Below are 288,358 nucleotides of genomic sequence, written 5' to 3'. Positions count from 1 at the left end.
TTCAGCCACCTAAGAACTCGTGTTAAGAGTGGAAGCAAGTCTTCCTCGATTCCGAGGGACTGCCTATGATGTACTGTTGTAAACTGTACTGTACTGACCCTCTCCTCCTCTTCCCATTATCAATACCCCTGGCCCTGCCCACGTCAGGAACAGTACATCATGCACCAGCACAGGACCTCGAGCGTGACTGCTGAGGCAGGGGCGACAATGGCAGTGCTATGGTTGGGGGTTCTGGAGAAGATGGGGGTGCTAAGGACCCATCTTCAAAGTTGGAAGAAACTAGTTCCTCCCGATGATCAGATGCTGTCACCAGTGCTGGTAGGGTACCTTGGGGTGCAGTGCCAAATCCCACGACCATCGATTGCCGCATAGCATTGGCATTGGCGGTCTGGGTGTTCTCCCTCACCGCGGCAATCAGCTCCACCATGTCCTCCGATTGGCGGGCTGCTAAAGCTGCGATGTTTTCGGACAACCCAGCAATGGACTGGAGGACCTCTCAAATCAAGTTGATGCTCATCCTGGACAGTCCCACCATATCCAGGCTCGCATCTGCCTATCGCGCAGCGTTGCCACTTTGGCGGATCAGCCGCCATAGATTCACCATCGGGGTTGGTGTGCACCGCTGCATTCCACTTCATCCCGCTTCCTCGGGAAAGTTGGATACCGACGGGGAACCGGTGACCGTTGGTAGAAAGGACCCTTCAACTCCCGCCATCCCTCCCTCCTACACCACCACATTTACAACACTTTGAGGAGTGGTCTCCTCCAGCTCCTGCAGCACCATCCCCTCCATCTCTTCCCCCATCTCTTCATTTGTTCTCCCCTGCAATTACTCCTCTCTGGGAGGGGCAGGCGGCTCCACCTGTGCAACTGTAAAAACATAACATTAACGGTTGGCGGCAGGGAAGGGGAGGGGTCAGAGGTAACATCAGAGTAATTCACTTTGCCCAGGCTTATGTGGAGAACAAACATTTTTTTACCGAGAATCTTTATATGAAACTATCATAAGCAAAGTATAGAGAAAGTACATGACATAACAAAACTTGAGTCCCAAACAGTTTGCTTTCCAAGTGGCAGGGTGTGATCAACCTATAAATCATGTCACAACTAACAACATGTCTTGCTCCCAGCATTACATTACATTCTACATTATATTGCCATAAGATTGAATTACATGACTGCAGTACAGTCCTGGGATTATGCAGAATTACCCTCCAGGAGAAATGGTTCGGCACCAGCACACGTGTGGGTGCGATCATACACTCCCGTCAAGGCTGCAGCACATTCCTCGAGGTCCATCAGAGGAATAGTCTTCAACGGACCACTGCCCGTTTTGCGGAGCTCTGCCCTATTGCCGGCTAATTTTTTCTGCAAAGGGGACAAAAAATGTGTGAACTAATTTGACAGCTGCTAATACAGAACACACACATACATACATATACAATATATAGGTACGCATCCCCAGTTAACCGTCCCACAGTCTTCATCAACGAGTGCATAATTTAAGTTTTGTTAGCACGCAAATGTTGCATGATGAACACAATGACATCGATGATGGGAAATAAAAATGACACCAAGCTTTACAACATAATAAAACGTGGCACTACTTAGGAGTAAATCGTCAATCCACGATAAAAGTTAGTACTTACTCTCGCAGAACCAACTATGTCATTCCACCGTTTGCGGCACTGGTTCGGTCCCCGCATCACGAGCGCGAAAGAGGACACTGCCTCAGCGATCTCTCGCCATAACCATAAACGGTGACGGTTTCCCTCGCCCACCCCGTGTTAACTGTTTCCAACGGGCCTCACTTCCTCCACCAATGATTTCTGGGCTACCTCCGAGAAACAAGTGGCCCTTTTCCTCCCACCTAATGCCCTCTCCACATTCCTGGCTTGATTTTTCATTTTGTTGATATATATATTTGAATTTAATTTATTATTTATTTATTATTATTATTACTGTTATTTTTTAAGATTTTAAGATCTATTATTATTATAATTATTACTAGTTATATTATTAATTATATTATTTTATATTATGATATAATTGTAAATATACTGAATATAATCAATGTACTCCTCAAAACACCTCACAAATCCTCTCACAGCTCCTCTCTCACTGACCTCAACCAACCTCTGCAGCTTCATGATGTCCAGTGCTATCCTACTCTTCTCTGCGCATGTGCAGGGTCACATGGGAGAATGACCGCGCATGCGCAGAGAAGATTTTCCGGACGTTTTCTGCAATGGTTCTGCATCCCTTACTAAAGGTAAGGAGATCGCTGACTTTTCTCGCGTTTTCGCCGTCCGCTCCAGTCCGCTATTGCTAGGCTTCACCACCGCCGACATCGAGGACCCGAAAACCGCGGGAGCGCACACCAGCGGTATTCCAGCGGTTAATAAGGCGCAACTGCCGGAATACCACTAAGGATCTGGCACCAGCGATCGGAGGGGAAATTCTAGCCCTATTATGTACCCAAAACATGGACTGTCTGTTTTCTCTACAGATGCTGACTGACCTGTGTTTTTCCTACTTTTCCTATTGTTGTTTTAGATTTCCAGCATTTGCAATATTTTACTTTTTACTGGTAAAGTGTTAGGCTGGATTGATGAGTGGCTAGAAGGTAAACAGCAAAGGATGGGCACAGGTAGATGTGAGGGAGCCAACAGGTTTGCAGCAGAGTCCTACAAGGGTCACTATTGATCAAAATTTTTATGAATGATATAGAGGATGTAATACAATGCCAAGTTTGTGGTTGACATAAAATTGGGTGCTGTGACTAATAGTGCTAACCAATGTGTAAAGTCTGAATGGATCTATACAGATCTAGGTTAATGGGCAGAAAGATGGCAAATGCAATTCGACAGAGAGAAGTATAAAGTTATGACATTTGGTAGAAGAAATAAGCTGTGGCTTAGTTGATAGCACCCTCACCTCTGAATCAGAAGGTTGTGAGTTTGAATCCCACTCCAGAGACTTGAGCACATAGGCTGACACTCTAGTACAGTACCGAGGGAGTGCTGCACTTCGAAGTGCCATCTTTTGGATGAGACATTAAACCGACACCCCATTGGTTCTCTCAGGTGGACGTAAAAGATCTCATGACACTATTTTGAAGAAGAGCAGGGGAGTTCTCCCCGGTGTCCTGGCCAATATTTATCCCTCAATCAACATCACTAAAACAGGTCATTATCACATTGCTGTTTGTTGGAGCTTGCTGTGTGCAAATTGGCTGCCACGTTTCCTACATTACAACATGACTACACTTCAGAAAGTACTTCATTAGCTGTAAAGTGCTTTGGGATGTCCGATGGTCGTGCAAGGAGCTATATAAATGCAAGTCTTTATTTAAGAATGTGGATTACATGTGTTAAATAATAACATGCTTGAGGTAACAAGGCAGCAAACTGTTCTGAGGGTTTTGGTGTGGAAAGTTTGTTAAAACTGTCAGTGTTGACAGGAGGTGAAGAAATCAAATAAAATATTGTGTTGTATAGCTTAGGTTGTCACGTATAAATCTAAGGAGATGATGTTAAATATTTAGCTGCCCTTGGTGGAACCACATCTGGATTTTCCGGTCCTCTTCGCCCGTTTTTCGCCCCGGTGCGGCGTGAAAGGTGGCGGTGAGGTCTCCAGTGCCCCGCCGCGATCCTCTGGTAGGGTTTTGCGGCGGCACTGAGCAGCACCGCCAGGAAGAGCTGCGCCCGGTGTGCAACGCCCCTGGTTGTGACACTAGTGCAAGTTTTGGGCTCCTGCCCGACCCGTCCACCTGGAAGTGCGGCCGCAATGACCGTCTGGGAAATCAGAGTGGTCCAGCCATGTCGGTGGTGGAGACAAGAGGAAGGTAATGGACTACAAAAGTAAGTGTGAGTGGTTCTTCTTTTAATTTTTTTGCGATTTGTGTTGTGGTGGCAATGTTTTGGGAATGTGTTTTAGTTTTTTTTAAAGTCCCCCCCCCCTCCCCCAGCCCCCCACCCAGGCCTCTCTCAGAGCACTCCTAAACCAGTACTTTAGTTTGTGAGTTTCCCATCCTTGCGCCAAGAGAGGTGTACAATGCATCCCTTAGCGCTCCGCCCCCTGACGCAGGGCCCAGATGCCCAAACTTAAGTACCAAGCCGTTGACTATTTCCGGCTGGTAACTTTCTCACCCTGCCACCGTTTATGCCCTGAAAACAGAAAAGCCTAAAAGCCAGCCCATGGAGTACTGTGCTCAGTTGTAGATGAGTTATGAGGAAATATTATCCCTCCTTGGATTTTATTTTCTGCAGAAGAGGAAGATCAGACCAAACATAATAAAGGTCTGTAAGATGTTTACAGGAATGGAGAATTTGAATCAAGGAATGTTTTTCTATAAGGTGCAGGTTGCAAGAACTAACAGACATGGTTTAAAGTTATGTGTGTCAAGGCAAAGAGAAAGGTTAGGCAACATTCTATGAGTAAATGGGTTTTAGGCGAACAGAAAACCATGGTAAGTTTAAAAAAGGTGTGGACAAATTCCCGCCAGTAAAGGGGATATGGGGCTATTAGTTCTGGAATTATATTGTGAAGCCTGATGTGCAGTTTGGAAGGGAAAACTAAATGGTTTTTTCTTGCCCAAAACTTCACAATTTTACTATGTATGTTTACTAATACATAGAAATTATAAGAGAACCAGGTCATTCGGCCCAACCAGTCCAATGTTGGTGTTTACCCTCCATGTGAGCAAACAGTTCTAATCGCATTTACCCACTCTGTTCACATATCCTTTCAATAGCTTTTCCTTTATCAACCTATCCAATCTAACCTTGAATGTCAACATAGTTTCTGCTTCAACCACTAACCTGGAAGTGAATTCCATACTCACAACTCTCTGTGTAAAGAAGTTTCTCCTGCTCTCAGAATTATAGAATTGTACAGCACAGGCGGAGACCATTCAGCCCATCGTGGCAGTGCCAGATGTTTGACAAAGCTATCCAATTAATCCCACTCCCTGCAATTTTTTCCTTTTCAAGTATATATCCAATTCCTTTTTGAAAGTTATTATTGAATTTGATTCAGGCAATGAATTCCAGATCATAACAACTTGTTGCATAAAAATAATTCTCCTCATCTTACCGTTGGTTCATTTGCCCTCTGTTCTAAATCTCTTTCATTTAATCTTGTATCTACCCTCATTCTAGACCCTCATCTGCAGAAAGCAGTCTGTTCTATCTACCCTATCCCATCCTCTCAAATTTTTAACACTTCTATTATATTAGCCCGTAATCTTCGTTTTTCTAACAAGAGACACAATTTCCAAGTCTTTTTCGAATTTGTATTGCTCATACCAGGCACCATCCTCATGAATCAATGGTGTACCCTCTCTAAAACTTCAATATACTTCCTATAGTGTGGATCCCAATACTGCACACAGTACTCTAACCGGGGTCTTATTAAGGTTCATCATTACTTCTTAGTTTTTATATTCTGTTCTATATTAACCATAGGCACTGCGTTTAATGTCCCCCCAAATCCCTTTGCTCTTCCACAGCACTGATCCTACTTCCATTCAGAGTAGAATTACTGTTATTATTTTTTTTACCAAAATGTAGCTCGTCACACTTACTGACGGTAATTTGAAGTGATATCACAGAAATGGCACTGTAACTGCAATAATGCTGTAAGCTACAGTACTGAAGAAGGAAATCAGAGTTCCCCATTGTTAGTACCCCCTCAAAACGCAACTGTGAAAAGCAGTAGTAGTGTGTTGCAGTTTCTGTTTCAGTTATAAAGAAATACATCGAGCTGAGATAAATATATATGTGTTTGAGACGCAATAACTTAAATAAGAAATAAGAGCATTTTATGAACAGGAAAAGCCCATTAGACCCCCAAAACACTTGCCTTTTTGATAAATGTACCTCATCCAATCATCATTTCCCCTTTTGAGAGTTGCTCCTCATTTCAAAACATCGTAAAAAATACCTCTTTGAAACGAATACCCAACACAAGGTTTTAGAATCACATTTATGTTTTCTCAATGTGCAGATTTCTGAGTTGATTCAGGCTCAGTATATGACAGATGAAGCTTGTGGGGCCTGAGATTCGCGGCCCTTGTGGAACATTCACAGCACAGCTCTGCTGGGAGTGCGACAGGAGGGCTGGGACCCAGATACACTTGTGGTGGCAGGTTGGTGAGCAACACTCAGAGCAACGGTTTGAAGACCCATGAGCAAGTAGAATCACAGTGAAGTATAAAATAGCAGGAATACATTTTACCCATATAGTTTTCTCTTTATTTTTTTCTGCATTTTAAAAAATTTGTCCTCGTAGCCCGATCAGCGGCAGATTGATTATTGCTGTAAATGTTTTTTAATCTCTCTCATTTTTCAGTGAAAGTTGGAGAAACCTATGTGAGTGGGGCAATGCCATAATTTACAATAGAAGTGATATAAATATATAGGCTGTATTGTTTTAATAGAGGGTTTTTACTGTTGCTATGACTCCTGAGTTAGTGCCACCAACATAACCTTTTGTCTTCCCTTGCTGTTCAATCAAATAAAGCAAAGACAATTTCAAGAGTTATCACCACAGTGGAGTTGCAGTCCAGGGCAGGAAGATCAGCTAGCAAGACCTCATGTGCCATACTTCTACCAAATACAAGGACGTATGGTAGGCCTGGTATATGCAGTATTCAGCTGCTTTAGTTATTTATAACCATGTTTAAAGCAATACAAATTGCTATTGTTATGTCTTGGAAGCAGGATAATAATTGTCCCAGATTTGTCTCTCCACATCTTTCTCACAATTCTTACCACTGTTCTATTATAAGAACTAAATAAAGTACTCCAAACTCGAGCATGAAGTATTAGGTGGTCATAATTTTTCAGTGTCTCTAATGCAGCCCAGACTTATGGATCCATGCTCCACCATTGGTCATTGTGTTCCTTTCTCTCTTTACGTAGAATCATAGGATGATACAGCACAGAAGGAGGCCATTCGGCCCATCGTTCCTGTGCCAGCTCTTTGAGAAAGCTATATTTAACCACACTTCCCTGCCCTTTCCCTATAGCCCAGAAAATTTTTCCCATCCAAGTATTTATCCAATTTCTTTTTGAAAGTTATTGTTGACTCTGCTTCCACCGCCCTCTCAGGCAATACATTCCGGATCTTAAAAGCTCGCTGCATAAGTTTTATTTTCTCATGTCGCCTCTGGTACTTTTGCCAATGACCTTAAATATGTGTCCTCTGGTTACAGGCCCTACTGCTTTTGGAAACAGTTTCTTCTTATTTACTCTATCAACACCCTTCATGATTTAAATTATTTCAAGTCTAAATACTGCTTTAAAATGTGAATATATTATGATAATAAGCTTATCACCCAAAGAACAAAATAATAGGCTCTGGGATTGCAATTATTTTCTGATGACAGTGTACCTATACCAGTTATATAGAACAAAACACTGGCCTTTGATTCCTCCCAAATTGTAGATGGCACTGATCATAGAATAGAATCAGAGAAATTTACGGCACAGAAGGAGGCCATTCAGCCCATTATGTCTGTGCCGGCCGAAAAAGAGCTATTCAGCCTAATCCCACTTTCCAACTCTTGGTCCGTAGCCTTATAGGTTCAAGTGCATATCCAAGTTCTTTTTAAATGTGATAAGGGTTTCTGCCTCTACCATCCTTTCAGGCAGTGAGTTCCAGACCTCCACCACTCTCTGGGTGAAAAAAGTTCTCCTCAACTCTCCTTTAATCCTTCTACCAATTACTTTAAATCTATTCCCCCTGGTTATTGACCGCTCTGCTAAAGGAAATAAAAGAAACATCAGTTTTCTGATGTAAAAGAAGATAAATCATTCATATGTTTTTCAACCCAAGCTCAGAAAGGGTAGCAATTTTCTGTCTTGATAGGTACTTCTCATCTCTTACCTCGCTCTAATGTCTTGATGCTTCTATTATCAGTGCTCCTCTGAATTTTGCTCTCCTGTTCCTCTTACATTCCAGATATGCCTTCTTCCATGCTCTGCCTCCTCCTGCATCCTCATGCTGTTGAAATCATTGCAATTTATCTTAGTCCAATGCATTCTTTCTCAGTATCTCGAAGCTGTGAAACTCTTTACCTCACTCAGTCTTTCATTCCTCCTAAAAGCATTTAAAAGCCAAGCTTATCATCATCTAACCATTACTTTGTAATTTATCTTGTTTTCTTTCCTACTCTTTTAAATTTTGGTGATATCTTTTGATGATATCCTTTGGTGATCGCCTTCGGTGATAGCCTTCGGTGATATCCTTTGGTGATATCCTTTGGTGATAGCCTTGACCCCTCATCTAGATTTCTCAATTTAAAAAAATAAGGAATCAAGAAAGAAGTAGAGACTAAAGGAAATGTAAACTAGAAGAAACTAATACCACGTAATCGAATGGCAACCCCAAATTGTTGGTGATTACGAGGTTCTATTTTTGATAGACAATAATGCAAAGTTTTGACAAACTAAAGCAGTCTCGCAAAGCAGGATTGCAAATTGGATAGACAATGATAAAATATTGCTGGCAGTACATTTATTTTGGCAGTACACCATGTACTTTTCATTGCTGCTGCTAAGTGCCAGATTGAAATGCTTAACTTTTAAGCAAGTAAAATTCTGCCACTTTTTAACAGCAGAAATATAAAGATCACAAGTCAGAAATCCAACCTTTAATATTTTCTGAAGCGAGGAGAGTGTGACTGTTTTAGCTTATTGACATGTAGAAGTATATTAAATCACAGAAAGCTGACCCACTTTTTTATCTTGAAGTTCCAATTCTGCATGCCAGAAGCACCATATGGCTGACAAATGTAGTCTAATATTTTGGCGCCCCTTACTGGATTAATCTGTGTATTGCAGGCTGGCATGGTATTTTATATGTTTTCAGCATTCTGGTGACTAAATAAAGTTCAAAGAACATAAGCATTTAAGAATAAGTAAAGGTAATTAAATCTAGGAATAATCCATTTTAGATACAATTAGCAGAAGAATTCCTCACACCAAAGCTTTACCTGTTTGTTTGTATGTTTGTTACGCCGTCTCCCCTGGGTCTGTTGTTGTGATATGCACATTCTGTTGAATTACAAGAAATTATGATGTAGACAAAAGTGTAATTCGGAAGTGTAGACACTAGAAGGAAGATTTTTTCACTTTTCTACAGGGTTGTCGCATAGCTTATGGATACTATAAAGATGCTTTTTAAAACAGGTTGCACGAGTCAAAGTCAACAGGAAGTGCAATGTGTTAATGGAGGCTAACTGTACATGAAATCAGTATGGCTAGTTCATAATCTTAGCCCGTGTCTCATCAATATGTGATCCCTATGATTTACTTTCATAATGACTTTTAATATTAGAAGTGAATTTTGCAAATGTTTCTGTTTTACTTTAATGTTTACTGCCAGAGTCCAGATGGCCATGCCTATGGGAATAATAAGATGCTTGGGTGAGTTTCAAAACAACCGCAAGACTTTCAGAACGTATGTGGAGCAGCTAGAAATGTTTTCACCACAAATAGTATAATTGAAGTCCCCGATGATGAAAACCATAACTGAGTGGTGTTGGAAAGAAAACGGGCTATTTTTTTAACTGAAGTAGGGACCGAGTTGTATGAAATCCTGAAAAATGTGCTTGTGCCTGTCAAGCCAAAGGACACGTCACTTAATCAGAGAATAGCACTACAGTCCTCAGCCCCTGAAAATTGCTGAAAGTTATTGTTTCAGAATACGAGGTCAATTTATTGATGAAAATATCAGTGAGTACATTGTAGCATTAAAAAAGCTATCTATTCACTGTTATTTCGGAAACTTTCAGGACCGAGCATTGCATGACTGTTTTGTAGGATGAAAAATGAAGTGATCAGAATAAAGTTATTGACAACCCCTAACTTGACTTTTGATTTAGCTTGTCAGACTGCTATGTCGATGAATATGGCCAACCAATATTCCCGAGAATTTCGTACCATTTCCAGTCGTTAGACAACCGAGGTGAATTGCCTGCAGGTTAATAGTAAAAGGCAGTTGGGCCCCATGGTAACTGGCCATGGTAACAATACATTGAAGTCATGCTAGTGGTGTCTGGGACAACACATTGCTCAAAGTTGTCCATATGTAAAGACAGAGTGATTCTTCTGCAGGAAAACTGGGCATCTTGCGAAGGCATGCCGACTGAAGAGTAAACCACCTTTCAAGGCTACAAGTAGAAATCCCCAGAGACTATGTAGCATGGAAGAAAAGCAACAGAATGAAGAGATACACATCATCAGGAGCACGAGGATATCTAACAGCGATTCAAAAAGTATTATCATACAAGTAGATGTTGCAGGAAACAAGATACCCCTGAAAATCGACATTGGTGCATCCGTGAGCGTAGTGCTGGAATTGCTATATCTTGACAAATTGCGTGATTTCCCATTGGAGAAATCCAAGATAAAGCTGCAAGGCTACTCAGGAGAGAACATTCCTGAAATACAAGGAAAGGTAACTTCGATGGTATGAGATGTGAATTGGCTAGTATAGACTGGCGAATGATATTTAAAGGGTTGACGGTGGATCGGCAATGGCAAATATTTAAAGATCACATGGATGAACTTCAACAATTGTACATCCCTGTCTGGAGTAAAAATAAAATGAGGAAGGTGGCTCAACCGTGGCTAACAAGGGAAATTAAGGATAGTGTTAAGTCCAAGGAAGAGGCATATAAATTGCCCAGGAAAAGCAGCAAACCTGAGGACTGGGAAAAATTTACAATTCAGCAGAGGAGGACAAAGGATTTAATTAGGAGGGGGAAAATAGAGTATGAAAGGAAGCTTGCTGGGAACATAAAAACTAACTGAAAAAGCTTCTATTGAAGAGAAAAAGATTAGTGAAGACAAACGTAGGTCCCTAGCAGTCAGATTCAGGTGAATTTATAATGGGGAACAAAGAAATGGCAGACCAGTTGAACAAATACTTTCATTCTGTCTTCACTAAGGGAGACACAAATAACCATCCGGAAATACTAGGGGACAGTGAGAAGGAGGAATTGAAGGAAATCTTTATTAGGCGGGAAATTGTGTTACGGAAATTGATGGGATTGAAGACCAATAAATTCCCAGGGCCTGATAGTCTGCATCCCAGAGTACTTAAAGAAGTGGCCCTAGAAATAGTGGATGCATTGGTGATCATTTTCCAACAGTTTATTGACTGTGGATCAGTTCCTATGGACTGGAGGGTAGCTAATATAACACCACTTTTTAAAAAAGGAGGGAGAGAGTAAATGGGCATTTATGGACCGGTTGGCCTGACATCAATAGTGGGGAAAATGTTGGAATCAATTATTAAAGGTGAAATAGCAGCGCATTTGGAAAGCAGTGACAGGATCGGTCCAAGTCAGCATGGATTATGAAAGGGAAATCATGCTTGACAAATCTTCTGGAATTTTTTGAGGATGTAACTAGTAGAGTGGAAAAGGGAGAACCAGTGGATGTAGTGTATTTGGACTTTCAAAAGGCTTTTGACAAGGTCCCACACAAGAGATTGGTGTGCAAAATTAAAGCACATGGTATTGGGGGTAATGTACTGACGTGGATAGAGAACTAGTTGGCAGACAGGAGGCAGAGAGTTGGGATAAACGGATCCTTTTCAGAATGGCAGGCAGTGCCGCAGGGCTCAGTGCTGGGACCCCAGCTATTTACAATATGCATTAATGATTTAGATGAAGGAATTGAGTGTAACATCTCCAAGTTTGCAGATGACACTAAACTGGGTGGTGGTGTGAGCTATAAGAAGGACACTAAGAGGCTGCAGGGTGACTTGGACAGGTTAGGTGAGTGGGCAAATGCATGGCAGATGCAGTATAATGTGGATAAAGAGATTATCCACTTTGAGGGCAAAAACACGAAGGCAGAATATTATCTGAATGGCGGCAGATTAGGAAAAGGGGAGATGCAACGAGACTTGGGTGTCGTGGTACATCAGTCATTGAAAGTTGGCATGCAGGTACAGCAGGCGGTGAAGAAGGCAAATGGCATGTTGGCCTTCATAGCTAGGGGATTTGAGTATAGGAGCAGGGAGGTCTTACTGCAGTTGTACAGGGCCTTGGTGAGGCCTCACCTGGAATATTGTGTTCAGTTTTGATCTCCTAATCTGAGGAAGGACGTTCTTGCTATTGAGGGAGTGCAGCGAAGGTTCACCAGACTGATTCCCGGGATGGCAGGACTGACATATGAGGAGAGACTGGATCGACTGGGCCTGTATTCACTGGAGCTTAGAAGGATGAGAGGGAATCTCATAGAAACATATAAAATTCTGACAGGACTGAACAGGTTAAATGCAGGAAAAATGTTCCTGATGTTGGGGATGTCCAGAACCAGGGGACACAGTCTAAGGATAAGGGGTAGGCCATTTAGGACTGAGATGAGGAGAAACTTCTTCACTCAGAGAGTTGTTAACCTCTGGAATTCCCTACCGCAGAGAGTTGTTGATGCCAGTTCATTAGATATATTCAAGAGGGAGTTAGATATGGCCCTTACGGCTAAAGGGATCAAGGGATATGGAGAGAAATCAGGAAAGGGGTACTGAGGTGAATGGTCAGCGATGATCTTATTGAATGGTGGTGCCGGCTCAAAGGGCCGAATGGCCTACTCCTGCACCTATTTTCTATGTTTCTGTGTTTCTGTGTTTCTATGATCAATTACAGAGCTTGCTTCTCTTAGTAATGGCAGGAGACAAGCCTGCCTTATTAGGAAGAACTTGGTTGGGTTCACTGAAGCTGGAGTGGAGTGAGATTTTTCGTGTTGAAACGAGATTTGCATCGAAGGATGATGCCATCAAGAACTATCCGAAGGTGTTCTACAAAACAGGCAGTCCGATCAAAGCTTCAAGGCGAGTATACAGAAGGATGCTAGACCAGTTTTGTGCAAGCCATGTCCCGTATCATAGGCACTCAAGGAGAAAGTTGAGCAAGAACTCAAAAGACTAGAGACTGAGAACATTATCTCTAAGCTAGGTCTATGTAATTGGGCTACACCCATTGTTGTTGTACCTAAGTCCGATGGTAAGGTAAGGTTGTGTTGTGATTATAAAGTAACCGTAAACCAGGTTCTAGAGGGTAATCTCCCCAATACATTGTTAAATGTAGAAGGTTTGTTCACAACACTGACAGGTGGTCAGATCTTCTCAAAGTTAGACCTTACAAATGCCTACTTACAACTGTAGCCAGATGAGGAGTCCAAATCATGCATGACTATAAATACTCATCTAGGCCTATATCAATTTAATCGGCTACCATTTGGAGTGTCTTCCACCCCCGCCATCTTTGAAGGGGCAATGAACCAGATTTTGCAAGGTATTGAAGGGTAGTATGTTATTTAGATGACATACTAATTTCAGCACTAAACAGGCAAATCCATAATAACATATTGAATGAAGTCCTCGAATGGCTAGAGAAGCACAGAGTTCGAGTGACTGCTCACAAGTGTGAATTATTTCAAAAATTGTTGAGTACTTAGGGCACAGAGTAGACAAATATGGTTTACATCCAACCAAGAGAAAGCTGGATGCAATCAGAAAAGCACCCACTCCCAAGAATGTCACTGAACTTTGATCATTTTTGGGTCTTTTGAACTACTTTGGGAAGTTCCTACCAAATTTGGCTACAGTGTTACATCCACTGAATGAGCTGTTGAAAAAACAGGTCCAGTGGAAGTGGTCAGAAGAATGTGACGCAGCATTAAAGGAGTGTAAAAGCCAATTGTTAGAGACCACCATGTTAGTTCACTGTGACATATCTAAGGAGATCAAGCTAGCATGTGACACCTCTCGGTATGGAGTTGGGGCAGCGATCTCTCATGTATTACACAATGGGGAGGAGAGACCAATTGCTTTTGCTTTACGCACTCTCAGTGCCAGTGGGCGTAATTGTATGCAAATCGAAAGGGAAGCGTTGACATTAATTTTTGGGGTCAAGAAGTTCCACAAATTCTTGTATGGTTGTAGGTTTACCATTATTACGGACCATAAGCACCTGATAGCAATCCTCCATCCAATATCCCCAGTTCCAACATTAGCTGCAGCCCGAATGGGCTTTGATTTTGTCATATACATATGATATTGAATACTGATGATCAGTTGATTCTAGTAATGCTGATGCTATGTCTAGATTTCCTTCCCCATCACAAAGTGTTCTATTTTTCATACATTGAGGAACTGCCAGTCACAGCTGAAGAGTTTGGTAAAGTAACCAAACTTGACACAGTTATGTCAAAGGTATATGATTATATTGCAAATGGATGGCCAAACCAGGTAACAGAGAAAGATATTCATCCATTCTTCATTCGTAGGAATGCATTATCAGTCGATAAAGATTGTTATCATGTGGTGTGCAAGAGTGGTTATAACAAATAAATTCATGTCCAAATTATTAGATCTTCATGACCAGCACCTGGGAATGTGATCGACCAAGAGTTTTGCACACAGTTACTTATGGTGGCCAGGTCTAAATGAAGATATGGAGTACATTGTTAGTCAGTGTACTACATGTCAATCAGTAAGCAAGCAATTACCACCAGTATCATTACAGCCATGGAAATGGCCTCCCATGGTGTGGCAAAGGCTACATATTGATTTTGCTGAGGTAGAAGGACAACAATTGTTCATTGTGATTGATAGCCATTCAAAGTGGGTTGAGGTGTTCCCAATGTGGAAAATAACAACAAGTAAAATATTAGACATTTTGCGAAGATTATTTTTTTCATATGGCCTCACAGAAGAAATTGTGAATAATAATGGACCACAATTTTGTTCAGAAGAATTTGTACAGTTCACAAGCAAAAACGGTGTGAAACATACCAAGGTTCCACCTTACCATCCTACTTCAAATGGTGCAGCAGAACACAATGTACAAATTGTAAAACATCCCCTCATCAAACAGATGTTAGATCCAAATCCAAAGAAATGACAGTTGTCTAATTTTCTAATTACGTATCCTAATACTCCTCATACAACTACTGGTAGAACACCAGCAGAGTTGTTTCTCATACGACAGCCATGAACCAGGTTCTCGTTGTTAAAACCAAACTTGGCACAGTCCGTAGAAGAGAAGCAATTAAGACAGAAAGAGAATCATGAGAGAGGTAGAGGAAAAGAGAGAAGTGTGAAATTAAGTCAGAAGGTGAGAGTGAAGAACCATCACCATAAATGGTTAAAGTGGTTACTAGGAAGAGTGGTGAAGATATGTGGTCCTCGCAATATTTGGTCAAGATGTTTGATCATGGACAGGTTAGGTTTGTTCACATTGATCATATCTTACCTACAGATGTGGAAGGAGTTGAAGGTTGGAATGATTCGATTATTTCTGACTCATCAGATAGTTTATTACAAGTACAGTGCCAGTAGCATATCCTACATCAAATGTACTAGAATCAAATCGAAGAGAAAGTCAGAATTTAAGTCTGAGTCCGAGTCAGACAGACAAACAGTTTAAAGTTGTAAAGAGTTCAAATGTAAATCAAGAGCATCCCTTGGAAGAAAATTTTCCTCAGGTTCAGCCTAGAATGAGTCTAAGTTTGACACCATATTTGGGAAGTTCTTTTCAAGAGCGAAGGTATCCTCTTCGAAACAGAAAACAAGTGGTTAAGCATGATTTGTAAATATGGCAAAATAAGTCCATATCCTGTGTTATGTATAACCATGCAAGTTATGTATGATGATTGTTTGTTATAATTACTTCTTCATTAAGGAGGGAGAAGTGTAATATATATAGCTCCACCCAGTGGACTACGGTGATAATGCAGTCATTGCTGTTTAGAACAATAAAGAGGGAACAGATTCCTGAAGTTATCAGCCATCTCAGAGTGTGTATGTTTGTGAGGTTGTGTGGAAGATATCACAGTCGCCTCTTTCGGTAAATTCAACTCTTTGTCGTTTTTTTTGAAGTGGACTGGAAGTCAGTCATAATGGGGGTGGAAGTGGAGCGGTAAGTGCTCTGGAGAGGCAGAAGTGGAGGAAGGACGGAGTCTCCACCGCTGTCAGTCAGCAGCGGAGCGGAGATGACATCATGATGCGTGTGCATCACCACGCTGTCCCATTCACTTAAAGGGCAGAGCCTTCGGCATTTTGAAACTTCGGTTGGCAGATCAGCCGAACCCAGGGGCATAATTGTCGGCCCAACCTAGCAGTCGGCTGACAAAAGAAACCATGGCGGCCATGGCAGTGCGCCCTCCCCTGGAAGGGCTGACGCACTGCCATGGCTCACAGACTGAAAGCAAGGTACACTGACAGAAAAAGCTCACGGGGGCACCGTGTGGCGGGTTAAAGAATTTCGTGGGAGGTGTGATGGAGGTGCGGGAGATTGGCGGTGTGCCTTGTCTGAGATCCCATGGTCACTCTGAGAGTGGGGCCAGCAGCTTTCGGGAGGAAGGCATGGTCAGGGAGGTGGAGGTGGGTGATGCTGTGGTACCCAGTGGCCTGTAGCAACACCACAGGGGAGGGGAAGTCCAGGGGCCAGCTCCCCAGAGGGAGAGTGCGAGCCCGAGTGATATTCAGCAGCACTCTGATGATGAGGCCGAATTATGGATTGTTGCAAGACAACTATTGCACCACGAACTGCTGGGTGCACTGGCAAGGGTGCCCGAGAGTCTCGGTGCACTAGTTGTAAGGACGGAGGAGACCCCCTCAAGGTTTTTACCTGCCTCTCAGCAGCCCACCGAGCCCATCCTTGGTAGAGACCAACAGATGTCAGATGCAACAAGTGACCATGGGATCTCAGACATGGTGGCACGTGCTAAGGCTGACGTTGCAGTAACCATTGAGCACCAGGTCGAAGCTGTTGGAGACCTGCATAATGTAATGTCGTCAGTGCGCGGTGGCATCAATCAGCTTTGTGGTGTGCTGCGGTCGCAGTCTGTGTTAATGCAGAGGCAAATTGATGCCATGGATGCACTGACTCCTGCCATCGTGTTTGGGGCTCCATCAGTTCAACAGGGACCTAACATTGCTGAAGCAGGGCAGCAATCTGTGCTCACCTAGATAGCTCCAATGGTCTTTCCAGTGCACTCCCGCGGTGACTCCAGAGCGAGTGTGCTGGAAGGGCTGAAAATGAGATTGCAACCCAGAAATGCTATATCCCAGCCTTCCATCAGGCATTGTGCAGGGCCTTGGTAGACCTGAGCCTCTGCCCACTCCTTACAAGGTCTATGGCATGGAAGGGAGCAGACTCGAGGATGGGGCTTCCAACATTGGAAGCTCCTCCATTCTTGCTTCCCAGACAGCAGTTACATTAATGATGGTGGTATCAGGCTTAACAGGCCACAAAATGGCAGTTGTGGGTCCCACTTGGAGGTTTAGATGAGATCTTGATCTAGACCCACAAAGAAAAGAAGCTAAGGAGAACTAACATCGATTAAAATAGATCAAAGAAAAGAGGCGAGATTTAAATGCTGCCCCCCTTACAAAATGTAGGGCCCAATAACCCCTTTTTAGACATGGCACCGTATGTTGCAGTATGTGACTTCTTCAGTGGGTGTGTGCCTGGGATGTGATCCGAGTGTTTCTGACACCCACTATTGGGATTTAAAATATACAACTTCCCCTAACCCTGGAAGGTCCACTGCGGTCAGCAGCAAAGGTTGCTAGTGGTATAATCTGACACACTGAGATGTGCCACTCATAGTTGGCATCATAATATTTTATTCTATGTTAGTTTTCCTTGATCTCTCCATGGCACTCGATACAGCCGACCACTCTATGCTTATCAACCATCTCTCCTCTGTATGCGATCTCCATGGCATTGCTACTGCTTAGCTCCACTCTTACCTTTCCCATTGCAGCCAGCACATCAAAAATGGGTGGGAAAGCAAATTGTGAGGAGGACACAAAAAATCTGCAAAGGGATATAGACAGGCTAAATGAGTGGGCACAAATTTAGCAGATGGAGTATAATGTGGAAAATTGTGAGGTTATCCACTTTGGCAGAAATAATAGGAAAGCAAATTATAATTTAAATGAAGAAAAGTTGCAAAGTGCTGCAGTACAGAGAGACCTGGGGGTCCTTGTGCATGAAACACAAAAAGTTAGTATACAGGTACAGCAAGTAATCAGGAATGTAAATGGAATGTTGGTCTTTATTGCAGAGAAGGCCTGCTACAACTGCACAGGGTATTGGTGAGACCACACCTGGAGTACTGCTTCCAGTTTTGGTCTCTGTATTTAAGAAAGGATATAATTGCATTGGAGGCTGTTCAGAGAAGGTTCACTAGATTGATTCCGGAGATGAGGAGTTTGAATTATGAGGATAGGTTGAGTAGGTTGGGCCTATACACATTGGAGTGCAGAAGAATGAGAAGTGATCTTATTGAAACATATAAATAATGAGGGGGCTCAACAAGGTGGATGCAGAGAGGAAATTTCCACTCATAGGGGAAACTAAAACTACTCTTAGAATAAGGGGCCGCCCATTTAAAATCACTATCACTAATGAAGTAGTAATAGATAAAATAATGGGATTAAAGGCAGACAAGTCCCCTGGACGTGATGGCTTACATCCTAGGGTCATAAGAGAAGTGGCTGCAGAGATAGTGGATGCATTAGTTGTAATCTACCAAAATTCCCTGGATTCTCAGGCAGTCCCAGCAGATTGGAAAACCACAAATGTAAAGCCCCTATTTAAAAAAAGAGGCATACAAAAAGCAGGAAACTATAGACCAGGTAGCCTAACATCTGTCGTTGGGAAAATGCTGGAGTTCATTATTAAGGAAGCAGTAGCGGGACATTTGGAAAAGCATAATTCAATCAAGCAGAGTCAGCATGGTTTTATGAAAGGAAAATCATTTTTGACAAATTTGTTGGAGTTCTTTGAGGATGTAACGAGCAGGGTGGATAAGGGGGAACCAGTGGATGTGGTGTATTTGGATTTCCAGAAGGCATTTGATAAGGTGCCACATTAAAGGTTACTGCACAAGATAAAAGCTCACGTGGTTGGGGGTACTACATTAGCATGGATAGAGGATTGGCTAACTAACAGAAAACAGAGAGTCAGGATAAATGGGTCATTTTCTGGTTGGCAAACAGTGACTAGTGGGGTGCCGCAAGGATCGGTGCTGGGGCCTCAACTATTTACAATTTATATTAATGATTTGGATGAAGGGACAGAGTGTAATATAGCCAAGTTTGCTGATGATACAAAGATGGGTGGGAAAGCAAATTGTGAGGAGGACACAAAAAATATGCAAAGGGCTTATGGGCTCAATATGCCACATTGGTGATTTTTGGCACAGTTGAAGAGGTACGTCTGATTTTTTAGTGGCCCAAAGGCGCCAAAAAAAAAGCCAAGTTTCGCCGGAATTAACTTTGAATTTGGAGCAGCGCAGATTGGCCTTAAGCTTTTGTGGGTGGAGCTTAAGGCCTGTGCCAAAAACTGATTGCTAGGGTAACAAGGGACGCTCAGAAGGGCTGAGTTTCGAAACTGAAAAAGGGCTGAGGCTGGGCTGGAAACTGAAGCCACTGCTTTCCCGGGCCAAAAGGACCCCGCACCGGCCCACACCTATCCCAGGCCAAAAGAACCCTGCTCCGGCCCACACGTATCCCGGGCCAAAAGGACCACGCACCGACCCACACCTATCCCAGACCGAAAGGACCCTGCACCGGCCCACACCTATCCCGGGCCAAAAGGACCCTGCACCGACCCACACCTATCCCAGGCCAGAAGGATCCTGCTCTGGCCCACACCTATCCCGGGCCAAAAGGAGCCTGCACCGACCCACACCTATCCCAGGCCAAAAGGACCCTGCTCCGGCCCACACGTATCCCAGGCCGAAAGGACCCCACACCGGCCCATACCTATCCCGGGCCGAAAGGACCCTGCACCGGCCCGCCCGTGTATTATCTGACTTATCGTAAGCAACCCACAGGATTTGTAACACATAAACATCTCTTTCTTTCCCCCCCCACCCCTCCTTCTTTTCTCTCCTCCTCTTCTGGAGGCTCTGGCTCGCTTAGTATGAATGCACGGACATCATCCATTCTCCAGTGCCTTGACCAGGTGAGATAGTTAATCTCAGCCAAAGAGGTAATGCAGACCAGTGTGGGGTCCTTTCGGCCTGGGGTGGCAGTGGGCCGGTGCGGGGTCCTTTTGGCCCGGGATGCCAACGGGCCGGCGGCTGTCAGGAGCAGCGTCGATGAGGTGCGTGGAGAGGCCTATAAAAGGCACAGCAGGGAGTCCGGGGCCCAGCGTCAGTGGCAGTCGGGAGCAGCTACAGGGAGAAGGCAAAGAAGAAGTAGAAAGAAACAGAAAGGTGACATCACAGCCAAGGGGGTAAGTGATTGGCTGGTGATAGGTGAGTAGTTTTTCTTTTTTCTCTTTTATAACAGTGAGTAAATTTTAACATTGTTGTTGCTTATCTAAGGGTTAAGTCATGGCAGGAGAGCTCAGTCATGTGATATGCTCCTCCTGTACCATGTGGGAACTCAGGGACTACTCCAGTGTTCCTGACGACTACGTGTGCGGGAAGTGTATCCGCCTCCAGCTCCTGACGGACCGCGTTGCGGAGTTGGAGCTGAGGGTGGATTCACTCTGGAGCATCCACGATGCTGAGAATGACGTGAGTAGCACGTGTAGTGAGTTGGTCGTATCGCAGGTAAAAGGTCCCCAGCCAGATAGGGAATGGAAGACCAACAGGAAGAGCAGTGCAAGGAAGGTAGTGCAGGGGTCCCCTGTGGTCATCCCCCTGCAAAACAGATACACTGCTTTAAGTACTGTTGAGGGGGATGACTCATCAGTGGAGGGCAGCAGCAGCCAAGTTCATGGCACCGTGGCTGGCTCTGTTGCACAGGAGGGCAGGAAAAAGAGTGGGAGAGCGATAGTGATACGGGATTCAATTGTAAGGGGAATAGATAGGCGTTTCTGCGGCCGCAACCGAGACTTCAGGATGGTATGTTGCATCCCTGGTGCAAGGATCAAGGATGTCTCAGAGCGGGTGCAGGACATTCTAAAAAAGGAGGGAGAACAGCCAGTTGTCATGGTGCACATTGGTACCAACGACATAGGTAAAAAAAGGGATGAGGTCCTACGAAACAAATTTAAGGAGCTCGGAGCTAAATTAAAAAGTAGGACCTCAAAAGTAGTAATCTCGGGATTGCTACCAGTGCCACGTGCTAGTCAGAGTAGGAATCGCAGGATAGCGCAGATGAATACGTGGCTTGAGCAGTGGTGCAGCAGGGAGGGATTCAAATTCCTGGGGCATTGGAACCGGTTCTGGGAGAGCTGGGACCAGTACAAACCGGACGGTCTGCACCTGGGCAGGACCGGAACCAATTACCTAGGGGGAGTGTTTGCTAGTGCTGTTGGGGAGGAGTTAAACTAATATGGCAGGGGGATGGGAACCTATGCAGGGAGACAGAGGGAAACAAAAAGGAGACAAAAGCAAAAGACAGAAAGGAGATGAGGAAAAGTGGAGGGCAGAGAAACCCAAGGCAAAGAACAAAAAGGGCCACTGTACAGCAAAATTCTAAAAGGACAAAAGGTGTTAAAAAACCAAGCCTGAAGGCTTTGTGTCTTAATGCAAGGAGTATCCGTAATAAGGTGGATGAATTAACTGTGCAAATAGATGTTAACAAATATGATGTGATTGGGATTACAGTGACGTGGCTCCAGGTTGATCAGGGCTGGGAACTCAACATCCAGGGGTATTCAACATTCAGGAAGGAGAGAATAAAAGGAAAAGGAGGTGGGGTAGCATTGCTGGTTAAAGAGGAGATTAATGCAATAGTTAGGAAGGACATTAGCTTGGATGATGTGGAATCTATATGGGTAGAGCTGCAGAACACCAAAGGGCAAAAAACATTAGTGGAAGTTGTGTACAGACCTCCAAACAGTAGTAGTGATGTTGAGGAGGGCATCAAACAGGAAATTGGGGGTTCATGCAATAAGGGTGCAGCAGTTATAATGGGTGACTATAATATGCACATAGATTGGGCTAACCAAACTGGAAGCAATACGGTGGAGGAGGATTTCCTGGAGTGCATAAGGGATGGTTTTCTAGACCAATATGTCAAGGAACCAACTAGGGGGGAGGCCATCTTAGACTGGGTGTTGTGTAATGAGAGAGGATTAATTAGCAATCTCGTTGTGCGAGGCCCCTTGGGGAAGAGTGACCATAATATGGTGGAATTCTGCATTAGGATGGAGAATGAAACAGTTAATTCAGAGACCATGGTCCAGAACGTAAAGAAGGGTAACTTTGAAGGTATGAGGCGTGAATTGGCTAGGATAGATTGGCGAATGATACTTAAGGGGTTGACAGTGGATGGGCAATGGCAGACATTTAGAGACCGCATGGATGAACTACAACAATTGTACATTCCTGTCTGGCATAAATATAAAAAAAGGAAGGTGGCTCAACCGTGGCTATCAAGGGAAATCAGGGATAGTATTAAAGCCAAGGAAGTGGCATACAAATTGGCCAGAAATAGCAGCGAACCCAGGGATTGGGAGAAATTTAGAACTCAGCAGAGGAGGACAAAGGGTTTGATTAGGGCAGGGAAAATGGAGTACGAGAAGAAGCTTGCAGGGAAAATTAAGACGGATTGCAAAAGTTTCTGTAGATATGTAAAGAGAAATAGGTTAGTAAAGACAAACGTAGGTCCCCTGCAGTCAGAATCAGGGGAAGTCATAACGGGGAACAAAGAAATGGCGGACCAATTGAACAAGTACTTTGGTTCGGTATTCACTAAGGAGGACACAAACAACCTTCCGGATATAAAAGGGGTCAGAGGGTCTAGTAAGGAAGAGGAACTGAGGGAAATCCTTATTAGTCGTGAAATTGTGTTGGGGAAATTGATGAGATTGAAGGCCGATAAATCCCCAGGGCCTGATGGACTGCATCCCAGAGTACTTAAGGAGGTGGCCTTGGAAATAGCGGATGCATTGACAGTCATTTTCCAACATTCCATTGACTCTGGATCAGTTCCTATCGAGTGGAAGGTAGCCAATGTAACCCCACTTTTTAAAAAAGGAGGGAGAGAGAAAACAGGGAATTATTGACCGGTCAGCCTGACATCGGTAGTGGGTAAAATGATGGAATCAATTATTAAGGATGTCATAGCAGCGCATTTGGAAAGAGGTGACATGATAGGTTCAAGTCAGCATGGATTTGTGAAAGGGAAGTCATGCTTGACAAATCTTCTGGAATTTTTTTAGGATGTTTCCAGTAGAGTGGACAAGGTAGAACCAGTTGATGTGGTATATTTATACTTTCAGAAGGCTTTTGACAAGGTCCCACACAAGAGATTAATGTGCAAAGTTAAAGCACATGGGATTGGGGGTAGTGTGATGACATGGATTGAGAACTGGTTGTCAGACAGGAAGCAAAGAGTAGGAGTAAATGGGTACTTTTCAGAATGGCAGGCAGTGACTAGTGGGGTACCGCAAGGTTCTGTGTTGGGGCCCCAGCTGTTTACATTGTACATTAATGATTTAGATGAGGGGATTAAATGTAGTATCTCCAAATTTGCGGATGACACTAAGTTGGGTGGCAGTGTGAGCTGCGAGGAGGATGCTATGAGGCTGCAGAGTGACTTGGATAGGTTAGGTGAGTGGGCAAATGCATGGCAGATGAAGTATAATGTCGATAAATGTGATGTTATCCACTTTGGTGGTAAAAACAGAGAGACAGACTATTATCTGAATGGTGACAGATTAGGAAAAGTGGAGGTGCAACGAGACCTTGGTGTCATGGTACATCAGTCATTGAAGGTTGGCATGCAGGTACAGCAGGCGGTTAAGAAAGCAAATAGCATGTTGGCCTTCATAGCGAGGGGATTTGAGTACAGGGGCAGGGAGGTGTTGCTACAGTTGTACAGGGCCTTGGTGAGGCCACACCTGGAGTATTGTGTACAGTTTTGGTCTCCTAACCTGAGGAAGGATATTCTTGCTATTGAGGGAGTGCAGCGAAGGTTCACCAGACTGATTCCCGGGATGGCGGGACTGACGTATCAAGAAAGATTGGATCAACTGGGCTTGTATTCACTGGAGTTCAGAAGAATGAGAGGGGACCTCATAGAAACGTTTAAAATTCTGATGGGTTTAGACAGGTTAGATGCAGGAAGAATGTTCCCAATGTTGGGGAAGTCCAGAACCAGGGGTCACAGTCTAAGGATAAGGGGTAAGCCATTTAGGACCGAGTTGAGGAGAAACCTCTTCACCCAGAGAGTGGTGAACCTGTGGAATTCTCTACCACAGAAAGTTGTTGAGGCCAATTCACTAAATATATTCAAAAAGGAGTTAGATGAAGTCCTTACTACTTGGGGGATCAAGGGGTATGGCGCGAAAGCAGGAATGGGGTACTGAAGTTGCATGTTCAGCCATGAACTCATTGAATGGCAGTGCAGGCTAGAAGGGCCGAATGGCCTACTCCTGCACCTATTTTCTATGTCTATGTCTATATGCACCTATTCCCGGCCGAAATTACCCACCCACCCCCCGCCCCCCCACCCGCCACATACCTGCCCTGTCTTCAGCTCTGCTGAACAATGGCGTCTTCTCTCTGCCAGGTTTCACTTCTCTGCTGCGATTTCATTAAGTGTAGGGAAGGTTTATAATAAGCATGCTGTGCAACATTTTGGAAAAAAATCGTTCTTGGCCAAACTCGCTTAAATGGCCGGAAGTGGCGCACAGGGCAGGTTCCTATTTAAAAAAGAAGGCAGACAAAAAGCAGGAAACTATAGACCAGTTAGCCTAACATCTGTGATTGGAAAAACGTTGGAGTCCATTATTAAAGAAGCAGTCGCAAATCATTTGGAAAAGCAAAATTCGGTCAGGCAGATTCAGCATGGATTTATGAAGGGAAAGTCATGTTTGACAAATTTGCTGGAGTTCTTTGAGGATGTAACAAACAGGGTGGATAAAGGGGAACCAGTGGATGTGGTGTATTTGGACTTCCAGAGTGCATTTGACAAGGTGCCACATTAAAGGTTACTGCACAAGATAAAAGTTCACGGGGTTGGGGGTAATATGTTAGCATGGATAGAGGATTGGCAAACTAACATAGAACAGAGAGTCAGGATAAATGGTTCATTCTCTGTTTGGCAACCAGTAACTAGTGGGGTGCCACAGGGATCAGTGCTGGGACCCCACTATTTGCAATCTATATAAACGACTTGGAAGAAGGGACTGAGTGTAACGTAGCCAATTTTGCTGACGATACAAAGATGGGAGGGAAAGCAATATGTGAGGAGGACACAAAACATCTGCAAAAGGACATAGACAGGCCAAGAGAGTAGGCAAAAACTTGGCAGATGGAGTATAATGTTGGAAAGTGTGAGGTCATGCACTTTTGCAGAAAAAAATCAAAGAGCAAGTTATTATTTAAATGGAGAAAGATTGCAAAGTGCCACAGTACAGCGGGACCTGGGGGTACTTGTGCATGAAACACAAAAGGATAGTATGCAGGTACAGCAAGTGATCAGGAAGGCCGATAGTATCTTGGCCTTTATTGCAAAGGGGATGGAATATCAAAGCGGGGAAGTCTTGCTACAGCTATATAGGATATTGGTGAGGCCACACCTGGAATACTGCATGCAGTTTTGGTTTCCATATTTACAAAAGGATGTACTTGCTTTGGAGGCAGTTCAGAGAAGGTTCACTAGGTTGATTGTGGGGATGAGGGAATTGACTTATGAGGAAAGCTTGAGTAAGTTGGGTCTCTACACATTGGAAATCAGAAGAATGAGAGGTGATCTTATCGAAATGTATAAGATTATGAGGGGTTTGACAAGGTGGATGCAGAGAGGATGTTTCCACTGATGGGGGAGACTAGAACTAGAGGGCATGCTCTTAGAATAAGGGGCTGCCCATTTAAAACTGAGATGAGGAAACATTTCTTCTCTCAGAGGGTTGTAAATCTGTGGAATTCATTGCTCAGAGAGCTGTGGAACCTGGCTTATTGAATAAATTTAAGACAGAAATAGACAGTTTCTCAAACGATAAGGGGATAAGGGGTTATGGGGAGCGGGCGGAGAAGTGGAAACATTGAAACATAGAAAATAGGTGCAGTAGTAGGCCATTCGGCTCTTTGAGCCTGCACCACCATTCAATAAGATCATGGCTGATCATTCCCTCAGTACCCCTTTCCTGCTTTCTCTCCATACCCTTGAACCCCCTAGCCATAAGGGCCACATCTAACTCCCTCTTAAATATATCCAATGAACTGGCATCAACAACTCTCTACAGGTTAACAACTCTCTGAGTGAAAAAGTTTCTCCTCATCTCAGTCCTAAATGGCCTACCCCTTATCCTAAGACTGTGTCCCCTGGTTCTGGATTTGCCCAACAACGGGAATATTCTTCCCGCATCTAACTTGTCCAGTCCCGTCAGAATCTTATATGTTTCTATGAGATCCCCTCTCATCCTTCTAAACTCCAGTGTATAAAGGCCCAGTTGATACAGTCTCTCCTCATATGTCAGTCCTGCCATCCCGGAATCAGTCTGGTGAACCTTCGCTGCACTCCCTCAATAGCAAGAACGTCCTTCCTCAGATTAGGAGACCAAAACTGAACACAATATTCCAGGTGAGGCCTCAACAAGGCCCTGTACAACTGCAGTAAGACCTCCCTGCTCCCATACTCAAATCCCCTAGCTATGAAGGCCAACATACCATTTGCCTTCTTCACCGCCTGCTGTACCTGCATGCCAACTTTTAATGACTGATGAACCATGACACCCAAGTCTCATTGCACCTCCGCTTTTCCTAATCTGCCGCCATTCAGATAATATTCTGCCTTCGTGTTTTTTGCCCCCAAAGTGCATAACCTCACATTTATCCACATTATACTACATCTGCCATCCATTTGCCCCCTCACCCAACCTGTCCAAATCACCCTGCAGCCTCTTAGCATCCTCCCAGTTTAGTGTCATCTGCAAACTTGGAGATATTACACTCAAATCCTTCGTCTAAATCATTAATGTATATTGTAAAGAGCTGGAGTCCCAGCACTGAGCCCTGCGGCACTCCACTAGTCACTGTTTGCCATTCTGAAAAGGACCCATTTATCCCGACTCTCTGCTTCCTATCTGCCAACCAGTTCTCTATCCACGTCAGTACAGAGAAACATAGAAACATAGAAACATAGAAAATAGGTGCAGGAGTAGGCTATTCGGCCGTTAGAGTCTGCAACACCATTCAATAAGATCATGGCTAATCATTCCCCTCAGTACCCCTTTCCTGCTTTCTCTACATATCCCTTGATCCCCTTAGCCGTAAGGACCATATCTAATTCTCTCTTGAATGTTTCCAATGAACTGGCATCAACAACTCTCTGCGGCAGAGAATTCCACATATTAACAACTCTTAGAGTGAAGAAGTTTCTCCTCATCTCAGTCCTAAATGGCCTACCCCTTATCCTAAGACTATGTCCCCTGGTTCTGGACTTCCCCCAACATCGGGAACATTCTTCCCGCATCTAACCTGTCCAGTCCTGTCAGCATCTTATACGTTTCTACGAGATCCCCTCTCATCCTTCTAAACTCCAGTGAATAAAGGCGCAGTTGATCCAGTCTCTCCTCTTATGACAGTCCAGCCATCCTTGGAATCAGTCTGGTGAACCTTCGCTGCACTCCCTCAATAGCAAGAACGTCCTTCCTCAGATTAGGAGACCAAAACTGAACACAATATTCCAGGTGAGGCCTACTAAGGCCCTGTCCATCACCCCCAATACCATGTGTTTTGATTTTGCATACCAATGTCTTCTGTGGGCCCTTGTCAAAAGCCTTTTGAAAGTCCAAATACACCACATCCATTGGTTCTCCCTTGTTCACTCTACTAGTTACATCTTCAATAAATTCCAGAAGATTTGTCAAGCAAGAGTTCCCTTTCATAAATCCATGATGAATTAGACCGATCCTGTCACTGCTTTCCAGATGTGCTGCTATTTCATCCTTAATAATTTATTCCAACATTTTCCCCACTACTGATGTCAGGCTGATTGGTCTATAATTACCCATTTTCTCTCTCCCTCATTTTTTAAAAAGTGGGGTTACATTAGCTACCCTCCAGTCCATAGGAACTGATCCAGATTAGATAGACTGTTGGAAAATGATCACCAATGCATCCACTATTTGTAGGGCCACTTCCTTAAGTATTCTGGGATGAGGACTATCAGGCCCCAGGGATTTATCGGCCTTCAATCCCATCATTTTCCCTCACACAATTTCCTGGCTAATCAGGATATCCTTCAGTTCCTCCTTCTCACAAGACCCTCGGTCCTCTAGTCTTCCTTTGTGAAGATAGGAGCGTCGAGAGAGGTGGGAGTCGGTGAGAGGCAGCGGCCTATAAAGGCTCAGCAGCCGGGCAGTCCGGGGAGCGTCGAGAGAGGGCGGGAGTCGGCGAGAGGCAGCGGCCTATAAAGGCTCAGCAGTCGGGCAGTCCGGGGAACGTCGAGAGGCGGGAGTCGGCGAGAGGCAGCGGCCTATAAAGGCTCAGCAGTCGGGCAGTCCGGGGAGCGTCGAGAGGCGGGAGTCGGCGAGAGGCAGCGGCCTATAAAGGCTCAGCAGTCGGGCAGTCCAGGGAACGTCGAGAGAGGGCGGGAGTCGGCGAGAGGCAGCGGCCTATAAAGGCTCAGCAGTCGGGCAGTCCAGGGAACGTCGAGAGAGGGCGGGAGTCGGCGAGAGGCAGCGGCCTATAAAGGCTCAGCAGTCGGGCAGTCCGGGGAACGTCGACAGAGGCGGAAGTCGGTGAGAGGCAGCGGCCTATAAAGGCTCAGCAGCCGGGCAGTCCAGGGAACGTTGAGAGAGGCGGGAGTCGGCGAGAGGCAGCGGCCTATAAAGGCCCAGCAGTCGGGCAGTCCGGGGAGCGTCGAGAGAGGCGGGAGTCGGCGAGAGAGGCAGCGGCCTATAAAGGCTCAGCAGTCGGGCAGTCCGGGGAGCGTCGAGAGAGGCGGGAGTCGGCGAGAGAGGCGGGGCTTATACAGCTCCAGCTGGGAGAGAAAGCAAAAAAGAAATCAAAAGGTGACGTCACAGCCAAGGGGGTAAGCGATTGGCTGGTGATTGGTGAGTAGCTTTTCTTTTTCTTTCTTTTATATATCAGTCAGCAATTTTTAACATTGTTGTTGCCAATTTAAGTGTATCTAAGGGTTAAGTCATGGCAGGGGAGCTCGGTCACGTGATATGCTCCTCCTGCACCATGTGGGAACTCGGGGACACTTCCGGTGTCCCTGACGACTACGTGTGCGGGAAGTGTATCCGCCTCCAGCTCCTGACGGACCGCGTTGTGGAAACAGGAGCTGAGGGTGGATTCACTATGGAGCATCCACAATGCTGAGAATGATGTGAGTAGCATGTGTAGTGAGTTGGTCTTACCGCAGGAGAAGGGTCCACAGCCAGCGAGGGAATGGAAGACCAGCAGGAAGAGTAGTGCAAGGAAGGTAGTGCAGGGGTCCCCTGTGGTCATCCCCCTGCAAAACAGATACACTGCTTTGAGTACTGTTGAGGGGGATGACTCAGGGGAGGGCAGCAGCAGCCAAGATCATGGCACCGTGGCTGACTCTGCTGCACAGGAGGGCAGGAAAAAGAGTGGGAGAGCGATAGTGATAGGGGATTCAATTGTCAAGGGAATAGATAGGCGTTTCTGTGGCCGCAACCGAGACTCCAGGATGGTATGTTGCCTCCCTGGTGCAAGGGTCAAGGATATCTCGGAGCGGGTGCAGGACATTCTAAAAAAGGAGGGAGAGCAGCCAGTTGTCGTGGTGCACATTGGTACCAACGACATAGGTAAAAAAAGGGATGAGGTCCTACGAAACGAATTTAAGGAGCTCGGAGCTAAATTAAAACGTAGGACCTCAAAAGTAGTAATCTCGGGATTGCTACCAGTGCCACGTGCTAGTCAGAGTAGGAATCGCAGGATAGCGCAGATGAATACGTGGCTTGAACAGTGGTGCAGCAGGGAGGGATTCAAATTACTGGGGCATTGGAACCGGTTCTGGGGGAGGTGGGACCAGTACAAACCGGACGGTCTGCACCTGGGCAGGACCGGAACCAATGTCCTAGGGGGAGTGTTTGCTAGTGCTGTTGGGGAGGAGTTAAACTCATATGGCAGGGGGATGGGAACCTATGCAGGGAGACAGAGGGAAACAAAAAGGAGACAAAAGCAAAAGACAGAAAGGAGATGAGGAAAAGTGGAGGGCAGAGAAACCCAAAGCAAAGAACAAAAAGGGCCACTGTACAGCAAAATTCTAAAAGGACAAAGGGTGTTAAAAAAACAAGACTGAAGGCTTTGTGTCTTAATGCAAGGAGTATCCGTAATAAGGTGGATGAATTAACTGTGCAAATAGATGTTAACAAATATGATGTGATTGGGATTACAGAGACATGGCTCCAGGATGATCAGGGCTGGGAACTAAACATCCAGGGGTATTCAACATTGAGGAAGGATAGAATAAAAGGAAAAGGAGGTGGGGTAGCACTGCTGGTTAAAGAGGAGATTAATGCAATAGTTAGGAAGGACATTAGCTTGGATGATGCGGAATCTATATGGGTAGAGCTGCAGAACACCAAAGGGCAAAAAACATTAGTGGGAGTTGTGTACAGACCTCCAAACAGTAGTAGTGATGTTGTTGGGCATCAAATAGGAAATTAGGGGTGCATGCAATAAAGGTGCAGCAGTTATAATGGGTGACTTTAATATGCACATAGTTTGGGCTAACCAAACTGGAAGCAATACGGTGGAGGAGGATTTCCTGGAGTGCATAAGGGATGGTTTTCGAGACCAATATGTCGAGGAACCAACTAGGGGGGAGGCCATCTTAGACTGGGTGTTGTGTAATGAGAGAGGATTAATTAGCAATCTCATTGTGCGACGCCCCTTGGGGAAGAGTGACCATAATATGGTGGAATTCTGCATTAGGATGGAGAATGAAACAGTTAATTCAGAGACCATGGTCCAGAACGTAAAGAAGGGTAACTTTGAAGGTATGAGGCGTGAATTGGCGAGGATAGATTGGCGAATGATACTTAAGGGGTTGACTGTGGATGGGCAATGGCAGACATTTGGAGACCGCATGGATGAACTACAACAATTGTACATCCCTGTCTGGCGTAAAAATAAAAAAGGGAAGGTGGCTTAACCGTGGCTATCAAGGGAAATCAGGGCTACGATTAAAGCCGAGGAAGTGGCATACAAATTGGCCAGAAATAGCAGCGAACCCGGGGACTGGGAGAAATTTAGAACTCAGCAGAGGAGGATAAAGGGTTTGATTAGGGCAAGGAAAATGGAGTACGAGAAGAAGCTTGCAGGGATCATTAAGACGGATTGCAAAAGATTCTATAGATATGTAAAGAGAAAAAGGTTAGTAAAGACAAACATAGGTCCCCTGCAGTCAGAATCAGGGGAAGTCATAGAAATGGCAGACCAATTGAACAAGTACTTTGGTTCAGTATTCACTAAGGAGGACACAAGCAACCTTCCGGATATAAAAGGGGTCAGAGGGTCTATTAAGGAGGAGGAACTGAGGGAAATCCTTATTAGCTGGGAAATTATGTTGGGGAAATTGATGGGATTGAAGGCCGATAAATCCCCAGGGCCTGATGGACTGCATCCCAGAGTACTTCAGGAGGTGGCATTGGAAATAACGGATGCATTGACAGTCATTTTCCAACATTCCATTGACTCCGGATCAGTTCCTATCGAGTGGAGGGTACCAATGTAACCCCACTTTTTAAAAAAGGAGGGAGAGAGAAAACAGGGAATTATAGACCGGTCAGCCTGACCTCAGTAGTGGGTAAAATGATGGAATCAATTATTAAGGATGTCATAGCAGCGCATTTGGAAAGAGGTGACATGATAGGTCCAAGTCAGCATGGATTTGTGAAAGGGAAATCATGCTTGACAAATCTTCTGGAATTTTTTGAGGATGTTTCCAGTAGAGTGGACAAGGGAGAACCAGTTGATGTGGTATATTTGGACTTTCAAAAGGCTTTCGACAAGGACCCACATGAGGAGAAACCTCTTCACCCAGAGTGTGGTTAACCTGTGGAATTCTCTACCACAGAAAGTTGTTGAGGCCAATTCACTAAATATATTCAAAAAGGAGTTAGATGAAGTCCTTACTACTAGGGGGATCAAGGGGTATGGTGAGAAAGCAGGAATGGGGTACTGAAGTTGCATGTTCAGCCATGAACTCATTGAATGGCGGTGCAGGATAGAAGGGCCAAATGGACTACTCCTGCACCTATTTTCTATGTTTGTATGTTTCTAAAGTACTTGTTCAATTGGTCTGCCATTTCTTTGTTCCCCATTATAAATTCACCTGAAGCAGACTGCAAGTGACCTACGTTTGCCTTTACTAATCTTTTTCTCTTCACATATCTATAAAAGCTTTTGCAGTCAGTTTTTATGTTCACGGCAAGCTTCCTCTTGTACTCTATTTTCGCCCTCTTAATTAAACCTTTTGTCCTCCTCTGCTGAATTTTAAATTTCTCCCAGTCCTCAGGTTTGCTGCTTTTTCTGGCCAATTTATATGCCTCTTCCTTGGATTTAACACTATCCTTAATTTCCCTTGTTAGCCATGGTTGAGCCACCTTCTCCGTTTTATTTTTAAACCAGACAGGGATATACAATTGTTGAAGTTCATCCATGTGATCTTTAAATGTTTGCCATTGCCTATCCACTGTCAACCCTTTAAGTATCATTTGCCAGTCAATTCTGGCCAATTCACGTCTCATACCATCGAAGTTACCTTTCCTTAAGTTCAGGACCCTAGTTTCTGAATTAACTGTGTCACTCTCCATCTTAATAAAGAATTCTACCATATTATGGTCACTCTTCCCCAAGGGGCCTCACACAACAAGATTGCTAATTAGTCCTTTCTCATTACACATCACCCAGTCTCGGTTGGCCAGCTCTCTAGTTGGTTCCTCGACATATTGGTCTAGAAAACCATCCCTAATACACTCCAGGAAATCCTCCTCTATCGTATTCCTATCAGTTTGGTTAGCCCAATCGATATGTAGATTAAAGTCGCCCATGATAACTGCTGTACCTTTATTGCACGCATCCCTTATTTCTTGTTTGATGCTGTCCCCAACCCCACTATTACTGTTTGGTGGTCTGTACACAACTCCCACTAGCGTTTTCTGCCCTTTGGTATTCTGCAGTTCCACCCATCAATTTCCTTCCTTACTATTGCATTAATTTCCTCTTTAACCAGCAATGCCACCCTGCCTCCTTTTTCTTTCTGTCTATCCTTCCTCAATGTTGAATACCCCTGGATGTTGAGTTCCCAGCCTTGGTCACCCTGGAGCCATGTCTCGTGTGATGCCAATTACATCATAACCGTTAACTGCTATCTGCGCAGTTAATTTGTCCACCTTATTCTGAATACTCCTCGCATTGAGGCAGAGAGCCTTCAGGCTTGTCTTTCTAAAACACGTTCCCCATCAGAATTTAGCTGTAATGTGGCCCTTTTTGCTTTTTGCCTTTGGTTTCTCTGCCCTCCACTTTTACTCTTCTTCTTTCTATCTTTTGCTTCTGCCCCCATTCTACTTCCCTCTGTCTCCCTGCATAGATTCCCATCTCCCTGCCATATTAGTTTAACTCCTCCCCAACAGCACTAGCAAACACTCCCCCTAGGACATTGGTTCCGGTCCTGCCCAGGTGCAGACCGTCCGGTTTGTACTGGTCCCACCTCCCCTAGAACCGGTCCTGCTATCACTACAGGATATTGGTGAGGCCACACCTGGAGTACTGCATACAGTTTTGCTCTCCCTATTTAAGGAAGGATGTACTTGCATTGGGGGTTGATTCCGGAGATGAGGGGGTTGACTTATGAGATTAGGTTGAGTAGGTTGGGCCTATACACATTGGAGTGCAGAATAATGAGAGGTGATCTTATTGAAACTTGTAAGATAATGAGAGGGCTCGACAAGGCGGATGCAGAGAGGATATTTCCACTCATAGGAGCATTAAAACTGGGGGACATAGGCTTAGAGTAAGGGGCTGCACATTTAAAATTGAAATGAGGAGAAATTTCTTCTCTCAGAGGGTTGTAAATCTGTGGCGTTCTCTGCCCCAGAGAGCTATGGAGGCTGAGTCATTGAATAAATTTAAAGCGGAGATAGACAGATTTTTGAGCGATAGGGAGTAAAGAGTTATGGGGAGTGGGCAGGGAAGTAGAGCTGAGTCTATGATCAGATCAGCCATGATCTTATTAAATGGCAGAACAGGCTCGAGGGGTAAATGGCCTACTCCTGCTCCTATTTCTTTTGTTTATTATGTTTCTTATCTCCCGTAATTGTTCTTCATCCTTCTCTCATACGCTCACATTAAGTGTGTCCCAAAACTCCATCCTTGGCCTCCTTCTTATCTTTGTCTGCATGCAGCCCCTTAGCAACACCATTTGCAGGCATGGGCTCAGCTTTACATGCATACTAATGACATCCAGCTTTACTGCTTTGCTTCTCTGTCACAACTCCTGACTCACTTTCCGCCTCTGTGCTATCTGACTTGCCAACATCAAGTCTTAGATGAGCATGAATTTTCTTCATATCAATGTTTTCAAGACAAAAGCATTATGCTCAGTTGTCAGCTAAACATTCACACTTTCACACTCATCCCTCTCTCCAGTATCTTCCTCAGACTGAGCGCAACAGTAAGCAACCTCAACGTCCTGTTTGATTCAGAACTGAGCTTCCAGCTCCACAAACTTGCCACCACCGAGGCAACAGGGGATAATGAAGTGTTTGAAAAGTTATTCAATCAATAATAACAAATTAAATGAAAATTGTTTTATAATTCAATAAATTTGTGTTAACCACTCTACTGCATTATTTGGTGAAATAGAATGAATATATAACATTAAAAGAGATAATGCACATTTGTACAATGTAATTAAGTTGAAAGATATCATTGTTGGGAAATGAATGACTATCAGCTTTGATCAGCCAGTAATACTATCAAACACTCTCAGATCAGGCATTTCATGGATTTAAAGCCAAATGAAGATCCCTCTACACTGCATGCAGAACATTCTTTTACCCTACCGCAGAAAACCATTTCTATTGCACCAGTGTGAATTTCTCCATTTGCCATACTGACAATCTTTGTGATCTGAGAGACTATTAAATTATCATCTTTTAGTGTTACTTGGGACAGTTTTGTGTAACAGACCCTCACTTACTAGGAAGTGGCTTAACACTGCCACATCCTAAGACCCTTACAATCAACAGGAATAGGAGACTTTTATTTCTTCCATAGATCTGGCAGGTGTCACAAGTTTGGAGTAAGTCACTCATTTTCCTTTAAAACTATGACCTATTTTAAGTCAGCCCCAGATTTTTAAATAGATTTATAATCTGTGTAACAATTGCTGATTGTAAATGTTTTTAACATTTCCCATGTCAGCCTGACTGGGTTCAAACCCAGATGCCGGAGGTAGAAAACCAGAAAGCTAACTTACTTTGGCAGCTATTCATTTGAAATGATTACATTTACGATAAGCTAAATAGTGTACTTTTGCTATAGTTTACCTTAATAAGCATTAAATTTAACAGTTTTCTATATTGTGATATTCCTCTAATATTCAGCATGTTTACAAGCAATAGGCACGATGTGTCCTAGTTTTACTTGGCTGATCTGATTGATGGTTCAGTAGTGCAACTCCTGTGTAAACACAGTAATAGTGCACTGGAGGGACTTGTAGCAAGATTAGGGAAATATGTGAAGGCTAGTATTTGAAGGGTGTCTCCCAGATGGCATCAATCACCTCAGTTTGATAGATTTTCTGCACCACAAGAACAGCCAACCAACTCTCGCAATACAGGTCCTTAGGCGATACCTAGAATATTTGAAAGAAAGGCATGTTTACACATCCGGGAAAGGTGTGAGAAAAGAATAGATTCATTTCTGGTCACTTTTGAGTTCCTTATTAAAAGAGAATGCACAATTATGTTGTATTTGTTGCTAATTAGAGCAACAAATTAGAGATTAGAGTCATACAGGAAAGGGTGTGGTGATTTATTCAATCCAAAGGTTAATGTTTGCACGGTCATGTAAGGTCAAAGAAGTTTGATTCGTTGTGATGTTGTAAGGTGGTTATTGGGTTGAAAGATTTTTCATCTATTGTCTCGATGAGTCTCGTCGCCGAGAGCATGCAGAAATCATGCGCAGGCAGCGGAAAGAGCATGCGGCAAACCAGTCCCACCCACCCCTTCCCTCAACGACTATCTATCCCACCTGTGACAGAGACTGTGGTTCTCGTATTGGACTGTACAACCACATAAGAACTCATGTTAAGTGTCATGTATGTAGACCATGTATACTAACTGTATAGTCACATAAGGTGTGCCATCAGAGGGCACTGCAGTGGGAGACCTGAGGGTCACCTCATCATAGACAGTCCCTCGGAATTGAGGAAGACTTGCTTCCACTCCCAAAGTGAGTTCTTTGATAGCTAAACAGTTTGATGCGAGAGCCACAGACCCTGTTACAAGTGGGACAGACATTTGTCCAGGAAGGGGTCAGTGGGACTGGTTTGCCCCACGCTCCTTTCACTGCTTGCGCTTGGCCTCTTCATGCCCTTTGCGTTGGGACTCGAAGAGCTCGACGCCCTCCCAGATGTACTTTCTCCACCTCGGGCGGTCTTCAGCTAAAGTCTCCCAGGTGTCAGTGGTGATGTCGCACTTTACCAGGGAGGCTTTGAGGCTGACCTCTTTTGGCTCGTTTACCATGAAGGAGCTCCGCATAAAGCATTTGCTTAGAGAGTCTCGTATCTGGTATGCGAACTATGTGGCCTGCCCAGCGAAACTGATCAAGTGTGGTCAGTGCTTCAAAACTGGGGATGTTAGCCTGGTCGAGGACACTAATGTTGATGCGCCTGTCCTCCCAGAGGATTTGCAGGATCTTGCGGAGACATCGTTGGTGATATATCTCCAGTGACTTGAGGTGCCTTCTGTACATCATCCATGTCTCAGATCCATACAGGAGGGTGGGTATTACTACAGCCCTGTAGACCATAATCTTGGTGGTAGATTTGAGGGTCTGTCTTCAAACACTCTTTTCCTCAGACGGCCGAAGGCTGCACTGGTGCACTGGAGCCGATGTTGAATCTCCACATCAATGTCTGCCTTTGTTGATAAGAGACTCCTGAGATATGCGAAATGGTCCACGTTGTCCAGGGCCATGCCGTTGCTCTTGATGATTGGAGGGCAGTGCTGAGTGGAGGACCTTTGTCTTACGGATGTTAAGCATAAGGCGCATGCTTTCATATGCCTCAGTGAATACATTGACTATATCCTGGAGTTCAGCCTCTGAATGTGCACAGACACAGGCATCTTCCGCATACCGTTAAGTGACATGTATGTAGACCATGTATACTAACTGTACAGTCACATAAGGTGTGCCACCAGAGGGCACTGCAGTGGGAGACCTGAGGGTCACCTGCATAGGTGTGCAGGGCCCAGTATAAAAGGCTGCCCACCATGCTTGTGCCTCAACTCTGGGGTTACAATAAATGGGACTAAGGTCACAACAGCTCAAGTACAATACTGGACCTCGTGGAGTCATTCATAAGAGTATTAAAGACATAACATTAAGAGCGGAAGCAAGTCTTCCTCGATTCCGAAGGACTGCCTATGATTTTCAACTATTTGAAGGTGGGGGAGAAGAAGGTGTAGCAATGCGTCAAAGGTAAACTGTGTTAAACAGATGAGAACACCTTATTAATAAGTTGAGTTCTGATTTGACTATTTGAAATGAGCCTGTGGCATAAACTTTGAGCACAGGAATAACTTTCACAGCTACAGGCAGAGCTGTCTGGGCAATTGATTTTGGCCGCAGGTCTTCACACAGTACTTGTTACAGCCCTTCTATTGCCCCTTTCATGAAGCGCATTCCTATTCACAGAGAGCTCCTCATGAAGGTTTTCATAGGATGCTCATGCTGCAGTGCGCATGTCCTGTAAATTCTTTGGTGGGGAGAGGGGTGTGTATCTAGTAGGGAAATGCCTCCACAAATGCTGCCATCCTGCACTACTCCTTTGCCTGCAGCTCCATTAAAATTGCGAGCAGGGTAGTGCCCATAGGGATCCTGATATTGAGGACCTCAAAACTTTCCCAGTGGTCTCAATGGCCCTCAGGATATCTGGGACAAGTCTAGGACAATCCAGGTACAAGGCATACAAAAATTAAACCCTTTAGAAACTCTTCTGTAACTCCAACAATCTGTTTTGAAAGTTTCTTCAGGTTGCAGGTTCTAACATAGAGTACTACTGCCAGTATTAGCTGATAGTGGCCACAGATACACCTCATTTCTAACTTACCCATGTTGCAGTGCGCAACAACAATGCCAGTCCACCTCATTTTAATAAAAGCTGATAAGCTCCCAGAAACCTTAGAAGAGCTAAGAGTTAGGGCACGAAACTCATCAGAAATGAATGCCACAGCAGAATTCACCTTCCAAGCTGCTGGTATGCTCATTTTAAGCAGCAGCCTTGTCAAAATGCTGAGTAGATTTGGAGCTAATGTTTTTGAAACACATTTACCATAAATGGTTAAAATCTTGTCCACAGGGACTTAGGACACCCTCCATGGTGTATCAGAGGAACGGGACAGGGGAGGCATTTCTGATCTTTTTTTCCCAGAAGTGTTTTTGCTCATATTTTACTTGTGGGCCAGGTGTTCCTCTATTAACTTATTACCAGCAGCATTGACATATCCACTGTATGCGAACATATTTTGGCTCTGAGATTTTGTGGGGGTTCTACTGATTGTTCATGCCATTTCACTGGGAGTCCTGCCTGTATCCTATTGGAGTTGCAGTGGGACTCTGGTAGAAACCCCACTATATTTCAAGGCCATTGAATTTTGAATTAATTATGGATCAATTACACACAGCAACTGATTTATGTGACTTGGTTTTTCAGTGCTAAAATGGTGATAAATATTCACGAATCGAAATTCCGTTTCGTTGCCACCAGAGAGGGGCGGCTAATGGGCAGCAAAGTCCTACCGTTGGTGGTAAGCGGTGCCCATGCCTCCGGAGAACTTTAGTTGGGTCTTTGGTAGAGGTGCCAAGAGGTAACACTGCGTCCTCTAATGCCACCCACGTGGTGACATCATCCAGCGTGCAACGCCCCCTTGGCGCCGCTGTCGTGATATTTAGTCTCAATGACGGTCTTCCCGGCAGGCGTTCTTACAGCCTGAAAAAAGCGATGAGTACATAGCGGATCTCGGGCAGAATCGCCCAGAGAGCAAGGTAAGTTTCATTTATTTATTTACTTCTGCATTTGTTTCATTAGTTGTAACAGTGGGAAAGTTTGTATGTGGGTCGGAGAAGTTTTAGTTTTGTTTTTGCTTCCCGCTTTTTCACCTAGCATGTCGGCAGCCTCCCATTGCGAAATTCAGTCGGCTTCCTGCGCTCCCACCCGAGGATGAGTGTGCAACACCACTTTTAACACTGATCTCTCATCTTTGGGCATAAAAGCTCAATTTGGCAGTTGGAGCTTGCACCTAACGCTCGACGGTAAAATCAGCACTCAGGCGGTGACACCGCCTCAAAAACGGCGATACTGAATTTCGATCCCTGATAATTACTGCTTGTGACATTAACATACAAAAGCTTAATATGTTCGTATTGACATTCCTCTGTGCTATGTGAATGAGGCATTACACTTTTATTTTAAATAGGTTAAAATGCTGGCCAGATACTGTCATAATGGCATTTGTCTCCTAATATCACATACAGTAATTTCTAGACATAATTTCACATGATGATTCACTTTATTATTATGCAGTCACAACAGTGGAAATTGGTTTTGCATTATGGGTTGCCCATGTGGTAACATCCATCATGATTTTTGCAGAAGGATTTCAATTCCCTACATGGACATAAGAGAAGATGCTGATTCTTTAAACTCAACAACTGTTTCCATTTCATCCACAAGGCAGAAAACCTGTGCCAGAAACAAATGTTCCCTTGACAACCATATTACCATCAGTGAAGAGGAGACCAAAGTTAAAAACGTTCTGTAGACTTGCAGCTATGATAACTGTAGATCCAGTGATTTCTTCACTGCTTTCACATAAAGCCATGAGATTAGTGAATGCTAATACATCATCTTAATTGATCGTAAATCTGCTTCCGCTACATTTACAAAGCTCTAAAATGCTTTTTTTTAAAATTTCGGTTTGAGAGACTCACAGACTAGTATTTATATAATGCTTTTCATGACCACCGGACGTTCCAAAGTGCTTTACAGAAAATGAGGTACTATTTGAAGTGTAGTCACTGTTATAATGGGGAAATGTTTGGATCCATAGCATTCCTGTTTTATTCATCCATCTATGCCTGTTGGGTAAATCGTGTATTTGGGGACTGCTGATGTGTACACTCCATATTACCATTGTTATTCTCTCTGGAAACAGTTTGGAGTTCTCAAACAGTATACAGTGATAAATACAGCTTGCCAGGAGTGCCTGTGACCATAACAGAAGGCACTGGAGACCATCAGCAGATCAGGCAACATTCATCGAGAAAACATAAGTTAGTTGATGTTTTAGAACATGAGATAAGAACGTAAGAATTAGGAGCAGGATTGGCCATACGGCCCTTCGAGCCTGCTCTGCCATTCAATAAGATCATGGCTGATCTTCGACCTCAACTCCATTTTCCCACCCAATCTCCAAAACCTCGATTCCCCATGAGTCAAAAACCTATCTATCTCAGCCTTGGATCTTGCAGCTTCCCTCTGTGCCTCTCTTGGCATCTTTCGAAAGGCCCTCCCGAGGCACTCATCGCTGCCCCATAGCTAGCAACAACCCAAATTGCCCTATCTTATTCTCTCCCCACTCTAAGTGCCTTCTGCGAGCTAATCTCGCCCACCTCCTCCCTGTCCCTCCCTGCTCTACCCCTCTGGACTATGACAGTAAATTAGGTATCATTGTCCCTCTCCGCATTTCACATCAAAATGTACATTCACTTTTAAATAACAGCCTTGCTATCCATGACCTTATTGTTGACGATCAAATTGACATCATGGTATTGACAGAGACATGGTTGAGGGGTGGTGACACATTTCTGCTTAATGAAACTTCCCTACCTGACTATACTTTCTGTCATATATCCAGACATGTTTACTGCTTGTACTATTATACGTGATGTGCCACCAGAGGGAACTACTATGGGAAACTTGTACACCAGCTGTATGGTCACGAAGGTATGCCACCAAAGGACACTGCAGTGGGAGACTTGTAGGTTACCTGTACAGGTGTGCCAGGCCTAGTACAAAAGGCAGGCCACCATGTGTGATCTTCATTCTGGAGTTATATTAAATGGACTAAAGTCACAACAGTTCAAGTGCAATACATTACCTCATGGAGTCATTATCAGAGCATCTAAAGACATAACAATTGGCGATGAGATTACGGACTTTCACTCAAAAATGGCTAACCTTGGTACGTTGCAACAGTTCGCCAATGGTGATGATTGGGACACCTTTGCGGAGAGGCTCGACCATTTCTTCACAGCAAACGACCTGGCAGGCAATAATCTGGCCACACTGGCTGATAAGCGCAGAGCTATCCTGCTAACCAGTTGTGGGCCCACCAGCTATGGCCTCGTCAGGGACTTGCTGGCACCAGCGAAGACAACGACCAAGATGTACGAGGAGCTTGTAACGCTGATCCAAGAACAACTCAAGCCCAAGGGGGGCATCCTCACAGCCAGACACCGAAGGCCAGGAAATCGCAAAATATGCTGCAGACCTCAGGAGCTGGCGGCACCGTGTGATTTCGGTGAACACCTCACCGAAGCGCTGCAGGATATCTTTGTCATCGGATTCGGCCATGAGGACCTTCTTCATTGGCTACTATCTGCGGATACCACAGTCACACTGTAGAAGGCCATCTCCATGAGCCAGGCATTCATGACCTCGACCTGCGGCTCTAGGCGGATGACTCATCCTCAGGACTCAAACCCGGCAAGTACTGTACACAGACTGGCGCCTTTTAGAGGCTGGACTGTAGAACGTGAATCTTCTCGGGGGAGAGAGAACAGACCCCTGAGTCCCTTAACTCTGAGTCCGCCGAGGGGGGGCTAATCGGTTAGCATCATGCTGGCATTGCGGAGGGAATCACAGGGCTCACCAGTGCCATTTTAAGGACTATGTGTGTAAAGGCTGCAGCACAAAGAGCCACCGCCAGCGAATGTGTAAAATAAATATGACTCACTGTGTTGATGAAGAGCCTGCAGAGGGCCACGAATTCAGCGGGGATTATGAATCGATAGTCAGAGAGGCAGCTCAGCCTCATGATGAGGTGTAGGGTATGTTTACCTGCACCACAGAATGTTCCGCGTTGAGGATGGAAGTTGAGATAAACAGTGTTCCAGTCTTCATGAAAGTGGATACGGAGGCGAACCAGTCAGTAATGAATCAAGAAGCCTTTAAGAGGCTATGGTACAATCAAGCTGAACGACCCAAGTTGGTTGCGGTTCAGGCAAAGCTGCGCACCTACACCAATGAACTTATCCCAGTCGTTGATAGTGCGGATGTAAAGGTACTCCATGATCGCGCGGTGCACAAATTACCACTGTGGATTGTTGCAGGTGATGGACCAAGGACCAACGCTACTCGGAAGATCCATTGGAGCTGGGAAGATTTCCTCCATCGATCGACATCCCCCATGCTCAGAGGCAAAGCAAGCCCCCACCTGAGGTTGAATCCGGCACCAGAGAGCGGACCAGCACAGCACCCGAGGCACAGACTGCTCAGCACGACTGCATGCAGATGATCCAGCTGAGACGACCTGAATGCACCTTCCAGGCTCCGTTGGCAGGACACCGGAGGTAGAAAATCGGATCCAAAGGCGACTTTCCAGCTTCGGTGGCTGAAGCCGGAGGGAAGAGGTTCACAGCAGTCGACATCATGGATGGAAGAAAGGTGGCGCCTAAACCACGAGGTGAAGTGCTGAAGAAAAAGATGGTGGCGGCCAGATCACGAGGTGCAGCGCTGATGGAGCAACACGTGGCACCAACAAAGAAGATGGTTGGGGTAAAGAAAGCAAGGCTCGCTTAAAGGAGGCCAGCAACCCACCACACTTAAAGGGACAGTTCCACATTCTCAATCAATGTAATAGCAACTGTGTGTTAAATGGAAAGCTTGTAACTGATGATCAGAGTTTCATACATGTAATAAGCAAAGAAAAGTCATGCGATTGCGATCAGAGCTACAGTTTATCTACAATGAGTAATGAAACGTTGTGCGATGTAGGATTTCAACTGTATTCAGATAATGTAGTGGGCAAACATCCAGCGGGCGATCCAATGCTGTAGCCTGCGTCCCTGGGACCAGAGTGATGCACCACGGAGTGTGGCCACAAGCAGCTAATATAGACAAGCTGCAGAGCAAGCGATCTCATAGAACATAAGAACATAAGAATTAGGAACAGGAGTAGGCCATTTAGCCACTCGAGCCTGCTCCGCCATTCAACAAGATCATGGCTGATCTGGCCGTGGACTCAGCTCCACTTACCCGCCCGCTCCCCATAACCCTTAATTCCCTTAATGGTTAAAAATCTATCTATCTGTGATTTGAATACATTCAATGAGCTAGCCTCAACTGCTTCCCTGGGCAGAGAATTCCACAGATTCACAACCCTCTGGGAGAAGAAATTCCTTCTCAACTCGGTTTTAAATTGGCTCCCCCGTATTTTGAGGCTATGCCCCCTAATTCTAGTCTCCCTGACCAGTGGAAACAACCTCTCTGCCTCTATCTTGTCTATCCCTTTCATTATTTTAAATGTTTCTATAAGATCACCCCTCATCCTTCTGAACTCCAACGAGTAAAGACCAAGTCTACTCAATCTGTCATCATAAGGTAACCCCCTCATCTCCGGAATCAGCCTAGTGAATCATCTCTGTACCCCCTCCAAAGCTAGTATATCCTTCCTTAAGTAAGGTGACCAAAACTGCACGCAGTACTCCAGGTGCGGCCTCACCAATACCCTATACAGTTGCAGCATGACCTCTCTGCTTTTGTACTCCATCCCTCTCGCAATGAAGGCCAACATTCCATTCGCCTTCCTGATTACCTGCTGCACCTGCAAACTAACCTTTTGGGATTCATGCACAAGGAAGTTCCGCGCGGAGGGGTTTCCTGTACGGGCTGCTCCTGCACACTCTCAACTTTGCCATCCTCGCCTGCCGTCCGGACACGCCATGGCGTACCATCCTGCCGTCCGGAGGAGGCGGGGGTCCCCGATGGAGGGCACTCTACGCAGGGGTCCTCCCACTATTCATCGGGGACTTGGCCTGGAGGGTGGTGCATGGAGCAGTGCCGTGCAATAAATTTTTAAGCCGGTTCACGGACTCCCAGGCAATTTCTGCGGTCTGGAAGAGTCCGTGTTCCATGTTTTTATGGAATGCACAAGGTTGCAGCCCCTGTTTTATTATTTGAAGGGGCTGCTCCTGAAATTCTGGCTGCACTTCAGTCCCACTCTCCTGATCTTTGGGTACCCTGTGCGGAGGGGAGCGGGTAGGTCCGAAGGCCTCCTCGTAGGACTGCTCCTGGGCACGGCCAAGGGTGCCATCAGCCGATCCAGGCAGCGGGCGGTCGAGGGGGTCGTTCAACCTGACTGCCTGCCTCTCTTCCGCTCTTACATCCGGTCCAGGGTGTCCTTAGAGATGGAGCACGCGGTGTCCACCGGTACGCTCGCGGCCTTCCGCGAGAGGTGGGCACCGGAGGGACTGGAGTGCATCATCACGCCCGGCAACCAAATTTTAATTTGATTTTACGTTTTAAAGTTTAATTTGTTTTAATTGCCGGTGCTTTTAGTGTCCCCCTTCCCTTTTATAGGGGGCACTGGGGGAAAAATTTGATTTTAGTGCCCAAAAAAAAACCCCCAAAAAAAGAAAAACACAAAAAAGGAAAAAAAATGGGCCTTGTAAATATCTGGTGTGTCATCCTGGTCGGGTGGCACCATTTAATGTTTATGTGTTACAGGTAAACTCTAAAAGAGTTTCATGCACAAGGACCACAGGTCCCTCGGCATCACAGCATGTTGTAATTTCTCCCCATTCAAATAATATTCCCTTTTACTGTTTTCTTTTCCAAAGTGGATGACCTCATATTTTCCACAATGTATTCCATCTGCCAAACCTTAGCCCATTCGCTTAACCAATCTAAATCTCTTTGCAGCCTCTCTGTGTCCTCTACACAACCCGCTTTCCCACTAATCTTTGTGTCATCTGCAAATTTTGTTACACTACACTCTGTCCCCTCTTCCAGGTCATCTATGTATATTTCCCTCAGGAGGGCAATGGCACCGGTATCGATACCCTGCCCCTGATCGGCTCCACCTCTCAGGCACCCGATGGCACCAACCGCCACGAGCCTGAAAGAACAAATTGTGCTAAGGCGCAGCCCCAGACCCTATCGCCACCAAGGCAACACCCGGGAACGAAGGGTCACCTGCAACGGTTCTCCCAAATGGGACCGAGACCAGCCAGGATCCCAAACCAAATAATGCCCAGGCAAGCGAATCAGCAGCTCCCTACGCACTGCTAGATGACTGCTCCTCAGGAAGCAGCAGCGACCCGAGGCATAAGGAAAGGACAGAGAGGTCACAGGCATCTGTGAACCTGCCCGACGCTAGGAGCAACGGCAAAGGCCCCGAGAGCAGGCAATTTGAACCAACCGGGTTCCCACTGCCAGCACTGGGCACTGCGCCACCACCAGACTACCTGGACACCATCCAGCAGTTCGGGAACTAGTTTGTCCTCACGCACCGGTGCTGACACCACACTGATTCTAAGTATATTCCAAGCATGTACCTCACCAGTCAAATGTACTTGCCTCACAACTGTACCACAAATATAATGATGTAAATGCAGATTTTTTTTCTGAATATGAATGTAATGAGCCACCAGCATAATCTATATGTGGGGGAGGGGGGGGTGGTGGTGAGAGAATGGAGTGGTCAGGCACTCACAAACAGAAACCATCAACACCTCTACTGCCAACGAAACACCACCTACTCATTCAAGATGGAAATTATCCTCCAAGGGTCAACCAGACAGAACTAAGCCCAGAGCACAGTCAATGTATGAAGGCAATTTGCAGTAAGGACTTGGGGGAGAGTGATGTCATGTATCCAGACATGTTTACTGCTTGTACTATTATATATGATGTGCAACCAGAGGACACTACAATGGGAAACTTGTACACCAGCTATATGGTCACGAAGGTGTGTCACCAGAGGGCACTGCAGTGGGAGACTTGTAGGTTACCTGTACATGTGTGCCAGACCTGGTATAAAAGGCAGGCCACCATGTGTGATCTTCACTCTGGAGTTATATTAAATGGACGAAAGTCACTACAGTTCAAGTGCAGTACATTGCCTCGTGGAGACATTATCAAAGCATCTAAAGACATAATACTTTCCATCATATTTCATGTCCAAATTGCTGTGGTGGTGGTGTAGCCCTTATAATTAATCCACACCGTGGTCTGTCTCCCTACTCCTCCGCAACTTCTCCTCCTTTGAGCATCTGAACTTGTTCCACCCCTCAGATCTCTCTTTTAAAATCTTTTTATCTGTACCCAAATATCACTCCAATTTTCTCAGTGCGATATCTTCTCTGTTTTCCTCCCTCTGCAACAAGTGACTTCTCATCCTCTGTGATTTCAACGTCCATCTCAACTCATCTTGCTTCATCTCTCCTGAGTTCACTGCCCTGCTTTCCTCCCTTAATCTCTCTCTTCATATCAACACCCCCACCCATGTACACGGATGTTGTGTATCTGTAAAGCGTGCAATCCAGTATTCCGCCACCAGGGAGTGCATCCCTTGAAGTCCCAAGGAATCCCAGCATCCCTTGGGAGCGCTGTATATAAGCTGGCCCCTAAGGCTGTTCCTCACTCTGGAGTATCTTAATAAAGACTGAAGTCACTGTACTTTAACCTCCCTGTGTGCAGTTTCATCTGTGTTAGGAACACAATAACTGGTGACGAGTATACGAATCCAACGCAAAGATGCAGCAAACTGTGGGCATCCTGGAGAAGTTCTCGGAGGGTGAGGACTGGGAAGCCTATGTCAAACGGCTAGACCAGTACTTTGTAGCCAACGAGCTGGACGGAGAAGGAAGCGCTGCAAAAAGGAGAACGGTCCGCCTCATGGTCTGCGGGGCACCGACCTACAGCTTCATGAAGAATCTTCTGGCTCCGGTGAAACCCACAGATAAGTCGCATGAGGAGCTGTGAATACTGGTTCAGGAGCATCTTAACCCGAGGGAGAGCGTGCTGATGGCGAGGTATCGGTTCTACACGTGCCAGCGATCTGAAGGTCGGGAAGTGGTGAGCTATGTTGCCAAGCTAAGGTGACTTGAAGGACAATGTGAGTCTGATAGCTACCTGGAGCAAATGCTCAGAGACTTTTTTGTATTGGCCATTGGCCGCGAGACCATCCTATAAAAACTTTTGACTATAGAGACACCAGCCCTCAGTAAGGCCATTGCGATACCACAGGCATTTATGTCCACCAGTGATAACCCCAAACAAATCTCCCAGCACACAAGTGATAGCAATGTGCATAAATTAACTGGAACTGTGTTTGCGAGCAGAAATGTACAGGTCAGAAACCATGAGTCTGCAACTGCCAGCAGGCCTCAGGTGACCCAGATGACTCAGAGTCCCCAACAAAGGATGAATGCAAGGCAATTCACACCTTGTTGGTGTTGTGGAGGCTTCCATTCAGCCTATTCATGCCGCTTCAAAGGATATGTTTGTAAGAGCTGTGGAACAATGGGGCACCTCCAACGAGCTTGCAGACGAGCTACAAGCTCTGCAAAATCTGCTAACCACTACATGGCAGAGGAAGATCGGTCCATGGTGGATCAAAGCAATTTCGAGCCTCAGAGAGTGGAGGCAGTTGCTGAAGTATACAGGGTGCACACATTTTTGATGAAATGTCCACCTATAATGCTAAATGTCAAATTGAATGGCTTACCCGTAGCCATGGACCTGGACACTGGCACCAGCCAATCCAACATGAGTAAAAAGATGTTTGAGAGACTGTGGTGCAACAAAACACTCAGACAAGCCCTGAGCCCTATCCACACGAAACTGAGAATGTACACCAAAGAGCTTATCACTGTCCTGGGCAGCACAATGGTCAAGGTCACCTGCGAAGGCACGGTGCATGAACTGCCACTCTGGATTATCGCGGGCAATGACCCCACACTGCTTGGAAGGAGCTGGCTGGGCAAAATCCGAGGTACTGGGATGACATCCGAATGCTATCACATGTCGATGAGGCCTCATGTTCCCAGGTTCTGAACAAATTTCCTTCCCTTTTTGAGCCAGGCATTGGAAACTTTTCCAGGGTGAAGGTGCGGATCCACTTGGCCCCAGAGGCACGACCCTTCACCACAAGGCGCGAGCGCTACCTCACATAATGAGGGAGAGAGTGAAAATCGAGCTGGACAGGCTGCAACGCGAGGACATCATCTCCCCAGTGGAATTCAGCGAGGTGCCAGCCCGATTGTTCCAGTACTCAAAGTGATGGCACGGTCAGGATTTGCAGCAATTTTAAAGTAACTATTAATCGTTTCTCGCTACAGGACCAATACCCGCTACCGAAGGCAGATGATCTATTTGCAATGCTGGCAGGAGGCAAGGTGTTCACCAAGCTCGACCTGACTTCGGCCTACATGATGCAGGAGCTGGAGGAGTATTCGAAGGGCCTCACCTGCATCAATACGCACAAGGGACTGTTCATCTACAACAGATGCCCGTTTGGAATTTGGTCGGCTGCAGCGATCTTCCAGAGAAACATGGAGAGCCTACTCAAGTCGGTACCACGCACGTTGGTTTTTCAGGACGACATATTGGTCATGGGTCGGGACACCGTCGAGCACCTACAAAATCTGGAGGTGGTCCTCCAGCGACTGGATCGCGTAGGTCTGCGGCTGAAGAGGTCGAAATGCGTCTTCATGGCAACAGAAGTGGAGTTTTTGGGGAGAAAGATTGTGGCAGATGGCGTTCGGCCCACAGATGCCAAGACAGAGGCTATCAGGAATGCGCCCAGGCCACAGAACGTCACGGAGCTGCGGTCGTTCCTGGGGCTCCGCAACTATTTTGGTAACTTCCTACCAGGATTAAGCACCCTTTTAGAGCCCCTACAGGTGTTATTGCATAAAGGTGAGAACTGGGTATGGGGAAAAAACCAAGTAATTGCTTCTGAGAAAGCCAGAAACATCTTATGCTCCAACAAGCTGCTTGTATTGTATAACCCATGTAAAAGACTTGTGCTAGCATGTGATGCGTCGTCGTACTGAGTCGGGTGTGTATTACAACAAGCTACCGTTGCGGGGAAGTTGCAACCTGTTGCCTATGCCTCCAGGAGCTTGTCTAAGGCTGAGAGGGCCTACAGGATGATTGAGAAAGAGGCATTAGCGTGTGTGTTTGGGGTAAAGAAAATGCATCAGTACCTGTTTGGGCTGGAAACCGATCACAAGCCCCTCATATCCCTGTTCGTTGAAAACAAGGGGATAAATACTAATGCCTCAGCCCGCATACAAAGGTGGGCACTCACGCTATCAGCGTATAACTAGACCATCCGCCACAGGCCAGGCACCGAGAACTGTGTGGATGTTCTCAGTCGGCTACCATTGCCCACCACGGGGGTGGAAATGGCGCAGTCTGAAAACTTGTTGATGGTGACGCAGCCCGCAGACTTGTTCATCGTCATGGAAGCATTTGAAAATGATAAATCACCTATCATGGCCCACCAGATTAGGACTTGGACCAGCCAAGATCCTCTGCTGTCCCTAGTAAAAAACTATGTACTGCATGGGAGCTGGGCCAGCATCCCCATTGAAATGCAAGAGCCAATCAAGCCATTCCAGCGGCGAAAGGACGAGCTGTCCATTCAGGCAGACTGCCTGTTGTGGGATAACCGCGTAGTGCTACCCAAAAAGGGCAGGGAGATGTTCATCTCGGATCTCCACAGCACACACCCGGGTATAGTAATGATGAAAGCGATAGCCAGATCCCACGTGTTATGGCCCGGCATCGACTCTGACTTTGAGTCCTGTGTACGGCAATGCAGCGTGTGTGCTCAGTTGAGCAACATGCCCAGAGAGGCACCACTAAGTTTGTGGTCCTGGCCCTCCAGACCATGGTCGAGGATCCATGTCGACTATGCGGGCCCGTTTCTCGGTAAAATGTTCCTGGTGGTGTTGGATGCTTTTTCAAAATGGATTGAACGTGAAATAATGTCGGGAAGCACCGCCATCGCCACCATTGAAAGCCTGAGGGCCATGTTTGCCACCCACGGCCTGCCTGACATACTGGTCAGTGACAACAGGCCATGTTTCACCAGTGCTGAATTTAAAGAATTCATGACCCGCAATGGGATCAAACATGTCACCTCGGCCGTGTTTAAACCAGCCTCCAATGGACAGGCAGAGTAGACAGTACAAACAATCAAACAGAGCCTTAAACGAGTCACAGAAGGCTCACTCCAAACCCGCCTGTCCCGAGTACTGCTCAGCTACCGCACAAGACCCCACTCGCTCACAGGGGTGCCCCCGGCTGAGCTACTCATGAAAAGGACACTTAAAACCAGACTCTCGCTGGTTCACCCCAATCTGCAGGCGGCAGCAACAAAATATAAACGATGGTCGCGCCATTGTGTCACGGGAAATTGATCTGAATGACCCTTGTGTATGTGCTAAACTATGGACATGGTCCCAAGTGGATCGCGGGCACAGTGATAGCTAAAGAAGGGAGTAGGGTGTTTGTAGTCAAACTAGACAATGGACAAATTTGCAGAAAGCACCTGGACCAAACGAGGCTGCGGTTCACAGATTGCCCTGAACAACCCACAGCAGACACCACCTTTTTCGAGCTTACAACACACACCCAAAGGATGAACGACACCACCCCGGACCAGGAAATCGAACCCATCAAGCTCAACAACCCAGCAAGGCCAGGCTCACCCAGCAGCCCTACAGGGCCAACAACACGCCAGCCCAGCGAGGGCACAGCCAACACACCAGAACAGACATTTGTACCGAGGCGGTCCACCAATGCATCCATTATCTCTGCAACCACTTCTTTTAGAACCCTAGGATGTAGGCCATCAGGTCCAAGGGATTTGTCGGCTTTTAGTCCATTAGTTTCTCAAGTACTTTTTCTCTACTGATATTAATTACATTAAGTCCCTCACCTTTATTTAGCCCCTTGGTTCGAGGCCTATTTTTGGTATGCTTTTTGTGTCTTCTACTGTGAAGACACATACAAAATATTTGTTTAACGTCTCTACTATTTCCATATTCCCCATTATAATTTCACGTGTCTCAGCCTGTAAGGGACCAACATTTACTTTCGTTACTCTCTTTTCTTTTAGATACCTGTAGAAGCTCCTACAATCTGTTTTTATATGTCTTGCTAATTTACTCTCGTATTCTATTTTCTCCCTTTTTATCAATTTTTTGGCCAACCTTTGCTGGTTTCTAAAGCTCTCCCAATCCTCAGGCTGACTACTATTCTTCATAACATTATAAGCCTCTTCTTTTAATCTAATACTATCCTTAGCTTCGTTAGTTAGCCATGGATGGATCACCTTTCTTGTGGAGTGTTTATGTCTTAATTTCTTAATGGAATGTATATTCATTGAGAATTTTGGAATATTTATTTAAATGTTTGCCACTGCTTATCTACCATCATTTAGATATAAACCATTCCTCATGACAGGAAGATATTACAGATCAATAGCATTTAAGAATGAACAGAGTAAGAGAAAGGGGGAAGAGAAACACGCACACACATACGCAAGGTGGGAATCAGGAAATGTTTAAATGGCAGATGTGATATGCCCAGTACATAAATGGAGGCATTATGAGAGAGATCAAATAAATAAAAAACATACACGAGACACTAACACCATGAGATGATAAAGGGGGTTAGATAAGTAGAATGGGAAGTATGAAAAATTGACACAGGAGTAAGGTCTGGAGTAAGGAGTAAGGGCAAAGTCTCCCGAATAACAATGATGGATGCACCCCATTTTGGACAGGCAATCCTTCCCACCTTATTTTTCTCCATGTGCCGCCCCATGGCAATCTTTTACACCCAACTGCGATAAGAATAAAATCTACTCTATTATGTCAGGATTTTCTATTATAATCAATGACTCTCGGTCCCACTTTTCTTTCTTATACTCCTTGTCAAATGCACTGCTTTATATCTGCTGCAGGAAGCAAGTACTGAACATTTACAATGACTGAGTACAGTCTGTGCTGGCCTGAATAACTACCATTGTAAATAAATTGCTCTTATCAGGAGTGTAAATGCCTTGGTGGCCTATTTCTTATCTAGGACAATTTGCTCTTCATTTGCCCTTAGTTGTTGCAGCGATTTCACTTGATGGCCTGATCTGTAGTGACTGTTACCTGCATCCAATCCACTTGTATCTGAACATTAGTCATTTAAAATACATTTCATAAGTCTCCTTTATTTTCCAGGACAGCTGTCAGCACATCTACTCTGCCTGTAGGATGCAGAATATGATCAGTAGCATCAGCTTTGCGTATTAAAAAAAGGGCACCCTTTGGCCATGAATAAATCTGTTAAAGCTTCTGATGCAAATCCATCTTGCATGAAGTTAAGCTTTAATTCTGTGAACTATTGTATACCTGGTAGGTACAGTTTACATACAATTTTCAATAACCATCTGGTAAACCCTGCTGAGACAAATGATCAATCCTGCAGCAAGTAGCTCATCTCCTCCTGACTCCCCCTACAAGTCACAAGTCAGGAGTGTGTTGCATCTACTTACAAATAACTGGTATTTGAATTATAAATTGTCAGACTATTTCAAATATAAGATTAGAGCTGACATTTCTTAGTAATTTCATGATATAAAACATTCAGCTGATTGATAAAACAGTGATACATTAAACATTTTGTCCCTAGCACAACACCATCACACCTCAGACTGCATGCCACATTTGAAAATGGGACACATTGCTTTGCATCTGGCATGTGTCACACTTCTACCTAGATGACTCAAACATCACATTCTGTATATCAGAACCTATGTCTTTGATCATGCCTTTGGTCACCACACACGATCTTCCTCTCCTCAATGCGTGGTGCCCAGTTAAGTGATTTGAATGATTTTATTAAATAAAAACTGTTTTAAAAATGCAAGTTGTTATTTACTGCAGCATGGGGTTTCCCTCAATTGTTCTGTTTTTTTTCAATACAATTCCTCTGAAATCAGCGTAACCGGCGCAAATGTTTACGGATTTTTAAGCACGACTTGTGTTCAGTGCAAATTCGCGTTTCTGCAATCTTTTGCGCTAGTTTTAAAAACATCGCTTTAGAAACAGGTCCCGTCCACAAAATTGGCCACGCCCCCAGGATGAATTAATCACCATTGGATGTTTCTGCTAATTGTGGTCGCTTGCAGCCCTTCAAGGAGGCTCAAAAAGATTATGCTGGAACCTTTGGGCGCAAGGAAACTAAAAGGAACGTTTTAGAAGGTTTTGAATTATTTATTTTTTTAATTTACTAAGGACCTCACTAATGTATCCCAATCTAACAAGAGAATAGTTCTGTAGTTTTTTTTAGTCATTTTCAGTCATTTAAAATCAGGTTACTCACAGCTGGTGGACAGCCAGGAGTGCATTGGAACAGTCAAGTCTAGAGGTAACAAAGGCATGGATGAGGGCTTCAGCAGCGGATGAGCTGAGGGAAGGGCAGAGACGGGTGATGTCATAGAGGTGGAAATAGGCGGTCTTAGTTATGCTGCGGATATGTGGTCAAAAGCTAATTTCAGGGTCAAATATGACACCAAGGTTGCGAACAGTGTGGTTCAGGCTCAGACAGAAGTTGGGGAGAGGGATGGAGTCAGTGGCTAGGGAACAGAGTTTGTGACGGCGACCAAAAACAATGGCTTCGGTCTTCCCAATATTCAATTGGAGAACATTTCTGCTCATACAGAACTGAATGTCGGATAAGCAGGCTGACAATTTAGAGACCGTGGAGGAGTCAAGAGAAGTGGTGGTGAGGTGGAGCTGGGTGTCATCAGGATACATGTGGAAATTGATGCTGTGTTTTCAGATGATGCTGCCAAGGGGCAACATAAGAACATAAGAACATAAAAACATAAGAAATAGGAGCAGGAGTAGGCCATAACTCCTCTCGAGCCTGCTCCACCATTCCATAAGATTATGGCTGATCTGATCATGGACTCAGCTCCATTTCCTTGCCTGCTCCACAAAACCCCTTATCCCCTTATCATTTAAGAAACTTTCTTTTTATTTCTTAATTATATTATTTAATGTCCCAGCTTCCACAGCCCTCTGAGGCAGTCAATTCCACAGATTCACAGCCCTCTGAGAGAAGAAATTTCTCCTCTTCTCAGTTCTAAATGGGCGGCCCCTTATTCTAAGATTATGCCCTCTAGTTCTAGTCTCCCCCACCAGTGGAAACATCCTCTCTGCATCCACCTTATCAAGCCCCCTCATAATCGTATATGTTTCCATAAGATCACCTCTCATTCTTCTGAATTCCAATGAGTAGAGGCTCAACTGACTCATCCTTTCCTCATAAGTCAACCCACTCATCGCTGGGATCAACCTACTGAACCTTCTCTGAACTGCTTCTACAGCAAGTATATCCTTTCGTAAATATGGAAACCAAAACTGCACGCAGTATTCCAGGTGTGGCCTCATCAATATGCTGTAACAAGACTTCCCTGCTTTTATACTCCATCCCCTTTGCAATAAAGGCCAAGATTCCATTGACCTTCCTGATCACTTGCTGTACCTGCATACTATCCTTTTGTGTTTCATGCACAAGTACCCCCAGGTCCCGCTGTACTGCAGCGCTTTGCAATCTTTCTCCATTTAAATAATAACTTGCCCTTTGATTTTTTCTGCCAAAGTGCATGACCTCACATTTTCCAACATTAAACTCCATCTGCCAAATTCTTGCCCACTCACTTAGCCTGTCTACGTCCTCCTGCAGCCTCTTTATGTCCTCCTCACACATTACTCTTCCTCCCATCTTTGTATCATCAGCAAACTTGGCTACGTTACACTCAGTCCCCTCTTCTAAGTCGTTAATATAGATTGTAAATAGTTGGGGTCCCAGCACTGATCCCTGTGGCACCCCACTCATTACTGATTGCCAACCAGAGAATGAACCATTTATCCCGACTCTCTATTACCTGTTTGTCAGCCAATCTTCTAACCATGCTAATATATTACTCCCAACCCTGTGAACTTTTATCTTGTGCAGTAACCTTTTGTGGGGCACCTTGTCAAATGCCTTCTGGAAGTCCAAATACACCACATCCACTGGTTCCCCTTTATCCACCCTGTTCGTTACATCCTCAAAGAATTCCGCAAATTTGGCAAACATGACTTCCCCTTCATAAATCCATGCTGACTTTGCCTGACCAAATTTTGCATGCAGATGAAAAATAGGAGGGGGCTAAGGATAGATCCTTAGGGGACCCCAGGGATAATTATGCGGGGGAGGGAAGAGAAATCATTGCAGATGATTCTCTGGCTATGATTAAATAGCTAAGAATGGAACCAGGTGAGTGCAGTCCCACCCAGCTGGACGATGGTGGAGAGGCCTTAGAGAAGGATAGAGTGGTCAAAGGACAAGGAGGGATATTTTGCCTTTATCACAGTCATAAAGGATGTCATTTGTGACTTTGATGAGAGCCGTTTCGGTACTGTGGCTGGCGCGGAAACCAGATTGGAGGGATTCAAACATGGAGTTGCGGGAAAGATGTGCACGGATTTGGGAGACGACAACACGTTCAAGGACTTTGGAGAGGAAAGGGAGGTTGGAGATGAGGTGGTAGTCTGCAAGGACAGAGTGACCGAGGGTTGGTTTTTTGAGGAGAGGGTGATGATGGCAGATTTGAGGGAGAGGGTGACAGTACCTGAGGAGAGAGAACCATTAACAATGTCAACCAACATGGGAGCCAGAAATACTGACATCATTCATACATAATTCAATTTAGTAAATATATTTGATTCCTCTGAGAATGCCTTTGTGATTGTGCAAAACAATGCAACACCACAGTAAAAGACGGGCACTAATGGTAGTGGAGGAAGGGCTGAGGACAGTGTTGCTGAAGGTATTTTGGCCATTTCTTCAGTACATACGACCAGAAGGGTTCCTTACTGGGGCAGGTCAGGCACGTATTTAAATATATCTTCTAGTGCCGCTCGACACATCCGTCTTCTATGTATACTAGTGTTTCATGAGCGATTTCCTTATTGTTACTGACTCCATTCTGCCTAGGCAATATTTTGATTGTGCTATTCTTCCTCCATGATTAGATCCCTTTCTTGATCACATTTGTAAAATATACAGCACACAACAATGAACCTGGGCATGATTTATTGTAATGTATCCCCTAATCTCTACAGATAGTTAAGATGCTGCTCTATCATCCCAATGGTATGATTCTTGTGATTGTCTGGGCATCGTTGTATCTGCAATTGGGTTCTGTCTAGAGCTGCTTCAACATTATCATTAATCATGGCTGAAGTGGGGAGTCTCTGTCACCCTGAAACCATCTTTTTACCATTACCTTTCTCTTCAAATAAAGCAGGTACAGATAATAAATGCAAAATAAGTGCACGGGGAATTGCTGGGGAACCAGGCAATGACCTGCGTTATTCTGTTCTTTGTGGTTGCAGACCACAGGTGGACACTGAGAGTAACTATTTATATTCATGAAGGCTACAGGGACCCAAATGCCACATGGGTGAAATCAATCACTGCTTGTGCCTGAGGAAACAAGTGCTCTATAAATATATTACCCTCTCACATTAATGCTGTTGCTGCTCACTGACAAATGCTATGAAGGTGTTGAGCCTCCTGAATAAAGCTTGTCATCTCCTTGGTGCATATATGGACAGCAAACTGGATGAAACTGCATATATCCCCGGCACAAGCCTTGAATGATCTGCAATAATTGAGTGCCTCAGTGACCTTGATGGCCACTGGCATTACTGCACAGATTGCAGATGTTGTCTGAAGATCTTCCTATAAGAGATGCTACAGCTCGCTCCCTTTTAAATTGTTGCCTCCTAAAGTATAACTCCTCAATCAATAGTTACACCTTGGATAGTACATCCGCTGGATAGTAGTGTCAAACCTGCACAATACACTTTTGGTATCACCTTACACCTCTGGCGCTCCCTACCTGCTCCTGATAATCTTCCTCAAGTCAAGTGAATGCAATCCCCATTGTGCTATGTATGGAAACCAATAATGCCTAGAAACTCAAATAAATTGTAGTTAGCTACTCAATTGCCACTACAGCTGACAACAGTCATTATATGAGTGGAAGGAATACATTAGATATTAGGCACAGAAGCTCTGCTGTGTGGTTCACCACACATCCCAGGTTATTTCCCAATTATGCCAATATTATTACCCTTAATTGACCTAATTCACATAGTGGGGGTAATTTTTACTTTTATCGCTGGGCAAAAAGCAAGTGGAAACAAGATCGGGAAAGGTGTAAAGCGGACTGCCGATTCGCTATCTTCCGATTTTCGATTGGCAATAAAAGTTGAAACTACTCCCAATGTGTGTTTTAGTCTCTGGACTCTGGGGAGGTACCAGCGGATTGGAAAGCAGCTAATCTAACGCCTCTGTTTAAAAAAGGGGGCAGACAAAAGGCTGGTAACTATAGGCTGGTTAGTTTAACATCTGTAGTGGGGAAAATGCTTGAAACTATCAATAAGGAAGAAATAGCGGGACATCTAGATAGGAATAGTGCAATCAAGCAGACGCAGCATGGATTCATGAAGGGGAAATCATGTTTAACTAATTTACTGGAATTCTTTGAGGATATAACGAGCATGGTGGATAGAGGTGTACCGATGGATGTGGTGTATTTAGATTTTCAAAAGGCATTCGATAAGGTGCCACACAAAAGGTTACTGCAGAAGATAAGAGTACGCGGAGTCAGAAGAAATGTATTAGCATGGATAGAGAATTGGCTGGCGAACAGAAAGCAGAGAGTCGGGATAAATGGGTCCTTTTCGAGTTGGAAATCGGTGGTTAGTGATGTGCCACAGGGATCGGTGCTGGGACCACAACTGTTTACAATATACATAGATGACCTGGAAGAGGGGACAGAGTGTAGTGTAACAAAATTTGCAGATGACACAAAGATTAGTGGGAAAGCGGGTTGTGTAGAGGACACAAAAAGGCTGCAAAGAGAGTTAGATAGGATAAGCGAATGGGCTAAGGTTTGGCAGGTGGAATACAATGTCGGAAAGTGTGAGGTCATCTACTTTGGGAAAAAAAACAGTAAAAGGGAATATTATTTGAATGGGGAGAAATTACAACATGCTGCGGTGCAGAGGGACCTGGGGGTCCTTGTGCATGAATCCCAAAAAGTTAGTTTGCAGGTGCAGCAGGTAATCAGGAAGGCGAATGGAATGTTGGCCTTCATTGCGAGAGGGATGGAATACAAAAGCAGGGAGGTCCTTCTGCAACTCTATAGGATATTGGTGAGGCCGCACCTGGAGTACTGCGTGCAGTTTTGGTCACCTTACTTAAGGAAGGATATACTAGCTTTGGAGGGGGTACAGAGACGATTCACTCGGCTGATTCTGGAGATGAGGGGGTTACCTTATGATGATAGATTAAGTAGACTGGGTCTTTACTCGTTGGAGTTCAGAAGGATGAGGGGTGATCTTATAGAAACATTTAAAATAATGAAAGGAATAGACAAGATAGAGGCAGTGAGGTTGTTTCCACTGGTCGGGGAGACTAGAACTAGGGGGCACAACCTCAAAATACGGGGGAGACAATTTAAAACCGAATTGAGAAGGAATTTCTTCTCCCAGAGGGTTGTGAATCTGTGGAATTCTCTGCCCAAGGAAGCAGTCGAACTAGCTCATTGAATGTATTCAAGTCACAGATCGATAGATTTTTAACCAATAAGGGAATTAAAGGTTACGGGGAGTGGGCGGGTAAGTGGAGCTGAGTCCATGGCCAGATCAGCCATGATCTTGTTGAATGGCGGAGCAGGCTCGAGGGGCTAGATGGCCTACTCCTGTTCCTAATTCTTATGTTCTTATGTTCTTATGTTCTAAGAACATAGAATGCTCTATTCATAGCCAATAATATTGAATGATGCTGAGACTGACCAGCCAATATATGCTCGCTCAGACGATGACATAATCAAGCAGATGCCAGTGCTTGGAGCAAGGATGTTGCCACGATGCCTTGCACTTGTCCCTGTGACGGAACAAGGTGTTGGTGATGACAAGGTCTTGTCCTAGGTATTTTGTCAGGAACATGGTACCACGGGAGTTTGTTTTCCTTACCCCCTCTCTGCCGATCACTCCTCCTCAGAGGTCTGTGTCCTTACCGACTCTCGAGGACGTACGCATCACTCACGCCATGACAGGAGCCAACGACTGCTGGACGGATCACCGCCTTATCCACTCCATCATTAATATCAATATAGCCCCAAAATAGCGATGGCAACAGAAACAATGCCGCAGAAAAATCAATGCTGGGGCACTCAAGGATCCAGTTAAGAAAGTACTATACAGCCAATGCCTCACTGCCAACCTGGCTACTCTCGATGACCCCAAGACGCAGAGTGCCCTCAGCACCTGGTCTGCCCGCAAGGCCTCCATAACCAGCGCCTGCGAAGAGACACTTGGTCACTCAACCAGGAAACAGCAAGACCGGTTTGACGAGAACGACCAGGAGATCCAGGAGCTACTAAGCCATAAACACAAGGCATTTCTGAACCTAAAGCAGCAACCCAATTTGGGAGCAGCAAAGCAGCTCTACAGGTGGCTGAAGGCCGAGGTCCAACAAAAAACTTGCAACCTAAAGAATAGTTGATGGGCGGAGAAAGCACAGGAGATCCAGCAGCTGGCCGACATCCACGACGTACAAGGTTTTTTCAGCGCAGTCAAGTCCACCCAAGGCCCCACCACACTGCTGGCCAAGAACAGAGAGGCACTCATTAAGGACACTGAGGCAGTCAGAGCCCGCTGGAAGGAGCATTTCAAAGATCTCCTTAACTGAGACTCTGCTTTCGATACTGCCTTCGATGCAAGTGTCCTTGATTCCATTCTGTAGCATGCTACCCGCCACCATCTCAGCAAAACCCCAGCTCTGCACAAGGTAGAAAAGGCCATCTGTCAGCTCAAGAACAACAAGGCATCAGGAGCAGATGGAATCCCTGCCGAGGCACTAAAGTATGGCGGAGATGCGCTATTGGCTCGAATGCATGACCTCATCTCTCTTATCTGGAAGGAGGAGAGCATGGAGATCGCAGCAATGCCGTAATCGTGACCATCTTCAAAAAAGGGGACAAGTACGACTGCGGCAACTACAGAGGAATTCCCTGCTGTCAGCCACTGGGAAAGTCATTGCAAGAATCCTCCTCAGTTGTCTTCTCCACGTGGCTGAAGAGCTCCTCCCAGAGTCGCAATGAGGATTCCGTCCACTAAGGGGTACAACGGACATGATCTTCACCACGCGACAACTACATGAGAAATGCAGGGAACAGCATCAACCTCACAAAGGCCTTTGACACTGTCAACTGCGAGGGACTATGGAGCGTCCTCCTCCGTTTTGGCTGCCCCCAAAAGTTTGTCACCATCCTCCGCCTGCTCCACGATGACATGCAAGCCGTGATCCTGATCAACTGATCCACCACAGACCCAATCCACGTCTGGACCGGGGTCAAGCAGGGCTGCTTCATCACACCAACACTTTTCTCGATCTTCCTCGCTGCAATGCTCCATCTCACTCTCAACAAACTCCCCGCTGGCGTGGAACTAAACTATAGAACCAGTGGAAACCTGTTCAATCTTCGCCAATTCCAGGCTAGATCCATGGTCGTCCCATCCTCTGTCATAGAACTACAGCACACGGACATCGCTTGCCTCTGCGCATATTCAGAGGCCGAACTCCAAGCCAGCGTCATCATCTTCATTGAGGCATACAAAAGCATGGGCCTTACACTAAACATCCATAAGACAAAGATCCTCTACCAACTTGACCCCACCACACAGCACTGCACCCCAGCCATCAAAAACCACAGCGTGGTCTTGGACAACATGGACCATTTTCCATACCTCAGGAGCCTACTATCAGCAAGGGCAGACATCGATGATGAGATCCAACACCGCCTGCAGTGTGCCAGCGCAGCCTTCGCTCGCCTGAGGAAGAGAGTGTTTGAAGACCAGGACCTCAAATCTGGCACAAAGCTTATTGTCTACAGGGCAATAGTGATATCCTGCCCTCCTGTATGGCTCAGAGATGTGGACCATATACAGTAGACACCTCAAAGCGCTGGAGAAGTACCACCACCACTGCCTCTGCAAGATCCTGCAAATCCACTGGGAAGACAGACGTACCAACGTCAGTGTTCTCATTCAGGCCAACATCCCCGGCATTGAAGCACTGACATTCTCAACCACCTCTGTTGGGCGGGCTACATCATCCGCATGCCCGACACGAGACTCCCAAAGCAAGCACTCTACTCGGAACTCCTACTCAACAAGCAAGCCCCAGGTGGGCAGAGGAAATGTTTCAGAGACACCCTCAAAGCCTCCTTGATAAAGTGTAACATCCCCACTGGCACCTGGGAATCCCTGCCCCAAGACCGCCCAAAATGGATGAAGAGCATCCGGGAAGGCGCTGAGCACCTCGAGTCTCGTCGCTGAGAGCATGCAGAAACCAAGCACAAGGAGCGTATGGCAAATCAGGCTCCCCACCCACCCTTTCCTTCAACCACTGTCTGCCCCACCTGTGAGAGAGACTGTACTTCCATATTGGATTGTACAGCCACCTGAGAACTCACTTTGAGTGGAAGCAAGTCTTCCTCAATTTCGAGGGACTGCCTATGATGATGATGAATATGTGCTCTGTCCCCCATTGGATTTTCTTGCTCTTATTGCTCTGAATTACTGCCAGTGTAAATCTCTATTCCACAGTAATATCTAGGCTTATCAGATGGCATTTGCATTGCCCACTATTCTGAGGTTCCAAAATGTTCTCCATTTATAAAAGGGCATGATACTCTGCATCCGACCATGCTTCAGCAGCATACTTTTTGATTTGCTTCAATTACATGTTCAAGAAATCACAACTCAGTTGCTAAGAAAAGCAACCAAAATCTACAGATAAAGCAAAGCAGAACATTTTTTGAGGTGGATTGTGGGGTAGGAGCTACTTCCGCCATGTTTCTGCCTTGTGATGGCACCACTCTAGTTCCCATTATAAACTGTAGCCTCCATAAAGTCCTCTGCTGATGTTGCTGGGAGATCATTCAAATAAATTCTTATGGTAAGGGACAGCATTGGAGTGCCAAAAACCCGTGATTTGTGTCCCTATTTTACCCACGGTAATTAATGGTGAGTTACAAGAAGCGTACCTGTTGCCAACATCAGCTGACATTAGCAGAGATGCTGCAGCCTGATGAACCTTTCAGGAGTGATTGCTTTGAAAGCATTTTGTTTGTTTTACATCGGGATAGATCTGGTGTTGCCACTGACAGCCTGAGTCCACCACAAACTTTTTCCCCACCAACAGTAAGCCATTTTTTAAAATAGGGAGACATTGGGTTGCCCCAGTGTCATCAACCAAAAGCCAAACAAAAGTGCCCCCTATTTGGAGGGGAACAATTAATAAAGAACTTAATCGTAAATACAAAGGAAACTTATAAATTTAAATAATATTGTTACCAGTGTCCACTGCTCACCTGTCGCAGAAGGCCTCTAGAGCATCAACATTAAAAGGTTCTGAGTACCTGATATGGGATTTCCAGTGAGCATTTATTTGTACTGGTAATAAAGGAGGAGAAAGGTAATACAGGATGGAGGAAAGGGGAATAAGACGGCAGGATGCCATGTAAGATATTACTACCCCAAAGAATTTACAAGTCGCATAGATACTATGAAGGCTTTAGTCAAGAGCTCTGTGTTAGAAGAGCATGCTTCACCAAAGATGCAGTAAGAGAACTGTGCCAACTGCTGCAAAGAGACCTGCAGTGAACGTTATCTGACTGGACAGCTCTGCCTGTAGCTGTGAAAGATACCAGCGATTAGCGAAATTTAATGTCAGTGGTAACATGTTTTTTCAATGACAAAGCTAGTATTTACCATCATTCAGAAATTGTACCTACCACTAACGACTGATGGTAGTATTCAACAACACCAGCATAATTAAGAGCTAATTAAGCTGATAATTAGGGACAAAATGGCAGGACAATTACGCCTATGTGACTTTCAATGACAAATTCTGATGTTAACTTCTGGCAGTATTCAGACCAAGTTGAAGTTATTCTAAATGATATAAAAAAATTCTATAAAATTCAACTCAGAGGGATATACCATTCTAGTTCCCTGTGTGGTAGGAAAATTATGATAAATCAAGGAGAAAGTACCAAGGGCTGCATGAACTACTCAACTCACCTTAAAAATGAATGTCTAAGATGCTTTAGGATCAGAAGGTAACTCCTGAACTCCTCTATGTTCAGGAATGTAAGTGGTAATATTGTTACATATGTACCATGTTTTCCAATTACCTTCAAATGTGAATATCAAACAACTTGTATGACATTGGTTCCTTTCAGAGCCAAACGGGGTAGGAAATTTAGAACGAGATGAGGAGAATTTTTTTCACTCAGAGGGTGGTGAACCTGTGGAATTCTCTACCACAGAAGGCTGTGGAGGCCAAGTCACTGAATATATTTAAGAGGGAGATAGATCGATTTCTAGACACAAAAGACATCAAGGGGTATGGGGGAAAAGCAGGAATATGGTGTTGAGATAGAGGATCAGCCGTTATCCTATTGAATGGCGGTGCAGACTCGAAGGGCCGAATGGCCTCGTACTGCTCCTATTTTTCAAGAAATTATTAAAAAAAAATCTCCAACAACAATTAAAACCAAAAGAAATAAGGCTCCACACTTGTAATAGTTAATTTTCGGTGCTAGAGAGGTTGACTGGCTGGCAGTAATTTACACTTATCCGATCGTTAAAAAAGGGTACTTAGGCTCGAAATGACTTGACTTAACTTTCTGTGGTGAATTTACCTTGTATCTGTCACGCAAGTATAGGAACTTTATGCTGCTCAATGTATTTGAATGGGTAGCCAGACAGCAAGGTGCTGGTTTTGTGAAGTGGAGTGGCGCATCTACCACAGTAACTTTTCGATTTCTTTGTTTAATCGTGGATCTTCCCTTGCCTGAAGTTGATGTTCCATTTACACATAAATATTGCATTCGTGTTATTTTTACAGCAATTTTGAGCCATTGTGTTAAAGTTGTATACAAATCTGGATAAAACTAGTAGTAGTTAATAGTTTCCCTATTCACAATAAGCTGAGTGCTGACCACTTTTTAAAATCTCAGGGAGCAAGAAGGTAAATCTGCAAGATTCCTTGACCACAATGCCTGAACTTACTTTGTTTTATCTTTTTCAGATAGCTTCTGTTGTTCTTTAATTTTCTGCAATTGCTTTTCTACTTAATTACAACATCGGAGTCAACCAGTGTCTTTTTTATGGAAAATGATCTTGTCAGGTTGTGGAGGGCTAGCCTGCTTCTTAGGGCTCAAGTTTCGGGTGGAGTTGCTCCAATTTTCTTGGAGCAACTAGTTTAGTTTGGAGTATCTTAGAAATCGCATTTCTCGGCACTTAGTTTGCTCCAGTTCTAGTGAGTTAGTTTAGGTTCATTTTAGTTCAGGTATTTTTTTTCAAAAGGGGTTGCTTCCAGCCACTCAGGCCTGTTTTGCAAGTTTCGGCAGTGAAAACTTACTTCAAACTAATTAGAATGGAGTAAGTGTCCACTTTTGTAAGTTCTGAAAAACCTTACCTAGAGTTAAGTTTAGTGCAGGCACAGCCAGAGACGGCGGGTGGGAAGCATTAAACACAAAGGACACATCAACATCACAACAGCGGGGGGTAAGGGAAGTTAGAGGATTTTCCATAAACACCTTCACAACAACATTAAAGAAGCAAAGTACATTTAAAGCACTAAGCACCAAACAAAGCAGTACATTTAAAGCACCAAGCACTAAACGAAGCACAAAAAGTAATAAGCAATTAATTAATAAAAAATAGAAGGAACCCTGCACCTAAAGCACCAAGACCAAAATAATAAGCAATCAATCAATACAAAATAGAAGTCCTACCTTTATGTGAAGGGAAGATGTCTCTCTCTGTATCTGATAGTGAGGGGTGGGGGGGGATGTGGTGTGCATGTGGGGCGTGGGGGTTGTGTGGGGGGGGGTGTGTGGGGGTGTGTGTGGGAGGGTGTGTGTGTGTGGGGTGGGGTGTGGGAGGGTGTGTGTGTGTTTGGGGGGGGTGTGGGAGGGGTGTGTGGGGGGTGTGTGTGTGTGTGTGTGTGTGTGGGGTGTGTGTGTGTGGGAGGGGGTTTGTGTTTGTGTGGGGGGGGTGGTGTGGGAGGGGGTGTGTGTGTGGGGGGGGTGTGGGAGGGGTATGTGGCGGGTGTATGTGTGTGGGGGGTATGTGTGTGTGGGAGGGGGTTTGTGTTTGTGTGGGGGGGTGTGGGAGGGGGTGTGTGTGTGGGGTGGGGTGTGGGAGGGGGTGTATGTGGTGGGTGTGTGTGTGTGTGGGGTGGGAGGTGTGGCGGGGGGGAGGCTGGAAGGAGGCAACCCTGCTCTCTCCTCCGGCCCTTGGATCATTTCGAGTGCCCCCAACCCACGCTCCTCCATCCCTTGCCACGCTCCCCCTCCATCCCTTGCCACGCTCCCCCTCCATCCCTTGCAGCACTCCCCCTCCATCTCTTGCCACGCTCCCCCTCCATCCCTTGCCACGCTCCCCCTCCATCCCTTGCCGCGCTCCCCCTCCATCTCTTGCCACGCTCCCCCTCCATCCCTTGCCACGCTCCCCCTCCATCTCTTGCCACGCTCTCCCTCCTTCCCTTGCCACACTCCCCCTCCATCCTTTGCCACCGATCACCTCCCCAGTGCACCCCTCCCACGCTCCTCCATCCTTCCCCGGTACCCACACTATTCAAACACAGACTGGGGGAAAAACGCCCCGCTGAGCCATTGCGCAGGCACGCATGTTCCATCGTGCCTGCGCAACGCTGCCGGCACTGACAAGAAGGCTGATCCTTAGCCCCGCCCCACTGCAGGCTGCGATCGGCTTGTTCCGCCCCAGGGAGACTATGCTACGCCACGCCACGCACCAGGAGGACCGGAGAATTGCTCAAGAAGATTCCGGCGCACCTTCGAGCCCAGGCAGGTCACGTAAGTCTCGGAGGTGTGCCGTTTTCGCCAGAACCGGAAACTTGGGCCCAATGTCTCAGTCTCATTTTGTAGACATTCCTGAGCTTATTGGCTGTGTTGACTGGTTACAACGTCTCCCTATTCTCTCACAAACTCGAAACTAGTAACAACCCAATCTTAGATGGGAAGAACTTACCCACCCAATCTCTTTGAATTTCTTGAAGGTGTGGAATTCCAAGGAGATATTGGCAAGCCCTATCATATACGATACCTTCCAAAATATCTTCCATATAAAATGCTTCCATGTAACTTTAAGGCAGTGGATGGGCAATTAGCTGAACCAGAAGAAGCAATGGGTACTAGTTAGAGAAGTGATGTCAGAATGGGCAGATATACTGAATGGACAGTCTCAGGGATCAGTGCTGAACTCCAATTGTTTCCATTCTCCAAAGAATTGGATTCAGAAATGCAAAAGAAGTCAGGCAAATTCATAAATGATAGCAAACTAAGGAGAACAGTCATAGGACAAATCAACTAAAGAATTACATAATTGGTGAGTATTTCTCTTGTTTCTAAACTTAGGATTAAAAACGAAACATTCACATCTTGAAAATGTAATTAATTAAATAAAATACAATAGAAACGGCAGTGCAGGTGATGTGTTGCAGCTGCAGCATGTCGGAGCTGGTGGACACCAGTGTGATCCACGGGGACCACATCTGCAGTAAATGTTGGCGGCTCGAGGAACTTCGGCTCTGTGTTGATGAGCTGGAATCGAGCTTCAGACACTGCAATACATCAGGGAGGGGGAGAGTTACTTGACGCTGCGTTCCAGGAGGCAGTTGCACCCTTTAGATTAAATAATTCAAATTTTGTCCGTGGTCAGGGACAAGAAGGTGTGACTGCGAGTGAGGCAGGTATCGGGACCCAGAATGAAGTGATGGAGGAGCCTCGGCCCTTGCTCTTGACCAATAGGTATGAGGTTCTTACTCCCTGTGTGGACGAGAGCAATGACTGCAGGGATAATTTGCAAACTGACCACAGCACCATGGTACAGGGGGCTATTCAAGTGGGGGGAGTAAAAAGAAATGTGGGAGTGGTGGGGGACAGTATGGTTAGGGGATAGATACTGTTCTCTGCAGCCGAGAGTGTGAGTCCTGAAGGCTGTGTTGCCTGCCCGGTGCAAGGGTTAAGGGCATCTCCTCTGGGCTGGAGAGGAACTTGGAGTGGGAGGGGAAAGATCCAGTTGCTGTGGTCCATGTGGGTACCAACAACATATGTAGGAGAAAGAAAAAGGTTCTGCTGAGGAAGTATGAGCAGCAAAGGGCTAAATTAAAAAGCAGAACCACAAAGGACAATCTCTGGTTACTACCTGAGCCACGAGCAAATTTGCATAGGGTAAATATCAGAGTGATGAATGCGTGGCTCAAAGATTGGTGTGGCACAAATGGGTTTCGAATCATGGGGCACTGGCACCAGTACTGGGATAAGAGGGAGCTGTTCCGTTGGGACGGGCTTCACTTGAACCAGGCTGGGACCAGTGTCATGGTGAATCGAATGACACGGGCTGCAGAGAGGACTATAAACAAAATAGTGGGGGGGGGGGAGAGGGTCCAGGTGAGCGGAAATTTAAAAAGTCAAAGAGAAAGGAGAAGGCAATAGTGCAGGGTAGTGATAGGGGTCATGATATCCAGAGTGTGACAGGAAGGGACAGAGCTTATAAACATAAGAATGTATCAGAAAGTGGGGTCAGAGTAGAGAAAATAGTAAAATAGACAAAATTAAAAGCTCTTTATCTGAATGCATGCAGCATTCACAACATGATAGATGAGTTGACAGCACAAATAGAAATAAATGGGTATGATCTGATAGCCATGATTGAGACGTGGTTGCAAGGTGACCAGCGCTGGGAATTGAATATTCAGGGGTATTTGGCATTTCAGAAGGATAGGCAGAAAGGAAAATGAGGGGGCATAGCTGTGTTAATAAAGGATGAGATCAGTGCAGTAGTGAGAAATGATGTTGGTTCAGAAGATCAAGATGTAGAATCAGTTTGGGTAAAGATAATAAGGGAAAGAAGTGATTTAGACGAGGGGATTAAATGTAGGATCTCCAAATTTGCGGAGGACACTAAGTTGGGTGCAGTGTGAGCTGCGAGGAGGATGCTATGAGGCTGCAGAGTGACTTGGATAGGTTAGGTGAGTGGGCAAATGCATGGCAGATGAAGTATAATGTGGATAAATGTGAGGTTATCCACTTTGGTGGTGAAAATAGAGAGACAGACTATTATCTGAATGGTGACAGATTAGGAAAAGGGGAGTTGCAACGAGACCTGGGTGTCATGGTACATCAGTCATTGAAGTTTGGCATGCAGGTACAGCAGGCGGTTAAGAAAGCAAATGGTATGTTGGCCTTCATAGCGAGGGGATTTGAGTACAGGGGCAGGGAGGTGTTGCTACAGTTGTACAGGGCCTTGGTGAGGCCACACCTGGAGTATTGTGTACAGTTTTGGTCTCCTAACTTGAGGAAGGACATTCTTGCTATTGAGGGAGTGCTGCGAAGGTTCACCAGACCGATTCCCGGGATGGCGGGACTGACATATCAAGAAAGACTGGATCAATTGGGCTTGTATTCACTGGAGTTCAGAAGAATGAGAGGGGATCTCATAAAAACGTTTAAAATTCTGATGGGTTTAGACAGGTTAGATGCAGGAAGACTGTTCCCAATGTTGGGGAAGTCCAGAACCAGGGGTCACAGTCTAAGGATAAAGGGTAAGCCATTTAGGACCGAGATGAGAAGAAACTTCTTCACCCAGAGAGTGGTGAACCTGTGGAATTCTCTACCACAGAAAGTTGTTGAGGCTAAATCACTAAATATATTCAGAAAGGAGTTAGATGTAGTCCTTACTACTAGGGGGATCAAGGGGTATGGAGAGAAAGCAGGAATGGGGTATTGAAGTTGCATGTTCAGCCATGAACTCATTGAATGGTGGTGCAGGCTCGAAGGGCCGAATGGCCGAATCCTGCACCTATTTTCTAAGTTTCTATGTAAGTCACTGCTGGGAGTAGTGTATAGACCCCCTAACAATAGCTACACTGTAGGACAGAGTATAAATCAAGATATAATTGGAGGCTTGTAAGAAAGGTACGGCAATGCAAAGATATGCAAAGAGATTTGGATAGGCTGCAAAGAGATTTGGATAGGTTAAACGAATGGGCTAAGGTTTGGCAGATGGGATACAATGTCGGAAAGTGTGAGGTCATCCACCTTGGGAAAAAAAACAGTAAAAGGGAATATTATTTGAATGGGGAGAAATTACAACATGCTGAGGTGCAGAGGGACCTGGGGGTCCTTGTGCATGAATCCCAAAAAGTTAGTTTGCAGGTGCAACAGGTAATCAGGAAGACGAATGGAATGTTGGCCTTCATTGCGAGAGGGATGGAGTACAAAAGCAGGGAGGCCCTGCTGCAACTGTATAGGGTGTTGGTAAGGCCGCACCTGGAGTACTGCGTGCAGTTTTGGTCACCTAACTTAAGGAAGGATATACTGGCTTTGGAGGGGGTACAGAGACGATTCACTAGGCTGATTCCAGAGATGAGGGGGTTGCCTTATGATGATAAATTGAGTAAACTGGGTCTTTACTCGTTGGAGTTCAGAAGGATGAGGGGGGATCTTATAGAAACATTTAAAATCATGAAAGGGATAGACAAGATAGAGGCAGAGAGGTTGTTTCCACTGGTCGGGGAGACTAGAACTAGGGGGCACAACCTCAAAATACGGGGGAGCCAATTTAAAACTGAGTTGAGAAGGAATTTCTTATGTTCTTATGTTATGTAATAATCATGGGCGATTTTAATCTTCATATTGATTGGACAAATCAAACTGGCAAAGGTAGTCTTGAGGAAGAGTTTATAGAGTGTATTCGGGATGGTTTTTTAGAACAATACCTTCTGGAACCAACCAGGGAGCAGATTATTTTAGATTTGGTAATGTGTAATGAGACTGGATTAATTAATGATCTCATAGTAAAGGATCCTCTTGGGAAGAGTGATCATAGTATAATAGAATTTCAAATTCAGTTTGAGGGTGAGATAATTAGATCTCAAACTAGTGTCCTGAACTTAAGTAAAGGCAATTACAAAGGTATAGAAACATAGAAACATCGAAAATAGGTGCAGGAGTAGGCTATTCAGCCCTTCGAGCTTGCATCGCCATTCAATGAGTTCATGGCTGAACATGCAACATCAGTACCCCATTTCTGCTTTCTCACCATACCCCTTGATCCCTCTAGTAGTAAGGACTACATCTAACTCCTTTTTGAATATATTTAGTGAATTGGCCTCAACAACTTTCTGTGATAGAGAATTCCACAGGTTCACCACTCTCTGGGTGAAGAAGTTCCTCCTCATCTCGGTCCTAAATGGCTTACCCCTTATCCCTAGACTGTGACCCCTGGTTCTGGACTTCCCCAACATTGGGAACATTCTTCCTGCATCTAACCTGTCTAAACCCGTCAGAATTTTAAACGTTTCTATGAGATCCCCTCTCATTCTTCTAAACTCCAGTGAATAAAAGCCCAGTTGATCCAGTCTTTCTTGATGTGTCTGTCCCGCCATCCCGGGAGTCAGTCTGGTGAACCTTCGCTGCACTCCATCAATAGCAAGAATGTCCTTCCTCAAGTTAGGAGACCAAAACTGGACACAATACTCCAGGTGTGGCCTCACCAAGGCCCTGTACAACTGTAGTAACACCTCCCTGCCCCTGTACTCAAATCCCCTCGATATGAAGGCCAACATGCCATTTGCTTTCTTAACCGCATGCCAACCTTCAATGACTGATGTACCATGACACCCAGATCTCGTTGCACCTCCCCTTTTCCTAATTTGTCACCATTCAGATAATAGTCTGTCTCTCTGTTTTTACCACCAAAGTGGATAACCTCACATTTATCCACATTATACTTTATCTGCCATGCATTTGCCCACTCACCTAACCTATCCAAGTCACTTTGCAGCCTCATAGCATCCTCCTCGCAGCTCACACTGCCACCCAACGTAGTGTCGTCCGCAAATTTGGAGATACTACATTTAATCCCCTCGTCTAAATCATTAATGTACAATGTAAACAGCTGGGGCCCCAGCACAGAACCTTGCGGTACCCCACTAGTCACTGCCTGTCATTCTGAAAAGTACCCATTTACTCCTACTCTTTGCTTCCTGTCTGCCAAACAGTACTCAATCCACTTCAGCACACTACCCCAATCCCATGTGCTTTAACTTCGCACATTAATCTCTTGTGTGGGACCTTGTCGAAAGACTTCTGAAAGTCCAAATACACCACATCAACTGGTTCTCCCTTGTCCACTCTACTGGAAACATCCTCAAAAAATTCCAGAAGATTTGTCAAGCATGATTTCCCTTTCACAAATCCATGCTGACTTGGACCTATCATGTCACCTCTTTCCAAATGCACTGCTATGACATCCTTAATAATTGATTCCATCATTTTGCCCACTACCGATGTCAGTGTGACAGGTCTATAATTCCCTATTTTCTCTCTCCCTCCTTTTTTAAAAAGTGGGGTTATATTGGCTACCCTCCACTCCATGGGAACTGATCCAGAGTCTATGGAATGTTGGAAAATGAAGGCAGAGTTGGCTAAAGTGGACTGGGAAAATAGATTAAAAGATAAGATGGTAGATACGCAGTGGCAAACATTAAAGGAACTATTTTATAACTCTCAGGAAAGATATATTCCAGTGAGAAAGAAAGACTCCAAGTTAAGGATGGTATCAAATTGAAAACAAATTGAGGGTGAGGAAGTTGTGTCAGAAACGAGCGTACTATGCTTAAACAAAGGGGACTACAGTGGGATGAGGGCAGAGTTGGCTAAAGTAGACTGGAAACACAGACTAAATGGTGGCACAATTGAGGAACAGTGGATGACTTTTAAGGAGCTCTTTCATAGTGCGCAACAAAAATATATTCCAGTGAAAAAGAAGGGTGGTAAGAGAAGGGATAACCAGCCGTGGATAACCAAGGAAGTAAAGGAGAGTATCAAATTAAAGACCAATGCGTATAAGGTGGCCAAGGTTAGTGGGAAACTAGAAGATTGGGAAAATTTTAAACAACAGCAAAGAATGACTAAAAAAGCAATAAAAAAAGGAAAGATAGATTACAAAGGTAAACTTGCGCAAAACATAAAAACAGATAGTAAAAGCTTTTACAGATATATAAAACGGAAAAGAGTGACTAAAGTAAATGTTGGTCCCTTAGAAGATGAGAAGGGGGATTTAATAATGGGAAATGTGGAAATGGCTGAGACCTTAAACAATTATTTTGCTTCGGTCTTCACAGTGGAAGACACAAAAACCATGCCAAAAATTGCTGGTTACAGGAATGTGGGAAGGGAGGACCTTGAGACAATCACTATCACTAGGGGGGTAGTGCTGAACAGGCTAATGGGACTCAAGGTAGACAAGTCCCCTGGTCCTGACGAAATGCATCCCAGGGTATTAAAAGAGATGGCGGAAGTTATAGCAGATTAATTCGTTATAATCGACCAAAACTCTCTGGACTCTGGGGTGGTACCAGCGGATTGGAAAGCAGCTAATGTAACGCCTCTGTTTAAAAAAGGAGCAGACAAAAGGCAGGTAACTATAGGCCGGTTAGTTTAACATCTGTAGTGGGGAAAATGCTTGAAACTATCATTAAGGAAGAAATAGCGGGACATCTAGATAGGAATAGTACAATCAAGGAGACGCAGCATGGATTCATGAAGGGGAAATCATGTTTAACTAATTTACTGGAATTCTTTGAGGATATAACGAGCATGGTGGATAGAGGTGTACCGATGGATGTAGTGTATTTAGATTTCCAAAAGGCATTCGATAAGGTGCCACACAAAAGGTTGCTGCAGAAGATAGAGGTATGCGGAGTCAGAGGAAATGTATTAGCATGGATAGAGAATTGGCTGGCTAACAGAAAGCAGAGAGTCGGGATAAATGGGTCCTTTTCGGGTTGGAAATCGGTGGTTAGTGGTGTGCCACAGGGATCAGTGCTGGAACCACAACTGTTTACAATATACATAGATGACCTGGAAGAGGGGACAGAGTGTAGTGTAACAAAATTTGCAGATGACACAAAGATTAGTGGGAAAGCGGGTTGTGTAGAGGACACAGAGAGGCTGCAAAGAGATTTGGATAGGTTAAGCGAATGGGCTAAGTTATGACGGGTAAGTGGAGCTGAGTCCACGGCCAGATCAGCCATGATCTTATTGAATGACAGAGCAGGCTCGAGGGGCTAGATGGCCTACTCCTGTTCCTAATTCTTATGTTTTTATGTTCTTATGTTAAAGGCAAGAATAGTGGATGGCCAAAGGATTGGGCAATTTTTAGAATGCAGCAAAGGATGACTAAAAAAATAATAAAGACAGAGATGATAGTTTATGAGAGTAAACTAGCAAGAAATATACAATCAGACAGTAAGAGCTTCTACAGGTGTATAAAAAGGAAGAGAGTAGCTAAAGTAAATCTTCATCCCTTAGAGGATGAGACTGGGGAATTAATAATGGGAAACAGTGAAATGGCAGAGACTTTGAACAAATATTTTGTATTAGTCTTCACAGTAGAAGATACTAAAAGCATCCCAATAATTGATAATTAAGGGGCTAGTGGGAGGGGGAATTTAAAACAATCACTTTCACTCGAGAAAAAGTACTAGGCAAACTAATGGGACTAAAGGTGGACAAGTCTCCTCGACCTGATGTCCTGCATCCTTGGGTCTTAAAAGAAGTGGCTGCAGAGATATTGGATGCATTGGTTGTAATCTACCAAAATTGCTTGGATTCTGGAGAGGTTCCAGCGGATTGGAAAACCGCAAATATAACGCCCCTATTTAAGAAAGGAGGGAGACAGAAAGCTGAAACTATAGCCCAGTTAGCTGAACAGCTGTCATTGGGAAAATGCTGGAGTCCATTATTAAGGAAGTAGTAGCAGAATATTTGGAAAATCATAGCACAGTCAAGCAGAGTCAGCATGGTTATATGAAAGGGAAATCATGTTTGCGAAATTGCTGGAGTTCTTTGAGGATGTAATGAGCAGGGTGGACAAAGGGGAACCAGTAGATATCATGTATTTGGATTTCCAGAAGGAATTCAATAAGGTGCCACATAAAAGGTTACTGCACAAGATAAGAGCTCCTGTGGTTGGGGTAATATATTAGCATGGATAGAGGATTGGCTAACGAACAAAAAACAGAGAGTCGGGATAAATGGGTAACTAGTGGGGTGCCACAGGGATCAGTGCTGGGGCCTCAACTATTTACAATCTATATTAATGACTTGGATGAAGGGACTGAGTGTAATGTAACCAAATTTGCTGATGATACAAAGATAGTTGGGAAAGCAAGTTGTGAGGAGGACGCAAAGATTCTGCAAAGGAATATAGACAGGCTACATGAGTGGACAAACATTTGTCAGATGGTGTATAATGTGGGAAAATGTGAGGTTATCCACTTTGGTAGGAAAAATAAAAAAGCAAATAATTATTTAAATGGGGAGAGATTATAAAATGCTGCAGTACAGAGGGATCTGTGGGTCCTTGTACATGAAATGCAAAAAGTTAGCACGCAGGTACAGCAAGTAATTAGGAAGGCAAATGGAATGTTGGCCTCTATTGCAAGGGGAATGGAGTATAAAGGCAGGGAAGTCCTGCTACAACTGTACAGGGCATTGGTGAGACCACACCTGGAGTACTGCGTACAGTTTTGGTCTCCTTATTTAAGAAGGGATATACTTGCATTAGAGGCTGTTCAGAGAAGGTTCACTTGGTTGATGCCTGAGATGAAGAGGTTGTCTTATGAAGAAAGGTTGAGCAGGTTGGGCCTATACTCATTGGTGTTTAGAAGAATGAGAGATGATTTTATTGAACCATACAAGAGTCTGAGAGGGTTTGACAAGTTAGATGCAGAGAGCATGTTTCCTCAAGTGGGAGAATCTAGAACTAGGGGACATCATTTCAGAATAAGGGGTTGCCCATTTAAAATGGAAATGAGTAAGAATTTCTGCTCTCAGAGGGTTGTGAATCTTTGGAATTCTCTACCCCAGAGAGCTGTTGAGGCTGGGTCATTGAATATATTTAAGGTGGAGATTGACAGATTTTTGAACGATAAGGGATTGAAGGGTTATGGGGAGTAGGCAGGGAAGTGGAGATGGGGCCAGGATCAGATCAGCCACGAAATTATTGAATGGCGGAGCAGACTTGAGGGACCAAATGGCCTACTCCCGCTCCTATTTCCTATTTTCTTATAAGAACCAAGACAATAGACAAAAGGACAGATGAAATTCAATACACCTAAGTGCAAGTTTCTGCATACTGGAAGAAAAATAGGGGACATATTTATAGAAAGAAATAACCTGCATTTATATAGCACTTCAGTGCATCCAACATGCTTCACATCCAATTAATTACTTTTGAAATGTAGCCATTGTTGTAATCTAGGCAAATGTGGCAGCCAATTTGTACATTGTAATGTCCCACAATCAGCAATGAAATAAACGACCAGTTTCACATTTTAAGACTTTTGATCAATTTTATCTTCATGGAAAGGATTTGGGAAAGTGCATTCAAACAGGTTTAAAAAATGTCACAAGTTACAGGCATTGAAAATGCATGTTAATACCAGATAAGCCAGTCTGTGGAATATTATGTATTATTAATGTCTGAGTGCAGGCCCACTAAGCCAGGATGGCCTCTATTTACTCTTAGAGGAGCAGGATATTTTCTTAAACCTTATTTACTAAAACTCTTGTTGGCAAATATTTGATTGGGGAAAGAGTCAGTGAAACAGCAATTAACAAAGCAAGCAGAACATTGAGTTACATTTGAAAATCGGCATAGGATAGATCTGAGCTCACCAAGGAAGAGAGTGGCTAGTGTAAATGTTGGTCCCTTAGAGGACGAGACCAGGGAATTAGTAATGGGGAACATGGAGCTGGCAGAAACTCTGAACAAATATTTTGTATCAGTCTTTACGGTAGAGGACACTAACAATATTCCAACAGTGGATAGTCAAGGGGCTATGTGGGGGAGGAACTTAACACAATCACAATCACGAAGGAGGTGGCACTCAGTAAGATAATGGGAACTAAAGGCAGATAAATCCCCTGGACCTGATGGCTTGCATCCTAGGGTCTTAAGAGAAGTAGCGGCAAGGATTGTGGATGCATTGGTTGTAATTAACCAAAATTCCCTGGATTCTGGGGAGGTCCCAGCAGATTGGAAAACTACAAATGTAACGCCTCTATTTAAAAAAGGAGGCAGACAAAAAGCAGGAAACTATAGACCAGTTAGCCTAACATCTGTGGTTGGGAAGATGTTGGTATCCATTATTAAAGAAGCAGTAGTAGGACATTTGGAAAAGCAAAATTTGGTCAGGCAAAGTCAGCATTGATGAATGAAGGGGAAGTCATGTTTGACAAATTTGCTAGAATTCTTTGAGGATGTAACAAACAGTGTGGCTAAAGGGGAACCAGTGGATATGGTGTATTTGAACTTCCAGAAGGCATTTGACAAGGTGCCACATATAAGGTTACTGCACAAGATAAAAGTTCACAGGGTTGGGGGTAATATATTAGCATGGATAGAGGATTAGCTAACGAATAGCCATCAGAGAGTCGGGATAAATGGTTCATTCTCTGGTTGGCAATCAGTAACCAGTGGGGTGCCGCAGGGATCAGTGCTGGGACCCCAACTATTTACAATCTATATTAACAACTTGGAAGAAGGGACCAAGTGTAACGTAGCCAAGTTTGCTGACGATACAAAGAAGGGAGGAAAAGCAATGTGTGAGGAGGACACAAAAAATCTGCAAAAGAATATAGACAGGCTAAGTGAGTGGGCAAAAAATTGGCAGATGGAGTATAATGTTGGAAAGTGTGAGGTCATGCAATTTGGCAGAAAAAAATCAAAGAGCAAGTTATTATTTAAATGGAGAAAGATTGCAAAGTGCCACAGTACAGCGGGACCTGGGGTACTTGTGCATGAAACATGTTATGTATGTAATAACTCGATAGACTGAATACTGTAAACTAACACAGGTACAAACCTGGCTCTGCTTTATTGGGGCCCAAAGTGATTACATGACATGATGGCTTGCCTTTTCTACCTGGGCTGCACACACGTGCGTACAGCCCAATGACCTCCGACAGTTGCACCACCTGGTGGCTAGTAACCGCAAGCATACATACATAACAATATCCCCCTTTAAGATATTGGTAACAGTTTTTTTACAAATTGAGACGCTCCGGGTCATTCTGCTCCTGAGTTGATCGTCTCAGTTCAACTCCAGCCTTGGGTGAGCATTCTGAGTCTGTTATGACTGGGGGCTGGGTAGCCGATCTGATGATGGTGGCAATGACTATGTCAGGGATTGAAAGTCCAGATTTATTGATGACAGTGGAGTCCTCTGATGACTGAGGGTAGGTTGGTTGGTCACTGATTGTGTCTTCCTCAGACTGTTCTGGTTCATCCGTGTGCCGCAGCTTTATCTGATCGACATGTTTCCTGCATGTTTGCCCATTCTTGAGCTTGATGATAAACACTCTATTACCCTCCTTGGCCGTAACAGTACTGGCGTTCCACTTGGGACCTTGACCATAATTTAATACATACAGAGGATCGTTAACAGAAATGTCGCATGACACGGCAGCACGATCATGATACCACTGCTGACTTTGACGTCTATATTCAACATGATCATTCAAGTCAGGGTGGACAAGAGAGGGCTTGGTCTTGAGACCTTTCTTCATCAATAGTTCAGCAGGGGGGACCCCGGTAAGCGTGTGGGGTCTTGTCCTGTAACTAAGCAACATGCATGACAAGCGAGTCTGCAGTGAACCTTGAGTTACACGTTTCATACTCTGCTTAATGGCTTGGATAGCACGCGCTGCTTGACCATTAGATGCAGGTTTGAATGCTGCTGACCTCACATGTTTGATACCATTGAGTTTCATGAACTCTTGAAATTCCAGACTAGTGAAGCAAGGTCCGTTGTTGCTTACAACGATGTCGGGCAGACAATGAGTGGCAAACATGCCACGAAGACTCTCAATGGTAGCTGTGAATGTACTGGATGATATGATTATACACTCTATCCACTTGGAATATGCATCCACCACAACTAAAAACATCTTTCCCTGGAAGGGACCTGCAAAGTCGATGTGGATCCTGGACCATGGTTTAGATGGCCACGACCACAGACGCAGTGGCGATTCCGTTGGTGCTTTATTTAGCTGCATGCAAGTGTTGCACTGATGCACACATGATTCCAGGCCACCACACATGAGACCTGGCAATGGCTTTCATCATGACAATACCGGGATGAGTGCTATGTAGGTCATGTCCAAATTTCTCTTTGCCTTTCTTAGGCATTACAACACGGTTACCCCACAGTAAACAATCTGACTGAATGGATAGTTTGTCTTTGCGACGGTTGTAAGGTTTGGTCTCGTCACCCATTTGCTTGGGTATGGCAGACCAATCACCACTAAGGACACAATGTTTCACAACCGATAATATCAGGTCCTGGCTGGTCCAGGTCTGAACTTGTTGAGCCGTGACAGGGGTTCTTTCACTTTCAAAAGTATCCATAACTAACCATAGGTCTGCAGGTTGTGGCATCTCCACCTCCGGTGTGGGCAATGGCAGACGGCTCAGTGCATCGGCACAATTCTCAGTGCCAGGTCTATGGTGAATGACATAATCATAGGCAGATAATGTCAGCGCCCACCTCTGGATGCGGGACGATGCATTGGGATTGATACCTTTGTTTTCTGAAAACAATGAAATGAGTGGCTTGTGATCTGTTTCCAGTTCAAACCGAAGACCAAACAGGTACTGATGCATCTTTTTAACCCCATACACACAAGCTAATGCTTCTTTTTCGACTATGCTGTAGGTTCTTTCCGCCTTTGACAAACTTTTAGAAGCATATGCAATAGGTTGTAGTTTACCCGACTCATTAGCTTGTTGGAGCACGCAACAAACTCCATATGACGAAGCATCACAGGCCAATACTAGATGCTTACATGGATCATAATGTACCAGCAGCTTGTTAGAGCAAAGCAGATTAGTAGGTTTCTCAAAAGCTCAGTCTGAGATGCACCCCAAACCCAGTTGTCGCCTTTTCTTAGCAGTGTGTGCAGTGGCTCTAATAAAGTGCTCAATCTAGGTAGGAAATTACCGAAGTAGTTGAGTAGACCAAGGAACGAACGCAGCTCCGTCACATTCTGAGGCTTGGGTGCATTTTTGATGGCCATGGTTTTCGAGTCCGTAGGCCTGATGCCATAAGCAGCAATTTTCCTCCCCGGGAATTCGACTTCCGGTGCCATGAAGACACACTTCGAACATTTCAGTCTGAGTCCCACTTTGTCCAGATGATGTAGAACCTCTTCCAGGTTGTTCAGATGTTCGGCGGTGTCACAACCTGTGACCAGGATGTCATCTTGGAACACGACAGTTCTAGGGACAGACTTCAGTAGACTCTCCATGTTCCTCTGAAATATATCTGCAGCCGAGCAAATTCTGAAAGGACACCTGTTGTAGATAAACGGTCCTTTATGAGTGTTGATGCACGTAAGTTTCTTTGACGTCCCGACCAGCTCCTGTGTCATGCAGGCCGACGTCAGATCCAGTTTAGTGAACAACTTCCCCCCGGCTAGCGTTGCAAACAGGTCATCAGCCTTCGGTAACGGGTATTGATCCTGTTTCGAAACTCAGTTGATCGTAACCTTGTAGTCTCCACAAATCCTGACAGTGCCATCATTCTTCAACACAGGAACAATGGGGCTGGCCCGTTCATTAAATTCGACCAGTGATATGACCCCTTCATGCTGGAGTCTGTCCAGTTCGATTTCGACCTTTTCCCTCATCATGTACAGAACTGCCCGAGCTTTATGACGGATGGGTCTTGCATCCGAGTCCACGTGGATCTGCACCTTGGCTCCCGTGAATTTGCTGATGCCAGGTTCAAACAGCGAGGGGAACTTGCTCAGCACTTGAGCACATGGAGTATCATCCACCGACGACAACGTTTTGATATCGTTCCAATTCAATTTGATTTTTTCTAGCCAATTCCTGCCGAACAGCATTGGACCATTGCCTGGAAAAATCCATAACGGTAAATCATGAACCGCACCATCATACGACACCTTGACTACTGCACTGCCAATCACTGTTATGAGTTATTTAGTGTACGTATGCAACTTGGCATTGACTGGACTCAGCTTAGGCCTCACAGCCTTAGTATCCCACAGCTTATCGAATGTTCTCTGGCTCATTGTTGATTGACTCGCACCCGTGTCCAATTCCTTTGGTACCGGCACATCGTTAAGTTTCACATTAATCATTATCGGTTGGTTCTTTGTTAGGAATGAATACAGTCTATAAACTTCCTCCTCTGCATATCCGGATCCATGCTATACTGGTCATCATCCTCCATGTGGTGTGTCGCAGCACGTTTGCTCAGTTGTGGACACATGCTCTGGAGATGTCCCTGGCTCAAACAGCCTTTACAAATGTACTGTTTAAACCGACACTGATGAGGCCGATGTTTGCCCCCACAATGCCAACACGGTGAAATTGGATTCATTCCCGTTGGCGGACTTTGAGCAGCCACAGGTTTCGCATACACAGTCGATTAGGCCCTGCCATATGCAGCTCTGCCAAACGGCGATACAATCTTGTTTACAGTACTTGCCGACTTCCGATTTTGCAATGATATCTGCTTTAAGTGTTTGTCCATCGTCATATATGCCTGGGCAATCGTGATGGCCTTGGTCAAATCCAGCGATTCCGCCGCCATTAGCTTACGCAGGATCATCTTGTGGTTGATGCTGATTACAAAGAAGTCCCGCAGCTTGTCTCCCAATGCGTTTTCGGACTTACACGGTCCAGCTAGACTTCTTACGTCGGCAATGAATTCCGACACATCCTGGCCCTCAGAACGAATGTACTTGTAGAATCGATATCGTGAGATGATGATGCCTTTTTCTGCTTTGAGATGGTCATGTACCAGAGCACACAATTCCTCATAGTCCTTGTCCGTTGGACTTCCAGGCAAGAGAAGATTTTTTATGAGTCCATAGATTTTCAGATCGCAACCCTTGAGGAAGTCCGCCCTGCGCCTAACTGCATCAGTGGGTTTCTCCGTTTTGTACTGGTCCAGGCGAACTACAAAATCTGTCCAGTCCTCTCCCTCCACGAATCTCTCCAGAATTCCAATTGTGCTCATTTTTGCATGCGAAGGTTCTTAAGTTACCTCATCGTCAAATGTTCTGTATGTAGTAACTCGATAGACTGAATACTGTAAACTAACACAGGTACAAACCTGGCTCTGCTTTATTAGGGCCCAAAGTGATTACATTGCATGATGGCTTGCCTTTTATACCTGGGCTGCACACACATGCATACATCCCAATGACCTCCGACAGTTGCGCCACCTGGTGGCTAGTAACTCTAAGCATACATACATGACAAAACACAAAAGGTTAGTATGCAGGTACAGCAGTGATCAGGAAGGCCAATGGAATCTTGGCCTTTACTGCAAAGGGGATGGAGTATAAAAGCAGGGAAGTCTTGCTACAGTTGTGCAGGGTATTGGTGAGGCCCACACCTGGAATCCTGCTGCAGTTTTGGTTTCCATATTTACGAAAGGGTATACTTGCTTTGGAGGCAGTTCAGAGAAGGTTCACAAGGTTGATTCCGGAGATGAGGAGGTTGACTTATGAGGAAAGGTTGAGTAGGCTGGGCCTCTACTCATTGGAATTCAGAAGAATGAGAGGTGATTTTATTGAAATGTATATGATTATGAGGGGGCTTGACAAGTTAGATGCAGAGAGGATGTTTCCACTATAGGGGAGACTAGAACTAGAGGGCATACTCTTAGAATAAGGGGCCGCCCATTTAAAACTGAGATGAGGAGAAATTTCTTCTCTCAGAGGGTTGCGGATCTGTGGAATTCGCTGCCTCAGAGAGCTGTGGAAGCTGGGACATTGAATAAATTTAAGGCAGAAATAGACAGTTTCTTAAATGATAAGGGAGTAAGGGATTAGGGAGAGCAGGCAGGGAAGTGGATCTGAGTCCATGATCGGATCAGCCATGATCGTATTAAATGGCGGAGCAGGCTCGAGGGGGCGTATGGCCTACTCCTGCTCCTATTTCTTATGTTTTTATGCCAAGGCTGCATAAAGCTCTGATCAGGCCTCATTGTAACACAGCATTCAATTTTCATCACTAACACAACAGAGAAGCACCCACAAACACTGGAATTGATGCATTGAAGAACCATCATTCCTGGGTTTCTTACATCATTAGAAAAATGATCTCTGTCACTCACAAGACTCTGCTGGTAGGCTGCTACATTTTTCTGGGGGACCCTAGTTATGTATGCAGGGTGAGTTGAATGTGGGGCCCAGTCTTCAAAAGAAGTATGATTCCGGAACGTAGTTCTCATGCTCAGACAGTGAAGATTATCTCCTCCTATATGTTGTAGAAAGTCAATAAGTTGATAGGAGTTCATGACCCGCAGATGCAACACAATTAAAGTGTTGCACCCACTCTCCATAACCCCTTATTCCCTGGATACGTAGAACACAGTGGTGAAAGTGGCAGCAAGATGTCAGGAGGGCAATCGCTGCTTCCAGAATGACCACCATAACGGCTTGCTTAGATTCACTTAAAAGCTCCCCAGTCCAGAGCTTTCAGGATTTAATTGGAATTATTTGAGCTATCTCATTCAGATCATTAGTCCAATTGAGCCCATGCAGCAAGTAGGCTCCTAGATGTGGTCACAGATATCACCATTTCTCATGATGGTGACAATGTTAGACTTTCTATCGCCAGTACAAAAGGGGACTTGTGGTGTGGGCCAGGAATGTAAAGGGAGCTTGTGGTGTTGGCATGGATTAAGAATTGGCTGGCTAACTGAAAGCAGCGAGTCGGGATAAATGGGTCCTTTTCGGGTGGAAATCGGTGGTTAGTGGTGTGTCACAGGGATCGGTGCTGGGACTACAACTGTTTACAATATATATAGATGACCTGGAAGAGGGGACAGAGTGTAGTGTATTAAAATTTGCAGATGACGCAAAGATTAGTGGGAAAGCGGGTTGTGTAGAGGGCACAGAGAGGCTGCAAAGAGATTTAGATAGGTTAAGCGAATGGACTAAGATTTGGCAGATGGAATACAATGTCGGAAAATGTGAGGTCATCCACCTTGGAAATAAAAACAGTAAAAGGGAATATTATTTGAATGGGGAGAAATTACAACATGCTGCGGTACAGAGGGACCTGGGATCCTTGTGCATGAATCCCAAAAAGTTAGTTTTCAGGTGCAGCAGTTAATCAGGAAGGCGAATGGAATGTTGGTCTTCATTGCGAGAGGGATGGAGTACAAAAGCAGTGAGGTCCTGCTGCAACTGTACAGGGTATTGGTGAGGCCGCACCTGGAGTACTGCATGCAGTTTTGGTCACCTTACTTAAGAAAGGATATACTAGCTTTGGAGGGGGTACAGAGATGATTCACTAGGCTGATTCCGGAGATGAGGGGGTTACCTTATGATGATAGATTGAGTAGACTGGGTCTTTACTCGTTGGAGTTCAGAAGGATGAGGGGTGATCTTATGGAAACATTTAAAATAATGAAAGGGATAGACAAGATAGAGGCAGAGAGGTTGTTTCCACTGGTTGGGGAGACTAGAACTAGGGGGCACAGCCTCAAAATACGGGGGAGCCAATTTAAAACCGAAGGAATTTCTTCTCCCAGAGGGTTGTGAATCTGTGGAATTCTCTGCCCAGGAAAGCAGTTGAGGCTAGCTCATTGAATGTATTCAAATCACAGATAGATAGATTTTTAACCAATAAGGGAATTAAAGGTTATGGGGAGCGGGCGGGTAAGTGGAGCTGAGTCCACGGCCAGATCAGCCATGATCTTGTTGAATGGCAGAGCAGGCTCGAGGGGCTAGATGGCATACTCCTGTTCCTAATTCTTATGTTCTTATGTATCATTGAACTAATTTAGTTCATGGATTAAGTGTAACTTGGTATGATCTTTTATTTTAAAATTAACCTCACATATCCACGGCATCTTGCCCAATCCAGGAATCAAATTGACATTGCTCCAAAGACTTTGAAATTGCAGTGTTAGCAGGGTTATTAGTTTATTTTTCATTGTGTTGGTACAGACTTTCAAGCATCATGTTGCATGTTCAATTTAGTGGATGTTTATATTTTCTAATTGAGCCCTAATCATGTATGAGCAGCATGGGGCTGAACTTGGAAGTGTAATCGCATTATTTCAGATTGCTGCTGCGAATTTAAAACTGTAAATGATTCTGTTGTTTAATTTTACCAAATGAATGCACTACAATTCATTTTTGAAAATCCTATTGACTGTCATTTAGCTTTCTTCGATAAACTGAAATCATGAAATAGTGATTGAGGTGGGAAACCTGGTTGCTTTTTTGCTCTCCCTAGTCCAGAGAACACCAAAGGCAATTGCAGTACTTCAATTACTGACCCAGCTGAAGACTCTGCGCAAATCTAGTATTGAACTTGGGATCTAGGGTGTTTTTGGCTTTGTATTGCACCAGACGGACTTTTATCCACTAGGTCGTTAAAGAAGCTTGGTCAACATTGTTAGTGGATTCTTGTCTGTTTATATTTATAACCTACCCAAATTATAGATTGCCATGGATGGGACACAAAGGGTAGAAATCATGAGACAGCACTGATGGTGTGGAGATAAGAGCAGGGCACAGAATCAGGGTGACAATGTTGTAGCCCTATCTTTGATCTCCTTATTCTAACAATACTCTGTGCCAGCATAACCTAACTGACGATGATGGTCAGCAAATGCCTGTTTTGAACAGCTGTGGCACTATGGGTTCATCATGGGTATCCACAGGGGTGTGGGGTAGGGGGGTTGTGGGGCAGGGTAAAGCAGCATCGACAAGACACTCGCAAATCTGCCAGTGCTACTGGCAAATAAATCCTGGCTGGTGGTGGAGGCTGCAGGCCAGGATCCCCAAGTGGGCCCCACTTCTGCGATTGACCACATCAATTAACCTTGGATCATCCCAGCTGTAAGAATAAAAGTGTTTATTAATTATTAAAATTGATTCGGTGTAAGTATAAATGTTAAAAGTGTAGATTATACAGAAAGGCCTGTTTGTGTTGAAACAAAATGAACGCCCAAAGGTTGCCAGCATGAGCTGAGTTTTGAAACAAAAGAAACAAAGTGAAAGCCCCCACAGGTTGCCGCAAGGGTTTTGTGTATTGGAATGGCATTTAATCTAATCATGAGATGGCTGAGCCAGGCCAGACAGCCACATGTATGAGGAGAGTCAATAAGGAAGTGCCCTGGAACCAAGGTCCTATCCTGAGGCTTTCGGAGGGACAATGGATTTGAGAGGTTTAAAAGAACTCAGCCAAAGACATTTCTCGCTCTTGAACCAGCCAGTCAAAGGGAAGTAAATTACATCATTCTTTATTATAACCTCATTGTATCTGTTGTAACTATGGTGGATGTGCATGTGTATGTGTTTTTTTTAATAAACTGTTCCAATTGTTTTAGAAGGATTGTCTCACTGTCAAATTTAATGCCAGAGATTTAGAAATCTTACACAGCATCTAGGTCACTTGCCATTAGGCATGCATAAATGTATAACTGCCCACTATAAAAGCCATAATAAGAAGGGCAGAAGGATTTTAGGTTTTCTAGCCATTTAATACTGTGCAAGATTTGGGATGGAAATTCGGTCATGCCTCAGTTGGGGTGGTTTGCCGCTGCAAACTTCATCAGCTGGGCCCGGAGTTTGGAGCGGAATGCTAAGGGAGGCATTGCACGCCTTGTTTAAGGTGCTAGGCCAGCTGAGCAAGGGAAAATCCCGAGCTAAAGAGGCCTGCGGGAAAAAAAACTCTGAAAATACCCCACCAAAAACATTCCCAATACATAGCTCATGCCACCACAACATAAATCACAAAAAAAACTATCACACTTACCTGAGGTCGACATTACTTACTACTCCGCCACCGCTACAGCTTGGAACGGCAGCTTCCACAGGTATTCCCAGCAGGGCACTCTTCAGAGAATTGGCCGCGATCCAAAAATTGAGCCGATGTCACAACCAGGGACGTTGCACACCGGTCGCCTCTTTCTGGCAGTACTGCTCCGCCCCCCCCCCCCCAACCCCCATTGATACCAGCACCGAATGTCCCGGCGGGGCACTGGAAGCTGGCCGCCCAGACACAACTGCTTTCTGCCGCCATTTCTGCTCCTCTCGGGTGCTCAGAGGGGCAGATGAAGATCGAATTTCCACCCCATAGAGTTACTTCTTAGCTGAAGTACCTTGTGCAGTTTTGAGTGCTCAGTTATACAAAAATTATGGAAGCCATTGAAATGATGCAATGTAGATTTACTAAGGACAATACTTAGGATCGATGGAAGATTGTACAGAATACAGATTAGGTTCTTAGCCTGACATCAGTAGTAGGCAAAATGCTAGAAACTATTATTAAGGACGTGGTAACAGGGCACTTAGAAAATAATAAGATTGCGCAGAATCAACACGGATTTGTGAAAGGGAAATCATAATTGATGAATCTGTTAGAGTTTTTTGAGGTTGTACCTAGCAGAATAGATAAGGGTGAAACAATGGATGTGGTGTATTTGGATTTTCAGAAGGCATTCAATTAGGTGCCACACAAGAGGTTATTGAATAAAATTAGGGCTCATGGGATTGGGGGTAATATACTAGCATGGATTGAGGATTGGTTAACGGACAGAAAACAGAGAGTAGGAATAAACGGATCATTTTTGGGTTGGCAGACTGTAAGTAGTGGGGTACCGTAAGGATCGATGCTGGGGCCTAAGCTATTCACAATCTAGATCAATGATTTGGAGGAGGGGACCGAATGTAATATATCCAAATTTGCTGATGATACAAATCATTTTTAAATGGTGAGAGATTGGAAAATGTTGGTGTTCAGAAGGACCTGGGTGTCCTAGTGCACAAATCACTGAATGTTAACATGCAGGTACCGCAAGTGATTAAGAAAGCAAATGGTATGTTGGCCTTTATTACAAGAGGATTTGTGTATAAGAGTAAAGATGCCTTACTGCAATTATATAGGGCTCTGGTGAGACCACACCTGGAGTATTGTGTACAGTTTAATGGCTGGATTTTCACCTTGATGTTTTTGGGTTGATAATGGCGGTGGAGCAGTAAAATTTGCGCCCGAGAACAGTTTGTGCCTCAGTAAGTAAGTTTGGGCAGCTGGGCCGTGTGTCAGGGAGCACAGCACTAAGGGAGATGTTGTACACCTCTCTTAGGGCATTAGGATGGGAAACTCCTGAGCTAAAGAGCCAGCCGGGGAGCGCTCCAAGAGACCACTGGTAGGGGGAAAAAAACCCTAAAAAATACCCCACAAAAACATACCCAAAACATTGCCCACTCTACCACAACACAAATTGCAAAAAAATTAAAAGAAAAAACAATCACACTTACCTTCGGAGTCCATTACTTACCTCTCCACTGTCGGCATCATTGGACCGCCCTAAGTTCCCAGGCGGTCAGTGCGAGGCACGTTTTGGTATGTACGGGTCGGGCAATAGTCCAAACATGCACCAGTGTCGCAACCAGAGGCATTGCACACCGGGCGCAGCTCTTCCGGGTGATAGAGGGAGTGTAGTGAAGGTTCACCAGCCTAATTCTTGGGATGCGGGGATCGTCCTATGAGGAGAGATTGAGTAGACTAGGTCTATATTCTCTAGAGTTTAGAAGAATAAGAGCTGATCTCGTTGAAACATACAAAATTCTTACAGGGCTTGACAGGGTGGATACAGGGAGGATGCTTCCGCTGGCTGGGGAGTCGAGAACTCGAGGTCACAGTTTCAGAATAAGGGGTCGGCCATTTAGGACTGAGATGAGGAGAAATTTCTTCACTCAGAGGGTGGTGAATCTTTGGAATTCTTGACCCCAGAGTGATGTGCAGGCTAAATCGTTGAGTATATTCAAGACAGAGATCGATAGATTTTTGAATATTAAGGGAATCAAGAGATGTGGGGATAGTGCGAGAAGATAGAGCTGAGGTAGATCATCTATTATCTTATTGAATGGCGGAGTAGGCTCAAGGAGCCGAGTGGCCTACTCCTGCTCCTATTTCTTATGTTCTTAGTTCTTATGTCCATTGACCCTCATGATTAAAATACTCACGCACGCACATGTTGTCTTGAGCTCTGTGCTGGGAGTGCTAAATTGTAAAATTAACCATATAATTAAGATGAGAATTGAGAAACTAGGAATATATTACAACACGAGTGGAACCGCTTAACATCGCCAAAGAAGGAGATATTAGGACAGGTGACTAAATGTTTGGTCAAAGACATAGGGCCCGAAATTCAGTACCACTAGAAAGCTGGTGCCCTCCCCCCACCACCTTTTTGTGGCCATTAGCGGCAAAAAAAAATTTGTGGCTGGGCCACCCCAAATTCAGCTACAAAAGTGAACAAATGGGTTCCAGAGCTAATGAACCCTTCCAAAGTGGATTTTTCAGCATTGCATCTGTTTTAATTTGAGAGTTATCACCACTGAGAAATTCAGCATGCAGGTAAGGGTTTCAAACGAGCCATCTGCTTGCTGGCCTTTTTAAAGAAATGCCCCGAGGGGGGAAGGAGCTTGGAAGGAAGTTGGAAGGATAGCTGGTGTAAGAGGTGCAGGGAGAGCCAACAGATTCACTGATATGGAGCTGGAGACCCTGATGGATGGTGTGGAGGACAGAAGAAGAATGCTGTTTCCTGACGTGGGGAGACCTGGCAGACCGCCAGTACATAATGCATGGAGGGAGATTGCAGGGGAGGAGTCAGGCACCTCCATATATGTGAGGATGCACCCTCCCAGGAGGGTGCTAGTCATTCTGCACCTCGCCCTTCCAGGGTGGCGATGGGTCGACGCCTCCTAGCTCTGGGGCGACGGGGATCCTCCTCCTCCTCCTGCGCCTCCTCCTCCTCCTCCTGCGCTGCCTCCTCCTCCTCCTGCGCCTCTTCCTCCTCCTGCACCTCTTCCTCCTCCTCCTCCTCCTTAGGTGGTACTGTTGGCTCAACCTCCAGCGGCTGTCCCCTCATGATGGCCAGGTTATGCAGCATGCAGCAGACCACGACAATGATGGAGACCCATTAAGAAGAGCACTGTAAGGTGCCACCAGAGCAGCCCAGGTACCGGAACCTCTGCTTGATGCCTATGCACTGCTCGATGATGCACCTGGTGGCACAATGAGCGTCATTGTATGCATGCTCTGGCACTGTCCTGGGGTTCCGCAATGGAGTGAGCAGCCAAGTGGACAGGGGATATCCCTTGTCCCCAAGCAGCCAATCGCAATCCTGATTCAGGCCAGTGAAGACGGCGGGCACACTGGTCTGGCACAGAATGAACGAATCATGGCTGCTGCCTCCCTCGTCCGCTGCCTGTCTGTACGGTGCTGAAGGCGACACCTTCTCCTGCGTACCGCCCTGCTTCTGACCAGGTGTACCAGGTGTCGCCCTCCCAACAGTCCTCCCATACTCAGGGTGAACCCTGCCAAGCAGGTCTCTGCGGCCCACAGGACTCCACTAAAGAGTCAGACCTGAAAGTTGTACAAAAGTATGTGCAAACCTCTGAGCAGCACTCAGCAGGTTTAATGAAGCCAAAATAATTAATAAAACTATGAAAAGATAAATACAGTGAATGCTGTAATCTTAAATAAAAATACTAAAATTAATAAAACTATTTCCCTGCTAAAGGGCCCCGGCAACACTCCAGTGGTGTCCTGTTCGAGTACCTTGCGGGGACACTGCTGGGAAAAGGCCTACCTTTTTGCAGTTGAAAATCCCTGTCCTTGCCGCTTTTCAGCAACCCGCACGCTGCAGAGCTCACCACTGGAGTGTCTCTTTTACAGCGGCTTCACCATGCCAACACCGCTCAAATCCCCCCCTGAGCTAATTATGGCTCGGGGAGGGAATATCATCCGACTGCAGTGGCCGATCGATTTTTTCGGTCACCCACCCAAACTTCATGGTAGCCGTCCCTTCGGGGATGGTGAATTTCGGCCCCAATGTCTTAAAAGAGGAGAGAGAGGTGGAAATGCAAAGAGGTTTAGAGAGGGAATTCCAGAGGTTAGGGGGCTTAGATGGCTGAAGGCATGGTCACCAATGGTGGAGCGAAGAAAGTGGGGATGTACAAGAGGCCAGCGTTGGAGGAATTTGGGTTATAGGGCTGGAGTAGATTACAGAGATAGGGAGGAGCAAGGGTGTGGAGGGATTGGAACATGGAAATGAGAATTTGAGAATCAAGGCATTGGTAATTTGGCAGCCAATGTAGGTCAGCGAGCACAGGAGTGATGGGTGAACGGGGCTTGTTGTGATTTAGGATATGGGCAGAGTACTGCATGAGCTCAAGTTTATGGAGGATGGAAGATGAGAGGCCAGTCAGGAGAGCATTGGCATAATCGGGTCGGAGGTCACAAATGAGACTTTCAGCACCAGATGGGTTAAGGGAAGAGTGGAGACAGGCGGTATTACAGAGATGGAAGTAGGCCGTCTTTGTATGGTCAAATAAGGTACTGAACTTGCGAACCATCTGATTCAACCTGAGCCAATAGTCGGGGACAGATCGGTGGCTAGGGAATGAATTTGTGATTGGGGGTCGAAGACAATAACTTCAGTTTTCCCAATGTCTAATTGGAGGAAACTTTGGCTTATCCAGGACTACATAGCAGATAAATCACCCTTAAGTCTACGCTTCTCTAAAGTATAGTGACCCAGCTCATTGAGCCTATCTGTGTATCTAATGGGGGAGAAATTGGAATCGTTTGCGCCTCCTGTTAGCACCCCCGGACTTTTCGCCCAGGCTCAGCACCGCTGATGACTTCTGCTAAATTCCGTGGGGGTTTAGCGGCAGCAGTAGCCGGTAGCACCCCACTCCACAGCATCGGTGATGTCAACATCATCACCGTGCGCAGCACCCCGTTTTCACCCCGGAACAAAAGTTTGCCCATGTCCTCTGAAGCTGTGCCGGGCGATGACAGCAACAGTTTCAGGGGAGGGATGTGAACGAGGCGGCAGGAGACTCGCAATGCACAAATTGAAGGGGAGCTGGTGGGTGGCCAATAGGAAATGTGCTGACCTACTTGTCACAGCAGGTTGCCACTTTGAACGCGAGTTCTGTGCCGCAATCTGGCAGCCCGGCACTCCGCTTGAGTATTGCGCTGGTAGAATGGCACCCCACTCCCCATTGTTCTAGATAGGGCCCTGCAGAGTTGGCAGTTTGTGCCCTCCTCTTTAATGAAGAGGAGAACCCCTCCTACACCGCAGTGCTATGCAGCCCCGTGCGTAGTGCTGCGCCCTGCTCCTGACCCGTCCACCCTGGTAGCGCCCAGAGAGGAAGTGGAACGCGATTTTTCCACTCCATTTCCTCTCAATTTCGACAGCAGGATAGGACTCTTATGCCTGCCGCAAAAAATCCTGCCTCGCCGATGTTACCGCCCCCAAACGGGACGCAATGGGATTTCTCGGCCAAGGTGTTTTAAACTGGGAATTAATCTTGTGGTCCTCCTCTGCACAGTTTCCAAAGCCTCAATATTCCTCCACATGTGAGATGACCAAAGCTTGGCACAGTTTCTAACTGAGGGCTAACCAAGGTCTTGCCTTAGGAGACAATGTTATGGCTTTGTTTTATAGCGAATTGTCCTGTGGATATACCCTAGCTGTTTGTTTTAACTATAGCTTCATGGCAACCGTCATGAACCTTTCAAGATTGATGAACTAAAACACACAGATCTCTTTCTTTCACCACGCCAGAATTTGCATAATCTACATAATTTTAGTGAGCACGGACATCGGCAGTGCTACTGCCCAGCCGAAAATGGTGGGTGATGCTGGCAGCGGGTGGAAGTGCGGCGGCCGCCAATTTTTCCCCGAATTGAGTGGTAACAGCCAGCATTAAACCCCTGAAATTTTTAGCCCCTTATTCTTTATAAAATAATATGGTCATCTATTTTAATGTTAACAAATTAACAGCACTTTATGCTGTCAGTTGCACATCATCTTCATGTAATATCTCTGCCATACGCTTAGAGTCCTTTTTGACCAGTCCTTGAGCATCTTTCAATGGCCAGGCACAGTCTTTGATAGTTCTCTGACTCTTCATATAGTTTAAGAAGCTTTTCCCATTGCTGTCACAGTTGTCCACAATGCACTTTTGAATAACCCTTTTGCTGATCTAATATCAGCCACAGTTATTTATTACTGTATTTAGTACTTGTCTTTGTTTTGCCCTGCATTATGTACTTTTAATTTATGAAAAGAGAGGAACCATTAGGCTGATCCCTAGTTGAAAGACTGGAGAAACTTGGGTAATTCAGCATGAAAAGGCAGCATCTGAGATGATCATAAAGAGGTTTAGAAGATACATAAGAGAATGGAAAAGGTAAATCTGGGATATTACATGTAGTTAAAATGGGAGTGTAGGACAAGGGAACATAGATTTATACTAGGTAAAGGTAAACTTAAGACTGTGTCGGGAATGTTTTTTTTTGCACAACGATTGATCAACATTTGGAAAGGACTTCCAGAGAAGAGGACCTGAAATCTTTCAAGAAACAATTGGATGTTGAAATGGAGAGACTATAAGATCTGTCTGGATTTATGAAGTAAAATGAGGTGAATGGCCTTTCTTATCCATAACTGTCTTGTGCTCTTGATCTTGTATTGGTGCATTACAGTCATGGAAAATAAAATCCACTGAACCAAAATCACATTCATAATTTCTGATAGAGATAGCAGTAAATCGCTGGAGCCCAATATTATCTCATGTTGTTTTGTGTTCAAATGAGAATTGTAAGTGTTATATATGTAAACCTGTAAATACTTTGGTGTAGCCACCAGAGGGCTCATCCTCTGGAGTCCTAAGGGATCCCACCATCCCTTGGGAGCACCTGTACTTAAGGAGGCCTCACAAGCTGGTGAGGCACTCTGGAGACCTGCAATAAAAGACTACGGTCACACTTTACTTTGAGCTCACAGTATCTAATCAGACTCTTTATTCATACATAACAGTAAGTAGCACGTAATGTGTCATATTTATTTAAACCGAGTCAATGTGATCCAACTACAAGCAGACCAATGCGGCCAGGGTCCTGGCACTGACTGCAGCCTCTTTTTATAAGCAGAAATCCTACTTTTAACTATTGGGAATGTTCCACCTCCAATTTCATGCGCGTAGTTTTATTCGAATCATGTGACGAATTTCGTTGCCCATTTAGAGTCAAAACATCCACAATTTGAATACTAAAAGCAGATGACACACATGAAATGATCGTGGATATGTATTTCTGTTTCATTTAGGGCATTTATCGGGAGGGGCACCTGTTCTGTGCAAGATATGGGTCTGGATGGAAATGCTATTTCCATTTGAGTGCGACATTTGTCTGGTAACAATAAAACGAGTTTCTAAAATCCATATAAAATGTCTGTGAAAACGCTCCCTATTATCGATACATTTCCCATATTTATTCTAATACATGGGTTAGGGGAAAAACAGGTGTAGAAGTGAAGGGAAGGTAGGGCATATTGTTGAGCCCAGTTCAGAATGCATCGGTTCGGAACAAACCGATAGGAATAAAATCTTTAACGCCCATGAAAGGTCACCGTGCCATTAAACCGCAAATGTGCCTTGCAGTCTGAATTGGGAACTCGTCGTTTCTTATTGGCCTGATCTTCTGGGAAGAGAAAGAGAAGGGCGAGAGAGCTCTTTGCTTTAAATAATAAATGAGATGGGCAATGGGCTGGTTGCGACGAGAGCAGGTGGTGAGCGTCAGATGCTGCTAGCTGTTCCTCTCTCCAGCCATTGTACGCCCAGCTTTCCGTGAAATTACATCGAGTCACTTTCACCACCACCTCCAGCACTGACGTAAACCTGACAGGACGCAGCAGCAGGACGCCGAGTCATTGAGTCAAAACAAAAAAACACACACACACATGCACACGGGTGAAAGAGATGTACAACACCAGTGGAACAGCAATCGTATGAACAGATTTCTCCTGAAATGCAATAAAATAGTTGCTGAGAATTGAGATGACTCTTGCTGCAGGGTGCCGCATTGCCTGGATGATGGTAGGAACCGTATTCTGCAATTTGGTGGTGGTTGTATTGATCTGAGATACACACACACACACACATATATATATACTACATGCGTGGGATTGCGCCTGAGATTTTAGCGTTGTGTGAACACGACTGCGGTCGAACCTGTACGTTTTTGACATTTCGATTGAATTACTGGATTCATTCGCACGTTTCTAAAAAAAAATCAACATCAAGGATGATCATCGGAAGCTAAAGGGCAGGTTGTGTCCCTGTTCGCTGCACGGATCTGGGAAGATATACCCGATACACGTTACAAAGGGAATAGGAGAACAATGACTCATTTGCAAGCAGGGCTGTCGCCAGAAACTCTGGAGAAAGCTAAATTGGAGCTGAATGAGAATCCAGACACCTTACATCAGGACATCCAGGAAGTAAGAGATATGATTATCACCCGGCCGGACATCGGCTTCCTTCGGACTGACGATGCTTTCATCTTAAGGTTTCTAAGAGCCCGAAAGTTTAACCATTTCGAGGCATTCCGCCTGCTGGCTCAATATTTCGAGTATCGTCAGCAGAACCTGGACATGTTCAAGAACTTCAAAGCCACCGACCCAGGGATCAAACAGGCGCTGAAAGATGGCTTCCCTGGAGTGCTTTCTAACCTGGATCATTATGGCAGGAAAATCTTGGTTCTCTTCGCTTCCAACTGGGACCAGAGCAGGTACAAGGCTGAATAAAAGCATTTGTCCAGCCCCAAAAAACACAGTCTGACCATTTCGAATTTAGCTTGAATGACAGAAAGCATTTTCCCCCTAATATTAGATTTCTGTATCAAAATATATATCCTGCCTACCTCTGACCTACTTCCCACCGAATTATATAGGGCAAAACCAAATACCAGATAGATATAACCACCCTTGCAATACAGCTATAAAAAAAACAACCCGAGCAGTCCTTTGCTTTTTTTGGAAATTTTAAAAATTATTATTAAACTGTATGTTTTCCTGAACCCAACCTATTAATGACAGAGGATGCTCCCATGAGGGGTAACTAAGATACAGCAGATGTTTGCCAATGAAAATGTTACTGATTGATTTTTAAATCAAAGACGTAAAATCATCAGAAGTCTTTGTAACATGACATCATCAAGGTAGTGTCAATCATACCCATTACCACATCATGAATTGTAGTGAATGTTTACTAATGAAGTTAAAAGTATCAAATGATTACTGGTGATGATGTGTTTTCCTTAAACCCAAAGCAAAGGATTTTGTTTTACAATTGAGTGGGGGGAGAGAACCGGTGAAAGTATACAAAGAATGCCCTCTCCCAAAACAATGGTGAGCCAAACACTTCATGATGCGGCATTTTGGGTAGTAATAGTGCAGTGTCTAATTGGGAAACTTTGAAAATATTTGCTTCATTGGAATGCTCATCCACAAGTTAATATTAATACATGAAGCGAAAAAGGACCAAAGCTTTTTCATTTCACACTGTCTGATTATAGACTTTTGCAGCAATTTCTAACCAGCATCAGATTAAGCCAAATCTCTTCAAACTGGTCAACAACATACTCGTAATATCTGTGGGTGAGCAGGATAGATCATTAGTGATATATTAAGAATGTAATATAATTCAGAATAGATACATCAATAGGCTTCCAGAAATAAGTATTGTGTCTCTTGCCTCCCCACTCCATCATCTGCCATGCACCTTGGATAGTGGCATATTTCACATAGTAATGGCAGCATGATCCAACTCTATGACATCATTGTAACGGTACTGACCACTACATTCTCAGAAAGGTGTTACTTTGTAGGTTGTAAGTGAAAGTTAAATTAAAGTCTAGATATTTTTCCAACATTTAAATACGTAAAAGCCTTCTTAATGCACCCGGCATTTATTACTTCATAATATTTTTTTGAATGTAACAAAATGCAAATAAAATTAGGAAATATATGCCGTTTAATCATTTTCATATACTGAGAATATGCACTTCTGCGCTGCCATGATGCTGCAGTAGAGATACATATTGATGTTATAGGTGGAATCAATTGTAGTTTTAACAGGTTTTTAGCATTTTGTAATCTTAAATTGATTAATATTTGTAAATCAACATACAAGGGTTATAGGATATGAACAACCTCTGTCTGTCTCGAATGTAGCTAAAAGCCTATGGCATTTTCAATTACAGTGTGATTGCTCGCAGACCCATGAGCTTGAAATTTTCTACGGTTAAACATTTTGGCAAATCAACTCCCTCAAATTGTCAGTTTTGAAAATAGTTTTGAAAGTTTGAACGGAACAAGAAAATATTCAAATATTTACAGACTGTTGTAAAGAGAATCAGAAATGAGGGTGTTACTACCCATTATTGTTTCCTGTTACAACTTCTGCTACAGTTTGCGGTATATTGTTGACAATTTATAATATACACAAACTCTGACAACTCAAGACTGCAGAATGCAACAGTTTCTTATCAAGCTAGTATTGGCTAATTCATTGTGACAATCTGTCTGGTCATAATTGAAAGTGAATACTATTAACAGTAATGTAATCTCATTTATAAGATAAAGTTTACTAAGAATGGATACAATCTGAAGTCTTTGAGCCTATAACTTAGATATTACAAATACAAGATGTACATGGGAACATTGAAGCAGCACTGTACTTGGAACAATTGTTGCAGTTCACCTTATTGATACCAGAATTCCAAAAACCCTATATATTACTTTCTAATACCATTCAATTGATTCTGTCACGAAAAAGAAAATTCAATTTTGTTTTGAAGTTGCCACTGCTATCTGCCTCCACTGTATCCCTGGCTATTTGTTCCATGCATTTGCCACCTTCAGTGTTATGGAATTGAATCTAATCACTCTGTTCCCTTAGTAACATGAATTGTTTTTCTATTTCAGATAGTTTCTATACAAACTCACCTTCATCTTCAGGGCCTTAAGCTCTGTTCCTCTGGCTGTACATCGTAACATCTTATTTGCCTTCTTTACTGCTCAGCACTCTGTGCTGATGGTTGCAATGAAATATCTCTTATCTTCCCATGATGGTTTTACCTCCCACAGTCTCATCATCTTGTATTTCTCCTCATCAAATCACATTTGCTTTTTCAGCCCAAAGCTGCCAGTCTATATTTGGCCTACTTATTTATTTACACCTTGTAAATTAAAAAGCAGAGAAGTTATGTTACATAAGAACATAAGAAATAGGAGCAGGAGTAGGCCATTTGGCCCCTCAAGCCTGTTCCGCCATTTAATAAGATCATGGCTGATCTGATCATAGACTCAACTCCACTTCCCTGCCCGCTCCCCATAAACCTTGTTTCCCTTATCATTCAAAAATCTGTCTATCTTCAAATACCCAGCCTCCACAGCTCTCTGAGGTAGAGAATTGCAAAGATTCACGACCCTCTGAGAGAAGAAATTCCTCCTAATTCTGAAACTATGCCCCCTAGTTCTAGATTCCCCTATGAGGGGAAACATCCTCTCTGCATCTACCCTGTCAAGCCCCCCACAGAATCATATATGTTTCAATAAGATCACCTCTCATTCTTCTAAAGTCCAATGAGTATAGGCCCAACCTGCTCAACCTTTCACCATTTGATAATCCCTTCATCAAAGGAATCAACCTCGTGAACCTTCTCTGAACTGCCTCCAATGCAAGTATATCTTTCCTTAAATAAGGAAACCAAAACTGTACACAGTACTCCAGCTGTGGTTTTACCAACACCCTGTACAGTTGAAGCATACTTCCCTGCTTTTATACTCTATCCCCCTTGCAATAAAGGCCAACATTCCATTTGCCTTCCTAATTATTGCTGTACCTGCATGCTAACGTTTTGTGTTTCATGTGCAAGAACCCTCAGATCCCTCTGTACTGCAGCATTTTGTAATCTCTCACTATTTAAATAGTAATTTGCTTTTTTATTTTTCCTACCAAAGTGGATAATCTCACATTTTCTCATATTATACTCCATCTGCCAAATGTTTGCCCACTCATTGAGCCTGTCTATATCCCTTTGTAGATTATTTGCATCCTCCTCACAACTTGCTTTCTGACCTATCGTTGTATCATCAGCAAATTTGGCTATGTTACACTTGTCATCCTTCATCCAAGTCATCAATATAAATTGTAAATAGTTGAGGCCCCAGCACTGATCCCTGTGGCAACCCACTAATTACAGTTTGCCAACCTGAAAATGATCCATTTATCCTGACTCTCTGTTTTCTGTTAGTTAGCCAATCCTCTATCCACGCTAATATATTACCCCCAACCCCGTGAGCTCTTATCTTGTGCAGTAACCTTTTATGTGGCACCTTATCGAACGCTTTCTGGAAATCCAAATACACAACATCTACTGGTTTCCCTTTGTCCACCCTACTTGTTATATCCTCAAAGAACTCCAGCAAATTTGTCAAACATGATCTCCCTTTCATAAAACCATGCTGACTTTGCTTGACAGCATTGTGATTTTCTAAATGTCCTGCTACTACTTCCTTAATCATGGACTCCAGCATTTTCCCAGTGACAGATGTTCAACTAACTGCTCTATAGTTTCATGCTTTCTGTCTCCCTCCTTTCTTAAATAGGGGCCTTACATTTGTGGTTTTCCAGCTGGCTGGGATCTCTCCAGAATCAAGGGAATTTTGGTAGATTACAACCAATGCATCCACTATCTCTGCAGCCACTTCTTTTAAGACCCTAGGACGCAGGCCACCAGGTCCAGGGGACTTGTCCACCTTTAGTCCCATTAGTTTGCCGAATACTTTATCTCTTGTGATAGTGAATGTTTTAAGTTCACCCCCACCCCCCCAATAGCTCCTTGATTATTAATTATTGGGATGTTTGTAATGTCGTCTACCGTGAAGACCGATACAAAATATTTGTTCAAAGTCTCAGCCATTTCCCTGTTACCCATTATTAATTCCGCAGTCTCATCCTCTAAGGGACCAAAGTTTACTTTAGCTACTCGCTTCCTATTTATATACCTGTGGAAGCCCTTACTGTCTATTTTTATATTTCTTGCTAGTTTACTGTCATATGCTATCTTCTCTGTCTTTATAAATTTTTTAGTCGTCCTTTGCTGGTTGCTAAAAATTCCCCAATCATCTGGCCTTCCACTTTCCTTCACTACATTGTACGCCTTTGTTTTCAATTTGATATCATCCTTTAGAAAGAATAGAAACATAGAAATTCACAGTACAGAAGGAGGCCACTTCGGACCATCGTGTCCGCGTTGGCTGACAAAGAGCCATACGGCCCTCGGTCAGCAGCCCTGATGGTTACATATAAACCTATGAACAATGAACAATGGCAGAAAGGTAAAGAGCACCCAGCCCAACCAGCCTGCCCCACACAACTGCAATACTGCATACACCGAAACATTCTACACTCCACTCCAATCGAGCCATGTGACCTCCTGGGAGAGGCAAAAACCAGATAAAAACCCAGGCCAATTGGGGAACAAAAAACTAGGAAAATTCCTCTCTGACCCATCCAGACCGTGGCCGTATTCGATTCTCTGCAGTACTTACCATCGTTTCTGCGCCAGCCAATGAGAAGTTATCCAGTCTAATCCCAATTACCAGCTCTAGGTCTGTAATCCTGCAGGTCACGGCACTTTAAGTGCCCATCCAAGCACCTGTTAAATGTGGTCAGGGTTTCTGCATCCACCAGCCTTCCAGGCATTGAGTTTCAGACCCACAGCCTTCTGCGTGAAGAAGCCTCCCCTCAAATCCCCTCTGAACCTTCCACCAATCACCTTAAAACTATGCCCCGTCATAATTGACCCCTCCACCAAGGGAAATAGGCCCTTTTTATCCATTGTATCCAGGCCCTTCAAAGTTTTGTACACCACAATGAGGTCTCCTCTCAACCTCCTCTGTTCCAAAGAGAACAGACCCAGCCTATCCAATCTGTCCTCATAGCTAAGATTCTCCATTCCAGGAAGCATTCTAGTAAATCTCCTCTGCACCCTCTCTAGTGCAATGACGTCCTTTCTATAATACGGCGACCAGAACTGCATGCAGTACTCCAGCTGTGGCCTAACCAGAGTATTATACAATTTAAGCATAACCTCCCTGCTCTTGTATTCTGTGCCTCGGCCAATAAAGGCAAGCATTCCATATGCCACGCCCTGCACCCTGGGACCAGCCAGGTTAGGGAGCGGGGAAAGGGATCCCTGCGGCACCTGTCCGGGCTGTCCTGTCCCTGCGGCCCCTGTCTGGGCTGTCCTGACCCTGCGGCCCCTGTCCTGACCCTGCGGCCCCTGTCCGGGCTGGGCTGTCCCTGCAGCCCGTCCTGTTCCTGCAGTCCCTGTCCTGTTCCTGCAGCCCCTGTCCTGTCCCTGCAGCCCCTGTCCTGTCCCTGCGGCCCCTGTCCTGTCCCTGCGGCCCTTGTCCAGGCTGGGCTGTTCCTGCAGCCCCTGTCCTGTCCCTGCGGCCCGTGTCCTGTCCCTGTGGCCCCTGTCCTGTCCCTGCAGCCCCTGTCCAGGCTGGGCTGTTCCTGCAGCCTCTGTCCTGTCCCTGCAGCCCCTGTCCTGTCCTTGCAGCCCCTGTCCTGTCCCTGGGGCCCCTGTCCTGTCCCTGCGGCCCCTGTCCTGTCTCTGCGGCCCCTGTCCTGTCCCTGCGGCCCCTGTCCTGTCCCTGCGACCCTGTCCTGTCCCTGCCGCCCCTGTCCTGTCCCTGCGGCCCCTGTCCTGTCCCTGCGGCCCCTGTCCTGTCCCTGCCGCCCCTGTCCTGTCCCTGCGGCCCCTGTCCAGGCTGGGCTGTTCCTGCAGCCCCTGTCCTGTCCCTGCGGCCCCTGTCCTGTCCCTGCAGCCCCTGTCCTGTCCCTGCGGCCCCTGTCCTGTCCCTGCGGCCCCTGTCCTGTCCCTGCCGCCCCTGTCCTGTCCCTGCCGCCCCTGTACTGTCCCTGCAGCCCCTGTCCCGTCCCTGCGGCCCCTGTCCCGTCCCTGCGGCCCCTGTCCTGTCCCTGCGGCCCCTGTCCTGTCCCTGCGGCCCCTGTCCAGGCTGGGCTGTTCCTGCAGCCCCTGTCCTGTCCCTGCAGCCCCTGTCCTGTCCCTGCGGCCCCTGTCCTGTCCCTGCGGCCCCTGTCCAGGCTGGGCTGTTCCTGCAGCCCCTGTCCTGTCCCTGCAGCCCCTGTCCTGTCCCTGCAGCCCCTGTCCTGTCCCTGCGGCCCCTGTCCTGTCCCTGCGGCCCCTGTCCCGTCCCTGCGGCCCCTGTCCTGTCCCTGCGGCCCCTGTCCTGTCCCTGCGACCCTGTCCTGTCCCTGCGGCCCCTGTCCTGTCCCTGCGGCCCCTGTCCTGTCCCTGCGGCCCCTGTCCTGTCCCTGCGGCCCCTGTCCAGGCTGGGCTGTTCCTACAGCCCCTGTCCTGCCCCTGCAGCCCCTGTCCTGCCCCTGCAGCCCCTGTCCCTCCCTGGAGTCAGACCAATGGGGCTGCTCCGGGAACAGGACATGTTTGTATGAAATGTACTAAAACGTTAAAAGCTCTGACTCTGTTGATAGGTTCAAGTCTTTGGACTTAATCCCACCTCCTGGTGGTTATGTTAATCCTGGAGACGCCAGTTCAAATCCCACCATGGCAGTTTGTGACTTCAGTTAATTAAATAAATCTGCAATAAAACTCTTAGATTGTAGATTAAAAAATAATATCAGTAATGGTGACCATGAAGCTATCGGATTGTCTTAAAAACCCAACTAGTTCACTGACCTTTAGGGAATCTCACTGTCTGTCCTATATGTGACTCCAGACCCACAGCAATATGGTTGAATGGCCTAGCAAGCCAAACAGCTACATAAATAAGAATAAAACAGGATGACCCACCTGGCACCGTCTTAGGTATTGGATTCGGACACGACAAAGGCACATCCAGCCCAGTCGACCCTGCAAGGCCTCCTCACTAACCTCTGGGGACTAGTGCCAAAATTGGGAGAACAGTCCCACAGATTAGTCAAGCAACATACTCACAGAATCATATCAGCCAAGATTGTCCCACTTGTTCTGTCCCAGATTGTTCCGTCACCATCCCTGGGTATGTCTTGTCCCACTGGCAGGGCACACACCAGAGGAGGGAGTGGCCCTTGGAGTCCTCATCATTGACTTCAGACCCTGTGGCTAATATTCCCCCTAATTTTTGTGGGGGCCGGAAGCCCTTTTTAAAGGGCAGTGCAACCCATTCACAACTTCAAGCATGCGCAAAATTTTACACTGTAAAAGGCTGTCCCAGCCTGTGCAGGACCAGCAGAGAGCTGTGTGGCCGGGCAGCTTAGGGGGAACGATGCATACAGCATCAGGTCAAACATGGGTCCTCAACTGATGAATCTGTACTCCTACATGTTGAGTACCACTTGGAAGAAGCACTCGGGTGAGGTGACTGCCTTTGACTAGAGAAGGTTCACTAGGTTGATTCTGGAGATGAGGGGTTTGCCTTATGAGGAAAGGTTGAGTAGGTTGAGCTTCTACTCATTGGAATTCAGAAGAATGAGAGGTGATCCTATCGAAACATATAAAATTATGAGGGGGCTTGACCAGATGGATGCAGAGAGAATGTTTCCACTGATGGGGGAGTCTAGAACTATAGGGCATGATCTTAGAATAAGGGGCTGCCCATTTAAAACTGAGATGAGGAGACATTTCTTCTCTCAGAGGGTTGTAAATCTATGGAATTCGCTGCCTCAGAGAGCTGTGAAAGCTGGGTCATTGAATAAATTTAAGACAGAGATAGACAGTTTCTTAAACGATAAGGGAATAAGGGGTTATGACGAGCGGACAGGGAAGTGGACCTGAATCCATGATCGGATCAGCCATGATCGTATTGAATGGCGGAGCAAGCTTGAGGGGCCATATGGCCAACTCCTGCTCCTATTTCTTATGTTCTTATGTTATTAACCACCTTATCCACCTGGCCTGGTACTTTCAGGGATATGTGGACAAGCACTGCAAGGTCCGTTTGTTCATCTACACTTTTAAATGGCTTACCGCTTAATGTATATACCCTTTCCTTATTAGCCCTCCCAAAGTGCATCACCTCACACGTCTCCGAATTAAATTCCATTTGCCACTGCTCTGCCCACCTGACTAGTAGATTGATATCCTCCTGCAGCCCATGACTTTCTTCTTCATTATCAACCACACAGCCAATTTTAGTGTCATCTGCAAACTTCTTAATCATACTCCCTATATTCAAATCTAGATCATTGATACATACCACAAAAAGCAAGGGACCCAGTACTGAGCCCTGTGGAACCCCACTGGAAACATCCTTCCAGTCACAAAAACATCCATCAACCATTACCCTTTGCTTCCAACCTGTAAGCCAATTTTGGATCCAACTTGCCACTTTGCCCTGGATCCCATGGGCTTTAACCTTTGTGACCAAAAGCTTTGCTAAAGTCTATATACACTACATTGTACACACTACCCTCATCATACCTCTTGGTTACCTCCTCAACAAATTCAATCAGGTTAGTGAAACACAATCTTCCCTTAACAAATCCGTGCTGACTGTCCCTAATTAATCCTTGCCTTTTCAAATGTAGATTTATCCTGTCTTTCAGGATTTTTTCCAATAAATTTCTCACCATTGAGGTTAGGCTGACAGGCCTGTAATTACTCGTCCTATCCCTTTCTCCCTTCTTAAACAAGGGTATTACATTAGCAGTCCTCCAATCCTCCGGCACCATGCCCAAATCCAAAGAGGACTGGAAAATGATGGACAAGTCCTCTGCTATTTCCTCTTTTACTTTGTTCAACAACCTGGGATGCATTTCATCTGGGCCTGGGAACTTATCTACTTTCAAATCTGTTAAACCCCTTAATACCTCCTCTTTCACTATATTTATTTCATCCAGTATTTCACACTCCTCCTTGATAGCAGTATCTGCATTGCTCCTTTCCTGTGTGAAAACAGATGCAAAGTTTTTATTAAGACCTATACTAACATCTTCCACCTCCACACAATGATTACCTTCATGGTCTCTAATAGACTCTACCCTTTCTTTAGTTATCTTCTTGCTCTTAATATATTTAAAGAACATTTTTGGGTTTTCCTTAATTTTACTGGCCAATAATTTTTTATGCTCTCTATTAGCATTCCTAATATCCTTTTTAATTTTACCTCTTAACTTCTATATTCCTCCAAAGATTCTATAGTATTTAGCCATCAGTATATGACATAAGCTTCTCTTTTTTTCTTTATCCTCCTCTATAACTCCATAGACATCCAGGGGGCTCTAGAATTTTTATTCCCAACCTTTTCCTTTAAGGACACATGTTTGGCCTGAGCCTTCCAGATCTCCTCCTTGAATGCCTTCCACTGTTCGGACACTGATTTACGCACAAGTAGCTGTTTCCAGTCCACTGTGGCCAAATCACTGCTTAACTTAGCAAAATTAGCTTTTCCCCAATTTGGAACTTTTATTCCAGGTTTATCCTTGTCCTTATCCATAACTAACTTGAATCTGACTGAGTTATGGTCACTGGTACCCAAGTGCTCTCTCACGAATACCCCTTCAACCTGCCCAGCTTTATTCCCCAAAACTAAATCCAAAACCGCCCCCTCTACTGTTGGGCTTGTTACATACTGACTAAAAAAGTTTGCTTGAATGTACTTTAAGAATTCTGCATGCTCTATACCCTTCACACTCTATTTGTCCCAGTCAATATTAGGATAATTAAAATCCCCTACTATTACGGCCCTATGGTTTTTGGACTTAACAGCAATTTGCCTCCCACTGTTTTGGGGTCTATAATACACGCCCAGCAGTGCGATCACCCCTTTTCTATTTTTCAGTTCGACCCATATGGCCTCATTTGATGATCCCTCTAACATATCATCCCTCCTCACCGCTGTAATAGTTTCTTTAATCAATACTGCAACCCCCCTCTCTGTCTTGTCTAAAAATTCTATAACCAGGAATATTGATCTGCCAAACCTGCCTCTCTCTCAGCCATATCTCTGTGATGGCTAAAATGTCATACTCACAAGTGTCTATCTATGCTCTTAGCTCATCCGTCTTATTCGCTATACTCCTTGCATTAAAGTATATGCCATTTAGCACAGGAAGACCTCCTTGATTACTAGTTACTAACCCTTGTTTCCTCTGTCGTACAGATTCGCTTTCTAAATTCTTGCTATCCAACTTCTGCTTTACTTCCTTCCCTCTTGAATTTGTTCTCAGGTTCCCATTCTCCTGCCAAGCTAGTTTAAACTCTCCCCAACAGCACTAGCAAAACTCCCCATGAGGATATTGGTCCTGGCGCTGTTGAGGTGCAACCGGTCCGGTTTGTACAGGTCCCATCTCCCCCAGAAGCGGTCCTAGTGCCTCAAGAATTTAAAGCTCTTCCTCCTACACCAACTTTCCAGCCACATGTTCATCCTCTCTATCCTTCTATTCTTGAGCTCATTAGCACATGGCACCGGTAGTAACCTGGAGATTACTATCTTTGAGGTCCAACCCTTTAATTTTCTTCCTAGCTCCCTACATTCTGCCTGTCTGACCTCATCCCTCTTTCTACCTATGTCGTTTGTCCCGATATGGACCACGACCTCTAGCTGTTTACCCTCTCCTCCCAGAAAGTCCTGCGTCCGCTTTGTGACATCCTTAACCCTGGCACCAGGGAGGCACCATACCATTCTGGAGTCACGTCTGTGGCCGCAGAAACGCCTCTCTGTTCCCCTAACTATAGAATCCCCTATCACCAGAGCTCTTTTATCCTTCATCCCTCCCCCCTGTGCAGCTGAGCCACTCGTGGTGCTTTGGAATTGGCTCTGGCTGCATTCCCCAGAGGCACCATCGCCCTTACCAATATTCAAAAGCGAATATCGGTTTGAAAGTGAGATGGATTCATGGGGGAGCTCCTGCATTACCTGCCTAGCATTCTTATTCCATCTGGTGGTCACCCGCTTCCCCTCTGCCTGCATGCTTTTAAACTGCGGGGTGACCATCTCCTGAAATGTGCTATCCACATAGCTCTCAACCTTGTGGATGCACTGTATTGACTCCAGCCTCCAGTCAAGCTCCAAAACGCAGAGCTCAATTATTTGAAGCTGATGACACCTCCTGCACACATGGCTGTCTAGGCCGTGCGAAGCGTCCAGGACTTCCCACATGCCGTAGGATGTGCACTCCGCAGGACTAAGCTGCCCTGCCATCCCTCTGATAAGACTTATCTGATTAAAATCTAATTAAAAAGAAAAAGAGACAAAAAGAGATACTTACCAATCATACAGCCAACCACTTAGCTGCCCGGATGAGGGCTGTGAGATCCTCGTCAGAAGTGAACACCTCTTCTAGCTCCAGCCCTCCTGTTCCTTGGACTCCTAGCCTCCTGAACTCACTGAGGTCGGGGCCGCTCCCGAACTGCCAAACTCTCGGACTCCCAAACTTACGGACACCCGAACTCGCGGCCTCTTGGACTCTCGGACTCTCGGACTCTCCCGAACTCCCAAAATCACGGACTCTTGGACTCCCGAAGTCTTGGACTCTCCCGAATTCACGAACTCTCGGACTCTCCCGAACTCCCAAACTCCTTACTTCCTTAGTTGGCTACGGATGGTTCATCCTTCTCTTAGCATATCTTTTTCTCACTGGAATAAATCTTTGCTGAGAGTTATGAAATATCTCCTTAAATTTTTGTCACTGCTTTTCTACAGTCGTACCCTTTAATATATATTCCCAGTCCACTTTAACCAACTCTGCCTTCATACCTTTGTAATTACCTTTATTTAAGTTCAGGACACTAGTTTGAGTCCTAGCTTTGTCACCCTCAAACTGAATTTGAATTTCTACCAAGAGGATCCTTCACTACAAGATAATTAATTAATCCAGACTCGTTACACATTAACAGATCTAAAATAGTCTGCTCCCTGGTTGGTTCCACAACATATTGTTCTAAGAAACCATCCCGCATACACTCTATGAACTCTTCCTCAAGGCTACCTTTGCCAATTTGATTTGTCTAATCAATATGAAGATTAAAATCACCCATGATTATTGCCATACCTTTCTTAAAAACCTCCATTATTTCTTGATTTATACTCTGTGCTACAGTGTGGCTACTCTTTGGGGGCCTGTAGATCACTCCCACCAGTGACTTCTTTCCCTTATTATTTCTTATCCCCATCCAAACTGATTCTACATCTTGATCTTCTGAACCAATATCATTTCTCACTACTGCACTGATCTCATCCTTTATTAACAGAGCTACCCCACATCCTTGTTCTTTCTGCCTATCCTTATGAAATGACAAATACCCCTGAATGTTCAGTTCCCAGCCTTGGTCACCTTGAAACCACGTCTCTGTAATAGCAATCAGATCGTACCCATTTATTTCTATTTGTGCTGTCAACTCATCCATCTTGTTACAAATGCTTCATGCGTTTTTGCTTTTCATTTTGTCTTATGTGTATACGATCTATCCCTTCCTGTCACACTCTGGTTATTATGACCCCTATCACTACCCTGCACTATTGCCTTCTCTTTTCCCTTTGACTTTTTAAATTTCCACTCACTGGATCCCTACCCCTCCACTATTTAGTTTAAAGCCCTACCTACTGTCTTAGTTATTCAATTCGCCAGGACACTGGCCCCAGCCTGGTTCAAATGAAGTAAATCCCGAAGGAACAGCTCCCTTCTATCCCAGTACTGGTGCCAGTGCCCCATGAATTGAAACCCATTTCTCCCACACCAATCTTTGAGCCACGCATTCATTTCTCTGATCATATTTACCCTATGCAAATTTGCTCGTGGCTCAGGTAGTAATCCAGAGATTATTATCTTTGTGGTTCTGCTTTTTAATTTAGTCCCTAGCAGCTCATACACCCTCAGCAGAACCTCTTCCTTTGTCCTACCTATATCGTTGGTACCTACGTGGACCACAACAACTGGACCTTTCCCCTCCCACTCTAAGTTCCTCCCCAGCCCATAGGAGATTTCCTTAACCCTTGCACCGGGCAGGCAACACAGCCTTCAGGACTCACACGCTCGGCTGCAGAGAACAGTATCTATCTCCCTAACCATACTGTCCCTTACCACTACCACATTTCTTTTTACTTCCCCCACTTGACTGGCCCACTGTACCACGGTTCTGTGGTCAGTTTGCTCATCCTCCCTGCAGTCCATGGTCTTGTCCATACAGGGAGTAAGAGCCTCGAACCTGTTGAACAAGAGCAAGGACTGAGGCTCCTCCATCACTACGTCCTGAGTCCCCATACCTTCCTCATTTGTAGGCACACCCTCCTGTCCCTGACCATGGACCAAATTTGAATTGTTTAACTTAAGGGTTGTGACTCTCTGCTGGAACACAGCGTCCAGGTAACTGTCCCCTTCCCTGATATATCGCAGTGTCTGAAGCTCGGACTCCGGCTCATCAACTTGGAGCCGAAGTTCCTTGAGCAGCCAACACTTACTGGTTGCCGTGGACCTCAATGGTGTCCAACAGCTCCCACATGCTGCAGCTGTAACACATCACCTTCCCTGCCATCTCGAATATATTTTATTTGATTAATTAAACTTTGAATTTACAGATGTTTAGTTTTTAATCCGTCTCTTAATTTAAACCAATGCCCAAGAAAAGGAGAGAAATACTGACCAACCAATCACTTGCCTGCTTTCCTGTGACATCACACTTCAATTTATTTTTACTTCTCTTACTCACAGGTTGGTTGGAGCTGTTTGGGCTGCACCTTTTATCCATGCTGGGCTGCAGTATTCTCGCGCTAGCTCCTTTTATCCATGCTGGGCTGCAGTGTTCTCGCGCTAGCTCCTTTTATCCATGCTGGGCTGCATTGTTAAACAATTATTAAACCTTGGTTAGACCACATTTAAAACTGCACAGTTCTGGTCTCTATATCATAAAAAAGATATAGAGGCATTGGAAAAAGTGCAAAAAGATTAACAAGGATGATACCAGATCTGAAATTATGTACTTATCAGGAACTGCTGAACCGGCTGGGGCACTTTTCCCTAGAAAAGAGAATGCTGAGGGGTGACCTGATAGAGTTCTTTAAAATTATGAGGGGTTTGCTCGGGTAGAAGTAGCAAAGATGCTTCCAGTTGAAGGGGGAGATCAAAATTTGGGACCATAGATATAAGAGAGCCACCAATAAATCCAATATGGAATTTAGGAGAAACATCTTTACCCAAAGAGTGGTCAGAATGTGGAACTCAGTATAACAAGGAATAGTTAATGCAAATAACATAGATGTATTTAGGAGAAGCTAGATAAAAACATGAGGAAGAAAGGAGTAGAAGGATATGTTGATAGAGTTAGATGAAGTAGGGTAGGAGGAGGCTCATGTGGAGCATAAACACCGGCATGGACCAGTTGGGCCGAATGAACTGTTGCGGTGCTGTATATTCTATGTAATATATGCAACATTTCTGAATTATTAAAAAACGTAGACAACTTTTTTGTGTCCCTGTCCAAGGTGAGCTTCAAATCCGGTGTCCTATTCATCCTTATACTTACCTCACCTCCAGGTTTGACTGCTCTAACACTCTCCTTGTTGGCCTCTAAGTTTTATACTACATAAACTCCAACTCATTTATAACTCTGCAACCTACTTCCTATTCCTTATTAAGCTCTGCTGATCTATATCCTTTTTCTTTGCCAACCTTCATGGTGTTCCCATCCTTTAATGCATTGAACTCAAAATTCCCATCGTCATTTACAAATCTTGAACTGTCTTCTGCCTCTCTGCCTTTTCAACCTCCTCCAGCCCTACAAACCAGTCCACACTTCCATTTTTCCAACTCTAGGCTCATGTGTAACTCCCTTCCCTCTGTTCAACCTTCAGCAGCAGATCCTTCAGCCATCTTGGCCCTATATTCTGAAGCTCTTTTTCTAAACCCCACTGTTTTGCTGTTACTAACCTCCCATCCCCCCCAACGGAAGCTTCCTTCAAACATACATCTTCGATCATGCCTTATTCACCTTCTCTAACTGATCTACTCCTACTACCTAACATGTTTTCCTTTCCTATGAATCACCCTGGAATATTTGCTACATTAAAAGTCTATATGCATACAAGCTGTTGATAAATTGTCCTACTCTGTGCCAGACATGATGGGCCAAATGGCCTCCTTCTGTGCTGTAAGTTTCTATGATCCTATGATAGTGTGGACCAATTTCTTGTTCAGCACTGTGTCAATCGCTTTGCTAAAATATAAATATAAAAGGGTAAACCTTGTAAGGTTTTGCTGTTGGTGCAATGCCTCACTCTATGGGAATCGGGATTGGAGAGTCAGCACCAGAGGTTGGGCATTTTGATCTTAGCACCAATTCTCCTATCCAAGCTGCCATGAAGTCAGGCTCTACATTAAAAGTTTTGCCTAACAAATGTTACCCTTTCTTGTCCAGAGCATTTCCTCACCACTCCTATTTTCACTATTATTGTCAGTTTGGTAGGTATCCACATATTTTACCAGATATGTGGATATCATAGAAACATAAAAACTTCTAGTACAGAAGGAGGCCATTTGGCCCATTGCGCGTGAGCTGGCTCTTTGAAAGAGCAATTATGCTTAGTTCCATCGTCTCGCTTTTTGTCCATAACCCTGTAAGTTTATATTCTCCAGAATTTGGAAGAATGAGAGGTGATCGATCTCATTGAAACATATAAAATGATTACAGGGCTTGACAGGGCAGATGCAGGGAGGATGTTTCCTCTGGCTGAGGACTCGAGAGCCAGGAGTCACAGTCTCAGAATAAGGGGTCGGCCATTTAGGACAGAGATGAGGAGAAACTTCTTCACTCAGAGGGTGGTGAATCTTTGGAAATCTCTACCCCAGAGGGCTGTAGAGGCTCAGTCTTTGAATATATTCAAGACTGAGATCGATAGATTTTTGGATATTAAAGGAATCATGGGAAATGGGGATAGTGCAGGAAAGTGGAGTGGAAGTAGAAGATCAGCCATAGAAACATAGAAACATAGAAAATAGGGCAGGAGTGCGCCATTCGGCCCTTCGAGCCTGCACCACCATTCAATAAGATCATGGCTGAACATTCACCTCAGTACCCCTTTCCCGCTTTCTCTCCCTACCCCTTGATCCCTTTAGCCGTAAGGGCCATATCTAACTCCCTCTTGAATACATCCAATGAACTGGCACCAACAACTCTCTGCGGCAGGGAATTCCACAGGTTAACTGAGTGAAGAAGTTTCTCCTCATCTCAGTCCTAAATGGCCTACCTCTTATCCTAAGACTGTGTCCCCTGGTTCAGGACTTCATCAACATCGGGAACAATCTACCCGCATCTAACCTGTCCAGTCCCGTCAGAATCTTATATGTTTCTATGAGATCCCCTCTCATCCTTGTAAACTCCAGTGTATAAAGGCCCAGTTGATCCAGTCTCTCCTCATATGTCAGTCCAGCCATCCCGGGAATCAGTCTGGTGAACCTTTGCTGCACGCCCTCAATAGCAAGAACGTCCTTCCTCAGATTAGGAGACCAAAACTAAACACAATATTCCAGGTGAGGCCTCACCAAGGCCCTGTACAATTGCAGTAAGACCTCCCTGCTCCTATACTCAAATCCCGTAGCTATGAAGGCCAACATGCCATTTGCCTTCTTCACCGCCTGCTGTACCTGCATGCCAGCTTTCAATGACTGATGAACCATGACACCCAGGTCTTGTTGCACCTCCCCTTTTCCTAATCTTCCGCCATTCAGATAATATTCTGCCTTCGTGTTTTTGCCCTCAAAGTGGATAACCTCACACTTATCCACAATATACTGCACCTGCCATGCATTTGCCCACTCGCCTAACCTGTCCAAGTCACCCTGCAGCCTCTTAGCATCCTCCTCACAGCTCACACCACCACCCAGTTTAGTGTCATCTGCAAACTTGGAGATATTACACTCAAATCCTTCACCCAAACCATTGATGTATATTGTAAAGAGCTGGGACCCCAGCACTGAGCCCTGCAGCATTCCACTAGTCACTGCCTCCCATTCCGAAAAGGACCCGTTTATCCCGACTCTCTGCTTCCTGTCTGCCAACCAATTCTCTATCCACGCCAGTACATTAACCCCAATACCATGTGCTTTGATTTTGCACACCAATCTCTTATGTGGGACCTTGTCAAAGGCCTTTTGAAAGTCCAAATACACCACATCCACTGGTTCTCCCTTGTCCACTCTACTAGTTACAGCCTCAAAAAATTCCAGAAGATTTGTCAAGCATGATTTCCCTTTCATAAATCCATGCTGACTTGGACCAATCCTGTCACTGCTTTCCAAATGCACTGCTATTTCATCCTTAATAATTGATTCCAACATTTTCCCCACTACTGATGTCAGGCTAACCGATCTATAATTACCCGTTTTCTCTCTCCCTCCTTTTTTAAACAGTGGTGTTACATTAGCTACCCTCCAGTCCATTTGAACTGATCCAGAGTCGAAAGACTGTTGGAAAATGATCACCAATGCATCCACTATTTCTAGGGCCACTTCCTTAAGTGTTCTGGGATGCAGACAATCAGGCCCGGGGATTTATCGGCCATCAATTTCCCCAACACAATTTCCCGCCTAATTAGGATATCCTTCAATTCCTCCTTCTCACTAGACCCTCGGTCCCCTAGTACATCCGGAAGGTTATTTGTATCTTCCTTCATGAAGACAGAACTGAAGTATTTGTTCAATTGGTCTGCCATTTCTTTGTTCCCCATTATAAATTCATCTGAGTCCGATTGCAAGGGACCTACGTTTGTCTTCACTAATCTTTTTCTCTTCACATATCTATAGAAGCTTTTGTCAGTTTTTATGTTCCCGGCAAGCTTCCTCTCGTACTCTATTTTCCCCCTCCTAATTAACCCTTTGTCCTCCTCTGCTGAATTCTAAATTTCTCCCAGTCCTCTGGTTTGCTGCTTTTTTGGCCAATTTATATGCCTCTTCCTTGGATCTAACAGTATCCTTAATTTCCCTTGTTAGCCACGGTTGAGCCATCTTCCCTGTTTTATTTTTACTCCAAACAGGGATGTACATTTGTTGAAGTTCATCCATGTGATCGATAAATGTTTGCCATTGCCTATCCACCGTCAATCCTTTAAGTATCATTTGCCAGTCTTTTCTAGCCAATTCACACCTCATGCCATCGAAGTTAGCTTTCCTTAAGTTCAGGACACTAGTTTCTGATTTAACTGTGTCACTCTCCATCTTAATAAAGAATTCTACCATATTATGGTCACTCTTCCCCAAGGGGCCTCGCACAACAAGATTGCAAATTAGTCCCTTCTCATTACACATCACCCAGTCTAGGATGGCCAGCTCTCTAGTTGGTTTCTCGACATTGATCTCATTGAAAGACAGAGCAGGTTCAGCTCAATTTCCCAGCCCACCTCCCACAACGCTTTATTCCCATATCGCTCAAAAATCTGTCTATCTCTGCCTTAAGTACATTTCATGACCCAGTCTCCACAGCTCTCTGGGACAGAGAATTCCATGGGTTTACAACCCTCAGAGAAGAAATTCCTCTTCATCGCAGTTTTAAATGGGCCGCCCCCTATTCTAAGACTTTGGGGTAGAACCTCCACTTTTGTGGTTATCATCCAAAAATGGGCGATATTTCTGGTGTGGGCGTCAGATCGCCGGCTTCTCAGCTATTCTCAAAGCACCTAGTTTCCACTTTTGAAAATGGGCGTTATCTCAAACATTATAAAATGGATGGTAGCATAAAATTTTTTTGACGTTCTGCCGTAAAGTGTGGCCGTCTTTAGCAACGGCTTAGCAATGCTCGATTCACGCGATTCTGGAGGTCAAGGGTCAACATGACATGCGCTGAAGAGGAGACAGAGAGAGAGGGAGCTCAGAGGGACTGAAGGCGTGTCTGGGTGTGGTGTGGCTACTTTGGGAGGAAGGAGGGAGACTTTAGAGCTTCACAGCAAGTAGGCAAACAAAAAGTAGCTGTTACCAGCACATATTTGACTGAATTTGACCTATAATGGAGAGAAAGGAGGAGGCATCACAGCACGCTGTGGACAATGATGCTGGAGAGAGCAGTGAGGTGGGAGAGGAGCACATTGGAGGGTGCAAAAGAGCCAGGAGATTCTCGGACGAGGAAAATGCCTCCCTCCTGCAGGAGGTTGAGTTATGCGGGGATGATTTGACACAGGGAGGGCGTGGGAAGCCCACCCCAAAGGCATACAGAAGATATGGACTGAGATAGCAGAGGTGGTCTCGACGGCGACCAACGAGGTGCGTGAGGGCAACCAATGCCGCAAACGATGGAACGACCTTGTGGGATCCGCAACAGTAAGTATTACATTTATTTACATGTACTTATGTATTTATGTAATTTGATTTGTAACAGTCATGAGTGATTATTATCAGATGTGAGGTCTTTCACTTTCACCGGGAATGTTTTACTCAAACCCTGCAGTCATGGTGCACATCTTTAGGTAAACAATGATAATTATCCTAATAATCATGATTAGATTTGTCGGTTACGTGTTGTATCAGTCTGTGACAGTACCTAGCAATGATATCACACAATGATCTCATGCCATGACGTCCTGTCACCTTTTACAGAAGAAGCTATCGACGATGAGGTCCGTGCAGAGGGGGGGGGGGCCACCAGTTCCCAGCGACATCACTGAGACAGAGAAGCGTGTGCTCGCACTCGTGGGGAAGCACACCCGGACAGCTACGGACGCATCTGCAGATCCTGAAGTGATACCACGTTAGTAAAGCTTACACCATTGCGTGATGTAAAGTCAACTGATGCCACACCCACTCGTATCCAAACAATCATATATGATAGATGATTTCTAAAGTTGCCATAGGAATAATGATGGCCGAATGAAAATCATTGCAATGCAAATGTGTTGATGGTCATGAAATGTGATGTCTGCGATGATTTTGAGAGCGGTGGAGCTTTTGTCGTGCATATGCTGTGTGTAGCGCTGGACTCACCTTGTCACCCTAGCACCCCCTTCTCTAATAACCTCATTTGTGTTTTGCAGCTCAGGCAGCATGTCCCAAGGCAAGACCACAGAGGCCAGAAGGTGGGGGCGCAGGGCAGGAGTCGGCGGATGATCCTACATTTGGTGCTGAGGAGCTCCGATTCTCGCCCGTCAATCCACTGGGTCTGTTCTTCACCGATGAGAGCGCGGACTTCGAGGAACCTGCATTGCCACACTCCAGAAGCCATTCCACCCCAAGGCCATCTAGTGGTCCTCCGGTCATTCCCGCCTCCACTCTGGACCAAGCACCTCACCACAGGGTACCCCTTTTGTCCCCAGGACGGCGCCGACCCTGCGGAGGGTCCTTGGACATGGCAGGTCTGTTCCACGAGCGCCACATGACAGCGGAGAGATGGTACAGTTGTCCAGGAGGACTGTAGACATAGGTGACCAGCTCATCGAAGCATTGGGGAGCATATCCCGACAGCTGGCCACCACCTCCGGCACCATGACCAAGTACATATCGCAGATGGTGGAGTCCCTGGATGCGATAGCCAGGAACACTGCTGGCACAGGCCTCCCAGTGGTCCCTGAGCGCGGCACTCCACCCCTAGGTCCTGCACCACCACTGCGAATGACAGATGAAAGCAAGGACCAAGATCCTGCTTCTGCATCAGAGAATGTTGCCCCCTCGGCACCCACCCCACCCTCCCACCCCCCCCACTCCCGTACCCATCCAATAACTGCATCTGCCTTCATCCCCCCTGTGATATCTTCACAGAGCACAGCACACACAGCTCCTAACATGGCAGGCTGCTCTCTCGGAAGCCTCCGGAATCTGCCTGGTTCTGCTTATTATTAACTCTACACATGCAGTACACAATACGTCCACATCCACAGTGTGGAGCTACGAACATTACAAGCTTACAGACATTACACTTCTCCCTCCTTAATGAAGAAGTTATTACAACAACATCATACATAACTTTCATGTTTATACATAACACAGGATATAACTTATTTTTTTCCATATTTACAAATTTAACTTTACCACTTGTTTTCTGTTTCGAAGAGGATACCTTCGCTCTCGAACAGAACCTTCCAAACATGGTGTCGAATCTAAACTCATTCGAGGCTCATCCTGAGGAATGTTTTCCTCCACAGAATTTCCTTGATTTTCATTTGAACTCACTCTAACTTCTGGCTCTTTGTTTTCCTGACTCTGACTCAGAATTTCATTCTGATTCTCTCCTGGATTTGTTTCCAGTACATTGGATTTAGGATTTGCTACTGGTGTATCAAACCTATCTGATGAGTCAGAAATAATTGTATCATTCCCACCTTCAACTCCTTCCATGTCTGTAGGTAAAATATGATCAATATGAACAAACCTAACCTGTCCATTATCAAACATCTTTAACAAATATGTGCGAGGACCACATATCTTCACCATTCTTCCTGGTAACCACTTTAACTATTTATGGTGATGGTTCTTCATTCTCACCTTCTGGTTTAATTTCACACTTTTACTCTACCTCTATCATGATTCTCTTTCTGACTTAATTGTGTCTCTTCTACGGACTGTGCCAAATTTGGTTTTAACAGAGAATCTGGTTCGTGGCTGTCATTTGAGAAACAACTCTGCTGGTGTTCTACCAGTGGTTGTATGAGGAGTATTTCGATACGTAATCAAAAAATTAGCCAATTTGTGATCCAATGACAACTGTCGCTTCCTTGGATTTGGATCTAACATTTGTTTTATGAGGGCACGTTTTATAATTTGTACAGTGCGCTCTGCTGCATCATTCGAAGCAGGATGGTATGGTGGAACCTTGGTATGTTTCCCACCATTTTTGCTCATGAATTGTGCAAATTCTTCTGAACAAAATTGTGGTCCATTATCCGAAACAATTTCTTCAGGGAGGCCAAATGAAGAAAATAATTTTTGCAAAATATCCAATGTTTTACTTGTTGTTATTTTCCACATTGGAAACACCTCAACCCACTTCGAATGACTATCAATCACAATGAACGATTGTTGTCCTTCTAACTCAACAAAATCAATATGTAGCCTTTGCCACACCCTGGGAGACCATTTCCATGGCTGTAATGGTACTGGCGGTGGTTGCTTGCTTACCGATTGACATGTTGTATACTGACTCACGATGTACTCTATATCTTTATCAAGACCTGGCCACCATAAATAACTGCGTGCAAAACTCTTGGTCAAGCACATGCCCAGGTGCTAGTCATGGAGGTCTCCTAATAATTTGGATCTGAATTTATTTGGTATAACCACTCTCGTACCCCACATGATACAATCTTTGTCGACTGATAATTCATTCCTACGAATGATGAATGGATGTGTATCTTTGTCTGTTACCTGGTTTGGTAATCCATTTGCAATATACTCATACACCTTTGACATCACTGGGTCACGTTTGGTTGCTCCACCAATCTCTTCAGCTGTGACTGGCAGTTCATCAATGTATGAATAATAAAACACTTCTTCCATATTGGGTGTAACTTGTGATGGGGAAGGCAATCTAGGCATTGCATCAGCATTACTGTGATCAGCTGATCGTCTGTACTCAATATATATATATGCTGACAAAATCAAAGCCCATCTCTGCATTCGGGCTGCAGCTAATGTTGGAACTGGGGACTTTGGATGGAGGATTGCTGTTAGAGACTTATGGTCCGTAACGATGGTAAACTTATGACTATACAAGTATTTGTGAAACTTCTTGACCCAAAAAATTAATGCCAAAGCTTCCCTTTCAATTTGCGCATAATTACTCTCACTGGCACTGAGAGTGCGTGAAGCAAAAGCAATTGTTCTCTCCTCCCCACTACCTGATACATGAGAGATCACTGCCCCAACTCCATATGGAGAGGCATCACATGTGAGCTTAATCTCCTTAGATATGTCATAGTGAACTAACATGGTGCTCTCTACCAATTTGCTTTTACACTCCTTGAATGCTGTATCGCATTCTTTTGACCACTTCCAATGGACCTGTTTTTTCAAAAGTTCATTCAGTGTATGTAATACTGTAGCCAAATTTGGTAGGAACTTCCCATAATAGTTTTAAAGACCCAAGAATGAACGAAGTTCACTGACATTCCTGGGAGTGGGTGCATTTCTGATTGCATCCAGTTTTTCCTTGGTCAGATATAAACCATCTTTGTCGACTCTGAACCCTAAGTACTCCACTGAGTTTTTAAATAACTCACACTTCTGAGCAGACACTCGTACTCTGTGGTTCTCGAGTCGTTTGAGGACTTAATTCAATATGTTATTATGAATTTGCCTATTTGGTGCTGAAATTAGTATGTCATCCAAATAACATACTAGCCCTTCAATACCTTGCAAAATCTGGTTCATCACCCCTTGGAATATGGCAGGGGCGGAAGACACTCCAAACGGTAGCCTATTAAATTGATATAGGCCTAGATAAGTATTAAGAGTCAAACATGACTTGGACTCCTCATCTAGTTCAATCTGTAAGTAGGCATTCGTAAGATCGAGTTTTGAGAAGATCTGATCACCTGTCAGTGTTGTGAACAAATCTTCTATATTCGGCAATGTATTGGGGACATTACCCTCTAGAACCTGGTTTACGGTTACTTTATAATCTTACCTTACCATCGGACTTAGGTACAACAACAATGGGTGTAGCCCAGTTACATTGACCTATCTTACAAATAATGTTCTCAGTCTCTAGTCTTTTGAGTTCTTGCTCAACTTTCTCCTTGAGTGCATATGGTACGGAATATGACTTGTAGTAAACAGATCTAGCATCCTTCTGTACACTGACACTCGCCTTGAAGCCTTGGATCGGACTGCCCGTTTCGCAGAACACCTTTGGATACTTCTTGATAACATCATCTGTTGATAGAAACATAGAAACTTAGAAAATAGATGCAGGAGTTCATGGCTGAACATGCAACTTCATAACCCCATTCCTGCTTTCTCGCCAAACCCCTTGATCCCCCTAGTAGTAAGGACTACATCTAACTCCTTTTTGAATATATTTAATGAATTGGCCTCAACAACTTTCTGTGGTAGAGAATTACACAGGTTCACCACTCTCTGGGTGAAGAAGTTTCTCCTCATCTCGGTCCTAAATGGCTTACCCCTTATCCTTAGGCTGTGACCCCTGGTTCTGGACTTCCCCAACGTTGGGAACATTCTTCCTGCATCTAACCTGTCTAAATCCGTCAGAATTTTAAACGTTTCTATGAGATCCTCTCTCATTCTTCTGAACTCCAGTGAATACAAGCCCAGTTGATCCAGTCTTTCAAGATATGTTAGTCCCGCCATCCCGGGAATCAGTCTGGTAAACCTTCGCTGCACTCCCTCAATAGCAAGAATGTCCTTCCTCAAGTTAGGAGACCAAAACTGTACACAATACTCCAGGTGTGGCCTCACCAAGACCCTGTACAACTGCAGTAACACCTCCCTGCCCCTGTACTCAAATCCCCTTGCTATGAAGGCCAACATGCCATTTGCTTTCTTAACCGCCTGCTGTACTTGCATGCCAACCTTCAATGACTGATGTACCATGACACCCAGGTCTCGTTGCACCTCCCCTTTTCCTAATCTGTCACCATTCAGATAATAGTCTGTGTCTCTGTTTTTTACCACCAAAGTGGACAACCTCACATTTATCCACATTATACTTCATCTGCCATGCATTTGCCCACTCACCTAACCTATCCAAGTCACTCTGCGGCCTCATAGCATCCTCCTCGCAGCTCACACTGCCACCCAACTTAGTGTCATCTGCAAATTTGGAGATACTACATTTAATCCCTTCGTCTAAATCATTGATGTACAATGTAAACAGCTGGGGCCCCAGCACAGAACCTTGCGGTACCCCACTAGTCACTGCCTGCCATTCTGAAAAGTACCCATTTACTCCTACTCTTTGCTTCCTGTCTGACAACCAGTTCTCAATCCATGTCAGCACACTACCCCCAATCCCTTGTGCTTTAACTTTGCACAATAATCTCTTGTGTGGGACCTTGTCGAAAGCCTTCTGAAAGTCCAAATACACCACATCAACTGGTTCTCCCTTGTCCACTCTACTGGAAACATCCTCAAAAAATTCCAGAAGATTTGTCAAGCATGATTTCCCTTTCACAAATCCATGCTGACTTGGACCTATCATGTCACCTCTTTCCAAATGCCCTGCGATGACATCCTTAATAATTGATTCCATCATTTTACCCACGACCGATGTCAGGCTGATCGGTCCATAATTCCCTGTTTTCTCTCTCCCTCCTTTTTTAAAAAGTGGGGTTACATTAGCTAGCCTCCACTCCATAGGAACTGATCCAGACTCTATGGAATGTTGGAAAATGACTGTCAATGCATCCACTATTTCGAAGGCCACCTCCTTGAGTACTCTGGGATGCAGTCCATCAGGCCCTGGGGATTTATTGGCCTTCAATCCCATCAATTTCCCCAACACAATTTCGCGACTAATAAGGATTTCCCTCAGTTCCTCCTTACTAGACCCTCTGACCCCTTTTATATCCGGAAGGTTGTTTGTGTCCTCCTTAGTGAATACCAAACCAAAGTACTTGTTCAATTGGTCTGCCATTTCTTTGTTCCCCATTATGACTTCCCCTGTTTCTGACTTCAGGGGACCTACATTTATCTTTACTAACCTTTTTCTCTTTACATATCTGTAGAAGCTTTTGCAGTCCGTCTTAATGTTCTCTGCAAGCTTCCTCTCGTACTCTGTTTTCCCTGCCCTAATCAAACCCTTTGTCCTCCTCTGCTGAGTTCTAAATTTCTCCCAGTCCCCAGCTTCGCTGCTATTTCTGGCCAATTTGTATGCTACTTCCTTGGGTTTAATACTATCCCTGATTTCCCTTGATAGCCACGGTTGAGCCACCTTCCTTTTTTTATTTTTACGCCAGACAAGGATGTACAATTGTTGTAGTTCATCCATGCGGTCTCTAAATGTCTGCTATTGCCCATCCACTGTCAACCCCTTAAGTATCATTCGCCAATCTATCTGAGCCAATTCACGCCTCATACCTTCAAAGTTACCCTTCTTTAAGTTCTGGACCATGGCCTCTGAATTAACTGTTTCATTCTCCATCCTAATGTAGAATTCCACCATATTATGGTCACTCTTCCCCAAGGGGCCTCGCACAACGAGATTGCTAATTAATCCTCTCTCATTACACAACACCCAGTCTAAGATGGCCTCCCCCCTAGTTGGTTCCTCGACATATTAGTCTAGAAAACCATCCCTTATGCACTCCAGGAAATCCTTCTCCACCGTATTGGTTCCAGTTTGGTTATTCCAATCTATATGCATATTAAAGTCACCCATGATAACTGCTGCACCTTTATTGGACGCACCCCTAATTTCCTGTTTGCTGTCCCCCCCAACATCACTACTACTGTTTGGAGGTCTGTTCACAACTCCCACAAAATCTCGCTTCCACACAGAAAATCTTACTCCAATCCAGCTTCAGTAGCTCAACCAATTTCTTCCTAGTAAGGCAGACTTGTCTCCTTTCACGACTATTAGTGGAAAGTTCTGAAATTGGTCTTTATATTTCACCGGCATGGTGATATGACCTACCACAGGAATTTTCTCTCCCGAGTAGCCTCGCAGCTCAATCTTGGATTTCTCCAGTTGGAAATCACGCAATTTGTCGAGGTACAGTGACTCCGGTACTACACTCACGGATGCACCCGTGTCAATTTTCATTGGTATCTTGAATCCCGCAACATCTATGTGGATTTTGATGCTTTCCAAATCGCTGTCCGTTAACCTTGTGCTCCTGATGACGTGTAACTCTAATATCTCCTTGTCCTGTTGTTGTTCTTCCATGCTATGTAGTCTCTTGGGATTTCTACTCATAGCTTTGAACGCTGGACTCATAGCTTTTAAAGCTGGTTTACTCTTCAGTTGGCATGCCTTCGCAAGATGCTCAGCCTTTCTGCAGAAGAAACACTCTGCCTTCACATATGGACAACTTTGAGCAATGTGTTGTCCCAGGCACCTATAGCACGACTTCGACGAATTTCCAGTTTCTGAGCCTTTGGGCCCCCACCATCTTTTACTTTGAACCTGCAGGTGATTTACCTCGGTTGACTGACGACTGTAATTATTATTTAATTTTCAGGAATATTGTTCGGCCCATCGACCTCGCTGTCTGACAAGCAATCTCAAAAGTCAAGTCATCCGTCATCAATAACTTCCTTCTGATCGCATCAATTTTCACCCCACAAACAAAACGATCCCGTAATGCTCGGTTTTGAAAATTTCCAAAATTACAGTGCATCGATAGCTTTTTTAATGCTACGATGTAATCATTGATACGTTCATCAGCCTTTTGATTCTGAATCCCAAAACGATAGCTTTCAGCAATTTCTAACGGTTTGGGGTTATAGTGCTGCTCCAGCTTCGTTAAAATCTCTTTAAGCATTGTGTCCTTTGGGTCGTCAGGCACAACCAGATTTACAAGGGTTTCGTACAATGCCAGACCCACCTCCAATAAGAAGATCGCTTTCTTATGTTCCAACACAACCCGGTTCTGGACGGCATTGTCTGGAACTTCGATTATGTTATTTGCAATGAAATACATTTCTAGCTGATCCACATATGCTTTAAAACGTTCCCAGTTGTGTCTATATTCCCCCAAATGTCCGATTACACCTGCCTTTTTAATCTCTAGCTGTTCACACCTTGTGCTGTATTTTACCTTGGATTTTTTAGCTTTTTTCCAAAGGAAGAAACTTCCAAAGCCTCTCTGTCGGCTGGCTAAATCCTTCCCCAACAAAATTTAAGCTTTAAATCATCCAAAAAATCCCATCTCATCGCCAGATGTGATATCTTCACAGAGCACAGCACACACAGCTCCTAACATGACAGGCAGCTCTCTCGGAAGCCTCCGTAATCTGCCTGGTTCTGTTTATTATTAACTCTGCACATGCAGTACACAATATGTCCACCTCCACAGTGTGGCGCTACTAACATTACAAGCTTACAGACATTGCACCCCCCAATGAGGAGCTCCTCAGCCAGGCGCCGTGGAGCGAGGAGGGGAAGGGGTAGAGGTGGGGAAAAGAAGGGGAGGGGAGAAGGAAAGTGAGCTGCATGTCTGCAGGTGATGGCTGTGTTATATCTCCATTTGGGTGTATGCAATTTGTTGCAATGTACGGGAGCTGGGAACCACGCTGCTGCTTTGCATTTGTATTCTGTGTTGCTGGACATGTTGAACATGTGATTTATGTCAATGGTGGAAAAAATGGCGTCTGGGCGGGGGTTGAGTGTTATTGCCTGAGATGCTTATGATTTCAGACCAATGTTGGTGTAACATTTTTATTATTGAACATAACCTTGTTGCGCATTGTCTCAGATAGCTGCACCGTTACACACGAATGATTGCTTAACATGAAAGGGTTAAATACAACTTAACATCAATCAACATAAACTTTAACTGGCACCAAGGTGATGGACACCATTGATGTCTGAGCTGCACACACACAGCAGTGTGTCAGCTTTGTTGCTCACATCAATGCTCTTTCAGGTAAATCGTTCAGATATCAGCTCTTCACGTAAGAGTGGGATTTTAAAAATGCCAGACACACCGCTGGCATTCATTCAGAACAGTTCCACTTTTGTGGGCGTTTTTTGGGCGAGCGATATTGTGGTCGATATGTGTGCGAGGTGGTGAAATTGACGATGGGCGATCTGCTGGGCGTTAATTTCGGTAAATATGCTCTTCACGACAAAAAAAAGTGGGTGGGCCGTATTATTGAACCTTGGCATTAAATCAGTGCGGAAATTAACGCTGGGCGATATTATGGAAGTTGATTTCGGCCATTCTGCTGATTCCGCCCGAAAAAAGTTGGCAGGCGGTAATATTTTTTCCTGGTGTTAAACACATGGGGAACATAACGCTCGGCGATAAGTTTCCTAAACATGGGCATCAGTTTCTATTTTGTGGCTAAATGGGCGATATGCGGCATTATACGTCATTTCAGTGGTAAAATGAGCGTTAAGTGGGCGTTAAGCATGCAAAAAAAGTGCAGGTTCTAGCCCTATGTTCTCCAGTTTTAATTTCCCCGAATAATGGAAATATCCTCTCTGCATCCATCTTGTCGAGTCCCCTCAGTATCTTTTTTGTTTTGATACGATCACCTCTCATTCTTCTGAACTCCAATGAGTATAGGCCCAACCTACTCAACCTATCTTCATAAGTCAACCCCCTTTTCTCCGGAATCAACTTGGTGAACTTTCTCTGAACTGCCTCCAATGCAAGTATATCTTTCCTTATATATGGAGACCAAAACTGTGCGCAATACTCTAGGTGTAGTCTCACCAATACCCTGTACCGTTGTAGCAGGACTTCCCTGCTTTTATACTCTATCCCCCTTGCAATAAAGGTCAACATTCCATTTGCCTTCCTGATTACTTGCTGTACCTGCATACCAGCATTTTGTGTTTCATGCACAAGGACCCCCAGGTCTCTCTGTACTGCAGCACTTTGCAATTTTTCTCCATTTCAATTATAATTTACTTTTCTTTTTTTTCTGACAACATTGTCCACGACACACCAGCTAAGGCTTAAGAAGTGATTTATAAAGTTCTAGCTTGATAAATTTGCTTTTATATTCTGTTCCTCTATTTAAAAACTCAGATAACCCATATGCTTTTTTAACCATATTATCAACTTATCCTGCCACGTTTAAGAATTTGTGTATATGGACTCCAAGGTCTCTCTGCTCATCTACACTTTTTATAGCCCCGTTAGTGCCTCCAGGAGGAGGAAAGTTTTCACCCGGCAGAGGGGGGTACTGCCACCTCCCGGGAAATTGCCTGGGAGTTTGCGGAGGCGCAGTTGGAGGACAAATTGCTGGAATACTGTGACACCCTGCAAGCCCATTTCCACACTGATAAATGTAGCCACGATGGCATGCCATGAGCCTCGCATGGCAGCAACCTGAGCCTGCATGAGAGCTCTCTGAGCTTGCAAGACAGAAGTCTGATCTTCCACTGCAGCACTCAGACGTTGATTGGCTTTTGCTTACGCATGTTTGACCTGATACTGTGAGACTTGATGGGGTCCAGAGTCAATATTGAGGACTCCCAGGCAATTCGCCCAGTAATTTTCTTTGGGCTGCGTGGCCCCTTTAACGGGCTATGCAGCCCATTCAAAATTCCACGCATGTGCATTTTTTTCAATTTACAAGCCAGCTCACCGGCCGCACATGTGCGGCTGCACAGCCACGCAGCTTAAAGGGAACATTTCTCCCAGGGCCACTCCACCCTGATTGCATACCACCTCTGATGGGCTTGTCTTGCTGATGGGACAAGACTTACCCAGGAATGTTAATGGAGGAGTCTGGGACGTTGATAGGTATGATTCTGCGAGTATAACTGTCAGACTTTTGCTTGACTCGTCTGTGGTACAGCTCTCCCAACTATGGCACAAGTCCCCAGATGGTAGTGAGGAGGACTTGCAGGGTCGACTGGACTGGGTGTGCCTTGTCGTATACAAATCTGATGCCTAGGTCGAAGCTGAGTGGTCCATCTGGTTTTATTCTTATTATACTTCTTTGTAGCTGTTTGATACAACTGAGTGGCTTGCTAGGCTACTGATACGAGCTATTGATACTAGTTAGTGATACTAGTTATTGATACCAGCTTTTTATTCAAGATTTTACTTAACTGTTTTTTTAAAAACACAAATTCACAATCTGCCATGGTAGGATTTAAATTCAGGTGATTATCAGTCCAGACCTATGGATTTCTAGTCCAATAACATAACTACTACACTACCGTACATCTTTACATTTAAGTTGTTGTTAGCTAAATAAACCAATTGACACACAATGGCTTTAGTTAGTATTTTTTTCTATTTTAGCTGAACTGTTATAATAATCGCTAATACAAAAGCAAAATACAGAAAATGCTGGAAATCTCAGCAGGTCAGGCAGCATCTGTGGAGAGAAACAGAGTTAATGTTTCAGGTCTGTGACTCTTTGTCAGAACTGGAAAAGTTCAAGGTGTAACAGATTGTTAAGGAAGTGCAGAGGTAGTGAAAGGGGGAGGGGAGGAAAGAACAAAAGGGAAGGTCTGTGATAGGATGGAAGGGAGAAGAGATTTAAGAGACAAAAGGGATGATGGGCACAAATGAGATGGTAATAGCACAAGTTAAGAACCAAAAGATGGGTCTCGATGGGGTGTGAATGGCGGAATCATCACCAGCTGCCATGGGAAAGAGAAAAAAAAGGGAGGATTGTTAAAAAAAGGGAGGGGAGGGAAAAAAAATATGGGCCGAGGTTATGGTCTGAAATTGTTGAACTTGATGTTGAGTCCAGAGGCTGTAAAGTGCCTAATCGAAAGATAAGGTGCAGTTCTTCGAGGTTGCGTTGAGCTTCATTGGAGAGGGCCAAGGATGGAGAGGTCAGAGTGGGAGTGGAGCGGAGAATTAAAGCGACAGGCGACCGGAAGCTCAGGGTCACGGTTACGCATTGAAAGGTGTTCTGCAAAGCGGTCACCCAGTCTGTGTTTGGTCTCCCCAATGTAGAGGAGACCACATCGTGAGCAGTGAATACAGTATACTAAATTGAAAGAAGTACAAGTAAATCGCTGTTTCACCTGGAAGGAGTGTTTGGGGCTGCGGACAATGGGAAGAGAGGAGGTAAAAGGGCAGGTGTTGCATCTTCTACGCTTGCACAGGAAGGTGCCGTGGGAAGGCGAGGAAGTGCTGAGAGTGATTGCGGAATGGACCAGGGTGTCACGGAGGGAGCGGTCCCTTCAGAATGCTGAGAGGGGAGTGGAGGGGAAGATGTGATTGGTGGTGGGATCATGCTGGAGGTGGTGGAAATGGCAGAGGATGATCTGGTGAACATGGAAGCTGGTGAGGTGAAAGGTGAGGACAAGGGGAACCCTGTCGTGGTTCTGGAAGGGAGAGGAAGGGTAATTGCTAAAGTTGGTGATGCTTAGCCTCAAACATTAGAGTTAATCAAATCGTTACAACTCTTTGATGATCACCAGCTTGAAACCTTTGCTGCTGATTGCTAAAAAGCCCTGATTGTTCATGACCGTGTCTCTGTTTTTAGGTACACGTTAATAGATATTTTGCGTGCCATACTGCTATCATTGGAAGCAATGATCGAAGACCCAGAACTTCAAGTGAATGGATTTATTTTGATCATAGACTGGAGCAACTTCACTTTCAAGCAAGCCTCTAAATTAACCCCGAGTATGCTGCGACTGGCTATTGAAGGACTGCAGGTACACATGTTTTCTGTTTGTAATTAGTTTTATTCATAACACAACTACAACAACAACAACTTGTATGTATATGCAAAACATCCCCAAGGCACTTCACAGGAGTGTTATAAGACAAAAAAATAAATTTGACACCGAGCTAGATAAGAAGAAATTACAGCAGATGACTAAAATCTTATTCAAAGAGGTAGGTTTTAAAGAACAGCTTCAAGAAGGAAAGAGAAGTGGAGAGGTTTAGAGAGGTAGAGAGGTTCCAGACCTTGGGGCCCAGGCAGCTGAAGGCACAGCCGATGGTTGAGCAGTTATAATCAGGGATGCTCAAGAGGGCAGAATTTGAGGAGCGCAGATATCATGGGGGGTTGTGAGGCTGAAGGAGATTACAGAGATAGGGAGGGGCGAGGTCATGGAGGGATTTATAAACAAGGATGAGAATTTTCAAATTGAGGCTTTGCTTAACCGGGAGCCAATGTAGGCCAGCGAGCACAGGGGTGATGGGTAAGCGGGACTTGGTGCAAGTTAGGATATGGGCTGCCAAGTTTTGGATGACCTCAAGTTTCCCTATGGTAGAATGTGGCAGGCCAGTCAGGATTGTGTTGGAATAGTCAAGTCTAGAGGTAATAAAGGCATGAATGAGGGTTATGGAGGTGGAAATAGGCGGTTTTAGTTATGCCGCGAATATGTGGCCGGAAGTTCACACCGTGGTTGCGAACAGTCTGGTTCAGCCTCAGACAGATGCTCGGAAGAGGGATGCAGTCGATGGAGAGATAATGGAGTTTGTGACAGGGAGCAAAGACAGTGGGCTGGAAATTCGGATGTGTAGCGCCTCTGTTAGCACCCCAGAGGGGCGGTAATGCGTGTCGAATTGCTTACTGCCCTGTGGTGCACCTTGCAGTGCCCCACTGGGAAATTTGGTGCCGGTTTTGTGGCAGCACCAAATGCGACTGCCTCGGTTGGTACTTTCATTCAGATCATGACGTCAATTGTCGTGCAATGTCCCACTAACGCCCCTGTCACAAAATTAGGTGCATTCGCGGTTCCAAGGTCCGTTGGTGCTACCTGCAACCTATTTAAAGGGAGGGATGAGTATCATAAATCAGAAGCCACATTGAGCGCAACGTTTCCGCACAGCACGCTGCGTGAACCTCTGAGTTTAAATCGGAAGAATGATCTGCCATTACAGAGTCCTTACAGCTTGAGTGAAATAATGTAATGGGTGCATTACTAGTTCGCCAGCATCACCTACTCCATGCTCTGGTTAGGTGGCATGAAGATACAATGGCGGTTGGCCATGCAGGGCCACGAATGGAGAGCGGACATCTGGGCAGGAGGCCTTGTCCCCCATGAGTTTGCATGCAGCAATGCTCATACGATGCTGAGAATTACGTGAGTAGCACGTGTAGCGAGTTGGTCTTACCGCAGGAGAAGGGTCCACAGCCATATAGGGAATGGAAGACCAGCAGGAAGAGCAGTGCAAGGAAGGTAGTGCAGGGGTCCCCTGCGGTCATCCCCCTGCAAAACAGATACACCGCTTTGAGTACTGTTGAGGGGGTGACTCATCAGGGGAGGGCAGCAGCAGCCAAGTTCATGGCACCGTGGCTGGCTCTGCTGCACAGGAGGGCAGGAAAAAGAGTGGGAGAGCGATAGTGATAGGGGATTCAATGGTAAGGGGAATAGATAGGCGTTTCTGCGGCCGCAACCGAGACTTTATGATGGTATGTTGCCTCCCTGGTGCAAGGATCAAGGATGTCTTGGAGCAGGTGCAGGACATTCTGAAAAGGGAGGGTGGATAGCCAGTTGTCGTGGTGCACATTGGTACCAATGATATAGGTAAAAAAAGGGATGAGGTCCTACGAGACGAATTTAAGGAGCTAGGAGCTAAATTAAAACGTAGGACCTCAAAAGTAGTAATCTCGGGATTGCTACCAGTGCCACAAGCTAGTCAGAGTAGGAATCGCAGGATAGCTCAGATGAATACGTGCCTTGAGCAGTGGTGCAGCAGGGAGGGATTCAAATTACTGGGGCATTGGAACCGGTTCTGGGGGAGGTGGGACCAGTACAAACTGGACGGTCTGCACCTGGGCAGGACCGGAACCAATGTCCTAGGGGGAGTGTTTGCTAGTGCTGTTGGGGAGGAGTTAAACTAATATGGCAGGGAGACAGAGGGAAACAAAATGGAGACAAAAGCAAAAGACAGAAAGGAGATGAGGAAAAGTGGAGGGCAGAGAAACCCAAGGCAAAAAACAAAAAGGGCCACTGTACAGCAAAATTCTAAAGGGTCAATGTGTAATAAAAAGGCAAGCATGAAAGCTCGGTGCCTCAATGCAAGAAATATTCGGAACCCAGGTGAGGGCTCTGAGCTAGTTAGAGTGGGTGAGAGCTCAGATGAACAGGCCCCCAAGAAAGAATGCAAAAGGCAGGAGGCAACAGAGCAGAGTAGCACTGGGGTAAGTGTAAACCACAAGGTGAGAGGAAGGGACAATATGTATGAATATAAAGGGGCTGCAGGAGGGGTCAAAACTAAAAATCATGGTTTAAAAGCTAGTATTAAAACACTCTACCTAAACGCACGCAGCATTCGAAATAAAGTAAATGAGTTGACGGCACAAATCATTAAAATGGGTATGATTTGGTGGCCATTACAGAAACTTGGTTGCAGGGGGGCCAAGACTGTGAATTAAACATACAGGGGTATCTGACAATTCGGAAAGATAGACAAAAAGGGAAAGGAGGTGGGATAGCTCTGTTAATAAAGGATGATATCAGGGCAGTTGTGAGAGACAATATTGGCTCTAATGAACAAAATGTTGAATCACTGTGGGTGGAGATTAGAGATAGTAAGGGGAAAAAGTCAGTTTATAGCCCCCCAAATAATAACTTCATCGTGGGGCAGGCAATAATCAAGAGAATAATGGAGGCATGTGAAAAAGGAATGGTAGTAATCATGGGGGATTTTAACCTACATATCGATTGGTCAAATCAAATCGCACGGGGTAGCCTTGAGGAGGAATTCATAGAATGCATACAGAATTGTTTCTTAGAACAGTATGTTACAGAACCTACAAGGGAGCAAGCTATCTTAGATCTGGTCCTGTGTAATGAGACAGGAATAATAAACGATCTCCTAGTAAAAGATCCTCTCGGAATGAGTGATCACAGTATGGTTGAATTTGTAATACAGATTGAGGGTGAGGAAGTAGTGTCTCAAACGAGTGTACTATGCTTAAACAAAGGGGACTACAGTGGGATGAGGGCAGAGTTGGCTAAAGTAGACTGGAAACACAGACTAAACGGTGGCACAATTGAACAACAGTGGATGACTTTTAAGGAGCTCTTTCATAGTGCTCAACAAAAATATATTCCAGTGAAAGAGAAGGGCGGTAAGAAAAGGGATAACCAGCCGTGGATAACCAAGGAAATAAAGGAGAGTATCAAATTAAAAACCAATGCGTATAAGGTGGCCAAGGTTAGTGGGAAACTAGAAGATTGGGAAAATTTTTAACGACAGCAAAGAATGACTAAGAAAGCAATAAAAAAAGGAAAGATAGATTACGAAAGTAAACTTGCGCAAAACATAAAAACAGATAGTAAAAGCTTTTACCGATATATAAAATGGAAAAGAGTGACTAAAGTAAATGTTGGTCCCTTAGAAGATGAGAAGGGGGATTTAATAATGGGAAATATGGAAATGGCTGAGACCTTAAACAATTATTTTGCTTCGGTCTTCATGTGGAAGACACAAAAACCATGCCAAAAATTGCTGGTTACAGGAATGTGGGAAGGGAGGACCTTGAGATAATCACTATCACTTGGGGGGTAGTGCTGGATCGGCTAATGGGACTCAGGGTAGACAAGTCCCCTGGTCCGGATGAAATGCATCCCAGGGTATTAAAAGAGATGGCAGAAGTTATAGCAGATGCATTCGTTATAATCTACCAAAATTCTCTGGACTCTGGGGAGGTACCAGCGGATTGGAAAGCAGCTAATGTAACACCTCTGTTTCAAAAGGGGGCAGACAAAAGGCAGGTAACTATAGGCCGGTTAGTTTAACATCTGTAGTGGGGAAAATGCTTGAAGCTATCATTAAGGAAGAAATAGTGGGACATCTAGATAGGAATAGTGCAATCAAGCAGACGCAACATGGATTCATGAAGGGGAAATCATGTTTAACTAATTTACTGGAATTCTTTGAGGATATAACGAGCATGGTGGATAGAGGTGTACCGATGGATGTAGTGTATTTAGATTTTCAAAAGGCATTTGATAAGGTGCCACACAAAAGGTTACTGCAGAAGATAAGGGTACGCGGAGTCAGAGGAAATGTATTAGCATGGATCGAGTATTGGCTGGCTAATAGAAAGCAGAAAGTTGGGATAAATGAGTCCTTTTCGGGTTGGAAATCGGTGGTTAGTGGTGTGCCACAGGGATCGGTGCTGGGACCACAACTGTTTACAATATACATAGATGACCTGGACGAGGGGACAGAGTGCAGTGTAACTAAATTTGCAGATGACGCAAAGATTAGTGGGAAAGCGGGTTGTGTAGAGGACACAGAGAGGCTGCAAAGAGATTTAGATAGGTTGGCTAAGCGAATGGGCTAAGGTTTGGCAGATGGAATACAATGTCAGAAAATGTGAGGTCATCCACCTTGGAAAAGAAAACAGTAAAAGGGAATATTATTTGAATGGGGAGAAATTACAACATGCTGCGGTACAGAGGGACCTGGGGGTCCTTGTGCATGAATCCCAAAAAGTTAGTTTGCAGGTGCAGCAGGTAATCAGGAAGGCGAGAGGGATGGAGTACAAAAGCAGGGAGGTCCTGCTGCAACTGTACAGGGTATTGGTGAGGCCGCACCTGGAGTACTGCGTGCAGTTTTGGTCACCTTACTTAAGGAAGGATATACTAGCTTTGGAGGGGGTACACTGACGATTCACTAGGCTGCTTCCGGAGATGAGGGGGTTACCTTATGATGATAGATTGAGTAGACTGGGTCTTTACTCGTTGGAGTTCAGAAGGATGAGGGGTGATCTTATAGAAACATTTAAAATAATGAAAGGGATAGACAAGATAGAGGCAGAGAGGTAGTTTCCACTGGTCGGGGAGACTAGAACTAGGGGGCACAGCCTCAAAATATGGGGGAGCCAATTTAAAACCGAGTTGAGAAGGAATTTCTTCTCCCAGAGGGTTGTGAATCTGTGGAATTCTCTGCCCAAGGAAGCAGGAAGCAGTTGAGGCTAGTTCATTGAATGTATTCAAATCACAGATAGATAGATTTTTACTCAATAAGGGAATTAAGGGTTACGGGGAGCGGGCGGGTAAGTGGAGCTGAGTCCACGGCCAGATCAGCCATGATCTTATTGAATGGCGGAGCAGGCTCGAGGGGCTAGATGGCCTACTCTTGTTCCTAATTCTTATGTTCTTATACCTCCATCTCTGTGAGGAGCAGTGTCTGAGCGGGAAACACTTCCGAGAGGAAGTGCTGGGAGAGATATGCCCTCTCCTACAGGCAAACCTGCAGCCTCACATCGGGTGGAGGAGAACGAGGAACTGGAGGCTGGCGAAGCCTTGAATGGCCAGCCACACCAGGAGGAGCACCATCTGCGGCAGAGCCAGCCTGGCAAAGCTGTCGGTGCAAGAGCCGCACATCAATGGCTCATAATGCATCAGGTCTCTTGAATGGAGGAAGCTGAGGGTTGCAGTGAATATTGACCGTGTTATGTGCCACCATAATGGCACAAATCCTCTAAAGTCCATAACCAGACACAAGACACCAATGCAAAATGGTCAAAGTAAAATTTTTATTGATGCCACCAATATAGTCACCTCAAACACCACAACCAAACCCCCCCTCAGCAAGTAACAAAAGAAAACACAACATCCGTTAAAAGAGCAACAAACACAATGAATTAAAACAATGCATGAACAAAGGCTGCTTCCATTAGTCATCCCACAGTAGCATCCATGTGGCATATTAGGCACACACACTCACAACAATAGGTTTGGTCAAACAATGCAATGACATATTTAGAGCCATTATTTACACGATGAGGGCACCTGTCCATGGTGGGCAAAGTCCTCACGCAGACTTCCGGTCATATTTGCCACTCCTAACCTTAATCCCCTCCCACTCCTAGTGCTCCTCCTCAATGTTGCCTCAGTACCTACAGCAAGGCTGCTTGAGGGCTGCTGTGTGTGTGGGGAAGACAGGACAGATGGCCTAGCAGGGCGCCCTGGACTAGCTTTGGGGCCTGGAAGGCATGGCTGTGGACTGCACCTCCTCAGCACCTGTGGAAACCGTCTGTGATGGCTCGGGTGTAGACCACGGCAGGTGCAAAGGCGGAGTGGCAGTGCTGGGAGCCGGAATGCTGTCATCTTGAGCAACGACAGCACCTTTCATTTCCAGCGGCCCACAGGGTGAAATGTCAGCATTTAGAGCAAGATGTATGAGCACACATTACTGGCCAGCTTCGGCACCGTCAGTTCCCTATTGGACTATGGGGAACACAGAGATGATGGGAGCAATCAGTGTGTGCATGGCATCACTCTGCGACTGACTCACAGCACACTGAGCCTGAAACGCAGCAGCCTGCGAGTTCATGCCAGCAATCACTGACGGCATCATTTCATGAAGTCCTTGCGTGGCTTGGGCCTGTGATGTGATAGCTGCTCCCATGTCAACCATGGCATGTGCCATCCCCTTTGGGACTCCACTATCGCTTGTTGGGCCCATCTCCCTCTGTAAGCGGGCAAGGATGGGCTCGTTGGACTCCTAGAGGCACGGGCAATATTTGAGGCGGCCTCCCCCACACTCAAAAGCTCTGTGGGGCCTTCTCCAATGCACCCATGAACTTGTAGTGCATTTGCATGATCTCCCTGGACATAGCTTCTAAGTCCAGGTCCACATCTGCCTTTCTCTCAGCAGTACTCCTGGGCTGACTCACCCTCTGGGGAGCTGGCCGACAAGCTTCCCCTCACGCTCTGCGTTGCTGTAGGCTACTGGGGCCAAGAGCCTCAGAGTCCTCAAACCCCATGAATTCAGGCTCCTCCACCGATGTGGTGTCCCCACTCAGTGGGATTGATGGAGTGTCCCGCTCAGAGATCAAACTGTCAGCCCCTCCTTTGTCATCTCCCCCCTCAGCTGATGTAGAAACATCAGGGGCAGGCTGCCACGCTTCTGGCTGATCATTAGTAAGAACAAAGCAACAGACATGTGTTTAGCAGCAGGGGAGGGGGCAGGGAGGTAAGAGGAACGTGGCATTGGACATTTATAAGTAAAGGGGGTAGGCCAATTGATATCAGGGGTCACGGAACTCATATAAATTGCAAATGCCATTCACATACCATTACTCTCCATAGGGGGCTGTGCCTTGCCACCCGCCACCGCGCCAACTGGTGTGCCCAGGAGGGCGGACACTCGCTCCCTGACCAGAGTGAGGTCCTGTAGTTCAGGCTCGCCACCTCCAGTGCGTTGCTGCTCCCAACGATTATGCGTCAATTTCACCTATAATAAGAAAAAGAAGAAGGTGTGAGTGAATGTGCAGCTCATCGTGTGGCACATGTGCCTTCCATAGTGGAGTAGCTCCTAGTGTCTGGGATTGTAAAGATGTCCATAATAATCTGCGTGACTGCACACAGAGCATGTGGGAAGGGTGGGTTGAGGTGAGAGCCACCTAGGATTGCGGTTCAAAGCAAAAGCATATCAAGAGTGAAAGGGTAGTGCGAGGAGAGGTGAGACTGAGTAGGGAACAAGAAGGTGTGTGACACTTGCATGTGCAATAGATGCTGAGTCAACACTTGTAAATTGGGTGTAGCTCAAGAGTATAAAAGTTAACAGTTTTTCAGAGCACAGTGAGAGGTCTTGAACAGAATGGAGTTGGGCAGAGTGGTTTAATTGGGAATTTAGAAAGAATGGGAATTCGGGGAAGATTAAAATCAATTAAAAAAGTAAACATAGATCGGTGATATTTCTGATCTAAAAAAAACTTATTAATTAAATCAACTGATTGCTGACCAGCTGCAGTTTGGTTGGTCAGCTTTTCTCTCTTTTCTTGGGCATTGGTTTAAATTAAAAGCTGGGATTAAAACTAAACGTTCAAAACTTAATTAAATACATTAGAGATGGCAGGGCAGGTGATGTGTCACTATGACACATCAGGAAGGGGGAGAGTTACCTGGACGCTGTGTTCCAGGAGGCAGTCACAGCCCTTAGATTAATTAACTCAAATTTGGTCCATGGTCAGGGACAGGAGGATGTGACTACAAGTGAGGAAGGGATGGGGACCCAGGAGGTAGTGATGGAGGAGTCTCAGCCCTTGCTCTTGTCTGGATGAGAGCAGGGACTGCAGGGAGGATGAGCAAACTGGCCATCATTATCATCATAGGCAGTCCCTCAGAATCGAGGAAGACTTGCTTCCAATCCTAAAGTGAGTCGTTTGGTGGCTGAACAGTCCAATACGAGAGCCACAGACCCTGTCACAGGTGGGACAGACATTCGTCGGGGGAAGGGGGAGGGGCTGGTTCTGATTTGCTGCACGCTCTTTTCGCGGCCTGCGCCTGACCTCTTCACTCTCGCGGTGTTGAGATTCGAAGAGCTCAACGCCCTCCCGGATGCACCCTCTCCACCTAGGGCAGTCTTTGGCCCGGGACTCCCAGGTGTCAGTGGTGATGTCGCACTTTACCAGGGAGGTTTTGAGGGTGTCCTTATAACATTTCCGTTGCCCACCTTTGGCTCGTTTGCTGTGAAGGAGCTCCGCATAGAGCAATTGCTTAGGGAGCCTCGTGTGTGGCATGCGAACTATGTGGCCTGCCCAGCGAAGCTGATCAAGTGTGGTCAGTGCTTCAATGCTGGTGATGTTAGCCTGGGCGAGGACACTGATGTTGGTGCGCCTGTCCTCCCAGGTGATTTGCAGGATCTTGCGGAGACATCGTTGGTGATATATCTCCAGCGACTTGAGGTGTCTTCTGTACATCGTCCATGCCTCTGATCCATACAGGAGGGCGGGTATTACTACAGCCCTGTAGACCATGAGCTTGGTGGTAGATGTGAGGACCTGGTCTTCGAACACTCTTTTCCTCAGGCGGCTGAAGGCTGCACTGGCGCACTGGAGGCAATGTTGAATCTCCGCATCAATGTCTGCCTTTGTTGACAAAAGTCTCAAGTGGTACAGAGGGGGGGGAGTAAAACTAAATATTGTCGCGGTAGGGGGCAGTATAATTAGAGGGATAGATACTGTTCTCTGCAGCCGAGAGCATGAATCCCAAAGGCTGTGTTGCTTGCCCGGTGCCAGGGTTTAGGACATCTCTGGATCTTCCCCCTGGAGAGGAACTTGGAGTGGGAGGTGGAAGATCCGGTTATCGTGGTCCACGTGGGTATCAATTACATAGATAGAAGAAAGAAAGAGGTTCTGCTGAGGGAGTCTGAGCAGCTAGGGGCTAAATTAAAAAGCAGAACCACAAAGGTAATAATCTCTGGATTACTACCTGAGCCATGAGCAAATTTGCATCGGGTAAATATGATCAGAGAGATGAACACGTGGTTCAAAGACTGGTGTGGGAGAAATGGGTTTTGGTTCATGGGGCACTGGCACCAGTACTGGAATAAGAAGGAGCTGTTCCGTTGGGATGGGCTTCACTTGAACCATGCTGGGATTAGTGTCCTATTGAATTGAATAACTAGGGCTGCAGAGAGGGCTTTAAACAAAATAGTGGGGTGGGGGGGGAGGGTTCAGGTGAGTGGAAATGTAAAAAGTCAAAGAGAAAGGAGAAGGCAATAGAGCAGGGTAGTGATGGGGAAAATGATAATCAGAGTGTGACAGGAAGGGACAGAATGCATGAAAATAAGAGTGTATCAGAAAGTGGGTTCAAAGCAGAGAAAAATTGTAAAAAGAAAAACTTAAAAGCTTTTTATTTGAATGCACACATCGTTCATTACAAGATAGGTGAGTTGACGGCACAAATAGATATCAATGGGTATGATCTGATAGCCATTACAGAGACGTGGTTGCAAGGTGACCAAGACTGGCAACTGAATATTCAGGGGTATTTGACAATTCGGAAGGATAGACAAAAAGGAAAAGGATGTGGGGTAGCTCTGTTAATAAAGGATGAGATCAGTGCAGGTGAGAAATGGCTCAGAAATTCAAGATGTTGAATCAGTTTGAGTGGAGATAAGAAATAATAAGTAGAAGAAGTCACTGGTGGGCATAGTCTACAGTAGCTACATTTGGACGAAGAATAAATAAAGAAATAATGGAGGCTTATAAAAAAGGTACGGCAATAATCATGGGTGATTTTAATCTTCATATTGGTTGGAAAAATCAAATTGGCAAAGGTAGCCTTGAGGAAGAGTTCATAGAGTGTATTCGAGATGGTTTCCTTGAACAGTACATTGCAAAACCAACCATGGAGTAGGCTATCTTGGATCTGGTACTGTTAATGAGACAGGACTGATAAATGATCTCATAGTAAAGGATCCTCTAGGAAAGAGTGACCATAGCATGGTTGAATTTCAAATTCAGTTTGAGGGTGAGAAAATTGGATCTCAAACCAGTGTCCTGATCTTAAATAAAGGCAATTACAAAGGTTTGAAGGCAGAGTTGGCTAAAGTGGACTGGGAAAATAGATTAAAGTGTAAGACAGTTGATAAACAGTGGCAGACATTTATGGAGATATTTCATAACACTCAACAAAAATATATTCCAGTGAGAAGGAAAGACTTTAATAGAAGAGAGAACCATCCGTGGTTAACTAAGGAAGTAAAGGATGGTATCAAATGGGAAAAAATGGCATACAAAGTTGCCAAGATTAGTGGGAGGCCAGAGGATTGGAAAATATTAAGAAATCAGCAAAGGATGACTAAAACAATTGTAAAGAGAGGGAAGATAGAGTATGAGAGTAAACTAGCAAGAAATATAAACACAGGTAGTAAAAGCTTCTACAGGTATATAAAAGAGAAGAACGTAGCTAAAGTAAACGTTGGTCCCTTAGAGGATGAGACTGGGGAATTAATAATGGGGCACAGGGAAATGGTGGAGACTTTGAACAAATATTTTGGATCGGTCTTCACAGTAGAACACACTAAAAACATCCCAATAATAGATAATCAAGGGGCTATAGGGAGGGAGGAACTTAAAACAATCACTATCGCTAAAGAAAAAGTACTCAGTAAAATAATGAGACTAAAGGTGGACACGTCCCCTGGACCTGATAGCCTGCAATGTAGGGTCTTAAAATAAGTGGCTGCAGAGATATTGGATGCCTTGGTTGTAATCAACCAAAATTCCCTGGATTTTGGAGAGGTCCCAGTCGATTGGTAAACCACAAATGTAATGCCCCTATTTAAAAAAGGAGGAAGACAGAAAGGAGGAAACTGTAGACCAGTTAGCCTAATATCTGTCATTGGTAAAATATTGGAATCCATTATTAAGGAAGCAGTAGTTGGACATTTGGAAAAGCATAATACAGTCAAGCAGAATCAGCATGGTCTTATGAAAGGGAAATCATGTTTGACAAATTTGCTGGAGTTTTTTAGGATGTAACTAACAGGGTGGATAAGGGGGAACCAGTGGATGTGGTGTATTTGGATTTCCAGAAGGCATGCGATACGGTGCCACAAAAAACATTATTGCACAAGATAAGCGCTCACAGGGTTGTGGGTAATATATTAGCATGGATAGAGGATTGGCTAACTAACAGAAAACAGAGAGTCGGGATAAATGGGTCATTTTCTGGTTGGCAAACAGTAACTAGTGGGGTGCCACAGGGATCGGTGATGGAGCCTTAACTATTTACAATCTATATTAATGACTTGGATGAAGGGACTGAGTGTAATGTAGTCAAGTTTGCTGATGATACAAAGATGGGTGGGAAAGCAAATTGTGAGGAGGACACAAAAAATCTGCAAAGGATATAGACAGGCTAAGTGAGTGGGCAAAAATTTGGCAGGTGGAGTATAATGTGGGAAAATGTGAGCTTATCCATTTTGGTAAGAAAAATAAAAAAGCAAATTATTATTTAAATGGAGAGAAACTACAAAATGCTGCAGTACAGGGGGTCCAGGGGTCCTTGTACATGAAACACAAAAAGTTAGTATGCAGGTACAGCAAGTAATCAGGAAGGTAAATGGAATGTTGGTCTTTATTGCAAGGGGGATGGAGTATAAAAGCAGGGAAGTCCTGCTACAACTGTACAGGGTATTGGTGAGGCCTCACCTGCATACAGTTTTGGTCTCTGTAGTTAAGGAAGGATATACTTGCATTGGAGGCTGTCAGAGAAGGTTCACTAGGTTGATTCTGGAGATGAAGGGGTTGACTTATGAAGATAGGTTGAGTAGGTTGGGCCTATACTCATTGAAGTTCAGAAGAATGAGAGGTGATCTTATTGAAACATATAAGATACTAAGGGGCTTGACAAGATCGATGCAGAGAGGATATTTCCACTCGTGGGCGAATCCAGAACTAGGGGGCATAGTTGAAGTATAAGGCATCACCAATTTAGTACTGAGATAAGGAGGAATTTCTTCTCTCAGAAAGTCCTGAATCTGTAGAATTCTCTGCCCCACTGAGCTGTGGAGGCTAGGTCATTGAATATATTTAAGGTGGAGATAGACAGATTTTTGAGCGATAAGGGAGTGAAGCCTTATGGGCAGAGGGCAGGGAAGTGGAGCTGAGCCCAAGATCAGATCAGCCATGATCTTATTAAATGGCGGAGCAGGCTCGAGGGGTTAAAATTCCTGCTTCAAATTTTCATGTTCCCATGATGATGAAGTGAGCCTCCACTTTTCAATTGACCAACCAATACCACGGCCTGGAACAAATAGTGAAGGGGCAGGTACTGCAAAAACTTTACATCGTGTGAAACAGTAAGTTTGAAATCATGGCATTGCTGCATTAATATAAAGGGCACTCACACTGACGACCCTCGTGAGGTCATAACACCATGTCTCTAGCTGAGACGTCCTGTGCCATCTCCCTCCAAAGCCTTCGATAAACTCATGGGACAGGTTCAACACATGCCACCTCCTTTCAATAGCCTCTATCAATGCCTTACTGGCCGTGGCTGAGTAGCGGCATGCACGATGGTGACCTTCCTGCTTCTCCATTTTCCAGGTCTGCTCAAAGTGCACAGTTGGAACTGTGCATATGCATCCTTATAGTGCCGCCCTTTAATATTCGGCTGTCCCCATGTTCTATCGTGAGCCTCAGAGCATGCGCATTTCGTTTCACATTTTACCACTGAGGTTTTCGGTTGCAGCGCCCGAGTACAGGTGTGGAACACCTTATTTAGCGCTCCCTTTCCCTCTTGCTGCATTTCAACCAAATTTCATGGTCGGAGTCGCAAACCTTTAGAGGGCGCTATACTTACTTCCCCACCAGGAATAACGCCACAAAATGGCCGGAACCGAATTTCCAGCCTAATGGTTTCAGTCTTCCCAATATTTAATTGGAGAAAATTTCTGCTCATCCAGTACTGTATGTCACACAAGCAGTCTGGCAATTTAGAGACCGTGGAGTGTTCGAGAGAAGTGGTGGTGAGGTAGAGTTGGGTGTCGTCAGCGTACCTGTGGAAACTGATGACGTGTTTTCGGGTGATGTCTCCAAGGGGCAATATGTAGATGAGAAATAGGAGGGGGCCAAGGACAGATCCTTGGGGGACACCAGAGGTAATGATGTGGAAGTGGGATGAGAAGCCATTGCAGGTGATTTTGCAGTCTATGATTAGATAATTAAGAATGGAACCAGGCGAATGCAGTCCCACCCAGCTGGACGATGGTGGAGAGCGTTGGAGGAGGATGGAGTGGTCAACTGTGTCAAAGGCTGCAGACATATCGAGAGGGACGAGGAGGGATAGTTTACCTTTGTCACAGTCACAGAAGATGTCATTTGTGACTTTGATGAGGGCCATTTTGGTAGCATGGCAGGGGCGGAAACCAAATTGAAGGGATTCAAACATTGAGTTCCGGGAAAGGTGGGCACGGATTTGGGAGGCTACAACATGTTCAAGAACTGGAGGTTGGAGATGCGGCAGTAGCCTGCAAGCACAATGGGGTCAAGGATTGTTTTTTTGAGGAGGGGTGATGGTGGCAGATTTGAAGGAGAGGGGGGCCATAACTGAGGAGAGAGATCTGTTAACGTCAGCTAACATGGGAGCCAGAAAAGTAAATTGGGTGGTCAGCAGTTTAGTGGGAATAGGGTCAAGGGAGCAGGAAGTGGGTCTCATGGACAAGATGAGCATGGAGAGGTTAAGAGGGGGGATCAGAGAGAAACTGGAGAAAGATGCAAGTTTAGGGCGGGGGGTGGGGGGGCGGTGCAGAGGAAGTTTGGCCTGGTGGCCTAGGGGAAGGATGGAAGTGGCAGAGGCAGCTGATCGGATGGTCTCAATCTTTGAGACAAAGAAGTCCATGAGGTCCTCACACTTGTTGTTGGAGGTGAGTATGGTGGAGACAGGGGAGAGGGGTTTAAGAAGATGGTGAGTATGGTGGAGACAGGGGAGAGGGGTTTAAGAAGATGGTTAGCAATAGTGAATTGTAGCTGGGAGTTCTCATTGCATTCCAGAATGATCTTGGTATAGTGAACAGTTTTGGCAGACAAGTGTATGACCCGATAATGCTTAATGTGGTCCAGCCAGACCTGGCAGTGAATAGCTAAACCAGTTGTCTGCCACCCTTGGACTTGAGGGAGCTAAGATGAGGGCCGTACCAGGGGGAATGGCCAGGGCGAGAGAGAGTAATGGTTTTAATAGGGACTAGGGCATCAAAAGTGGTGGTGAGGGTGTACTAGTAAATCAAGTCACTGCATTTTATAAAAAATATGTAATTGTTCAAGATTTTCTTTTCCTTTGTATGTGATAATTATATAGCAAAAGCAAAATACTTCATACGATAATTGGATAATTCCCAGGAGAAACATGTGGTACTCAGTATGTAAAGGACATTGCTTTTGCAGAAAGAAATAATTCAGCTTGAAGTGGTTTTAGTCCAAGGAATGAATATACTGCAATACTAATAAAAAAGGCTCTTCTCTATTTCTTTACCAAAACTATTTTTCATACTTCCTATGTTTTCATCTACCCTAATAATGTATCTAGTCTATCATATGAGTATGCCATTCGGTTAAATTAACTTTATAAATATGTTTGTGGATCGATGAATTTAAAACATAACGGGCTGGATTTTCAGCTGGAGGCTTCTTAGGGCGCTAATGGTGCTGGGAGATGGTTTGAATCGTCATCCACAAAATTCAGCAGCTGGGCCCTGAGTGTGGAGCGGAGCGCTAAGGGAGGCGTTCCACACCTCTTTTAGGGCGTTATGCCGGGTGAGCAACTGAAAATCCATTGCTAAAGAGCCGGCTTCGGGGCTCCCTAAGAGAGGCCTCCCTGCAAAAAAAAATCGTGACACAAAACACAGAAAACAGTCCCAATATATTACTGATCCCAAATAAAGATAAATCGCACAAAGAAAACAAAAAAAACAATCACACTTACCTCATGCAGTCATTCCTTCCCTCACCACCGCCAGAACAGCTCAGATCACCCGCTTTCGCTGGCTGTCCCATTATGGGGCGCTCCAACTAAATTTCATAACGCTGTTGAAACTGGGGTCATTGCACACCGGCGGGACACTCCCGATGGTACTGCTCAACGATGCCACAAAACCGGCACTGCCCGAGTGGTAACCATTTCCAGAGCCAGTACGCCGCTCTGGCTGGTAACCATTTCCAGAGCCAGTACCGAGCCTCCGGGGCGGCATCAGAGGCAGAATCAAAACGGAAATGAAAATGCAGCCCAGGCAGTTGCTCTCGGAGGAGGCATCGAAATGTGTTGGTTACTTTTTACTTGGCATAGATCACTCTGAAACTGGGAATTTAGTTCCCTTAGCATATTTCCCTGAACATCTGCACATTATAAAATGAAACTAAATTGCATTTGAATAAAGATTTTCGCCCCACAATAATCATCCACAGCCAGCAGGATCATCTTTAGACACATTCCACTAATCAGTTAGATAAACCAGTTCCTTAATATAATGTACTTATGCATGACTATCAATCGCTGTTTTATTGATAATGGCTAAGTTTTCCTCTTTGTTTATGAAAAATAGGAGAATGCCCATTTTCACCTTAATTTATGACCCAAGAATTGGGGATCTTCTTGAAATGTGTGATTCCTGAGAATGGGATTTCATTCGGAGTTGTAATACACCTGCACCTTTAATGCCTCTCAATCAGCTAATGAGCGACTTCACCTACACAAATATAAGAAGTAAATAAGGCTGGGTTGTACCAATAGCCTTCTGCAATATGCAGTCTGAAGTACAGCATGTGGCAACACCAGTAACATCTACATGCAGAACTCAATTACATGGTGTGGTTGATGAAGGATCAGCTGGTTCAAGATTGGCCATGGCCGATTTCAATTCACTTAGAGAACAGTTATGAGGAGCCAAAGGGAGGAATTCTGAGATTTCATAAATGCCCAGTATTCCTTGTTTGCACAGACCAGCAGACATTGTGAGGTGGTGTCTTACAACAGTGGCATGTGTGGAGTATTAATGTCAATGATATGTGATATTATGAAGCCCTGCACAAGCGACAAAGGCAGTGATTTTGAAAGCAATGATTCCATAGCAACTACAATAAAGGAGACATCTGGCATTGATTTATGTTCATCAGGAATTGTTGTTGATGCAAATAGTAGGTTTCTGTATCCCCTGCAGTTCACTCGTTGGTTGTGCATTCATCCATTGGTGCTACTTATTCAATTGGGAGAGCACTTGTAATAAAGCTCATTTACAACCAACAACGATGGAGAAGTTCACAACTAAGCTTACTCATGCATGTGGCTCAGTCATGTTACAGCAGACGCATTGACTGGGGTACTGCTGCTATAAGTTTGGCACCTCTTATGTCTAATGTATTTCTGGGTCACCCTCTTGATGCATTCTGAGTTACTCAGAAATGGTCATTATACCCGTGCACTGGGCCTTATACTCTTCAATACTATTCACTGCTGTGATGATACTTCAAAATCTTAGCCTTTGGTAGGATCACTAACTAAATATTGGACTTAGAGATAAATACAGCCCTTATGATTTTCTCCCAATTTGTGCAATTCTATGCAAGATTTTTTTAGTAATTAGCCTTATAACAACAACAATTTATATAACATTTTTAATGTAGAAACAAACCCGAGGCAAATCACAGAGGAAAATAGAATAGTTTGGGGAGTTGCTTAGAGAGATATAAGACTTCTGAAGATGGGAGATAGAGATAGGAAGATCTTAATACTTTTTGTTACTTTTTGTTAGCTAATATTTGGATTAGTACAATCCTCAAATAATCATTAAACTCGGAAAATATTCCCTTAGTGTTTTCCACCAAAGTGCATCAGTGCTGATGCATGTTTATTTTTTTGCTAAAATGATCAAATAGAGGGCAATATAGTCCATCAGGAATTCCTCTTCATTTCAGGTGGTCTAAATGCAGCCTTGTGGGGTTTTCAGCTAGAAATCCTGAGCTCAGATCCTAAGATTGACTGGCCTTTAGACAAAGCATTCCCCCGGTTTGTTTGTTTTATCTGGATACCAGGGACAATACTGCGAAACTAACGTTGGAGAGAATCTTTTCCTACATTACAAAGACAAACCTCTGGTTGATTGACCTTTCATATTTAGATGTATAAATCCTTTTATTTTATTTCAATGACAAAATAAATGCATAGGAGCCAGTTTTTGATTTATTTGATTCCTTTTGTTCCTGCGTAATACAATTTTTTGAATCGTGCAATGCTTTATGCCTTCATCAAAATGGTTATCAAGCTGGCAGTCAGTCATGACACCAAAAGGGAACTAGCCCAGATGCACTGGAAAGAAAAATTGGCAAGTCAGAGCGAAGAGAGCGAGCCTGAGGGGAAACAGTGCGAGAGGCTAACTGATAAAAGCGGGTCAACCGGCGGCAAAGAGAGAGTGAGAGTGACTGAGTTAGAGCGAGAGAGTGAGTGAGAGCGAGAGTGAGTGAGAGTGAGTGACTGAGAGCGAGAGAGTGAGTGAGAGCGAGAGAATGATTGAGAGTGACTGAGTGAGAGCGAGAGAGTGAGTGCAAGCAAGAGTGAGACAGAGTGACTGTGAGAGTGAGTGAGAGTGACTGAGTGAGAGCGAGAGAGTGAGTGAGAGCGAGAGAGTGAGTGAGAGCAAGAGCGTGAGTGAGAGCGAGAGAGTGAGTGAGAGTGACTGAGTGAGAGCGTGAATGACTGAGTTAGAGCGAGAGACTGAGTGAGAGTGACTGAGTGAGAGTGACTGAGTGAGCGTGACTGAGTGAGAGTGACTGAGTGAGAGCGTGAATGACTGAGTTAGAGCGAGAGACTGAGTGAGAGTGACTGAGTGAGAGTGACTGAGTGAGAGTGACTGTGAGAGAGTGACTGAGTGAGCGTGACTGAGTGAGAGTGACTGTGAGAGTGAGTGAGAGTGACTGAGTGAGAGCGAGAGACTGAGTGAGAGCGAGAGACTGAGTGAGAGCGAGAAACTGAGTGAGAGCGAGAGAGTGAGTGAGAGCAAGAGCGTGAGTGAGAGCGAGAGAGTGAGTGAGAGTGACTGAGTGAGAGCGTGAATGACTGAGTTAGAGCGAGTGACAGTGAGAGTGACTGAGTGAGAGTGACTGAGTGAGTGAGGGCGAGAGAGTGAGTGCAAGTGAGAGAGTGAGAGAAAGTGATGTGAGAGAGAGAGACTGAGTGAGAGTGAGAGTGAGTGAGAGTGAGTGAGAGTGAGAGAGTGAGTGAGAGCGAGAGAGTGAGTGCAAGTGAGAGAGTGAGAGAAAGTGACTGTGAGAGCGAGAGACTGAGTGAGAGTGAGAGAGAGAGAGAGTGTGACTCAGTGAGAGAGAGCGTGAGTGAGAGTGAGAGAGTGAGTGAAAGAGAAACAGTGAGAGTGAGTGAGAGAGAGTGACTGAGTGAGAGCGAGAGAGTCAGTGAGAGTGAGAGAATGAGTGAAAGAGAATCAGTGAGAGAGAGTGAGTGAGAGAGTGAATGAGAGTGAGAGTGAGTGAGAGCAAGAGTGAGTGAGAGAGAATCAGTGAGAAAGAGTGAGTGAGAGCGAGAAAGTGAGTGAGAGAAAATGACTGAGAGCGAGAGAGTGAGTGAGAGCGACAGAGTGAGTGCGAGAAAATCAGTGAGAGAGAGTGAGTGAGAGCGACAGAGTGAGAGAGAGAATCAGTGAGAGAGAGTGAGTGAGAGCGAGAGAGAATGAGAGAGTGACTGAGTGAGAGCGACAGAATGAGAGCGACAGAGCGAGTGAGAGAGAATCAGTGATAGAGAGTGAGTGAGAACAAGAGAGTGAGTGAGAGCGAGAGGGTGAGTGAGAGCGAGAGAGTGAGTGAGAACTAGAGAGTGAGTGAGAGTGAGTGAGAGAGAGTGAGTGAGAGTCAGCGAGAGTGACAGAGTGAGTGAGAACGAAAGAGTGAGTGAGAGCGAGAGAATGATTGAGAGTGACTGAGTGAGAGCGGGGGAGTGAGTGTAAGCGAGAGAGTGAGAGAGAGTGGCTGTGAGAGCGAGAGAGTGAGTGAGAGTGGCTGAGTGAGAGCGAGAGAGTGAGTGCAAGCGAGAGAGTGAGAGTGACTGTGAGAGCGAGAGACTGAGTGAGAGCGAGCGAGTGAGAGCGAGACAGAGTGAGTGAGAGTGACTGAATGAGAGTGAGAGCGAGAGAGTGAAAGCGAGAGAGTGAGTGAGAGTGACTGAGTGAGAACAAGAGTATGAGTGCAAGCGAGAGAGTGAGAGAAAATGACTGAGTGAGAGCGAGAGTGAGTGAGAGAGATTCAGTGAGAGAGAGAGTGTCAGTGAGAGAGACTGCGAGAGAGAGAATGAGTGACAGAGAAAGTTGGAGAGAATGTGAGAGAGAGAGATAGTGAGAGAGAGAATCAGTGATAGTGAGAGAGCGAGAGAGTCAGTTAGAGAGAGAGTGAATGAGAGAGTCAGGAGAGAGAGTGAGAAAGAGAGAGAGAAAGTGAGAGATAAAGATAGTGAGAGAGAGTCAGTGAGCGAGAGAGTGAATGAGAGAGAGTCAGGAGAGAGTGAGAGAGAGTGAATGAGAGTGAGTGAGAGAGAGAGTGTGAGTGAGAGTGAGAGAGTGAGAGCGAGAGTCAGTGAGAGAGAGTGAAAGAGTCAGTGAGAGAGAGAGAGAGAGAATGCGTGAGAGAGAGAGAGAGGGTGAGAGAGAGTGAATGAGAGAGAGAGTGAGAGATAGTCAGAGATGGAGAGAGAGTGTGTGAGAGGGAGCGAGAATGTGTGAGAGGGAGAGAGCGAGAGTGAGAGATAGAGTAAGAGATAGAGAGCGTGAGAGAGAGTGAGTGAGTGAGTGAGTGAGAGTGAGTGAGTGAGAGTGAGAGAGAGAGAGTCAGTGTGAGAGAGAAAGTGATTGTGAGAGAAAGTGATTGTGAGAGAGAGTGAGTGAGAGAGAGTAAGTGAGAGAGAGAGTAAGTGAGAGAGAGAGTGAGGGAGAGATTGAGGGAGAGAGAGTGAATGAGAGGGAGAGAGGGAGTGAGAGAGTTGGAGTGAGTGAGAGAGTGAGAGTGAGTGAGAGAGAAAGAGTCAGTGAGAGAGAGAGAGTGAGTGGGAGAGAGAGTGTGTGAGAGGGAGAGAGAATGTGTGAGGGAGAGAGCAAGAATAGAGAGAGTGAGAGAGAGTGAGTGAGTGAGAGAGAATCAGTGAGAGGGAGTGTGAGAGAGAGAGTGAGTGAGAGAAAGTGATTGTGATAGAGAGTGAGTGAGAGAGAGTAAGTGAGAGAGTGAGGGAGAGTTTGAGTGAGGGAGAGAGTGAGTGAGGGAGAGAGAGTGAATGAGAGAGAGTGTGAGAGAGAGTGAATGACAGAGAGAGTTAGAGAGGGAGAGAGAGAGTGAGGGAGAGAGAGTGAATGAGAGAGAGAGTGAGTGAGAGAGTGAGTGAGAGAGAAAGAGTCAGAGAGAGAGAGAGAGAGAGGGAGTGAGTGAGAGGGAGAGAGAGTATATGAGAGGAAGAGAGAATGTGTGAGAGGGAGAGAGAGAGAGAGAGAGTGAGAGAGTGAGCGATAGAGAGTGAGATAGAGAGTGTGTGAGAGAGTGAGAGTGAGTGAGTGAGTGAAAGAGAGTGTGAGAGAGAGAGTGAGTGAGAGAAAGTGATTATAAGAGAGAGTAAGTGAGAGACAGAGAGAGAGAATGAGTGAGAGAAAATGATTGTGAGAGAGAATGCGTGAGAGAGTGCGTGAGAGGGAGAGTGTGAGTGAGGGAGAGAGTGAGTGAATGAGAGAGAGAGTGAATGAGAGAGAGAGTGAGTGAGAGGGAGAGAGTTAGTGGACGAGTGTCAGTGAGAGATAGAGTGTGAGAGCGAGTCAGTGAGAGAGAGAGTGAGAGAGTGAGATGGAGTGAGTGAGAGACTGTGTGAGAAAGAGCGCATGAGCGAAAGAGTCAGTGATTGAGAGAGAGAGAGTGAGTGAGAGAGAAAGCAAGTAAGGGAGAGAGTGAGTGAGTGAAAGAGAGTGAGTGAGAGGATTGAGTGTGTCAGTGAAAAAGAGTGAGAGAGAGTGAGTGAGAGAGAGTGAGTGAGTGACAGAAAGTGACTGAGAGAGTGAGTGAGAGAGAGTGAGTGAGAGAGAGTGAGTGAGAGGGAGAGAGAGTGAATGAGAGGGAGAAAGGGAGTGAGAGAGATTGAGTGAGAGGGAGAGAGAGTATTTGAGAGGAAGAGGGAATGTGTGAGAGGGAGAGAGCGAGAGAGATTGAGAGATAGAGAGTGAGAGATAGTGTGTGAGAGAGAGAGTGAGTGAGAGAGTGAGTGAGAGAGGGTGTGAATAAGAGAGAGTCAGTGAGAGAGAGAGATAGAGAGAGAGTGAGAGAGCGAGTGAGTGAGAGAAAGTGATTGTGAGAGAGAGTGAGTGAGAGAGAGTAATTGAGAGAGAGCGAGAGAGAGTGAGGGAGAGAGTGAGTGAGGGAGAGAGTGTGTGAGAGAGATAGTTAGTGAGAGGGAGAAAGGGAGTGAGGGAAAGAGAGTAAATGAGAGCGAGAGTGAGAGAGAGTGAGTGAGAGGGAGAGAGTGTGTGAGAGGGAGAGAGAATGTGTGAGAGGGAGAGAGTGAGAGAGAGGGAGAGAGTTAGTGGACGAGTGTCAGTGAGAGATAGAGTGTGTGAGAGAGCGAGTCAGTGAGAGAGAGAGTGAGATGGAGTGAGTGAGAGATTGTGTGAGAAAGAGAGAGTGAGCGAAAGAGTCAGTGAGTGAGAGAGAGAGAGTGAGTGAGAGAGAGATAGAAAGCAAGTGAGGGAGATAGTGAGTGAGAGAGAGTCAGTGAAAGAGAGTGAGTGAGAGGATTGAGAGTGTCAGTGAAAAAGAGTGAGAGAGAGTGAGTGAGAGAGAGTGAGTGAGTGACAGAAAGTGATTGAGAGAATGAGTGAGAGAGAGTGAGTGAGAGAGAGTGAGTGAGAGGGAGAGAGAGTGAATGAGAGGGAGAAAGGGAGTGAGAGTGATTGAGTGAGAGGGAGAGAGAGTATGTGAGTGGGAGAGGGAATGCGTGAGAGGGAGAGAGTGAGAGAGATTGAGAGATAGAGAGTGAGAGATAGTGTGTGAGAGAGAGAGTGAGTGAGAGAGTGAGTGAGAGAGAGTGTGAATGAGAGAGAGTCAGTGAGAGAGAGAGAGAGTGAGGGAGCGAGTGAGTGAGAGAAAGTGATTGTGAGAGAGAGTGAGTGAGAGAGAGTAAGTGAGAGAGAGAGAGAGAGTGAGCGAGAGAGTGAGTGAGGGAGAGAGTGTGTGAGAGAGATAGTGAGTGAGAGGGAGAGAGGGAGTGAGGGAGAGAGAGTGAATGAGAGAGAGAGTGAGAGAGAGTGAGTGAGAGGGAGAGAGTGTGTGAGAGGGAGAATGTGTGAGAGGGAGCGAGCGAGATGAGAGAGAGAGTGAGAGATATAGAAACATAGAAACATAGAAAATAGGTGCAGGAGTAGGCCATTCGGCCCTTCGAGCCTGCACCGCCATTCAATGAGTTCATAGCTGAACATGCAACTTCAGTATCCCATTCCTGCTTTCTCACCATACCCCTTGATCCCCCTAGTAGTAAGGACTACATCTAACTCCTTTTTGAATATATTTAGTGAATTGGCATCAACAACTTTCTGTGGCAGAGAATTCCACAGGTTCACCACTCTCTGGGTGAAGAAGTTTCTCCTCATTTCGGTCCTAAATGGCTTACCCCTTATCCTTAGACTGGACTTCCCCAACATTGGGAACATTCTTCCTGCATCTAACTTGTCTAAACCCATCAGAATTTTAAACGTTTCTATGAGGTCCCCTCTCATTCCTCTGAACTCCAGTGAATACAAGCCCAGTTGATCCAATCTTTCTTTATATGTCAGTCCCACCATTCCGGGAATCAGTCTAGTGAACCTTCGCTGCACTCCCTCAATAGCAAGAATGTCCTTCCTCAAGTTAGGAGACCAAAACTGTACACAATACTCCAGGTGTGGCCTCACCAAAGCCCTGTACAACTGTAGTAACACCTTCCTGCCCCTGTACTCAAATCCCCTCGCTATGAAGGCCAACATGCCATTTGCTTTCTTAACCACCTGCTGTACCTGCATGCCAACCTTCAATGACCAATGCACCATGACACCCAGGTCTCATTGCACCTTCCCTTTTCCTAATCTGTCACCATTCATATAATAGTTTGTCTCTCTGTTTTTATCACTAAAGTGGATAACCTCACATTTATCCACATTATACTTCATCTGCCATGCATTTGCCCACTCACCTAACCTATCCAAGTCACTCTGCGGCCTCATAGCATCCTCCTCGCAGCTCACACTGCCACCCAACTTAGTGTCATCCGCAAATTTGGAGATACTACATTTAATCCCCTCATCTAAATCATTAATGTACAATGTAAACAGCTGGGGCCCCAACACAGAACCTTGCGGTACCCCACTAGTCACTGCCTGCCATTCTGAAAAGTACCCATTTACTCCTACTCTTTGCTTCCTGTCTGACAACCAGTTCTCAATCCATGTCAGCACACTACCCCCAATCCCATGTGCTTTAACTTTGCACATTAATCTCTTGTGTGGGACCTTGTCGAAAGCCTTCTGAAAGTCCAAATATACCACATCAACTGGTTCTCCCTTGTCCACTCTACTGGAAACATCCTCAAAAAATTCCAGAAGATTTGTCAAGCATGATTTCCCTTTCACAAATCCATGCTGACTTGGACCTATCATGTCACCTCTTTCCAAATGCGCTGATATGACATCCTTAATAATTGATTCCATCATTTTACGCACTACTGATGTCAGGCTGACCGGTCTATAATTCCCTCTTTTCTTTCTCCTTCCTTTTTTAAAAAGTGGGGTTACATTGGCTACCCGCCACTCCATAGGAACTGATCCAGAGCCTATGGAATGTTGGAAAATTACTGTCAATGCATCCACTATTTCCAAGGCCACCTCCTTAAGTACTCTGGGATGCAGTCCATCAGGCCCTGGGGATTTATCGGCCTTCAATCCCATCAATTTCCCCAACACAATTTCCCGACTAATAAGGATTTCCCTCAGTTCCCCCTTCTTACTAGACCCTCTGACCCCTTTTATATCCGGAAGGTTGTTTGTGTCCTCCTTAGTGAATACCGAACCAAAGTACTTGTTCAATTGGTCTGCCATTTCTTTGTTCCCCGTTATGACTTCCCCTGATTCTGACTGCAGGGGACCTACATTTGTGTTTACTAACCTTTTTCTCTTTACATATCTATAGAAACTTTTGCAGTCCGTCTTAATGTTCCCTGCAAGCTTCTTCTCGTACTCTATTTTCCCTGCCCTAATCAAACCCTTTGTCCTCCTCTGCTGAGTTCTAAATTTCTCCCAGTCCCCGGGTTCACTGCTATTTCTGGCCAATTTGTATGCCACTTCCTTGGCTTTAATACTATCTCTGATTTCCCTTGATAGCCACAGTTGAGCCACCTTCCCTTTTTTATTTTTTCGCCAGACAGGGATGTACAATTGTTGTAGTTCATCCATGCGGTCTCTAAATGTCTGCCATTGCTCATCCACAGTCAACCCCTTAAGTATCATTCACCAATCTATCCTAGCCAATTCACGCCTCATACCTTCAAAGTTACCCTTCTTTAAGTTCTGGACCATGGTCTCTGAATTAACTGTTTCATTCTCCATCCTAATATAGAATTCCACCATATTATGGTCACTCTTCCCCAAGGGGCCTCGCACAACGAGATTGCTAATTAATCCTCTCTCATTACACAACACCCAGTCTAAGATGGCCTCTCCCCTAGTTGGTTCCTTGACATATTGGTCTAGAAAACCATCCCTTATGCACTCCAGGAAATCCTCCTCCACCGTATTGCTTCCACTTTGGCTAGCCCATTCTATATGCATATTAAAGTCACCCATGATAACTGCTGCACCTTTATTGGATGCACGCCTAATTTCCTGTTTGATGCCCTCCCCAACATCACTACTACGGTTTGGAGGTTTGTACACAACTCCCACTAATGTTTTTTGCCCTTTGGTGTTCTACAGCTCTACCCATATAGATTCCACATCATCCAAGCTAATGTCCTTCCGAACTATTGCATTAATCTCCTCTTTAACCAGCAATGCTACCCCACCTCCTTTTCCTTTTATGCTATCCTTCCTGAATGTTGAATACCCATGGATGTTGAGTTCCCAGCCCTGATCATCCTGGAGCCACATCTCTGTAATCCCAATCACATCATATCTATTAACATCTATTTGCACAGTTAATTCATCCACCTTATTACGGATACTCCTTGCATTAAGACACAAAGCCTTCAGGCTTGTTTTTTTAATAACCTTTGTCCTTTTAGAATTATGATGTAGTGTGGCCCTTTTTGTTTCTTGCCTTTGTTTTCTCGGCCTTCCACTATTGCTTTTTACCTTTCTACCATCTGTTTCTGACTCCATATTACTTCGTCCTATCTCGCTGCATAGGTTCCCATCCCCCTGCCATATTAGTTTAAACACTCCCAAACTGCATTAGCAAATGTTACCCCCAGGACATCAGTTTCAGTCCTGCCCAAGTGCAGACCGTCCCTTTTGTACAGGTCCCACTTTCCCCAGAACTGGTTCCAATGTCCCAGGAGTTTGAATCCCTCCCTCTTGCACCACTGCTCAAGCCACGTATTTATTCTAACTATCCTGCTCCCTCTACTCTGATTAGCATGTGGCATTGGTAGCAATCCAGAGATTACTACCTTTGAGGTTCTACTTTTTAATTTAACTCCTAGCTCCCTAAATTCAGCTTGTAGGACCTCTTCCCGCTTCTTACCAATACCGTTGGTACCTCCATGTACCACGACAACTGGCTGTTCACCCTCCCTCTCCAGAATGCTCTGCAGCCGCTCTGAGACATCCTCAACCCTTGTACCAGGGAGGCAACATACCATCCTGGAATCTCGGTTGCGGCCGCAGAAACTCCTATCTATTCCCTTTACAATAGAGTCCCCTATCACTATAGCTCTCCCACTCTTTTTCCCACCCTTCTGTGCAGCAGAGCCATGCACGGTGCCATGAACCTGGCTGTTGGTGCCTTCCCCTGGTAAGTCATCTCCCCCAACAGTATCCAAAATGGTATATCTGTTTTGGAGGGAGATGACCGCAGGGGACTCCTGCACTACCTTCCTGCTCTTGCCTTGTCTCTTGGTCACCCATTCACTATCTGTCCTAACCCTTACCAGCAGTATGACCAACTCACTAAATGTGCTATCCACAAAATTCTCAGCATCGCGCATGCTCCAGAATGAGTCCATCCGCAGCTCCAGTGCCGTCATGCGGTCTGTCAGGAGCTGCAGCTGTACACACTTCCTGCACACATAGTAGTCCGGGACGCTTCCCACATAGCACAGGAGGAGCATGACACGGGTCCGAGCTCTCCTGCCATGACTTAACCCTTAAATTAATTTACTTACTAAAATTTACTTGAACACCAAACAGCTACTTATTGGTTGGCTGCCAATTAAACCAATCTAAAAGTCAGTCTAAAAGAGAGTTATACTTACCAGTCGAACAGCCAACCACTTACCAGCTTGGCTGTGACGTCACCTCTTGATTTCGCACCCCTCTATCTTTGTCTGCAACTGGTTGGGCTGGTCTCTGGGCCTCCGTCTCCTACTCTCGCACTCCTTATCAGCTGCTTTAGTGTCAGCACTGGTAGGAAAAACAAGAAAAAACAGCACCTGCCACCCCCACTTGCCCGAACTCACCCACTTACCAAACTCACAAATGCAACTCTATGCTGTTGCACTCCGTGCTCTGCACGAGCTACCTCTTTTTAGAGAGTGAGAGATAGAGAGTGTGTGAGAGAGAGAGTGAGTGAGAGAAAGTGATTGTGAGAGAGAGTGAGTGAGTGAGAGAGTGAGTGAGGGAGAGAGTGAGTGAAGAAGAGAGTCTGTGTGAGAGAGAGAGTGAGTGAGAGAGTGAGTGAGTGAGAGAGAAAGAGTCAGTGTAAGAGAGAGACAGAGTGAGAGAGAGAGAGTGAGAGAGGGAGTGAGAGGGAGAGATAGAGTGTGAGAGGGAGAGAAAATGTGTGAGCGGAGAGAGCGAGAGAGTGAGAGAGTGTGATAGAGAGTGAGATAGAGAGTGTGTGAGAGAGAGAGAGTGAGTGAGTGAGAGTCAGTGAGAGAGGGAGAGTGAGGGAGTGAGTGAGAGAAAGTGATTGTGAGAGAGAGTGAGTGAGAGAGAGAGTAAGTGAGAGACAGAGAGAGAGAGAGTGAGTGAGGTAAACAGTGAGTGAGGGAGAGAGTGTGAGAGAGAGAGTTAGTGAGACAGAGAGAGTGAGTGAGGGAGAGAGTGAGAGTGAATGAGAAAGAGTCAGTGCGAGAGAGAGAGAGAGAGTGAGAGAGAGAGTGAGTGAGAGGGAGAGAGAGTGTGTGAGAGGGAGGGAGAATGTGTGAGAGGGAAAGAGCGAGAATGAGAGAGAGAGTGAGAGAGAGTGAGAGAGAGTGAGAGATAGAGTGAGAGAAAGTGATTGTGAGGGAGAGAGTGAATAAGAGAGAGTGAGCGATAGAGAGAGTGAGTGAGAGAGAGAGAGTGAGTGAGAGGGAGAGAGTTAGTGGAAGAGTGTCAGTGAGAGATAGAGTGTGTGAGAGAGTGAGTCAGTGATAGAGAGAGTGAGAGAATAAGTGAGAGAGAGAGTGAGTGAGAGATTGATTGAGAAAGAGAGAGTGTGCGAGAGAGTCAGTGAGAGAAAGCGTGTGAGGGAGAGAGTGAGTGAGAGAGTCAGTGAAAGAGAGTGAGTGAGAGGATTGAGAATGTCAGTGAAAAAGAGTGAGAGAGAGTGAGAGAGTGAGTGAGTGACAGAAAATGATTGAGAGTGAGTGAGAGTAAGTGAGAGAGTGAGTGAGAGAGTGAAAGAGAGCGAGAGTGAGTGAGAGAGAGTAAGAGAGTGAGAGTGTGAGAGAGAGAGAATGAGTGAGAGTGAGTGAGAATCAGTGAGAGGGAGAGAGAGTCAGTGAGAGTGAGTGAGAGAGTGAAAGTGAGTGAAAGAGAGTCAGTAAGAGAGAGAGTGAGTGAGAGGGAGAGAGAGTGTGTGAGAGGGAGAGAGAATGTGTGAGCGGGAGAGAGCGAGAGATAGAGTGAGAGAGATTGAGAGATAGAGAGAGTGTGTGAGAGTGTGTGAGAGAGTGTGTGTGAGAGAGAGAGAGTGAGTGAGAGAGAGTGAGTGAGTGAGAGTCAGTGAGAGAGTGAGTCAGTGAGAGAGAGAGTGTGAGAGAGAGTAAGTGAGAGACAGAGAGAGAGAGAGAGAGTGAGGGAGAGAATGAGTGAGGGAGAGAGTTTGTGAGAGAGAGAGTTAGTGAGAGGGAGAGAGAGTGTGTGAGAGGGAGGGAGAATGTGTGAGAGGGAGAGCGAGAGTGGGAGAGTGAGAGAGATTGAGAGATAGAAAGTGAGAGATAGAGAGTGTGTGAGAGAGATAGTGAGTGAGAGTGAGCGAGTGAGAGTGAGTGAGAGAGAGAGAATCAGTGTGAGAGAGGGAGTGAGTGAGAGAAAGTGATTGTGAGAGAGAGTGAGTGAGAGAGAGAGTGAGTGAGGGACAGAGTGAGTGAGAGGGAGAGAGTTAGTGGAAGAATGTCAGTGAGCGATAGAGTGTGTGAGAACGCGAGTCAGTGAGCGAGAGAGAGAATATGTGAGAGAGAGAGAGAGTGAGTGAGAGAGATAGAGAAAGTGAGTGAGGGAGAGTGAGTGAGAGAGAGAGTCAGCGAAAGAGAGTGAGTGAGAGGGTTGAGAGTGTCAACGAAAAAGAGTGAGAGAGAGTGAGTGAGAGAGTGAGTGAGAGAGTGAGAGAGAGCGAGAGTGAGTGAGAGAGCGAGAGAGAGAGTGTGTGAGAGAGAGAGAATGAGTGAGAGCGAGAGAGTGAGTGAGAATCAGTGAGAGGGAGAGAGAGTCAGTGAGAGTGAGAAAATGAGTGAGAGCGATAGAGTGAGTGAGAGACTGAGAGAGAGAGAGAAAGAGTCAGTGAGAGGGAGAGAGAGTGTACGAGGGAGAGAGAGTATGTGAGAGGGAGAGAGTGAGAGTGAGAGAGAGAGTCAGAGAGAGAGTGAGAGATAGTGAGAGATAGAGAGTGTGCGAGAGAGCGAATGAGTGAGTGAGCAAGGGAGAGTGAGTGTGAGAGAGAGAGCGAGTGAGGGAGGGAGAGAGTCTGTGAGACAGAGAGTGAGTAAGAGGGAGAGAGTGTCAGTGCAAAAGAGTGAGAGAGAGAGTGAGTGTGAGTGAGTGAGAGAGAGTGAGTGACAGAAAGTGATTGAGAGTAAGTGACAGAGTGAGAGAGAGTGAGAGAGAGAGTGAGAGTGAGTGAGAGAGAGAGTGTTTGTGAGAGAGAGAGTGAGTGAGAGAGAGTGAGGAAATGAGAGAGAGTGAGTGAGAGAGAGAGTGAGAGAGAGCATGAGTGAGAGGGAGAGAGTGAGTGAAAGAAAGTCAGCGAGAGCAAAAGTTTGAGGAAGAGGGAGAGAGAAAGTGAGAGGGATAGATTGAGTGAGAGCGAGTGTGAGAGAGAGTCAGTGAGTCAGTGAGAGAGTCAAGAGAGAGAAAGTGGGAGAGTGAGAAAGTGAGTGAGAGAGATAGTGAGAGAGAGAGTGAATCAGAGAGAGAGTCAGGAGAGAAAGTGAGTGGGTGCGAAAGAGTGAGTCGGGGGGTGGGGTGAGTGAGAGTAATAGAATCAGTGAGAGAGACAGTCAGTAAGAGGGAGAGAGAGTGAGTGAGCAGGAGTGAGTGAGTGTCAGTGAGAGAGAGAGTCAGTGAGAGAGAGAGTCAGTGAGAGAGAGTCTCTCACTCTCACTCATTCTCTCTGTCACTCTCTGTCACTCGCTCTCTTTGTCACTCACTCTCTCTCAGTCTCACTCACTCTCTCATTCACTTGCTCTCACACACTTTCTCTCCCACACACTCTCTCTCTCTCACTCGCTCGCTCTCACTCACTTTCTCTCTCTCAATCACTCTCTCAATCACTCTCTCACTCACTCTCTCACTCACTCTCGCTCACTCACTCTCACTTACTGACTCTCTTGCTCATTCTCTCACTCTCATTCTCACTCTCGCTCCCTGACTCTCTTTCTCTCACTCACTTTCACTCACTCTCTCTAGCTCTCACTCACTCTTTCGCTCTCACACACTCTCGCTTTCATACATTCTCTTGCTCACTCACTGTTGCTCTCACTCACTCTCTGTCACTCACTCTCTCTCTCACTCACTCTCTCACTCACTCTCTCTCACTCTCACTGACTCTCACTGACTCTCACTGACTCACTCACGCTCACTTTCTCTTGCTCTCACTCTCTCTCACTCACTCTCTCACTCACTCAGTGAGAGAGAGTCAGAGATAGCGAAAGTTTGAGTGAGAGAGCGAGTTAGTGAGAGTCAGAGCGAGTGAGAGTGAGTGAGTGAGTGAGAGAGTGTGTGAGAGAGAACACATCTGTGAGAGAGAGAGAGAGAGAGCGAGTGAGAGACTCTCTCTGAGTGAGAGAGATTCAGTGCAAGAGAGAGAGAGAGTCAGTGAGAGTGCAAGAGTGAGACAAAGAGAATGTCAGTGAAGTGAGTCAGTGAGAGAGAGAGAGAGTCCAAAGAGAGAATGAGTGACAGAGAATGTGAGAGAGAGAGTGAGAGATAGAATCAGTGATAGCAAGAGAGAGTGAAAGAGCGAGAGTCAGTGAGAGAGAGAGTGAATGAGATAGAGAGTCAGGAGAGAGAGTTAGAGAGAGAGAGAGTGAGAGAGAGTGAGAATACAGAGTCAGTGAAAGGCAGAGAGAGGCAGTGAGAAAGAGCGAGAGTGAATGAGAAAGAGAGTCAGGAGAGAGAGTAAGAGAGAGAGAGAAAGTGAGTGAGAGAGAGATAGTGAGAGAGAATCAGTGAGAGAGCGAGTGACAGTGAATGAGAGAGACAGTCAATTGAGCGAGTGAGTGAGTGCGAGATAAAAACATAGAAACATAGAAAATAGGTGCAGGAGTAGGCCATTCGGCCCTTAGAGCCTGCACCACCATTCAATAAGATCTTGGCTGATCATTCACCTCAGTACCCCTTTCCTACTTTCTCTCCATACCCCTTGATCCCTTTAGCCGTCAGGGCCATATCTAACTCCCTCTTGAATATATCTAATGAAGTGGCATCAACAACTCTCTGCAGTAGGGAATTCCACAGGTTAACAACTCTCTGAGTGAAGAAGTTTCTCCTCATCTCGGTCCTAAATTGCTTACCCCTTATCCTTAGACTGTGACCCCTGGTTCTGGACCTCCCCAACATCGGGAACATTCTTCCTGCATCTAACCTGTCCAGTCCTGTCAGAATTTTATATGTTTCTGTGAGATTCCCTCTCATTCTTCTAAACTCCAGTGAATACAGGCCCAGTTGATCCAGTCTCTCCTCATATGTCAGTCCTGCCATCCCGGGAATCAGTCTGGTGAACCTTTGCTGCACTCCCTCAATAGCAAGAAAGTCCTTCCTCAGATTAGGAGACCAAAACTGAACACAATATTCCAGGTGAGGCCTCACCAAGGCCCTGTACAACTGCATTAAGACCTCCCTGCTCCTATACTCAAATCCCCTAACTATGAAGGCCAACATGCCATTTGCCTTTTTCACCACGTGCTGTATCTGCATGCCAACTTTCAATGACTGATGTAACATGACACCTGGGTCTCGTTGCACCTCTTTTCCTAATCTACCGCCATTCAGGTAATATTCTGCCTTCAAGTTTTTGCCACCAAAGTGGATAACCTCACATTTATCCACATTATACTGCATCTGCTATGCATTTGCCCACTCACCTAACCTGTCCAAGTCACCCTGCAGCCTCTTAGCATCCTCCTCACAGCTCACACCGCCACCCAGCTTAGTGTCATCTGCAAACTTGGAGATATGACACTCAATTAATATTGTAAATAGCTGGTGTCCCAGCACTGAGCCCTGCGGCATCCCACTAGTCACTGTCTGCCATTCTGAGAAGGACCCGTTTATCCCTACTCTCTGCTTCCTGTCTGCCAACCAGTTCTCTATTCACTTCAATATATTACCCCCAATACCATGTGCTTTAATTTTGTGTCTCTTATGTGGGACCTTGTCAAAAGCCTTTTGAAAGTCCAAATACACCACATCCAGTGGTTCTCCCTTGTCCACTCTACTAGTTACATCCTCAAAAAATTCTAGAAGATTTGTCAAGCATGATTTCCCTTTCATAAATCCATGCTGACTTGGACCGATCCTGTCACTGCTTTCCAAATGCGCTGCTATTTCATCTTTAATAATTGATTCCAACATTTTCCTCACTACTGATGTCAGGCTAACCGGTGTATAATTCCCCATTTTCTCTCTCCCTCCTTTTTTAAAAAGTGGTGTTACATTAGCTACTCTTCAGTCCATAGGAACTGATCCGGAGTCGATAGGCTGTTATAAAATGATCACCAATGCATCCACTATTTCTAGGGCCACTTCCTTAAGTACTCTGGGATGCAGACAATCAGGCCCTGGGGATTTATCGACCTTCAATCCCATCAATTTCCCTAACACAATTTCCTGGCTAATAAGGATTTACTTCAGTTCCTCCTTCTCACTAGACCCTCGGTTCCCTAGTATTTCCGGAAGGTTATTTGTGTCTTCCTTCGTGAAGACAGAACCAAAGTATTTGTTCAATTGGTCTGTCATTTCTTTGTTCCCCATTATAAATTCACCTGATTCTGACTGCAAGGGACCTACGTTTGTCTGCACTAATCTTTTTCTCTTCACATATCTATAAAAGCTTTTGCAGTCAGTTTTTATGTTCCCAGCAAGCTTCCTCTCATACTCTATTTTCCCTCTCTTAATTAAACCCTTTGTCCTCCACTACTGAATTCTAAATTTCTCCCAGTCCTCAGGTTTGTTGCTTTTTCTGGCCAATTTATATGCCTCTTCCTTAGATTTAACACGATCCTTAATTTCCCTTGTTAGCCACGGTTGAGCCACCTTCCCCGTTTTATTTTTACTCCAGACAGGGATGTACAATTGTTGAAGTTCATCCATGTGATCTTTAAATGCCTGCAATTGCCTATCCACCGTCAACCCTTTAAGTATCATTTGCCAGTCTATTCTAGCCAATTCATGTCTCATGGCATCGAAGTTACCTTTCCTTTAGTTCAGGACCCTAGTCTCTGAATTAACTGTGTCACTCTCCATCTTAATAAAGAATTCTACCATATTATGGTCACTCTCCCCCAAGGGGCCTCGCACAACAAGATTGCTAATTAATCCTTTCTCATTACACATCACCCAGTCTAGGATGGCCAGCCCTCTAGTTGGCTCCTCGCCATATTGGTCTAGAAAACCATCCCTAATGCACTCCAGGAAATCCTCCTCCACCGTACTGCCACCAGTTTGGTTAGCCCAAACTATATGTAGATTAAAGTCACCCATGATAACTGCTGTACCTTTATTGCACGCATCCCTAATTTCTTGTTTGATGCTGTCCCCAACCTCTGTTTGGTGGTCTGTACACAACTCCCACTAGCATTTTCTGCCCTTTGATATTTCGCAGCTGTACCCATACAGATTTCACATCATCCAAGCTAATGTGCTTCCTTACTATTGCCATAATTTCCTCTTTAACCAGCAATGCCACCCCACCTCCTTTTCCTTTCTGTCTATCCTTCCTGAATGTTGAATACCCCTGGATGTTGAATTCCCAGCTTTGGTCACCCTGGACCCATGTCTCCGTAATCCCAATTATATCATATTTGTTAACAGCTGCCTGCGCAGTTAATTCGTCCACCTTATTACAAATACTCCTCACATTGAGGCACAGAGCCTTCAGGCTTGTCTTTTTAACACCATTTGTCCCTTTAGAATTTTGGTGTAATGTGGCCCTTTTGGTTTTTGCATTGGGTTTCTCTGCCTACCACTTTAACCTTTCTTCTTTCTATCTTTTGTTTCTGCCCTCATTTTACTTCCCTCTGTCTCCCTGCATAGGTTCCCATCCCCCTGCCATATTAGTTTAACCCCTCCCCAGCAGCAATAGCAAATACTCCCCCTAGATAGAGAGAGAGAGAGAGAGAGAGAGAGAGAGTCAGTGAGAAAGAGATTGTGAGCGAGAGCGAGTCAGTGAGAGAGAATGAGTAAATGAGATTGAAAGAACGAGTAAGAGAGAGTCAGCGAGAGTGAGAGAGTGAGTGAGAAAGAGTCAGTGAGAGAGAGAGAGAAAGTGAGCGAGACTCAGTGAGAGAGAGTGAGAGTGAGCGAGAGAGTCAGTGTGAGAGAGAGAGAGTGAAAGAGAGAGAGGGAGTCAGTGAGAGAGCGATTGAGTGAGAAAGAGTGTTTGAGAGAGAAAGAGTAAGTGAGAGAGAGGGAGTGAGAGAGTGAGATTGAGAGAGAGAGAGAGAGAGAGAGTGAGTGAGAGAGTGAGAGGTAGAGAGTGTGAGCGAGAGAGTGAGTGAAAGTGATAGAGAGACTCAGTGAGAGCGTGAGAGATTGAGAGAGAGGGAGTGAGAGTTAGAGAGTCAGTGAGAGAGAGATTGTGTGTGAGAGAGTCAGTGAGCGGGAGAGAGAGAGTGAGAGAGAGAGTGAGAGAAAGAGAGTGAGCGAGAGATAGAGAGTGTGAGAGAGTGAGTGAGAGACTGAGTGGGTGAGAGGGAGAGAGTGACTGAGAGAGTGTCAGTGAGAGATAGAGTGTGAGAGAGAGTGAGTCAATGAGAGAGATAGCATGAGTGAGAGAGAGAGTGAGAGAGAGAGAGTGTGTGAGGGAGGGAGAGAGAGAGTGAGTGAGTAAAAGAAAGATAGTGGGCGAGAGAGTGAGAATGAGTGAGAGAATGAGTGAGTGAGAGAAAGAGAATGAGTGAGTGAGAGAGAGAGAATGAGAGAGTGAGTGCAAGAGAGTGAGTGAGAGTGAGAGAGTCAGTGAGAGGGAGAGGGAGTGAGAGAGAGATAGAGAAGTGAGTGAGAGAGTGAGAGTGAGTGAGAGAAGGAGTCAGTGAGAAAGAGAGTGAATGAGAGGTAGAGAGATTGAGAGATTGAGAGATTGAGAGAGGGAGAGAGGGAGAGAGGGAGAGAGGGAGTGAGGGAGTGAGTGAGTGAGAGAGCGAGAGAGAGAGTGAGTGAGAGGGAGAGAGTGAGTGAAAGGGAGAGTATGTGAGAGGGAGAATGAGAGAGAGAGTGAGAGATAGAGAGTGAGAGAGAGAGAGAGTGAGTGAGATAGAGAGAGAGAATTTAAGAGAAAGAGTGAGTGAGGGAGAGAATAAATGAGGGAGAGAGTGTGTGAGAGAGAGAGTGAGTGAGAGAGAGCATCAGCGAAAGAGAGTGAGTGAGAGGGAGAGAGTGTCAGTGAAAAAGAGTGAATGAGAGAGAGAGTGAGTGAAAGAGAGAGAGAGAAAGAGAAGCAAAACGTGATTGAGAGAGAGAGTGAGAGAGTAAATGAGAGAGTGAGAGAGAGTGAGAGTGAGAGAGCGTGAGTGAGAGTCAGTGAGAGAGAGAGAGAGAGTGAGTGAGAGGGAGAGAGTGAGTGAGAGAGAGCATCAGTGAGAGAGTGTGAATGAGAGAAAGAGTGAGTGAGAGGGAGAGAGAGTGAATGAGAGGGAGAGAGAGTGAGTGAGAGGGAGAGTGAGTGCGGGAGAGAGTAAGTGAGAGAGCGAGAGAGAGAGAGTGAGAGTGTGAGAGTCAGAGAGAGATTGTGTGAGAGTGTGTGAGAGAGAGAGAGTTATTGAGAAGGAGACAGTGAGTGAGGGAGAGAGAGTGAATGAGAGAGAGTGAGTTATAGAGAGTGAGTGAGAGAGAGTGAGTGAGAGGGAGAGAATAAGTGAGAGAGTGTCAGTGAGATATAGAGTGTGTGAGAGAGCGAGTCACAGAGAGAGAGTGAGTGAGAGGGAGAGAGAGTGAGTGAGAGAGCATCAGTGAGTGTGAATGAGATAAAGTGAGTGAGAGGGAGAGAGAGTGACAGAGAGAGTGAGTGAGGGAGAGAGTGAGTGAGGGAGAGAGTGAGAGAGAGAGAGTGAAAGGGAGAGAGTCAGAGAGAGAGAGATTGTGAGAGAGAGAGTGTGTGAGAGAGAGAGTGTGTGAGATAGAGAGTTATTGAGAGGGAGAGAGTGAGTGAGGGAGAGAGAGTGAATGAGAGAGAGAGTGAGTGATAGAGAGTGTGAGAGAGAGTGAGTGAGTGACAGAGAGAGAGTGAGTGAGAGAGAGAGTGAGTGAGAGGGAGAGAATGAGTGAGAGAGTGTCAGTGAGAGAGCGTGTGAGAGAGTGAGTGAAAGTGAGAGTGTGTGAGAGAGAGAGTGAGTGAGAGGGACAGAGCGAAAGAGTGAGAGAGAGAGAGTGAGAGATAGACAGTGTATGAGAGAGAGTGTATGAGAGAGAGTGAGTGAGAGAGCATGAGTGAGTGAGAGTCAGTAAGAGAAAGAATGTGAGAGAGAGAGTGAGTGAGAGAAAGTGATTGAGAGAGAGAGAGAGAGAGTAAGTGAGAGAGAGAGTAAGTGAGAGAGAGAGAGTGAGTGAGGGAGAGAGTGTGTGAGGGAGAGAGTATGAGAGAGAGAATTAGTGAGAGGGAGAGCGTGAGTGAATGAGAGAGAGTGAGAGATAGAGAGTGTGAGAGAGAGTGAGTGATAGAGAGTGTGTGAGAGAGAGAATGAGTGAGAGAGAGAGAGTGAGTGAGAGAGTGTGAGTGAAAGGGAGAGAGAGTGAGAGGGAGAGAGTGAGTGAGAGATAGTGAGTGAGAGAGTGAGAGTGAGTGAGAGAGAACGAGTCAGTGAGAGAGAGAGAGCACGTGAGAGAGAGTGTGAGAGGGAGAGAACATGAGTGAGAGGGAGAGAGTATGTGAGAGGGAGAGAGCAAGAGTGAGAGAATGAGTAAGAGAGAAAGAGTCAGTGAGAGAGAGAGAGTGAGAGAGAGTGAGTGAGAGGGAGAGAGAATATGCGAGAGGGAGAGAGCGAGAGTGAGAGAGAGAATCAGAGCGTCAGTGAAAAAGAGTGAGTGAGAGAGAGAATGAGTGAAAGATAGACAGAGAGAGAGAGAGAGAGAGAGGGAATGACAGAAAGTGATTGAGAGAGAGAGTGAGAGAGTAAGTGAAAGAGTGAGTGTGAGAGTGAGAGAGTGTGAGAGAGTGAGTGAGAGCTAGAGTGAGAGCGAGAGAGTCAGTGGGAGAAAGTCAGTGAGAGTGAGAGAGAGTGAGAGAGAGAGAGAATAAGAGAGTCAGTGAGAGACTGTGAGAGCGAGAGAGTGAGAGCTAGCGAGTGAGTGAGAGAGATAGTGAGTGAGAGAGAGTGATTGGGAGAGAGAGAGTGAGAGAAGCCATGCTGGAAATGTCTTAGATTTGGGCGGGATATTCATCAACAAGGTCCCTCGAAGGTCGGCGGGCGGCAAACGAGGGACTTACGCCGCCAATTTGGCGGCAGCGGCGTGAGCTCCCAATCTCGGCAGCAAAGGCGCTTGCCGCCCAAGTACCACTGAGGATGGAGAAGGGCCCACGGAAGGTCGAAGACCTGCAAAGAAAAATCATCAGGAAAAAAATAAAAACCCATCAGAAGACCTTCAGGGGACCCCATTGAGGTAAGTCGCTGTGGAAAAAAAAATGTTCTAACCTTTTTTCCAGGATCTTCATACTTACCACCGGGGACAGACAAGCCCCCAGCCAGCGGCCCACCCTTGTTCTGGCGCCGACTCCCGCCCGCATGAATATGGGAGCTCGGTAGGCGGGAGCTCAATTGCGGCACGCGGCCATCCGCTGACGTCAGCAGGCGCTTCCCGGCGGCTCTCCCCTCCTGCCCGCTCCAGCCCACCTCGAAAGTGGCACTGACCGGATCTTCCAGAGGAATGTCGGCGGCAGTGGGCAGTGAGTTCATCAATTTCAGGCCCCGGACCTCAAAAGTAGTAATCTCAGGATTACTCCCAGTGTCACGAGCTAGTGAGTGTATAGAAACATAGAAACAGGAAGATAGTGTGGGTAAATGTGTTCCTGGAGAAGTGGTGTAGGAGGGAGGGTTTTAGATTCTTGGGAGACCGGTTCTGGGGGACGGGGTACCTGTGCAAGATGGACAGGTTGCATCTGAACAGAGCCGGGGCTAATGTTCTTGCTGAGAGGTTAACTAGTGCTGTTGGGGAGGGTTTAAACTAATTTGGCAGAGGAAGCAGAACAAGAAAATAACAAAGATGAGTAGCAATGAGATCAAAGGATAGAGAGATATAAAAAGCAGTAAAATTAGAAATATCCCCAAAATTGCAGGCATCAGATTGAGGAAAATGGCAAAAGTGATGAAGGAATTATTAAATTGAATGTACATTAATGTTCGTAGTGTAACTAACAAGGTTGGTGAGCTGCAGGCACAAGTTGCCACATGGGATTATGACGTGGTTGCATTAAGAGAGACATGGCTCACACAAGGCCAGGAATGGGTTCTTCATATTTCTGGTTATCAAGTATTAAGGTATGATAGAGAAATGTAAAAGAGGAGGGGGTGTGGTAGTATTACAGCTCGATAGGACTGAATCTATTTGGCTTGAGTTAAGGAACAGAGGGGAAGCTGTTACACTGTTGGGAGTTTTTTTTTTATAGAGTTCCAAACAGTGAGAAGGAGATAGATGAGCAACTTTGTTGATGAGATGAGAAGCGGGGGGGTGGGAGGCTGGGAGGCTGGGGCGGGGGGGGAGCGGTGGTGAAGGGTTGGTTTTTACAGAAATACTGATGATTTCAGACAAATGTTTGGTTTAAATGTTTTTTATTTAACAAAACCTTGTTGCGCATTGGCTCAGATCGCTGCCCCGTTACATGTTGGTGATTCCTTAACATGACACTTAACTTCAATCAACTTAAACTTTAACTGTCACCAAGCTGATGCCCACCGTTCATGTATCACCTGCACATCCAGCAGTGTGTCAGCCTTGTAAATAACACCAACGTTCTTTCAGGCAAAGTGATCATTGATGAGCTCTTGATGTAAGGCTCTTGCAGCTATCATGCCACCATGGACCCTTTCATGCGGTCTACAGGGGGGCGGTGGCATGGCTTCAGCGTCAGCCTGATTGTCTGGGCCGATGTCAGCGTCCGCCTCCTCGTCCTCCTTTTCCTCTCTTTAGTGAGGTGGACTGTCAGACTCATCAGACAATTTTTGTCCCCTCCTGATAGCCAAGTTGTACAACATGGAGCAGAACACCATGAATTGAGCCACCTGCTCAGGGTGGTATTGGAGGTCGCCTCCTGTGTGGTCCAGGCATCTGAAGCGCTGCTTCAGCACTCCAATGGTTTTCTCCATGATATTGCGAGTGGCTCTGTGGCTCTCATTGTATGGCCTCTCGGCCTCGATGTGGGTGTCACGCAGGGGAGTAATCAGCCAGGTGGCGAGGCCATATCCTTTGTCACCAAGCATCCAGCATTGACCTTGTGGCTGATTGTTAAACAAGTCAGATACAGTGCTCTCATGCAGGATGTGAGCATCATGGATGCTGCCCGGAAATTTAGCATTCACTGCCAGTATAATTTGCTGGCGGTCGACAACGAGCTGGACATTCAGGGAGTGGAATCCTTTGCAGTTCCTGATAACCTCTGCATCCTGAAAAGGTGCCCGCATCGCGATGTGCGTACAGTCTATTGCTCCCTGCACCTTAGGGAAGTTTGCAATTCTGGAGAACCCTAGAGCCCTCTCACTCTGTACCTCCCTGATCATATGGAAGCTGATCAAGTCCCTCCTGCGTGTGTCCAGGACTTCAGTGAACTGTCTAATGCAGTGATGTGTTGCATGTCGAGAAAGTCCGCAAATGTCGCCAGCTGTGGCCTGTAAAGAACCCGAGTCGTAGAACGACAGTGTTGCGGTGGTGACTTTGACCTCGGCAGACAGTGCAGTAATGATGGTGCTGGCAGGCTGTAGATCTCTCCTTATGAGCTGGCATACCTCAGTGATAACCTCTTTGTGGAAGCACAATCTCCGAAGGCAGGTGGTGTCAAACAAGTCGAGGTAAGAATGCTTCTCCTTGTACTTGCGGGGAGGTGTAACGTCTGGTCCTCCTCATCAGTCTGGAACGTCTTACAGTGGACACATAATGCTGTGGAGCGTACCTTCGGCGATCTCGAGTCTGCTGCATGTATTTGGTCATCAAGAGAGGGTGAGAAAGGACAGGCCTCATTGCAGTAGCTCTCTGTTTTCCACCGATTGGTTACAAAGAATTAATGTCCCGACAAAAACATCTATTAAATTCCAATTGGTCACAGTATGATCAAGATGTTTGTAGAGATGTTCACATCAACTTCAATGACCTCTAGAGTACATCCAAACTCCCCCGAGGTTGAAGTACAGCAGCCTTTTAAAGGACGCGACATGTGATGTAGAACATGGTGTCCATAACACTGTGTTTAGTTCCGGTTAGTTCCACTTTTTCTGGGCGGTATTTTGGGCGATATGTGTGCGAGGTGGTGAAAGTGACTCTGGGCAATCTCATGGCCGCTAGTTTCGGGTAAATATGCTCTTTACGACAAAAAAAGTGGGCGGGCATTAATATTGAATCTCGGCATTAAATCAGTGCGGAAATTAACGCTGGGCGATATTATGGGCATTAATTTCGCCCATTCTGCTGATTCCGCCTCCAAAAAGTGGGCGGGTGATAATATTTTTTCCTGGCGTTAAGCCCATTGGGAAAGTAATGCTCAGTGATAAATTTCCTAAAATGTCTGTCAGTTTCCATTTTGTGCCAAAATGGCCGATATATGGGCGTTATATGTTATTTCAGTGGTAAAATGGGCATTAAGTGGGCATTAAGCATGCAAAAAAAGTGGAGGTTCCAGCCCTTATACTCAAATTCTCTTGTAATAAAGACCAACATATCATTTGCTTTCCTAATTGCTTGCTGCACCTGCATAGTATCTTTTAGCAATTTGTGTACAGGGACACCCAGGTCCCTCTGAACATCAACATTTCCCAATCTCTCACCATTTAAAAAATATTCTGCTTTTTTATTTTTCCGACCAAAGTGGATAACCTCACATTTCTCCACATTATATTCCATTTGCCCTTTCTTGCCCACTTGCTGAACTTGTCTATATTCCCTTGCAGTTTCTTTGCATCCTCCTCACAACTTAAATTCCCACTTAGCTTTGTATCATCAGCAAACTTGGCTATATTACATTTTGTCCCCTCATCCAAATCATTGATCTCATCGAATCATAGAATCATAGAAGTTTACAGCACAGAAGGAGGCCATTTCGGCCCATCGCGTTCATGCCAGCCAACAATAGGCTACCCAGCCTATTTCCACTTTCCAGCTCTAGGTCTGTAATCCTGCAGGTTACGGCACTTCAGGTGCATATCCAAATATTTTTTAAATGTGGTGAGGGTTCCTGCCACACTACCACCCTTTCAGGCATTGAGTTCCAGACCCCCACAACCCTCTGCGTGAAGACATTTCCCCTCAAATCCCCTCTAAATCATATACCAATTACTTTAAATTTATGCCCCCTGGTTGTTGACCCCTCTGGTAAGGGAAATATGCCCTTTCTATCCACTATATCCAGGCCCCTCATAATTTTATACACTTCAATGAGGTCTCCCCTCAGCTTCCTCTGTTCCAATAAAAATAAATCCACCTATCTAATCTGTCCTCATAACTTAGATTCTCCACTCCTGGCAACATCCTCGTAAATCTCCTCTGTACCCTCTCCAGTGCAATCATGTCCTTCCTGTAATACAGTGACCAGAACTGCATGCAGTACTCCAGCTGTGGCCTAACCAGTGTTTTATACAGTTCAAGCATAACCCCCCTGCTCTCATATTCTATGCCTCGGCTAATAAAGGCAAGTATTCCATATGCTTTCTTTACCACTTTATCTACATGGTCTGCTACTTTCAGGGATCTGTGGACATGCACTCCAAGGTCCCTTTGTTCCTCTACACTTCTCAGTATCCTACCATTTAATGTGTATTCCATTTCCTTGTTAGCCCTCCAAAAATGCATTACCTCACACTTCTCTGGATTAAATTCCATTTGTCACTGTTCTGCCCATCTGACCAGTTAATTGATATCTTCCTGCAGTCTGCAGCTTTCTTCTTCATTATCAACCATACAGCCGATTTTAGTATCATCTGCAAAGTTCTTAATCATACACCTATATTCAAGTCTAGATCATTGATGTATACCACAAAAAGCAAGGGACCTAGTACTGAACCCTCTGGAACCCCACTGGAAACATCCTTTCAGCCGCAAAAACACCCATCAACCATTACCCTGTGCTTCCTGCATCTGAGCCAATTTTGGATCTAACTTGCCACTTTGCCCTGGATTCCATGGGCTTTTACTTTTGTAACCAGTCTGCGATGTGGGACCTTATCAAAAGCTTTGCTAAAATCCATATACACTACATCATACGTTTTGCCTTCATCGACCCTCCTGGTTACCTCCTCGAAAAATTCAATCAAATTAGTCAGACATGACCTTCCCTTAACAAATCCGTGCTGACTATTCTTGATTAATCCGTGTCTTTCTAAGTGAAGATTTATCCTGTCCTTCAGGATTTTTTCCAATAATTTTCCCACCACTGAGGTTAGGCTGACTGGCCTGTTATTACTTGCTCTATCCCTTTAATAGGAACAGGAGTAGGCCATACGGCCCCTCGAGCCTACTCCGCCATTAAATAAGATCATGGCTGATCTGATCATGGACTCAGCTTCACTTCCCCGCCCACTCCCCATAACCCCTTATCCCCTTATCGTTAAAAAAACTGTCTATTTCTGTCTTAAATTTATTCAATGTCCCAGCTTCCACTTCTCTCTGAGGCAGCAAATTCCACAGATTTACAACCTTTTGAGAAGAAATTTCTCCTCATCTATGTTTTAAATGGACAGCCCCTTATTCTAAGATCATGCCCTCTAGTTCTAGTCTCCCCCATCAGTGGAAACAACCTCTCTGCATCTACCTTGTCAAGCCCCCTCATAATCTTATACGTTTCGATAAGATCACCTCTCATTCTTCTGAATTCCAATGAGCAGAGGCCCAACCTACTCAACCATTCCTCATAAGTCAACCCCCTCATCTCCGGAATCCACCCTGTGAACCTTCTCTGAACTGCTTCCAAAGCAAGTATATCCTTTCGTAAATATGGAAACCAAAACTGCACGCAGTATTCCAGGTCTGGCCTCACCAATACCCTGTATAACTGTACCAAGATTTCCCTTTTATACTCCCCTTTGCAATAAAGGCCAAGATTCCATTGGCCTTCCTGATCACTTGCTGTACCTGTATACTATCCTTTTGTGTTTCATGCACAAGTACCACCAGGTTCTGCTGTACTGCAGCACTTTGCAATCTTTCTCCATTTAAATAATAACTTGCTCTTTGATTTTTTTTCTGCCAAAGTGCATGACCACACACTTTCCAACATTGTACTCCATCTGCCAAATTTTTGCCCACTGACTTAGCCTATCTATGTCCTTTTGCAGATTTTTTGTGTCCTCCTCACACATTGCTTTTCCTCCCATCTTTGTATCGTCAGCAAACTTGGCTACGTTACACTCAGTCCCTTCTTCCAAGTCGTTAATATCAATTATAAATAGTTGGGGTCCCAGCACTGAACCTTGCGGCACCCCACTAGTTACTGGTTGCCAACCAGAGAATGAACCATTTATCCCGACTCTCTGTTTTCTGTTAGTTAGCCAATCCTCTATGCTCTTTCTTCTTTCTTAAACAAAGGTACCACATTAGCTATCATGTATGTAACCTTTATGTAACAACATTGCAATACTGTATATACGTAAGAAATGCACACCTGGACCACAGGGGGTGAACTTGTGGTAGACACTCCTCACCTGGTCATCCAGGTATATAAAGGGAGGTCCCACGCAGGGTCATCACTTCTTGGTCCTGTGAATAAAGGTTCAGGTCATGGAGTGACCTTGTCCATAGAATGTGCCTCATGTGGATTTATGGTATTGTGTAAGGACTTTACATTGGCGACGGGAATCAACGACCCACGAGAATGGCCACCGGCAGCAAAGATGAATGGTACTGTGTTGGTGAGGACTGGGACGATTTCATTGAGAGGCTCCAGCAGAGTTTTATCATGAAGGACTGGCTGGGAGACGCAGCGGCCAACAAGCGAAAGGCTCATCCGCTGACCAGCTGTGGACCTAAGACTTATGCGCTAATGAAAGACCTGCTAGCACCCGAGAAGCTGGCGGACAAAACCTTTGACGAGTTCAGCAAACTAATCGATGAGCACCGCAAACCGGCGAGCAGCATACATATGGACCGACACAGATTCTATACCCACCGATGTCGGGAAGAACAGAGCATACCGGATTTTGTTGCGGACCTCCGGCGCTTGGCCAGCCTCTGTGAGTTCACAGACGCCTGCAGGGGGGCGATGCTAAGGGATTTCTTTATTGAGGGCATTGGTCATGCTGGGATTTTCAGAAAGCTAATTGAGACCAAGGACTTGACCTTGGAAGCGGCGGCATTGATGGCTCAGACTTTTGTGGCGGGGGAGGAGGAAACCAAGATAATATACGCACGCAATTCTGCCTCCAACGTGGCGATGAATCAGAGAGTCAATATCATAAACGCGACACAGATCCCTGCAGGCAGGCAAGGGCAGTTCGAGACACCCCAGGCAGCAATAGACCCAAGAGAAAGTCTCCAACAGAGACAATGGCAGGCTGAACGGACATTTACGCCCCCCCAGCGGACAATGCGGCCCGGGATGGGGCCATTGACACTCACTAACAAGGTGCTCAAGAGCAGTCAAAGGGCGAGGAATGCCTTGTAACAGCTCTTTTGTTCACAACAATGGGAATCTCAGTTCATGCTGGAGGTGTGGGGGCAGACATGCTGCCAGGACTTGCAGGTTTCAACAATTCGTCTGCAGAAATTGTAACCTCAGTGGCCATTTAGCCAGAATGTGCAGAAAGCCTGTAACCAGGCTAATATACGAGGCGGATGAACCAGATGACGGGTCTGCGAGGCAGGATGACGCTTGGGGCAAATCAATGGACGTTGAAGTTCAGCGGGTTCATGTGGCAAACATTCACAGCTCATATACTAAACCGCCACCTATGATGATGAAAGTCCTATTAAATGGCATCCCTGTACGCATGGAGCTGGACACGGGGGCCAGCCAGTCACTCATGAGTGTTCAACAATTCAGAAAGCTGTGGCCACTCAAAGCCAGCAGACCTAAACTAGAACACATTGAGATGCAATTACGGACGTACACCAAAAAAATAATTCCAGTGTTGGAAGTGCAATGTTGGCGGCCACACACAATGGATCGGTGAATCGGCTGCCACTCTGAATTGTCCCGGGCAATGGTCCCGCACTGTTGGGGAGGAGCTGGTTAGCTGAGCTGAACTGGAAATGGGGGGATGTGCACGCAGTGTCATCTGTGGAGCGAAGTTCATGCTCACAGGTCCTACAGCAATTTGAGTCACTATTTCAATCTGGCGTCGGGACGTTCAAAGGTACCAAAGTAGTGATTCGCATCATCCTGGACGCCAGACCAGTGCACCACAAAGCCAGAGCTGTGCCGTATGTGATGCGGGAGAAAATTGAGAGCGAGTTAGACCGGTTGCTAAGAGAGGGCATCATCTCGCCCGTTGAATTCAGCGACTGGGCAAGCCCCATCGTTCCCGTCCTAAAAGCGGATGGCTCGGTCAGGATCTGTGGCGACTCCAAGGACACTATCAACCGGGTGTCCCTACAAGACCAATACCTTCTCCCGAGAGTGGAGGATCTTTTTGCCAGGCTGGCAGGCGGCAAGCTGTTCACCAAGTTGGATCTCACTTCAGCCTACATGACCCAAGAACTGGCCAACGAATCCAAACTACTGACCACCATCACCACGCACAAGGGACTGTTTGTTTACAATATGTGTCCATTTGGCATTCGATCAGCAGCCGTGATTTTTCAAAGAAACATGGAAAGCCTGCTCAAATCCATTCCTGGAACAATCGTATTTCAGGACGACATCCTCATCACCGGTCGTGACACCGAGGAACACCTTCACAACCTGGAGGAGGTGCTATGCCGACTGGACCGGGTAGGCCTGCGACTCAAGAAGTTCAAGTGTGTGTTTTTGGCTCCCGAGGTCAAATTTCTGGGCAGGAGGGTTGCTGCAGACGGGATTCTGCCTACCGAATCCAAAACAGAGGTGATTCGACAAGCGCCCAGGCCCTGCAACACATCGGAGTTGCGTTCATTTCTGGGACTCTTGAACTATTTCGGGAACTTTCTGCCGAACTTAAGCACATTGTTGGAGCCGCTACACATGCTCCTGTGTAAGGGTTGTGATTGGTTTTGGGGGGACTGTCAGGAACGGGCTTTCAATCGTGCTGGGAACCTACTTTGTTCAAATAAGTTGTTGACCCTGTATGACTCCCATAAGAAATTGGTTCTGACATGTGATGCATCGTCCTATGGGGTTGGGTGCGTGTTGCAGCAGGGTAACGCTGAGGGCCAACTACAACCTGTGGCTTATGCCTCCAGGTCGCTCTCTCAAGCTGAACGGGGATATGGGATAGTTGAGAAGGAAGCACTCGCATGTGTCTATGGGGTGAAAAAGATGCATCAGTACCTTTTTGGCAGGAGGTTTGAATTAGAAACGGACCACAAGTCGTTAACATCCCTGCTGTCAGACAGCAAGGCTGTCAATGCCAATGCGTCAGCTCGCATACAGCGATGAGCTCTCACGCTCGCTGCGTATGACTACACCATCCGGCACCGGCCAGGCACTGAAAATTGCGCTGACATGCTCAGCAGGCTTCTACTGGCCACCACCGAGGGGGCAGCGGAGCAAAGCGCTGAGATGGTCATGGCTGTCGATGCCTTTGACAGCGCAGGCTCCCCCATCACAGCCCGCCAGATCAAGCTCTGGACCAACAGAGATCCCCTTGATTAAGAAATGTGTCCTGACTGGGGATTGGGCGCCCGCACACAGAACATGCCCTGAGGAGGTCAGACCATTTCATAGACGGATGGATGAGCTCTCCATCCAAGCCGCCTGCCTACTATGGGGCAGCTGGGTAGTCATGCCCCAGAGGGGCAGGGAAGCATTCATCAGGGAACTCCACAGCGAGCACCCAGGCATCGTGCTGATGAAGGCCATTGCCCGGTCACATGTGTGGTGGCCGGGAATTGATTCAGACCTGGAACACTGTGTTCACAGGTGCACGACGTGTGCCCAGCTAGGTAATGCACATCAGGCCATGGTCACATATTCACGTAGACTACGCGGGCCCCTCTTCATGGGAAAAATGTTTCTCATTGTGGTTGATGAGTACTTGAAATGGATCGAGTGCATCATTTTGAATTCGTGCACGACATCCACCACAGTGGAAAGTCTGCGCACGGTCTTTGCGACCCACGGCTTGCCGGACATCCTTGTTAGCGATAATGGCCCATGTTTCACAAGCTATAAATTCCGGGAATTCATGTCGGGTAATGGCATTAACCATGTCAGGACAGCCCCGTTCAAGCCGGCCTCCAGTGGTCAGGCGGAACGTGCGGTCCAAATCATAAAACATGGCATGCTCCGGATTCAAGGACCCTCCCTTCAATGCCGCCTATCGCGCCTCCTGTTGGCCTATAGGTCCCGACCGCACTCACTCACGGGGGTCCCGCCCGCGGAGCTACTCATGAAATGAACACTCAAAACTTGGCTGTCCCTCATTCATCCAGTCCTGTCCGACATTGTTGAGAGCAAGCGCTAGTCCCAAAACGAGTACCATGACCGAAATTCAAGGGGGAGATGTATAGAAATTGATGACCCCATATTTATTCTCAATCACGCTTTGGTGCCCAAATGGCTTGAGGGTACTGTAATAACCAAAGAGGGGAACAGGGTCATAGTGGTTAAACTTAACAATGGGCAGATATGCCACAATCATCTGGACCAAGTTTAAAAAAAAGGTTCAGCATGGACACTGAGGAACCTGAGGAAGATCGTGAGATGGTATTCACACCACCGCCAGTGAAGGAGCAACAAGAACATTCAGCAGCATGCAGTCCCTGCGGTCAGCCCGGTCAGGCTGGAATCACCACAGGGGACAGACACGCATACCAAGGCCCAACAACCAGAACCCCAACTGCGGCGCTCCATGAGAGAGTGCAGACCACCCGAGAGACTTAACCTATGATTCCAATAAGATGTTGAGGGGGAGGTGATGTCATCTATGTAACCTTTATGTAACAACACCGCAATACTGTATATATATAAGAAATGCACACCTTGACCACAGGGGTGAACTTGTGGGAGACACTTCTCACCTGGTCATCCAGGTATATAAAGGGAGGTCCCACGCAGGGTCATCACTTCCTGTGAATAAAGGTTCAGGTTATGGAGTGACCTTGTCCATAGAATGTGCCTCGTGTGGATTTGTGGTATTGTGTAAGGACTTTACGTTAGCAGTCCTCCAGTCCTCTGGCACCATGCCTGAAGCCAGAGAGGATTGGAAAATGATCATCAAAGCCTCTGCTATTTCCTCTTTTGCTTCACTTAGCAGCCTTTGATACATTTTATCCAGGCCTGGGGATTTATCCACTTTCAAGGCTGCTTAACCCCTAAATACCTCCTCTCTCACTATGTTTATTTCACCTAATATTTCACACTTCTCTTCGATAGTAGTGTCTGCATCGCCCCTCTCTTTTGTGAAAACAGACGCAACGTATTCATTAAGAATCATACCCCCATTTTCCGCCTCTACACACAGATTATCCTCATGGTCTCTAATAGGCCCTACCCTTTCTTTAGTTATCTTCTTGCTCTTAATATATTTATAAAACATCTTTGGGTTTTCTTTGATTTTACTTGCCAAGAATTTTTCATGCTCTCTCTTTGCTTTCTTAATATCTTTTTTAATTTCACCCCTGGACTTTCTCTACTCCTCTCGTGATTCTGCAGTATTTAGCCCTCGGTATCTGTCATAAGCCTCCCTTTTTTTCTTTATCCTACCCTATATGTCCCTCGACATCCAGGGGGCTCTAGATTTATTAGTCCCACCCTTTTTCTTTAAGGGCACATATTTGGCCTGAATCCTCAGGATCTCCTCCTTGAATGCCTCCCACTGCTCTAAACACTGATTTACCTTCAAGTAGCTGTTTCTAGGGCACTGTTGCCAAATCACTTCACAGCTTAACAAAGTTGGCTTTTCCCCAATTTAGAACTTTTATTCCTGAGCTATCTTTGTCCTTTTCCATAATTACCTTAAACCTGACTGAATTATGGTCTCTAGCACCTAAATGCTCTCCTACTGATACACCTTCCATCCAGACTGTAAATAGCTGAGGCCCAAGCACTGATCTTTGTGTCCATTAGTTACAGTCTGCCAATCCCAAAATTACCCATTTATTCCGACTCTGTTTCCTGAAAACTCAAATACACTGGTTCCCCCTTATCTATCCTGCTTATTGCAACCTCAAAAAACTCTGACAGATTTGTCAAATATGATTTCCCTTTCAGAAATTCATGTTGACTTTGCCCAATCCTATTATTACTTTCTAAGTGCCCTGTTACCACATCCTTAATAATAGATTATAGAATTTTCCCTACTACTGATGTCAGGTTAACTGGTCTATAGTTCCCTCTTTTCTCTCACCCTTCGTTCTTAAATCGTGGGGTTACATTTGCTACCGTCCAATCCATGGGAACCGTTCCAGAAACTATGAAATTTTGGAAAATGACAACCAATGCATCCACTATCTCTATAACCACCTCTTTTAAAACCCTAGGATGTAGGGCATCAGGTCCAGGGGATTTATTGGCTTTCAGTCACATTATTGCTCCAATACTATTTCCCTACTGATACAGGTTGAACCTCCCTTATCCGGCACCCCCGGGACCTGGCCTGTGCCGAAAGAGGGATTTTGCCGTATGAGGGGAGGTCATTGGCCCGAGGGAGGTGAGAAGGAGATCTCACGAGGTCGGAGGGGGAGAGGAGGTCGATGGCCCGAGTGGGCAGGTGGGCCCTGAGAAGTGTTGGCGGGATCAGCTAACTGTGCACAGAAAAGTGACTAAACCTGGAACTTCGCTGGTCTACTACTTACTCCATGTTGCGCTCTTACCAACCGATGTGGTGGGGAAAACCACATTTGTTTTTTATTTATTGCATTTGTGTTGGTGTTTGAAGCAATTAACTTATGTTAGCTTGGCCTAGTGGTAACATTCTTATTTCGGAGAAAGGATTTTGACGGGCTGCGTTCTGCGCATGCGCTATACGGCGGCCAGTAATGGTGCCAGACGAGGGGTGGTGCCGGATAAGGGAGTCCCGGATAAGAGAGGTTCAATCTGTACTAATTTCTTTCTGTTCTTCATTCTCAATAGACCCTTGGTTCTCTACTATTTCCGGAATGTTTTTTGCATCTTCTTCAGCAAAGACAGGCACAAAGGCCATGCTTTCCCCAACTGTGGCGAGTCCGTAGTGGCCGAGTTAGGTGGCGGGTTGCGACCCCGATCCTGGCTCCATCCAGCTCTGTGAAAATAATTTTCTGTTGATGGGGCTTGTTAAACCCACCTTGCGATGTTCCCAGCCAATTAAAAGGAAGTGAGTCTGATGACATCATTTGATGATGCGTCATCAGCCGGTTTCCTTAAAGGAACTATGTCCACATTCATTTTGACAGTTGTGCTCTCAGTGTCCTGCAGCATTAAAGTGCTGCAAACACTGACAACCACAGCACAAAGGTGCACAGCTGCACCCAGGCTCTCCCATGACTCCCTCCATATGCTTATGGAGGGAGTCACAGCACGCAGGGAGGTCCTCTTCCCTTCCAGTGGGCGGAAGAGACCTCCCCATGAGATCAACTCAGCCTGGTTGCACATTGTACAGGAGGGCACAAGCAGGGATGTCAAGAGGACCAAGCTGCAGTGGTGCAAACCTTTCAATGATCTCAGTAGATCACAAAACATTACTGCAAAGCCACACTCACTCTTATCCTGCCGTGCCACTTATCACATCCCCAGCACTCTGCCTTCCCTACCCTACTCCTGCACATCCTTACTCACACCAACTTACCTTGCACATCCACCTACTCTACTCTCTCTATCTAAATTATAACATCACCATCTCACAAGCCACCCCTCACACTCACCATCATCCTTGTCCAATCATACCAACTAACAACAAACAAGGGTAGGCACTTGAGTCTTTTCACCAATGTTTATGTCAAGTTTATGCTGATGTGTTGTTAAATATTGAAATCTTTATTTTCAACACTTTGCCTTCCTGAACAGATTTGTGTGCTCCTTTCGAAGTGGCTTAGTTACTTGTAGTGAATGGTGAGACCTAACGGGACCTACCGTAATGGTGATGAGTGTGAAAGGATTGGCCTAGGCATTGTAGGAATTATTATGGAGCTGGTGTAAACCTGCGCGTCATGCGGCAGTCAGGGTGTACAATATCAAGTGAAGTAAATCTAGCCATGGTGAGGTCATCCCTGGCCTCCTGGGCAGCAATGTCGTCAGGTGCTGATGCCCCGTGTCCCGTGCAGCATCAGTTGATTGCGGAGAAGGTTGGTGTTGTTGTTGGTGCTGCTGGTATGCTTAGTGATGCTGGTGTGCCGAGTGATGTTGGTGTTGGGGCTGATTGTGGTGGGATTCTGAGGACCAAGGTGAGATGTTTTTCAAGGGCACCAATGCTGATGGAATAGATGGCAGCTGAAGTTGAGATGACAGAAGAAATATGTCAGTGGTGAGAGTGGTTGTTCCAAGGAGGTGACACTGGATAGAGCATTCACTTCAAACACTTCCAAATTGCATAACGCTCAGAAGTGTGCTCCAAATCCTGAAGGCGCTAGCTTCTAAGAGTAGAAAAAAACCAGCTGCGAAATGGTAGCTTTTATACCATTTTTACAGCTATCATCTATTCAGAAGAATGGAGAGTCATTGAAAATATGACCTACTTACTTGACATGCTCCCCGAACGCTGTGAACCTCATCAAAAAGCTGGTAAAATGGTAAGTAAACAAGCGGTTCATGATGTCAATTGACTCCCACGCCACTTGGTGTCAGGTCTGTAAAGCGCATACAAACCCGGCACTTGGGAAACTGATGTGGAAGCAGGGTGATGGGGCTATGGACCTGCTGTCAATTTTTTATATTTTGAACGCATACCTGCGTCCGGATGCGCCCTCTCAGCACCGGCAAAATTCCGGCCAAAGTATTTGTTTGATTTCTCTGCCATTTTCGTATTCTCCATTATATTTTCTCCTGTCTCAGCCTGTAAGGGACCCACGTTTAATTTCCTTTTTACATATGTATAGAAGCTTCACAGTCTGTTTTATGTCCCTCATTAGTTTGCTCTCATATTCTATTTTCTGTTTCTTTATCAATTTCTTGGTCCTCCTTTGCTGAATTCTAAAATCCTCCCAATCCTCAGGCTTACTGCTCTTTTTGGCAAAATTATAGGCCTCTTCCTTTAATCCAATGCTATATTTAATTTCTCTTGTTAGCCACGGTTGGACCATTTTCCTTTGTATTCCTTAAGGGATATTTGTTGCGAATTATGAATTATTTCTTTAAATGTTTGCCTTTGCTTTTCTACTGTCATATCTTTTAATCTAGTTTCCCAATCTATCTTACCAACTCGCCTCACAGTCAGAAGGTTGTTGGTTCAAAAATATAGGCTGACACTGAGGGAGTGCTGCACTGTTGGAGGTGCCTTCTTTCAGATGAGACGTTAAACCAAGGTCCTGTCTGACCTCTCAGGTGGGCGTAAAAGATCCCATGGCACTATTTCAAAGAAAAGCAGGGCAGTTATTGCTGGTGTCCTCACCAATATTTACCCCTCAATCTACATAATTAAAAACAGATTATCTGGTGATTATCACATTGCTGTTTGTGGCAGCTTGCTGTGCACAAATTGGCTCCCGCATTTCCGACATTACAACAGTGATGACACTTCAAAAAGTACTTATCATAGAATCATAGAAATTTACAGCACAGAAGGAGGCCATTCGGCCTATCATGTCCATGCCAGCCGACAAAGAGCTATCCAGCCTAATCCCACTTTCCAGCTCTTGATCCGCAGTCTTGTAGGTTACAGCACTTCAAGTCATATCCAAGTACTTTTTAAATGTGGTGAGGGTTTCTGCTTCTACCACCCTTTCAGGCAGTGAGTTCCAGAGCCCCACCAACCTCTGGGTGAAAACAATTCCCCTCAAATCCCCTCTAAACCTTCTACTAATTACTTTAAATCTATGCCCCCTGGTTGTTGACCTCTCTGCTAAGGGAAATAGGTCCTTCCTATCCACTCTATCTAGGCCACTCATGATTTTATACACATCAATCAGGTCTTCCCTCAGCCTCCTCTATTCCAGAGAAAACAACCCTAGCCTATCCAATCTTTCCTCATAACTAAAATTCTCCAGTCCAGGCAACATCCTTGTAAATCTTCTCTGTACCCTTTCTAGTGCAATAACATCTTTCCTGTAATGTGGTGACCAGAATTGCACGCAGTACTCTAGCTGTGGCCAAACTAGTGTTTTATACAGTTCAAACATAACCTCCCTGCTCTGAGAATCTCTGCCTCAGCTAATAAAGGCAAGTATCCCATATGCCTTCTTAACCACCTTACCTACCTGTCCTGCTACCCTTCGGGGATTTTTTCCTCTACACTTCTCAGTGTTCCACCATTTATTGTGTATTCCCTTCCCTTGTTAGCCCTCCCCAAATGCATTACCTCACACTTCTCCAGATTGAATTCCATTTGCCACTGTTCTGCCCACCTGACCAGTTCAATGATATCTTCATGCAGTCATTAGCTTTCTGCTTCATTATCAACCACATGGACAATTTTTGTAGTATCTGCAAACTTCTTAATCATACCCCATATTCAAGTCTAAATCATTGATATATACCACAAAAAGCAAGGGACCAAGTACTGAGCCTTGTGGAACCCCACTGGAAACAGCCTTCTAGTCACAAAAATATCCATCGACCATTACCCTTTGCTTCCTGCCTCTGAGCCAATTTTGGATATAACTTGCCACTTTGCCTTGGATCCCATGGGCTTTTACTTTCATGGCCAGTCTGCCATGTGGGACCTTATCAAAAGCCTTGCTACAATCCATATACACTACATCAAACGCACCACCCTCATCGACCCCCTCCTTGTTACCTCTTCAAAAAATTCAATCAAGTTAGCCAGACACGACCTTCCCTTGACAAATCCATGTTGACTGTCCTTGATTAATCTATGTCTTTCCAAATGAATATTTATCCTATCCCTCAGAATGTTTTCCAATAATTTTCCCGCCAAATAATCAGTGAGGCTGACTGGCCTGTAATTACTCAGTCTATCCCTCTGTCCCTTTTTAAACAACGGTACAAGGTTAGCACACCACACCTGTAGCCAGAGAGGATTGGAAAATGATGGTCAGTGCCTCCGCTATTTCCTCCCTTGCTTCTCTTAACAACCTGGGATATATTTCATCCAGGCCTGGCAATTTATCTGCTTTCAAAGATGCTAAACCCCTTAATATTTTTTCTCACTATGTTTATCTCATCTAATATTCCACACTTCTCTTCCTTAACTAGAATGTCTGCATTGTCCCTCTCTTGTGAAGACAGACATAAGGTATTCATTAAGAACCATACCCACGTCTTCCACCTCAATACACAGGTTACCTTTTTGGTCTCTAATAGGCCCTACTCTTTCTTTAATTATCCACTTGCTCTTTATGTATTTATAAAACATCTTTGGGTTTTTCTTGATTTTACTTGTCAATATTTTCTCATGCCCTCTCTTTGCTTTCCAGTGTCCTTTTAATTTCACCCCTGCACTTTCTATACTCTTCTTGGTATTCTGTATCTGACATAAGCTTCTCTTTTATGCTTTATCCTACCCTGCATACCCCTTGACACCCAGGGGGCTCTAGATTTGGGAGACCCACCCTTTTTTCTTTGTGGGAACATATTTGCTCAGAACCCTTCATATCTCCTCCTTGAATGCCTCCCACTGCTCTGACACTGATTTACCTTCAAGTAGCTGTTTCCAGTCCACTTTTGCTAAATCACATCTCAGCTTTGTAAAATTGGCCTTTTCCCAATTGAGAACTTTTACTCCTGGTCTATCTTTGTCCTTTCCATAACTACCACCAAAATGCTCTCTCACTGATACCCCTTCCACTTGCCCAGCTTTATTCCCGAAAACCAAGTCCAGAACTGTCCCCTCTTTGGAAGATTGTTTTATGCAGAGGGTTGTTAAAACATGGAGAACAGAATCTGTAATAGCTTTTAAAAGGGAAGTGGATAAATATTAGAAAAATAATAAAAATAAAAAGGAAATGGATTATGGGTTAGGCGATGGGACTAAGGGATCAAGGGATATGGGGATAGGGTGGAAAAGTAGACTTGAGGTAGATCAGCCATGATTTTATTGTAAGGACGAGCAGGCTTTTGGCTTTTTCCTGCTCCTATTTCTAATGTTCTTATATCTCTTTCAGAGATCTGGTATAGGTCTGATGGGCCAAATTGCCCCCTGTGCTGTCTGATTTTACATGTTCATTTATTTCAGTGTGTAAGGTTTGTTTCATTCATTTAAAAAAAATCTGAGTTCGAAGTTAATCGCTCACATATGCCATTCTGTCCATATTAAGAGTAGCTGACATTGTCAACTGTAAGTTGATTAATTTGCTTGTGTGTGGCCTGTCAGCAGGAGTCTGGTCATTCTAGAATTACCAGCAGGATCAGATGGAGTCAAAGCTGCCAGCAAGAGTCAGTTCAGGTCAGGGTATTGCAGTCAATCCATGTAATAAGAATTCTATATTTCAGTCTTCTATCCAGGCTTTACACATTCTTCACTTGGCATTTTTGATTAAGCTTTGGTCATTCCACAGCAGAATAATCCAGCGTCGACTATTTATGTCAAATGAACCATCTCACACTTATCTATATTGAAATTCATTTGTCAGTTACACGCCCATTCTGCAAGTTTATTGACATCTTCTTGTAATATTGATATTGCTTGACAATGAGTTCAAATTACATTTTAATATACAAAATAATGGTTCGTTTGATCAAAACTAAGTTTTGATATTTTCAATTAAAGAATGAGTTTCTTCTACAATGTTCCCCCTGCCCCCGTTTTTCCCAGTCGGACATCTATCGTGATCAGGTTGCAGATCGGTAACTTCTTAATTGCTGGTCACCCAATGCTTCTAGCAAGCCAGTCTAGAAATTTGACAGCACCTGTGCTCACCATTAATATCCTAACTAGGACGGGGGACCAGTTTGCTATGGTCCTGTTGCTGTGGACATTGCTCCAGGACTCCACCCCGATTCGGGCGTGATGCTACTTCCAGGTCTTTGTGTTGTGAGGGAGGGTATTGCTTGAACTATTCCTATTTCTTGATTGATTTGCGTCTTCACGAACAATCACCAGGAGGGAGCTGTACAATCACTATTGGACAAGAGAGCTGTAGAGGCTGGGTCGTTGAATATATTTAAGGTGGAGATAGACAGATTTTTGAACGATAAGGGAGTGAAGGGTTATGGGGAATGGGCAGGGAAGTGGAGCTGAGCCCAAAATCAGATCAGCCATGATCTTATTAAATGGCAGAGCAGGCTCGAGGGGCCAAATGGCCTACTCCTGCTCCTATTTTTTATTTTTGTAATATTCTTATGTTCTTATGACAGCTGTAACTGATGCGTTATGCCTGGCTACATGGTGCTCTCGCTTTAGGTGGCTGTGCAAAAAGGGGAAGCAGGAAGTAACTGCTGCAATTTGAAGCTCCTTTTGCATTTGAAGGGCCTTCAATATTGCTGTCCAATGGATCTAAATATGATCCTCAAAATAAAGCAGTGTGCATGTTGCTGTGTATCAGTAAAGCATGCACTCTCATGTTCCATCACCAAGGAGCTCATCCCCTGAAGTCCCAAGGGATCCCAGCATCCCTTGAGAGCACTGTATATAAGCCGGCCCCTAAGGCCTGTTCCTCACTCTGGAGTGTCTTATTAAAGACTGAGGTCACTGTTACTTTAACCTCCCTGTGTGCAGCCTCATCTGTGTTATGAACACAATAACTGCCGACGAGAATACGAATCCAACGCAAAAATGCAGCAAACTGTGGGCATCCTGGAGAAGTTCTCGGAGGGTGAGAACTGGGAAGCCTATGTCGAACAGCTAGACCAGTACTTTGTAGCCAACGAGCTGGACGGAGAAGGAAGCGCTGCAAAAAGGAGAGCGATCCTCCTCACGGTCTGCGGGGCACCGACCTACAGCCTGATGAAGAATCTTCTGGCTCCGGTGAAACCCACAGATAACTCGTATGAGGAGCTGTGTACACTGGTTCGGGAGCATCTTAACCCGAGGGAGAGCGTGCTGATGGCGAGGTATCGGTTCTACACGTGCCAGCGATCTGAAGGTCAGGAAGTGGCAAGCTACGTCGCCGAGCTAAGGCGACTTGCAGGACAATGTGAGTTTGATGGCTACCTGGAGCAAATGCTCAGAGACTTTTTTGTACTGGGCATTGGCCACGAGACTATCCTATGAAAACTTTTGATTGTAGAGACACCGACCCTCAGTAAGGCCATTGCGATAGCACAGGCGTTTATGTCCACCAGTGATAACACCAAACAAATCTCTCAGCACACAAGTGCTAGCAATGTTCATAAATTAACTGGAACTGTGTTTGCGAGCAGAAACCCACGAGTCTGTAACTGCCAGCAGGCCTCAGGTGACCCAGATGACTCAGAGTCCCCAACAAAGGATGAATGCAAGGCAATTCACACCATGTTGGCGTTGTGGAGGCTTCCATTCAGCCTACTCATGCCGCTTCAAAGGGTATGTTTGCAAGAGCTGTGGAACAATGGGGCACCTCCAACAAGCTTGCAGACGAGCTGCAAGCTCTGCAAAAACCTGTTAACCACCACGTGGCAGAGGAAGATCGGTCCATGGTGGATCAAAGCAATTTCGAGCCTCAGCGAGAGGAGGCAGATGCTGAAGTACACGGGGTACACACATTTTTGACGAAATGTCCACCTACAATGCTAAACATAAAATTGAATGGTTTACCCGTAGCCATGGAACTGGACACTGGCGCTAGCCAATCCATCATGAGTAAAAAGATATTTGAGAGACTGTGGTACAACAAGGCATTCAGACCAGCCCTGCGCCCCATCCACACGAAACTGAAAATGTACACCACAGAGCTTATCACTGTCCTGGGCAGTGCCATGGTCAAGGTATTTATGAGGGCACAGTGCACGAACTGCCACTCTGGATTGTCCTGGGCAATGGCCCCACACTGCTTGGAAGGAGCTGGCTGGGCAAAATCCGCTGGAACTGGGATGACACCCGAGCACTATCACATGTTGATGAGGCCTCATGTACCCAGGTTCTTAACAAATTTCCTTTCCTTTTTGAGCCAGGCATTGGAAACTTTTCCGGGGCGAAGGTGCGGATCGACTTGGTCCCAGAGCCACGACCCATTCACCACAAGGCGCGAGCGGTACCTCACATGATGAGGGAGAGAGTGGAAATCGAGCTGGACAGGCCGCAACGCAAGGGCATCATCTCCCCAGTGGAATTCAGCGAGTGGGCCAGCCCGATTGTTCCAGTACTCAAAAGTGATGGCACGGTCAGGATTTGTGGCGATTATAAAGTAACTATTAATCGTTTCTCGCTATAGGACCAATACCCGCTACATAAGGCAGACGACCTATTTGCGACGCTGGCAGGAGGCAAGACGTTTACCAAGTTCGATCTGACTTTGGGCTACATGACGCAGGAGATGGAGGAGTCTTGAAAGTGCCTCACCTGCAGCAACATGTACAAGGGACTGTTCATCTACAAAAGATGCTTGTTTGGAGTTCGGTCGGCTGCAGCGATCTTCCAGAGAAACATGGAGAGCCTACTCAAGTCGGTACCACGCACGGTGGTCTTTCATGACGACATAATGGTCACAGGTCAGGACACCGCCGAGCACCTACAAAACCTGGAGGAGGTCCTCCAGCGACTGGATCATGTAGGGCTGCGGCTGAAGAGGTCAAAATGTGTCTTCATGGCAACAGAAGTGGAGTTTTTGGCGAGAAAGATGGCGACGGACGGCATTCGGCCCACAGACGCCAAGATAGAAGCTATCAGGAAGGCGCCCAGGCTACAGAATGTCACAGTGCTGCAGTTGTTCCTGGGACTCCTGAACTATTTTGGTAACTTCCTACCGGGATTAAGCACCCTCTTAGAGCCCCCAGATGTGTTATTGCGCAAAGATGCGAACTGGATATGGGGAAAAACACAATTAATTGCTTTTGAGAAAGCCAGAAACATTTTATACTCCAACAAGCTGCTTGTATTGTATAACCCGTGTAAAAGACTTGTGCTCGCATGTGATGCGTCGTCCTACAGAGTCAGGTGTGTATTACAACAAGCTAACGTTGCGGGGAAGTTGCAACCTGTCACCAATGCTTCCAGGAGTTTGTCGAAGGCCGAGAGCGCCTACAGCATGATTAAGAAAGAGGCATTAGCGTGTGAGTTCGAGGTAAAAAGAATGCATCAGTACCTGTTTGGCCTCAAATTTGAGCTGGAAACTGATCACAAGCCCCTCACATCCTTATTCACTGAAAACAAGGGGATAAATACGAATGCCTCAGCCCGCTATCATCGTATAACTATACCATCCACCACAGGCCAGGCACCGAGAACTGTGCGGATGCTCTCAGTTGGCTACCATTGCCCACCACGGGGGTGGAAATGGCGCATCCTGCAAACTTGTTGATGCTGGCACAGCCCGCAGTCTTGTTGATGGTCATGGAAGCATTTGAAAATGATAAATCATCTGTCATGGCCCGCCAGATTAGGACTTGGACCAGCCAAGATCCTCTGCTGTCCCTAGTAAAAAAACTGTGTGCTGCATGGGAGCTGGGCCAGCATCCCCGTTGAAATGCAAGAGCCAATCAAGCCGTTCGAGTGGCGAAAGGACAAGCTATCCATTCAGGCAGACTGCCTGTTGTGGGGTAACCGCGTAGTGCTACCCAAAAAAGGGCAGGGAGACGTTCATCTCGGATCTTCACGGTACACACCCGGGTATTGTAATGATGAAAGCGATAGCCAGATCCCATGTGTGGTGGCCCGGTATCGACTCTGACTTAGAGTCCTGTGTACGACAATGCCGCCTGTGTGCTCAGTTGAGCAACGTGCCCAGAGAGGCACCACTAAGTTTGTGGTCCTGGCCCTCCAGACCATGGTCGAGGATCCATGTTGACTATGCGGGCCCGTTTCTCGGTAAAATGTTCCTGGTGGTGGTGGATGCTTTTTCAAAATGGATTGAATGTGAAATAATGTCGGGAAGCACTGTCACCGCCACCATTGAAAGCCTGAGGGCCATGTTTGCCACCCACGGCCTGCCTGACATACTGGTCAGTGATAACGGGCCATGTTTCACCAGTGCCGAATTTAAAGAATTCATGACCCGCAATGGGATCAAACATGTCACCTCGCCCCCGTTTAAACCAGCCTCCAATGGGCAGGCAGAGCGGGCAGTACAAACCATCAAACAGAGCCTTAAACGAGTCACCGAAGGCTCACTCCAAACCCGCCTGTCCCGAGTACTGCTCAGATACCGCACGAGACCCCACTCGCTCACAAGGGAGCCCCCAGCTGAGCTACTCATGAAAAGGACACTTAAAACCAGACTCTCACTGGTTCACCCCAACCTGCATGATCAGGTAGAGAGCAGGCGGCAGCAACAAAATGTAAATGATGGTCGCGCCATTGTGTCACGGGAAATTGATCTGAATGAACCTGTGTATGTGTTAAACTATGAAGATAGTCCCAAGTGGATCGCGGGCACGGTGATAGTTAAAGAAGGGCATAGGGTGTTTGTAGTTAAACTAGACAATGGACAAATTTGCAGAAAGCACCTGGACCAAACGAGGCTGCAGTTCACAGACTGCCCTGAACAACTCACAGCAGAAATCACCTTTTTCGAGCCCACAACACACCCCCAAACGATCAACGACACCACCCCGGACCAGGAAATTGAACCCATCACACCCAACAGCCCAGCAAGGCCAGGCTCACCCAGCAGCCCTGCAGGGCCAACAACATGCCAGTCCAGCGAGGGCACAGCCAACACACCTGAACAGACATTTGTACGGAGGCGGTACACCAGGGAAAGAAAGGCTCCCGACCGCCTCACCTTGTAAATAGTTTTCACTTTGACTTTGGCGGGGGAGTGATATTGTGTATCTGTAAAGCATGCACTCCCATGTTCCGCCACCAGGGAGCTCATTCCCTGAAGCCCCAAGGGATCCCAGCATCCCTTGGGAGCACTGTATATAAGCCGGCCCCTAAGGCCTGTTCCTCACTCTGGAGTGTCTTAATAAAGACTGAGGTCACTGTTACTTTAACCTCCCTGTGTGCAGCCTCATCTGTGTTAGGAACACAATACATGTTACATGAAGAGCCAGCGTGTGCTTGACTCAAGGGTCATGTGTGGCAGGGAGTGGATGTTAAAGCAGCTGATGCTGAGGGAAGCTTCATGATACGGTGTCACCACTGACCCGAAGGCAAGATTAGATAAGTAAACATCATGGAGAAAAACAGCACTAACTTGCCACTGATGGGAAAACTTTGAAGGTACACTTATTATCAAGCCATTGGTGGTATTGGGTTTGACAGAACAAATGTGCTGCCCTTCAGTCCTGCTAACCAATGTTGCAACTGAGGCATACACCAATAATGTTCCATAAAATTCAAAGATACCTGGGGCGATTTTAACCCTGCCCGAGTGGGTGTGCAGTTCACATCGATTGGCTAGGATAGACTGACAAATAATATTTAAAGGGTTGACGGTGGATAGGTAATGGCACGTGATGAACTTCAACAATTATACATCCCTGTTTGGAGTAAAAAATAAAATGGGGTATGTGGCTCAACTGTGGCTAACAAGGGAAATTAAGGATAGTGTTAAATCCAAGGAAGAGGCATATAAATTGGCCACAAAAAGTAGAAAACCTGAGGACCAGGAGAAACTTAGAATTCAGCAGAGGGGGAGAAAGGGTTTAATTAGGAGGGGGAAAATAGAGTATGAGAGGAAGCTTGCTGGGAACATAAAAACTGCTTGCAAAAGCTTCTATAGACATGTGAAGAGAAAAAGATTAGCGAAGACAAACGTCGGTCCCTTGCGGTCAGATTCAGGTGAATTTATAATGGGGAACAAAGAAATGGCAGACCAATTGAACAAATACTTTGGTTCTGTCTTCACGAAGGAAGACACAAATAACTTCCGGTAGTACGAGGGGACCGAGGGTCTAGTGAGAAGGAGGAACTGAAGGATATCCTTATTATTCAGGAAATTGTGTTAGGGAAATTGATGGGATTGAAGGCCGATAAATCCCCAGGGCTTGATAGTCTGCATCCCAAAGTACTGAAAGAAGTGGCCTTCGAAATAGTGGATGCATTGGTGATCATTTTCCAACAGTCTATCGACTCTGGATCAGTTCCTATGGACTGGAGGATAGCCAATGTAACACCACTTTTTAAAAAAGGAGGGAGAGAGAAAACAGGTAATTATAGACCGATTAGCCTGACATCAGTAGTGGCGAAAATGTTGGAATCAATTATTAAAGATGAAATAGCCGCACATTTGGAAAGCAGTGACAGGATCGGTCCAAGTCAGCATGGATTTATGAAAGGGAAATAATGCTTGACAAATCTTCTAGAATTTTTTGAGGATGCAACTATTAGAGTGGACAAGGGAGAACCAGCAGATGTGGTATATTTGGACTTTCAAAAGGCTTTTGACAAGGTCCCACACAAGAGATTGGTGTGCAAAATTAAAGCACAGGGTATTGGGGGTAATGTACTGACGTGGATAGAGAACTGGTTGGCAGACAGGAAACAGAGAGTCGGGATAAACGAGTCCTTTTCAGAATGGCAGGCAGTGATTAGTGGAGTGCCGCAGAGCCCAGTGCTGGAACCCCAGCTCTTTACAATATATATCAATGATTTGGATGAAGGAATTGAGTGTAATATCTTCAAGTTTGCAGATGACACGAAGCTGGGTGGCGGTGTGAGCTGTGAGGAGGACACTAAGAGTCTGCAGGGTGACTTGGACAGGTTAGGTGAGTGGGCAAATGCATGGCAGATGCAGTATAATGTGGATAAATGTGAGGTTATCCACTTTGGGGGCAAAAGCACGAAGGCAGAATATTATCTGAATGGCGGCAGATTAGCAAAAGGGGAGGTGCAACGAGACCTGGGTGTCATGGTACATCAGTCATTGAAAGTTGTCATGCATGTACAGCAGGTGGTAAAGAAGGGAAATGCTATGTTGGCCTTCATAGCTAGGGGATTTGAGTATAGGAGCAGGGAGGTCTTACTGCAGTTGTACAGGGCCTTGGTGAGGCCTCACCTGGAATATTGTGTTCAGTTTTGGTCTCCTAATCTGAGGAAGGATGTTCTTGCTATTGAGAGAGTGCAGCGAAGGTTCACCAGACTGATTCCCAGGATGGCACGACTGACATATGAGGAGAGACTGGGTCGACTGGGGTTGTACTCCCTGGAGTTTCAAAGGATGAGAGGGGATCTCATAGAAACATATGAAATTCTGATGGGACTAGACAGGTTAGATGCAGGAAGAATGTTCCTGATGTTGGGAAAGTTCAGAACCAGGGGACACAGTCTAAGGATAAGGGGTAAGCCATTTAGTACTGAGATGAGGAGAAACTTCTTCACTCAGAGAGTTGTTAACTTGTGGAATTCCTTACCGCAGCAAGTTGTTGATGCCAGTTCATTGGATATATTCAAGAGGGAGTTAAATATGGCCCTTACGGCTAAAGGGATCTAGGGGTATGGAGAGAAAGCAGGAAAGGGTTACTGAGGTGAATGATCAACAATGATCTTATTGAATGGTGGTGCAGGCTTTAAGGGCTGAATGGCCTACTCCTGCACCTATTTTCTATGTTTCTTGTGTACAGTTTTGGTCTCCTAACTTGAGGAAGGACATTCTTGCTATTGAGGGAATGCAGCGAAGGTTCACCAGACTGATTCCCGGGACGGCGGGACTGACATATCAAGAAAGACTGGATCAACTGGGCTTGTATTCACTGGAGTTCAGAAGAATGAGAGGGGATCTCATGGAAATGTTTAAAATTCTGACGGGTTTCGACAGGTTATATGCAGGAAGAATGTTCCCAATGTTGGGGAAGTCCAGAACCAGGGGTCACAGTCTAAGGATAAGGGGTAAGTCATTTAGGACCGAGATGAGGAGAAACTTCTTCACCCAGAGAGTGGTGAACCTGTGGAATTCTCAACCACAGAAAGTTGTTGAGGCCAATTCACTAAATATATTCAAAAAGGAGTTAGATGTAGTCCTTACTACTAGGGTGATCAAGGAGTATGGCGAGAAAGCAGAAATGGGGTACTGAAGTTGCATGTTCAGCCATGAACTCATTGAATGGCGGTGCAGGCTCGAAGGGCTGAATGGCCTGCTCCTGCACCTATTTTCTATGTTTCTATGTTTCTGTATCTATGTTTCTACGTTTCTCTGTTAGTATCCGCTTACAACCCGCCTCTTTCCCGATGTTTGCAATTTTAACCTGCAGGGTTCTGCAGATGGCTGAAGCAGGCAAGGGCTTCTGGGATTTACACAAATCATGATCCTATTACGCCAATAGGACCCGGATTGCATTTTAAACCGGGCCTGAGCTGCGAAAGCAGGTGGCAGCTATCGAGTAGGATGTAAAGGCCCTCCAAGTTAAGTGGAAAACTTTTCTTTGTGGTGCTAGGAGGAGAAGGGGTGCTCCTCCTGTGTCCACCTGGGACATCATATCCTCCCCTGCCCCAGGCTCCCCCCTGCTTCCATCCTGCAAGACCATGGCCCTTACCTGCTTGTTGGGTAGACTTGCTTTCAGGCCGGCCTCCGACCACTGAATCTTCCTGTACCATCTGCCGGCCAGCTGCTACTCTCTGCCCGTTTCAGGTGGGCAGATAACAGGCGGCACTATAGCTGAGGCCTGGGAGTTGGAAAACCCTGGCCCTCATACATAGGCTAGCAAGCCACCTTTGGACTTGCCCCACCTCCGGCCAACTAGGGATTAAAACTGGCCCCGCTGTTTAAAAAATATATATTATCTGTTAGATCTCTTAATTTCCAATGAAATACGAACTCCGGTTGTCGTTTTAATGTAATTTTATTCTGGCAGCTGCAACAAGCTCTTGGCTTTAAGCCAGGCCTTTGTCCTTCTGAGACCACATGGCCAAAATGGCTGTACTTATACCTGGTTCAGTTTACAGAAAAGAGCGCACCTTCTTTGACCTTATTGGCTCAATTGATAGTCTGTTAACCTTTAGTTGGCTCGCTAGCAAAGTTTCTAAAATGTCAAGTTGATTGATGACTTAATGCAATGTGGTCTGTGTTTTCTCAAAACAGCAGCTCGGCTGCAGAGCTTGAATTCTCTATCAATCCCTCCTTTGATTCTTTCACAAACTGAATCATAAAACATCAGCTATCACTGGTTAAACATTCTACAAAATAATTTCATATATGTTAATAGAGTTTCCTTCTAAAATTTGTTGATGTGTTTCGCCACATGTCTGGACTAGTAGCTTCCACACAAATTTACACCAACCGAATTCCATCATGGCCATAATAGAAGTCTGGTTTTAGTAGGTTAATTAACCTTATTTCAATTTAATCCAAATCAATATCTTAATTCAACCAGTAAACAACCTTCCCTTAAGCATAACATAGCCCTGTGCCATGTACAGACGGTCTGCTGGGACCTGCAAGGTGTCTCACATGTGGGACAGCAGCTATAGCCGCTTGGTCGCAACAACATTTAATCAACATAAACAAACAGTATAAAAGTAAAATAATTACAACGAATAGAATTAAACCTTCCACCAATGAAGTTCCTATTGAACCTAGCCATTCAGTGTCTCCGCTCCACAAAGTGAATGATGGGGGTTGCTTAAGTTTTTCTACCTCCTTTTCGATATGCTCCGCTAAGTGAGTAATTTCTTCGGAGCTATCTGGGATATACGTGCAACATTCAGTTCCGAGTAGGGCGCAAGTACCTCCCTTTTCAGCCAGGATGTAATCAAGGGCCAGTCTATTCTGTAGGGCTACTGTGCGGATTGCTACCATTTCTGCATTGATTTTAACTAGGGCCTCTGAGGTATCATTGGCTACCCGTTCCACAATGGATGCCATGTTAATGGATTCCCTTGCCAGTCTGGCGGTCCCATACCTGGGGATCAGAATGACAAAGAACCTCTCTGTTTCTATGATAGCTCTCTTAGGACGGTGTAAATGTTCCGACAGTGACTCTATATGATACACATATGGCACAATGTAGGCGAAATAGCAGGATCCCATCCAATTCTGGGGCAGCCAAGGGTAGGCCTTGTGGCCACACACCCAATAGGTGCCATTATAGGCAATGAATGTTAGCTGTTTCTTTGTCAGCAACACTCTGGGGCCTGTCCAGGCTTTTCCATCTGTTTTATTCAAAATCCCCGTTACGGTAAGAATTCCCACATCGGCCCAGTTTGGACGGTTCCGTGGCTTGATTATATTATAATTCCAGGAGCAGTTACTATACCCCATATTTTGGCCTCCTTTGATGTTTCTAATCAGACAGACTGATTCCCCCGGTCTTCCTATTCCCGTTGTATTAGTGATAACAAAAAATGGGGGCCGTTTGGAATTATTGTACCACGGTTGGTATCCCCCTTCAACGGTTCTTCTGGGGTAACGCCCTGTGAGGCGGCATCTTTAGCTGCCTGGTCGGCTAGGGCATTTCCCTGTGCTTCCGTGGTATTTACCTTGGTATGGGCCTTACACTTCAGGATGGACACTTCCTGAGGTAATTGTATGGCCTCTAGTAAGTCTCAGACTTCTTTTCCATTTCGGATAGGTGTACCAGCAGCAGTAAGGAATCCTCTTTTCCGCCATAACATACCAAAGTCGTGAGCGACTCCAAAAGCATAACGTGAATCTGTGTGGACATTAGCTGTCTGTCCTTCTGCTATTCGACATGCTTCTGACAGGGCCCATAACTCAGCCTGTTGTGCTGACGTTCCTGAGGGTAAACATCCTTTTGCCACTACCTCATATAAGGTTGTAACTGCCCATCCTGCCTTTCTGGTACCATTGTCAACAAAGGAGGAACCATCTGTAAACAGGATGAGGTCTGGGTTGTGCATGGCTCCTCTGCTGCTCAGGCTGCTTCTTCTGTTTCTTTTAAAATCTCCACGCAGTCATGCTCTTCACATTCTCCCCCCTCTTGCTCCCTCGATTCTGACATCGGGAGCATAGTTGTGGGATTAACCGGGCTGGCCCGGACGATATGGAGATTAGGAGCTTCCACAACTGCTGTCCAGTGGGTCCATCTAGCTGCCATCACCTGAGACATTCTATTCATAGACAGCAAAGCGTGTACGGTGTGGGGACACTTGACAATCAGCTTTTGGTCGAGGACTAGATCAGCAGTGGTCATTACCGCTCGACATGTAGCTTCCATGGCCCTTAGGCAACTTCCCCATCCGAGGGCTACCGCATCCAGTTTTGCCGAATAATAGCCAATAGGTCTTTGCCGATCCCCATGTTCTTGTGTCAGTATAACTGTCATATATCCTTCTTTCTCATGGACAAACAGGGTAAATGGCTTACCACTGTCGGGGATTCTCAGAGCCGGTGCTGAACGCAAAGACTTTTTCAAACTAAGGAAGGCCTCTTGCTGTTCCTTAGTGAGGGTGATGGCTTCTTTAGAGGCACGTTTCCCCTTTAAAATTTCATTCAATGGCTGAGCAAGCTGTGTGAAGGAGTCAATCCAATTTCTGTTAAAGTTACACAATCCCAAAAAAGACCTTAGTTCCTGAATCGTGGTGGGTTTTTTAGCAGCCCGAATGGCTGCAGTTCTATCCTGGGTAAGTTCTCTCTTTCCTTGTGAAACCTTTTGTCCCAGGTATACAACCTCTTCTTGGGATATTTGTGCTTTGTCGATGCTGGCTTTTTGTCCTTTCAGCCAAAGGTGGTCCAGCAAAGCTCGTAAATCTTGTTCATGCTGTTCTTCCGTGTTTGAAGCTAGCAGGATATCGTCTACATATTGGATGACTGTGGATGACAGGGGAGGTAATTCTCGCAAATGGCTTTGTAAAGCCATGTGGAATACCGTAGGGCTGTTGTGGAAACCCTGCGGTAACCGGGTCCAAGTATACTGTTGTCCTTGGACCGTGAAAGCAAACCACTGTCGAACCTCCGGTGCCAGAGGCACCGACCAAAATCCGTTGGCCATATCTATAACCGAGAAATATTTATGTTCTGGTTTGAGGGCATTAAAAATGGTGGTGGGATCTGCGACCAAAAGAGCTTTTTGATCAATACACTGGTTAGCTTTCCTATAATCGACAGTCAAATGCCAAGTCTCATTAGATTTCTGTACCGGCAACACGGGGCTATTGGAGGAGCTATGCGTTTTAATAAGCACCCCTTGTTTCTCCAATTGCTGAATAACCGGTAAGATTTCCGCGATGGCAGTTGGACTGATGGTATACTGTTTAGTGCATGGAGGCTTAGTCCCAGTAAATGACGCAGGCTCCATCTGGAGTAGGCCACAATTGTTCTTATCTTTAGCCCATATCGGGTGTTCCTTTAATTCTTCTTTCTTCAAAGTTCTAATTGACCATGTCACCCGACCATCCTCAAAATGCAACGATGAATCTGCTTGGATTAGGACGTCCATTCCCAAAAGGGGTTGATCTACTGGGCCTATCCAGACCAGCGTGGTTAGTTCATGTGGACCCAGCCCTATAAGTACCAGTGTTGTCCTTTTAATTTCCATTTTATGGCCCCCAACTCCATAGGCTGTACGAGCCCTACCATCCAACGGCAAAAAGTCTCCACATTCTAAGCATGTTAATTCGCCCCTGTGTCTAAAAGACAGTCCACATCCTTATCACCCACCCTCACAGTTATATATAGCCCATCTCCCCTTTGTTGTATTAGTGCGAGGAGGGGGGCCAGGGTGGGCTCTAATCATTTTTTGCTATCCCAAGTAACTCCTTCTGTTGTTGTATTGTCAGTCGCTTAAATGCTTCTATGAGGTCATTATCTTGTGACAAACCTGGTTTGTTGGCTGAATTGTATCCCTGGCTGCGTCCTCTTCCCCGGCCATGACCTTGCTGTTTTGCACTGCACGTCTTGACCCAGTAACCTTCTTTCTCACAATAATGACATTTTCCGGGTAATTTTCCTAATGACTGTTTATCGGAATCCTGGGATTTCCATCCCATAGCCTGTACAACTCGGACTTTAGCTCCCATATCCCGATCTAATTGGTTACATCGATCCACCAATGCTGCAAAGGTCGTTCCTCTACCTTCCCAGTCCGGTAACACTACCTTAAGCATTTTGGACAGTTCTGGCTTTAGACCTGCCACGGAAGCTGCTTTCCGGGGTCCAAACACTTGTTCATCCATTTCCTCATCCGTATTATTCATACCCGAATGTTCCAGCCACGTGCATCTAAACCACTCGTCATACTCCAGGACCTCCTCTGTTCCTTTCTGTTGGCAGGCTGCAATTTTTCCCCATTCTGTCTTAGCTGGATTGAAGGCTTGCAGCCAGTGTTTAATCACCTCCCATCCTGCATTTAATTCTTGCTCATCCTGCCCCAAAGCTTCTTCTACCTTGTCGTGCAATTTTCTTCCTTGTGTTTTTGGCACCATTATGGTCAAAATTTGCACTCCGTCCCAGGGATAAAGTTGATATATATTTCTTAAGCGGTCCAATTGGTCCCATGTTTTTACTCCCCCTTTCTTTGGATTGGGCAACTCCTTGGACCATTTATCAATTTTCTCTGGGTCTGCCGAATCATGAACTAAATATTTTGCATACACCCTGTTCTTTGTTGTTTTGGTTCCGCCCTCATCCGCAGTCTCTTCTGATTTGACTACAACACTTCTTTTTTTAAACGGGGCAAAGCGCACCGCTAATTCTTCATCCTCTGACCCTGTATCGTCAGAGGATTCAGAATCCGCATCTATTCCTCGGTCGTGTCTTCGGGTTTGCGCTTTTAATTTATCCAAATCTGGGTACCCTAAAAATTGACCGATACATTTTCCTTTTCCTATTACTGTCTCTTGACCAAATGATTTTTTCCATTCTTTAATTTTACCTTTAAGATCTTTAACTTCCGCTTCCGACTTTTCATGTTCAAGTCTTTTCTGTCACAGCTATGCACAAACAGCTTGCAATTGGTCCTTTGTCCTGGTCAGGTCCCTATCATGTTGGGAACGCGTTATAATTTCATTCCGCTGTCATATCTGTCCCATAACGGTTAGGGATCATCGGATTCGCTCTTTATTTTTCATATGGGTCGTTTTTCCCCAGACCTTTTTAATCTCGTCCAAGGACCATTGTCCTTTGGAGGTTCCGTACTTTTGTTCATTCTTAATACAGGTTTTAGATAAGTCGAATTGTTGCTCTATGTATTCTTTCAACTGTTGGAGGATTTCATCAATCAAAACCTCAGGTGGTGCCCGCCCGCCTTTAACAGTTGTAGGCAATTCTTTGCTCTTATCTCCTGCTGCCATAATACTTATTTCTTTACTGGGGTCTCGAGTCATAGGCTTTCCAGCTGATCAGTGGGTCGGTGATTAATTAACTAACACACCGCTGAAGTTAGACATCTATGGGACCTCGAGCCGACTACCAATCGGAGGGTTCGCAAACCGGAGGCTTTCGGAATCGCATAGAAGGAGAGGCGAATTTAGACTTTTGACTGAAGACTTTTATAAAGAGGAGTCCTTACCTCAGTATGTAGGTCCGATGTTCAAAATTCAGTTTCTTTCCTCAGCGATCCTGTTCGTGACGCCAAAATTGTTAGATCCCTTAATTTCCAATGAAATACGAACTTCAGTTTTAATGTAATTTTATTCTGGCAGCTGCAACAAGCTCTTGGCTTTAAGCCAGGCCTTTGTCCTTCTGAGACCACATGGCCAAATGGCTGTACTTATACCTGGCTCAGTTTACAGAAAAGAATGCGCCTTCTTTAACCTTATTGGCTCAATTGATAGTCTGTTAACCTTTAATTGGCTCGCTACCAAAGGTCCTAAAATGTCAAGTTGATTGATGACTTAATGCAATGTGGTCTGTGTTTTCTCAAAACTGCAGCCAGGCTGCAGAGCTTGAATTCTCTATCATTATCTTTACATGTTTCAAGCCTTGGAGAACGAATAATATTCCTCAGCATAAAATCACTCACGGCAAACATAGCCAATGATAACATTGGCACTGATATCATCATTAAGGGTGGGAAATATTGTGAACCTGTGGAATTCTCTATCACAGAAAGTTGTTGAGGCCAGTTCGTTAAATATATTCAAAAGGGAGTTAGATATGGCCCTTATGGCTAAAGGGATCAAGGGGTATGGAGGGAAAGCAGGAAAGGGGTACTGAGGTGAATGATCAGCCATGATCTTATTGAATGGTGGTGCAGGCTCAAAGGGTCAAATGGCCTACTCCTTCCTGCACATACTTTGTATGTTTCTATGTTTCTATGTTTCTGAGTTTTCATTTCCAGTGGGGAACCAATAGATGAAGATAGGCAGAAATAGAGTGGTGTCACTAAACACAGAAACAGCCACCAAGGGATGGAGAAAAAATGCTTTAAATCACAGTAGGGAGAAAAATCTCAGATAAATAATAAAAGCTTGGAAATTACTGTCCGGAGTATCAATGGACACACGCATTAACCTATTCATATGACATTCCTCTATCCATTATTTTGACCTTTGTTAAAATAGGGCACAGAGCAATGTAATAGAATGCATTAAGTATTAAGTTCATTTAATATCACCAATAGTAACAAATCCATGTTCCTTTTAAAGAAATGTGCATGCAAAAAGGGTATCAAGAATAGGCTTTCACTGTTAGCACTATTTATCCTAACTAACATTTTTTAATTCTTTTGGACTATTTGCCTATATCTCAGTGAGGTAGATTTTTTTGTTGCTGCACTGGAACCTATTGAATCACCTGGTTGGAGCACATAGAGAACAATTAGGTGAGTCTTTTATGGTGCAATCCATCCTACCCAGCTTCCCTCTATGCACTGCACCCAATTCAATCTCGTGTAGAAACATGAAAATCTGCCCAGTCTCTGTATCTGTATCTACAGCATTTGTTATACCCTGTATTCAATTTCTTTTAGCTGATATGTTGAATGGCCGCAAGGACTTAAAGCAATGTTGATAATCAGTCATGTGGACAGTTGTTTGCCGTTCCTGGAGTGCACACATGAAATATCACCCTCTCACTTTGAGAATTGCCTGACCTTTTAAATTCATTGCTTTTCTTAAGATGTCATACAGATATGATTCTGGAGCTTTGTGTATTTCATTTCTTCTTATGCCACATATTTTGTCGGCTGTCTTGACAAGCTCCCTTATTATTAGTTATTTCCCACTTTGGCTGGTTAATGGAGTGCGGAGAAAGATTTTCAATAATTGGACGTGTCTTGCTGTATATCTTGTGACATTGAATTGGAACTGCAGACCTGTAACCATTGCATCATATTGTTTTATTGTTCTTAGCGGTGAATGTTTGCGAGGCTGCTGAGAGATGAGTGGTGAGTCCATTTAAAGTTAGGGTCATAAAATCAAGACTTTTTGCGCTTGCTAATAGATGACCTGTAGAAGCAATATTATGTCATGTGAAGGCATCGATCTGATTGTGATCTCATGGTGGCAAATGTGATCAGTACCTTAATTTCACAACAATAGTGTCTGTAGAATATCTTTATATTATGGGGGCAATTTGTGAATTTATCTTCACAATACCATTTAGTAGTAAATGGTTAATGCAATTTTCAGTGCCAGTTTCCTGAGATCATATATTCATGAGCTATAATTATTAGTCAGGTGCTGTTTACTATAATGTAATGTTATGAACATGCTACATGTAATTTTGTAGGGTACTGCCAATATCAATAGATATTGAGCTATCACTTAAGGTTAAACCTTTGTCTTTATTTCCAGGTATGCCATGTTGACAGAAATAGATACAGTCATAGCAGCTGCATTTTGTGATTGCAGGCTGTGCAGTCATAAAGGAAAGCACATTGAGAAATTCAGGGTGTTTCTATTTCTCAAAGGGCACCAGGGATGCTTCCTTGGGCTATGTCAGTGCATCTGTAAATGTTGGTTCCTTAGAGGATGAGACCGGGGAATTAGTAATGGGGTACATGGAAATGGCAGAAACTCTGAACAAATATTTTCTATTAGTCTTTACGGGTAGAGGACACTAACAATATCCCAACAATGGATAGTCAAGGGGTTATAGCGGGTGTAGGCAGTTTTGATCCTAGCCCAATGACTAGATGGATGGTTCGAATCGCCTCCGCCTCACAAGAATTCTATACCCGGGGATTATTATTCAGAGTGTAAATGGAATAAGTAGCGGACAGGAATGCTTCAGTGAAAAATCGCACTTATTTGTTTGGTCTAACATACACTGGCTAAAACATGCACTGTCTCTGCGGTGAATAAGATCCAGGTTAAAACAACATACAGTACAACACTGAGGACCGGTGACATGCAGTAATTTCCTTGTTGCTATGGTGGAGTCTAACTCCCCCCTACCAGCCAATTACCCAGTCGCATGAAGCTCCCTCCCCAGAATAGCCTGAAAAAGCTTCACTTCCAAGAAAACTATGAGCCCTTTACACCCCACACAGCTCACCTGGTGCTCTGGTTACCGGCTTGGGACACTCACGACCATGCTCACCAGTTGGTCTCGATCGCTCAGCTGGTCCGCCTTCTTGTCACGTCGGTCTTGGTGGAGCGAGAGAGAGAGGGGGGACACTCGAACGCTCCAGAACGCTCCAGAACACTAGAGAATGGTGGAAAAGTGTCTATCTTTAAAGGAATCCTGCTGCCCTTATCTCTCCCGCCAATGTTTGAAATCCTTTTGCTTCTAAGTACTCCAGTGCTGAGTCGGTGATGGGCCATCAGACCCATGTGTATTGGACTGATGGCCCTGGGTCTGGGACATCTCTCGGCTTTTGTGTAATTATTAGTCAGGTGCTGTTTACTATAATGTAATGTTATGAACATGTTACATGTAATTTTGTAGGGTACTGCCAATATCAATAGATATTGAGCTATCACTTAAGGTTAAACCTTTGTCTTTATTTCCAGGTATGCCATGTTGACAGAAATAGATACAGTCATAGCAGCTGCATTTTGTGATTGCAGGCTGTGCAGTCATAAAGGAAAGCACATTGAGAAATTCAGGGTGTTTCTATTTCTCAAAGGGCACCAGGGATGCTTCCTTGGGCTATGTCAGTGCATCTGTAAATGTTGGTTCCTTAGAGGATGAGACCGGGGAATTAGTAATGGGGTACATGGAAATGGCAGAAACTCTGAACAAATATTTTCTATTAGTCTTTACGGGTAGAGGACACTAACAATATCCCAACAATGGATAGTCAAGGGTCTTGGTCTGGCCAGGCTAGTGGTGCCATTGTTCTGCTTCTCTTCTGAGATGGAGGTGAGAAATTCCTTTGCATATTCGAGTGATTTTCCAATAGTTTATGCATGCCTCAGATATCTGAGCCCCTTTCCTTTTGCAAGGGCGAACCCGTACATTCTGGATGACTGACACTTCTTTGTCACAGCCAACTGCCATGCGGTCTCTGGAGTTTTAACAAACCAGCCTTTTCACGTATCTGCACAGGGTGACCCCATCACACGGAAAGTACCCTCATAGAAAAAAAAAACATAAAGTCCACAAAATATTCTCGACTGAGTCCATTCTTTAAACAGAGACTTTGCGATCTCTTCCATCCCCCGTTGATGCTTTTTCTTTCCATAAAACATCACTCGACAAGAGAGCAAAGGCCAAAGTCTCCCACAAGTGAAGCTGTTCCCCTGATTTTACAATTTAAAACCCGAGAACTATACCTCTTACGGCGTGTCACAGTTCCCTTCTACAGAGTCAAAACATAAGATCCACAAGACATTACCAAAAAAAAAATCACTGCGCACATTCCACAGTACAGCATTGACAGGTGGTGACACATTACAAAAGCTACAACAGCGCACATCGCGCAATACAAAGTGTGAAACTATAACCAGAATATAATAAACTTGTTTACAAAACTTTGGTACATTACAAGTTTTGGCAGGGAGAAACTATCATCAGCAATTACACCTCTCCGAGTCGATCTAACATCCCTTGCCACTGCGTTCGGAGCTTCTGGCTCTGTCGCCTGCAGCTGGTGTACAACAAATAGCTTACAAGCAACAATTGTATGATGACTAATACATGGGAACAGACGCGGATCCAAGGAGGAATCGCTACACTCAGACCGATGTCCCACCACGGTGATGAGACAATCCCCTTGATCTCCTCCCCCACTTCCACTGTCTTTTGCTCGAAAATTTAAAAATGTTTCTGGGAGAGCTCAACGACCTTTATTAACTCAGTGAGCTGTTCCGACAGAAAAGGGATCGGGTACCCGAAATGTTCCACATAGTCCTGGAGATGCGTGAAGGTGTCGTTTACAGTGAGATGAATGGTCAAGGGTTCGGGGATAGGAGTAATTCGTTCTTGTGCCACTTGAACTTCAGCCTTGGGTTTAAAACAAAACTGCTGTCGCTCACCGGACACCACATGCCCTGGCTGTACTGGTAGCGGAGCACACTTGTGGTGACACAGTGGCCCCAAGTTTCCACACGCGGCAAAACAGGTGCCTCTCAGAGCTGGATGCCCATTTTTCGCGCCGAAAACGGCGCCTGAAAAAAAACGCGCTATTCTCGAGCGCTTTGCAACTCGATGTCTGCTTGGCGCGGCGCCCAGGGGGCGGAGCCTACCACTCGCGCCGATTTTGTAAGTAGGAGGGGGCGGGTACCATTTAAATGAGTTTTTTTCATGCTAGCAACCCTGCGCGTACGTGTTGGAGCGTTCGCGCACGCGCAGTGTGAAGGAAACATTGGCACTCGGCCATTTTTGTAGTTCTTTGTAGCTGTTCAATTTTTAACATTTTTTAATAAAACCACATTGCCCTTCCATGATCAGCACTGAGGCTTCTTGCAGCAGTGAGAAGGCTGCAGGAAGCCTCAGAAGTTGAGGCAGCCGTTTCCCGACGGGCCCGACCGACAGCAGGGGGGAGGCCTCCCCCCCCCATGCCGTCGGGAATGGCTGCCTCAACTTCTGAGGCTTCCTGCAGCCTTCTCACTGCCTCCCCCCCCCGCTGCCGTCGGTCGGGCCCTCACTGCCTCCTCCCCCCCCCCCGCCGTCGGGAATGGCTGCCTCCTCACTGCCTCCCCCCCACTGCCGTCGGCAACGGCTGCCTCAACTTGTGAGGCTTCCTGCAGCCTTTTCCCTGCCTGAAGCACTTTCACACAGGTAGGAACATGGTTTATTTAATCTTTTCTTTGCTTATAAATTTTTATTCAGGTTGGAATTATTTGTATAATATTTGTATAAGTATAACTAAGGATTTATTGTCGAATGTAATGACTTCCCTTCCCCCCCTCCCCCCCCCCACCTCGTTCTGGACGCCTAATTTGTAACCTGCGTCTGATTTTTTAATGTGTAGACAAGGTTTTTTCAGGCCTACAAAAATCTTCACTTGCTCCATTCTAAGTTAGTTTGGAGTACGTTTTCACTGTGGAAACTTTCAAATCAGGCGTCAGTGGCTGGACACGCCCCCTTTTGAAAAAAAATTCTGTTCCAAAGTGAAACTGTTCTACATGATTAGAACTGTAGAAAACTTAAATGTGGAGAATTGCGATTTCTAAGATATTCCGTTCTCCACCAGTTGCTCCTAAAAATCAGGAGCAAATCATGTGGAAACTTGGGGCCAGTATGTCCCACTCCCGATGTATGCAACCTGTGGAGGTACGTGACTGGTGCCATCACTTCCATGGTGCAATTGATAGGTTCCGCGCCTGCAGAAGCAACCCCACATTCTGATCGAGCAAAAGCATTCAAGTGCTAGAGGCACAGTATTATGTGTGCACCCTAGCTCTGGCATCCAGAGAGGTCAGTGCCCGTCATAGAATGCTCCCACTTTATGACATACGGCGGGACCGCTTTAAAACGAACATGCAATCCTCCATGAATGACCCCGATATTCTTAACCCTGATGACCTGCCCATTACCAGCCTGGATGACCTGCCCATTACCAGCATTCTTACTACAATTCCGATCACTGTATGGTTGGACCGCCAGCAATCTACAGCGATAGGGTAGGCTTCAGAGCTAAAAACGAAGCTGGCACGGGCTCAACGAATTGCTATACGGGTGCAGTGTGGTGAGATGGTTGTTGCTTATCCATGAAGGGATGCGACCTTGCCTCAGGTCCTCCAGGTTACTGCGGCCCTCGCCCAGAACCATGCTCCATACAGCACGCATGCCTCATTCCGTGCAGCCTGCTCCGAGACGTTCCTGTCCTCCCGTATCAAATCATTAACTGTTTTAGCATGCCTCTCCAGCTCCGCAGTGACCTCCTTTAAATGAACGGTCATTGCCTGGTCCTCGTGAAGCTGTCATTAACTCAGTGATCTGTATCTGGAGTTGTACATCATCCATACTATTGACAATACCCGTTCCTGTATTGAACGCTGTGGCTACATCGTTCCAGGTCCGTCTTCTCTGCCTCCCGGACCCCACACTATTCCCAAGCCATTCTTTATCTGCATTTCCATAGTCCAGTTCATAAAATTCCTGAAACATCACTTTTAACAGAGCTTCAGAAAGCTTCTCTGTCTTCTTCGGGCACCACACAGGCAGGTGGACTTCAGTCAGGTTCAGGATCATGGATGCCACGGAGTAGTGCACGTTGTGAAACAAAACTTTGTCAGTGGGCATTAACACCAACCCAGACCCCTGGTGGTGGTGGGACACCTATCTACAGTCATCTGTACCGTCGGGGCTCTAGGTGGGGGCTTCCTGGTGTATGAGGTGAGTTCTCTGGCGTTGATGGAGTTTGGGGGATTTGGGATCACACAGGAGTCCACACTCCGTTCCCAATGAATCCCACCCTGGGCGTCCTGCCACTGCCTACTAAACGCGATCGACACACCAGTTGGGCAGATCATTTCTGACCCCACATACGCACATAAATCCCTTCCTCGGATTCCCACCACTTTTCCCAACACACATTCACTCCTCCCTGAGAACCCGTGATCATCCGGTACGTATCGTTACTTAGTCTTTCCCAGTCAGCTGTCTGGTCCCCAATGTCCATGCTCAGTTTCCTGAGCCACCACTGTTATGTAATGATGTGTGTATCGTCCCAGTACCGTAAATGTAATGTAAGCACTATGCCACACCACAGAGGGTGCTGTGGTGGGAAACCTGGTAGTACCTGCAACAAGGGCTATATAAGGCTGACCACCACACCTGAGAGGCACTCTGGAGCTGAACAATAAAGGACGAAGGTCACAGCAGTTAGATTTACACCAGACCGTGTGGAGTCAGTGATTTGTGTGTGCTACATACACCACATTGGCGACGAGGATGGGATTTGCTGGCACCTGGGAGCGCAATGGACAAGTCATACGAGGAGCTGACTGAACTCATTCATGACCAGTTGAAACTGAAGGAGAGCATTCTCACGGCCAGATACAAATTTTACCATCACTGCAGACCTGAGGGCCAAGATGTCACCAAATATGCTGCGGACCTCAGGAGACTCGCGGCGCTGTGTGATTTTGGCGCACACCTTGACGAGGCTTTGCGGGACGTTTTCGTTATGGGGATTGGCCACGAGGGCCTTCTTCACAATCTGTTAGTCATGGAACCCACAGTCACTCTGACAAAGGCCATCACCATCAGCCGGGCACATATGACCTCGACTTGCAGCACCAAGCAAATAATTCACACAGTCTCGAACCCGGCAGGCACTGTCCACAGGATAGTGCCCACCACGGACAAAACTGCAGAACGTGGCTCTGCCCGGGGCAGAGAGCACGGACCTCGGGATCCTGGAACTCAGAGTCCGCTGAGGGGGGCCAATCAAGCAGCACCATGCTGGCGTTGTGGAGGAAGCCATGAGGCTCATCAGTGCAGGTTTGCGGAGTACACGTGCAATACCTGCCACGTTAAAGGCCACCTTCAGCGTATGTGTAAAAGAAATCAGACTCACCATGTGGCTGAGGAGATGGGGGATGATCCACTGTTCAGCGAGGAGCAGGCAGAAGATGATGAGGTGTTTGGACTGCACACGCATACCGACGATTCGCCCCCAGTGATAAGGGAAGTAAAAATCAACGGAGTCCCAGTGAGTATGGAAGTGGACACGGGCTCGGGTCCGTCATTGATGAGTCGGAAAACTTTTGATAAACTGTGGATTAACCCAGCTGCACGACCCAAGCTGGTCCCGGTCACGGTGAAGCTGCGTACCTACACCAGGGAACTGATACCTGTTCTTGGCAGAGCGATGGTGCAGGTATCCCACGGGGAAGAGACGCATGCTTTACCTTTGTGGGTCGTTGCAGGCGATGGGCCGACACTCCTCGGCCGGAGGTGGATGGGGACGGTCCGTGGGAGCTGGGAAGACTTCACCACTCCACAGGCTGCTGCTCCCCGGGGTGCTGCCGTGCCCCGGGTCCCCAGAGAGCAGCGCCGACCGAGCTGGAGCTGCAGCCTCATTCCACCCACAGGCAAGTCCCAGGCCTGGATCTGGATCTCCCACAGAGACCCTGCAGCCTTAATCCACCCACAGGCAAGTCCCAGCCCCGGACCTCACACCGAGTCCCTGCAGCCTCAGCCCCCACAGGCAAGCAGCCCTGCAGAGAGGGGCCTAATAGGGGGGGAGTGAGCCGGCGGGGTGCTGAGGGATCCAGGGGCCGGCGGTTCGGAAGAGCCCCGCCGAGGAAGTAGCCGTCGTGCGGGCCCCGCCGAGGAGCTGTTAGTGTCGGGCGGCGGCAGCAGCTGGAGGTCGGCGGCCACAGCGGCCGCATGGGAGGCCGCTACGGAGGCCGCGGGGGGAGGCGCAAATGCGGCCACAGGAGAGGCGGCAAGTCAGGTGGCAGCAGAGGGGAGCGGAGGCTGCGACGGCGGAGGGCATCCAGAGCGGCGGAGAAGATGGCGGCGGCATCGTGTCGGAGCAGCAGAGCATCAAAGATGGCGGCACCCAAGGAGAAGCCTCGTGGAATCCTCCTGCATCATAGATGGCGCCTTAAAAAGGAAATGCACCCGGGAGTCTTAAAAGGGCCTTACCAAGAGGTGGTCCCCACAAAGGACTTCTGTAAGGCAGAGCGAGTTCAAAATGAGCTATGTTAATGTGAGATGGCGAATTTATAATAAGAATTAATTTTTTAATGCTGAATGGCCACTGTATTTGTGTAAAATAATGGATGAAGTACAATTAATGATAACGGCTAACAAGGAAATCAAGGATCCGTTACCAGTCAATAACTAGTTAATGTACCAGATAATATGTACCATACTAACGCACTGTCTATGCCCACCTGCCTTCCGTTGGACAAGTGTGATGTTTTGTAATGATGTGTGTAGCGTTGTCCTGCGTCCTGGTGGGGGGAGAAGGTGATGTTATGTAATGATGTGTGTATCGTCCCAGTACCGTAAATGTAAGGTAAGCACTATGCCACACCACAGAGGGCGCTGTGGTGGGAAACCTGGTAGTGCCTGCAACAAGGGCTATATAAGGCTGATCACCACACCTGAGAGGCACTCTGGAGCTGAACAATAAAGGACGAAGGTCACAGCAGTTAGATTTACACCAGACCGTGTGGAGTCAGTGATTTGTGTGCTACATACACCACAACCACCACCTTCCCAGTGGAATGTGTCCCCTATAGCTAAGGCACACCCGTTTACCCTCCGTTACCCTAACTCGGGAGGTGGTGACCCCTATTCTTGGACATGGGATGGATGCTTCACCATAGGTGAACTTGTCATGGCTGGAATACTGGGTGGAATTCGACCCCAGCCATCCCGGCCATCTCCCCTTGTGGAGATAGATGCACGCCCCATCCTTCGAGCCACCTCCAGTATTCACGGTCGGTCCGTCTCTGCCGATGCAGCCGAAAACAACGATTCCTCGGTGTCGCCCCTGCGACTCGTGCTGGCTTCAATCATGGCGATCAGGATTACTATGACTGACTTCATCTTGTTCTTAGGCGTTCCCTGAAAAACACACGCAATGCAACGTTGTCCTTGGGTGATGAACCACCTTTCCAGATGCAGCTACGCATGATTACCTTTGGTAACTGGAATATACAGACAAGCTAAGGCAACAGACAGGAGAGAAAGAAGTTATGTACAGTGTCACCCGTCTTCGGGTGGCCACGCTAAGTCTCCTCGACCCTGGGCCTCTTACAACTCCAACTTCCTTCGTTCTCCGGTTTGTAAGGAGGCGTCCACGGCACCTTTGGCCGTGGGATCCAGGCACTCCTCCTCACTCCTGCCCCCACAGGCGGAATGGCCGGTCCCTCTGTGGGCTCCTCACAATCCCAGATTATGGGCTGGAGACCCACACCTGTAGTGCAGCTCACCATTCCCTGCTTTTTGCTCCTCTTATCAGCTCTTTCCCCAGGATTGAAAAGCTTGCACTGATTGATATGGAACCACTTAGTGCGTCGGGGCATTTTGACCGCATATACCATCGGACTTGCCTTATCCACGATACTGTACGGTCCCATGTATAACGGTTCAAAAGTCCCTACCCTGGCGAAGTTTCTGACCATTACTTGATCTCCAACCTTCCACTCGTGATGCCTCTGAGGCTCAAGCAATAAACGATTTCCACAATGTTGCTTCCCCATGTTACTGGCAGCCTACCAATGGATCTGTTTGAGATGCTCAAACAGATTCTTAACAAACCTTTCCCGGTTCACCTTTCTCAATTGACCTTCCGTGAGAACCGGTGCCAGTACATGGCTGGGCACCCTCATGACCCTGCCAGTCACGAGCTCATGTGGGGAATACCCTGTGCTTCTAGACGGGCTGGCTCGGACCCACATCAGAACTAACGGCAAGATCTCCACCCATTTTCTAGGCAAGTCTCCCATTTCCTGTCATAACCTTTGCTTGATGGTCCACAATCCCTGATAACTGCAGGTTGTGGGCAACGTGCCATTTACCCTCTACACCTAGTGTTGTGTATAGAGAAAGAGTCAGACTGAACACTGTGAGCTCAAATTAAAGTGTGACCTTAGTCTTTTATTGCAGGTCTCCAGAGCGCCTCTCCAACCTGTGAAGCCTCCTTAAATACCTGTGCTCCCAAGGGATTATGGGATCCCTTGGGACTCCAGGGGATGAGCCCTCTGGTGGCTGTATAGAGTAAATACAAATATACATTTATAACAACACTCCCCCCCCGCTCCCCACCACCCCCCCCCAAAGTCAATAGTGTAACTATTTACAATGTGAGTCGATCTGGGCCCCTTCTTACCCTGGTTGATCATCTCGGTGTGAAAACTGGTGTTGTTGAATCATTTGTTGGGCCCTCGCTGGGCTGCTGTGCAACTGGCCTTGCTGGGCTTCCTGGTGTGTTGGGCTCTGCTGGGCTGCTGTGGATGATGGGTTCTGCTTCATGGTCATCTGTGCTGCCGGTTGTCACTAGTGTGTATGTTGGGGGATCAAAAAAGGTACGGTCAAGGTGGGTTGCTCAGGATAATCTGTGAATCTGAGTTTGATTTGGTCCAAGTGTTTCCAGTGAATGAGTCCATTTGAAAGTTTGACTCGAAACACTCTGCTCCCCTCTTTGGCCACAACAGTGCCGGGAAGCCACTTGGACCTTGTCCATAATTTAATACAAATACAGGATCATTGAGTTCAATCTCACGTGACACATGTGTGCTATCATGATATGTACTTTGTTGAAGCCGCCTGCTCTCTGCCTGTTCATGTAGATCAGGGTGAACTAACGAGAGCCTTGTCTTAAGTGCTCTTTTCATGAGCAGTTCAGCAGGTGGGATCCCAGTGAGTGAGTGGGGTCTCGTTCGGTAGCTAAGCAGGACTCGGGATAGACGAGTTTGCAGTGAGCCTTCAGTTATCCTCTTCAAGCCTTGCTTGATGGTTTGTGATATGTCCTTACTGTACAGTATAAATGCACACGAGGCCCATACTTGAGAGAAGGTCACTCTGTGACCAGTTACCTTTATTACCAAGACCTCAAGTGATGAAGGTGGACGAAACTTCCCCTTTTATACCTGAAAGTCCAGGTTAGGAGTGTCTCCCACAAGTTCACCCCTTGTGGTCAATGTTCTCAAGGTGTACAACCTAGGTCAGCTTATACATGAGTTACAATGATAGTTGAATACATGACATCACCTCCCCCCGCAAAGTCTTATTGGGATCACAGGTTAAGTCTCTCTGGTGGTTTACGCTCCCTTGTAGAGCACCTGAGTTGGGGCTCCGGTTGTTGGGTGCTGGCCTGAGTATCTACTGTTTGCGGTGCCTCAGGCCTGTCCATACTGCCCACAGTGACTGGGCTCTCCTCCACTTGGTTCCTGTGTTCGGTCACCTGTGGTGGAATAAACTCTACATCGTGTTCTTCCTCTGCTTCTTCTATGGGGTTGCTGAACCTCCTTTTAGTTTGATCCACGTGTGTGCGGCAGATTTGTCCTTGGTAAGTTAAACTACCAAAACCCTATTCCTCTCTTTGGCAATCACAGTGCCTGCAAGCCATTTGGGCCCTGCAGCGTAATTAAGGACAAAAACAGGGTCATTGACATCAATACATCGCGCAATCGCATTCCTGTCATGGTAGTCACATTGTGACTGATGCCTGCTCTCAACAATTTATTTCATAGTAGGGTGTATAAGGGATAACCTGGTTTTGAGCGTCCTTTTCATTAGCAGTTCTGCGGGTGGAACCCCTGTGAGTGAGTGTGGTTGGGATCTATTGGCCAACAGGAGGCGTGATAAGCGGCTTTGTAGGGAACCCCCTTGGATTCTGATCATCCCCTGTTTGATTATCTGCACTGCTCGATCCACCTGGCCATTTGAGGCCGGCTTGATTGGTGCCGTTCTGACATGGTTGATTCCATTGCCTGCCCTGAAGTCCTGGAATTCAGTGCTTGTGAAGCACGGGCCATTGTCGCTGACCAAGACATCCGGTAGACCATGAGCGGCGAACATTGCCCGTAGACTTTCTACCGTGGCAGAGGATGTGCTTGAATTTAAAATGGCACACTCAATCCATTTGGAGTAGACGTCTACGACAACCAAAAACATTTTTCCCATGAAAGGACCTGCATAATGGATGCGTGACCATGGCTTGGCGGGCCAGGACCACGGGCTAAGGGGGGCTTCCGTGGGCGCGTTGCCCAGCTGAGCACACGTGTTGCACCTGCAAACACAAAGTTCCAGGTCTGCATCTATCCCTGGCCACCAAACGTGTGACCTGGCAATTGTCTTCATCATGACAATGCCCAGGTGCTCATTGTGAAGTTCTCTGATAAACACCTCTCTGCCCATCTGGGGCATGACTACTCGGTTTCCCCACAGTAGGCAATCGGCCTGAATCGAGAGTTCATCCTTGCGCCTATGAAATGGTTTAAATTCCTCAGGGCATGCACCGTACGTGGCTGCCCAGTCCCCATTCAGGACACATTTCTTAACTAAAGACAGTAGCGAGTCTTTATTTGTCCAGACTTTAATCTGACGGGCTGTCACAGGTGAGCCTTCGCTTTCGAAAGCTTCAACAGCCATGACCATCTCAGCATCATGCTCAGCTGCCCCCTCAGTGGTGGCTAGTGGGAGCCTGCTGAGTGCACCGGCGCAGTTTTCAGTGCCGCGTCTGTGCCGAATTGTATAGGCGGCTAACGTGAGTGCCCACCTCTGTATGCGGGCCGATGCGTTCGCATTTATGGCCTTGTTGTCGGCCAAAAGGGGTTTGGGGTTTGTGATCTGTCTCCAGCTCAAATTTCCTGCTAAACAGGTACTGGTGCATTTTTTTTTACTGTATATACACATGTTAGTGCTTCCTTTTCTACCATCCCGTAGCCCCTTTCTGCCTGGACAGACTTCTGGAGGCATAAGCTACCGGCTGTAACTGATCATTGGCATTCACATGCTGCAACACACACCCGACCCCATAGGACAATGCATCGCATGTTAAAACAAGTTTCTTACATGGGTCATATAACGTTAACTGTTTGTTGGAGCATAACAAATTGCGTGCTCTATCAAAAGCCCTTTCCTGGCTGTCCCCCAGACCCAATCATGACCTTTGCGTAGGAGCACGTGTAGCGGCTCTAACAGCTGCTCAATTTGGGAAGAAAGTTAACAAAATAGTTCAGGAGTCCCAGGAACGAACACAGCTCCATCGTGTTGCGGGGTCTGGGTGCTCTCTGGATCGCTTCCGTTTTGGACGCAGTGGGTCTGATCCCGTCTGCTGCTACCCTCCTCCCCAGGAATTCTACCTCGAGAGCTAAAAAGACGCACTTCGCCTTTTTCAGTTGCAGCCCTACCCGGTCCAGTCTGCTTAGCACCTCCTCCAGGTTGTGGAGGTGTTCTTCAGTATCGCGACCCGTGATGAGGATGTCGCCTTGAAAAACCACCATCCTTGGAATTGATTTGAGGAGGCTTTCCATATTTCGCTGAAAGATCACGGCGGCCGAACAAATCCCGAACGGACATCTGTTATACTCAAACAACCCCTTGTGTGTCATGATGGTGGTCAGCTTCTTCGACTCACTTGCCAGCTCCTGGGTCATGTAAGCTGAGGTCAGGTCCAATTTTGAAAAAGGTTTGCTACCGGATAGCGTTGCAAAGAGGTCCTCCGTTCTCGGTAGCAGGTACTGGTCTTGGAGTGACACCCGATTGATAGTGGCCTTGAGGATGTTTCCAGTAGAGTGGATAAGGGAGAACCAGTTGATGTGGTATATTTGGACTTTCAGAAGGCGTTCGACAAGGTCCCACACAAGAGATTGATGTGCAAAGTTAGAGCACATGGGATTGGGGGTAGTGTACTGACATGGATTGAGAACTGGTTGTCAGACAGGAAGCAAAGAGTAGGAGTAAATGGGTACTTTTCAGAATGGCAGGCAGTGACTAGTGGGGTACCGCAAGGTTCTGTGCTGGGGCCCCAGCTGTTTACACTGTACATTAATGATTTAGATGAGGGGATTAAATGTAGTATCTCCAAATTTGCGGATGACACTAAGTTGGGTGGCAGTGTGAGCTGCGAGGAGGATGCTGTGAGGCTGCAGAGCGACTTGGATAGGTTAGGTGAGTGGGCAAATGCATGGCAGATGAAGTATAATGTGGATAAATGTGAGGTTATCCACTTTGGTGGTAAAAACAGAGAGACAGACTATTATCTGAATAGTGACAGATTAGGAAAAGGGGAGGTGCAAAGAGACCTGGGTGTCATGGTACATCAGTCATTGAAGGTTGGCATGCAGGTGCAGCAGGCGGTTAAGAAAGCAAATGGCATGTTGGCCTTCATAGCAAGGGGATTTGAGTACAGGGGCAGGGAGGTGTTGCTACAGTTGTACAGGGCATTGGTGAGGCCACACCTGGAGTATTGTGTACAGTTTTGGTCTCCTAACTTGAGGAAGGACATTCTTGCTATTGAGGGAGTGCAGCGAAGGTTCACCAGACTGATTCCCGGGATGGCGGGACTGACCTATCAAGAAAGACTGGATCAACTGGGCTTGTATTCACTGGAGTTCAGAAGAATGAGAGGGGACCTCATAGAAACATATAAAATTCTGACGGGGTTAGACAGGTTAGATGCAGGAAGAATGTTCCCAATGTTGGGGAAGTCCAGAACCAGGGGTCACAGTCTAAGGATAAGGGGTAAGCCATTTAGGACCGAGATGCGGAGGAACTTCTTCACCCAGAGAGTAGTGAACCTGTGGAATTCTCTACCACAGAAAGTTGTTGAGGCCAATTCACTAAATATATTCAAAAAGGAGTTAGATGAGGTCCTTACTGCTAGGGGGATCAAGGGGTATGGCGAGAAAGCAGGAATGGGGTACTGAAGTTGAATGTTCAGCCATGAACTCATTGAATGGCGGTGCAGGCTAGAAGGGCCGAATGGCCTACTCCTGCACCTATTTTCTATGTTTCTATGTTTCTATGTAATCGCCACATATCCTGACCGATCCATCTGCCTTGAGCACCGGCACGATCGGGCTCGCCCAGTCACTGAATTCGACTGGCGAAATGATGCCTTCCCTCAGCAGGCGGTCCATTTCGCATTCTATCTTTTCCCACATCATGTACGGCACCGCTCTGACCTTGTGGTGTACTGGCCTGACGTCCGGGTTTATGTGAATCACTACCTTGGCCCCCATGAAAGTGCCGATGCCGGGTTGAAATAATGAGTCAAATTTGTCCAGGACCTGTGAGCATGATACTCGCTCCACAGAAGAAATTGCATTAATATCGCTCCATTTCCAGTTCATGACGGCAAGCCAACTCCTTCCCAGTAGTGCGGGACCATCCCTGGGACAATCCAGAGTGGCAACCTGTTCTCCGAATCTTTGTGGGTCACGACTACCGTGGCCCGGAATGATCTCCTTTGTATATGTCCGTAGCTGTGCGTCAATCGGCAATAATTTTGGCCTCCTGGCCTTGGACACCCACAACCTTTCAAACTGTTTGATACTCATCCGGGACTGGCTGGCCCCCATGTCTATCTCCATTAATACTGAGATGTCATTGAGGAGCACTTTCATCATTATCGGTGGCGTCCTGGTTTGTGAACTGTATATGTGCTCCACATGAACTCGCTGAACTTCAGCTTCCAGCGATTTCCCCCAGTATTCATTTGGCCTCATAGGTCTTACATCGGGCCCGTCCTCCTCGTCCATCAACCTGGCTGCAGGCTTCCTGCACATACGCGCCAAGTGACCGCTGACGTTGCAGATTCTACAGGTATATTGTTGATACCTGCAAGCTCTGGCTGGGTGTTTGCCTCCACACCTTCAGCTTGAGCTGGAGGCCCCGTTGTTGGAAACAAAAGGTCCATTACCAGTCGATCGTCTCTGACTGTCTCTGTAACTGTTCTTAAGCGCACCATTAACAGGTGTTGATGGCCCCATTACTGGCCGCATTGTCCATTGCGATGGCATGAATCGCCGTTCAGCTAGCCATTTTCTCTGTTGAACTCCCTCTTTTGGTTCGACTACATGCTGGGGCATGTCCGATTGCCCTTGTCTGCCTAGAGAACTGTGTACCGCATTAACAATGTTGACTCCCTGGTCGTTTGCTGCATTTGAGCCAAGATTTTTGTCATACATCATTCTCGTCTCTTCCTCCCCTGATATAAATGTCTGGGCTATCAGAGCCGCCGCTTCCAAAATCAAGTCTTTGGTCTCAATCAGTTTCCTGAAAACCCCAGCGTGCCTGATGCCTTCAATAAAAAAGTCTTGCAGCATCTCCGCTCTGCATGCATCTGGGAACTTACATAGGCTCGCCAGTCGCCGGAGATCTGCCACGAAGTCTGGAACGCTTTGTCCTTCTCATCGCCGGTGCGTGTAAAACTGGTGTCTCGCCATGTGCATGCTGCTCGCCGGTTTAAGGTGTTCCCCGATCAACTTACTGAGCTCTTCGAACGTCTTGTCCACCGGCTTCTCTGGTGCTGGAAGGTCTTTCATCAGTGAGTAATTTCTGGATCCACAAACCGTCAGGAGATGAGCCCTGCGTTTGTCGGCCAAATCCTGTCCCAACCATTCCTTAGTGACAAGACTTTGCTGTAGTCTCAAAATAAAGTCGTCCCAATCATCACCAACGCAGTACCTCTCTTCTGTGCTGCTAGTGACCATGCTCGCGTGATTTAAATCCCAGTTTCACGTCGCCAATGATATGTCCTTACTATACAGTATAAATGCACACGAGGCCCATACTTGAGAGAAGGTCACTCTGTGACCAGTTACCTTTATTACCAAGACCTGAAGTGATGAAGGTGGGTGGAGCTTCCCCTTTTATACCTGAAAATCCATGTTAGGAGTGTCTCCCACAAGTTCACCCCCTTGTGGTCAATGTTCTCAAGGCATACAACTTAGGTCAGCTTATACATGGGTTACAATGATAGTTGAATACATAATAGTTTGCACTGCTCTCTCTGCCTGACCATTGGACGCTGGTTTAAATGGGGCAGATGTGACATGTTTGATCCCGTTACGGGTCATGAATTCTTTGAACTCAGCACTTGTAAAACATGGCCCGTTGTCGCTCACCAGGATATCGGGTAGGCCGTGTGTGGCAAACATGGCCTGCAATATTTCAGTAGTGGCAGACGACGTGCTAGCCGACATTATCTCACATTCAATCCACTTGGAATACGCGTCGATAACCACAAGGAACATTTTACCCAAGAACGGGCCTGCATAGTCGACATTTACCCTAGACCATGGTTTGGAGGGCCAAGACCTTAAACTTAACGGCGCCTCCCTTGATACATTGCTTAACTGTGAGCAGGACTCTAAGTCTGCATCGATACCGGGCCACCACACGTGGGATCTGGTTATCGCTTTCATCATTACGATGCCTGGGTGGGTACTATGGAGGTCATTGATGAAGGTGCCTCTGCCCTTCTTGGGGACCACTACTCGATTGCCATACAGAAGGCAGTCTGCCTGTATAGACATTTCATTTTGCGCCGCTGGAACTGCTTTATCTCTTCCTGCATTTCCACTGGGACACTGGACCAGCTCCCATGAAGCACACAGCTTTTGACTAGAGATAATAAGGGGTCCTGGCTTGTCCAGGTTTTGATCTGCCGGGCAGTGACGGGTGATTGCACACTCTCAAATGCTTCCATAGCCATGGCTAGATCTGCGGGCTGTGACATTTCCACCCCCGTGGTGGGCAATGGCAGCCTACTGAGAGCATCGGCGCAGTTTTCTGTGCCTGGCCTGTGGCGGATGGCATAGTTGTATGCGGACAACGTGAGCGCCCATCTCTGGATGCGGGCCGATGTGTTGGTATTTATCCCTTTACACTCGGAGAACAAGGATATAAATAAGTGGTTTATGGTCAGTTTCCAATTGGAATTTTAGCCCAAACAGGTATTGATGCATTTTATTTACCCCATAGACACACGCTAACACTTCTTTCTCAATCATGCTGTTGGCTCTCTCAGCCTTAGACAGACTCCTGGATGCATAAGCAACCGGTTGCAATTTCCTGAAATCATTAGCTTGTTGCAATACTCATCCGCACCATATGACGACGCATCACATGCTAGTACCAAACGCTTACATGGGTCATACAACACAAGCAATTTGTTTAAGCATAACAATTTTCTGACTTTTATAAAGGCATTTTCTTGGCTTTTGCCCCAAACCCATTCGTCCCCTTTTCGTAGTAAGATATGCAGTGGTTCTAACAGTGTGCTGAGGCCTGGTAAGAAGTTACCAAAGTAGTTCAGGAGTCTCAGAAACGACCGCAGCTCCGTCACGTTCTGTGGCCTCGGTGCATTCTCGATTGCCTCCGTCTTTGCGTTGGTGGGCCTTATGCTGCCCGCCGCAATCCTCCTTCCCAGGAACTCCACTTCAGGCGCCAGGAAAACGCACTTCAAGCGTTTTAACCCCATGCAGTTGAGTTGACTAAGAACCTCCTCCAGGCTCTGCAGATGCTCGACTGTATTCCGACCTGTGACCAAGATGTCATCCTGGAAGACCACGATGTGCGGAATCGACTTCAGTAAGCTTTTCATGTTTCTCTGGAATATAGCCGCCGCCGATCGGATTCCAAACGGGCATCTGTTATAAACAAAAAGATCCTTGTGCGTGTTGATGCAGGTGAGGACCTTCGATGATTCCTCCAGTTGAAGTCAGATCCAGCTTCATGAACGTCTTTCCACCCGCCAGCGTTGCAAACAGGTCATCGGCCTTTGATAGTGGGTATTGGTCCTGCAGGGAGAAACAATTGATAGTTACTTTATAATCGCCACAGATTCTGACGGTGCCGTCTCCCTTTAGGACTTGGACGATAGGACTGGTCCACTAGTTGAACTTGATCGGGGAAATGATGCCCTCTCTTTGCAGCCGGTCTAGCTCGATCTCTACTATTTCTCTCATCATGTACGGTATCGCTCTTGCCTTGTGGTGGATGCGTCACGCCCCCGGAATTAGGTGGATCTGCACTTTTGCTCCTTGGAATTTCCCGATGCCTGGTTCGAACAGTGAAGGAAATTTGTTTAAGATCTGGGCACGTGAAGTGTCGTCAGCGGGCGATAGCGCTCAGACGTCGTCCCAGTTCCAGCGTATCTTTCCCAGCCAGCTCTTGCCAAGCAGCGTGGGACCATCGCCCGGTACCACTCAGCGTGGTAGCTTGTGCACCGCTCCATCATAGGAGACCTTTATGGTAGCACTGACGATTACAGGAATCTGTTCTTAGTTCTTAGTTTCCTGCGAACTGGAGATAAGACTGGCCTTGAGGCCTTGTTGCACCACAACCCTTCGAAAGTCTTTTTGCCCATGATGGACTATCTTGCACCCGTGTCCATTTCCATTGACACCGGGAGTCCATTTAGTTCAACATTCAGCATTATCGGGGGACAATTCGTGGTGAATGTGTGCACCCCATGTACCTCTGCTTCCTCGATCTGAGGCCCTGGTTCATAGTGGTCCTCCGTGGATCTGTCTTCTTCTGCAACATGGTGGTTTGCAGGTTTAACAGACTTTGCAGCTCGCCTGCACACTCGTTGGAGGTGTCCCATTGTTCCACAGCCCTTGCAAACGTACTCTTTGAATCAGGATGAATGGAAACGGTCAGCCCGAGGAATTTTACTTCCTGGGATTAACCTTGAACCCAGCTTCCTTTAACAGACTCAGCAGCTCAGCCAGAAGTGGGCCATGCTCCTCCCTCTTGTCGGAGAACAAAAGCAGGTCGTCCACATGCTGCACAAGCTACTGTGGTTTGCTGAACCCTTTTAAACAATTGGCCATACATTGGTGGAAAATAAAAGGACTGTTATGAAACCCTTGGGGAAGGCAAGTCCATGTGTACTGCTGACCCTTGAAAGTGAATGCGAACTTAGACTGGTCCTCCCTTTTGAGAGGGATAGACCAGAATCCATTCGAAATGTCCAGCACCGTGAATGTTTTCGCAGATGCTGGGATACTCCCGATCAGGTCGGCTACGGCTGTGACGGTGGGGGCACAGGCTGGGATGTTCTTGTTAAGAACCCGATAGTCCACTGTGGCTCTCCACGAATTGTCTGGTTTCCTAACCGTCCAAATCAGAGAGTTCACATGGGTCGCTATGCGTCTCAACACACCCTGCTCAACCAGTGATACCAACGCCGTCTCTAAATCCGCCTCTGCCTCTCTGGGGAATTTGTACTGTTTCTGTGGTCGGGCCATGGGGTCTCCTTCTACTCTGACCTGCTACCCTCCCGCAGTCGTGCTTGTGTGCTGCGAGGTTGGCTCGCACATCCGCTCTGTACTCCGCCGGGGTAGAAGTGACCAAAAGTAAAAGGTCATAACTATTCTTGGGCTTCATTGTACACACTTGCCTTGCTTCCCTGGTATAACTACCATCTCCTTCTCCTTTCCCATGCATACTGCCCCCTATAGACAGTGATTCCATAAATCTACCAATATCTGGTGGGCCAGTATGAAGTCTGCCACTAAAATGCCTATTCCTCGCGCTCCCACCGCATCAGGACACATTTCCACTCCGTATGGAGTGTCCCCAGATCGCTGGCTAGCAGGATGGAGAAAGACCCAGTTCGTTCATTCCCGGTGAACCCTACTAAGTTATATGGGACCCCGTTCGATAGAGGTCATGTGGCCGGGTTAGCCGCATAGACAATAGTGCTTGAAGCTCCAGTATCCAGCAGATAGGTCCCTTGCACCTTCTCCACCCCCATCTTCACGCGCTGTCTTTTCCCAGCATCATAACTTAGTGGGCACAGGTAAAGGGGCTGAGAAGCCCCTAATCATGGGTCGGGATTGTCCGGGGTGGATGGGAGTACGCTGCCTGCTGCCACGTCCACCCAACCCTGCCCTGCCGGAAAGACTGCGCGGAGAGCAGCCACTAATACCGCGAACCGATCAGTGCTGCTTCCTGCCACAGCTGTGACTTTCCGTGCTGGCGCTGGAGGATCCCCTTTCCCGCTCTTTTTGTCAGGGACTGGGCAGTCTTTCCTCCAGTGCCCTTTACTCCTGCACCCATAACAACCCTGCTTCTTCTCTGAGCTAACCCCTTCCTGGCACCACTCTCTCCTAACGTTGCCTCCACTAGGCTTTAACCCATGCACTCTGCCCTTTGGTTTGTCATCCTCACCCCTATCAGTCTTAAAAGAGAGAATTAACTGCCAGATCAAACCCTCTTCTGTGGTCTGGGGATCCCTGGAATAAAACCACCCCTCTGTTTTGGCCTTGATCCTGGGCAGGCTGTTCGCCACCAGGGTCCTCAGCCAATGAGCCCTCGGCTCCCCCTGCAGCTACGCCCGGTCGGGCACCCCCGCGCAGGCACTCCGGTAGACGGGCCAAAGCCTGTCCGCGACAGCCTGCGGTGCCTCCCCAGCTAGCTGCAATGTCCTTTCCACTCAGGAGAAGGGACTTCCATCATTGAGGCCCATAGCCTCTAGGATGTCATCCTTTATCCGCTCTAACATACCCTGCCCCCTTTTGCTACCCGCTGAGAGCGACTGGTACAACCCACTATCCAGGGAAAACAAAAGTAATTTGGCTGACTCAGCTTCGTTACAATTATTGATCCTCCCCACCTGCTCCACATCCATAAAATGGACAGATGGGTGCCCTTTGCTGGTCAGTTTGGTCAGGTTAGAGGCAGCTAGGAAGTCGTATACGGGACCACGAAGTCACTTTGTAGTGGTCCTTGCTCTTGACCACCTACGGGCGCACTGTATTTCCGCTGCCGGACAGTGCACATGGGTCCTGGTTCCGGCACTTTGGGCTGTGGTCGAGCGTCCTCCTCTGCCTCACAGTCCTTATCTTTTCCCTGCTATTCCTCATCCACTCGGGCCATTCCCGGTGCTACCAATTAGACCATCCCTTTAGCCTTAGATAGAGCATCAGTTAAATTCTGGATCTGCTCCTTGCAAGGACCATGATTCCCCTTATCAAACCTTCTAGTGCTGGCGTCTTTACCTCACTCGACGAGCGAGCGTTCTCCTCCCTAACCGCCCTCTCGTTCCCCTTTGCCTCAGTTACCTGGTATTGCAGGAACTCCTTATGGTTACGGAAGGTTTCCTCCTGGCTTATTCTTCCCAGCTTGTCATCCCTTAGCTTCGTGAATAACCTGCTCCCTACTACAGCCCTTGTGTCTGACTGTGCTTCGGACTCCCTGAGCTCTGCCTCTAACTTACCAACCTGCTCATCTAGCAGTTGGACTTGTCTTTGTAGACAGACGAGCCATAGCGCCTTTTCAATGCTGCGCCTATGCTCCTTGCCCTGCATCCATTCTGTCGCTGCGTCCGCTGGACGCTCAGCACGCAACAAACCCAGCACCCACTTCTTAGTGATGTTAACCTTCTTAAATACAAATAAAGAAATCCCTTCCTCCATTTGGGATTTTTCGCCAGAAGCGCTGTCCATGACTGATTTACACTCTTTTAACCCAGGTCCCTTCGTGGTCGCCATGAGATGTAGGCAGTTTTGATCCTAGCCCAATGACTAGATGGACAGTTCGAATTGCCCCCGCTTTGCAAGAATTCTACACCCGGGGATTATTATTCAGAATGTAAATGGAATAAGTCACAGACAGGAATGCTGCGGTGAAAAATCGCACTTATTTATTTGGTCTAACATACACTGGCTAAAACATGCAATGCTAAACTAAATCACTGTCTCTGCGGTGAATAAGATCCAGGTTAAAACAACATACAGTACAACACTGAGGACCGGTGACATGCAGTAATTTCCTTGTTGCTATAGTGGAGTCTAACTCCCTACTACCAGCCAATTACCCAGTCGCATGAAGCTCCCTCCCCAGAATAGCCCGAAAAAGCTTCACTTACAAGAAAACTCTGAGCCCTTTACACCCCACACAGCTCGCCTGGTGCTCTGGTTACTGGCTTGGGACACTCACGACCATGCTCACCAGTTGGTCTTGATCGCTCAGCTGGTCCGTCTTCTTGTCACGTCGGTCTTGGTGGAGCGAGAGAGAGAGGGGGGACGCTCGAACACTCCAGAACGCTAGAGAATGGTGGGAAAGAGTTTATCTTTAAAGGAGTCCTGCTGCCCTTATCTCTCCTGCCAATGTTTGAAATCCCTTTTGTAATGTCCTTAATGGCACAAAACCCACACGAGGCACATTCTATGGACAAGGTCACTCTATGACCTGAACCTTTATTCACAGGACCAAGAAGTGATGACCCTGCGTGGGACCTCCCTTTATACACCTGGATGACCTGATAAGGAGTGTCTCCCACAAGTTCACCCCCTGTGGTCAAGGTGTGCATTGCTTAAGTATATACAGTATTGCAGTGGTGTTACATAGAGGTTACATACATGACATCACCTCCCCCCCCAAAGTCTTATTGGGATCATAGATTAACTCTTTCAGATGGTCTATGCTCCCTCGTGGAGCGCCGCAGTTGGGGCTCTGGTTGTTGAGCCTTGGCGTGAGTGTCTGTCACCTGTGGTGATTCCGGCCTGTCCGGGCTGACCACAGGGACTGTGCATGCTGTTGAATGTTCTTGTTGCTCATTCACTGGCGGTGGTGTGATCACCATCTCATGATCGTCCTCGGGTTCCTCAGTGTCCATGCTGAACCTTTTTTTTACTTGGTCCAGATGCTTACGGCATATCTGCCCATTGTTAAGTTTAACCACGATGACCCTGTTCCCCTCTTTGTCTATTACAGTACCCTCAAACCATTTGGGCCCCACGGCGTGATTGAGGACAAATATGGGGTCATTTATTTCTATACATCTCCCCCTTGAATTTCGTTCATGGTACTCGTTTTGGGACTGGCGCTTGCCCTCAACTATGTCGGTCAGGACTGGGAGAATGAGGGACAACCGAGTTTTGAGTGTTCGTTTTATAAGTAGCTCAGCGGGCGGGACCCCCGTGAGCGAATGCGGTCGGGACCTATAGGCCAGTAGGAGGCGCGATAGGCGGCATTGAAGGGAGGGTCCTTGAATCCTGAACATGCCTTGTTTAATGATTTGGACCGCATGTTCTGCCTGGCCATTGCAGGCCGGTTTGAACGGTGCTGTCCTGACATGATTGATACCATTGCTCGACATGAACTCCCGGAATTCATAGCTCGTGAAACATGGGCCATTATCGCTAACAAGGATGTCCGACAAGCCGTGGGTTGCAAAGACCGCACATAGACTCTCCACAGTGGTGGATGTCGTGCACGAATTCAAAATGATGCATTCGATCCATTTCAAGTACACAACTACCACAATGAGAAACATTTTTCCCATGAACGGGCCCGCGTAGTCTACATGAATACATAGCTGAGCGGGGCCTCCCTGGGGGCATTACCCAGCTGGGCACACGTCGTGCACCTGTGAACACAGTGTTCCAGGTCTGAATCAATTCCCGGCCACCAAACATGTGACCGGGTAATGGCCTTCATCAGCACGATGCCTGGATGCTCGCTGTGGAGTTCCCTGATGAATGCCTCCCTGCCCCTCTGGGGCATGACTACCCGGCTGCCCCATAGTAGGCAGTCAGCTTGGATGGAGAGCTCATCCATTCGCCTGTAAAACGGTCTGACCTCCTCAGGGCATGCTCCGTGTGCGGGCGCCCAATCCCCAGTCAGGACACATTTCTTAATCAGAGATAGGAGGGGATCTCTGTTTGTCCAGATTTTGATCTGGCGGGCTGTGATGGGGGAGCCTGCGCTGTCAAAGGCATCAACAGCCATGACCATCTCAGCGCTTTGTTCTGCTGTCCCCTCAGTGGTGGCCAGTGGAAGCCTGCTGAGCACATCAGCGCAATTTTCGGTGCCAGGTCGGTGCCGGATGGAGTAGTCATATGCAGCCAGCGTGAGAGCCCATCGCTGTATGTGAGCTGACGTGTTGGCATTGACAGCCTTGCTGTCTGAAAACAGGGATGTTAACGGCTTGTGGTCCGTTTCTAATTCGAACCTCCTGCCAAAAAGGTATTGATGCATTTTTTTTACACCATAGACACATGCGAGGGCCTCCTTCTCAACCATCCCATATCCCCGTTCTGCTTGAGAGAGCGACCTGGAAGCATAAGCCACAGGTTGTAGTTGGCCCTCAGCATTACTCTGCTGCAACACGCACCCAACCCCATAGGACGATGCATCACATGTCAGAACCAATTTCTTACAGGGGTCGTACAGGGTCAATGACTTATTTGAACAGAGTAGGTTCCGTGCCCGATTGAAAGCCCGTTCTTGACAGTCCCCCCAAAACCAATCACAACCCTTACGCAGGAGCACGTGAAGCGGCTCCAACAACGTGCTTAAGTTCGGCAGAAAGTTCCCGAAATAGTTCAATAGTCCCAGAAATGAACGCAACTCCGATGTGTTGCCGTGCCTGGGCGCTCGTCGAATCGCCTCTGTTTTGGATTCTGCAGCAACCCTCCTGCCCAGGAACTCAACCTCAGGAGCCAAAAACACACATTTAGACTTCTTGAGTCACAGGCCTACCCGGTCCAGTCAGCGTAGCACCTCTTCCAGATGGTGGAGGTGTTCCTCGGTGTCACGACCCGTGATGAGGATGTCGTCCTGAAATACGATTGTTCCAGGAATGGATTTGAGCAGGCTTTCCATGTTTCTTTGAAAAATCACGGCCGCTGATCGAATGCCAAATGGGCACTTGTTGTAAATGAACAGTCCCTTGTGCGTTGTGATGGTGGTCAGTAGTTTAGATTCGTCGACCAGTTCTTGGGTCATGTAGGCTGAAGTGAGATCCAACTTGGTAAACAGCTTGCCGCCTGCCAGCGTGGTGAAAAGATTCTCCGCTCTCGGGAGCGGGTATTGGTGTTGTAGGGACACCCGATTGATAGTGGCCTTGTAGTCGCCACAGATCCTGACAGAACCATTAGCTTTTAGGACGGGAACGATGGGGCTCGCCAGGTCGCTGAATTCAACAGGCAAGATGATGCCCTCGCTCAGCAAACGGTCCAATTCGCTCTCAATTTTCTCCCGCATCACATACAGCACCGCTCTGGCTTTGTGGTGCACTGGTCTGGCATCTGGGGTAATGCGTATCACCACTTTGGTACCTTTGAATGTCCCGACGCCAGGTTGGAATAGTGACTCAAATTGTTGTAGGACTTGGGAGCACAAACTTCGCTCCACAGATGACATTGTGTGCACATCCCCCCATTTCCAGTTCATCTCAGCTAACCAGCTCCTCCCCAACAGTGAGGAACCATTGCCCGGGACAATCCAGAGCGGCAGTCGGTTCACTGATCCATTGTGTGTGACCGCCAACATTGCACTGCCTAGTACTGGAATGATTTATTTGGTATGTGTCCGTAGTTGTGTCTCAATGCATTCTAGTTTGGGTCTACTGGCTTTGAGTGGCCATAGCTTTTCGAATTGTTGAACGCTCATGAGTGACTGGCTGGTTCCCATGTCCAGCTCCATAAAACCTTCATCATCATTGGTGGTGTTTTGGTATATGAGCTGTGAATATTTGCCACATGAACCTGCTGAACTTCAGCGTCCATTGATTTTCCCCAAGAGTCATCCTGCCTCACAGACTCCTCTTCTGGTCTATCCGCCTCGTAAATTAGCCTGGTTACAGGCTTCCTGCACATTCGAGCTAAATGGCCACTGAGGTTGCAATTTCTGCAGACAAATTGTTGAAACCTGCAAGTCCTGGCAGAATGTTTGCCCCCACACCTCCAGCATGAACTGAGATTCCCATTGTTGTGAACAAAGGAGCTATGACCTGGCATTTCTCACTGATTGTCCCTTTGACTGCTCTTGAGTACCCTGTTAGTGGGTGTCAATGGCCCCATCCCGGACTGCATTGTCCACTGTGATGGCGTAAATGTCCGTTCAGCCTGCCATTGTCTCTGTTGAAAACCTACTCTGGGGTCTATTGCTGCCTGGGGTGTGTCGAACTGCCCTTGCCTGCCTGCCTGCGGGGCTCTGAGTCGCATTTATGATATTGACTCCCTGATCCCCCACCACGTTGGAGGCAGAATTGCGCGCGTATATTATTTTGGTTTCCTCCTCCCCCGCCACGAAAGTCTGAGCCATCAACGCCGCCTCTTCCAAAGTCAAATCCTTGGTCTCAATTAACTTTCGGAAAATTCCCGCATGACCGATGCCCTCAATAAAGAAGTCCCTTAACATCTCCACCCTGCAGGCATCTGTGAACTTAGTGAGGTTGGCCTAACGCCACAGGTCCACAACGAAGTCCGATATGCTCTGTCCTTCACGACGTCGGTGGGTATAGAATCTGTGTCGGGCCATGTGTATGCTGCTCGCTAGTTTAGTTTGCTGAGCTCTTCAAAGGTTTTGTCCGCCGGCTTTTCGGGTGCTATCAGGTTCTTCATGAGCGCGTAAGTCTTAGGTCCGCAGCTGGTCAGCAGATGGGCCCTTCGCTTGTTGGCTGCTGCATCTCCCAGCCATTCTTTCATGACAAAGTGTGCTGGAGCCTCTCAATGAAATCATCCCAATCCTCACCAACACAGTACCGTTCCTCTGTGCTACCGGTGGCCATTCTCGTGGGTCGTTGATTCCCGTTTCTCGTCGCCAATGTAATGTCCTTACTCAATGGCACAAAACCCACACGAGACACATTCTATGGACAAGGTCACTCGATGACCTGAACTTTTATTCACAGGACCAAGAAGTGATGACCCTGCATGGGACCTCCGTTTATATACCTGGATAACCAGGTCAGAAGTGTCTCCCACAAGTTCACCCCCTGTAGTCAAGGTGTGCATTGCTTAAGTATATACAGTATTGCAGTGGTGTTACATAGAAACATAGAAACATAGAAAATAGGTGCAGGAGTAGGCCATTCGGCCCTTCTAGCCTGCACCGCCATTCAATGAGTTCATGGCTGAACATTCAACTTCAGTACCCCATTCCTGCTTTCTCGCCATACCCCTTGATCCCCCTAGCAGTAAGGACCTCATCTAACTCCTTTTTGAATATATTTAGTGAATTGGCCTCAACAACTTTCTGTGGTAGAGAATTCCACAGGTTCACCACTCTCTGGGTGAAGAAGTTCCTCCGCATCTCGGTCCTAAATGGCTTACCCCTTATCCTTAGACTGTGACCTCTGGTTCTGGACTTCCCCAACATTGGGAACATTCTTCCTGCATCTAACCTGTCTAACCCCGTCAGAATTTTATATGTTTCTATGAGGTCCCCTCTCATTCTTCTGAACTCCAGTGAATACAAGCCCAGTTGATCCAGTCTTTCTTGATAGGTCAGTCCCGCCATCCCGGGAATCAGTCTGGTGAACCTTCGCTGCACTCCCTCAATAGCAAGAATGTCCTTCCTCAGGTTAGGAGACCAAAACTGTACACAATACTCCAGGTGTGGCCTCACCAATGCCCTGTACAACTGTAGCAACACCTCCCTGCCCCTGTACTCAAATCCCCTTGCTATGAAGGCCAACATGCCATTTGCTTTCTTAACCGCCTGCTGCACCTGCATGCCAACCTTCAATGACTGATGTACCATGACACCCAGGTCTCTTTGCACCTCCCCTTTTCCTAATCTGTCACCATTCAGATAATAGTCTGTCTCTCTGTTTTTACCACCAAAGTGGATAACCTCACATTTATCCACATTATACTTCATCTGCCATGCATTTGCCCACTCACCTAACCTATCCAAGTCGCTCTGCAGCCTCACAGCATCCTCCTCGCAGCTCACACTGCCACCCAACTTAGTGTCATCCGCAAATTTGGAGATACTACATTTAATCCCCTCATCTAAATCATTAATGTACAGTGTAAACAGCTGGGGCCCCAGCACAGAACCTTGCGGTACCCCACTAGTCACTGCCTGCCATTCTGAAAAGTACCCATTTACTCCTACTCTTTGCTTCCTGTCTGACAACCAGTTCTCAATCCATGTCAGTACACTACCCCCAATCCCATGCGCTCTAACTTTGCACATCAATCTCTTGTGTGGGACCTTGTCGAACGCCTTCTGAAAGTCCAAATATACCACATCAACTGGTTCTCCCTTATCCACTCTACTGGAAACATCCTCAAAAAATTCCAGAAGATTTGTCAAGCATGATTTCCCTTTCACAAATCCATGCTGACTTGGACCTATCATGTCACCTCTTTCCAAATGCACTGCTATGACATCCTTAATAATTGATTCCATCATTTTACCCACTACCGATGTCAGGCTGACCGGTCTATAATTCCCTGTTTTCTCTCTCCCTCCTTTTTTAAAAAGTGGGGTTACATTGGCTACCCTCCACTCCATAGGAACTGATCCAGAGTCAATGGAATGTTGGAAAATGACTGTCAACGCATCCACTATTTCCAAGGCCACCTCCTTAAGTACTCTGGGATGCAGTCCATCAGGCCCTGGGGATTTATCGGCCTTCAATCCCATCAATTTCCCCAACACAATTTCCCGGCTAATAAGGATTTCCCTCAGTTCCTCCTCCTTACTAGACCCCCCGACCCCTTTTATAACCGGAAGGTTGTTCGTGTCCTCCTTCGTGAATACCGAACCAAAGTACTTGTTCAATTGGTCCGCCATTTCTTTGTTCCCCGTTATGACTTCCCCTGATTCTGACTGCAGGGGACCTACATTTGTCTTTACTAACCTTTTTCTCTTTACATATCTATAGAAACTTTTGCAATCCGTCTTAATGTTCCCTGCAAGCTTCTTCTCATACTCCATTTTCCCTGCCCTAATCAAACCCTTTGTCCTCCTCTGCTGAGTTCTAAATTTCTCCCAGTCCCCAGGTTCGCTGCTATTTCTGGCCAATTTGTATGCCACTTCCTTGGCTTTAATACTATCCCTGATTTCCCTTGATAGCCACGGTTGAGCCACCTTCCCTTTTTTATTTCTATGCCAGACAGGAATGTACAATTGTTGTAGTTCATCCATGCGGTCTCTAAATGTCTGCCATTGCCCATCCACAGTCAACCCCTTAAGTATCATTCGCCAATCCATCTCAGCCAATTCACGCCTCATACCTTCAAAGTTAGCCTTCTTTAAGTTCTGGACCATGGTCTCTGAATTAACTGTTTCATTCTCCATCCTAATGCAGAATTCCACCATATTATGGTCACTCTTCCCCAAGGGGCCTCGCACAACGAGATTGCTAATTAATCCTTTCTCATTACATAACACCCAGTCTAAGATGGCCTCCCCCCTAGTTGGTTCCTCGACATATTGGTCTAAAAAACCATCCCTTATGCACTCCAGAAAATCCTCCTCCACCGTATTGCTTCCAGTTTGGTTAGCCCAATCTATGTGCATATTAAAGTCACCCATTATAACTGCTGCACCTTTATTGCACGCACCCCTAATTTCCTGTTTGATGTCCTCCCCAACATCACTACTACTGTTTGGAGGTCTGTACACAACTCCCACTAACGTTTTTTGCCCTTTGGTGTTCTGCAGCTCTACCCATATAGATTCCACATCATCCAAGCTAATGTCCTTCCTAACTATTGCCTTAATCTCCTCCTTAACCAGCAATGCTACCCCACCTCCTTTTCCTTTTATTCTATCCTTCCTGAATGTTGAATACCCTTGTATGTTGAGTTCCCAGCCCTGCTCATCCTGGAGCCACGTCTCCGTAATCCCAATCACATCATATTTGTTAACATCTATTTGCACAGTTAATTCATCCACCTTATTGCGGATACTCCTTGCATTAAGACACAAAGCCTTTAGGCTTGTTTTTTTAACACCCTCTGTCCTTTTAGAATTTTGCTGTACAATGGCCCTTTTTGTTCTTTGCCTTGGGTTTCTCTGCCCTCCACTTTTCCTCATCTCCTTTCTGTCTTTTGTTTTTGCCTCCTTTTTGTTTCCCTCTATCTCCCTGCATTGGTTCCCATCCCCCTGCCATATTAGTTTAACTCCTCCCCAACAGCACTAGCAAACACTCCCCCGAGGACATTGGTTCCGATTCTGCCCAGGTGCAGACCGTCCGGATTGTACTGGTCCCACCTCCCCCAGAACCGGTTCCAATGCCCCAGGAATTTGAATCCCTCCCTGCTGCACCATTGCTCAAGCCACGTATTCATTTGAGCTATCCTGCGATTCCTACTCTGACTAGCACGTGGCACTGGTAGCAATCCCGAGATTACTACTTTTGAGGTCCTACTTTTTAATTTAGCTCCTAGCTCCTTAAATTCATTTCGTAGGAACTCATCCCTTTTTTTACCTATGTCATTGGTACCAACGTGCACCACGACAACTGGCTGTTCTCCCTCCCTTTTTAGAATGTCCTCCACCCGCTCCGAGACATCCTTGACCCTTGCACCAGGGAGGCAACATACCATCCTGGAGTCTCGGTTGCGGCCGCAGAAACGCCTATCTATTCCCCTTACAATTGAATCCCCTATCACTATCGCTCTTCCACTCTTTTTCCTGCCCTCCTGTGCAACAGAGCCAGCCACGGTGCCATGAACTTGGCTGCTGCTGCCCTCCCCTGATGAGTCATCCCCCTCAACAGTACTCAAAGCGGTGTATCTGTTTTGCAGGGGGATGACCACAGGGGACCCCTGCACTACCTTTCTTGCACTACTCTTCCTGCTGGTCTTCCATTCCCTCGCTGGCTGTGGACCCTTCTCCTGCAGTAAGACCAACTCGCTACACGTGATACTCACGTCATTCTCAGCATCGTGGATGCTCCAGAGTGAATCCACCTTCAGCTCCAACTCCGCAACGCGGACCGTCAGTAGCCGGAGGTGGACACACTTCCCGCACATGTAGTCGTCAGGGACACTGGTGTTGTCCCTGTGTTCCCACATGGTACAGGAGGAGCATATCACGTGACCGAGCTGTCCTGCCATGACTTAACCCTTAGATACACTTAAATTGCCGACAACAATGTTAAAAGTTACTGACTAATAAAGAAAAGGAAAAACTACTCACCAATCAGCAGCCAATCACTTACCACGTTGGCTGTGACGTCACCTTTTGATTTCTTTCTACTTCTTTTTTGCCTTCTCTCCCAGCTGGAGCTGCACCGGTACGCCTCTCTCGACTCCCGCCTCTCTCGACGTTCCCCGGACTGCTGAGCCTTTTATAGGCCGCTGCCTCTCTCGACTCCCGCCTCTCTCGACGCTCCCCGGACTGCTGAGCCTTTTATAGGCCGCTGCCTCTCTCGACTCCCGCCTCTCTCGACGCTCCCCGGACTGTTGAGCCCTTTATAGGCCACTGCCTCTCTCGACTCCCGCCTCTCTCGACGCTCCCCGGACTGCTGAGCCTTTTATAGGCCGCTGCCTCTCTCGACTCCCGCCTCTCTCGACGCTCCCCGGACTGCTGAGCCTTTTATAGGCCGCTGCCTCTCTCGACTCCCGCCTCTCTCGACGCTCCCCGGACTGCTGAGCCTTTTATAAGCCGCTGCCTCTCTCGACTCCCGCCTCTCTCGACGCTCCCCGGACTGTTGAGCCTTTTATAGGCCGCTGCCTCTCTCGACTCCCGCCTCTCTCGACGCTCCCCGGACTGTTGAGCCTTTTATAGGCCGCTGCCTCTCTCGACTCCCGCCTCTTGTAACAAGAGGTTACATACATGACACTTTTGCTTCTAAGTACTCCGGTGCTTAGTCGGTGATGGGCCATCAGACCCATGTGTATTGGACTGATGACACTGGGTCTGGGACATCTCTCGGCTTTTGTGTAGGGAACAACTGGCCCCTCTTGGTCTGGCCAGGCTAGTGGGGCCATTGTTCTGCTTCTCTTCTGAGATGGAGGTGAGAAGTTCCTTTGCATATTAGAGTGATTTTCCAATAGTTATCTGAGCCCCTTTCCTTTTGCTAGGGTGAACCCGTACATTCTGGATGACTGACACTTCTTTGTCACAGCCAACTGCCATGCGGTCTCTGGAGTTTTAACAAACCAGCCTTTTCACGTATCTGTACAGGGTGACCCCATCACACGGAAAGTACCCTCAGAGAAAAAAAACCTATAAAGTCCACAAAATATTCTCGACTGAGTCCATTCTTTAAACAGAGACTTTGCGATCTCTTCATGGGGTAGGAACTTAATACAATCACAATCACTAAGAGGTGGTACTCAGTAAGAAACACAGAAACATAGAAAATAGATGCAGGAGTCGGTCATTCGGCTCTTTGAGCCTGCACCACGATTCAATATGATCATGGCTGATTATCCAACATCAGTATCCCTTTCCTGCTTTCTCTCCATACCCCTTGATCCCTTTAGTCATAAGGGCCACATCGAACTCCCCTTTTGAATATATCTAATGAACTGGCCTTGCTGCGGTAGAGAATTCCACAGGTTCACAATTCTCTGAGTGAAGAAGTTTTTCCTCATCTCGGTCCTAAATGGCTTACCCCTTATCGTTAGACTGTGACCCCTGGTTCTGGACTTCCCCAACATTGGGAACATTCTTTCTGCATCTAACCTGTCCAATCACACCATAATTTTATATGTTTCTATGAGATCCCCTCTCATTCTTCTAAATTCCAGTGAATATAAGCCTAGTCAATCCAGTCTTTCTTCATATGTCAGTCCTAGCAGCTCGGGAATCAGTCTGGTGAACCTTCGCTGCACTCCCTCAATAGCAAGAATGTCCTTCCTCAGATTAAGAGACCAAAACTGTACACAATGTTCAAGGTGTGGCCTCACCAAGGCCCTGTACAACTGCAGTAAGACCTCCCTGTTCCTATACTCAAATGAAGGCCAACATGCCATTTGCCTTCTACACTGCCTGCTGTTCCTGCATGGCAACTTTCAATGACTGATGTACTATAACACCCAGGTTTCATTGCACCTCCCCTTTTTCTAATCTGTCACCATTCAGATAATATTCTGCCTTCCTGTTTTTGCCACCAAAGTGGATAACCTCACATTTATCTACATTATACTGCATCTGCCATGTATTTGTCCACTTACCTAATCTGTCCCAGTCACCCTGCAGCCTCTTAGCATCCTCCTCACAGCTCACACTGCCACCCAGCTTAGTGTCATCTGCAAACTTGGAGATATTACATTCAATTCCTTCGTCCAAATCATTAATGTATATTGTAAATAGCTGGGGGCCCAGCACTGAACCTTGCGGCACCCCATTAGTCACTGCCTGCCATTCTGAAAAGGACCCGTTTATTCCTAAACTTTTCCTGTCTGCCAACCAGTTCTCTATCCACGTCAATACATTACCCAGTACCATGTGCTTTAATTTTGCACACTAATCTCTTGTCAAAAGCCTTTTGAAAGTCCAAATACACCACATCTATTGGTTCTCTCTTGTCCACTCTACTAGTTACATCCTCAAAAAATTCTAGAAAACTTTTCAAGCATGATTTCCCTTTCATGAATCCATGCTGACTTGGACTGATCCTGTCACTGCTTTCCAAATGTGCTGTTATTACATCTTTAATAATTGATTCCAACATTTTCCTCACTACCGATGTCAGGCTACTACCAATATCAGGCTAAAGTTAATGGGACTAAAGGCAGATAAATCCCCTGGACCTGATGGCTTTTATCCTAGGGTCTTAAGAGAAGTAGCGGCAGGGATAGTGGAAGCACTGGTTGTAATTTACTAAAATTTCCTGGATTCTGGGGAGGTCCCAGCAGATTGCAAAACTGCAAATGTAATGCCCCTATTTAAAAAAGGAGGCAGACAAAAAGCAGGAAACTATAGACCAGTTAGCCTAACATCTGTGGGTTGGGAAAATGTTGGAGTCCATTATTAAAGAAGCAGAAGCAGGACATTTGGAAAAGCAAAATTCGTTCAGGCAGAGTCAGCATGGATTTATGAAGGGGACGTCATGTTTGACATATTTGCTGAAATTCTTTGAGGATGTAACGAAGAGGGTGGATAAAGTGGAACCAGTGGTTGTGGTGTATTTGGACTTCCAGAGGCGTTTGTCAAGGTGCCACATAAAAGGTTACTGCACAAGATAAAAGTTCATAGGGTTGGGGGTAATATATTAGCATGGATAGAGGATTGGCTAACTAACAGTAAACAGAGAGTCGGGATAAATGGTTCATTCTCTGGTTGGCAACCAGTAACTAGTGTGGTATCGCAGGGATTAGTGCTGGGACCCCAACTATTTACAATCTATATTAACTGTTGTGTATCTGTAAAGCATGCACTCCCATGTTTCACCACCAGGGAGCACATCCCCTGAAGTCCCAAGGGATCCCAAAATCCCTTGGGAGCACTGTATATAAGCTGGCCCCTAAGGCCGGTTACTCACTCTGGAATGTCTTAATAAAGACTGAGGTCACTGTTACTTCATCCTCCCTGTGTGCAGTCTCATCTGTGTTAGGAACACAACAACTGGTGACGAGTACACAAATCCAACGCAAAGATGCAGCAAATTATGGGCATCGTGGAGAAGTTCTCAGAGGGTGAGGACTGGGAAGCCTATGTCGAACGGTTAGACCAGTACTTTGTAGTCAATGAGCTGGACGGAGAAGGAAGCGCTGCAAAAAGGACAGTCGTCCTCCTCACGGTCTGCGGGGCACCGACCTACAGCCTCATGAAGAATCTTCTAGCTCCGGTGAAACACACAGATAAGTCATATGAGGAGCTGTGTACACTTGTTCGGGAGCATCTTAACCCGAGGGAAAGCGTGCTGATGGCGAGGTATCGGTTCTATACGTACCAGCGATCTAAAGGTCAGGAAGTGGTGAGCTACATCACCAAGCTAAGGCGACTTGCAGGGCAATGTGAGTTTGATGGCTACCTGGAGCAAATGCTCAGAGACTTTTTGTACTGGGCATTGGCCATGAGACCATCCTACGAAAACTTTTGACTGTAGAGACACCGACCCTCAGTAAGGCCATTGCGATAGCACAGACGTTTATGTCCACCAGTGATAACACCAAACAAATCTCTCAGCACACAAATGCTAGCAATGTTTATAAATTAACTGGAGCTGTGTTTGTGAGTAGAAATGTACAGGGCAGAAACCACGAGTCGGCAACTGCCAGCAGGCCTCAGGTGACCCGGATGACTCAGAGACCACAACAAAGGATGAATGAAAGGCAATTCACACCTTGTTGGCGTTGTGGAGGCTTCCATTCAGCCTATTCATGCTGCTTCAAAGGGTATGTTTGCAAGAGCTGTGGAACAATGGGACACCTCCAACGAGCTTGCAAACGAGCTGCAAGCTCTGCAAAACCTGCTAACCACCACGTGGCAGAGGAAGATCGGTCCATGGTGGATCAAATTATTTCAAGCCTCAGAGAGAGGAGGCAGATGCTGAAGTACACGGGGTGCACACATTTTCGATGAAATGTTCAGCTATAATGCTAAACATAAAATTGAATGGCTTACCGTAACCATGGAACTGGACACTGGCGCTAGCCAATCCATCATGAGTAAAAAGATGTTTGGGAGACTGTGGTGCAACAAGGCACTCAGACCAGCCCTGAGCCTCATCCACACGAAAGTGAGAACGTACACCAAAGAGCCTATCACTGTCCTGGGCAGCGCCATGGTCAAGGTCACCGACGAGGGCACGGTGCACGAACTGCCACTCTGGATTGTCCCGGGCGATGGCCCCACACTGCTTGGAAGGAGTTGGCTGGGCAAAATCCGCTGGAACTGGGATGACATCCGAGCGCTATTATATGTTGATGAGGCTTCATGTACCCAGGTTCTTAAAACATTTCCTTCCATTTTTGAGCCAGGCATTGGAAACTTTTCCAGGGCGAAGGTGCGGATCCACTTGGTCCCAGAGGCACGACCCATTCACCACAAGGCGCGAGCGGTACCTCACATGATGAGGGAGAGAGTGGAAATCGAGCTGGACAGGCTGCAATGCGAGGGCATCATCTCCCCAGTGAAATTCAGTGAGTGGGCCAGCCCGATTGTTCCAGTACTCAAAAGTGATGGCACGGTCAGGATTTGCGGCGATTATAAAGTAACTATTAATTGTTTCTCGCTACAGGACCAATACCCGCTACCTAAGTCAGACGACCTATTTGCGACGCTGGCAGGAGGCAAAACGTTCACCAAGCTCGACCTGACTTCGGACTACATGATGCAGGAGCTGGAGGAGTCTTCGAAGGGCCTCACCTGCATCAACACGCACAAGGGACTGTTCATCTACAACAGATGACCATTTGGAATTCGGTCGGCTGCAGCGATCTTCCAGAGAAACATGGAGAGCCTACTCAAATCGGTACCATGCATGGTGGTTTTTCAGGACGACATATTGGTCACAGGTCGGAACACCGTCGAACACCTACAAAACCTGGAGGAGGTCCTCCAGCGACTGGATTGTGTAGGGCTGCGGCTGAAGAGGTCGAAATGCGTCTTCTTGGCAGCAGAAGTGGAGTTTTTTGAGGGAAAGATCACGGCGGATGGCATTCGGCCCACAGACGCCAAGACAGAGGCTATCAGGAACGCGCCCAGGCCACAGAACGTCACGGAGCTGCGATCGTTCCTGGGCCTCCTCAACTATTTTGGTAACTTCTGACCGGGGTTAAGCACCCTCTTAGTGCCCCTACATGTGTTATTGCGTAAAGGTGCGAACTGGTTATGGGGAAAAAAACAAGTAATTGCTTTTGAGAAAACCAAAAACATTTTATGCTCCAACAAGCTGCTTGTATTGTATAACCCGTGTAAAAAACTCATGCTAGCATGTCGTATGGAGTTGGGTGTGTATTACAACAAGCTAATGTTGCAGGGAAATTGCAACCTGTCGCCTATGCCTCTAGGAGCTTGACTAAGGCTGAGAGGGCCTACAGCATGATTGAAAAAGAGGCATTAGCGTGCATGTTCGGAGTAAAGAAAACGCATCAGTAGCTGTTTGGCCTCAATTTTGAGCTGGAAACCGATCACAAGCCCCTCACATCCCTGTTCACTGAAAACAAGGGGATAAATACTAATGCCTCAGCCCGCATACAAAGGTGGGCACTCGCGCTATCAACATATAACTATACCATCCGCCACACGCCATGGTCATGTTTGCGTTTGGAAGCGTTTGAAAATGATAAATCACCTGTCACGGCCCAGCAGATTAGGACTTGGACCAGACAAGATCCTCTGCTGTCCCTAGTAAAAAACTGTGTACTGCATGGGAGCTGGGCCAGCATCCCCATTGAAATGCAAGAGCTAATCAAGCCATTCCAGCCGCGAAAGAACGAGCTGTCCATTCAGGCAGACTGCCTGTTGTGGGGTAACCACGTTGTGCTACCCAAAAAGGGCAGGGAGACATTCATCTCCGATCTCCACAGCACACACCTGGGTATAGTAATGATGAAAGCAAAAGCCAGATCCCACGCCCGGTATCGACTCTGACTTTGAGTCCTGTGTATGGCAATGCAGCGTGTGTGCTCAGTTGAGCAACGCGCCCAGAAAGGCACCACTAAGTTTGTGTTCCTGGCCCTCCAGACCATGGTTGAGGATCCATGTCGACTATGCGGGCCCGTTTCTCGGTAAAATGTTCCTGGTGGTGGTGGATGCTTTTTCAAAATGGATTGAATGTGAAATAATGTCGGGAAGCACCGCCACTGCCACCATTGAAAGCCTGAGGGCCATGTTTGCCATCCATGGCCTGCTTGACATACCGGTCAGTGACAACGGGCCACGTTTCAGCAGTTCCGAAGTTAAAGAATTCATGACCCGCAATGGGATCAAACATGTCACCTCGGCCCCGTTTAAACCAGCCCCCAATGGCAGGCAGAGCGGGCAGTACAAACAATTAAACAGAGCCTCAAACGAGTCACAGAAGGCTCACTCCAAACCCACCTGTCCCGAATACTGCTCAGCTACCGCACGAGACCCCACTCGCTCACAGGGGTGCCCCCGGCTGAGTTACTCATGAAAAGGACACTTAAAACCAGACTCTCGCTGGTTCACCTCAACCTGCATGATCAGGTAGAGAGCAGGCGGCAGCAACAAAATGTAAACGATGGTCGCACCACTGTGTCACAGGAAATTGATCTGAATGACCCTGTGTATGTGCTAAACTATGGACATGGTCCCAAGTGAATCGCGAGCACGATGATAGCTAAAGAAGGGAGTAGGGTGTTTGCAGTCAAACTAGACAATGGACAAATTTGCAGAAGGCACCTGGACCAAACGAGGCTGCGGTTCACAGACTGCCCTGAACAACCCACAGCAGACACCACCTTTTTCGAGCCCACAACACACATCCAAAGGATCAGTGACATCACACCGGACCAGGAAATTGAACCCATCACGCCCAACAACCCAGCAAGGCCAGGCTCACCCAGCAGTCCTGCAGGGCCAACAATACACCAGCCCAGCGAGGGCACAGCCAACACACAGAACAGACATTTGTACGGAGGCGGTCCACCAGGGAAAGAAAGGCTCCCGACCGCCTCACCTTGTAAATAGTTTTTCACTTTGGCTTTGCGGGGGAGTGATGTCTCATCTGTGTTATGAACACAACATTAACAACTTAGAAGAAGGTACTGAGTGTAATTTAGTCAAGTTTGCTGATGATATAAAGATGGGAGGAAAAGCAATGTGTGAGGAGGACACAAAAAATCTGCAAAAGGACACAGACAGGCTAAGTGAGTGGGCAAAAATTTGACACATGGACTATGATGTTGGAAAGTGTGAGGTCATGCACTTTGGCCGAAAAAAATCAAAGAGCAAGTTATTATTTAAATGGAGAAAGTTTGCAAAGTGCTGCAGTACAGCGGGACCTGGGGGTACTTGTGCATGAAACACAAAAGGATAGTATGTAGGTACAGCAAGTGACCAGGAAGGCCAATGGTATATTGGCCTTTATTGCAAAGGGGATGGAGTATAAAAGCAGTGAAGTTTTGGTACAGCTATATCAGGTATTAGTGAGGCCACAACTGAAATATTGCGTGCAGTTTTGGTTTCCATATTTACGAAAGGATATACTTGCTTTGGAGGCAGTTCAGGGAAGGTTCACTAGGTTGATTCTGGGGATGAGGGGGTTGACTTGTAAGGAAAGGTTGAGTTGGTTGGGCCTCTACTCATTGGAATTCAGAAGAATGAGAGGTGATCTTATCAAAATGTATAAGATTATGAGGGAGCTTGACAAGGTGGATGCAGAGAGCATGTTTTCACTGATGGGGGAGACTAGAACTAGAGGGCATGATCTTAAAACTGAGATGAGGAGAAATTTCTTTTCTCAGAGGGTTGTAAATCTGTGGAATTCGCTGCCTCAGAGAGCTGTGGAAGCTGGGACATTAAATTCATTTAAGACAGAAATAGACATTTTATTAAACGATAAGGGGATAAGGGGTTAGGGGGACCGGGCAGGGAAGTGGAGCTGAGTCCATGATCAGATCAGCCATGATCTTATTGAATGGCGGAGCAGACTCGAGGCGCCGTATGGCCGACTCCTGTTCCTATTTTGTTCTTATGTTCTTATGTCTCTGTGTTAAGAGTCCAGTATGGTGGAGGATTAGAAAGGTTATAAAAAAGGAAACAAAAGCAATAGTGATGGACAGAATCACCAAAAAGAAACAGCAGAATCAGATAAACAGCAGAGAGAGGGAGGGGAATACCAGAGAAATAGGGATGATAGAAGCAGACAGATGGGAAAGGAAAAGTAACTCAAGAAAACCAAAATAGATTTAAACAAATGACTGGACAGAAAATCAGACAGGGTGCACTGACCTCTGTGCCTGAATTCCTGATCTATGAAGCTTAGCATTGGGAACACAAATTCGTAAAGTCTACCTGACAGCGAAACAACAGGGACAGAGAAACGATCTGGAGAGCAATAATATGTATTTCTTCATTCACAGCTCATTTTTGCATCCACATCCTTTCTCTCTCTTCTTCCTCCCTTATTTCTGCTCATTCTGTGTTCCTCACAGTGTTATGACCATTGTTAGTGTCTGCAGCCCTTCTTTTTTAGCTGTGTTGTCAATCCTGTCAGCTCTAGTCATCTTGGGTTGCTTCCAGTCTTCTCAAATAGGGAAAAAGAAAAATTTACTAGAATGTAGAATCATTAAAATAATCTGGATAAAGAAGGCAAGAGAATAAGTGAAAAGAACATTTTCAAGAAAGGAAAATATGAAAAATAAAATTACTGTAGGAAATGAGTTTAATAAAAGGAAAAACTAAAAAGGAAAGGCTAAGGTAAGTCAATATTTTCAATTCCATTAACACAATTTACCTATTTTTGTCTATATTGATTAGTCACAGTCTCCAGTATGCTTTATAATGTGCATCACTTAAACACAGTTGAGGGGGAGATCGTAACCTAAATTAAATACACCGGGAAAGTAACCCTGATGGCTATGCTTGAGCTGGCTTTAATTTTGTAATACACTGCTTACGTTTTTTTTTTCAAAAGTCTCAATTTTGTGATGTACACCTTTAAAACCTTGTGTTCCATGCAATTAGTGATCTGCATCCCATATCTTTCAGCTTTAATCTGAAGTACCAGTGCCACAATTATCTGATCAATAAAAACAAATGGATCTCCAGGGTGTTGCCCATGGAAAGTCAGGACAAAGCGAATTTCCCTCAGAGTGCATCTGTTCAAAGGTGATAGGGCAAGGCATGCGATGGGAATGAGAAGTTGGGAGGAAGCGTGAGTGATTAGGGGAGCATATGGAAAGGCAATAGCTGAGAATCATACTTTCCCCATAATCTTCACCTCAAATGCAGCCACCGGCAAACCTTTTCCCACGTAAAGGAAAAAAAAGAATAAGAGAGGGGAGCAAAAAGATTTAGGTGTAGACAAGCAAAAAAAGAGGCAGGAGTGAGAGAGAGACAGAGCGAGAAAGGGATAGAGCAGAAGAGAAGCAAACAGAGAAATAACATGGTTGCAGAGACAGATAAAAAAGAGCCCATATTCTCCAACTTACCATATACCATACCATAGGAGATTGATTAATATATAACAAAACATTAAAATAAGACAGAATATATGATTTTAAAATGGGGACTGAATATGTATACATTTTACATTATTTATCTATAATATATAAAATATCTTGTGTCTGCACGTATTTCCTGTCAGAATTCCCCATTCTAAATTTCTGTATTCACATTTATAATGTAATTGTAACTTCCCCTATCTCAGGAGCCTCCTATTAACAAGAGCAGGCATTGATGATGAGATCCAACACCGCCTCCAGTGCACCAGTGCAGCCTTCGGCTGCCTGAGGAAAAGAGTGTTTGAAGATCAGTCCCTCAAAACTGTCACCCAGCTCATGGTCTACAAAGCCGTAGTAATACCTGCCCTCCTGTATGGCTCAGAGACGTGGACCATGTACAGTAGACACCTCAAGTCGCTGGAGAAATACCACCAGCGATGTCTCCGCAAGATCCTGCAAATCCCCTGGGAGGACAGACGCACAAACATTAGTGTCCTCGTCCAGACCAACATCCCCAGCATTGAAGCACTGACCACACTTGATCAGCTCCGCTTGGCAGGCCACATAGTCCACATGCCAGATACGAGACTCCCAAAACAAGCACTCTACTCGGAACTCATCCACGGCAAACGAGCCAAAGGTGGGCAGAGGAAACGTTACAAGGACACCCTCAAAGCCTCCCTGATAAAGTGCGACATCCCCACTGACACCTGGGAGTCCTTGGCCATAGACCACCCTAAGTAGAGGAAGTGCATTCAGGAGGGCGCTGAACTCCTCGAGTATCGTCGCCGAGAGCATGCAGAAATCAAGCGCACGCAGCAGAAGGAGCATGCCGCAAACCAGGCTCCCTGCCCAACCTTTCCCTCAACGACTATCTGTCCCACCTGTGACAGAGACTGTGGTTCACGTATTGGACTGTACAGCCACCTAAGAACTTATGCTAAGAGTGGAAGCAAGCCTTCCTCGATCCCGAGGGACTGCCTATGATGATGATGATGATGATGAATTGTCAATATAAATGTTGCACTGTAATTACACCCTCCTGCCAGTAGTGGTGCTACAATGCCTCCACTGGGGAGGTTGGTGTAATTACAGTGTGACATAGTTACATAGGTAATTTTCTTTACAAATGTGAACATAGGATTTTATAATGAGAAATTGGACAGGAAGTAACATGCATTAGATTTTTAATATAATATTTAAATGGACTTTCATCTGCAGCAATTAGATTTAGAATAGAGCTCCTAGGTACTGTTTGAACAATACCACAGCATTGGAAGAGCAACCCTTTACAGCATCAGTCTGAAATTTTCATTTCCCACTTGAGCCATCCGATAGCTTATGTGGGTGATTCTACAATTCAAAGAGGTATTGTTTTGTGGGAAAGTATTTTACAAACCTGTTTCTGCATTTGCCAAATATTGTCGGGCAATAACGTAGCTCACATTGAAATGTATTATATTGTTTCACTGTCTCATGATGTCATTCTTCTTCTCCAGAGATCAAAGCTAATTAGAGCCAAATTATGGTCAGTTTTGTGCCGTGAACCCATACTTACTCAGATCTAGCTTGAGACTGTCTGAAACTCATTTCATAGTGGAAACTTTCAATCCCCTCAGTCTGGGTTAAGCGAGCTCAGCTCCCAGAAGTGACCATCTTTCTGACCTACTTTGCCTTGGCTGAAAAGTTGTTACTGTGTGCAAGAGTCAAAAGACAATAACAGGCTTGTATAAATCACAGCTATTTTCTCAAAGGGAACCCTTTTCCTCCCACACCATCAATTAAAATCTTAAAGTTCACCTAAATTGGCAATCTATGTTCAGAAACCAAAAAATTAATTTAAGGCAACATCTGTTCAGACACCATCTGCCAGCTGTAAAGCAACAGAATGTGGAGCCAAGGTGGTGAGGTTTTTCTGTGACAGATTCATATTCAGTCACAAGTCTCACTCACTTCAGCCAACATCTCATCTGGGCAGTTATAACCTCTGCTTTGTCCAAATCAACGTGATTTGTAATATTTGCAGGATTCTATCTTTAGTTGGACGATTACCAAACATAGTTTAAAATGCCATGAGCCATGTACAATTCTTTGGTGGAATATCTCAGGAGCTCTACTAGTGTGTCTGTTGGGTTATTCAAATTAGTCAGGTGGTATTATGGCACCATTGAATGGCACAAGCTAAAATTATATTTACTAAATTTGATTCAGCAGGTCTGGAGATGTCAACACTGATGTACGTTTGCAGCTCTGCAATCACTGTGGCAGCAAGAAAAGTGTAGGGGAACTTTCCATGCTGATGCTAGTGGAGATATGGGTTCACCTGAAAGTCTCAAGAGGGAAAGGAAATGACTGATGTTCAGAGGGTGACAGCAGTAAATGCGAAGGCATAAAGGAAGCTGGAGCATTGAAAGGAAACAGAAACATTCTGGGAAAAAAAGAAAGTGCAGGTGAAAAAGTGGACCATGAAAAAGGACAAGCAGCAAAGGCAACAAGCAACAAAGCAAAAGATAGTGAACAATTGGGAGAAAATAAAGTCTATGGGGAGAGAGAATCAAAGTATGGGTGGACAGACAATGCCAGGTCATCTTTATCTTTTGAAAAACAACTATTAGTGATAATGGGAGTGAGGGTCACATCAAAGGGTGAGGGAGAAATGTCAGAAGCATACAGGGGATGGTTAATTGATATGGGTTGGCAGAATGTATGGAACATATGGGGGAAGCTCACAGTGACTTCAATGAGATAGGAATTTTACTGAAAAGTAGAATAAAAACCCGACTCTCTAGTTCTTTGTGTATACCACAAGCAGCAGTGAGATGAATGAGCTTCATTGTTTTTTTTGTGCTATAGCAGGGATAAAAACAGTCGGAGGACATAGGAAATGACATGGAACAGTAGGTGGACAATGGGTGTACAGGGCACAGTGGAGATAAAGACTATGGAAACAGGGTCAAGGGATGCAAAGACTCAGAATGCAGGGGTGAGGGATATGAGTTAAAAACAGTGAAGGCAGGCAGCTGAAAGGGCCCTCAGGGTTTTCCTTCCCTGCTGCACTACTTCACCTGCCATTTCCCATTTGAAATAATAACAGGGTACCTAGCCAACATTCTTCCTTCGCCACCAATATAGATGGCTGGTCATTCATCACATTACAGTTTGGGGAACGCTGCTGCTACAAAATGGTTGCCATGTTTGCCTACATAACATCAGCTAATTGGATTTCACACATAATTAATTTTATGTGAAATACTTTGAAATGTTCCCATGTGGAAAAATGTTATACAAATGCAAATATTTCTTTCTGCAACTGTTTCTGTTTCTTACCCACTGTCTAGGAATTTCTGTATGGCACGGTGAGATTAATGAGCAGTCAATCTGGTTCTTTTTGGTGGTATGTGGCTGTCATGGTAGAATAGCTGATAGTCAATGTGTAAGATATGAGTTGTGGGTAAGTGAGGGTTGTAATAGTGTCCACTGTCTGCACCAAGGCAGCATTGGTAAACCCTGAAATCCTATCAGTACTTGCTTCAGACATATCTCTCCTTCCAAAAGTGTTTCCCTGGTGTCTGGAGCCTCCCCTTGTACCTCCCCTTTAAGCGGTGCTGGCTGCATATATGTGGCATCATAGACAGCCGATATCCACCCCGCCTCCTTACAGGTATGCTGTCAATGGGGAGTGCTGACTCATGATAATGATCAGGCAGCACCAATAATACGATCTGCCCTAGTCAATAGCAACAGGCTCGTGTAGTGTGCACCTCATCCTCTTGAGTTGATCATCATCATCATAGGCAGTACCTCGGAATCGAAGAAGACTTGCTTACACTCTTAACATGAGTTCTTAGGTGGCTGAACAGTCCAATATGAGAACCACAGTCTCTGTCACAGGTGGGACAGGGTAAGGGTGGGTGGGACTGATTTGCCGCACGCTCTTTCCACTGCCTGCACTTGATTTCTGCATGCTCTCGGTGATGAGAATCGAGGTGCTCAGCGCCCTCCCGGATGCACTTTCTCCAATTAGGGCAGTCTTTGGCCAGGGACTCCCAGGTGTCAGTGGGGATGTTGCACTTTATCAGGGAGGCTTTGAGGGTGACCTTATAATGTTTCCGCTACCCACCTTTGGCTTGTTTACCGTGAAGGAGTTCCGAGTAGAGCGCTTGCTTTGGGAGTCTCGTGTCTGGCATGCAAACTATGTGGCCTACCCAGCGGAGCTGATCAAGTGTGGTCAGTGCTTCAATGCTGGAGATGTTGGCCGCAAAGGACGCTAACGTTGGTGCGTCTCTCCTCCCAAGGGATTTGTAGGGTCTCAGCCACAGGGAGAAGATGGTTGAGGAGGATTCTAGCGATGATTTTCCCAGTGGCTGATAGCAGGGAGATTCCTCTGTAGTTGCCGCAGTCGGACTTGTCCCCTTGTCATAGAAAGCAGTTGAAACATTGAAGACATAGCATCCATGTTCCTAAAAGGACTGTGTGCCATGGATTCATCCATGAAGGACAGTTCTATTGTGCATGAATTAATTCTGTCCTTTGCACTGTAGGGAAAGAACAATATTCTGTGTTTGTATGCATGCACTGAAGAAAATAGGCCAGGAATAGATAGAAAGTGTGGCTGTCATATCTTACTGAGTACTATGGCCGTAAATTGAACATCAAAGTGGTTGTGAAGGAAGATATAACTATTTTATCTTTTTCAAATGAATGGCTACAATAATATTGCTATAATATTGCTATATGTCACAACAACAGGATTTAAAAGTAAAAATGAACACAATGCAATATTTTTATCACTAACCTTGAGAATAATTGAAATTTAGAGTCATATCAAGGCGAAAGATAACAACTGATTTATCCAACATCTCAGGCTTCCTACCATAAACACATACCAGATATTCAGCTATATTATTTACTCACTTGCAATATTTCTATTTGAATCAGTTTAGCCAACAGACCTCCTACTGAAAGATAGAGATTTACTCTGATTATATGAGTATAATTTGTTTGCAGCCAAATACTATGGTTTCCTATTATCAGTTGAAGTTTCTGACTGAGTCACTGGTTGCAGCCGTGTTTTTTTGACCCTTGAATAATTGCTGAGGTTTTCAGCTATTTGATATTACAACTGAATTGGAGTCAAATCACACAAGTGCTTTCCCACTAAGGCTCGGGTTAAGACAGATGAGCAAAGTTGATTGGTGCCCATAAACCAATAGCTCAACAAAGAGTCAATGCCCTTAAGAAAGGAGGATGGAGGAAATTGATGCACAAAAAAAAATCCATAACAAAAAAGTTAACTTATTCTAAAAAAAAGCAAAATGATTCCGTTTTACAATAAGAAGCTGATTGGTGGAGGTTAAAGTATCATGGACTTGTGTTTTCAGTTAAAATTAATTGGCTGCTAATATTTAGTATGTTATGCACTCAGTAACTGTGGAAAGCTGTTATGTATAATTTAGAACAGTGACGTGCATGAATTCTGTGTGAAGTTTAGAATGGGATACCAATTACTAGGTGAAGATTCTAGACCTTCATTTATAATTGATACATTACAACAGTGGTCATCAAAGGCACTATATAAATCCAAGTCTTTCTTTAAATTGGGGGTATCAGCTGAATAACTATTTAGTCGGAATGGTATTAGAAGTTAAACATACGTTAAGGTGATCAAAATTGACATGGCATGGGCAGGAAAAGGAGTGATGTCTAAAGATGGCAGCAGCTCAGGATTGAAACATGAAGGCGGATGAATTGTGAGACAGAAGCAAAATACTGTGGATGCTGGAAATCTGAAATAAAACAGAAAATGCTGGAAATATTCAGCGGGTTAGGCAGCATTTGTGTAGAGAGAAACAGAGTCAACATTTCAGTTCTGTGACCTTTCATGAGAACTGGAAAAAGTTACAGATGTAACAGATTTTAAGCAAGTGCAGTGGCAGGGGAAAGGGGGATGGGAGGAAAGAATAAAGGGATGAAGGAATAAAGGTGAAAGGCAAAAGGGGTTGTTAATGAGACAAGTGCAGAAACAAAAGATGGGTCTAGAAGTGCTGCAAATGGCAACAACAGAACCAATATCAGCACCAGCTGTATAAGAAAATGGGAGCGGTGGTCATAGATTTAGACCCTTCTTTTATTTCTTTACTTGTCCCATTACCACCCCCTTTTGCCTTGCACCATCATCCCTAGAATGCATCTCTAGGCCGTGAGGATCTTATGAGGATTTAACATAAGAATATAAGATATAGGAGCAGGAATAGGCCATACCGCCCCTCGAGCCTGCTCCGCCATTCAATAAGATCATGGCTGATCTGATCATGGATTCAACTCCACCTCCCCGCCCTCTCCCCATAACCCCTTATCATTTAAGAAACTGTCTATTTCTGTCTTAAATTTATTCAATGTCCCAGCTTCCACAGCTCTCTGAGGCAGCGAATTCCACAGATCCACAACCCTCTGAGAGAAGAAATTTCTCCTCATCTCTGTTTTAAATGTGCGGCCCCTTATTCTAAGATCATGCCCTCTAGTTCTAGTCTTCCCCATCAGTGGAAACATCCTCTCTGCATCCACCTTGTCAAACCCCCTCATAATCTTATACATTTCGATAAGATCACCGCGTATTCTAAGTAGAGGCCCAACCTACTCAACCTTTCCTCATAAGTCAACCCCCTCATCCCCAGAATCAACCTAGTGAACCTTCTCTGAACTGTCTCCAAAGCAAGTATACCCTTTCGTAAATATGGAAACCAAAACTGCACGCAGTATTCCAGGTGTGGCCTCACCAATACCTTATATAGCTGTAGCAAGACTTCTCTGCTTTTATATTCCATCCCCTTTGCAATAAAGGCCAAGATTCCATTGGCCTTCCTGATCACTTGCTGTACCTGCATACTATCCTTTTGTGTTTCATGCACAAGTACCCCCAGGTTCCGCTGTACTGCGGCACTTTGCAATCTTTCTCCATTTAAATAATAACTTGTTCTTTGATTTTTTTCTGCCAAAGTGCATGACCTTACACTTTCCAACATTATATTCCATGTGCCAAATTTTTGCCCACTCACTTAGCCTGTCTATGTCCTTTTGCAGATTTTTTGTGTCCTCCTCACACATTGCTTTTCCTCCCATCTTTGTATTGTCAGTAAACTTGGCTACGTTACACTCAGTCCCTTCTTCCAAGTTGTTAATGATTGTAAATAGTTGGGGTCCCAGCACTGATCCCTGCAGCACCCCACTAGTTACTGGTTGCCAGAAAAAGAAACATAGAAACATAGAAACATAGAAAATAGGTGCAGGAGTAGGCCATTCGGCCCTTCGGGTCTGCACCGCCATTCAATAACATCATGGCTGATCATTCCTTCAGTACCCATTTCCTGCTTTTTCTCCATACCCCTTGATCCCATTAACCGTAAGGGCCATATCTAACTCCCTCTTGAATATATCCAATGAACTGGCATAAACAACTCTCTGCGGCAGGAAATTCCATAGGTCAACAACTCTCTGAGTGAAGAAGTTTCTCCTCATCTCAGTCCTAAATGGCCTACCCCTGATCCTAAGACTATGTTCCCTGGTTCTGGACTTCCCCAACATCGAGAACATTCTTCCCACATCTAACCTGTCCAGTCCCATCAGAATCTTATATGTTTCTATGAGATCCCCTCTCATCCTTCTAAACGCCAGTGAATAAAGGCCCAGTTGATCCAGTCTCTCCTCATATGACAGCCCAGCCATCCCTGGAATCAGTCTCGTGAACCTTCGCTGCACTCCCTCAATAGCAAGAACGTCTTTCCTCAGACTAGGAGACCAAAACTGAACACAATATTCCAGGTGAGGCCTCACTAAGGCCCTGTACAATTACAGTAAGACCTCACTTTTCCTTTCTGTCTATCCTTCCTAAATGCTGACTACCCTTGGATGTTGAGTTCCCAGCCTTGATCACCCTGGAGCCATGTCTCCGTGATGCCAATCACATCGTATCCGTTAACTGCTATCTGCACCGTTAATTCATCCACCTTATTCCGAATACTCCTCGCATTGAGGCACAGAGCCTTCAGGCTTGTCTTTTTAACACACTTTGCCCCTTTTGAATCTTGCTGTATTGTGGGCCTTTTTGCTTTTTGCCTTGGGTTTCTCTGCCCTCCACTTTTACTATCCTCCTTTCTATCTTTTGCTTCTGCCCCCCTTCTATTTCCCTCTGTCTCCTGCATAGGTTCCCATCCCCCTGCCATATTAGTTTAACTCCTCCCCAACAGCACTAGCAAACACTCCCCCTGGGACATTGGTTCCGATCCTGCCCAGGTGCAGACCGTCTGGTTTGTACTGGTCCCACCTCCCCCAGAATCGGTTCCAATGTTCCAGGAATTTGAATCCCTCCATTCTGCACCATTTCTCAAGCCACGTATTCATCTGAGCTATCCTGCGATTCCTACTCTGACTAGCACGTGGCACTGGTAGCAATCCTGAGATTACTACTTTTGAGGTCCTTTTAATTTAACTCCTAGTTCCCTAAATTCATCTCATAAGACCTCATCCCGTTTTTTACCTATATCGTTGGTACCTATATGCATTACGACAATTGGCTGTTCACCCTCCCTTTTCAGAATGTCCTGCACCCGCTCCGAGACATCCTTGACCCTTGCACCAAGGAGGCAACATACCATCCTGGAGTCTCGGTTGCGGCCGCAGTAACGCCTATCTATTCCCCTTACAATTGAATCCCCTATCACTATCGCTCTCCCACTCTTTTTCATGCCCTCCTGTGCAGCAGAGCCAGCCACGGTGCTATGAACTTGGCTGCTGCTGCTCTCCCCTGATGAGTCTTCCCCTCAACAGTACCCAAAGCGGTGTATCTGTTTTGCAGGGGGATGACCGCAGGGGACCCCTGCACTACCTTCCCTGCACTGTTCTTCCTGTTGGTCTTCCATTCCCTATCTGGCTGTGGACCCTTTACCTGTGGTAAGACCAATTCACTAAACGTGCTATTCATGTCATCTATCCCGACTCTCTGTTCTCTGTTCGTTAGCCAATCCTCTATCCATGCTAATATATTACCCCCAACCCCGTGAACTTTTATATTGTGCAGTAACCTTTTATGTGGCACCTTGTCAAATGCCACATTTGAAACTGTGATAAGAAACTGTCTATCTCTGCCTTAAATTTATTCAATGACCCAGCTTCCACAGCTCTCTGAGGCAGCGAAGTCCACAGATTTACAACCCTCTGAGAGAAGTTCCTCCTCATCCCAGTTTTAAATGGTTGGCCCCTTTGTTATATATGTAAACTTGTATATACTCTGTATATCCACCAGAGGGCTCATCCCCTGGAGTCCCAAGGGATCCCATAATCCCTTGGGAGCACACATATTTAAGGATGCTTTACAGGTTGGAGAGGCACTCTGGAGACCTGCAATAAAAGATTAAGGTGACACTTTACTTTGAGCTCACAGTGTTCAGTCCGACTCTTTCTCCATACGTAACATCTGGCGACGAGATACAGATAGTGAACCCAAAGATGCAAAGAACAGTGGGCATCCTGGAGAAATTCTCGGAAGGAGATGATTGGGAAACTTTGTGGAGCGACTCGATCAATACATCTTGGCCAGTGAGCTAGATTGGGAAGAGGACACTGATAAATGAAGGGCAATCCTCCTCACCATCTGTGGGGCACCAACATATGGCCTCATGAAGAATGTGCTCACTCCAGCGAAACCACACGGAGAAATCATACGATGATTTGTGCACACTGGTCCGAGAGCATTTGAACCCAATGGAAAGCATTCTGATGGCGAGGTACCGGTTCTACACCTACAAAAGGTTTGAAGGCCAGGAGTTATATCACCGAGCTAAGATGCCTTGCAGGACATTGTGAATTTGAAGGACATTTGGAGCATATGCTCAGAGACTTTTTTGTATTTGGCATTGGCCACGAAACTATACTTCGCAAACTTTTGACTGTAGAGACCCCAACCTTGAGTAAGGCCACAGCGATAGCCCAGGCATTCATTGCCACCAGTGACAATACTAAGCAAATCTCTCAGCACACAAGTGCTACCACAAGTACTGTGAACAAAGTGATGTTGTTTTCGAATCGCAACGGACAGGGCAGGTCACACATGCCTGCAGCTGCACGCTCGCAGATGTCTCAGAATCCACCATCAAGGGTGATGAATACTAGGCCATTAACACCTTGTTGGCGCTGCAGGGGTGATCATCATTTCCATTCATGCCGATTCAAAAGATACGCTTGCAAGGGCTGTGGAACAATGGGACACCTCCAACTTATGTGCAGGTAAGCTGCAAATCCAGTTAAATCTGCAAACCGCCATGTTGCAGAGGAGGACAGATCCATGGAGGATCACGACAAACCAGAGCCTCAGACCGAGGAGGCAGAGATACATAGGATGCACAGATTCACCACGAATTGTCCCCCGATAATGCTGAATGTTGAACTAAATGGACTCCCGGTATCAATGGAGTTGGACATGTGCGTGAGCCAGTCCATCATGGGCAAAAAAACTTTCGAAAGATTGTGGTGCAGCAAGGCCTCAAGGCCAGTCTTAACTCCAATTCGCACGAAACTAAGAACTTACACAAAAGAACTGATTCCCGTAATCGGCAGTGCTACCATAAAGATGTCCTACGATGGAGCGGTGCACAAGCTACCACTCTGGTGGTACCGGGCGATGGTCCCACACTGCTCGGCAGGAGCTGGCTGGGAAAGATACGCTGGAACTGGGACGACGTCCAAGCGCTATCGCCCACTGATGACACTTCGTGTGCCCAGGTCTTAAACAAGTTCCCTTCGCTGTTCGAACCAGGCATCGGGAAATTCCGAGGAGCAAAAGTGCAGATCCACCTAATTCCGGGGGCGCGACCCATCCATCACAAGGTGAGAGCAGTACCGTACATGATGAGAGAAAGGGTAGAGATCGAGCTAGACTGGCTGCAACAAGAGGGCATCATTTCACCGATCGAGTTCAACGAGTGGGCCAGCCCGATCATTCCTGTCCTCAAGGGAGATGGCATGATCAGAATTTGTGGCAATTACTAAGTAACTATCAATCGTTTCTCCCTGCAGGACCAATACCCACTACCAAAGGCCGACGACCTCTTTGCAACGCTGGCAGGAGGAAAGACATTCACGAAGCTGGATTTGACTTCAGCCTACATGATGCAGGAACTGGAAGAATCATCAAAAGCCCTCACCTGCATCAACACGCACAAAGGTCTTTTAATTTATAAGAGGTGCCCATTTGGAATTAGATCAGCGGCGGCGATATTCCAGAGACACATGGAAAGCTTACTGAAGTGAGTCCCACGCACCGTAGTCTTCCAGGTCGACATCTTGGTCACAGGTTGGGACACAGTCGAGCATCTGCAGAATCTGGAGGAGGTTCTTAGTCGACTCAACCGCGTGGGGCTCAGGTTAAAACGCTCAAAGTGTGTTTTCCTGGCACCTGAAGTGGAGTTCTTGGGGAGGAGGATTGCGGCAGATGGCATCAGGCAATTCGAAGACAGAGAAGTCGAAGCAATCAAAAATGCACCAAGGCCACAGAACATGACGTAGCTGCAGTCGTTTCTAGGCCTCCTGAACTACTTTGGTAACTTCTTACTGGGACTCAGCACACTGCTTGAACCACTGCATGTCTTACTGCGTAAAGGGGACGAATGGGTTTGGGGCAAAAGCCAAGAAAATGCCTTTGTAAAAGCGAGAAAATTGTTATGCTCAAACAAATTGCATGTGTTGTATGATCCATGTAAGCGTTTGGTACTAGCATGTGATGTGTCGTCATATGGCATCAGGTGTGTATTGCAACAAGCTAATGATTTCGGGAAACTGCAACCGGTTGCTTATGCATCCAGGAGTCTGTCTAAGGCTGAGAGAGCCTACAGCATGATTGAGAAAGAAGCGTTAGCATGTGTCTATGAGTTAAAGAAAATGCATCAATATCTGTTTGGGCTAAAATTCGAATTGGAAACTGACCATAAGCCACCCATAACCCTGTTTTCCGAGAGTAAAGGGATAAATACCAATGCTTTGGCCCGCATCCAGATATGGGCGCTCAAATTGTTCGCATACAACTATGCCTTCCGCCACAGGCCAGGCACATAAAACTGCGTCGATGCTCTCAGTAGGCTGCCATTGCCCACCAGATCTAGCCTTGGTTATGGAAGCATTTGAGAGTGTGCAATCACCCGTCACTGCCCGACAGGTCAAAACCTGGACCAGCCGGGTCCCCTTATTGTCCCTAGTCAAAAACTGTGTGCTTCACGGGAGCTGGTCCTGTGTTCCTATGGAAATGCAGGAAGAGATAAAGCCGTTCCAATGGCGCAAAGATGAAATGTCATTACAGACAGACTGCCTTCTGTGGGGTAATCAAGTAGTGGTTCTCAAGAAGGGCAGAGACACCTTCATCAGTGACCTCCACAGTACCCACCCAGACATTGTAATGATGAAAGCGATAGCCAGATCCCACATGTGGTGGCCCGGTATAGATGCTATCGATAGAGTCCTGCGTTCACAGATGTAATACATGCTCGCAGTTAAGCACTGTACCCAGGGAGGTGCCGCTAAGTTTATGGTCTTGGCCCTCCAAACCGTGGTCTATGGTACACGTCGACTAAGCAGGCCCGTTCTTGGTTAAAATGTTCCTTGTGGTTCTATTTGCGTATTCCAAATGGATTGAATGTGAGATAATGTCAGCAAGCACGTCCGCTGCGACCACTGAAAGCCTGCGGGCCATGTTTGCCACTCACGGCTTACTCGTTGGCTGGTGAGCGATAACAGGCCATGTTTTACCAATGCTGAGTTCAAAGAATTCATGACCCGCAACGGGATCAAACATGTCACATCTGCCCTGTTTAAACCAGCGTCCAATGGTCATGCAGAGAGAGCAGTGCAAACCATCAATCAGGGCTTGAAGAGGATAATGGAAGGCTCACTGCAGACTCGCCTATCCCGAGTCCTGCTTAGCTGCCACACGAGACCTCACTCACTCACTGGGATCCCACCTGCTGAACTGCTCATGAAAAGAGCACTTAAGACAAGGCTCTCGTCAGTTCACCTTGCTCTACATGAAGAGGTAGAGAGCAGGTGGCTTCAACAAAGTACATACCATGATAGCGCAAATGTGTCACGCGAGATTGAAATCAATGATCCTGTATTTGTATTGAATTCTGGACAATGTCCCAAATGGCTTCCCGGCACTGTTGTGGCCAAAGAGGAGAGCAGGGTGTTTCGGGTCAAACTTTCAAATGGACTCATTCACTGGAAACACTTGGACCAAATCAAACTCAGATTCACTGACTATCCTGAGCAACCCACCTTGGACCCTACCTTTTTTGACCCCCCAACATACACACCAGTGGCAACCGGCACCACGGTTGGCCACGAAGCAGAACCCATCATCCACAGGGCCCACCACACCAGGCAGCCCAGCAAGACCAGCTGCACAGCAGCGCAGTGAAGGCCCAACAAATGATTCAACAACACCAGCTTTCACACTGTGACGATCAACCAGGGCAAGAAGGGCCCCAGATCAACTCACATTGTAAATAGTTACACTATTGACTTTGGGGTGGGGGTAGTGTTGTTATATATGTAAACTTGTATATACTTTGTACAGCCACCAGAGGGCTCATCCCATGGAGTCCCAAGGGATCCCATAATCTCTTGGGAGCACAGGTATCTAAGGAGGCCTCACAGGTTGGAGAGGCACTCTGGGGACCTGCAATAAAAGACTCAGGTCACACTTTACTTTGAGCTCACAGTGTTCAGTCCGTCTCTTTCTCCATACATAACACCCTTATTCTAAGATTATGCCCCCTAGTTCTAGTCTCCCCTATCAGTGGAAACAAATTCTCTGCATTCACCTTATCAAGCCCCCTCATAATTGTATATGTTTCGATAACATCACTTCTAATTCTTCTGAATTCCAATGATTAGAGGCCCAACCTACTCAACCTTTCCTCAATTTGAGTGAGAGCTGTGCCTTCACTAACTTCAGTTCACTAAAAAAGCCCTGGATGACCAGTACCATTTTCTACATGATGATCCACAGCCCGAGGAAATTGTGTAAATGGCTAAAAATAACCATTCATGCTGTTTCGCCAGAGAACTGTGATTAAGGAACATTGATATTCTGTACAAGCAGCGGTGATAGTTTCTGTGCATGTGCTTGAAATGATGAACACATTGCAAGAAATTTCCTGAGAACTGCAGAAGACCTTGGAGAGAGTGATAGCCCAGGAGGTTTCTACAGCAACAAAATAGAAGGAGGAAGAGGCTAGTATGGTTTCTAGAGCTTCAACAAATAAGTTGAGGGTCAGCCAGAAAACTACACTTACACAAGCCTTCCAAGATCTGGAACAGGCTATTCAATTTGTGATGACACTGACCAGTAGCACATTTGCACTAGTAGACTGCAAGAAGTGGTTATAGATGTTGCTGTCTTTCCAGAGAGTGGCAATGAACCTGCTTCCTTAAAGTCCCCTCTAATGTCTGCATATGAGGGGGCTTCAGATATGGGACCCTAGAAAAGAAAGGTTGCTGGCAAATGGCCCCTCCTGCACAGCAGTTTCACTGAGACGAGAGTAACCTAAGGCCTAAAAGGCTCCAGTGGAACAATCCCAGACAGACTAGGAGCTCCAGAAGTAAGGTAGCTAGCATGAAGAATAAACATGGTGTTAAGAAATAGTTATAGATGGGGGTCTAAGGATTAATTGGCAAAATTTGGTCAATGTAATTCTACAAAGTAAACATAGCATGACCACATCGAGATTATTTATGTGTGTCATTGCTGGCTGATGGTTGGGCTAATGTAGATGTCTGTCTTATGAAGGAAATAGGCAGAAGTGAAGAATTTTGCAAGGGTATGCATGTGTGGTGTGTGTGTGGGGGGTGGGAGGGGGCGGGTGTCGGAGAGGGAGACCAGGCAAGTGTGAGATGACTTTATTTGAAAGGCCATCTTTTATTATTCACTGAAACACTGGGCTATGCGTGATGTCCTCCTTTCTTTGGCTACTGGCTCTCCTGTTCCATGTTCTCCCATTCCTGTACACCCTCCTCGTGCTATGTGCATAGAGATTCTCCCCCTTTCCATCTTAAGATTCTGGAAATGACAAGCATTTCTTCATTGCGAGATGAAGTCATAGCAAGTTGTAATGATTCTGGAAACTTTCACTGAGTTGTATTTCAGGTGCCGCCAGATTTATCCAGGCACTGAAAATGAGACTTTAGCATATACATTCAGCTGCTCTATCACATGTATCATCCTGGCATGGGTCTCATTATACCTGTGGTCCCCCACTATCAGCAAAAGTCTTACTGGAAGTGGATCTCATGACTGCAGGGGATAGCCCTGATCACCAATTAACTGTCTGAATACAGAGCTTTAAGTCATCATGGCTGATATGCTACATGATGAAAGTGCCATGATTTCTTCCTGCCTTGGCATTCGAGATAAGTTGATTGGCATTGCTCACTAGCTGTACATTAATGGAATGGAAATCTTTACTGTTCGTAAAATTGAGGGCGTTTTAAGACAAACTTTGAGTGCCCCTTGCATTGTCATTTACTCCTTGCACCTTTGAACCGCTGCCAGTCTGTAAAACTGCGTAGCTCTCTCTATTTGTTTTTTGTGGTTCCATTGGGAAAGAAATAATGCGTGTGACATGCCTGAAGAAAACATCAGTCGCCTTCTTTATGCTGCTGCCTGTCTAATGTGGCAAAGGTCACCAGATGTTGCAAAGAAAATGTTCAAGGTGGTGTTGACTTTGAATGGTGCAAACACTGCTGCTCCCCTGATGGAAGTGGGGGGCAGATCATCAGTCAGCAGTTGACATATCTCTATGGACTCCGGCAGGAAGCATTGCCTTCTACAGCACTGATGTGCAGACAAATCCAAGTAAGACCTTTGTGTATTGTAGAATTTGTTGATTGGATATCTGTGTGTAGGAAACAGATATCCTCTAAGATACATCAATCTAAAATCCTCCAATCAACCATTGTGTATCTCATTCTCTTCAAAACATAGCAATAGAGGGATTTCCATTGGGAGATCGTGTTCCCAGTCTACAAGTGTACGTTTTGCAGAGCTGACTAAATAGGGCAGTAAAAGTCTTAGCAGAACCTTCCGATCACCAAGCAGTTAAAGGGGACACTCAGGCAAAGTAAGACAAACCTTCAGTTCCAGAATGTGTTGCCTTCGTCAGGGATACTGCTGTACTGTCAAACTGCCACTTCTATATTGTTGGTATTAATTAGGGTGCGGTTTGGGTGAATTTGGGGAAAATGGAGCAGGAAGGTTGGTCACACCCGCCTGAATACATTTAGATGTAGTGGGCCGGGCTCCAGCTGGGTGTTCAATGGGAATAGTACTCTTTCTGGAAGGGAATTTGGGAAAAATGCTTTTACTGGTGAAATTGAACCAATAGCCATTTACTGAGTTTGGCACCCAGGAAATGCTGGGAAATGGGTGGTAAATCAATTAATAAACCAACCCTTGGTGTGATACAGCTGCTTAGGAAGAGTAGCCCCAAGGAGATGGAAGACAGTGAGTGTGGGAGAGATGTGAAAAAAGGAGGATATGTGTTGGATGGTGACACCATACTCTAAACATAATGTCTGCAGTGCCTTACACACTTTCCCTGAGGAACAGAACAAGGGTATCCCATAGCGAGTAAGGGTCTTGATGGCTATAGGTGCCCCCTCCAGGTCCTCTTCCAATGATTGTGAGCACATCTGACCTGCATTTTACAGGCATAGGTCCACCTATACCATTGGCAGCCTCAATTAGTCCAATATCGGAGCTATAGTCTCATAAAATACTTCTGAATAGATTAATATAAAAACTGATGTGTCATGTGGGTACTATGATGAGGAATTTTCAGCTGTCAACCTGTCAACTAACTAATACATTTTACTTAGTTTTACTTATTTTAAATTACTCCACTGTGATTTACAGATACATAAGAACATAAGAAATAGGAGCAGGAGTAGGCCATTTAGCCCCTCGAGCCGGCTCTGCCATTCAATAAGATCATGGCTGATTTGATCTTCGCCTCAACTCTATTCCCTGCCCGCTCCCCATAACCCTTTATTGCCTGAAATCGTTCAAAAATCTGTCATAAGAACATAAGAAATAGGAGCAGGAGTAGGCCATACGGCCCCTCGAGCCTGCTCCGTCATTTAATATGATCATGGCTGATCCGATCATCAACTCAGATCCACTTCCCTGTCCGCTCGCCATAACTCCTTCCCTTATCTGTTAAGAAACTGTCTATCTCTGACTTAAACTTATTCAATGTCCCAGCTTCCACAGCGCTCTGAGGCAGCGAATTCCACAGATTTACAACCCTCTGAGAGAAAACATTTCTCCTCATCTCAGTTTTAAATGGGTGGCCTTATTCTAAGATTATGCCCCCTAGTTCTAGTCTCCCCTATCAGTGGAAACATCCTCTCTGCATCCACCTTGTCAAGCCCCCTCATAATCATACGTTTCGATAAGGTCACCTCTCATTCTTCTGAATTCCAATGAGTACAGGCCCAATCTACTCAACCTTTCCTCATAAGTCAACCCCCTCATCTCCGGAATCAACCTTGTGAACCTTTTATACTCCATCCCCTTTGCAATAAAGGCCAAGATACCATTGGCCATCCTGATCACTTGCTGTACCTGCATACTATCCTTTTGTGTTTCATGCACAAGTACCCCCAGGTCCCGCTGTACTGCAGCACGTTCCAATTTTTCTCCATTTAAATAATAACTTGCTCTTTGATTTTTTTTCAGCCGAAGTGCACGACCTCACACTTTCCAACATTGTACTCCATCTGCCAATTCTTTTTTTTTGTCTATCTCCATCTTAAATATTTTCAATGACCCAGCCTCCATCGCTAGGGTCAAGAATTCCAAAGATTCATGACCCTCTGAGAGAAGAAATTCCTCCTCATTTCCCTTTTAAATAGGCAACCCCTTATTCTGAAATTATGTCTCCTAGTTCTAGATTATCCCATGAGGGGAAACATCCTCTCTGCATCTACAGTGTCAAGCCCCCTCAGAATCTTATACATTTCAATAAGATCAGCTCTCATTCTTCTAAACTCCAATGAGTATAGACCCAACCTGCTCAACCTTTCTTCATAAGACAACTCCTTCATCTCAGGAATCAACTTTGTGAACCTTCTCTGAACTGCCTCCAATGCAAGCATATCCCTCCTTTAATAAGGAGACCAAAACTGTACGCAGTACTCCAGGTGAGGTCTCAACAACGCCCTGTACAGTTGTAGCAGGACTTACTTACTTTTATACTCCATCCTCCTTGCAATAAAGGACAACATTCCATTTGCCTTCTGAATTAGTTGCTGTACCCGCATACTAACTTTTTGTGTTTCATGTACAAGGACCCCCAGATCCCTCTGTACTTCAGCATTTTGTAATCTTTCCCCATTTAAATAATAATTAGTTTTTTTATTTTTCCTACCAAAGTGGATAGCTGCACATTTTCCCACATTATACTCCATCTGCCAAATTTTTGCCTACTCACTTAGCCTATTTATATCCCTTTGCAGATTATTTGTGTCCTCCTCACAATTTGCTTTCCCACCTATCTTTGTATCATTAGCAAATTTGGCTATATTATACTCGGTCCCTTCATCCAAGTCATTAATATAGATTGTACATAGTTAAGGCCCCAGCACTGATCCCTGTGGCATCCCACTAGTTACAGTTTGCCATCCTGAAATAACGCATTTATCCCGACTCTCTGTTTTCTGTTAGTTAGCCAATCCTCTATCCATGCCAATATATTACCCCCAACCCCGTGAACTTTAATCTTGTGCAGTAACCTTTTATGTGGCACCTTATCGAATGCCTTCTGGAAATCCAAATACACAACATCTACTGGTTCCCCTTTATCCACCCTGCTTGTTATATCCTCAAACTCCAGCAAATTTGTCAAACATGATTTTGCTTTGATAAAACCATACTGACTTTGCTTGACTGTATTGCGTATTATGATTTTCTAAATGTCCTGCTACTATTTCCTTAACCATGGACTGCAGCACTTTCCCAATGACAGATGTTAGGCTAACTGATCTATAATTTCTTGCCTTCTGTCTCTCTCCTTTCTTAAATAGGGGCGTTACATTTGTGGTTTTCCAATCCGCTGGGAATCTTTATATAAAAAAAGCTTTACATGAGAGAATTTGAATCCATTAGCAGCAGTAGAATAATGAATTCGTAATAAGACCAATTTTGTGAACAGAAATTTCTCTTTTTATTTTGCACCTATCAGTTTCTAATTTTGGATATGCAGTGAAATAAAAACTGAATCTTCCCCCGCTAGCATTTATGCAGTGCTCATAATTACTACTAATATTACAGTAAATCCCAAAGAGAAAACCAACTTATAACTGTATATATGTTGCTAAGGCAACATCTCTAGACATTTGGAGAAGTGAAAGATGTATTTGTAGTGCATAGAGCAGTCTGTTCATAAAGGCTGTAGCAAATGTTAATGCTTAAAACCTGCAACTCTTTTGACAGCTCAGAGGATTTTCAGTAACATGGGAAAGGATGAGAATTCAGCCGGGGAATTGTTCCATTATTTTCCAGCTGATCACCACCACCTCCGGGTTATGCTGTCAGAAGTGATGTTAACACTGCACATCGAAAGTGCTATCCTGTTACTCCCATCCAAGTGTTGTTAAGGGCCAGTGGAAGACCCTTTAAATTTTAAATGTCTCCCTCGCTAAAGGAGTGAATTGATCACAGGTGATCAATTCACTCCTCTCCTCCTGGGATATTCAACTTTTGGAATAAAACTAGGACACCGACTATCCTGCTCCATAGGTACCCAGCCCAGCTCTGCTGTTGGAGACAACTGGACCTCTGAGGGTTGCAGCAGCCATCACCCCCCCTCACCCACCCAGGAGGCAGCTTCTCGAGCATAGATGGGAATTCTACCAGAAAACTGCAATTTTTAAAAATAGGCTAACTAGAAAATTCTTTGGGCTGAGTGGCATGTTCCTTGGGTAGTCAAATTGTCTCTCTGAACCAAAGTTCCATCTAACAGCTCTCTGCCCGTCCCGCAAAGCCCGGGACCGCCTTTTCCAATATTAAGTTTCACGCTGGCTTACACAGGAATAATTGTTACTTGGATGACCTGCCACTTGTGAAATTGTAGCCCAGCAAGGCAACCAAAGCATTCAGGAGAGGAGGGTCTGTGAGAAAACTTGAGAGCAGAAAAATGCATGGAAATTATAGTAGTATATAGTAGGAAATGACAGCAGTATATCTACCCATGGAGAATAGGAGTCAAGACCAATGTTCCCTCTAATTTTTTTTTCATGCACGGTCCCTTTAAATTTTCTGCACCGGCTGAGCATGTGCGGTAACTCTTCCAGCGGCAGCAGCTAGCTAGTGAGTTGCCTGCACAGGAACTCGCGACTGAAGATTAGTCAAGAAATATAGAAGACTCTAGCTGTTTTACAAATGAGAACGCAATAGTGTTCAATAATATTTGAAATCTTGAACATCAGAAGTGTTAGGTCTTGAATAAAGAGCCAGATTAGATACTGCAAGCTTAAAGTAAGGTGTGACCATAATCCTTTATTACAGGTCTCAGAGTGCCTCTCCAGCCTGTGAGGCCTCCTTATGTACAAGTACTCCCAAGGGATTGTGGGATCCCTTGGGACTTCAGTGGATGAGCCCTCTGGTGGTTAAACATGATATTTACAGGTTTACATATATAACAACACTCCCCCCCCAAAGTCAATGGTATAACTATTTACAATGTGAGTCGATCTGGGGCCTTCCTTTCCCTGGTTGATCATCTCAGTGCAAATGCTGGTTTTGGTGAGTCGTTTGTTGGACCCTCGCTGGGCTGCTGCGCAGCTGGCCTTGCTGGGCTGCTGGGTGTGGTGTGTCTTGCTGGGCTGCTGCGGGTGATGGTTTCTGCTTCATGGTCAACCACTGGGTCGAAAAAGGTAGAATCTATTTTGGGTTGTTCTGGATAGTCCGTGAATCTGAGTTTGGTTTGGTCCAAGTGTTTCCTGCAGGTGAGTCCATTTGAAAGTTTGACCAGAAACACCCTGCTCCCCTCTTTGGCCACGACAGTGCCGGGAAGCCACTTGGGATCTTGTCCATAGTTCAAAACAAATACAGGATCATTAATCTCCATTTCGCGTGACACATTTGCGCGATCATGATATGTATTCTGTTGAAGCCACCTGCTCTCTACCTGTTCGTGTAGATCAGGGTGGACTAACAAGAGCCTTGTCTTAAGTGCCCTTTCCATGAGCAGTTCAGCGGGTGGGATCCCAGTGAGTGAGTGGGGTCTCGTGGGGTAACTAAGTAGGACTAGGGATAGGCAAGTCTGCAGTGAGCCTTCAGTTACTCTCCACAAGCTCTGCTTGATTGTTTGCACTACTCCCTCTGCCTGACCGTTGGATGCTGATTTAAACTGGGCAGGTGTGACATGTTTGGTCTCATTGTGGGTCATGAACTCTTTGAACTCGGCACTGGTGAAGCACGGCCCATTGTCACTCACAAGGACGTCAGGCAGGCCGTGCATGGCAAACATGGCCCGCGGGCTTTCAATGGTGGCAGCGGACGTGCTTGCTGACATTATCACACATTCAATCCATTTGGAGTACGCATCTACAACCACTAGGAACATTTTTCCCAAGAATGCACCTGCATAGTCGACATGGACCTGGCCCACGGTTTGGAGAGCCAGGACCATAGACTTAGTGGTGCCTCCCTGGGTGCATTGCTTAACTGTGAACATGTATTACATTTGTGCACGCAGGAATCTAAGTCTGCATCGATACCAGGCCACCACACGTGGGATCTGGCTATCGCTTTCATCATTACGATGCCTGGGTGGGTGCTAATGAAGGTGTTCCTGCCCTTTTTTGGCACCACTACCCGATTGCCCCATAGGAGACAGTCTGCCTGTATAGACATTTCACCTCTGCGCTGCTGGTACGGCTTTATTTCTTCCTGCATCTCTAACGGGACACAAGACCAACTCCCGTGGAGCACACAGTTTTTTACTAAGGACAGTAAGGGGTCCTGGCTCGTCCAGGTTCTAATCTGTCGGGTGGTAACAGGTGATTGCTCACTCTCGAACGCTTCCATTCCCATAACTAAATCTGCGGGCTGTGCCATCTCCATTCTTGTGGTGGGCAATGGCAGCCTACTGAGAGCATCGGCTCCGTTTTCTGTGCCTGGCCTGTGGCGGATGGTGTAGTTGTATGCAGACAATGTGAGCACCCAACTCTGGATGCGGGCCGATGCATTGGTATTTATCCCCTTACTTTCAGAAAAGAGGGATATAAGTGGCTTATGGTCGGTTTCCAATTCAAATTTGAGCCCAAACAGATATTGATACATTTCCTTTACCCCATAAACACACGCTAACACTTCTTTTTCGATCATGCTGTTGGCCCTCTCAGCCGTAGACAGACTTCTGGATGCATAAGCAACCGGTTGTAATTTCCCAAATTCATTGGCTTGTTGCAATACACACCCGACACCATATTACGACACATTACATGCTAGTACCAAACGCTTGCATGGATCGTACAACACAAGCAATTTGTTTGAGCATAACAGCTTCCTAGCTTTCTCAAAGGCATTTTCTTGACTTTTACCCCATACCCATTCATCTCCTTTACGCAGTAAAGAGTGCAGTGATTCGAACAATGTGCTAAGACCCAGTAAGAAGTTACCAAAGCAGTTCAGGAGTCCTAGAAACGACCGCTGCTCCGTCACATTCTATGGTCTCGGTGCATTCTTGATTGCCTCTGTCTTTGAATCGGTGGGCCAGATGCCGTCCGCCGCGATTCTTCTCCCCAGGAACTCCACTTCAGGCACCAGGATAATGCAATTCAAGCATTTTAACCTGAGCCCCATACGATTAAGCTGACTAAGAACCTCCTCCAGGTTCTACAGGTGCTCGACGGTGTCCCAACCTGTTACCAAGATGTCATCCTGGAAGACCACGGTGCATGGGACTGACTTCAGCAAGATTTCCATGTTCCTCTGGAATATTGCCACGGCCGATCGAATCCCAAATGGGCATCTGTTGTAAATGAAGAGACCTTTGTACGTGTTGATGCAGGTGAGGCCTTTCGATGATTCCTCCAGCTCCTGCGTCATGTAGGCTGAGGTCAAGTCCAGCTTCATGTACGTCTTTCTTCCCACCAGCATCGCAAATAGGACGTCTGCCTTTGGTAGTGGGTATTGATCCTGCAGGGAGAAACGATTATTAGTTACATTGTAATCACCACAGATTTTGACGGTGCCATCTTCCTTGAGGACTGGAACAATCGGACTGGCCCACTCGTTGAATTCGATCCACGAAATGATGCCCTCTCGTTGCAGCCTGTCCAGCTCGATCTCCACCCTCTCTCTCATCATGTACGGTACCGCTCTCGCCTTGTGATGGATGGGCCGCGCCCCTGGAATCAAGTGGATCTGCACCTTTGCTCCTTGGAACTTCCTGATGCCCGGTTCGAACAGCGAGGGGAACTTGTTTAGGACCTGGGCACATGAAGTGTCGTCGACGGACGAGAGTGCTCGGATGTCATCCCAGTTCCCGCATATCTTTCCCAGCTAGTTCCTGCCGAACAGCGTGGGGCCATCACCCGGTACCATCCAGAGTGGTAACTTGTGCACCGCTCCATCGTAGGAGACCTTTACGGTAGCACTGCCGATTACGGGAATCAGTTCCTTTGTGTACTTTCTCAGTTTAGGACTGGCCTTAAGGCTTTGTTGCAACACAATTTATCAAAAGTCTTTTTGCTCATTATGGACTGGCTCGCGCCGGTGTCCAGCTCCATGGACACCGGGAGTCCATTTAATTCGACCTTCAGCATTATCTGGGAAACACTTTGTGGTAAAAGTGTGTACCCAATATACCTCAGCCTCCTCAGTCTGAGGCTCTGGTTCGTCGTGATCCTCCGTGGATCTGTCCTCCTCTGCAACATGATGATTTGCAGGATTAGCAGGGTTTGCAGCTCGCCTGTACATATGTTGGAGATGTGCCATTGTTCCACAGCCCTTGCAAATGTATCCTTTGAAGTGGCATGAATGGCACGATGGTCACCCCCACAGCGCCTACAAGGTGTTAATGGCCTTGCATTCACCACCCTTGATGGTGGGCTCTGAGTCACTTGCGGACGCGTAGCTGCAGGAATGTAAGTCTTGCTCTGTACTTTATGATTCGAAAACAACATTACTTTGTTCACAGTACTTGCAACAGCACTTGTGTACTGAGAGATTTGTTTGGTATTGTCACTGGTGGCGATAAACGCCTGGGCTATTAGAAACATAGAAACATAGAAACATAGAAAACAGGTGCAGGAGCAGGCCATTCAGCCCTTCTAGCCTGCACCGCCATTCAACGAGTTCATGGCTGAACATGAAACTTCAGTACCCACTTCCTGCTTTCACGCCATACCCCTTGATCCCCCGAGTACTAAGGACTTCATCTAACTCCCTTTTGAATATATTTAGTGAATTGGCCTCAACTACTTCCTGTGGTAGAGAATTCCACAGGTTCACCACTCTCTGGGTGAAGAAGTTTCTCCTTATCTCGGTCCTAAATGGCTTACCCCTTATCCTTAGACTGTGACCCCTGGTTCTGGACTTCCCCAACATTGGGAACATTCTTCCTGCATCCAACCTGTCCAAACCCGTCAGAATTTTAAACGTTTCTATGAGGTCCCCTCTCACTCTTCTGAACTCCAGTGAATACAAGCCCAGTTGATTCAGTCTTTCTTGATAGGTCAGTCCCACCATCCCGGGAATCAGTCTGGTGAATCTTCGCTGCACTCCCTCAACAGCAAGTATGTCCTTCCTCAAGTTAGGAGACCAAAACTGTACACAATACTCCAGGTGTGGCCTCACCAAGGCCCTGTACAACTGTAGCAACACCTCCCTGCCCCTGTACTCAAATCCCCTCGCTATGAAGGCCAACATGCCATTTGCTTTCTTAACCGCCTGCTGTACCTGCATGCCAACCTTCAATGACTGATGTACCATGACACCCAGGTCTCGTTGCACCTTCCCTTTTCCTAATCTGTCACCATTCAGATAATAGTCTGTCTCTCTGTTTTTACCACCAAAGTGGATAACCTCACATTTATCCACATTATACTTCATCTGCCACGCATTTGCCCACTCACCTAACCTATCCAAGTCACTCTGTAGCCTCATAGCATCCTCCTCGCAGCTCACACTGCCACCCAACTTAGTGTCATCCGCAAATTTGGAGATACTACATTTAATCCCTTCGTCTAAATCATTAATGTATAATGTAAACAGCTGGGGCCCCAGCACAGAACCCTGCGGTACCCCACTAGTCACTGCCTGCCATTCCGAAAAGTACCCATTTACTCCTACTCTTTGCTTCCTGTCTGACAACCAGTTCTCAATCCACGTCAGCACACTACCCCCAATCCCATGTGCTTTAACTTTGCACATTAATCTCCTGTGTGGGACCTTGTCGAAAGCCTTCTGAAAGTCCAAATATACCACATCAACTGGTACTCCTTTGTCCACTTTATTGGAAACATCCTCAAAAAATTCCAGAAGATTTGTCAAGCATGATCTCCCTTTTACAAATCCATGCTGACTTGGACCTATCATGTCACCATTTTCCAAATGCGCTGCTATGACATCCTTAATAATTGATTCCATCATTTTACCCACTACTGAGGTCAGGCTGACCGGTCTATAATTCCCTGTTTTCTCTCTCCCTCCTTTTTTAAAAAGTGGGGTTACATTGGCTACCCTCCACTCGATAGGAACTGATCCAGAGTCAATGGAATGTTGGAAAATGACTGTCAATGCATCCGCTATTTCCAAGGCCACCTCCTTAAGTACTCTGGGATGCAGTCCATCAGGCCCTGGGGATTTATCGGCCTTCAATCCCATCAATTTCCCCAACACAATTTCCCGACTAATAAAGATTTCCCTCAGTTCCTCCTCTTTAATAGACCCTCTGACCACTTTTATATCCGGAAGGTTGTTTGTGTCCTCCTTAGTGAATACTGAACCAAAGTACTTGTTCAATTGGTCTGCCATTTCTTTGTTCCCCGTTATGACTTCCCCTGATTCTGACTGCAGGGGACCTACGTTTGTTTTTACTAACCTCTTTCTCTTTACATACCTATAGAAACTTTTGCAATCCGCCTTAATGTTCCCTGCAAGCTTCTTCTCGTACTCCATTTTCCCTGCCCTAATCAAACCCTTTGTCCTCCTCTGCTGAGTTCTAAATTTCTCCCAGTCCTCAGGTTCGCTGCTATTTCTGGCCAATTTGTATGCCACTTCCTTGGCTTTAATACTATCCCTGATTTCCCTAGATAGCCACGGTTGAGCCACCTTCCCTTTTTTATTTTTACGCCAGACAGGAATGTACAATTGTTGTAATTCATCCATGCGTTCTCTAAATGTCTGCCATTGCCCATCCACAGTCAACCCCTTAAGTATCATTAGCCAATCTATCTTAGCCAATTCATGCCTCATACCTTCAAAGTTACCCTTCTTTAAGTTCTGGACCATGGTCTCTGAATTAACTGTTTCATTCTCCATCCTAATGCAGAATTCCACCATATTATGGTCACTCTTCCCCAAGGGGCCTCGCACAATGAGATTGCTAATTAATCCTCTCTCATTACACAACACCCAGTCTAAGATGGCCTCCCCCCTAGTTGGTTCCTCGACATATTGGTCTAGAAAACCATCCCTTATGCATTCCAGGAAATCCTCCTCCACCGTATTGCTTCCAGTTTGGCTAGCCCAATCTATGTGCATATTAAAGTCACCCATTATAACTGCTGCACCTTTATTGCATGCACTCCTAATTTCCTGTTTGATGCCCTCCCCAACATCACTACTACTGTTTGGAGGTCTGTACACAACTCCCACTAACGATTTTTGCCCTTTAGTGTTCTGCAGCTCCACCCATATAGATTCCACATCATCCAAGCTAATGTCTTTCCTAACTATTGCATTAATCTCCTCTTTAACCAGTAATGCTACCCCACCTCCTTTTCCTTTTATTCTATCCTTCCTGAATGTTGAATACCCCTGGATGTTGAGTTCCCAGCCCTGATCATCCTGGAGCCACGTCTCCGTAATCCCAATCACATCATATTTGTTAACATCTATTTGCACAATTAATTCATCCACCTTATTGCGGATACTCCTTGCATTAAGACACAAAGCCTTCAGGCTTGTTTTTTTAACACCCTTTGTCCTTTTAGAATTTTGCTGTACAGTGGCCCTTTTTGTTCTTTGCCTTGGGTTTCTCTGCCCTCCACTTTTCCTCATCTCCTTTCTGTCTTTTGCTTTTGCTTCCTTTTTGTCTCCCTCTGTCTCCCTGTATAGGTTCCCATCCCCCTGCAATATTAGTTTAACTCCTCCCCAACAGCACTAGCAAACACTCCCCCTAGGACATTGGTTCCGGACCTGCCCAGGTGCAGACCGTCCGGTTTGTACTGGTCCCACCTCCCCCAGAACCGGTTCCAATGCCCCAAGAATTTGAATCCCTCCCTGCTGCACCACTGCTCAAGCCATGTATTCATCTGCGCTATCCTGCGATTCCTACTCTGACTAGCACGTGGCACTGGTAGTAATCCCGAGATTACTACTTTTGAGGTCCTACTTTTTAATTTAGCTCCTAGCTCCTTAAATTCTTTTCGTAGGACCTCATCCCTTTTTTTACCTATGTCGTTGGTACCAATGTGCACCACGACAACTGGCTGTTCTCCCTCCCATTTCAGAATGTCCTGCACCCGCTCCGAGACATCCTTGACCCTTGCACCAGGGAGGCAACATACCATCCTGGAGTCTCGGTTGCGTCCGCAGAAACGCCTATCTATTCCCCTCACCATCGAATCCCCTATCACTATCGCGCTCCCACTCTTTTTCCTGCCCTCCTTTGCAGCAGAGCCACCTACGGTGCCATGAACTTGGCTGCTGCTGCCCTCCCCTGATGAGTCATCCTCCCCAATTGCTATGGCTTTACTCAAGGTTGGGGTCTCTACAGTCAAATGTTTGTGAAGTATTACTTCATGGCCAATGCCAAGTACAAAGAAGTCTCTGAGCATGTGCTCCAAGTGTCCTTCAAATTCACAATGCCTTGCAAGGCGCCTTAGCTCGGCGACGTAGCTCACCACTTCCAGCCCTTCAGACCTCTTGTACGTGTTGAACCGATACCTCGCCATCAGAACGCTTTCCTTTGGGTTTAGATGCTCCCAGACCAGTGTGCACAAATCGTCGTGTGACTTCTCTGTGGGTTTCACTGGAGCAAGCAGATTTTTCATGAGACCATACGTTGTTGCCCTGCAAACGGTGAGGAGGATCGCCCTTCATTTGGCAGCATTCGCTTCTCGTTCCAGCTCGTTGGCCACAAAGTATTGGTCGAGTCACTGCACGAAGGTTTCCTAATCATCTCCCTCCGAAAATTTCTCCAGGATGCCCACAGTTCTCTGCATTGTTGCGGTGGCGTCATCTATATCTCGTCGCCAGTTGTTATGTCTTGAATAAAGAGTCAGGCCAGATACTGCAAGCTCAAAGTAAGGTGTGACCGTAGTCCTTTATTACAGGTCTCAGAGTGCCTCTCCAGCCTGTGAGACCTCCTTATGTACAGGTGCTCCCAAGGGATTGTGGGATCCCTTGGGACTCTAGGGGATGATTCCTCTGGTGGTTAAACATGATATTTACAGGTTTACATATCTAACAAGAAGGTGAGTTGGTAATTCCACCTTCTTGCCTATTGATATATTCCAACCATTTGGCAGTAATTGACAACGTTAATGTCAATTGCATCATTATTTTAATTAAAAAAAACACTACAGGTGCAGGAAATCTGAAATAAAATCAAAAAATGCTGGAAATATACAGCAGATTAGTTAGTATCTGTAAAAAGAAAAGACAGGTTAACGTTTTGGGTGCAAGACTTTCTCAGAACTCAGCTGTAATCTGTGGCTGTCCTGGCTTTGGATGAAGAAGAGGAATTCCTACAGAGGGAGTAAAACCAGGTGTGCTTGCAGTTTAGGCATTTGGTGTTCGACTGAATATGTCCCAGGACATAAATGATACAACCCTGGTACAACTACTTGGGCCTGTTGGAAGAATGGGTGTTCGATACAAATTGCATTGCAGGCTGTATCACTGATGTGGCACCATGCTGTCGTCTGAATGCTTGGGAAAGCATAGTACAAGCACTCCTTTCCTTTATTTAAATCTGCCTTGGTACTTTTCCTTAGTCCTGAGATTTGTTGTGTGCATTTGCTGCAAGGAGTTGTGGATGTGGGAGACTGCACTTACTCTTTTGCCACCTTTTACCTCGCCTGCTATAAAGTAGCATTGTCAAAAAGGTTCCCACCATCCCCAAAATGGCCACTTTTCTGAGTGCCACCTGCTCCAGTAGAACCCCCAGGCTCTCCCCAAGGAAGGAGGCACTTCCTGCCATATTCCTTGCTATCTTCTTTGCACAACCATCAGCCTCCAAAGAAAAGAAAATAGTGCTACACCCCTTTAGCGGCAGCAGCCCTTTTGAGAGTTGTTGCAGTTTAGATTATCCACAACCCAGATGACTCTGCACTCCCATGGCAAGAAAATGCACAGGGAGGAGGCACTTAAATTAGCCAAACCTATGGAATGCAGCAGAGTAAACCAACCACAGAATCAGTGTGAGTGCTGGGAGCAAGAAACATCTTTTAGTCCAATCATGGAATCAGTTCTTATGAGTAAATAAGCACGGTTCTCTACATTGGAGCTGCAATGACATAGTATTCTCTATTATGCACTTGTGCACCATCACTCCATGTGGACAACTCGTTAGAATTATAGACCGGGGATTTCCTTTGGAGCTCCTCCCGCTCCACCACCGTAACTCGGTCAAAATTGTGGCAGAAACTCTATTTCCACCAAATTTCAGGCAAAGTTACAACAATAGAATGGGAACAATGTTGAGGAAATTCTGGGCCATAGAACATCTGAATGATATGGCAATGCCTCTAATTCGGCACTCTCCTCTAACCTCCAATGATTCTGTGCCTTTCACATTTTCTTTGCTAAGCAAATCAATTGTAGCTTTCTCAAATGTGTTAAGAAATTTCTCCTGTGTCCGTGCTATTGTCTGTTGCAAACTAGACCATTGGTTATGTGCCGGTTTTGCATTTAAGAAGAGGAGCAATAGGAATGGAGACAGAAAAATGATGAGGACCATGGGAATTCCTCCTTGCACAACATGATGCCACGTTTAATAATGTGTGTGTAATCTGGCTATTATTACCTGTACACCTAGAAATTACTGTTCCTAACATTAATAGATAAATATGACATCTATCCACTAGCAAATGTTAACTCATTTATTTTAAATGGGTTAATGCCTGTGCTATAATAACATGCAAAGATTGTCATACACATGTATTAAGTGTTTGCTGCTAATATCTAGGTTATAATTATCTTACTTGTCACATCCTTGTTAACATTTCTCTGCCAGAAAACATTTTTGGGTGCTTATTTTCCTGACTTACAGTAATATTCAGGCCTTACCTTTATGCACTAACCTTTATGCAATTTTTTTCTCCTATCCTCTCAGGATTGTTTCATCCTGAAAACTGCAGTTGTTAGTGCATTTTCTATTTATTTCTAACCTTTCCTTGCCCTCCAGATATGCTAACCTGATGCTTCATTATAGCATCCAGCAAAGCTTTGTTGTTGAAATATGCTTTTTTCTACTGGCAATAAGCCATTTGTTCCTACAATTGCACTCTCCAGTTTGTGAGATTTAGAAATAAATGGCTCATTAGGTGCTTGAGAAGTGTTAAAGGATCATTGTGATTGGCTGATATTTCTCATTACAGCTAACAGATCAATTTTTGCTGGAATCACATAAAAAAATCATAGGTCTTTGTGCTTTGCAATTAATGAGAAAAAGCAGGCCTCATTTTGAATATTTTGGTGAAGATGCATTTAGAGCTGCAGATCGCGATGGAGAGACTAATTAAATGTTAGTTGAAAAAGTGCTGTATTTTGAATTCAACTGTTATGCAGTTTTTGTAATTAAATGATCCCTGCAAGGTTCCCCATATGTTGCTTGCATATAGTGTGAAGAGGGGAAAAATTAAATCCATTGGAATTAAATATACATTTGTAACAGTTGAAAGATTCACTCCTTGTTAAATTTATTCCTCTTATTACAGGACAGCTTTCCCTCTCGTTTTGGAGGAATTCATTTTGTCAATCAGCCTTGGTATATTCATGCTCTTTATACTGTCATTAGGCCCTTCCTGAAAGAGAAGACCAGAAAAAGGGTGAGACAAATATATTTATCTTTAAAGGATACAAAACCATGTACAATTTGTTATCAGTATTCTATATTGACAGTATCTATGCTGTAAACATAAAAATGAGCAATTTCCTCTGTTCACCAAAACAGCACTGGTTATTCAGAGCAATGGTGCAATGATCATCTTTAAAGAGGACTGTCTTTATGGAGTTTCTCCAACCTGTAATCTATTCAAGTGCAGCTGTCTGCTGGAAGTACAGGATCAGTTAATTTACCTTGTGTGCACGAGACACAGCAATCAATTTTCATCAGATTTGCTTCATTGTGTCACATAAGCAAACAAAAATACCTTTGCCAAACAAGTTGTAGTGAGGATGGTGCTTGTTCCAAAGATCACTTCTCTGTTAAGGATGACTTTATGACTTTACAGTCTCGATAGGGAGCCTTGTCCACTGGTAGCACATATTGGAAATTCTGGTGTGTTCTGCACACATTACAATGCATGCCCAAATTTACAATACACACTCTCATGAGGCAAGGCTCCCCCTGGGGAAAGCAATATTGGAAGATGATACTTTTTAATATTTCCTTTATGAAAGCATGGCTTTAAGTTGAAATGCTGCATTACTGAATGCTAGCTCATTCCCACTTTTGTGTTGCGATAAAAATTTAATTTTTGATGACCTGTTCACAAATCTAATACAAGGAGCATTGAAACTCATTCAGTAGGGTTATGCACCTTTAATTCTGTCTGCTGTGTTCCTCCAAGAATCCAAGTTAGATATAAGCATGGAAAATAAGTATTCCATACTTTCACTTGAATCTATTTTAGTTGTACTCTCATTTTGAATTCGTAATGAGATGCTGAGATTTCAGCCGGATTTTCCTCAATGCTGTTCTGTGTTTCAGGCTAAGGCTAAGCAGAGAGAACTTTGCACCTGTCCATGATAGGCCTGACGTAAGAATGCTTGAGGGCTTTTTGGAAATTAGAAAAACAATTCTATCTTTCAACCTGATGAGCACAAGAATTCCCTGATAATATAAAAAAACTAGACACTTTCCCATGTTCTGTAAGGACAGCAGCATTATACCATGTAATGTACAATATATTGCTCTGCTGCTGAGGAACTTTGTGTATCCTAAACTGCCCCTTTAAGGCAAAAGGTTGTAATCATTATAAACAGACATACCCTGTGATCAACTGCAGGCCATGCACATCTTAAGGTCATTTAAGTTGTACCATCCATCAATTTGTGAGGAGGCCGTAAAGAATCTACAAAGGGAGTGGGTAGAAATTTGGCAGATAAAGTATAATGTGGGAAAATATGAGGTTATCCACTTTGGTAGGAAAAATAAAAAAGCAAATTACTATTTAAATGGGGAAAGATTACAAAATGCTGCAGTACAGAGGGATATGGGGGTTCTTGTACATGAAACACAAAAAGTTAGAATGCAGCTTCAGCAATTAATCAGGAAGGCAAATTAAATGTTGGCTTTTATTGTAAAGGGGATGGAGTATAAAAGCAGAGAAGTCCTGCTACAACTGTACAGGGTGTTGCTAAGACCACACCTGGAGTACTGCATGCAGTTTTGATCACCTTATTTAAAGAAGGATATACTTGCATGGGTGGAAGTTCAGAGAAGGTTCATGAGGTTGATTCTTGAGATGAAGGGGTTGTCATGTGAAGAGAGTTTGAGTAGGTTGGGCCTATACTCATTGGAGTTTAGAAGAATGAGAGGTGATCTTATTGAAATATATAATATTCTGAGGGGACTGGAAAGGGTAGATGCAGAGAGGATGTTTCCACTAATGGGGGAATCTAGAACGAGGGGGCATAGTTTCAGAATAAGGGTCGCCCACTTAAGACAGAAATGAGAAGGAATTTCTTCTCTCAGAGGGTCGTGAATCTTTCTACCCCAGGAATTCTCTACCCCAGGAAGCTGGGTTATTGACTATATTTAAGGTGGAGATAGACAGATTATTGAATGATAAGGGAGACGAGCATTATGGGGAGTGGGCGGGGAAATGGAGTTGAGGCCAGGATCAGATCAGCCAAAATCTAATCAGGAAATCCTTATTTGTCAGGAAATTGTGTTAGGGAAATTGATGGGATTCAAGGCCGATAAATCTCCAGGGCCAGTAGTCTGCATCCCAGAGTACTTAAGGAAGTGGCCCTAGAAATGCATTGGTGATCATTTTCCAACAGTCTAATGAATCTGGATCAGTTCCTATGGAGTGGAGGGTGGCTAATGTAACCCCACTTTTTAAAAAAATGAGCGAGAGAGAAAACAGGGAATTATAGACCGGTCAGCCTGACATTGGTAGTGGGTAAAATGATGGAATAATTATTAAGGATGTCATAGCAGCGCATTTGGAAAGAGGTGACATGATAGGTCCAAGTCAGCATGGATTTGTGAAAGAGAAATCATGCTTGACAAATCTTCTGGAATTTTTTGAGGATGTTTCCAGTAGAGTGGACAAGGGAGAACCAGTTGATGTGGTGTATTTGGACTTTCAGAAGGCTTTCGACAAGGTCCCACACAAGAGATTAATGTGCAAAGTTAAAGCACATGGGATTGGGGGTAGTGTGCTGACGTGGATTGAGAACTGGTTGGCAGACAGGAAGCAAAGAGTAGGAGCAAATGGGTACTTTTCAGAATGGCAGGCAGTGACTAGTGGGGTACCGCAAGGTTCTGTGCTGGGGCCCCAGCTGTTTACATTGTACATTAATGATTTAGATGAGGGGATTACATGTAGTATCTCCAAATTTGCGGATGACACTAAGTTGGGTGGCAGTGTGAGCTGCGAGGAGGATGCTATGAGGCTGCAGAGTGACTTGGTTAGGTTAGGTGAGTGGGCAAATGCATGGCAGATGAAGTATAATGTGGATAAATGTGAGGTTATCCACTTTGGTGGTAAAAACAGAGAGACAGACTATTATCTGAATGGTGACAGATTAGGAAAAGGGGAGGTGCAACAAGACCTGGGTGTCATGGTACATCAGTCATTGAAGGTTGGCATGCAGGTACAGCAGGCGGTTAAGAAAACAAATGGCATGTTGGCCTTCATAGCGAGGGGATTTGAGTACAGGGGCAGGGAGGTGTTACTACAGTTGTACAAGGCCTTGGTGAGGCCACACCTGGAGTATTGTGTACAGTTTTGGTCTCCTAACTTGAGGAAGGACATTCTTGCTATTGAGGGAGTGCAGCGAAGGTTCACCAGACTGATTCCCGGGATGGCGGGACTGACCTACCAAAAAAGACTGGATCAACTGGGCTTGTATTCACTGGAGTTCAGAAGAATGAGGGGGGATCTCATAGAAACGTTTAAAATTCTGACGGGTTTAGACAGGTTAGATGCAGGAAGAATGTTCCCAATGTTGGGGAAGTCCAGAACCAGGAGTCACAGTCTAAGGATAAGGGGTAAGCCATTTAGGACCGAGATGAGGAGAAACTTCTTCACCCAGAGAGTGGTGAACCTGTGGAATTCTCTACCACAGAAAGTTGTTGAGGCCAATTCATTAAATATATTCAAAAAGGAGTTAGATGTAGTCCTTACTACTAGGGGGATCAAGGGGTATGGTGAGAAAGCAGGAATGGGGTACTGAAGTTGCATGTTCAGCCATGAACTCATTGAATGGCGGTGCAGGCTCGAAGGACCGAATGGCCTACGCCTGCACCTATTTTCTATGTTTCTATGTTTCTAAGTCAGCATGGATTTATGAAAGGGAAATCATACTTGACAAATCTTCTAGAATTTTTTGAGGATGTAACTAGTAGAGTAGACAAGGGAGAACCAGTGGATGTGGTGTATTTGGACATTCAAAAGGCTTTTGACAAGGTCCCACACAAGAGATTAGTGTGCAAAATTAAAGCACATGGTATTGGGGATAATGTATTGATGTGGATAGAGAACTGGTTGGCAGACAGGAAGCAGAGAGTAGGGATAAACGGGTCCTTCTCAAATGGCAGGCAGTTACTAATGGGGTGCCGCAGGGCTCAGTGCTGGGACCCCAGCTATTTACAATGTTAATTGAGTGTAATATCTCCAAAGTTTGCAGATGACACTAAACTGGGTGGTGGTGTGAGCTGTGAGGAGGATGCTAAGAGGCTGCAGGGTGACTTGGACAGGTTAGGTGAGTGGGCAAATGCAAGGCAGATGCAGTATAATGTGGATAAATGTGAGGTTATCCACTTTGCTGGCAAAAACATGAAGGCATAATATTATCTGAATGGCGGCAGATTAGGAAAAGGGGAGGTGCAATGAGACCTGGGTGTCATGGTAGATCAGTCATTGAAACTTGGCATGCAGGTACAGCAGGCGGTGAAGAAGGCAAATGGCATGTTGGCCTTCATAGCTAGGGGATTTGAGTATAAGAGCAGGGAGGTCTTAATGCAGTTGTACGGGGCCTTGGTGAGGCCTCACCTGGAATGTTGTGTTCAGTTTTGGTCTCCGAATCTGAGGAAGGACGTTCTTGCTATTGAAGGAGTGCAGCGAAGGTTCACCAGACTGATTCCCGGGATGGCAGGACTTACATATGAGGAGAGACTGGATCGACTGGGCCTGTATTCACTGGAGTTTAGAAGAATGAGAGGGGATTTCAGAGAAACATATAAAATTCTGACGGGTTTAGACAGGTTAGATGCAGGAATAATGTTCCCGATGTTGGGGAAGTCCAGAACCAGGGGTCACAGTCTAAGGATAAGGGGTAAGCCATTTAGGACCGAGATGAGGAGAAACTTCTTCACTCAGACAGTTGTTAACCTGTGAAATTCTCTACCGCAGAGAGTTGTTGAGGCCACTTCGTTGGATATATTCAAGAGGGCGTTAGATATGGCCCTGACGGCTAAAGGGATCAAGGGGTATGGAGAGAAAGCAGGAAAGGGTACTGAGGTGAATGATCAACCGTGATCTTATTGAATGGTGATGTAGGCTCTAAGGGCCGAATGGCCTACTCCTGCACCAATTTTCTGTGTTTCTATCTCTCACTCACTCGCTCAGTTGACTCTCTCGTTCACTGTCACTCGCTCTCTCACTGACTCTCTCTCACTATCTCTCGCTCTCTCACTCTCTCTCCTGACTTTCTTTCTCATTCACTCTCTCTCTCTCACTGACTCCCTCTCCCTCTCACTGACTCTCTGTCTCTCACTCTCTCTCACTCTCTCTCTCATTCACTCTCTCTCTCACTGACTCTCTCGCTCTTTCACTCTCTCTCACTATCACTGATTCCCTCTCTCACTATCTCTCTCTCTCACATTCTCTCCAACTTTCTCTGTCACTCATTCTGTCTTCGGACTTTCTCTCTCATTAACTCATCTCACTGACATTCTCTCTCTCTCTCTTTCGCACTCTCTCTCTCTCACTCTCTCATGCACTCTCTCTCTCTCACAGACGTGTTCTCTCTCACACACTCGCTCATTCACTCTCTCTCTCACACTCTCGCTCTCACTGACTCGCTCCCTCTCACTCAGACTTTCGCTGTCTCTGACTCTCTCTCACTGAGTGAATGAAAGAGTGAGTGATAGAGAGTGAGAGAGTGAGAGCGAATGAGAGCGAGTGAGAGCGAGTGAGTCAGTGAGAGAGTGAAAGAGTCAGTGAGAGGGAGTGAGAGAGAGTGAGTGAGAGAGAGTGAGTGACAGAGAGTGAGTGAGAGAGACAGTGAATGAGAAAGAGATTGTGTGAGAGCGAGAGTGTGTGAGAGCGAGAGAGTGAGTGAGAGCTAGAGAGAGAGTGAGTGAGAGTGAGTGAGAGAAAGAGAGTCAGTGAAGGAGAGTGAGAACGAGAGAGAGTGAGAAATTGAGAGCAAGAGAGTCAGTGAGTGAGAGAGTGAGTGAGAGAGAGAGAGAGACAGTCAGTGAGAGGGAGGGAGAGTGAGCGAGCGGGAGTGAGTGAGAGTCAGTGAGAGAGTCAGTGAGAGAGAGTCAGTGAGAGTCTCTCACTCTCACTCACTCTCTGTCTCTCTCTCCTCGCTCTCTCTGTCAATCACTCTCACTCACTCTCTCTCTTTCATTAATCTCTTTCTCTCTCACTATCTCTCTCTCACTTTCTCACTCTCCCACTTTCTCTCTCTGACTCTCTCTCTCTCGCACTGACTCTCTCACTCACCCTCTCTCTCACACTCTCTCTTTTACATTCTCTCTCACACTCGCTCTCACTCAGTCTGTCCCTCTCACTCTCTCTCCCTCTTCCTCAAACTTTCGCTCTCGCTGACTTTCTCTCACTCCCTCTTTCCCTCTCACTCGCACTCTCTCTCACTCTCTCTCACTTACTCTCTCTCTCGCTCTCATTTCTTCACTCTCTCTCGCTCACTCTCTCACTTTTTGTCCCTCACTCTCTCTCTCACTCACTCTCTCTCTTACTCACTCTCTCACTCTTTTTCACTGACACTCTCTCCCTCTCACTCTCTTTCGCTGACTCTCTCTCTCACTCCCTCTCTCTCTCATACACTCTCTCCCTCACTCTCTCCCTCACTCGCTCTCTCTCTCTCACACTGTCTCTCTCACTGACTCTCCCTTGCTCACTCACTCTCTCTCACTCTCTCCCTCTCACATACTCTCTTTCCCTCTCACTCATTCTCTCCCTCTCACTCCCTCTCGCTCTCTCTCACTGATTCTCACTCACTCTCTCGCTCTCACTCATTCTCTCTCTCTCTCACACTCTCTCTTACTCTCTCTCTCTCATTCTCGCTGCACGCAGTATTCCAGGTGTGGCCTCACCTATACCTTATATCGCTGTAGCAAGACTTCCCTGCTTTTATATTCCATCCCCTTTGCAATAAAAGCCAAGATACCATTGACCTTCTGATCACTTACTGTACCTGCATACTATCCTTTTGTGTTTCATGCACAAATACCTCCAGGTTCCGCTGTACTGTGAAAAAGTATGGCAAATACATCTAAAAGCATTTAGATTAAGGGACCCGCTGAATTCTGCTGGATACCAGTGTTACTCATTTTAATTTTTAAATTGGTTTGAAAGGTACTAATCTTTTATTATTCCTGGTATCAATGTTCATGTGCTGATTGCTGCATTATCTTTCTAGATATTTATGCACGGAAATAATCTAAACAGTCTTCATCAGCTTATACACCCGGAAATTCTGCCTTCAGAATTCGGAGGGATGCTGCCGCCTTATGATATGGGAACCTGGGCAAGAACTCTACTGGAACATGAATATGATGATGACAATGAATATGTCAGTGATTCCTATAATATGTCTTTCAAAGATGTAGAAAAGAGCCTGTCTCCAAAATCCATGAAGAGGTCTGTATTCTTCTGTTTATCAAACCTGTGATAAATTTATTGCCAAATAGTAAGCCTGCTAAGTAGGAAAACAGCAGACTCTCAGATCTGATGCAAAGTGGTCAACATTCCATGGTTTGAAAGCTCTTAAAGGTATGCTATTTTAAAAAAAAATTGGGACATGTGGCTATGAGAGACTCTGAATTTCCAAACAATCCGTCAGTGCCCGATTGCCACCCAAAAGGCCACTAAGATTCCTAAAATTATCGCCGGCAAAAATTCTCCCCATCAAAGAAAAAAACCCGCCCAGGGAAAAAAATGGGCGTTGCACCCCGATTCGCGGCGAAAAAATAGAATCTTGGGCCGATTGAGCGGTTCTTAAAGAAAATGGGCGATAATTAATAAATTTACTAAAAATTTACATCGGGGCTGCAGGTTAGGCCCAGGAGGAGAAAAACACAAAAAATATTTTTCAAAAAACATAAAATAAAATATCATAATATCATTCTCAGGACCCTTTTCACTTAAATCACTACAAGAGAATATCAAAATAATTAGTAAAAAACCAATTACTTACCTTTTTCTTGCAGGGCTACTCACTTACCACCCAGCTCTGCTGATTCCCGTGGGTGTTTTTTTATACATACCAACGGGTCACCACTGAGCCAAAAATCGTGCCGGGCGATCTGTGGACAGTGCACGCCGGCAGTGCGTTCCCCAGTGGTACTTCAAAACCGGCGGCATAGCTCAGCTGGGGAATTTTTCGCTGACCCGGTTCTCGCCCAAAAGGGCCAATATCGCTGAGAAACCAGGCGGTGAACCACTGGGAATTTTAGTCCTTTTTTTGTTGAGAGGACAGCTAATGGAAAATTGTTCTGCAGGATTTTCCACCCATTAATTTAATTTAATGTAATGCATGGATAATCTTGCCCAAGTTCTTGATTTGTGCTGATATAGGTAGTAAGTCCTTTTAGGCCTTAAAACAAAATACATTCAGATTTTAATAATCTCAAATGGAAGATATGAACGAGAAGCATAACTGACTTGGTGATTTTATAAATATAAAGTAATTACTAGAATGAAATGTTTTAATGATTTAACTGTTTTATTAATTGTGAGGTCAATTACCACAGATTGATTTTGCACCAAACCTTTCAATCCTCTAACCTGCACCTCCACAGATTGTCTACTTTGTTTTCTTGAGATATGCCTGGAGTATTGACTTGAAGGTAAGTATGGTGGAAAGGAGAAGACCTCAAATTAATGCTGTGCCCACCCTAAATCAAATAACTTCTTAATCTGGATGTTTTCAGCCTGTTTTCTGGTTGTAGCATTGCTCTAAAGGCTTGGAAACTACTGCTACACCACACCAGGTAGAGAGTTGTCACACAGTGCACTTTCAGAGACACTCATCAAATGTTAGAGATGAATTGCTATTTCCTTCTGTCCTCTGTTTAAACAAGCCAGATTCCAGCTTTTCTTTCAGGATATGTTTCCCATTTTACAGCACTTTTTCAAAACCAGCTGCAATAAAGCACATTTGAGCCTTGTAACAAAAGCTGCATCTAACTTCATCTCGTACATTATCTGAATAAAACATCTACTGATCTGTTTATCATGATGACTTTCTATAAACTCCAGACAGGGTAGATGTTGTTGGATAGATGAATGTAATATCATTACTATCGTTCCATTATTAGAGGTGTAAAAGGACCATTTTTAATCCAAATGTATAACTATCACTAATTAATCCCTTCTTATACAGAAATAACGAGGAATGAAGATAGCAACATATAACCCAGATAAAATCTACCTAAAGATTCATTGCACACTTTAATAGCCCTCTCTTCCAAATTAGCCTTCTGCAGCAGGACCTGGTCAGAAGCCTGGTCATTCAAAGGGGCCATTCTGCTCCAACTATTTTGCAGAATGAAATGTTGTACACCTTTAAGGGCAGTCAGCAACCCTTTAATAGCAGTCGATGTAGAAAATCATGCACCTGACCTCCTAACATGTCATGTGCTTCATGCAGTGAATACGAACAAATTATGTTAATGACCTTGGATTATTGGTTGATGTCAGCTTCTTGGGCACAAGCACCACCAGCTGAGATTGTATTATCAGCCCTTATATGTGACTACTTAACCCAATACTAATGTTACTTATTAACAAATGAGTTAGAAACATTGGCGCGGGCTCGACAAGCCAAATAGCCTCCTTCCGTGCTGTAACCATTCAATGATTCTATGAAATGAATTAGTGCCTGTGTAAAAGTAGCACACACAGGAATGCAGCATGAGCTCATTAAGTATTCACATTTGAACTTTACTGATTGAAAGTCTATTATCCACTTGAAACAAATTGCAAAATAGATTTGGCTGCATTTATTCTCCAATGGTAGTGTCTTTCTTCCAAGGATTCTTAGCTTCACTTGGGTGTCAGATTGTCCCTGACTCCAGATTTACGCTATAAGCATAGTCCTAGATATTCCTTATAGTGACCAATTAATGATCTCTGTGCCTGAGAGCAGAGACCCAAGGCTCACTAGAAACGTGTCCTTGGTCCTCATCTACGTACTTGAGGTGAATTGCCAATGCTTCTCGTGCCTCCACAGGCAGCTTGTCCAATCAATGAATTCTGTTATGGGCCTGTTGCCTTGTTGGCAACAGGCTTCAGGTAAGTCTGGGGAAAGGAGGCGAGAGGATAATGAGAGGGCGGTGGGGTGGGGTGTGGTGGTGGGGAGTGATCACGACCAACAGCTCCTCCTGGCTCCACATTAAAAGTAAAAGAAAAATTATACTTGGTCCAACAAAAGTCCAACAAAAAACTCGGGACCTAAAGAACAGGTGGTGGATGGAGAAAGCACAGGTGATACAACAACTAGCTGACAGCCATGACACGCGAGGATTCTTCATTGCAGTCAAGGCCACCTACGGTCCAAACTCACAAGGCCACACCCCACTCCTGGTCAAGAACGGGGAAACTCTCATCAAGGACACCAAGGCTGCCAGGGCCCACTGGAAGGAGCACTTTGAAGATCTCCTCAATCGAGTCTCTGCCTTTGACTCGAGTGTTCTCAACTCCATCTTGCAGCATACAACCTGCTACCACCTCAGTGAAACCCCAACGTTGCACGAGGTAGGCAAGGCCATAAAACAGCTCAAGAATAACAAGGCTACGGGTGCGGATGGAATTCCTGCTGAGGTGCTAAAATATGGCGGGGAGGTGCTGTTGGCGTGGATACATGACCTCATCTCTCTCATTTGTAGGGAGGAGAGCATGCCATGAGATCTCAGAGATGTAGTGATCGTGTCCATTTTTAAAAAGGGGAACAAATCTGACTGCGGCAACTACAGGGGAATCTCTCTGCTATCAACCACTGGGAAGGTTGTCGTGAGAGTTCTCCTCAACCGTCTTCTCCCTGTGGCCGAGGAGCTCCTCCCGGAGTCACAGTGCGGATTTCGTCCCCTACGGGGAACAACAGACATGATTTTTGCAGCACGACAACTGCAGGAAAAATGCAGGGAGCAGTGCCAGCCCTTATACATGGCCTTTTTCGATCTTACAAAGGCCTTTGACACCGTCGACCGTGAAGGCTTATGGAGCGTCCTCCATTTTGGATGCCCCCGAAAGTTTGTCAACATCCTTCACCTGCTCCACGACGACATGCAGGCCGTGATCCTTACCAGCAGATACAGACCCATTCCACGTCCGGACCGGGGTCAAACAGGGCTGCGTCATCGCTCCAACACTCTTCTTAATCTTCCTCGCTGCCATGCTCCACCTTAGTGTCAACAAGCTCCCCGCTGGAGTGGAACTAAACTACAGAACCAATGGGAAGCTGTTTAACCTACGCCGCCTCCAGGCCAGGTCCAAGATCATCCAAACTTCTGTCGTTGAACTGCAGTACGCGGACGATGCCTGCGTCTGCACATATTCTGAGGCTGAACTCCAGGATATAGTCAATGTATTCACCGAGGCATATGAAAGCATAGGCCTTACGCTTAATATCCATAAGACAAATGTCCTCCACCAGCCTGTCCTCGCCACACAGCACTGCCCCCCAGTCATCAAGATTCACGGCACGGCCTTCGACAATGTGGACCACTTCCCATACCTCGGGAGCCTCTTGTCAACAAAGACAGACATTGATGCGGAGATTCAACATCGTCTCCAGTGCGCCACTGCAGCCTTCGGCCGCCTGAGGAAAAGAGTGTTCGAAGACCAGGCCCTCAAACCTACCACCAAGCTCATGGTCTACAGGGCTGTAGTAATACCCGTCCTCCTGTATGGATCAGAGGCATGGACGACTTACAGAAGACACATGAAGTCGCTGGAGATATATCACCAACGATGTCTCCGCAAGATCCTGCAAATCCCCTGGGAGGACAGACACACCAACATCAGTGTCCTCGTCCAGGCTAACATCCCCAGCATTGAAGCACTAACCACACTCGATCAGCTTCGCTGGGTAGGCCATTTAGTTCGCATGCCAGACACGAGACTCCCTAAGCAATTGCTCTACGCGGAGCTCATTCATGGCAAACAAGCCAAAGGTGGGCAGCGGAAACGTTACAAGGACACTCTCAAAGTCTCCTTGGTGAAGTGCGACATCACCACTGACACCTGGGAGACCCTGGCCGAAGACCGCCCTAGGTGGAGAAAGTGCATCCGGGAGGGCGTTGAGCTCCTCGAATCTCAACAAGGTGAGCATGAAGATGTCAGGCACAGGCAGCGGAAGGAGCGTGTGGTAAATCAGCCCCACCCCGCTTCCCCTGATGAATATCTGTCCCACCTGTGACAGGGTCTGTGGCTCTCGTGTTGGACTGTGCAGCCACCAAAGAACTCACTTTAGCAGTGGAAGTAAGTCTTCCTCGATTCCAAGGGACTGCCTATGATGACGATGATGAAAATAAAAATTATACTTCTCTTTTTGGTGGTGGCTGCTTGCGATGATATATGTGTGCCTGGAAAACCTGACACAGGACTCTTCAACAGAAGATTTGTTGGGACCTTCTGCATGGGACCTGATGCCTGTTTTAGGCTGCTGCCTAAAAATGGGTCTGACCAATATAGCAGTAAGCCGAACGCCTGTACAGATTGGGCACAGGCTGCCCATTGCTAAATTTTACATCGAAGAAACAGGCACAACACATGCCAATTTCTCTCCCATAGTGTCAGTGCAACGCAAAAGCACTTTGTAGCAGCACTACAGTTATAGTGCAAATCCAGCCTTAGATATTAGTTCTAATTCTTGTACCTTAAAATGTGTTTATTTATTCCACTTGCTTGCGTTAATTATGATTGAATTCTCGGATGAACAAGAGGGAATCTGTTTAAGTCAGATCTGTAGTGTGGCCCCAATGCATCTCTGAATTTAAAAGAAAGTACAGACTGGATAAGTTTAAATTAAAAAAATGAAAACAGCTGAGAAAGTTCAAATGCTGTGAGCACATTCAAAAAAATGTCTGTTTCTTGGTAAGTTTTATACAGTGATCAGTGATGTACTCTGATTTTCCTGGAATGGAACCAAAGTTCGGCACCCTGCGTGTATCTCCAATTACAACTTAAATGCAAAATTTAAATCTGTACTTTGGAGCATATAATTTGTTATCACTATTTTGACAGATATATAGCCAACTGCAGATTTGTTTCATAAAGTTCATTAAAATCATAAAAGTACTGACAGATGAGATTACTTACAACACAAATCAAGAATGAAGGGACAAGAAGAAGCTATTCATTCTATTTAATTCCCCCTGTCATTTAGATCTTTGTTTACAAGTTACTAAACCATTTTCAGCTAGAATCACAGGATGATACAGCACAGAAGGAGGCCATTCAGCCTATTGTGCCTGTGCCAGCTCTTTGAAAGAGCTATCCAAATTAGTCCCACTCCCCTGCTATTTCCCCATAGTCATGCAAATTTTCCTCTAAAAGTATTTATCCAGTTCCCTTTTGAATATTACTATTGAATCTGCTTCCACCACCCTTTCAGGCAGTGCAATCCAGATCACAACAACTCGCTGCGTAAAAAAAGGTTTCCCCATGTCGCCTGTAGCTCTTTTGCCAATCACCTTGTATCTGTGTCCTCTGGTTAACTACCCTTCTGCCACTGAAAATAGTTTCTCCTTATTTACTCTATCAAAACCATTCATGAACCGTTCCCAGGAGGGTATTGGCCAGTCTGCACCCGGCCCTTCCAGGGTGGTGATGGGTCGACGCCTCTTAGCTCTGGGGCGACAGGGATCCTCCTCCTCTTTCCTCCTTGTCCTCCTTCTCCTTAGGTGGTACTGTTGGCTCGACCTTCAGCAGCTGTCCCCTCATGATGGCCAGGTTGTGCAGCATGCAGCAGACCACAACGATTATGGAGACCCGTTGAGAGTACTGCAAGGTGCCACCAAAGCAGTCCAGGCACCGGAATCTCTGCTTAAGAATGCCTATAAATTACTCGATTATGTACCCGATGGCACAATGAGTGTCATTGTATGCATGCTTTGGCACTGTCCTGGGGTTCCACAGAGGAGTGAGCGGCCAAGTGGACAGGGGATATTTCTTGTCCCCAAGCAGCTGACCGCAATCCTGATTCGGGCCAGTGAAGATGGAGGGCACACTGGTCTGCGCAAAATGAATGAATCATGGTTGCTGCCTCCCTTACCCACTGGCTGTCTGCACGGTGCTGACGGCGACGCCTTCTCCTGCGTGTCTCCCTGCTTCTGACCAGGTGTACCGGGTGTCGCCCTCCCATCCTCGGGATGAACCCTGCCAAGCAGGTCTCTGCAGCCCACAGGATTCCACTAAAGAGTCAGACCTGAAAGTTGTACAAAAGTATAGAGGTATGGTGCAAACCTCTGAGCAGCACTCAGCAGGTTTAATGGAGACAAAACAATTAATAAAACTATATGAAAAGCTAAATACTGCCGAACATGGAAAATAAAATAAAAACACTAATAATTCATAAAATTATATGAAAAGCTAAATACTGCAGACCATGGAAAATGAAATAAAACCATTAATAATTAATAAAACTTTTTAGCTACCAAAGGGCCCCAGCGATGTCATGTTCAGGCACCACATCAAAAATCTCGCGGGTGCACTGCCGGGAAAAACCCTACCATTTCTGTGAATTTCACTGTCTCCTGGTGGCTTTTCAGCGGCCTGCACGCTGCTTCTCTCTCCACTGGAAACTTACTTTTACAGCGGCTTCACTGCGCTATTTCCGATGGAAGTGAACACCGCTCAAATCCTTCCCGAGCTGAATATGGCTCGGGGAGGGAAAATCATCAGGCCATCCAAACTTCACGGTAGCCGTCCCTTCGGGGATGTTAAATAGCTCATAACATATTTGTGGCCTAATCGTTATGCTGAATAAACTTTACTTCTTTGCTTTTGCTTGCAGGTCCCAGTCAGTGGTTGAAGCTGGAGTTCTGAAACACATAGATAAAGATGATGAGAATACCCAACCATTGCTTTCCCTGGACTAAGAGTTTCCAGGCCGCACATTTATCATGAAAGAGAAAAGCATTTCTTCAAGAGGGGTAGCGTGCTTAACACAGAGGATTCTGTGTAAACTACAATGGTATCATGTCACTTGGTATGAACATTGCAAACTAGAAATAGGCTGTAATATTTGCAGATCCATCCTTGCCTGCCTGTTTGGATGGTAACTGTCGGTAAATGATGTATTTTATTCAACAAGTGGAAGTGCCAACTTTATTGAAAATACATTTTCTTATCATCATTAGAACGTATTCAAAATCTACAAGATTAGCCAGAATTCAGTGTAAAATAATAATGGAAAATATTTTCTGAGCCAAATTTACATGTTGTGCAGCCTGTACTAAATGCTATCTGTTTAATCTTTTGCTCTGACCAACAGCCTTTTCCTTCAAAAAGGCTATATTTTGGTAGGAGAAAAGTAGCTTTGCCCCAAGTAAAGGGTTAAGTATTTCTTGTCAGTTTGATTGTTTTATGTGGTAACACTATAAGAATAATACTTGCAT

The 288,358-nt window shown here is 45.7% G+C and overlaps 1 protein-coding gene across 1 annotated transcript; it reads left to right on the top strand.

Moving 5' to 3' along the window:
- The first annotated feature begins 94,734 nt into the window (after positions 1 to 94,734).
- Positions 94,735 to 287,839, top strand: clvs2 (clavesin 2). The gene is made up of 5 exons (XM_070884455.1): positions 94,735 to 95,123; positions 127,427 to 127,601; positions 273,027 to 273,137; positions 280,156 to 280,376; positions 287,755 to 287,839. The coding sequence occupies exons 1-5, from the start codon at positions 94,735 to 94,737 to the stop codon at positions 287,837 to 287,839; spliced, it is 981 nt and encodes a 326-aa protein (XP_070740556.1).
- Positions 287,840 to 288,358: the final 519 nt, after the last annotated feature.

The sequence above is a fragment of the Pristiophorus japonicus genome, chromosome 7 (assembly GCF_044704955.1).
Source record: "Pristiophorus japonicus isolate sPriJap1 chromosome 7, sPriJap1.hap1, whole genome shotgun sequence".
Lineage (NCBI taxonomy): Eukaryota > Metazoa > Chordata > Chondrichthyes > Pristiophoridae > Pristiophorus > Pristiophorus japonicus.
Note: the sequence above shows the minus strand (reverse complement) of the source record. Positions and strands in the feature narration are given on the sequence as shown.

Excerpts from the sequence above, each read along its gene's own strand:
- clvs2 (XM_070884455.1), top strand. The coding sequence starts at position 94,735 with ATGACTCATTTGCAAGCAGGGCTGTCGCCAGAAACTCTGGAGAAAGCT. Across the intron at positions 95,124-127,426 it reads TCCAACTGGGACCAGAGCAG|GTACACGTTAATAGATATTT; the intron begins GTACAAGGCTGA and ends CTCTGTTTTTAG. Across the intron at positions 273,138-280,155 it reads AAGAGAAGACCAGAAAAAGG|ATATTTATGCACGGAAATAA; the intron begins GTGAGACAAATA and ends TTATCTTTCTAG.